Source organism: Artibeus jamaicensis, unplaced genomic scaffold, assembly GCF_021234435.1.
Source record: "Artibeus jamaicensis isolate MK-2021 breed Jamaican fruit bat unplaced genomic scaffold, CSHL_Jam_final contig_490, whole genome shotgun sequence".
NCBI classification, from domain to species: Eukaryota; Metazoa; Chordata; class Mammalia; order Chiroptera; family Phyllostomidae; genus Artibeus; species Artibeus jamaicensis.
Window position 1 is genome coordinate 16952746 of NW_026521861.1, and position 267471 is coordinate 17220216.

At 48.6% G+C, this 267471-nt stretch overlaps 7 protein-coding genes across 8 annotated transcripts; 4 read left to right on the forward strand and 3 right to left on the reverse strand.

The window, feature by feature from the left end:
* Nucleotides 1-8688: 8688 nt before the first annotated feature.
* DMBT1 (deleted in malignant brain tumors 1) lies at nt 8689-53786 on the forward strand. The gene is given in 35 exon segments (XM_053668576.1): nt 8689-8771; nt 12569-12634; nt 13018-13077; nt 14479-14508; nt 16644-16955; nt 18165-18209; nt 20300-20629; nt 21578-21607; nt 22445-22495; nt 23228-23557; nt 24505-24534; nt 25370-25420; nt 26153-26482; nt 27424-27453; nt 30089-30139; nt 30871-31200; nt 32148-32177; nt 33017-33067; nt 33799-34128; nt 35075-35104; nt 35941-35991; nt 36721-37095; nt 39629-39979; nt 40928-40957; nt 41801-41851; nt 42582-42911; nt 43331-43357; nt 43958-43990; nt 45190-45219; nt 45450-45600; nt 46943-47151; nt 48046-48230; nt 49806-50194; nt 51939-52210; nt 53323-53786. Coding segments are annotated over 35 exon segments (5073 nt in total). The 5' UTR covers nt 8689-8713; the 3' UTR covers nt 53337-53786.
* Nucleotides 53787-54566: 780 nt separating this feature from the next.
* On the reverse strand, nt 54567-56745 carry LOC119059499 (uncharacterized protein C10orf120 homolog). The gene is made up of 3 exons (XM_053668666.1): nt 56738-56745; nt 56047-56122; nt 54567-55316 (listed from the first exon to the last, which is right to left on the reverse strand). The coding sequence occupies exons 1-3, from the start codon at nt 56743-56745 to the stop codon at nt 54567-54569; spliced, it is 834 nt and encodes a 277-aa protein (XP_053524641.1).
* A 25540-nt stretch (nt 56746-82285) lies between these two features.
* On the forward strand, nt 82286-126812 carry LOC119059500 (deleted in malignant brain tumors 1 protein). Its single transcript, XM_053668667.1, has 41 exons — nt 82286-82375; nt 85106-85150; nt 88373-88702; nt 89244-89573; nt 90120-90449; nt 90985-91314; nt 91865-92194; nt 93125-93154; nt 93997-94047; nt 94761-95090; nt 95632-95961; nt 96506-96835; nt 97384-97713; nt 98260-98589; nt 99547-99576; nt 100415-100465; nt 101186-101515; nt 102067-102396; nt 102939-103268; nt 103808-104137; nt 104680-105009; nt 105954-105983; nt 106834-106884; nt 107618-107962; nt 108887-108916; nt 109732-109779; nt 110315-110365; nt 111099-111443; nt 112381-112410; nt 113225-113272; nt 113807-113857; nt 114592-114921; nt 115662-115766; nt 115855-115884; nt 118224-118253; nt 118484-118634; nt 119978-120186; nt 121081-121265; nt 122841-123229; nt 124974-125245; nt 126354-126812. The coding sequence occupies exons 1-41, from the start codon at nt 82318-82320 to the stop codon at nt 126365-126367; spliced, it is 7959 nt and encodes a 2652-aa protein (XP_053524642.1). The 5' UTR covers nt 82286-82317; the 3' UTR covers nt 126368-126812.
* Nucleotides 126813-127597: 785 nt separating this feature from the next.
* On the reverse strand, nt 127598-139977 carry LOC128627955 (uncharacterized protein C10orf120 homolog). The gene is made up of 3 exons (XM_053668668.1): nt 139967-139977; nt 129068-129143; nt 127598-128347 (listed from the first exon to the last, which is right to left on the reverse strand). The coding sequence occupies exons 1-3, from the start codon at nt 139975-139977 to the stop codon at nt 127598-127600; spliced, it is 837 nt and encodes a 278-aa protein (XP_053524643.1).
* Nucleotides 139978-142177: 2200 nt separating this feature from the next.
* LOC119059498 (deleted in malignant brain tumors 1 protein-like) lies at nt 142178-217793 on the forward strand. The gene is made up of 33 exons (XM_053668669.1): nt 142178-142259; nt 154898-155044; nt 155165-155194; nt 157184-157354; nt 168571-168888; nt 173624-173670; nt 174473-174821; nt 175870-175887; nt 177242-177559; nt 180872-181025; nt 181785-182002; nt 182874-183251; nt 188494-188803; nt 189609-189643; nt 190809-190962; nt 191752-191969; nt 192575-192886; nt 194459-194509; nt 195316-195354; nt 199746-199800; nt 200640-200968; nt 201241-201276; nt 203919-203951; nt 204112-204150; nt 204329-204367; nt 204823-204861; nt 206772-206810; nt 207352-207390; nt 209034-209345; nt 210770-210802; nt 211348-211523; nt 213865-214247; nt 217505-217793. The coding sequence occupies exons 1-33, from the start codon at nt 142178-142180 to the stop codon at nt 217791-217793; spliced, it is 5190 nt and encodes a 1729-aa protein (XP_053524644.1).
* Nucleotides 217794-222336: 4543 nt separating this feature from the next.
* On the reverse strand, nt 222337-234325 carry CUZD1 (CUB and zona pellucida like domains 1). The gene is made up of 9 exons (XM_037159111.2): nt 234244-234325; nt 232107-232257; nt 229740-229954; nt 227880-228030; nt 227310-227527; nt 226710-226882; nt 225262-225653; nt 224015-224283; nt 222337-222509 (listed from the first exon to the last, which is right to left on the reverse strand). The coding sequence occupies exons 1-9, from the start codon at nt 234323-234325 to the stop codon at nt 222337-222339; spliced, it is 1824 nt and encodes a 607-aa protein (XP_037015006.2).
* Nucleotides 234326-244866: 10541 nt separating this feature from the next.
* On the forward strand, nt 244867-260532 carry LOC119059527 (ATPase PAAT-like). 2 transcript variants are annotated; one of them, XM_037159198.2, is made up of 6 exons: nt 244867-245292; nt 246039-246242; nt 247072-247141; nt 249275-249481; nt 250663-251117; nt 257237-260532. In XM_037159198.2, the coding sequence occupies exons 1-6, from the start codon at nt 245129-245131 to the stop codon at nt 257490-257492; spliced, it is 1356 nt and encodes a 451-aa protein (XP_037015093.2). In that variant the 5' UTR covers nt 244867-245128; the 3' UTR covers nt 257493-260532. The 2 variants fall into 2 exon arrangements, with proteins under 2 accessions (XP_037015093.2, XP_053524545.1); XM_053668570.1 differs by having other exon boundaries at nt 245212-245292; nt 246043-246242.
* The last annotated feature ends 6939 nt before the right edge of the window (nt 260533-267471 follow it).

A 267471-nucleotide genomic window follows, 5' to 3' on the forward strand; every position in this document is an offset into this window, starting at 1 on the left:
ACCTTAGGGATGTGGGAATGAGCACTGAAAGCCACTGTCTGTCACCCCGATAATCCCTCCAGGAGGCTATTGGGGAGAAATATATTTTTTAGGCCTTGAGAGCAAAAAAAGTAAAGCCTCTAAGAATAGCAGGTGGGTTAACCCTTATACTGATCTTGTTTCACTTTTTACTTTGGCTGCTAGGAAGCTTGGAGCCATAGTTCCACTGGAACTCCTGTAACACATGTCCTCTCATGGGGAAACTCACAGTGTTCCTCAATTTTGTGTTGTCATTTACCCTGGTTTTGTGTTCCCAGCTTCAGCCTTCTGTTTCCATGGCCTCGCTTAGCATTTCTTTCTTGGCTGTGTTGCATTGGGTGTGGTTTTCAAGTTGCACCCACCCAATTGTTCTGGAGCAAGACAGGGTGAAAACAAAGGATGAGATAAACACTGGATCCCGTCACAGAATCTCAGGGAGGAGGAGCGGTGAGCATGAGCAGGGGCTTTTACAGCGTCTCGGTCGTGGGCTTGTCCATGAGCAGGGGGCTTTTACAGCGTCTCGGTCGTGGGCTTGTCCACAGCCCTCATCACTGTCCTCACTCACTCACCATGATCTTGGACGGAAGCACCTCCCCTCTGTGAGTCTCAGGTGTCTCTTTACCTGTGAAGTAGGGGTAGCAATGGCTGTTCGCTGCAGCCAAGCCTCATCTGGAGGGGTGTGTGTCACTCTGTTGTCAGGTAGACACAGGGACAGGGAGAGAGAGTGTGAAGCTGAGAGAGAGTTTTTGGGTTATGTCCTCACGTGGGGGTTGCAACCCGGCCAGGTGTGCAGTGCTGGAGGCTAGAAGCTGTGGTCTCTGATTTCACAAGGGGGACGCATGACAGTCATGCACAAAATACCTTGAACTCACCTTAGCCTGGCACTCAAGCTTGAAGGGGATGGGGGGTGAGTGGGGTGACACCCGTGTAACACCGGCCATCATCAGAGAAGAACAGCTTCATGGAGGGAGGCTAGTCAGAGAAGCGAAAGAACCCAGAATAAGTCTCTTCGGGTTAAAGGAGTTAGGGTTCAAGTCCTTCTTGTGCCCCGGCACTTTCAGTGGAAGGAAAGGAGTGGAGGCTGGCATGTTTCCCAGTCTGGGGCCCCTCTGCAGGGCCCAAGCCTCCAATGTCTCTGGAGTGACCTTGAGGGGGTGGGTGGATATGGCTGCTCCACCCTGACCTTGGGTAGGAGAGGTTCCTCCGGGGCTGGCTCACCCAGCCTGGGGCCCCCTATCCCTGCTGAGCTGGACCCCCCACCCCGTGCTTATCTCTCAGCCTGATGATAAGTACCCTGCAAAGCTGTGAAAATAAAGTTCATGCAATTCAGGCACCCAAATGGTCGCACGGTTGGGAATCTCCTGGGGGCCCATGTGCACGCACAGTACACACACACGCTGGCTCCCTGGGCCTCTGTTGTAACAAGGAAGAAGGAAATGTGAACAAAATGTTTCTCACTCGAGGAACCGGTGTGCGAGTCAGTGGCAGCTCTGTGAGGCCACCGCGGTTTCCTCCTTCTCGGGTCCTGCATAAGGAGCCCATTATGGCCACGCTGCTCCTGAGCCCCGGCGACCCTGGGAGCACCTTGTTTTCTTTGGTTGAGCTGAGGTTGCGTGCCTGTCACTGGCCTGTGTGCAACTGAGACCCTTCCTTTGTTCTGGTTTCCTTGGACTGAGAGTGTTTGTTGTGGTTTTCAACATCACCTGTCAAGGCCATGGCAAAGACTCACTAGGGGGTTGTTGATGAAGAAAGCAGAGGATTTGAATCATTTCAGGAAACCCAGGGTGAAGCAGCTTTCCAGACTGGGAGGGTCATGGTGACAGCTTCCAGCTCCCCAGGGCCACACCTGCCACCTGAGTTCACTTCAGGACTCCAGCAGGCTCCTCAGTAGCTGGGCAACAAATATGATCCTCCATTTTTTGTCTTTTTTCTTTTCTTATAGAAAAGCTTTCCTTAAAGGATGATGGGTGTCCTTTGGGTTCCTCCACTTGGCCCATGTTTTCTATAATTCAGAGCCACCACCCCTGTCCTCAGAGTCCAAATGAAGCCTGGGCAGAGTTGGCATCTCCAAGACAGAACAGGAGGTGGCTTGGATCTGGAGGCCCGGCGGGGACCCTCCTGGGCTTCTGCCGAAAGCTGAGTTCTCCTCATGCTTTTCCTCCAGTTTGGGGCACAGTGAGGTGTGAAGGTCCTTAGCACCAGGGATGGTCAGACTGGTTCAGAATTTGGGTCATTTATCACTGGTCTCCATCCCCCACTGGAGGCCTATGCTGAAAGGGGCTTGAAAGGCACATGGTCCATGTCGAAGGACGGAGAGCAAGGTTGGTGGTCAGAGTTCCAGACCCCGAGGAAAAAGGGGGTTATTTTCTTCTGACACAACTTGAGTCGACCCTGAATGACTCTGAAGTGAACCGGATTGGCTCTGGCCCAAGTCCGGCCACGCTCTAGTTGGGAGGTGGCCTACTGAACAGTCTCCTCTGTCTCTTACCTCCCAGGGGCCCCAGGTCTGGGATTTGGGAGGACAGTCATGATGACAAGCACTCAGAGGTGTCCAGGACAGTCCTTTATGAAGACACTTCCCAAGAAAGAACAAGGACACACTTCACAATCTTGATACGTTTCTTTTGGACACCACTCAGCTTCCCTGTTCTCATTCTTTGCTTCCCGAACAAACTATTGTATATAATTTGATCTCTCAAAGAGACCAATTCTAGGGCCAAAGTATACTCCTATTGTAAATGAGTAAACCTCCTGGCTTACCAATTAGTGTTCGGGGAGTGTAAATGGCGTAACTGGATTTCCCTGAACCTGACCCCCCGGGGGAATTGAACTTGAAAAGGCTAACACTCTGTCATGCTGCTGTCCCTCATGAGGCCTCATGGGAAACAGATGTGGCCACCCTGCCCCAGGCCCCTGACCTCAGGTTTCCTTCACTTTGTCCTGGGGCCGCCCCTCTCAGGGTTCCCTGCTCAGCCACACTAACCCCCTGGGAGTGGTGGTGCGCTGGGCTTCACCAACCTTATGTGCTTTATTGGGAAAGACTTGTAACTGCACTGGGAAGGATGGAGGTTTTTGCTGAAGGAGAAGCGGCTCCCAGGCATCTGAGTGTGAGGAGCAGAGGGGCCCGCAGAGCATCACCTTCAACATGTGGTCCGCACCCAAAAATGTAGGAGTTGGCTCTGTGTGGACAGGCCGGGTCCTCTTCTTCCAGATCTGCTCCCACTCATTCTGTCAAATAAATATTTCTCGAGCACCTACTGGGTGCTGAGCATTGTTCTAGGTTCTGGGGATACAGCAGAGAGCAAACAGATTGCCTCCCAGAGCCTGCATTTTAGGGGGGGCAGGCAGGCAGAAGGACGAGGAAGTTGGATGTATGGGGCCAGACGGGGTGACATGCAGTGGAGAATGTGAGCCGGCAAGGGCCCATGGGGTGTGGGGGAGGCATGGTCAGGAAAGGCTGCACAGAGGAGAGGATGTGTCAGAAAAATCTAAAGGCGGGGAAGGAGTGAGCCTGCAGATTTCTGGGGGGAAATTCTTCTGGGCAGAAAAAATCCCAGCGAGTAAAAAGGCCCAGAGGCTGGACTGTTGCCAGAGTGAGCTCAGGGGGAAAGAGGCCATGGGGGGCAGTGGTGTGGGGCCTGGTAAGCCTCGGTGAGGCCCTCGGCACTAGTCTGAGAACCACGAGAGGTGATTAGGCTTCTGGCTCTCCAGGGTCATGAGGGGGCCGAGGGTGTGCCACTGGCATCTGCTGTAGGCTTGTCCTGATAAGGGGCAGCTCTCTCAGGCCTCCTGCTCTCCCCCTTCTGATGGGAGGCAATGTCTGCCGGGAGGGCTGCCCGGAAACAGACCGGCTCTTCATGTCCCTTCCCCTCTCTGGACCTGAGGGTCCCCAGCCCAAGGCCACTTGTTAGTGACCCTGGGACACAGGGCTGGAGCTTGCTCCGCACACCCACCTTCAACTGCTGAGAGCACCTGCTCCCGCTGGCAACACCGTGATTGCCGAGAAGCAGGGGACAGGGATGAGACTCAGATTTGGTCTTAAATCATGGAGCAGGTGGGGGTCCTCGTGATGTTGTTTTAATTAAATTAATTCACTATATTTTTTTAAAGTATATTTATTGATTATGCGGTTACAGTTGTCCCATTTTTTCCTCCCTTCCACCTTGCACCCCCTCCACTAGCATTCCTCCCCTCTTAGTTCATGTCCATGGGCCATACCCATAAGTTCTTTGGCTTCTCCATTTCCCTGACCATTCTTAACCTCCCCTGTCTATTGTGTGCCTACCAATTATGCTTCTTAGTCCCTGTATGTTTTCCCCATTCCCCCCTCCCCCTCTGATATCCCTCCATGTGATCTCCATTTCTGTGATTCTGTTCCTGTTCTATTGTTTGCTCAGTTTGTTTTTGTGTTTTAGGTTCAGTTATTGATAGCTGTGAATTTGTTGTCACCTTACTGTTCATATTTTTTGTCTTCTTTTTCTTTTTTTATTTTAATTGTTGTTCAAGTACAGTTTTTCTGCCCTTTACTCCCATCCCAGCCCACCGCCCCCAGCCCTCCCCACCTCCCTCCTGTCTCCACCCCACTCTGGTTATTGTCCACGTGTCCTTAATATTAGTTTCTTCAAACCCCTCCCCGCTTCCCCTGAAATTCCCTCCCCTCTCCCCTCTGGTTACTGTCAGCCTGTTCTCAATTTCAGTGTCTTTGGTTATATTTTGCTTGTTTGTCTGATCTTTTTCTTAGGTCCATTTAACATTTCATATAGTAAGGGCTTGGTGAGGATGAACTCCTTTAACTTGACCTTATCTGGGAAGCATTTATCTGCCCTTCCATTCTAAATGATAGCTTTGCTGGATAGAGGAATCTTGGTTGTAGGTCCCTGCCTTTTATGACTTCAAATACTTCTTTCAAGCCCCTTCTTGCCTGAGAAGTTTCTTCTGAGAAATCAGTTGATACTCTTATGGGAACTCCTTTGTAGGTAACTGTCTCTTGTCTCTAGTGGCTTTTAAGATTCTCTCCTTATCTTTAATCTTGAGTAATGGAGTTATGATGTGCCGTGGTGTGTACTTCCTTAGGCCCAACTTCTTTGGTACTCTCTGGGCTTCTTGGACTTCCTGGAAGTCTATTTCCTTTGCCAGATTGGGAAAGTTCTCCTTCATTGTTTTTTCAAATAAGTTTTCAATTTCTTGCTCTTCTTCTTCTCTTTCTGGCACCCTTATTATTCAGATGTTGGAACATTTAAAATTGTACTGGATGTTCCTAAGCCTCTCTTTATTTTCTTAAATTCTTGTCTCTTCCTTCTGTTCCGGTTGAATATCTATTTCTTCCTTCTGCTCCAAATTGTTCATTTAAGTCCTGGTTTCCTTACCCTCATGGTTGATTTCCTGTATATTTTTCTATATGTCACTTTGCATAGCCTACACTTTTCCTCTACTTTCTGAGCATACTCAACCAGTTGCATGAGCATCTTGATTACCAGTGTTTTGAGCTCTGCATCTGATCAGTTGTCTGTTTCTTAGTCACTTTAGTTATTTTTTTGGAGCTTTGATCTGTTCTTTCATTTGGGCCATATATATTTTTTTGTCTCTGTGCACCTTGAGGGCTAGAACCTTAGGTATTCACTAGGGCAGGGAAACACGCGTTGCTGTGTTGTGGCACTCGATGTAGAGGATTGGTCCGGGAGGGAGCAATGCCACCTGCTCGGTTCTTGACAAGCTTTCAGACAGTTCCTCCACTACCCACAAGCAAATTAGGACATTCCGGTGCTGATACCCAAGTGGGTGGGTTTGTGTACCTTCTAGGACCCTGTGGGTCCCTCCGACAAACTCTCCTGTGAGGCTGGGAGTTTCCTCTGCCACTGCAGCCCCCACAGATTTTTACCACCAGAGGTTTTGGGGATTTATTTCCTTGTGCTAGAACCCTGGGTTGCTCGGTCTGCCTCACTCCCCAGTTGTTCCTCCCAGTTTATCTGCGCACAAATATGGGACCACCCGGCCTGCCAGCCACCAACTTGCTGCACTGCGCTCAACCTAGGCTGCCCGTCTCAACCCCTCCTCCCTGTCTAGATGAATATTTCTTCCTTAACTCCTTGGTTGCCAGACTTCCATACAATTTGATTTTCTGGCAGTTCTGGTTGGTTTTTTTTTTTAAATTGCTGTTGTCCCACTTTTGGTTGTGTGAAGAGACAAAGTGTGTCTACCTCTACCTGCATATTGGCTAGAAGTCAAATTTATTTCTTAATTGATAGACACAACTTCAAATAGGTTGTGTCTATGTGAGAACTCAACATAGGTTGAGATCCCATGTGAGAACTCCGCTTTTCAGCTTTTGGTGAGTCGGGAGGCTTCCAGCTTTTCTGCTGGTTGCTTCCTGTTGTTGTTAAAGTTTCTGTTGTAAGTGGAGCCCAGTAGCTCTGGTCTTCCACCCAGACATGCTGTTGACATTGACGCTTCTAGTCGGGGGCAGGGAAGAGGTGCGCCTTCTGGGAGGGAGCTGATGCTGCTGGAGGGGTGGGTCCCCCGAGAACCCCCATCTCCACACCAGAGGAAGACCTCTCAGAACAGGGTTTTATAAACCACCTTGGGACAGGTTGGGCTCCGGCGGCCCGTGACCCCATCATGTTCTTCCTGCACATCTAAGGCCTCCCTGCTCTGGTGACATCACCTGTTTCCCATCTGGAGCACATCCCCAGGCAGCTTTGAAATGACAGGGAGGTTCCCTCCACTTCCTTCTCTCTGGTGTCTTCAGAACAAAAGCTCAAAGACCGTTGTTGTCTGAGAGTCTGTACTGCTAACCACAGGGAGAAAGGTCGGGCTGACCAAAAAGACAAAAATGGGGAAGTTGTCCCAGTGGGGAAATCTCACCAAGCTCTCCAGCAGGATGTTCCTGCTCTGAGCTGAGCTATTGACGGGTCCCCTGGCAGGGTCTCTCTGGCCTCTGTTCTCACTGCCATGTAGAGCCATTCCCATTTCTCATCCAGTCTTCCCATGCTCAGGTGCAAACGACTCCTGTTTATGTTTCAGGACTCAGTGTCAGGAGTTGCCTTCTCTGAGCTACTGCCCCTGCCATCAGATTTGGATGCTTTTTCTGTGTGTTCCCACGGCAAGTTGTATTAATACCTACTATGCCCTGTTATAGTTGTCACCATGCAGGTCTGTCTCTCAGCCCAAGCAGTGCTTTCTGTGGGGTAGGACACATTTTACTTTTCTCTACCACACAGATATTTAGTATTCCTATGGCACTTTTCTATGTTGTGCTCAAGGCAGACATGACTAATCTATCATAGCTCTCTATTTTTGATGATCCCAGACCTAGCTCCATAATCACTCTCAGCCCAGCACTTTGGGAACCAATCATCACCCCCTGCAAGAGGAATCCATCATGCCATCTAGTCTGGGGCACTCCCTGGCACATGTGTATCTTGTCACCTGACACTTACCAACTGTTGGACTGAGAGAAGTAGGATGAAAAACAATGAGCCTGTCCTGGAAAAGTGCTCATTCTCATCAAGGGGGGAGGGGGAATTGGGAACAAGAGGAAGAGCTGTAGGATTAGAAAATGAATCCCAGGATGAATGCATTTCATCTGGATAAGCCAAAGGCAGATATTCTGCCCTAAGTCCTTACTGGGGGCTGATTGAAACCTGGGCTCATGGTATCCTTGAAGCCAGAATGAGGCACTAGGAGACTGAATTCACAGCTCATGGCAAGGGAGCCCAGGTGGCACCTGATAGCCTCAGGACCTCACAACATTGCTCATCCAGGCTAGCACAACAGAAGCAAGTCTGCAAAGCCAGATGCTCGTAACTGAGAGTCATCAACCACCAAGAGCATTTTAGTAAAAATAAATGACAGGCGACCTTCTTGGTAGATGGTGGGGGGCTTTACCAGAGTCCAGTGGTCAAGACTGGGGTCTCAAAGGGGAAAGTGGTAAGTACAAAACAAAACCAAGGAGAGGGATTGTGTGCAAGGCAGGAGGAGATCAGGGCTGGCATTGTGGGTCTGCCAAGCTCCAAGCCTCCTGCAGTGTGAATGCCAAGAGCAAGATAGGAAACCCTGTGAAGTGAGTAGTTGTGGCTCAGTCTGAGGCCCCATGTGTCTCAACTTCTGAGCTATGGAATTCGGGTGGCATCCAGAAGTTGTGGCTCAGGGTAGCATGGGCCCACAGACTCCATGGACTCACCCCAATGCCTTCTACTGAGCATCCATGTCTGCACGAAGGCCACCCTTCTTTTTCCAAGGCCCCCGGCCAAGGAGAAGGTGCCCTGCCAGGACAACTCAGCCCAAAGAGATGCTTTTCCCCTTGGCACCGGGTCCTGTATTTGCCCAGCAGCCCACATCCTGTTCTGACCCAATCTCAGGGCCAACCTCCCACCTGTGAATTCAGATTCTCCAGGAGTAAAATGAATCCTATATTCAGGGAGCATTTGATAATCTTGGAGGCTCACCTACGAGGAAGTTGGAAATCGTCTCATGAATGTCAGTGCTTTTGCAGTTGGAGGGTAGCCAGATTACTCATACAGCAATCAATCTAACACACCTAAACTATTCCCGCAGATTAGCTATTGACTGTTAGCAAAGTCCCTCACTTCCTCTCTATTGATTTATGGCAGCGATGGGATAGGAGACACGCCTCCTTTCAGCTGTGAGCCTATAAATATCAAGGCATTTTTATTCAAAGTGAGAAGAACCCAGCAAAATGGGGATCTCCAGAGTCATCCTTGAGATGTGTCTATTGGGTCAAGTTCTGTCTTCAGGTATTATATCTAACTGCTATATTTGTTCATTTCACTCCTGCCACTCCAAGTCATGGCAAATTATACATGCTTGTCCTGGGTGCCAGACTTTTGTTTTCGAGGGGATTTTTAGATCAAGGAGGAGGCAGTTCTTTGCTGATAGTTGTCGTTGCAAGTATTGGAAAGGAATGGCTCTTTTCACTTTGTTTCTGGCTGCGAAGTGCAATGGTTGCCGTGGGAAAAGACCATCCCTAAGTCAGTGTTTTCGGTGAGTCTCTCAGTTCAACGATCCACAGACTGGTCTGAGAAAATTCCTGGAGTGGGTGTGTACTATTAGGAGGTCCTAAAACTTTGCCGTAAGTTTGGGTGCTGCAGAAACGGTCAGGAAAGCTGGACTCTGTCGGGTTTCATTGTGTGACTTCTTTCTGCAGGAGATTCTGGCTTCATAATTTTCTAAGCAAAAGTGGATGCAGAGCACAGACAAGATCACTAATGTTCTGAGTGTGTGTCTGTTGCTCACATCTTTAGATAAGTGACTTGAACTTGGTAGCTCAGCGTATCTTTGTGTTCTTAGCGTGTCAAGGTGCAAAATGTACGTGAAAGAATTGTGGGCAAATCAGGGCGACCATTGAAGCTTAATGTCATTTTGTGGCAGAACTAAGTGACCAGAGCAATTAGCCAGCCCTTCTCTCATTCTCTCGCTGCCTCCCAGTCTCCCAGTTACTCTCCTCTCTCACCTACTTGGCATCATCTCCCTCCTTCCTCTCCTCTCCTGTTCTCTCTTTCCCTCAGGTTCGTCCTTCTCTTTTCCTTCTCTTTCCTCCCTCTTTCTCTTCTCCCTCCTGTCATTCATTTCTACCATCCTTCTTCACTTCCACTATCCCCCTTCTTGATGTCTCTTTTTGCTACATTCATGAATTTCAGAAAATAGGGCAAAAACTTCCTAATTTTCAGATAACTTCTAGAACTCTCTCCCCTACCTCCCAGGCTTCTAGAGGATGCTCTAAAGATGAAGTTTTATCTGGGGAATTACTTTCATGAAAGCAGGACCCAAGCCCAACCCTTGGGGCCCTGGTGATGGGGAGCAGGCCACAGGGTGTGATGTGTGTGCAGCACGTGGTGACACCAGCCGGCTGGCTAGAGGACTCTACCTTCCCTTCTTGTCGGGAGGACCTCAGTGGGTGCTGGGTCTGGGCAGTCTGGGGCTGGGGGTGGTGTTTCCATGGAAACATTTGAAAACGGGAGGCAGTGTTCTTAGCTCTAGATTTATTGGTGCAAAGTTAACCCTGGATTTGCACTGAGTCTGGAAAGGGACATGGAGTGCATGTCAGCCCCTAAAGGACAGGGAGAGGGTTGCCCCATCCTTATCCACGAAGGGGCTTAAGGCAGCAGTACTCTTGAATGGAGGCAGCCTGTGGTTTTACCATGAAGTTTTGTGTGCTGTGCACACAGACACGCACACACACGCACACCCGTGTTTGTGTTTGCGGTCCAGAGGTGGACTTAGCAGTCCAGAGGTGGACTTAACCCTCTGCAGTGGCTCACTTTGCACCAGGCACTCAGATACACAACACACCCATATTCTCTTGTTTAAAACCTGCTAAAAACTCCAAACTTAGGTCTCTTTATTTCCACGTCGCAGAAGAGGAAACTGAGGCTCAGAAAGGCTACGTGGCTTGTCCCAGGTCCCAGCTGGTGAGCAGCTGGGCCAGCATTTGAAGCTGGAGGAGTTCTGCTGGCATTTGGGTAGCAGTTTTGGCCCATTAACCTTTGCTGTTCCTTGCAGAGGGCCTCAGAGATGAACTGTAGCTGTTAGCTCAGCACTGGGCTCTGGGCAGGGTGGGGTGGGGGGGCTTGCACTAGATGACCCACAGCACAGGCACCCCACTCTGGTCTTTGCTCAGACTCTAGAGGAAAGTCAATACATCAGGTGCAGGCCAGGCGGAGGGGCCACGGAAGCCCTGCTACTCCTTGCCGTGCTTTTGCTCTGCCATTCAGCAGCTGCGGGGCCTCTGCAAGCCTCAGGTTGCTCGTCTGTAAATGGTGTTGTGTCCCAGCCTCATAGGGGCAGGAGGTCACCCCTGCAATGTTTGGTGCACAGACACCACCTGGGAACTGTCCAGGGTTAGCCTTCTGGGCATTTCCCAAAGTTTTATCCTCACGCAACTCCCCACGTGCAAGGTGGCGTCTTGGATTGGACCCTAGAACAGAAAGAGAAAATACCGGTAAAATCGAAATAAAACCCTGGAGTTTAGTTAACTGGAAGGTACCAACGTTGGTGTGGCAGTTGGGATGAAGGTACCACGGCCAGGCAAGACGCTGGTGCTGGGGAGGCTGGGGGCGGGGGTGTGGGGGTGCTGCGTCGGCTCCGCAGCCTTTCCCTCGCTTTGTGAAGCTGTTCCGAAACACTTAACTTTCACTGGTCCCATTTCTTCAAGGTGGATGTTTTGCAAAATGAGAAAATAGTAATTGCTCACCAACGAATTCCTACCAAATTGTTAATCCTGCGCTTCCCCTCACCACATTTTTTCCAGGGTTTGGGGTTTGGAGTTTGAGGATCATTAATGAGGGGACAGTCCAATGTAGGGGCTTTTTAGCCCTGTGAGAATGTCTTTAATGTGCTTGCCATTAGGTCGCAGGAAGCACTTCTTCATCTGCCAGGAGACAGCTGGGAAGCTTCCTTTCGTGTCTGTAGTCTTTTATGAGGCTGTTTTCAAGGGGCAGTTTATTCCCAGTGTCTCTCCTTCCCTGGGGCTCCTGTCAGCCCACGTCTTCCCTTCTGCCAGCTCGCCCTGTTTGGATGTCCTGGTACAGTGCCAGGAAATCACGTGTGACTCTGCTAGGCTCCTGGGTTCTTCTCCATCAGAGCCTCTAGTCCCCTGACCTCAGACCGCTTCCCTGGGCCCCTCGCCACAGGACCAAATTTCCAAAGGTGGCATTGTGTAGTTTCAACGTCGCCCCTGCCGGCTGGGGTCTAGCAGCCAGCAGGTGCTCAGTGAGCGGTTGCTGGATCAATTGCTCCTTATGGCTCTTCTGAAATCGCTGGTCCGTTTCCTTACGTGTGCTTCAGGGGAGCGGTTTCCTACCACTAGTGTGCATCCCTGTACCTGGGGTACGGTTCACATGCATGTGGTTGGGAGCTGCCCCCGGGTGCCGGGCTGCAGGTGGCAGCTGACAACTTGGGTTTTTGACAAGGCCAAGGCCTGGCTGGTGCTACTGCTTCATGGAACCCACTTCAGGAACCACTGCTCTAACAAGAACCCTTTTCTAACGCGACCGGGATAGCTAGTTGGTTGGTTACTCGAAAAATGTCTAAAATAGGATCCATACACATTTTCAATATTTCATTTTAGCTGAAAACCTACAAATACACATTGATCCGCCCACTCCTTGCTGGAGGGGCCTCCCCTTCAGGGTCCGCACTGGATCTCAGTTTGGCTGCCGGAGCCTCTGAGCTTCAGCACACGCAGCCTCACTCGCCATGGCCGGCCCCTCCTTTCCCCCCGACTTTCAGCCCGGTGCCTCGTGTGTGCGGTCAGAGATTAGCCCCAAGTCTCTGAGTGAATTAGCAATGCAACAGGCCCAGCCTGAGGTTGCGGGTTCGATCCCTGGTCAGGGCGTGTATGGGAGGACACTGATTGATATACCTCTCTCACATCGATGTCTCTCTCTCTAAAATCAATAAACATATCCTTGGGTGAGGATTAAAACAAATAATAAAAACTAATGTGACAGGACCACTAACCCTCCAAGGGTCCCCCACCCCCTGCACCGACCAGCAAGGGGGTCAGATTTAACGCGTGCTGTTTTCTTTGCAGTTTCTGTAACACCCACGAGAGAAGACAGCCTGGGAACCACTTTTGGGGAGACACACACCTCAACCGGTAACTCTAAACTCCCGGCCTGTGTGGCTGTGGGGCCCGAGGCCACTCACAGGGACTCGGGGTGGGGGTGGTTGCTGAAGAGGGTCCTGCTGGGTCTGAGATGCAGGACAGGAAGGATGTCCTCTGATGGGGTCCACCTGGGCCTTCAGCCTCTTCCTCCAGATGTTCCACACCGACCAGAGCACAGCCCAAGTCTCCATGCTGCCTCTGCCTAGCTACACCTTTTTCCCCTAAGATCTCTGCCCCCTCGCCCTTACACTGCCCCATTGGGTATCCAGCAGGGGTTCTAGCTGGTCAGCAGGGAAGCAGAGGCAGGTGGTAGGGACAGTAACACCCAACTGGGGCCCCCTGTATAACCACTTATTTTTTCTCTTCTTTTCTAGATTTCTTTACACGTCTTTGGGAGCTGTCGAATGCCTCCACTTCGGTCGATGCGTCAAGTGGTAACTTCTCAATAGTTCTTATCTGATTATAGTCCTGTCGTCCTGTGCAAAAGTACAGACCTAATTTGGACCAAATAGTCCAAAGGCTACGAACATAGGTACCAGGAGGCAGAACAGTGGGATGGTTAAGAGAAGCTGCCTGCCCCTGTCACTTACCAGCCGGCTGGTCTTGGGCCACCTCCTGAGCTGCAGTGGCCCCACAGGCCTGTCTTGGGGATGAGCTAAGGTGATATACATAAAACTCTTGGACATGACATGAGGTTGCCATGTTAGGAGAACCTCAAAATCACCTGCCATGATTAAGCTTTAAAAAGCGACACCCTTGGCTGTGTGTGAGGGACAAGAGAGGTTGCAGTGTGGACTTTTGAGGGGCAGGGACATAGGCATCTTAGAAGCTCCCACGATTGCCGAGTGGAGGGTAATCCCCCCGTGGTGCAGGCACTGGGCCCTCCCCCCAGATGGGGGGTGTGCCGCGGGCACAACTAGCTGTTCGTGATCAGAACTGGACTTGAAAGCTTAGGCCAGAAGCATAAATGGGTCTTGAAAGTCACTTTGCCACAAAGGTCCCCCCAAAACATGAGGTTGGAGGAACTCCAATGAAGATGCAGCAAAGTTTAGCTCGTTACGTCGAGACCCTAAAACATGCTGAGGAATCAGTTTCATTGCTCTGTCTTTTCTGAATCCTCGGTCACTATGCAGGGTTCTCTAGCTCTCACGAGCCTGACACCTTGTCCCTCAGAAGGGACAGACAGGGCCATCTCTGTGCCTCCCGCTGGACTGGGCCTTGAGACTGATGAAAGGAGGTGGCTGTTATCGGGCCGCAGGGGTGGCTGTGCCAGGTTGCACACTGCTTAACGCTGTCACACTCGGTGCCCCAGGGACCCGGGGACAGGGGGCTCTAGATTTCCGTGTTCTTCAAGGCAGCATTAAAATTTCTTGGGGTATGACAAGATAGACCAGGGCATCTGACATCAAAACGTTCCCCATTTGAGGGGGCCTCTGAGTGGCTGTTCCCACTGCTGACTCAACTGCATTTCAGACTGGAAGGTGCAGTCAGCTGTAGCCTGGGACCCTGAACCCCAGTGCGCTCCTCCTTCTCTTGTCCAGCCCTTACTCTGAGCACAGATAACCTCCTGAACCTGTCAACTGTAGCATTAGGGGGCCTGGAAGAGACCTGTCTTTTATTACATCTAACATAATTGCACATCCCATATCCAACACGTTGAAATTTAGTATTGCAAATCCCCAAACACTTTAGCAAGAACACTGGGGACATGCAAACCCAAGGTCAAAAAACACAGCGCCCCCTGGTGGAACTGGAGATGAAGCTCAAGCCAGTGTCTGTAGATCATTTATAAAAGGCAGAACCTTCTTTCTAAGAAGCAATTGGTTTCTTTCTAGGTCAGTGGACCACCCAGACTACAGACTATGGTAAGACCCTTTTTAAAAAAAAACTTATATTCCCAGGGTATTGCTCACTACCTGGGTCCGCCAGTTCTGCTGCTGTGGCTGGTGGCCAGTTGAGCCTCATGCTGTCTTGGACACAGCCAGTGCCTGCCAGCCCTTTAGAGTGTAGGGGTGGGGAGGGAGAGGTCACGGGGTGCCCGAGACCTTAGGCACGTCCCACCTGTCGTTCTTCTTCCTTCGCTCTGCTTCTCGGTCACTCATTGCAGGAGATTACCTTTAGTTTGACGTTGGGAGAGATGGGGGTGGGGGTCAGTGTCCGCTGTCACAGTTAGTGAAGCTACCTTGAAGATAGCTAAGGTGTCCCAGGTGCTTGCTGCGTACTCTGCACAAAATCATCTTCATACACCCAGTCGGTTACTATATAGAAAAAGCACTTGGAATACTGCCTGGTACATGGTACGTGCCCAAGTAATGCACGCAGTAAGTCCTGTTATCACGAAATCATTCCAACCACACTTTGAGGGAGAAGGTAGTACCAGTACCTCTGTTTTGCAGATGGGTAAAACAGGGCATTGTTAGGTAACTTGTCAATAGTTATAGGTTGAAGGTCATAGGGTGGGTAAGTGGCTAGGCAGAGATTTGAGTTCAGGATGGATGCCTTTGCTTCTGCCCATGATTCTTACTAAATGCATCCTCTCTCCTCATTCTCTTTGGTGAACATGTGTACACTTTGCACCAAGTTTGATGGGTCAGGGTCCATTCTGTGCTCTCTTGGGACAGCTGGCCCCGCCATTGAGATCCTGACTCTGTTGAGGCCGATCCTCACCCTTTTGGAGTGTGCCCTGATGGTCTGGAAGTGGCCAGGCTAGGGGTGGCTTGAGGGGCAGCTTCCTGGTGACTGACACCAAGCAAGGGGCAGGCTGAGGTTGGGAGACTGACAACTCCTTTGCAGGGACCCTTCACAGGAGTGACCGGAAAGGGGCAGCAAGAAGGGTGGGGAGGCCCACAGTGCACCCTGGGAATTCCCTAGACACAGCCCAGTTGGCCTTTCCTTACCCTTTCCCTGACCCCTCCCCTTAACAGCAACCACAGCAACCACCTGCCCCTACCTTCCACCCTGTTTCAACCTCTCTGGTCACTCCCTGGCCACAAAGTTCTCATAGCCTCGCACTAAACATTGAAAAGCCACAGCCAGCACCAGGCTCCCACCATTAAGATGCTGGGCTGGATCTCTCGGGATCCAATGCCACTTTGGACTTGATCCAAATGGGAGTAGCAATTGAGGAATTCTGAGCAGTGGCCTGAACCTGGACGTACACTGTCAGGATAAGACCTGGGGCAGCCTGGGCAAGTCAGATGAATCCCACGAGCACAGGGGTGAGCACAGAGTGGGCACCCCATAAATTCTGGTTGAATTAATGAATGTGCATGGCCCAGAGAAAGGAGGGGAGCTGCAGGGAGGTCCACTGGGAGGCTGCTGGAGGAGGCCAGGCTCCAGAGAAGGAAGATCCAACCTAGCACAAAAGGGTGGGGATAACAGAAAAAATGACCTTGGCCATAAGTTGAATATTAGAGGTGAAGAAAGGGAGGAGTCAGGTATGACAACCACATTCCCAGCACAGTTGTTGTGGGAGCATGGCAACCCCTTTGACTCAAGTGGAGGAGAGACACTGTATTGAGTCTGGGGTACCCAGGAGGCCACTGAAATGTCGGCAGGGGTGTCCAACCCATAGCGACGGGTCATATGTGGCCAAGGATGGCTATAAATGCAGCCTGATACAAAAATCGTAAATTTACTTAAAACCGTATGTTGCTCATCAGTTTTTGTTAGTGTTTGTGTATTTAATGTGCGGCCCAAGACAACTCTTCTTCTTCCAGTGTGGCCCAGAGACGCCGGAAGGTTGGACACCCCGGCAGAGTCTGGGGCTGGGGTCGTCAGGCTGATCAGCACTGGGGAGCTGGATTTGGGGCTCTGACTGCAAAGTTCCTCAGGGGGGTTGAGACAGAATGTGGGAGAGCAGCACTATCAGGTCCCCGAAGAGGAGAACAATCCATGAAGGAGATGGGGCGGTGCTCAGAGAGAGGAGGACACGGAGGGCTGGGTGGTGACAGCCAGTGGGGCTGAGAGCAAACATCATGGCTCCCCACTGTCCACGCAGGTTTGCCTGTGCGGCTGGTGAATGGAAGTGACCGGTGTCAGGGCCGCGTGGAGCTCCTGTATCAAGGCTACTGGGGGACTGTGTGTGACGACAGCTGGGACACCCAGGACGCGGACGTCGTCTGTCGGCAGCTTGGCTGTGGCCGTGCGGTGTCGGCCCCAGGCGAGGCCCTCTTTGGTCAGGGCTCCGGGAACATTCTCTTGGGCACAGTGGACTGCTCGGGATGGGAGTCCTCCCTGTCCAGCTGCCCCAACGGTGGCTGGAACCGCCACGAATGTAGACACAGGGAAGATGCAGGAGTCGTGTGCTCAGGTAGTGCAGACTTCGCCTTGCACCGTCACCTGTGCTAGTCTGGGGACAGCGGCCCCTGTGGTCCCCAACATTGTGGTGCATACTGGGATGCTTTGCTGTTTACCTGCTCCACTCTAAGTCATGTCTCCTTGACGTTAGAGGGCAGGTATCATGGTCCCTTTTCACAGCTAAAGAAATGGAGGCTCAGAGAGGGCAACCGACTTGGCTGAAGTCCCAAAGCTGGGAGCGGGTGGGGATGGGCTTCCATCTCAGGCCCCCCCAGAGTTGGCTGATGCAATCACCCCATGGGCTCATTCTGACAAGCAGTGTCATGACTGTCCTGGCACAGGTGCGCAAACACCTTCTCAAGTGGCTCTTTCTCCTTTTCAAGGTGGGGGAGGAGGAATCAAACTGAGGAGTCAGCAATGGGTTCTCTTTACTGGGGATTAAATGACAAGCAAAAGATATTTACACCTGCAGTGGAAAAGGAAAACTGTCCCTGGTCTGACCTAGCAAATGCCAGTGCTGCCAGTCACCTGCTCACAGGGTGCTGGTCCCTGATAACCCCAAAGAGCCCTCTGAGGAGACTGCCCACCGTGTGACCCCCCAGAGGCGAGTTTCTAGTCAATTGTCATCTTTAGAGCAACCTCTGGCATTTGCTATGTGGCCTGGTGTGTGCACACACCACCACACACGGGATGTGACCCTGCTGACCTGACCACCTCCATGAGAATGGCTTCCCCAGGAGAGTGTGGCCCTTGGAGTGGTCACTGTGGGGTGGGTTTTTTCAACATGTGGGGGTGCATTTTAAGAAATGGCCTTTCTTCCAGTTGAGGCCACCTTCTGAGGAATCTCTCATCGATGAAGGATATTTGTCACTGGAGGCTGTCTGGGAGCTGCCGAAACAGGCAGTTGGTGTTTGGTGTCCAACCTCGTGGCTAGAGGGATGCTAATCAACTGGGAGATTTTGTGGTTGGAGACTGTGGAAGCTCAGGAGGGGAGGGATGGTGACAGGGGTAAGGGATGCCCTTGGTGACATCCCAGCATGGAACGGAGGTTGGCAAAGGGCGAGAGAGTTGAGTTCTGCTCACAAGGAGGAATCAGCCGTTTAGCAGTGGGAAGGCTTCCAGGTGTCTGCCTCCAGGACCTTGTTTCAGGGCCGAGGTTGGGGAGGCCAGCCCCCCTTCGAAGGAGGGCATCTAATGACCTCTTCTTCTCTCTGCTCTGCAGCTTCTTCGAGTTCCACAGAGGAGCCCCCGACAATGGCCACAGAAGGTAACGTTTGTCACATGGGATCTCTGTGGGCTCTTTACCCCACTGCACCCTGACCCAGGAGAGGGACCGAAAGTGTGAGAGATGGGGGTGCTCAGCGTCCGAGGGGGATGCTCTGAACAGGGCCTCAGGCCTGAATGGGTATCCTTTGCATGGACCGTATGTATGTGTTGAAGGAGGAATCAACCTGCCAGCTGTCTCCAAGGAGGTCCAAGGTGGGGCTAGGTGTCCTGTCTTCAGGGGACCTGTTGTCCATGCTCAGTGCCCACTCCTGTGGTCCTCACCAAGCTTGCTGCCTCTTGGCCAGGCTGAGGTGCTGGGTTCTGGCTGCAAGTCCCGGAGAGGCAGCATGCTGAGCAGTGTCCTTGCCTGCGCCCTCTCCTGAGCCCACATCAGGACACTGGGTTCCATCTCAGTATAGAAGGACCATGGTCCTTCACCCTGTGGGTGGCAGAGGTCCCATGCATCCCTCTGCAGGGACTCCAGTGGGAGAGGTGGGAGGCGCACTCCATGGAACCTGGGGTCCTGGCAGCCTGGGCTTTGAGAAGAAAACTCACTGCCCATTTTCCATGGGAAATTTTGACCCTAGAAACTCTGACTAAGGCCCTGTCAGGACCCAGCACGGATGAGCTGGGAATCCTAATGGTATGTGCATCGGGCACTTCTGTCCCTAAGGCCTGTGAAGCAAGGCCCAATTTTTCCTTCTCTTTATGTTTCCACTGATTACAGACACAGAGCGGACAATGTCACTAGAGCTGAGGATGACACTGGCTGTGTTCTAAATTAGCCGCGTCTCTGCCCCAAATTCTAAGTTGCATAACTGTAACAGAAGAGCCCCTTCGCTCTGTAATGGTTTTCCCTGTGAATTCTGCCATGTATTAGGAACACTGGTCAGGCCTGGCAAGCTTGGTACAACTCCGAGGGCCAGGGGGCATATGAGGGGCTGGAGGGGATTGGCTATCTGCCTGTGTCACACAGCACAGCAGACAGGACTTATCTAGAGCTCTCAGAGTCTCCAGTGAGGGTGGAGCAGGGGTAGAGAGGTAGTCACACTTCTACCTGGAAACACACCCCCTGTAACAGCCAAATAGTTGACAACCCAGACAAAACTGATGTCTCTGCTTGCGGTGGGGTAACCGCAGCTCTCAAGTCATGTTCTCTCCAGGTACTGGCACAATGTAGGCTCCTGCTGGGGCCTTGCACAAGCACCAGGCTCCTTGAAAATCAAGTTTGAAAATCAAGAGCTTAAAACGAGAATCCGACTGAATGGGTCAACATAAGAAGCATTTATACTAAAGGAAAAACATAAGTAATATCTCCTCCAGAACCCCCCAAACTATTCAACATTGTATTAAACACACAAATGCACAAGATAAGGAGGAACCGGAGATGTTATGTCATCTGCTCTGGGTGAAAAATGAGCTTGTTCTACATAGGACCATGGCATTCCCCCAGAATTATCCCCAGGGTGTTGCAGGGGACTCTGGAACTGGGTTGTTGGCCAGGGTCCAGCTTCCTGATGGCAGAGCAGGAAGCCTTTTCTTCCTGCCTCTATAACACGAACTCACATCCCACCTGTGGTCCTCTGGGGCCAGCCTCCTAGGCAGGACACTTAGTGTGATGTGTGGGAGGGTAGGAAGTGTTGTTGTCTGATTAGCACAGGGCTAGTGGCTCTGCCAGAACGTGATGTTGAAGAGCAAACCCAGGAGAACCAAGTTCCTAGTGTAATACAGAATCGGGTGCTAGAGGTCACCAGAGAGTGTAGGGGAGTCCACGGGTACCGACTAGGGAGAATGGCCACCAAACTGTGGAGCTCTGTTTGGGAGGCCCTGGGAGAGGTCCAGGAGGCAGTCCTGCTCACCTCCTTGGGAGTCCTCATGAATGCTCCCAAACCTGAGCAGAATTGACCAGCCAGAGAGGGTGTCTCTGCTCCCTTCCTGTGATGAAGGTGGACCTGTGCACATGTCCAAAGCTGACTGTGCCCCTGGGTGGTTTGCCCATGAGAGTGAGCCAAGGGTCTGAGACCTGCCTCAGGCCTGACTCTCATGACACTCAAGAGGGTCCTGGAGGAGGTGTCCTTGTGCCCTTTCTAGGGATTGGGAAAGAAGGCGCTTTGGCCCTGAGGCTGGTGAACGGAGGTGAACGGTGTCAGGGCCGGGTGGAGGTCCTCTACCAAGGCTCCTGGGGGACCGTGTGTGACGATGACTGGGACATCAACGACGCCAACGTGGTGTGCAGGCAGCTGGGCTGTGGCTGGGCCACATCAGCTCCGGGAAGTGCCCGCTTTGGTCAGGGCTCGGGGCCCATTGTCCTGGACGACGTGCGCTGCTCAGGGTACGAGTCCTACCTGTGGAGCTGCCCGAGCCGAGGCTGGAACTCCCACAACTGTAACCACGGGGAGGACGCTGGCGTCATCTGCTCAGGTGGGCCTCACACAGGGTGGGTCTCCCTTTGGGGTAGTGGTATTGCTCAGAGCTGATGAGATTCGCACTGTAGTGCCCCTTCATCATGTCATCGACCCCAGTACTGGACCTCATTTCAGGACAGCAGGCACCCAAGTGGTTCCATCATCAGCTCTGGGTGAAAGAGGTGGTTGGTCCCTATGGGACCCTGGAGTTCTCTGGGGATTGCCAACAGGGTGTTGGTGGGGACTCTGGCCCTGTGTCCTTATTGGGGGTCCAGCTTCCTGGTGGCAGAGCGAGGAGCCTTTCTGTCCTGCCTCTATAACACGAGCTCACTTCCGACCTCCTGTCCTCCTGGGGCCGGCATCCTAGGAGAGCCCTTTGAGAGATGTGCAGATGGGTGGGAAGTGCTGTGGTCTGATCAGCACAGTGCTCATGGCTGTGCCAGAATGTGACGCTGACCAGTGGACCCAGGAGCACCAAGCTCCTTGTGAACTCCAGCAGCGGTGGCAGGGATGGGGTGTGGTGTGAGACAGCAGGAGATACAAGAATGCATGTTAGTGATCCAGGCTGGGCCTTGGGGACGGTGGCAGGATGCACAGAGAAAGACTGGAAACTGGTCTAGAGGGAGGGCAGCTGTCATCACATCTCCAGGGGAGATGGTTGGCATGGACAGTGTCCCAGTCCTTAGGGTTGTCTTCTCCTAATTCTCGTGGTGTCAGCCAAGGCTATGGTGGCCTGTGTCAGGCATGACCCCGGCTCTGAGAAACAGAGAGATCAGTCCTTGGGCACAATGAGGCAGGTGTTGGGAAAGACAGAGAGGTTCGAGCAGCAAGGGGTGCTGTCCACAGTCAGAATGAGTACGGGGTCTCCACTCGCTTGGTGGGTGTAGGAGGAGGATCATGGATCCTGGATGGGGTCCAACAGGTGTTTCCTTCGCATCTAACACTTTCCTCCTCTTCCTCACAGCTGCTGAGTCCTATACTACATCGTGGCCAGGTGAGTCACCAGGGACCCTCCTCCTTTATGTCTTCTGCCTCTGTACCTCCATACCTCTCCCCCTCACTCTGGGTGCCCCTGCCCTGAGCCCGTGCCCATGCACACAGGTTCCCTGTCCTGTTCACTGAGCTCCCCACAGTGCTGCGGCAGTGTTCCTGGCCTCTCCAGGACTGCATGTCTTTTTGATCAGTTGTTGTTCTTTCCGAACACTTGGTCGCTGTCTCTAAAGATTGTCACCAGTGTTCAGAGAGGAGGCCTCCAAGGACATGAATTGGACCCTGTCACATCCCGGTTTATGCCCTTTTAGTGGCCGATGAATATTTAAAAGCACTGTGTCCTGAGATGGCGCATCTGACTTGGTCTCCTCTCCTCTCTTCACCCCTACAATACACTGGGGTTCAGCACCCGCATACGTGCCTCACTGTGGGCCAGGAGGGAGTCCAGGGGATGCTGGACCAGTATGGGAGAACAGGTGGCCCCAAAGGTGGACATTGAATTTGCTCCTTCTTTCAACCCATGTTCCTGACTCTTGGAATCCAAACTCCAGAGGGAGGCCAGCCTCCGAGAATGACCCATGAGCCCGTGATTCAGGGCTGGGAGAGGGCAAAGCTTTGTCAGTTTGGCAGAGAGCACGGCAGGCTGAGGGATTTGGTGGGATCAGTGGGATTTCTAACAGGGCCTTGGGACCCACAGACCCTGTTGAAAAGTAGTGTGAGCACGTCAAGGTAGGAAGCGGCAGGATGCACGTGGACAATGGTCATGATGGCCCCACAGATTTTGAGAGGGTCAGTGTGGGTGGTCTCTAACTGTGGCCTTGCCCTGTGTTGTCACTTGTAGACCCGTGGCCAATCACTTCCACGCCTTCAGCAGCAGGAAGCACAGACTCAGGTGTGTACTCCTGTCCCCCGAGGCCCCTGGGGTTCTGCCCCTGCTCCTGATTCCAGGCTGGGATGGAACACGATGGAAAGTGTGTCCACTTGGGCCATTGAGAGCTGTGTGTCTAGGGAGGGGCTCCTAAGGAACTGTGTGTGTGGAGAGGTTTCACGTGTGGGGTAGTGGCCCGGGGTCCAAACCCTAGGAAGATGCTGGGTAGAGGCACAGCAGAGAGGCCCTTCCAGGAGCGAGTGTGTGTGCTCCGGGCCTGGCTGGTTGTGTCCTGCTGAGACGTGGCCACTAGCTCAGGCCTCGAGCTGATGGCCCCAGTAGAGGGGTTGAACATGCACGAGCCCCGCCTGTGAGGGACCCTTCCCATCAGTCCTGGGACTGTGACTATGGTCTCTCAGTAGCATGGGGGAGCCCTTGGGTGCCGACAGGGGACAACAGCCCCCACCACTGTGGAGCTCTGCTCCGGAGGCCCCTGCAGGGGTCCTGGAGGCAATCCTGCTCACCTCCCTGGGTGTCCTCATGGAGGCTCCAGCAATGGGGGCAGCCATGACCCAGCCAGAGAGGATGTCTCTCCTCCCTTCCTGTGATGAAGGTGGACCTGTGCACGTGTCCAAAGCTGACTGTGCCCCTGGGTGGTTTGGCCAAGAGAGTGTGCCAAGGGTCTGGGACCTGCCTCAGGCCTGACTCTCATGACGCTCAAGGGTCCTGGAGGAGGTGTCCTTGTGCCTTCCCCAGGGCTCGGGACAGAAGGCGCTTTCGCCCTGAGGCTGGTGAACGGAGGTGAACGGTGTCAGGGCCGGGTGGAGGTCCTCTACCAAGGCTCCTGGGGGACCGTGTGTGACGACGACTGGGACATCAACGACGCCAATGTGGTGTGCAGGCAGCTGGGCTGTGGCTGGGCCTCGTCAGCTCCGGGAAGTGCCCGCTTTGGTCAGGGCTCGGGGCCCATTGTCCTGGACGACGTGCACTGCTCAGGGTACGAGTCCTACCTGTGGAGCTGCCCGAGCCGAGGCTGGAACTCCCACAACTGTAACCACGGGGAGGACGCTGGCGTCATCTGCTCAGGTGGGCCTCACACAGGGTGGGTCTCCCTTTGGGGGAGTGGTTTTGCTCAGAGCTGATGAGACTCGCACTGTAGTGCCCCTTCATCATGGCATCGACCCTGGTACTGGACTTTATTCCAGGGCAGCAGGCACCCAAGTGGTTCCATCATCCGCCTGGGTAAAAGAGGCGGTTGGTCCCTATGGGACCTTGGAGTTCTCTGGGGATTACCTGCAGAGTTTGGGAGCAACTCAGGCCCTGTGTCCTTATTGGGGGCCTAGCTTCCTGGTGGCAGAACAGGGAGACTTTCCCTCCTGCCTCTATAATACATGCTCACAACTGATGTCATTCCCTCCTAGGGTCAGTCTCCTAAGCAGAGGCCTCTGTGTGTTTTGCAGGAGGGTGGGAAATGCTGTGGTCTAATCAGCACAGTGCCCGTAGCTGTGCCAGAATCTGTCACTGAGCAGTGGGCCTAGGAACACCAAGCTCCTTGTGAACTCCAGCAGCGGTGGCAGGGACGGGGTGTGGTGTGAGACAGCAGGAGGCCCAAGAATGCATGCTGGTGATCCAGACTGGGCCTTGTGGATGGTGGCAGGATGCACAGAGAAAGACTGGAAACTGGTCTAGAGGGAGGGAGGCTTTCATCACATCTCCAGGGAAGACAGTTGACCTGGACAGTGCCCCATTTCTCAGGGTCCTCCTCTGCTCACTCCCGGGGTGTCAGCCAAGGATATGGTGGCCTGTGTCAGGCATGACCCCGGCTCTGGGAAACAGAAAGGTCAGTCTTCGGGCACAATGAGGCAGGTGATGGGAAAGACAGAGAGGTTTGGGCAACAAGGGGTGATGTCCACAGTCAGATGAGTGCGGGGTCTCCACTCGCTTGGTGGGTGTAGGAGGAGGGTCATGGACCCTGGATCTGAGTCGGGCAACTGTGTGCTTTGCATCTAACACTTTCCTCCTCTTCCTCACAGCTGCTCAGTCCTATACTACATCGTGGCCAGGTGAGTCACCAGGGACCCTCCTCCTTTATGTCTTCTGCCTCTGCACCTCCGTGCCTCCCCCCTCACTCCTGGCGAACCCCTGCCCTTAGCACGTGCCCATGTGCACAGTGTCCCTGTCCTCCATCACTGAGCTCCCCACAGTGCTCTGGCAGTGTTCCTGGCATTTCCAGGACTGCACGTGTTGTCCATTCTTTGGTGTTCTCTGAGTAAACTTGGTCTCTGTCCCTAAACATGGCCGCCAGTGTTGAGAAAGTTGGCCCCAGGGGCGTGACTTGGACCCTTTCATATCCCTGCCCTTTGTGTGGCCGATGGACCTCAAAAAGCACTGGGGTCCTCTGAGGGCACATCTGACTTGGGTCCCCTCCTCTGTCTTTGCCCCTACAACACACTGGGGTTCATCACGCTCATGGGTGCCTCACTGTGAGCCAGGCTCAGTTACCAGGAGATGCTGGACCAGTATGGGAGTACAGGTGGCCCCAAAGGTGGACATTGAATTTGCTCCCGCTTTCAGACCCATGTTCCTGACTCGGGATCCAAACTCCAGAGGGAGGCCAGCCTCTGAGAATGACCCATGAGCCCGTGACTCAGGGCTGGGAGAGGGCAAGCTTTGTCAGTTTGGCAGAGAGCATGGCAGGCTGAGGGATTTGGTGGGATCGGTGGGATTTCTAACAGGGCCTTGGGACCCACAGACCCTGTTGAAAAGTAGTGTGAGCACGTCAAGGTAGGAAGCGGCAGGATGCACATGGACAATGGTCATGATGGCCCCACAGAGATTTTGAGAGGGTCAGTGTGGGTGGTCTCTAACTGTGGCCTTGCCCTGTGTTGTCACTTGTAGACCCGTGGCCAATCACTTCCACGCCTTCAGCAGCAGGAAGCACAGACTCAGGTGTGTATTCCTGTCACCTGCTACCCTTGGGGTTCTGCCTCTGCTCCTGATTCCAGGCTGGGATGGAACACGATGGAAAGTGGGTCCACGTGGGCCATTGAGAGCTGTGTGTCTAAAGCGGGGCTCCTAAGGAACTGTGTATGTGGACAGGTTTCACGTGTGGGGTAGTGGCCCGGGGTCCCAACTCTAGGAAGATGCTGGGCAGAGGCACAGCAGAGAGGCCCTTCCAGGAGCAAGTGTGTGTGCTCCGGGCCTGCCTGGTTGTGTCCTGCTGACACATGGCCGGTAGCTCAGGCCTCGAGCTGATGTCCCCAGTAGAGGGGTTGAACATGCACCAGCCCCGCCTGTGAGGGACCCTTCCCATCAGTCCCGGGACTGTGTCTATGGTCTCTCAGGAGCATGGGGGAGCCCTTGGGTGCCGACCGGGGACAACGGCGCCCACCACTGTGGAGCTCTGCTCCGGAGGCCCCTGCAGGGGTCCTGGAGGCAGTCCTGCTCACCTCCCTGGGTGTCCTCATGGAGGCTCCAGCAATGGGGGCAGCCATGACCCAGCCAGAGAGGATGTCTCTCCTCCCTTCCTGTGATGAAGGTGGACCTGTGCACGTGTCCAAAGCTGACTGTGCCCCTGGGTGGTTTGGCCAAGAGAGTGTGCCAAGGGTCTGGGACCTGCCTCAGGCCTGACTCTCATGACGCTCAAGGGTCCTAGAGGAGGTGTCCTTGTGCCTTCCCCAGGGTTTGGGACAGAAGGCGCCTTGGCCTTGAGGCTGGTGAATGGAGGAGAACGGTGTCAGGGCCGGGTGGAGGTCCTCTACCAAGGCTCCTGGGGGACCGTGTGTGACGACGACTGGGACATCAACGACGCCAATGTGGTGTGCAGGCAGCTGGGCTGTGGCTGGGCCTCGTCAGCTCCGGGAAGTGCCCGCTTTGGTCAGGGCTCGGGGCCCATTGTCCTGGACGACGTGCACTGCTCAGGGTACGAGTCCTACCTGTGGAGCTGCCCGAGCCGAGGCTGGAACTCCCACAACTGTAACCACATAGAGGACGCTGGCGTCATCTGCTCAGGTGGGCCTCACACAGGGTGGGTCTCCCTTTGGGGGAGTGGTTTTGCTCAGAGATGATGATTCCCACTGTAGTGCCCCCTCATCATGTCATCGACCCCACTTCTGGACCTCATTCCAGGGCAGCAGGCACCCAAGTGGTTCCGTCATTAGCCTGGGTAATAGAGGAGGTTGGTCCCTTTGGGACCCCGGCATTGTCTGGGGATTGCCAACAGGGTGTTGGAGGGGACTCTGGCCCTGTGTTCTTATTGGGGGTCCAGCTTCCTGAAGGCAGAGCAGGGAGCCTTTCTGTCCTGCCTCTATAACACGAGCTCACTTCCGACCTCCTGTCCTCCTGGGGCCAGCATCCTAGGAGAGCCCTTTGAGAGATGTGCGGATGGGTGGGAAGAGCTGTGGTCTGATCAGCACAGTGCTCGTGGCTGTGCCAGAATGTGACGCTGACCAGTGGACCCAGGAGCACCAAGCTCCTTGTGAACTCCAGAAGCGGTGGCAGGGACAGGGTGAGGTATGAGATAGCAGGAGGTCCAAGAATGCATGCTGGTGATCCAGGCTGGGCCTTGGGGACGGTGGCAGGATGCACAGAGAAAGACTGGAAACTGGTCTAGAGGGAGGGAGGCTTTCATCACATGTCCAGGGGAGATGGTTGGCATGGACAGTGTCCCAGTCCTTAGGGTTGTCCTCTCCTAATTCTCGTGGTGTCAGCCAAGGCTATGGTGGCCTGTGTCAGGCAGGACCCCTGCTCTGGGAAACAGAAAGGTCAGTCTCGGACACAATGAGGTAGGGGATGGGAAAGACAGAGAGGTTCGGGCAGCAAGGAGTGCTGTCCACAGAATGAGTGCGGGGTCTCCACTGTCTTGGTGGGTGTAGGAGAGGGGTCATGGACCCTGGATCTGTGTTGGGCAACTGTGTGCTTTGCATCTAACACTTTCCTCCTGTTCCTCACAGCTGCTGAGTCCTATACTACATCGTGGCCAGGTGAGTCACCAGGGACCCTCCTCCTTTATGTCTTCTGCCTCTGCACCTCCGTGCCTCTCCCCTCACTCTGGGCGAACACCTGACCTTTGCACGTGCCCATGAGCACAGTCTCCCTGTCCTCCATCACTGAGCTCTCCACAGTGCTGCGGCAGTGTTCCTGGCATTTCCAGGACTGCACGTGTTGTCCATTCTTTGGTGTTCTCTGAGTAAACTTGGTCTCTGTCCCTAAACATGGCCGCCAGTGTTGAGAAAGTTGGCCCCAGGGGCGTGACTTGGACCCTTTCATATCCCTGCCTTTTGTGTGGCCGATGGACCTCAAAAAGCACTGGGGTCCTCTGAGGACACATCTGACTTGGGTCCCCTCTCCTGTCTTCGCCCCTACAACACACTGGGGTTCATCACGCTCATGGGTGCCTCAGTGTGAGCCAGGCCCAGTGACCAGGAGATGCTGGACCAGTATGGGAGAACGGGTCGCCACGAAGGTGGACATTGGATTGGCTTTTGGTTTCACAACCATGTTTCTGACTCTTGGGATCCAAACTCCAGAGGGAGGCCAGCCTCTGAGAATGACCCATGAGCCCGTGACTCAGGGCTGGGAGAGGGCAAAGCTTTGTCAGTTTGTCAGAGAGCATGGCAGGCTGAGGGATTTGGTGGGATCGGTGGGATTTCTTTTTTTTTTTTTTTTATTGATTATGCCATTACATTTGCTCTATTGCCCCCTCCCTTCCCCTCCACACTGCATACCCCTCCCCCACCATTTCCCCCTTTAGTTCATGAATATGTGTCTCAAATTCTTTAGATTCTGTATTTCCCCTATTATTCTTACCCTCCCCCCTATGTATTTTCTATCTACTGTCTATGCTACTTATTTTCTGTACCTTCTCCCCTCTTCCCCTCCTCCCACTCCCCTGTTGCTAACCCTCCCTGAGATGTTCATTTCTATGGTTCTGCTCCTGATCTAGCTAGCCTCTTAGTTTGCTTTTGTTTTAGGTGTGGTTCTTAATAACTGTGAGTTTGCTGTCCTTTCACTGTTCATCTTTTTTATCTTCTTTTTCTTAGGTAAGTCCCTTTAACATTTCATATAATAAGGGCTTGGTGATGATGAACTCCTTGAATTTGGTCTTATCTGAGAAGCACTTTATCTGTCCTTCCATTCTAAATGAAAGTTTTTCTGGGTAGAGCAATCTTGGTTGTAGATCTTTGGTTTTCATGACTTGGAATACCTCTTTCCAGCCCCTTCTTGCCTGTAAGGTCTCTTTTGAGAAATCAGCTGACAGTCTGATGGGAACTCCTTTGTAGGTGACTGTCCCCTTAGCTCTTGCTGCTTCTAGGATTCTCTCCTTCATTTTAATCTTGGCTAATGTAATTATGATGTGCCTTGGTGTGTTCCTTCTTGAGTCCAACTTCTTTGGGACTCTCTGAGCTTCCTGGATTTCTCGGAAGTCTATTTCCTTTACCATCTTGGGGAAATTCTCCTTTATTATTTGTTCAAATAATTTTTCATCTGGTGGTTGTGCCTTTCCCCCTTCTGGTACCCCCTATAATTCGGATGTTGGAACGTTTAAAGATGTCCTGGAGGTTCCTAAGCTTCTCCTCATTTTTCTGAATTCTTATTTCTTCATTCCTTTCTGTTTGATCATTTTTTTCTTCCGTCTGGTTCTCTCCCTTGATTTGAGTCCCAATTTTCTTTCCATTACTATTGGTATCTTTTGTATCCCCATTCATTTCAATTAATTTAGCTTCCATATGTTTCTCTAATTTGTGACTAAAGTCAACCAGTTCTGTAAGGATCCTTATAACCAGTGTTTTGAACTGTGCATCTGAAAGACTGGCTATTTCTTCATCACTTAGGTCTATCGGTTCTGGGGCTCTGAGTTGTCCTAGAGCCATTTTTGGTCTATTCGTGCTGTTAAGTGAGTGGAGCGAAGCGTTAGTTGTTTACCAGGACAGGGCGACCCAGGTCGCTGGTTTGTGACGCTGTGTGTGGGGGCGGGGTCAGAGAGGGAGCAATGGCGTTCCTCTCCGCTAGCCCAGGGCACCCAGTCACTCACACGCCTCGGGCTTGTTTATCTGATCCTAATTGTGCGAGCCTGCTGCACCGCGCGGTTTTCCCTTCTCACTGGTTTCTCCCCACGTAAATGCGCGCGACCGACCAACCCACCACTTCTCTTCCCTGTGAGCTCCTGCAGCCAGCTCGCTGGTGATCAGCGCCCTCGGTGCCTGCGCCCACCGCGCACCGCCCCGGGAATTTTTTCTTGCTAACCTGCTCTGCTGCTGGCCTCGCTCCTCGTACTGGTCCAGCCGAGTATCTAGTTGTCCTTTGGACTCCGTATTGTCGATTTTCCGTATGGCTTGGTTGTGACTGCTGTTAAAAATAGTTGTTCTTAGATTTGGTTGTGCACAGAGGCGAGGTGGATCCTCTATCTATGCCTCCATCTGGGCGGAAGTCCCGGATCGGTGGGATTTCTAAAGGGCCTTGGGACCCACAGACCCTGATGAAAAGTAGTGTGAGCACATCAAGGTAGGAAGCGGCAGGATGAATGTGGACAATTGTCATGATGGCCCCACAGAGATTTTGAGAGGGTCAGTATGGGTGGCCCCTAACTGTGGCCTTGCCCTGTGTTGTCACTTGTAGACCCGTGGCCAATCACTTCCACGCCTTCAGCAGCAGGAAGCACAGACTCAGGTGTGTACTCCTGTCCCCCGAGGCCCCTGGGGTTCTGCCCCTGCTCCTGATTCCAGGCTGGGATGGAACACGATGGAAAGTGTGTCCACTTGGGCCATTGAGAGCTGTGTGTCTAGGGAGGGGCTCCTAAGGAACTGTGTGTGTGGACAGGTTTCACGTGTGGGGTAGTGGCCCGGGGTCCAAACCCTAGGAAGATGCTGGGTAGAGGCACAGCAGAGAGGCCCTTCCAGGAATGAGTGTGTGTGCTCCGGACCTGGCTGGTTGTGTCCTGCTGAGACGTGACCAATAGCTCAGGCCTCGAGCTGATGTCCCCAGTAGAGGGGATGAACATGCACAGCCCCGCCTGTGAGGGACCCTTCCCATCAGTTCCAGGACTGTGACTGTGGTCTCTCAGGGGGATGGGGAAGCCCTTGGGTGCTGAATGGGGACAATGGCCCCCACCACTGTGGAGCTCTGCTCCGGAGGCCCCTGCAGGGGTCCTGGAGGCAGTCCTGCTCACCTCCCTGGGTGTCCTCATGGAGGCTCCAGCAATGGGGGCAGCCATGACCCAGCCAGAGAGGATGTCTCTCCTTCCTTCCTGTGATGAAGGTGGACCTGTGCACGTGTCCAAAGCTGACTGTGCCCCTGGGTGGTTTGGCCAAGACAGTGTGCCAAGGGTCTGGGACCTGCCTCAGGCCTGACTCTCATGACGCTCAAGGGTCCTGAAGGAGGTGTCCTTGTGCCTTCCCCAGGGCTCGGGACAGAAGGCGCTTTCGCCCTGAGGCTGGTGAACGGAGGTGAACGGTGTCAGGGCCGGGTGGAGGTCCTCTACCAAGGCTCCTGGGGGACCGTGTGTGACGACGACTGGGACATCAACGACGCCAATGTGGTGTGCAGGCAGCTGGGCTGTGGCTGGGCCTCGTCAGCTCCGGGAAGTGCCCGCTTTGGTCAGGGCTCGGGGCCCATTGTCCTGGACGACGTGCACTGCTCAGGGTACGAGTCCTACCTGTGGAGCTGCCCGAGCCGAGGCTGGAACTCCCACAACTGTAACCACGGGGAGGACGCTGGCGTCATCTGCTCAGGTGGGCCTCACACAGGGTGGGTCTCCCTTTGGGGGAGTGGTATTGCTCAGAGCTGATGAGACTCGCACTGTAGTGCCCCTTCATCATGGCATCTACCCTGGTACTGGACTTTATTCCAGGGCAGCAGGCACCCAAGTGGTTCCATCATCAGCCTGGGTAAAAGAGGCGGTTGGTCCCTATGGGACCCTGGAGTTCTCTGGGGATTACCTGCAGAGTTTGGGAGCAACTCAGGTCCTGTGTCCTTATTGGGGGCCTAGCTTCCTGGTGGCAGAACAGGGAGACTTTCCCTCCTGCCTCTATAATACAGGCTCACAACTGATGTCCATCCCTCCTAGGGCCAGGCTCCTAAGCAGAGCCCTCTGTGTGTTTTGCGGGAGGGTAGGAAATGCTGTGGTCTAATCAGCACAGTGCCCGTAGCTGTGCCAGAATCTGTCACTGAGCAGTGGGCCTAGGAACACCAAGCTCCTTGTGAACTCCAGCAGCGGTGGCAGGGATGGGGTGTGGTGTGAGACAGCAGGAGGCCCAAGAATGCATGCTGGTGATCCAGACTGGGCCTTGTGGATGATGGCAGGATGCACAGAGAAAGACTGGAAACTGGTCTAGAGGGAGGGAGGCTTTCATCACATCTCCAGGGAAGACGGTTGACCTGGACAGTGCCCCAGTTCTCAGGGTCCTCCTCTGCTAACTCCCGGGGTGTCAGCCAAGGCTATGGTGGCCTGTGTCAGGCATGATCCCTGCTCTGGGAAACAGAAAGGTCAGTCTTCGGGCACAATGAGGCAGGTGATGGGAAAGACAGAGAGGTTCGGGCAACAAGGGGTGATGTCCACAGTCAGATGAGTGCGGGGTCTCCACTCGCTTGGTGGGTGTAGGAGGAGGGTCATGGACCCTGGATCTGAGTCGGGCAACTGTGTGCTTTGCATCTAACACTTTCCTCCTCTTCCTCACAGCTGCTCAGTCCTATACTACATCGTGGCCAGGTGAGTCACCAGGGACCCTCCTCCTTTATGTCTTCTGCCTCTGCACCTCCATGCCTCTCCCCTCACTCTGGGCGAACACCTGCCCTTAGCACGTGCCCATGAGCACAGTCTCCCTGTCCTCCATCACTGAGCTCCCCGCAGTGCTGCGGCAGTGTTCCTGGCATTTCCAGGACTGCACGTGTTGTCCATTCTTTGGTGTTCTCTGAGTAAACTTGGTCACTGTCCCTAAACATGGCCGCCAGTGTTGAGAAAGTTGGCCCCAGGGGGCGTGACTTGGACCCTTTCATATCCCTGCCCTTTATGTGGCCGATGGACCTCAAAAAGCACTGGGGTCCTCTGAGGGCACATCTGACTTGGGTCCCCTCTCCTGCCTTCGCCCCTACAACACACTGGGGTTCATCACGCTCATGGGTGCCTCAGTGTGAGCCAGGCCCAGTGACCAGGAGATGCTGGACCAGTATGGGAGAACGGGTCGCCACGAAGGTGGACATTGGATTGGCTTTTGGTTTCACAACCATGTTTCTGACTCTTGGGATCCAAATTCCAGAGGGAGGCCAGCCTCTGAGAATGACCCATGAGCCTGTGACTCAGGGCTGGGAGAGGTCAAAGCTTTGTCAGTTTGTCAGAGAGCATGGCAGGCTGAGGGATTTGGTGGGATCGGTGGGATTTCTAACAGGGCCTTGGGACCCACAGACCCTGATGAAAAGTAGTGTGAGCACGTCAAGGTAGGAAGCGGCAGGATGAATGTGGACAATTGTCATGATGGCCCCACAGAGATTTTGAAAGGGTCAGTATCTGTGGCCCCTAACTGTGGCCTTGCCCTGTGTTGTCACTTGTAGACCCGTGGCCAATCACTTCCACGCCTTCAGCAGCAGGAAGCACAGACTCAGGTGTGTACTCCTGTCCCCCGTGGCCCCTGGGGTTCTGCCCCTGCTCCTGATTCCAGGCTGGGATGGAACACGATGGAAAGTGTGTCCACTTGGGCCATTGAGAGCTGTGTGTCTAGGGAGGGGCTCCTAAGGAACTGTGTGTGTGGACAGGTTTCACGTGTCGGGTAGTGGCCCGGGGTCCAAACCCTAGGAAGATGCTGGGTAGAGGCACAGCAGAGAGGCCCTTCCAGGAGCGAGTGTGTGTGTGCTCCGGGCCTGGCTGGTTGTGTCCTGCTGAGACGTGGCCAGTAGCTCAGGCCTTGAGCTGATGTCCCCAGTAGAGGGGATGAACATGCACAGCCCCGCCTGTGAGGGACCCTTCCCATCAGTCCCGGGACTGTGACTGTGGTCTCTCAGGGGGATGGGGAAGCCCTTGGGTGCCGACCGGGGACATGGCACCCACCACTGTGGAGCTCTGCTCCGGAGGCCCCTGCAGGGGTCCTGGAGGCAGTCCTGCTCACCTCCCTGGGTGTCCTCATGGAGGCTCCAGCAATGGGGGCAGCCATGACCCAGCCAGAGAGGATGTCTCTCCTCCCTTCCTGTGATGAGGTGGACCTGTGCACGTGTCCAAAGCTGACTGTGCCCCTGGGTGGTTTGGCCAAGAGAGTGTGCCAAGGGTCTGGGACCTGCCTCAGGCCTGACTCTCATGACGCTCAAGGGTCCTGGAGGAGGTGTCCTTGTGCCTTCCCCAGGGCTCGGGACAGAAGGCGCTTTCGCCCTGAGGCTGGTGAACGGAGGTGAACGGTGTCAGGGCCGGGTGGAGGTCCTCTACCAAGGCTCCTGGGGGACCGTGTGTGACGACGACTGGGACATCAACGACGCCAATGTGGTGTGCAGGCAGCTGGGCTGTGGCTGGGCCTCGTCAGCTCCGGGAAGTGCCCGCTTTGGTCAGGGCTCGGGGCCCATTGTCCTGGACGACGTGCACTGCTCAGGGTACGAGTCCTACCTGTGGAGCTGCCCGAGCCGAGGCTGGAACTCCCACAACTGTAACCACGGGGAGGACGCTGGCGTCATCTGCTCAGGTGGGCCTCACACAGGGTGGGTCTCCCTTTGGGGTAGTGGTTTTGCTCAGAGCTGATGAGACTCGCACTGTAGTGCCCCTTCATCATGGCATCGACCCTGGTGTGGACTTTATTCCAGGGCAGCAGGCACCCAAGTTGTTCCATCATCAGCCTGGGTAAAAGAGGCGGTTGGTCCCTATGGGACCTGGGAGTTCTCTGGGGATTACCTGCAGAGTTTGGGAGCAACTCAGGCCCTGTGTCCTTACTGGGGGCCTAGCTTCCTGGTGGCAGAACAGGGAGACTTTCCCTCCTGCCTCTATAATACAGGCTCACAACTGATGTCCATCCCTCCTAGGGCCAGGCTCCTAAGCAGAGCCCTCTGTGTGTTTTGCGGGAGGGTAGGAAATGCTGTGGTCTAATCAGCACAGTGCCCGTAGCTGTGCCAGAATCTGTCACTGAGCAGTGGGCCTAGGAACACCAAGCTCCTTGTGAACTCCAGCAGCGGTGGCAGGGATGGGGTGTGGTGTGAGACAGCAGGAGGCCCAAGAATGCATGCTGGTGATCCAGACTGGGCCTTGTGGATGATGGCAGGATGCACAGAGAAAGACTGGAAACTGGTCTAGAGGGAGGGAGGCTTTCATCACATCTCCAGGGAAGACGGTTGACCTGGACAGTGCCCCAGTTCTCAGGGTCCTCCTCTGCTAACTCCCGGGGTGTCAGCCAAGGCTATGGTGGCCTGTGTCAGGCATGATCCCTGCTCTGGGAAACAGAAAGGTCAGTCTTCGGGCACAATGAGGCAGGTGATGGGAAAGACAGAGAGGTTCGGGCAACAAGGGGTGATGTCCACAGTCAGATGAGTGCGGGGTCTCCACTCGCTTGGTGGGTGTAGGAGGAGGGTCATGGACCCTGGATCTGAGTCGGGCAACTGTGTGCTTTGCATCTAACACTTTCCTCCTCTTCCTCACAGCTGCTCAGTCCTATACTACATCGTGGCCAGGTGAGTCACCAGGGACCCTCCTCCTTTATGTCTTCTGCCTCTGCACCTCCATGCCTCTCCCTCACTCTGGGCGAACACCTGCCCTTAGCACGTGCCCATGAGCACAGTCTCCCTGTCCTCCATCACTGAGCTCCCCGCAGTGCTGCGGCAGTGTTCCTGGCATTTCCAGGACTGCACGTGTTGTCCATTCTTTGGTGTTCTCTGAGTAAACTTGGTCACTGTCCCTAAACATGGCCGCCAGTGTTGAGAAAGTTGGCCCCAGGGGCGTGACTTGGACCCTTTCATATCCCTGCCCTTTATGTGGCCGATGGACCTCAAAAAGCACTGGGGTCCTCTGAGGGCACATCTGACTTGGGTCCCCTCTCCTGCCTTCGCCCTACAACACACTGGGGTTCATCACGCTCATGGGTGCCTCAGTGTGAGCCAGGCCCAGTGACCAGGAGATGCTGGACCAGTATGGGAGAACGGGTCGCCACGAAGGTGGACATTGGATTGGCTTTTGGTTTCACAACCATGTTTCTGACTCTTGGGATCCAAATTCCAGAGGGAGGCCAGCCTCTGAGAATGACCCATGAGCCTGTGACTCAGGGCTGGGAGAGGTCAAAGCTTTGTCAGTTTGTCAGAGAGCATGGCAGGCTGAGGGATTTGGTGGGATCGGTGGGATTTCTAACAGGGCCTTGGGACCCACAGACCCTGATGAAAAGTAGTGTGAGCACGTCAAGGTAGGAAGCGGCAGGATGAATGTGGACAATTGTCATGATGGCCCCACAGAGATTTTGAAAGGGTCAGTATCCGTGGCCCCTAACTGTGGCCTTGCCCTGTGTTGTCACTTGTAGACCCGTGGCCAATCACTTCCACGCCTTCAGCAGCAGGAAGCACAGACTCAGGTGTGTACTCCTGTCCCCCGTGGCCCCTGGGGTTCTGCCCCTGCTCCTGATTCCAGGCTGGGATGGAACACGATGGAAAGTGTGTCCACTTGGGCCATTGAGAGCTGTGTGTCTAGGGAGGGGCTCCTAAGGAACTGTGTGTGTGGACAGGTTTCACGTGTCGGGTAGTGGCCCGGGGTCCAAACCCTAGGAAGATGCTGGGTAGAGGCACAGCAGAGAGGCCCTTCCAGGAGCGAGTGTGTGTGCTCCGGGCCTGGCTGGTTGTGTCCTGCTGAGACGTGGCCAGTAGCTCAGGCCTTGAGCTGATGTCCCCAGTAGAGGGGATGAACATGCACAGCCCCGCCTGTGAGGGACCCTTCCCATCAGTCCCGGGACTGTGACTGTGGTCTCTCAGGGGGATGGGGAAGCCCTTGGGTGCCGACCGGGGACATGGCACCCACCACTGTGGAGCTCTGCTCCGGAGGCCCCTGCAGGGGTCCTGGAGGCAGTCCTGCTCACCTCCCTGGGTGTCCTCATGGAGGCTCCAGCAATGGGGGCAGCCATGACCCAGCCAGAGAGGATGTCTCTCCTCCCTTCCTGTGATGAGGTGGACCTGTGCACGTGTCCAAAGCTGACTGTGCCCCTGGGTGGTTTGGCCAAGAGAGTGTGCCAAGGGTCTGGGACCTGCCTCAGGCCTGACTCTCATGACGCTCAAGGGTCCTGGAGGAGGTGTCCTTGTGCCTTCCCCAGGGCTCGGGACAGAAGGCGCTTTCGCCCTGAGGCTGGTGAACGGAGGTGAACGGTGTCAGGGCCGGGTGGAGGTCCTCTACCAAGGCTCCTGGGGGACCGTGTGTGACGACGACTGGGACATCAACGACGCCAATGTGGTGTGCAGGCAGCTGGGCTGTGGCTGGGCCTCGTCAGCTCCGGGAAGTGCCCGCTTTGGTCAGGGCTCGGGGCCCATTGTCCTGGACGACGTGCACTGCTCAGGGTACGAGTCCTACCTGTGGAGCTGCCCGAGCCGAGGCTGGAACTCCCACAACTGTAACCACGGGGAGGACGCTGGCGTCATCTGCTCAGGGTGGGCCTCACACAGGGTGGGTCTCCCTTTGGGGTAGTGGTTTTGCTCAGAGCTGATGAGACTCGCACTGTAGTGCCCCTTCATCATGGCATCGACCCTGGTGTGGACTTTATTCCAGGGCAGCAGGCACCCAAGTTGTTCCATCATCAGCCTGGGTAAAAGAGGCGGTTGGTCCCTATGGGACCTGGGAGTTCTCTGGGGATTACCTGCAGAGTTTGGGAGCAACTCAGGCCCTGTGTCCTTACTGGGGGCCTAGCTTCCTGGTGGCAGAACAGGGAGACTTTCCCTCCTGCCTCTATAATACAGGCTCACAACTGATGTCCATCCCTCCTAGGGCCAGGCTCCTAAGCAGAGCCCTCTGTGTGTTTTGCGGGAGGGTAGGAAATGCTGTGGTCTAATCAGCACAGTGCCCGTAGCTGTGCCAGAATCTGTCACTGAGCAGTGGGCCTAGGAACACCAAGCTCCTTGTGAACTCCAGCAGCGGTGGCAGGGATGGGGTGTGGTGTGAGACAGCAGGAGGCCCAAGAATGCATGCTGGTGATCCAGACTGGGCCTTGTGGATGATGGCAGGATGCACAGAGAAAGACTGGAAACTGGTCTAGAGGGAGGGAGGCTTTCATCACATCTCCAGGGAAGACGGTTGACCTGGACAGTGCCCCAGTTCTCAGGGTCCTCCTCTGCTAACTCCCGGGGTGTCAGCCAAGGCTATGGTGGCCTGTGTCAGGCATGATCCCTGCTCTGGGAAACAGAAAGGTCAGTCTTCGGGCACAATGAGGCAGGTGATGGGAAAGACAGAGAGGTTCGGGCAACAAGGGGTGATGTCCACAGTCAGATGAGTGCGGGGTCTCCACTCGCTTGGTGGGTGTAGGAGGAGGGTCATGGACCCTGGATCTGAGTCGGGCAACTGTGTGCTTTGCATCTAACACTTTCCTCCTCTTCCTCACAGCTGCTCAGTCCTATACTACATCGTGGCCAGGTGAGTCACCAGGGACCCCTCCTCCTTTATGTCTTCTGCCTCTGCACCTCCATGCCTCTCCCCTCACTCTGGGCGAACACCTGCCCTTAGCACGTGCCCATGAGCACAGTCTCCCTGTCCTCCATCACTGAGCTCCCCGCAGTGCTGCGGCAGTGTTCCTGGCATTTCCAGGACTGCACGTGTTGTCCATTCTTTGGTGTTCTCTGAGTAAACTTGGTCACTGTCCCTAAACATGGCCGCCAGTGTTGAGAAAGTTGGCCCCAGGGGCGTGACTTGGACCCTTTCATATCCCTGCCCTTTATGTGGCCGATGGACCTCAAAAAGCACTGGGGTCCTCTGAGGGCACATCTGACTTGGGTCCCCTCTCCTGCCTTCGCCCCTACAACACACTGGGGTTCATCACGCTCATGGGTGCCTCAGTGTGAGCCAGGCCCAGTGACCAGGAGATGCTGGACCAGTATGGGAGAACGGGTCGCCACGAAGGTGGACATTGGATTGGCTTTTGGTTTCACAACCATGTTTCTGACTCTTGGGATCCAAACTCCAGAGGGAGGCCAGCCTCTGAGAATGACCCATGAGCCTGTGACTCAGGGCTGGGAGAGGTCAAAGCTTTGTCAGTTTGTCAGAGAGCATGGCAGGCTGAGGGATTTGGTGGGATCGGTGGGATTTCTAACAGGGCCTTGGGACCCACAGACCCTGATGAAAAGTAGTGTGAGCACGTCAAGGTAGGAAGCGGCAGGATGAATGTGGACAATTGTCATGATGGCCCCACAGAGATTTTGAAAGGGTCAGTATCCGTGGCCCCTAACTGTGGCCTTGCCCTGTGTTGTCACTTGTAGACCCGTGGCCAATCACTTCCACGCCTTCAGCAGCAGGAAGCACAGACTCAGGTGTGTACTCCTGTCCCCCGTGGCCCCTGGGGTTCTGCCCCTGCTCCTGATTCCAGGCTGGGATGGAACACGATGGAAAGTGTGTCCACTTGGGCCATTGAGAGCTGTGTGTCTAGGGAGGGGCTCCTAAGGAACTGTGTGTGTGGACAGGTTTCACGTGTCGGGTAGTGGCCCGGGGTCCAAACCCTAGGAAGATGCTGGGTAGAGGCACAGCAGAGAGGCCCTTCCAGGAGCGAGTGTGTGTGTGCTCCGGGCCTGGCTGGTTGTGTCCTGCTGAGACGTGGCCAGTAGCTCAGGCCTTGAGCTGATGTCCCCAGTAGAGGGGATGAACATGCACGAGCCCCGCCTGTGAGGGACCCTTCCCATCAGTCCTGGGACTGTGACTGTGGTCTCTCAGGGGGATGGGGAAGCCCTTGGGTGCCGACCGGGGACATGGCACCCACCACTGTGGAGCTCTGCTCCGGAGGCCCCTGCAGGGGTCCTGGAGACAGTCCTGCTCACCTCCCTGGGTGTCCTCATGGAGGCTCCAGCAATGGGGGCAGCCATGACCCAGCCAGAGAGGATGTCTCTCCTCCCTTCCTGTGATGAGGTGGACCTGTGCACGTGTCCAAAGCTGACTGTGCCCCTGGGTGGTTTGGCCAAGAGAGTGTGCCAAGGGTCTGGGACCTGCCTCAGGCCTGACTCTCATGACGCTCAAGGGTCCTGGAGGAGGTGTCCTTGTGCCTTCCCCAGGGCTCGGGACAGAAGGCGCCTTCGCCCTGAGGCTGGTGAACGGAGGTGAACGGTGTCAGGGCCGGGTGGAGGTCCTCTACCAAGGCTCCTGGGGAACCGTGTGTGACGACGACTGGGACATCAACGACGCCAATGTGGTGTGCAGGCAGCTGGGCTGTGGCTGGGCCTCGTCTGCTCCGGGAAGTGCCCGCTTTGGTCAGGGCTCGGGGCCCATTGTCCTGGACGACGTGCACTGCTCAGGGTACGAGTCCTACCTGTGGAGCTGCCCGAGCCGAGGCTGGAACTCCCACAACTGTAACCACGGGGAGGACGCTGGCGTCATCTGCTCAGGTGGGCCTCACACAGGGTGGGTCTCCCTTTGGGGGAGTTGTTTTGCTCAGATCTGATGAGACTCGCACTCTATTGCCCCTTCGTCATGTCATGGACCCCGGTACTGGACCTCATTCCAGGACAGCAAGCACCCAAGTGGTTCCGTCATCAGCCTGGGTAATAGAGGAGGTTGGTCCCTTTGGGACCCCGGCGTTGTCTGGGGATTGCCAACAGGGTGTTGGAGGGGACTCTGGCCCTGTGTTCTTATTGGGGGTCCAGCTTCCTGAAGGCAGAGCAGGGAGCCTTTCTGTCCTGCCTCTATAACACGAGCTCACTTCCGACCTCCTGTCCTCCTGGGGCCAGCATCCTAGGAGAGCCCTTTGAGAGATGTGCGGATGGGTGGGAAGAGCTGTGGTCTGATCAGCACAGTGCTCGTGGCTGTGCCAGAATGTGATGCTGAGCAGTGGACCCAGGAGCACCAAGGGCTTTGTGAACTTCAGAAGCAGTGACAGGGACGCGGTGAGGTGTGAGAAAGCAGGAGGCCCAAGAATGCATGCTGGTGATCCTGGCCTGGCCTTGGGGACGGTGGCAGGATGCACAGAGAAAGACTGGAAACTGGTCTAGAGGGAGGGCGGCTGTCATCACATCTCCAGGGGAGATGGTTGGCATGGACAGTGCCCCAGTCCTTAGGGTTGTCTTCTCCTAATTCTCGTGTTGTCAGCCAAGGCTATCGTGGCCTGTGTCAGGCATGACCCCGGCTCTGAAAAACAGAGAGATCAGTCTTCAGGCACAATGAGGCAGGTGTTGGGAAAGACAGAGAGGTTCGAGCAGCAAGGGGTGCTGTCCACAGTCAGAATGAGTGCGGGGTCTCCACTCGCTTGGTGGGTGTAGGAGGAGGGTCATGGACCCTGGATCTGAGTTGGGCAACTGTGTGCTTTGCATCTAACACTTTCCTCCTCTTCCTTACAGCTGCTGAGTCCTATACTACATCGTGGCCAGGTGAGTCGCCAGGGACCCTCCTCCTTTATGTCTTCTGCCTCTGCACCTCCATGCCTCTCCCCTCACTCTGGGCGAACCCCTGCCCTTAGCACGTGCCCATGTGCACAGTCTCCCTGTCCTGTTCACTGAGCTCCCCCCTGAGCTCGAGCACTTTTCCTGGCCTCTCCAGGACTGCATGTCTTGTTGATCAGTTGGTGTTCTCCCCGAACAGTTGGTCGCTGTTTCTAAAGATTGCCGCCAGTGTTCAGACAGGTGGCCTTCAAGGACATGGATTGGACCCTGTCACGTCCCCCCAATGCTCTTTCTGTGGGTGATAGCTCTTTAAAAGCACTGTGGTCCCTACATGGCGCATACGACTTGGGTCTCCTCTCCTTTTTTTGCCCCTACAACACACTGGGGTTCAGCACGCTCGCATGTGCCTCACTGTGGGCCAGGCTAGGTGCCCAGGGGATCCTGGACCTGTATGGGAGAACGGGTCGCCATAAAAGTGGACAGTTGATTGATTCCTGCTCTCAGACCCATGTTCCTGACTCTTGACATTTAAACCCCAGAGGGATGCCAGCCTCTGAGAATGACCCATGAGCCTGTGACTCAGGGCTGGGAGAGGTCAAAGCTTTGTCAGTTTGGCAGATAGCAGGGAAGGCTGGGGGATTTGGAGGGATCAGTGGGATTTCTAACAGGGCCTTGGGACCCACAGACCCTGTTGAAAAGTAGCGTGAGCACGTCAAGGTAGGAAGCGGCAGGATGCACTTGGACAATTGTCATGATGGCCCCACAGAGATTTTGAAAGGGTCAGTATCCGTGGCCCCTAACTGTGGCCTTGCCCTGTGTTGTCACTTGTAGACCCGTGGCCAATCACTTCCACGCCTTCAGCAGCAGGAAGCACAGACTCAGGTGTGTACTCCTGTCCCCCGTGGCCCCTGGGGTTCTGCCCCTGCTCCTGATTCCAGGCTGGGATGGAACATGACGGAAATTGGGTTCACGTGGGCTGTTGAGAGCTGTGTGTCTAGGGAGGGGCTCCTAAGGAACTGTGTGTGTGGACAGGTTTCACGTGTGGGGTAGTGGCCCAGGGTCCCAACTCTAGGAAGATGCAGGGAAGATGCAGCAGAGAGGCCCTTCCAGGAATGAGTGTGTGTGCTCCGGGCCTGGCTGGTTGTGTCCTGCTGAGACGTGGCCGGTAGCTCAGGCCTCGAGCTGATGTCCCCAGTAGAGGGGATGAACATGCACGAGCCCCGCCTGTGAGGGACCCTTCCCATCAGTCCTGGGACTGTGACTGTGGTCTCTGGGGAGCATGGGGAAGACTGCAGGTGCCAATCAGGGACAACGGCCCCCACCACTGTGGAGCTCTGCTCCGGGGGCCCCTGCAGGGGTCCTGGAGGCAGTTCTGCTCACCTCCCTGGGTGTAGTCATGAAGGCTCCAACAATGGGTGCGCCCATGACCCTGCCAGAGTGGGTGTCTCTCCTCCCTTCCTGTGATGAAGGTGGACCTGTGCACGTGTCTAAAGCTGACTGTGCCCCTGGGTGGTTTGTCCATGGGCATGAGCCAAGGGTCTGGGACCTGCCTCAGGCCTGACTCTCATGACGCTCAAGGGTCCTGGAGGAGGTGTCCTTGTGCCTTCCCCAGGGCTCGGGACAGAAGGTGCCTTGGCCTTGAGGCTGGTGAACGGAGGTGAACGGTGTCAGGGCCGGGTGGAGGTCCTCTACCAAGGCTCCTGGGGAACCGTGTGTGACGACAGCTGGGACATCAACGACGCCAACGTGGTGTGCAGGCAGCTGGGCTGTGGCTGGGCCTCGTCAGCTCCGGGAAGTGCCCGCTTTGGTCAGGGCTCGGGGCCCATTGTCCTGGATGACGTGGGCTGCTCAGGGCACGAGACCTACTTGTGGAATTGTCCCCATTACCCCTGGAATGTACACAACTGTCGACATTCTGAGGATGCGGGTGTCATCTGCTCAGGTGAGCCTCCCAGATATCGGGTTTGTGTTTTCATACAGTTCTCTCCAATCACATGCTCCTCTTTGTACTGGGCTGCCCCACCGTGGACTTCCCTGGTGGACGGGCAGTTTCCCGGAGAACCTCATCGATAGCTGTTGGTGACCCTGATTTTATGGGTGGCCACAGAATGATTCCTAGGTGGATCCCTGGAGCAGTCCAGGGTTTAATGTACAAAATCCCCCAACATCTGTTTTAGGGGAGACAGACCCCTGAGGTTTTCCTTTACCACTCAGCTCTCCTGGAGAGCCTGGGGAAGCATCCCCCAGTGCTGCAAAGGGCACAGACCTCAGGCATCAGTGCCTGTGTCTCTGGATCCTGAGGGCACGTTCTAGCACATCCTGGCCACTGAGACTGACTGTATTTCCTTCTCTTTCTTGCAGCTTCACAAAGCAATCTGACTACCCCAGGTGAGTCATTGCAGTCCAGCCTCCCTCTCTGGACCTCCGCCCTCTTGTGTTTCCAGAAGCAGGGGAACGGGCTCCTTCCAGGGAGTGATTTCTCTCTGAGGACTCTGGGCTTTGTCAGAATGACCAGCCAAGTCCCCAGGAGGATGGCTGTCAGTGAGTTCAGCCTGGAGAGCCCCAGACCCCTGCCATCACCGGCCGCCTGTGCTCATCAGGAGAGGGGCCGGTGGAAGAGGTTTTTGTCCTCTGGTCCTTCCAGGTGCCACTCACTGTCCCAGCCAGCCTGTAGAGAGAGTCGTGACCATTTTAGAAACACAGCCAAGTAAAACCCTGATGCATGCTTATGCGTGAAAGAATTCCGTACGTTGAAAGCGCAGCCATCAAAGTGCCCTTTGTGTCATAATGGCGATGTTCAGTGGCGGATGTGTTGGGACGTGCTGCTCTGTGGCTCTTCTTGGCCATTCAGTGGACAGTGGAGTGAGTGGTCCAGGTTCTGAGATGCCCTGCAATGAGGAAAAGGTTTACACCTCTCCTTTGAAATGACTGACCATTGGATTTAAACATTTCCAGTAAAATCCTAAAGTCACTTCATTGTCTTTCTAGGTTGGGGGCAGCCAACTTCAGCAACTACTGAGGGTAAGTCTCAGGTTTGTCCACCTCACGCACAGGCTTCGCTGCCCATGGTGCCAATGCTGGCGGGTGCACAGCCTCTCTCACCCTGCACACCCCCGCCCCCAGGCCAGCCCCACCGCACCCTGCACCCCCATCCCTGCGTGCACAGAGCCAGCATCTCGTTGGTACACACGAAACCTCACATCGCCCCTGCTAGCAGATCACATTTGTTCCATCTCCTTCGAAGTAAATGGAAAAATTGATTCTTCAAAGAATAGAAACAAACGCTTTGATTTCTTGGAGTGTCACCAATGCTTTGGGAGGAAGAAGGGAGATGACAAATGGATAATTTCACAAATAATCATGCTTTTACCCACAAGTGTTACCTGATGACATGGATACAGCTCTGGAGCTTTTTATTGTCTTTAAGACATTGCTCTCACCATCATTTTAAATGACGGAATTATATTCCATTGCACAGCTGTGCCCGCAAACTATTTAATTAGTCCCCACGTGCTGGGCATTTTGGTAATTTATATTTCTTCTTTATCATAAATGATTCTGTGATGAAGAATACCTTTAGAAATAAATGTGGGCAGGCCTCATTTTTTCCTTTAGAACAGGGGTAGATTTACTGGACCAAAGTTAACCTAGTGTCTGGTGTCTAGAATATACTTTAGAAACACAAAATCTCATGGTGTTAATTGTTTGAAAGTCTTAGCTGTGCGTGTGGCCACACGGCCACCAAGAAGGGTTGTAAAATTACAGAGTAAGGAAAAAGAGGAACCGACCTACTCCCTCAGGTAGGACGCAGTATTAAATATTTGTTTCAGAATTAATGATACAATTACAGTTGTGACAGGCATTTCAAGGGGAAAGATCAGTGCACAAAGGGCACATCGGCAGGAGCTTCACTAGATCCAGGAATTAGTGGAAGTTCCATATGAAGCCAAGGATTACGAGAAAAGCAAACTCATTTGCTCACGCTGGGTCTGGAGCCAAAGCTTTGGCTCCCATTGCCCACTGTGTTAGGATTCACTTCATTCCATTCACTCCCTGCCAGCCACTCCCTCAGATGGTGAGCTCCCTGAGAGAGTGGCCCATGGCCAGCATCTTCATGTGGCCCCAGGGTTGGCACGTTTCTGTCACATAGCAAGCGTGCACTCCATGACTGTGTCAAGGATGCCAGGAGACTCATCATTATCTTTTCTCTTTGTCAATAGCTTCTTCCCACATGGCCACCAGCCCAACCAGTAAGTGTTGAGCCCCTGACAAATCCCCTTTCCCTTCCCCTCAGTGACAGTGGCATTGGGGAGAGATGATGGGAATGATGAGGAGAGGGCTTCCACAGGTGTAACTGCACAGGAAGGGGATCCCGCTGACCCGGGGTGGACAGGCCAGGTTGGGGCCACCTCCTGTTGGCATTCTGTCTCTTCAATTTTGTGCTCCAGGGGCCCACAGCATTTCTGTTTTGTCCTGACAGCCAATTATTCCTGTGGAGGCTTCCTGTCCCAGCCATCAGGACGCTTCTCCAGCCCGTTCTATCCCAGGAACTACCCGAACAATGCCCAGTGTGTGTGGGACATCGAGGTCCAGAACAATGACTGTGTGACCGTTGTCTTCAGAGATGTGCAGTGAGTGTGTGGGTGCGGAGCAGGCCATGTGGGGGTCCTCACAGACATTTCAGAAGGAAGCAGACGGGACCTGCACTTCAGCAGAGGTGCTTCCCATTGATGTTTTTTCCGGTGGGTTCAATTTGTGACCCAGCACGAAGATAGCCCAGGAAAGTGGGGCCAGGACAAAGGCCTTGGCTTCAAGTCTCAGTTTTGCCACTACTTACTGTGTGACTGTGGGATCTCCCTTAACTTTCCTCAGCCTCTGTCAGGAAAGAGGACTGAAATGCCTGCCCGCCCCCTCTCCGATCCATGGTTATGGGGAACGTCCCAAGAGAAATAAATAGATGAAGATACTTGGAAAGTGTTATCCAGGGAAAAGACTCTGTTGGGAGCAATAAAAATAATGCAAAGAACCCTATTAACAAACACACCAACTGTTCTCTCCACTCCCTCTTTTATTGGGGGCGGGTCCCAGGGCTCAGGCAGAAATGGAAAAACCATTGTGTTAGGCAGAGGAGACATCATCAAAGCACATTAGCATGTGACTGGTGCAGGGTGGGGAGTGGCCATGCAGGGGGCACCAATGCTTTCAATGTCCTGGAGAGAAGGTGCCATAACTTCTTCCCTCCAAGCCACCACTGAGCCAGATTGTTTTCTCTCTCGGTTTCTCATTTGCAGTGGCTTTGGGGGGATGTTTCTGCCTTGGAAATTCATGTGGGGTCTTGCCAAAGATATGTGATTGTGATCACCTATCATTACAATTCACGTGGATTTTGGGGGCTTCATTTAAAGCTCGTGAAGTCCTATGGAGGGAGGCCGAGCAGGGCTGGATCTTTAGGCAGCATCTGGACAGCAACGGCCACAGCATTTACTCTGTGAAGCACTTTCCATGAGCTGTTCCATCTGAGCCTCACAGGGGCTCTGCACAGATAGGATGACCCCCTTGTAGGCAAGAACCAACCTTCGGGGAGGGTATGTGACTCGTCCAACGTGTGCTCATTCAGTAACTCATTTCTATCACCATGACTTTGTGGATATCCATCTCAGTCCAGGGGAAACCAGGCTCCTTTTGTTGCAGAAGGTCCGAGGCAGGATGGGAGTTTTTCCTGCCATGATGCAAAAGGCTATTGAGAGAGGGGCTGTGTCAAATGTGTGACCCCAAAAGGCAGGAAGGACCAAGACCCATGTATGCAGGCCATGGGGAGAGGAACCTCTGCTTTCTTTCAGAAAATCTGCTATTTTCAGTTATTAAATTTTGTCAGAGTTTCTGACCCAGGAGGGTAGCCCCACACCCAGACCCGACCTCTGCCCCCACTCCTGGTGGGAGGTGAAGCTAAAGCTGTGTGTCCTGTCTCTGCAGGCTTGAGGGGAACTGTGACTATGATTACATTGAAGTGTTCGATGGCCCCTACCAAAGTTCCCCTCTCCTGGCCCGGCTTTGTCATGGGGCAAGCGACTCCTTCACTTCCTCATCCAACTTCATGTCCATCCGCTTTGTCAGTGACGGCAGCATCACCAGGACAGGGTTCCAGGCTGACTACTCCTCTAGTCCCTCCAACCACAGCACCAGTAAGTCCCCAGGCTCATCAAGGCGGGGGCACCCTCGGATGTGCCCTCTCCTCCTCAACCTTTCTGGGATGGTGGGACAGGAACCTGGAGCAACCCTGGCAGGTCACTGAGGCTTGATCTGGTGCTGAAAGGGAATGGGAGCAGTGGGTCTTGGGATTCCAGCTGCCCAGAAGTGAGGTCAAGGGCAAGAACTGACCAATAAGCTGTGTGCTGACATTACTAATGTGGTCAGAAGAGACTGAGTAGAACGTGCAAGATGATGCCTTTACCATATAGTAAGACATTTGTGTCAAGGGCAGGAGTGAGCCCTGGCTTAAGGCCTTGTGAACATTCCAGAGCATGGGACACTGTGACTATGTCCTGAGACCTGGCACATTTGGCTGCTATCTGAAAGCCACTGGTCACTCAGACACTTCCATCAGAGGTTCATGGTCACTATTCAAGCTGTTAAATGGACTTATTTACAGGCTGGCCAAGGACTGGGCCAGGTGATGGCCAAGCACTCATTTTCAACCTGGATTTTAAGCTTTGAACCTGCTCCATAGCTGAAGGACCTTATTTCACGGCATTCCCACAGTACAGCTGGAGCGTTACTTTACTTTCTAGATAATGGTACCCTGGCCAAACATTTCACTCCTTTCACATCCTGCCCCCTGTTCTTCACCTGAGGAGTCCCCAGTGCCTGTGTTCACACAGGGCTCTCCTGAGAATGAGAGTCACTGGAGCCACAGGGCCCCTTTGGGGGGTGGGTGGAAGGAGCACATCCTCATGTGGACTGTCTTTGTCAGCCAACTTGTTCCCTGCACCTGGGTATGGGATATGGGAGAAACTCAACAGGGACTTGCTGGGACTTGGGGGTGCTGACTGACTTCATTATCTGCCCTTGGCCACCAGAGCTGCTTTGTCTATCAAATGAAATGCAAGTCAACGTGAGCAGGCGCTACCTGCAATCCCTGGGCTATTCCGCCAGTGACCTTGTCATTCCCAACTGGAACAGGGTCTACCAGTGTCAGCCCCATATAACGTCAAGCCAGGTGACCTTCACAATTCCCCACTCAGGCTGCGGCACCACCCAGCAGGTAAGCCTGGGCCTTCCCACTCTACCTCCCACTGAGAAAGCTTTCTTACAGTGATATGTGTACTGTGTTGCTGAAATCCTGGGGAGCCAGGTGACATGATTATGTCTGTATAACCAGACGTTATCAGGGTGGACAATCTGTTCCTTGCCACATCCAAAGAGAAGGAAGGAGGGGGGTTGAGATCAGCAGGCAGTATTTCCAGCACTGTCCAGCACTGAGGGGATCCGGCTCACTACCACTTACATGAGCAGCTTCCAGAGTTGGAAGCTTGTACAGTTTGGGGTTGGGGTGGGTGAGAGGGGCTGGCACCTCATTAAGTGAAAGAATGCAAACATAACTTACTCTTTCCTCTTTGATGAAGTATCAGGTTGTCTTACATTCCAGGGTTTGCATTTGGGGCACTATGGCGGTATTGGGCTCTTCCTTGCCAAAGCACCCACAGCTTGTGGGAACTCATACCTGGCTAGAGGTTGGCTTCTGACCATGGAGCATTTGGGAAGGGAAGAGTTTCCCCTGGTCTCCTCCTGGCCATGCTTCTCTTGGGCTCACCTCAATCAGGGCCAGATGATCATGACCATGGAATGTCCAGGGGGCCTTGTTCACCTGTGTCCTCTTGGACATTTGGGCCATTGGAGAAGCTACTCTTGGCCCCATCCTTCTCCACCTCAGTGCTTTTGCTTGTTTTTCATCCCCTGTCACTGTCATTCCTTCCAGGGATATTTATTGATGCTACTGATACTATGATTGACAGCATACCAAGCCCTGGAAAGAGAAAGCATCCTTTGCTTGAGATGCTCACAGACTGCCAGGTGCAAGGATCTCATCCCCAGAGAAGTCACTCTCACTAGATGGTAGACACATCAAATGGTGCAATGTTCTTAGGAATTTGCTGCTTGATGAAAGTCGGAAATAATTCTGTGGTGCAGGAAGTGAAAAAACAGAGTATGACAGGAAATGCTCTGCCTTGCCACGCCCAACCAACTGTTCATCTGAGCTTTGGGGAAGACCCCTTGCCCCAGCAGCCAGAGACCTGCTACAACAATAACTCCAGTCTATCATTTTCAGCCCTGGCTGCTTCAGATGCCACATTGCAAAGCTACTGACCCATTCAAACAGCACAGTGGAAACTAATGCCAACAGCCCCTCTCAAGAGTACACATCTGCCTCCCCTGCTTTCTCCCAGCAACAGGGAGAATGAAACAGAACAAGACAGGAAGGTCCTGAGCCCTGGAGTCCACACACAGCTTAGTCATACCACAGGGCAAAAGATCACCCAGACACACCCAGCTCCCAGGAGGAGCAGTCCCCTGAGGCCCCCAACACCTGGTCCCCATGGTGGTCCCCTGTCAAATGGTAGAGAAGAGGGGATTGTGAAAGGAGGCTCTTGCTACTTAAGCAGCATGCCCATCCCAGGTAATGGTGGCCCTGGCAGTAGGCATGTGGCATCTCTGGTTCTGGGAGGGTTCTTGAAGCTTTGTTGAGTCGCTTGCCTCTCATTGTAAACAAAACCAGCAGTGAGAGTCTCTCAGCAGGAGACACGGGGCCTGACTCTGCTCTCCTGTCTGCCTCTCCCAGGTCAGTAATGACACCATCACCTATTCCAACATGCTCAGAGCAGCTGCTTCAAGCAACATCATCAAGAGGACCAAGGACATCCACATTCACGTCAGCTGCAAGATCCTCCAGAATACTTGGGTGGACACGATGTACATTGTTAATAGCAGCATCGACATCCAGGAAGTGCAGTATGGCCATTATGACGTGGACATGTCCTTTTATACATCCTCTTCATTCTTGCATCGTGTGACCAGCAGGCAGTACTACGTGGACTTCAACCAGAACTTGTACCTTCAGGCTGAAATCCTTCATGCCAACTCCTTTTTGGCCTTGTTTGTGGACACCTGTGTGGCATCTCCATATTCCAATGACTTTACATCTCTGACTTACTATCTAATCAGGAGTGGGTAAGGAATGTCTTCACCGGGGGGACTTGAACAGTTCACTGATCACCCAAACACGAGTAGCCCAAAGTCTTCTGAATGCAGAATTTGGTCCTAAGAGCTCAAGCTCAACCAGTCAGGTTGTCAGGCCTGGATAACATACAGAGATATGGGTGTCTGATGAATTGAGGGACTCACCAGTGGGCACCAAGTAGGTGGGCTATAAACTGGCTTTTGGCCCCAGGTCACTGGAGCCCAGGCAAGCCTTAGTATTAACAGGATGTGGGTGTAGTGAGGAAGTTTTCATTTTGAAGCAGATGGAGACTGAGATGCCAGCTGTGCCACGTGACCATTTGTAGCACTCTGGGTGGGCAGGTGCACCTCTCTGAGCCAGTTTCTTTGCCCATCAAATGAGCATGGTGGTGTGCACATCATAGGCTTCTGGGGGCATTAGAGGAGAAAGAGCAGGTGGGCATTTGGGCAAAGAATACTCATAGCAGGTGGTCCACAGTGAATGTCGCACTGAAGGCCCAGAATGTGGACCTACATCAGTTGAGCATGGAGGTGCTCAGAGTCCAGGGTTCCCACTAAGCTCAAAGGTGCAGAGGCAAAGCCAGCACTGTCCAGGCCTGGGTCCATGGTGCCTGGGCCGGGCTGTCTCACAGAGTCTTGTCTTCCTGGGTACAGGACTCTTCAGAGCTCACAGAGGGGTCCAGGGACACTGGGGTGTGCAGCCGAAATGACTATTCCTTCATCTGTCCAGTGGTGTTTACGTCATTTCTTTGCTTATAATTTGATCTTGGCACCTCAGTAACCACTGCCCCATACATAAGTTGTACTGACAAGTGAAGGCGATCTGCTAGGACTCAGGGCTAGGAGGCTAAATTTCACTTCTCCTTGAGACTGAAAACAGCATCTCTTTCTGAGCACAGTTTTTATTAAGCGTGGATTTGGTACATGGGGGTTGAGGTTTGTCGAGCTACTATGCAGAGTTCAATTCACAACAGCCTCCTTGGCAGCCGAGATGGGGAAGAAGTTTCCCCAGATCCTCTTTTTACAAGTAGTCACAAGGTGACATTTGAAGTTATTTCCAATGAGTGGGATTAATGCCAGGCAGCAAGTGATCTGGCTCTTCTTCATTAAAGGCAACTTTTTGGTCAAATTATATATATAATTATATATGTATATATATAAAAGGTAGTGTTATGGGGAGGGAGGATGTGCATATGGGGATACATGTGTCCCTACTGTACCTGGAGCTCGGGGACTCATGGGCTACACCTAGACACCAACCAAATCACCCACCTGGATGTCCATTTGAATATCTTTGAGCTTCAGACACCTGCAGGGTCCCCAGACCATGCTGAGGTGGGTCACGAGACACAGCCCTGGAGAGGGGAAGACACCAAAGACACCCAAGGGTAGCCAGGTGTGACCTTCCTTCCTGTCTTCTCCCTGGGTCTTGTCACTTCCTGACTCACCTGGGTAACCTGGGGCCATTGAACACATGGTCACAATATGGGGCCAGCTTGTCAGTGTGGACACTCGGACTGGCTCGCTGCTTTAAGATGCTGCTGATGTGCATGAACTCCAGGATTTCCCTGCATGGCTGACGGTCAATGTGGGAAACACATGATCTGAAGGAGCCAATGAGGTGCCGCAGGAGGTGGCCCTGAGGTCAGGCTGCTGAGTTCTACACCCAGTGTGTCCAGGTCAGAAGGGACGAGAGCCCTGGTGAGCGTGTAAAGTTCCTCCCGTCTTCTTCCAGGTGTGTGAAGGACGAGACCTACGCGTCCTACCCTCAGCCCTCGCCCCACATAGTCCGCTTCAAATTCAGCTCCTTCCACTTCCTGAACCGCTTCCCCTCTGTGTACCTGCGGTGTAAGATGGTGGTGTGCAGGGCTCACGACTACTCCTCCCGCTGCCACAGAGGCTGCGTGGTCAGGTCAAAGAGAGACGTGAGCTCCTACCAGGAGCAGGTGGACGTCGTCCTGGGACCCATCCAGCTTCGACCTCTGCACACCGAGAAGAGGGGCCTGGGTAGGTGACCACCCTCCCAACCCAGTGCCCATAGGGGCCTAGGCCCGTGACCCACAGGGACTCGGGGTGTTATAGTCGTGTTCCACCGAGAACTGGGCATCTACTGTGAGCGGCACGTTGTGCTATGCCCAGTGAGACAGAGTTCCAGTGCACCTGCCTCCCCCCTTCTCCCAAGGGCTGCTGGTCTAAGAGGGACCAATACATGGGATTTGGTCAAGAGAGATCTGACCTGGGATGCAAACCCACCTGACCCCTCTAACCTCTGGGTTCTGAACTCCTTATCTGTAAGACTGAACTGTTCATACTTACCTCTTGGGACAGACGAGAGAGTTGCCGAAAATAATGTTAGTTAAACTGCCGTGGCCTCTGCCTGGTCCAGCCACTGAGCATTATGAATGGTGGCTTTGGTCACAATTGTTATTGTCACCAATATTAACAACCATAATATGAGAACATGATTACTCATGACAGTGACAGGCACAACCTGTGGTCCCAGGGACAGGAAGTCAGGGTGTGGGCAGGCCACAGGGTGCAGGCAGGATGGATTTGTTCTGACAGCTCCCAGGGCCTGACACTGGCCAAGCCATTTCATTTTCCTCACCTGAAGTGGATACCACATGTGCTGTTCTGCTGTGTGTGTGTGGATGCACAAGTGTCATCAGAGTGAGTCCCAGGGTGTCAGGTGCAGGCCAGGGCCAGGTCATCAGAGGTGGTGGCCCTGGGGACAGGGGCAGAGTTGGGGTTGCAGTAGTTTTCCCAACCCATCCCCTGGGTGACTTGGCTGCACCCCCTGGAGCATCTCTGACAGCTCTCTCTCCTCATGGCCTGTATTCAGGATATCCCACATTGGGTGGATTGTAGTCTCGTTCCTTACTTAGTCATTCATTCCATGCATATTGTTTGAAGGCCTACTATGTGCCAGGAGAAAAATAACTAAAAACAGAGACAAGTAAAAAGCCTCACCTCTAAATAGCTTAACATTCCAGAGGGAGAAGACAGTGCAGGGCACCTCCAGTGGGAGTCGGGGCTGTGGGGAGGGCGGCAGGGCAGGGAGATGGGTGTGGTGGGATGACAAGGACCTGCTCACTCCTCTCCTCTCCCTCCTCTTCCAGGGGCACCACAGTAGCTGGGGGCCTGGATAATCTTGCCCAGACAAATGGTGGCTCTGCAATGTGCTATCAGAGGAATGAAGGCTCAGGACAACGCTCAGAACTGGGCCCCAAGAACCCAAGCAGACAAGCCAGAAACCTGTGCCCTGAGCATGGCACCCAGCAGCACCCTGACTCTGTTCACTCCAGCCCAGGCTTATGGTGGATGGGGGTTGAGATGGGGGTGGGGAAAGTCAGGGGCAGCTTTTCCTAAAACCAGGCTCAGTGCTGGGTCAGAAGGTCAGGCCAGCAGCTGCTGTATCTAAAACCCTGCATGCGACTGTGTGCCAATGGCTCACAGGTGCAGAGCTTCCTCTAGAGAATTACTCTCAGACCTTTTTTTATAAACTCACTTCTTAGGCCTGTAGTATACATCTTAACCTCTTGATTTATAGGAGAAGCCGAATAAAGAATTTATTTCAAGCAAGGGTCAGTTTGCTCATTGTTTGTAGTGGCACACCTAAGCACTAGATACCTTCAAATGAAGCTAAGTAGGGTGGGCTGTCCAAAGAAATGATCATGGTCAGCAGCCGCTGCCCTTTGGTTTCTAGAAGCTTCTTGAGAATGGGTAAGTTGTCTTCCTCTGTCCATGGCATGTTTTGGTTCTACCCAAAGCAGAGAATGCTTTTGTTTTGGTCATCAGAATGGGACACCATGGTGGTGTGCCAGTTCCGAGTCTGGGCTTCAAAAGAACTTGTAAAGTTCCACTTATTCTCTTGGGTCCTGCAATGGCCCTGTGAACACCCTTGGGCTACCCTGCTGGAGGGAGGAAACCTGGCCCAGTCACTGCCATGGACCAAGCTAATGGTTGTCAACCCCCAGAGCCCACCTACCTGAAGTCAGTTGACTGCAGACACCTGACACATGAGAACCCCAGCTGAGACCAGGAGAACCTTCCAGCTGAGCCCAGCCTAAATTGCTGACCCACAGAATTACAAGCTAAATTAGTTACTGTTGTTTTAAACCACTAAATCTGGGGGCCTCATGGGAGAAGATAAAGAGGAGGAGCCTGCATCCCGGAAGGGAGGTGGGAGCCAAGAGCTAGGCGCTGCCTGAAATCAGGAAGACTTAGCAGGTAGGTCATACCTTAAGGACGCCCGGCATTCACGTCCCAAAAGAAGACAAGGAGGAAAGGCACCCAGGCAGGCAGAGTGGCAAGAAAAACGAGGACTGCGACATTCAGTTCGCTGTGGGCAATCAATAAACCTTTAATAATGGTGAGATGCTGGTTTTCCCGTGTACTCTCTCCAGACACTCTCTCCTTCCAGGCAGCTGGTCTTTGTCATCTCACTGGGGTGGATGCCTCGTGAGATACAGTCCTGGTTCATCAGCAGTAGGTCTCCTGGGAATTCAGCCAAGGGAAAAAGATTGCGGTTCGTTAAGCCGGTGATGGACCGTTCCACTTTCTTTGTGGGAAAGAATGGTTTCAGGTCTCTGGGCTGGTATGTGAAACATTTTTTGTTTTTTTCTGCCTTGAAAATTACACTCATTTTTATTTCTTGTCTCTTTGTGGTTTTTTTCTCTCTCTCCTCTTGTGTGTCATCATCGTAGTTATTGTCGTCATCATCCTCACCCTCGTCTTGCCAGGTGTTGTCTCTGGTTGTTGGGCCCAGGTCCCCTGTGGACAGAACTGAAGAGTTCCTGGCCCTTAAAATGGAGGGTAGCTGCGGGTTACTTCTCAGGGCTCGAGCGAACTGCATGCGCTCCTTGTGCTTGCTGACCTCATGCCGCTCTCGTTGCGGCATTTTCAACTCTTCTGGGGGCATGACCACCCCGGCCTTCCATATTGCTTCTTTAGGCCAGCAAGTGGAGCAAGTTGAGGATTGTCGTTTTTTATATTCTGCCACCTGTTTGTAGTCTGAAGACAGCAACTGGAGTTTCTTGAGCATTCTCCGTTCCTCCTCTTGCTTATAAGTCAGAAACTTTCTTGATGCTATAGTGTGAACGCCACCTAGACGCTGACAATGAGACAGGGGTTGTTATTGTGTCCCCAAGACAGGAGCAGGGGTGTCCACAGGAAGATTTAGCTAGTGGCACCTTCTCCTCTCATTGCTGAGTGGGTCTGAGCCCCTGTGTAGTGGGCAAGAGGGTGGGTCTTTAGGGTCAGGCAAGCCTGGGGTCTACTCCTGACTCTCCTTGCCTACTATGAATGTGAAAGAACTTCACTGACCCACAGAACCTCTGTTCGTCCCTGGAAGACATCATCTACCAGAGCAATTAATGCAAGGTAAGGGCTCAAACAATGATGCCTCTGCCATTTGTTATCACTTACAGTCGTATTTTTAATTGAGACTTTGAAAGGAGAGTATTTTACACTGTGCAAAGGTGAAACCACTAGCAGACTCATCCAACTTGACTCCTGTTTTGGAGTCATACATCTCTACTGCTGGTTGTTTGGGAACCTCTGGCTCCCCCTAGAGCATGGGTGTCCAACCCAAGGCCCACTGTAAGTTTATAAAATTGAAATTTACTTAAAACATTATGAGATTTGTGTGTGTGTGTGTGTGTGTGTGTGTGTGTGTGTGTGAGAGAGAGAGAGAGAGAGAGAGAGAGATTACGTGTCCTAATGTATTTAGTGTGTGGCCTGAGATTGGGGCCCAGAGACACCAAAAGGTTGGACACCCCTGTGCTAGGGTAACAGCCTGCCTTCAGTAGGGCCTTGCTGTGTATAAATGTCAGGACACTTACTAGGATCTCTTTCTCCAAAGGGGAGTATTTCCCTAGGGCCATGCGTGGGTCTGATTGGCAGAATTGAATCCATGTCCTGAAAGGCAAAGAGACAGGTGCATGAGAACTCTGGAGAGGGTCTTTCTAGGCCCCCCTTTGGGAATGGGACCCCTTACAAAGAGTAATTCTCCATTACTCAGGCCAGGGCCACAGTGACCCAGGTTTCTGCAGGCTCAGGATAGTCTCTTCCCCTTGGCCTTGGTCTGAGATAGATGGGGAGGAATGAACAGGAAACACAGCTACACTCACCCCAAAAGTGAAGTGGAACATCGATCCCCTTGGCCACACAGGGAGTCTTTACCCTGAAAAGAATCACCTGTGTTCAGTGTTCTGGCTGGTACACCATTCTTGCTTGGCTTCCCCTCTGCAGTCTTCCTTTCTTGGGCCTCTGGATCTTCAGGTCTCTGTTTTCCAGTCTTCTGACAGCCATTCTCCCACTCTCTGATCATACTCTGGCAATAGTATAGAATGGGAGGTGTCAATGCCTGAGTTAATCCTATTTCATGGGAAATCAAGGGGCAGTCACTACCCCTTCTTGCATCATAACTGGTCCACTTGGGGGCTATTGTGAGGTCTGTGTTCAGGTATCAAAGTATGCCCTGGGGTCAAGTTGGCGTGCAGAGGAAGAGAGTGGCCAGAGAGATGATCTGACCATGCCATTGTTACTTGTAAGCCTATAAAGACCACTTGGTACTTTTGGGATGAAGCTCAAATCTCTCTCTTTGGTATGAACTCGCCTCTCCAATCTTAGTTTCTCATGCTCCTTTCTGGGCCACTATCCATGGTTCTTGAAATGATCTGCTAGACTGCAGTGCCTACTACCCTCATGTCTCATATACCTCCCTCCTTGTTGGCAACTTGCTTGTCTTTCAGAACCCAGATACTCCCTGAGCAGTGATCCTGAACTTTAATAGTTCCAGTCTGGTCTTGACCATAAGGTTGCATTTGGGGCTGAAGGGAGGGAGGAGGAGGAGAAGGGAGAGTATGTAGTACCTCTGAGGCCAGGACCCCAGGGTTAATAGCAATTAGTGAGACATGCCCAAGGGGAGATGAGTCTCAGAAGAGAGGACTTGGGTGATGTCCAAGCATGAGATCTGGGCTTGAACTGATCACCCTACAGAGCAAGCAACCTCTCCACTATTTCCTGAAGGACAAGTCAGGTAGGCAGGAGGCATGGGCCTTCCACGCACAGGATATAGCAAAGGGGGAGAGTCTGGGAGAGCCTGCTGTGCTCAGAGAACTGGAAGCAGCTTGGGTTTGCTGGGGGAGTGGGGTGGGAGATGTGGTGGGGGAAGAGGCCCGGAAAAGGGGCAGGTAAAGATTGGAAGAGCCTTAGGCCTCCCTGAAGGGTTGGCTATCTTCTCCTGGGAGCATGAGGCTGGCATAACACCTCCCCTTGAAGGAGGTGGCATGCTCAGCAATTTAATTTTTAAAAACTTTATTGAGATTATTATAAGATTTAATTGTTTGAGACCTGCACTTCAATGATTTTTAGTAAATTTACCAAGTCATGCATCTGCCTCCACTGTTCAATTGTGGACCATTTCTATCACCCCTGAAAGATCCCTTATGCCTCTTTACAGTTAACCTCCTGACCACCACCAGTTTAACAGTCTACTTTTCTGTCTCTACCAATTTGCCTTCAAATGTCTTCATATTAAAACAAAATGGCAGAAAAGTGTACTTGAACAATAATAGAATTCAAAATTATTTAATTAAAAAGAAAAGAAAAAATGAAGACAATCCTTTCCTTTCTAGCTTTTAGTACCCTTTCCTCCTTGGCTTTCTGGTGTCAGTTGGGTATTTTGTTGTCCCTCTTTTACTGCTGGAGGTACCACACTAGGTCTATGCCTAAGACACCTGCCCTCCCCTTGAAACTGGAAGTACATGCTGAGCTTGTAGCTGGACTAATGCCTGAGCTCACTGGGCTTAATGGCTTCCCTAGAGAGTTGGGGCAGAGATCTGCCTAACTTCCTATAGGCTAACACACAGGTGACTGAGCAGTTCTGAGACCCCATCAGATTATGGGGGTGGGGGGATGACCCGGTGGTTTCCTTATGTTTATATAACAGCCTCCTGTATTGGTCTGGCATGAAGATGGTACCAGGCCAACCCAGCCTCGGTTCTGCTGGTTCCACTACAACCAGACAAGGCATGAGACAAGGGAGGGGCAGCCTTTCTGTGTTTGGAATGCTCCTTCCTGCCTGTCATTCCTTGTGAAGTTTGAATGCAAATAAAACAGGAGAAAAGACCCTTCCACCTGGAGCTACACGAAGTCAAGATTATAGGGTTGAAGGGCTACTCTCCCTTCCATGATGGGGAATGGTAGGAATAGGCAAGGTCCAGCCTCCATTCTTGTCTTGCTGTGTCCCTTGCTCAAGGACATGTTTGATTCAGCTTTGTCTCCTACTGGGTTGCTTCATGCCTCATCTGAGAAGTAAACCACTGAAAAGAGAATGTGAGGGGAGAAAAATTGCCCTCTGGGAGGTGCACTCCACCTAGCTAACCAGATAAAGGCTACCGGGGGTCCGTCCACCTGCAGAGAATAAAAGAGAAAGGGATGGAAAGGAGTTTGTCAAGGCCATGTGGGCTGGTGTCAAGTCTGATCCCCAGAGCAAGGTGGAGCCATCAATAAGAGAGGACAGCCATGGCTTATTCAATGCTGGGGTGTATTGACAGAATGAGACTGGCATTTGACTGGTGAGTGAATTAACTTATCACTTATTTACCTCTTACTTACAGAAGCACTTTGTGGTGATGGATTAACTATTAAACATTTGTTTGGCATGTTTTCCAAGTACTCACACTACTGGCAAAACCTGGTAACATAGATGCTTGTTATATGAGGATGAGACTGGGATATTTTAGTCTCCTTAAGGGAGAATACTTTTCTAGAGACAGGCTTTTTTTTAGTACTCATACACCTGTACATGCATTCACTCAAGCATGGTGTGAGCTCAACTCTTTGCTAGCTGGTGAAGATACTGAGATGGACAAGACCAGGTCCCTCTCTTCTGGAAGATCTCATGGAGGGGGGTGAGACAGGCATATAGAAGGTCAGTGAACAATATGAGTCATGTAAAAAACAAGTGCAAGAAAGGTGATACTGTACTATGACAACACTGGGTAGATTCTGAACATCCATGAGCAAGAGAAACTTCCCATGGGGAGAAACTATGGATCCTCAGAGATAAGATGTAGAAGAATTTTGGGAAAGAGTATACGCACAAATATTTATCCACCTCCCTGGTTTCTCTGAGAATTTATGGCTTGCAGCAGACTCTGCAAATGGCTGTGGGCCTGGAAGCAGTAGAGATGGGTGAAGAGAAGTGAGGTGAATCACCTTCTATGTGGGGAGACTTAGTGTTGGGGAGATGTCTCTGCTTGGCTGAGGAGATGTAAGCAAGGGAGGGTTGGTCACTCCCAAAGCCCCTGTCTTCTTCAATGGAATCAGGGCATACATGACATTTGCCAACAGGAGGATAGAGGTAAAATTTGCCATTGTCCCAAGAAGTTTTCCTTCATCCTGGAATCCCAGGTTCTCACATCCCTTCAGTGGCCTCATTAAGCATGTCCCCTGACATCTGACTGTGGCACCAGAGCACCCCTGCTGAAGACACCAGCTCTGACTGCACAGCTTCTCTCTGTCCTCTCCCTGCAGGAAAGTCCCTGGGGACAGTGTTCTGTTCCCAGGGGAAACTTCATGATTCAACTTCCTTATTCACAGACTGACTTACTGAGGGAGCAAATTCTACTCCTTTGTGTCCTGGATATAACTCTATGACAGAGAGATGGAATTTGGGTAGGTCCAGGAGTGCCTAAGGCAAGTTGAGACCAAATGAAGGAATACTTTCAAGGCAGCTCCCTGCTTCTCGGCGTCATCTGGATTTTAGAATTTGCTAATCCTTCATTGCTCTGAAATTTAATTCATCTGAGTGGTGATCTGTCAAAATCACCTTTAAAAAGTGTCACTTTTTACTTATTTAACTATATATTTTTTCACTTTTTTATTGATTATGCCATTACAGTTGTTCTATTCCCCCCCTCCATTCCCCTCCACCCTGCATACCCCTCCCCCACCATTTCCCCCTTTGGTTCATGAACACGTGTCTCAAATTCTTTAGATTCTGTATTTCCCCTACTATTCTTACCCTCCCCCTATCTATTTTCTATCTACTGTCTATGCTACTTATTCTCTGTACCTTCTCCCCACTTCTCCTCCTCCCACTCCCCTGTTGCTAACCCTCCATGTGATCTTCATTTCTATGGTTCTGCTCCTGATCTAGCTGTCCTCTTAGTTTGCTTTTGTTTTAGGTGTGGTTGTTACTAACTGTGAGTTTGCTGTCCTTTCACTGTTCATCTTTTTTATCTTCTTTTTCTTAGGTAAGTCCCTTTAACATTTCACATAATAAGGGCTTGGTGATGATGAACTCCTTGAATTTGGTCTTATCTGAGAAGCACTTTATCTGTCCTTCCATTCTAAATGAAAACTTTGCTGGATAGAGCAATCTTGGTGGTAGGTCTTTGGATTTCATGACTTGGAATACCTCTTTCCAGCCCCTTCTTGCCTGTAAGGTCTCCTTTGAGAAATAAGCTGACAGTCTGATGGGGACTCCTTTCTAGGTGATGGTCCCCTTAGCTCTTGCTGCTTCTAGGATTCTCTCCTTCATTTTAATCTTGGCTAATGTAATGATGATGTGCCTTGGTGTGTTTCTTCTTGGGTCCAACTTCTTTGGGACTCTCTGAGCTTCCTGTATTTCCTGGAAGTCTATTTCCTCTGCCAGAACGGGGAAGTTCTCTTTTATTATTTGTTCAAATAAGGTTTCCACTCGTGACTCTTCCCCTTCTGGTACCCCTATAATTCGAATGTTGGAACGTTTAAAGATGTCCTGGAGGTTCCTAAGCTTCTCCTCATTTTTTTGAATTCTTGTTTCTTCATTCTTTTCTGTTTGATCATTTTTTTCTTCCTTCTGGTCCACTCCATTGATTTGAGTCCCAATCTCCTTTCCATTACTATTGGTTTCCTTTGTATTACCATTCATTTCAATTAGTTTAGCTTCCATATGTTTCTCTAATTTGTGACTAAAATCAACCAGTTCTGTAAGGATCCTGATAACCAGTGTTTTGAACTGTGCATCTGAAAGATTGGCTATTTCTTCATCGCTTAGATTTATCGGTTCTGGGGCTCTGAGTTGTTCTAGAGCCATTTTTGGTCTATTCGCGCCGTTAAGTAAGCGGAGCGAAGCCTTAATTGTTTACCAGGATGGGGCAACCTAGGTTGCTGGTTTGTGACACTGTATGTGGGGGTGTGGTCAGAGAGGGAGCACTGGCGGTCCTCTCCGCTAGCCCAGTCCGTCCAGTCACACCACTCGCCCTGGGCCTGTTTATCTGATCAGAATTGTGCGAGCCTGCAGCCCCGAGCAGGTTTATCTGCACGCAGATGCGCTACTGACCGCAGATAGCTCTCTGCGCCTCTTCCCTGTGTGCTCCCGTAGCTAGCCCGTGCACCACCCGTTTGCGCACCACCCATTTGGGGATTTTTTCTTGCCAACCTGCTCCGCTGCTGGCTTCGCTCCTCTTACTGGTTTAGCTGAGCATTTAGTTGTCTTTGGACTCTGTATTGTTGATTTTCTGTGTGGCTTGGTTGTGTTTATTGTTGTTAAAAATAGTTGTTCTTAGATTTGGTTGTGCACAGAGGCAAGGTGGTTCCACCTACACCTCCATCTTGGCGGAAGTCCCTAACTATATTTTATTGATTATGCTATTATGCTATTTGTATTACCATTCCCCCCTTTATTTCCTTCTGCCCTGCATACCCCCTCCCACCTCCCAGGTAATGCATTACCTGCCCCCCCTCCTTATTTCATGTACATGAGTCATACATATAAATTCTTTGGCTTCTACATTTCCTATACTATTCTTAACCTCCCACTGTCTATTTTATACCTACCATTTATGCTACTTATTCCCTGTACATTTTTCCCCATTCTGCCCCTCCCCTTCCCTGCCAATAACACTCCATTTGATTTCCATTTCTGTGATTCTATTCCTGTTCTAGTTGTTTGCTTACTTTGTTTTTGTTTTAGGTTCAGTTTTTTGTAGTTGTGAGTTTTTGGTCATTTTACACTTTGTACTTTTGACTTCTATTTCTTAGATAAGTCCCTTTAACATTTTGTATAAGAGATTAGTGAGGATGAGCTCCTTTAACTTGATCTTATCTGTGAAGCTCATAATCTGCGCTTCCATTCCTTTTTTAAAAATTATTTTATTGTTGTTCAAGTACAGTTGTCTGCATTTAGCACCCTGACCGGCCATCCCCACCTCCCTCCCCTGCTTCTAGTCCCCTCAGTTTTGCTCATGTGTCCTTTATAGTTGTCCCTGAAACCTCTTCCCTCCTTCCCCCACATTATGCCCTCCTACCTCCCCTATGGTTACTGTCAGATTGTTCTTAATTTCAATGTATCTGGTTATATTTTGCTTGCTTGTTTGTTTTGTTGATTAGGTTCCACTTAAAGACGAGATCTCATGGTATTTGTCCCTTACCACCTGGCTTATTTCACTTAGCATAATGTTCTTTAGTTCCATCCATGCTGTTGCAAAGGGAAGGAGCTCCTTCTTTCCTTCTGCTGAGTAGTATCCCATTGTGTAAACATACCATTGATTTTTCGATCCATTTATTTAGTGATGGGCACTTAGGTTACTTCCAGCACTTGGCTATTATAAATTGTGCTGCCATGAACATTGGGGTACATAGGATCTTTTGGATTGGTGTTTCAGGGTTGTTAGGATATAATCCCAGCACCAATTTATAGCACACAAAATAAATTCAAGATGAATAAAAGACTTAAATATAAGCCTTGACATTGTGAAAGTACTAGAGGAAAATATCAGACATTCCGTGCAGCAATATTTTCACTGATATGTTCCCTAGAGCAAGGGACATAAAGGATGGAATAATCAATGAGACCTCATCAAATTTAAAAGTTTCTGCATGGCTAGAGACAGCAGCATTAAAATGAAAAGAGAACAAACTATATGGGAAAACATATTTGCCAATGATACCTTGGACAAGGGTTTGATCTCCAAAATATATAAAGAACGCACATGACTCCACTGTAGGAAGACAAACAACCCAATTAAAAAATGGGCAAAAAGACTTGAACAGACACTTTTCCAAGGAGGACATACACAGACTCCAGAGACATATGAAAAGTTGCTCATCTTCACTAGCCATCAGAGAGCTGCAAATTAAAACCACAATGAGATACCACTTCACACCGGTGAGAATGGCCATCGTAAACAGATCAACAAACAAGTGTGGGAGAGGATGTGGAGAAAGGGAACACTAATGCACTGTTGGTGGGAATGCAGACTGGTGCAGCCACTATGGAAAACAACATGGAATTTCCTCAGACAACTAAAAGTAGAACTGCCTTTTGACCCTGCAATTCCTGTGCTTCCATTCTAAATGATAGCCTTGCTGGATAGAGTAATCTTAAATGTAGCTCCTTGCTTTCATGACTTTGAATACTTCTTTCTATACATTTCTAGGCTGCAAAATATTTTTTGAAAAATCAGCTGATAGTCTTATGGGAACTCCTTTGTAGGTAACAGCCTTCTTTTCTCTTTCTCCTTTTAAGATTCTCTCCTTATTTTTAATCTTAAGTAATGTAGTTATGGTGTGCTTTGGTGTGTGCTTCCTTGTGCCCAACTGCCACGTCCACTGCCGCGTCCACTGTTGAATCCCTCTCTCCGTGACAAGGTCCTGAGAGGGGGTGTAAGACTTCAAGGAAGCAGTTTCCAACCTGGTGGACATGGCATGGAAGGCCCTGCAATACCTATTGTGATTGTGCTTGCTTTGGGGATCATGACCCTTTTTGCTTTAATCATTATGAATACCCTGGCAGTGATTCAGATAGTGTGCCTGGACCTTTCCCGGCTCAATGAACAGAATAATAATATCATACTAGAACGTCAGGGAATATAGGCACAAAGAAACAACCAGAACAATCTGAGAATTCAAGCTTAATCAATAACAGATCATTGGAAAAACACCCAAGCTAAGATAGAATACTCTAGGAAATCAGGAGATGATCTCACTACTTTCTTAGAGGGTATCAAAGTACAAAACATGTCTATAAAAGAACTCCTAGAGAAACTTAAAAGAAGTATCCTTGAAAGCCCCCTGCAACATAGGAATAGCCCCTCCTTTACCTTGAATAGGAATATATATCAACTAGACAGGCAAAGTAATAACAAAGGCTAGTTAGTTATTACAAACTAAACAGTTACTAAGGAGTCAGAATTTATAGTACACAGAAAAACATTTTAAGCAAAAAAAAAGTAGATAGCTAAGTTAGACATCACAAGGGCCTTATAATAAATTTCCTATTTTCTCTACTCAATTTAGCGTATCCTTATGCCCTATACCAAATTCTGAGAAACTTTAATATACAATAAGATATTTCTAATTGTCTGATTAATGGCTCTCCTAGTTAAAATAATCTTTAACTAAATCTATGGGAACTTTTGTACTTTTACTGATTACCTTTGTATTGATTTTTTCTGCTTAAATGATCATGTTATACTGCAAATATTAATCACTACCTGAAATGAAAATATAAAAACCTGCTTGTACTTGCAATAAACGGAACACAGCTTCACTGTCCTTTGAGGCGTGTTGTCGTCTGTTACCCAGCGCCAACGCCCTACCCTCACCTGTGGGACCCCTTGACCCGCTGCGGCTGGACCGCGGCACCCAACTTCTTTGGGACTCTCTGAGCTTCCTGGATTTCCTGGACTAACTGGGCTTCCAGATTAAGGAAATTCTCCTTCATTATTTTTTCAAATACGTTTTCAATTTCTTGCTCTGCCTCTTCTCTTTGTGGCACCCCTACGATTCAGATGTTAGAATGTTTAAAGTTGACCCAGAGGTTCCTAAGCCTCTCTTCATATTTTTGAATTTTTGTTTCTTCCTTCTGTTCCAATTAAATGTTTATTTCTTTCTTCTGTTTTGAATCATTGATTTGAGTCCCAGTTCCCTTCCCTTCATTGTTGGTTCTTTGTATATTTTCCTTTATTTCACTTTGTATAGCCTTCACTTCTTCCTTTATTTTGCATCTATGGTCAGTCATTTCTGTGAGCATCCTGATTATCAGTGTTTTGAACTCAGCATCTGATAGGTTGGCTATCTTCTCATCACAGTTGTTTTTATGGAGTTTTGATCTGTTCTTTCACTTGGACCGTATTTCTTTGTGTTGGCACACCTGTTGTGCTATAGGGGGTTAAGTATTCACCAGGGTGGGGGAGCCCACATCAGTGCATTATGATGCTGTATGTGGGGGAAGTGTCTGATAGAGGGTTCTATACCATTTGATCAGCTCTCACCCTGCTTTTAGTCATTTCTCCTGCAACTCACAAGCAAGTTGATTCTTTCTGGTACTGACTCCCAGGTGGGTAGGTTTTATACATTCTAGGATTCTGTGCGCCCCTAAAATAGACTCTTCTGTGAGACTGGGTATTGCTCTTTCCATTGGAATCCCCAGAAGTTTTTATGGCCAGAGGTTTTGAGGCTTCTTTTCTCCACACTGGAACCCTATGTTGAGTGGTCTGTTTTGCCCCCTAGTTGTTTCTCCCAGTTTATCTGCATGTGAATGTGGGGCTACCTGGTCCATCAGCCACCATATTGAGGTGCATCCTCTCCACTCTGTCTGCCCAACTCTACCCCTCCTACCAGTCTACACGAATGTTTCTTCTTTGATTCCTTCTTGTCAGACTTGCATACAGTTTGATTTTCTGGCAGTTCTGGTTATTTTTTGTTTTTAAATTTGTTATAGTCCTCCTTTTGGTTGTGCAAGGAAGCAAAGTGTATCAACCTATGCCTCCATATTGGCCAGAAGTCCATTCCTTTTTTGTTTAAGTCATATTTTGCCCTAGACATCTTTGGGGGCTTCTGGTGCTAGACTCTAGACTTGATTTTAACAGCAAGGGGGGCAATAATTCAAGGCTCTGTATAATCATAGTGCTCTTTGGTTCCCATAGGAGATGGCAAATGCTCCTGACCATGGGGAGAGCAGAGAGAAGGTAGTGGTCAAGCCTGCAGGCCTGAAACCCCTTAGAATTGGGATAGCATCCAAACACTCACACTTATTATTTGTGATAATAGGCTACTTACTAAACTTTCCCAAGCCCATTTCCTCATCTGTAAAGTGGATAGTATTAGTTCTAGTCTTGAAGACCATGGGAGGGCAAATGAGACCCTACAGCTAAGGTGCTTAGCACAATGCATGGAACCTAATAAAGCTTATTGTCACCTGGACTTCAGAGCAGGTGGGCACCCTCCTGTGGGTAACCATGACTATAGAGCAAGAACTCACGGCTCTGCTTTCTGCACTTGGACCTCTGCTCATAATGGCTGGTTGGGTGAGAACCAGCCTCTAAAGCTTGGTTCTTCTGCAAGCTGGATGAAAATCATGAACTCTATACCTAGAAAAATGCACGCTCACCCTGCATGTTAAGAGTTCATGGGGCCTGTAAGCCCCTAGGTCCACGGGACCAGGTTTGGGAATCCCTGTCTGAAAGGGGGTTAATATTGTACTAAAGGGATTCTGGAGCACTTACAGTGCACCATGACTGCCATTTGGCAGGATGCACAATGGCACTGGCAGTTACTACTTCTCACCTGCCCTTTACTCTTTTGAACTGGAGTTTCCAATGGGCCAACCCCAGTCTTGTTCCCTGAATCACAAATCTGGCCACAGTCAGAATGTGGGTCATCGGTGGAGGAGAGGGTCTCTTGGCTGTCTCCCTCCAGGAAAGGTCAGGATGCTCAGATGAGAAGACCCATCATAACGAGAATCGCCTTCATGTCCATTAACTCAGGTGAGAAGTATTTCTGTTGTCAAGTTGACACAAGACATCTCAGTGAACCCCTTAAAGGGGAGGTTGCAGCAAATCCTGAACAGTTTCCACTGTTATTTTCTGGTGGTGGTTAGTTACATCTAAATAAGTGAGTTGGGTGATGAAAGTGCATGAGGAGAGGATCAGGGGAGAAGTGCGGGTTCAGTTCCCCTCTACTTACATGTTTGCTTTTGAATCATCTCTTCTCTAGTCTGCAGGCCCCCAAAAGCCAGGGCTTTTGATTCTTGCTCAGCACACAGTACCTGGAACATAGTAGGTATAATAAGTATTTGTGGACTAAATGATGGCCACTGATTCTGCTGTTTCATGGCAGAAACTCTACCATCAACTGGTGGAAATGCTTCTTATGGGCCTGTTTGTGGGGCCTAAGGTCCATAAAATGATTTTTGTATGCCTCCATTTTGCTGTAGAAAAGCATATTGAGAGAAAATCCGAAAGTTGATATAGAGCATCAAGCCATCCAATATATCTTCCCCAAAGTCCTTCCCCAAAGTTAAACTAGCAGGGCTGATGCAGTTAATGCAGACAAAACATTTCCTTTATGGTCCACAGTCTACTTTGCTTCAGCAGCATTTGCTGAATCCATGATTAATTTATTGGTGATTTCTTGGCCAACAGCTCAACATCTAACTATAATATTGTTTTTATAAGCTTCTTGGTCATTGTTCATGAAAACTTTAATAGCTATTTTGATTATGAATGTATCTTTTATATGTGCAAGAGATTCAACATGATGCTGAGGTTCATCCAGTCCAAGGGAAAGTTCCATCGGAGATTTCTCTTGTCACTCTCCTGGGTTAAACCTCTTGTCTCTTGCTGTTAAGTGAGTCAGACCTTTATGGAGGTGAGGACTTGCTGATACGGCTGCTAGGTGGGGAGATGACCCACTTGGCAGTGCTGCAACCAGTGTGAAATTGTCTGAATCTCAGTGTGAGAAGGATGACTCTCTTCTGTCCTCTTGCACTTCGTTGGCTCAGTCAGGGCATCTCAGTTTGGTGCTAAGTTCCAATGTTCACCCTTTTAACAAGGATAGAGCACTGCTCAGGTTCTGATTCATGTTAATCCAATTGAGATGTTGAAAAGTGGAGAGTGTTGTTACGAGCGTGTACCCTGCCTCCAGGAGATCACAGTTAAGCTCGGGAGATGAGAGGTGAACATGTAACAAAGGGTTGATGCCAGGAGGTGTGTCTGAAGCAGCAGATTAGTGGACAGATCTTTTCTCATGCTCCCCCAAAGGTGAAAGTTGAAGGTGGGCTTGGAGGATGGAGCAGGCTGCAGATGGAGAGCTGGGCTGGTGTGTGGAAATGAGAAGAGCTGAAGAAGGGGAAGGCTGTGGTGAAGATGCGGGTTGGCCAGAAGAACATTTTTGCGCAGGTAGGTCAATTGGATGGGTATGGTGGAGGGCCTTCAATGTCAAACTTGGAAGTCTGTCCTGTAGACAATGGACATTGAAGGCTTCTAGAACATTTGTCTGATAGCAGCCAGGTCCAAAGGCTAAAGCACTGATTCAAAGCCCAAAGAAGATAAAGCAAAGAGGTGAGTGTCACAGGCCTCCAGATTCATGAGAAATTGCTGTAGAGATGAGCAGAACCCTGTCTACCTCCTCAACAGCACTGGCTCTCCTCCATCAGGTGCTCACATGAGGCCCACCCCCTGGCTCCTGCTTGCTTCTGACACCCCATCACTCATACTTGCCTCTCCCACTTTATGCTTTATTTTCAGTTCTCAAGTGTGCCTGCAGTTCCTTGCATCCTTGCACCTTTACAGCCCTGTGTGTGTTCATCCCCCTTCCCCAAGAGCCCTCCCCCACATGCTATCCCCACCCTGCTCCCTTCCTACCTACTCCTCTTTCGTGATTTAGCTCATGTGTCACCTCTGTGACTGATGCTGTTGCTCTGTGCCACTCCCTCCAGCGTGGGGCCTCTCCTGGTACCCACACTGCCTCCTTAAGCACATTGTCACGCAGTAGGATTATGACCTGCTCAGTCTCCTCACTGCATTTTAAGCTCTTTAAGGGCAGGACTTCATTTTACTCAGTTTGAATCCCAATGCCTAACCCAGGACCTGATATGGAGCATGTAGATTAACTTATCATTTTTTCCATGCAGAAAATGACATAAGCTAAAGTACAATATTATGAAGGAAAACTTCCAGGGTGAAAGGATAGTAAGACCCTAGACCTATGGTTCGCCAGCATTAGTCTGAGGAACCTTGATGTGTTGCGAGCTTTTCTCAGAGAGGGTCAGTTGAGTTGATAAACACTTACAACACATCTTTGTTAGAATAAGAGACATATATGTTGCTATGGTGGTGCTGATCCTAGGTGCAGTGAACTAAGCAGGGCCTTTGAAGTGAGGTACCTTTTTTCTTCCTCTTACTTCAAGGAAGCATTAAGAGGTTTTGTGTACAGTGGAGTCAGAACACAGATGTGGATGTGAGTATGGAAGGGAAATACAGTCAAGACAATAAAATTCCTGCTCAGACAGTGGTGTGGAGTTAAAGGCAGTTAAGTGACTATCATGGCAACTCTGGGTACTTTTACAGACAGCACAAAAATTCCTGTTGTCAAGTTCAGTGTTGTTTGGAGTCTTTTATTCTTCATGTTCCTGCCAAAATTCTAGATGGGGATGGCTATCCTGGTGGAGTTCCTACATGGTGACTAGGCCTCCAGGCTACAACCAGTGGGCATCAGGTCTTAGGGTACAGACTGTGGGAAATATTAGTGACCTTCATGTTCCCTAAGCTTGAACACAGGGCGTGTCCCCTATGCCCTGGCTGCTTAGCTCAGTTGGTTATAGTGTCATCCTGATTTTCCAAGGTGGTGGGTTCAATCTCGGGTCAGGCCACATATAAGACTCAATCAGAGTGTTTAAAACTAAGTGGAACAATGAATCTCTCTCTCTCTCTCTCTCTTCCCCTTTCTCTGTCTCTTTAAAATGAATAAATAAAAATTTTAAAAACCATGTACATGATGAAAAGTCAAGGATTGCTGTGCTCTTGTTTTGATGAGATTGTCACCTTTGGCAAGTGTCATAAATGTGCACTTTGTCCTTGGTTATTTCATCATTTCCCAGCATGCTCTTCATGGGTAAATGATTTCCAGGCTAAGAGAAAATACAGTGGGAATCAGGGTCTCTTCTGATTTCCCTGAAATTGCATTAGTGGTTGGATTGTTATTGGGGTTTGAACCAATAGTTCCCTTTCGTGCACAATGCTTCTGTGTTTCTAACAGTCAGTGCCTGCTTAATTGGGGTCTGAGTAAGACCTCCCAGAATCCCTTCTGGTTGCAGTTTTATTATTTTCTCCCTTCAATGGTAGCAGACTTTGCTTGACATGTTTCAAGATTATTTTGGTATTACAGATGTAATCCAATTTTGGTGGAATGTTTGTGCTGTTACTATGAAGCCTTCCTCTTCACCCCTGTTAATGATTTTTAGTTTAAGTTATATTTTACTATAAGTGAATATCACCATACAAATTCTGATTGGGTACTTACATGACTTTTATAAATAGGACATACCTTGATTTTTAAAAAATGCAAATGGATCATCTGGGGTTTTTTTTACAAGGTGAACATTGACATTCTTACACGTATTGTGATTTCGTATATATTTGACCTTATTTAAAATTTCGTTTATATTTTGTCCTCATCATCCTTTTTGTTTGCATTTTTTCTTCCACATCCTGCTTTCATTCCACCCCGATGACATTTTCCTTTTCTTGAAAGTGAAAGCTAGAATGTGTACATTTCTTACTTTAATTCTTACTCTAAGTATCTAATCTTTATACTTAACTTTAATTTTTTCTAGAAAATAATAGCTATTGGCATTTTAATAACTTTTGTTCAGTGTACTAATTATGTGTAAACATGTGTTCAGGCAGTAATATTATTATAGCCTACTTCACCCACACCAACTTACTAATCATTTGTTGTGAATGATTATTGTTTTGAGTATTTCATCTTCAATTCTTTTGATAATAGGTTTCTGTTTATTTCTGGAAATTGCTTCATTCATTTGAGTAGGATTGCCATATTCTTAGAGGCTCTAGCAACTGGTCTTAGCTGATTGGCTCAGGTGTGAGCACAGGAGCTAAGTTAGGCCAATCAGAGTCCTTCCCTGATATTTTTAAATAGGAAAACTAGGGCTTGTCCTGTCTTGTCACAGATGCTGTGATGGCTCATGTGTGGCACCATCAGTGTCAGAACTAATTCCGCAACCCACAGTGGATGACAAAGAAGAGACAACAAAACTCTCCAAAAGGAAAATGGTGGAATGGGACGTGGCTTTTCAGGAGTGGGGAACAAGAGAGAGTGCAAGAGTGTGAGCAAGCAGAAGGACCCGCCCACATGGTCAGGTGGAACATGCTGCATTCAGGGAGGAAAATTCATTTATGCATAAGGTAAAAGTGATTTCCACTTTTCTGTGAAGACTTAAAAAAAAAAGAGGAATTTTCTGAATTATAGTCATTATCTTCCAAGCACTAGTGGTGTTAGCAGTGAAAAGTCACTGGATATTGGACCTGGGTTCAATGACCTTGGTATCTCAACCTCAGTTCTTGAGTTGGGCTGAGGAAGAATTCAGAACCAAGGAACTTGGATACAAATGAAAGTTTCTTTAGAAGGCCACTGAGGTGGAAGAAGCGTACAGAGGCAAAAGAAGGGCCCTTGGAGCTTAGGAGAAAGAGGCAAAGAAAATGGGAAAGGTGATGGTGGGGGAAGGCACAGGTATGCTCTAGAGACAGAAAGCCACTGTGTCCTTCATCTTCAGGGCTTTTACCTGGAGGTCTCAGGGGAGAATTTCAGTGGAATATGCATCAGCTTTCCAGGCATGTCCTTTCATGGTCATGAGTGATCTCCAGTGATTGGTCAGCACCAGGCTAGGGGCTTGTTTGTCATCACAGCTGGTCCTTAAGTCAGCCATGGCTCACCCTGCCTGACCTTGCTACTTCTCTGGGTCTGGAATAGAAACACAACTGAGACCTAGATGTTATTTCTAGTTCTACCAAGACTCTGCCTCCAGTAGACCCCAAGGCTTTGTTCTTAAGATGATGTGATACAGGTCAGAACTTCATGGTCTGAGGGCTAAATGCTTAAGGGAGTGGTTCTATCAGGGCTTGTCTGGGAGTCTGTGAGGCTATTTACAGGCCCCTATTTCTCCTCTAAGGGTGTCTACCCCATGACTAGTGACATGCCAGGGGAGAAGAGATCACATGCCAGGGGGCAAGGTCGTACAGTCCTTGTTTTTTCAGTTCTGTCCATTGTTAGATATCAGGGCTTTCGGGCCTGGTGACCTGTATCTAGCCTGTCATTCCCACTCTGCTCATACCTTTGTAACTGCCCATTCTATCAGTGGGACTCAAGGTGGTCAAGAAAAGTGTGTACACACACAGATATGCCACCATGTTGAGAAAGACAGAGGAAGAAACTTCAGGACAGAAAGATAAAGCCAGAGTGAGATAGGAGAATAGTTTATGAAGTCAGGAAGGGGTGACATGAGCAGACAGAGTCATCCTTTGAAGCCCCTGGATGAGGTCAGTTTAAAACAAGGAAACAAACCATAAAATATGTTGGGTAGTAGGAGGTAAGTTCATATAACATGTCAACTCAAGCAGTGATGCTGTCTAAACTATCATATTGACAATAATTTTTGAAAGGTACTAAATGACGGGCCTAATTGTATATCTGGCTTCCACCTGAACCTCTTGTCATCCCCTGTGTGCGTTTGTGTGCATACACTTGCACATGAACACATGTTTATTTTGTGCAGGGGGTGCACCCCAGCCAGGTGAGAGGTGGTGAAGTAAGAACCTGGGCCAGCCCGGGCCCTTCCTGTTCTGCTGCCTCAAGGAAAAGGGAGTGAGCATTGGCCCAGCAGTGCAGGGACAAAGGGGGAGGGATGGGTTTTTTTCCTTATTCTGTGCAGGGTCCATCAACTTTGATTCTCACTTCCCAGGAGAAGGGGTGACTTAGACTAGTGGAACCTGTTTTTGACTGTCCTTCAAGACGTGTAGATTTCACCATCTGGGGGTGGTTCAAAGACATATTCTAACTTGAGCACTGAGGGGTGGGTCAGTTGGCTTCTTAGTGAGTCCCTCCTTGTCCAAAAATCCCTGGATATTACACCTACGTTGTTCTGTGATGGACACAATGCAGCCAGCCAGCCCCCCGCCAAACACACCAACAGAGGGCACCTACGTGCACACCCTAAACCCGTGCACACGCCGGGCCTATGAGTGTCAACTCACAAGCTCATGGTGGCAGGTGGCTGCAACACTCAGGACATATCCTAAGGAAAAGGAAAGCAGAGTGGAGTATAGGAGTCTATGAAAGGGACAACCATGGAAGGATGCCTGCCCCAGGGACATGCCAACAGGAGGGTCATCAGGACAGGGACAGGCAGGTACCAGTGGAGCAGGCACATCCCAGACCTGGCAGCCAGGCCAGGGAGTAGAAGCCCAAGGCTCCTCGGCAGGACCACGTCTGACTTCTGAGACGGGGCTGCCCAGACCAGGAGTGACCTGGTAAGAGGGCCTGAAGCAAGCCAGGGGAGCGTGAGGCTAGAAGCCCTGCTGCTTTGGCTCCAGAGACCAAGCAGAAAAGAAAGAGGAAGTCTAGCCGATCAGGGAGGGACTGGAGGACATGGAGGACCTGCAGCATGGAAAGACAGGCTGTGGGTGCCGACTTGGCAAAGTGACAGCTGAGGTGACGGGGGGACTTGGGCAATCTCTGTTGGCAGCAAGAAGAGGAAGCTTCACCCTGATTCCTCAGTGACCTCTGCCACAGTCACTGCCACACAAAAAATGCTAAGATAGTCTGCCCCTTGTACCTGGGCTTCTGGGGTGACAGCTGGGGGAGTGTGGTGGATACTCATTAATAGAGTGTTTGTTCAGTTCTTCTTCTGGAACACTCTCTCATGTTCCCCTGCCCTACAGTGGCCTGTGTGTCCTCACCTCCCTGTCACACATGTCCTCCAGGGAACCGGCAGGGGGACGAGCAGCTTTCAGCCCCCTTGCAAGTAGAGTGACCAGTGGGAGGCAGGAGGGGCCGGACCTACTCCTTTGAATTTGGGCCAGTGCTGTGACCTCCCTGAAGCCCTGATTCCTCATCTGTGAGATCGGGGAAGGGGAAGACTGGAGGGTATGGCTGCTTGCTGAGGTCCTTGCTAGCTCTGGGGTCCTGTGACTTAAGGGAACCTTAATGCAGGTGCAGCACCTTCCTTGCAGGGTGGTGCAGGGGCCATGCCCTTCACCGGGCCTGTGACAGGGTGCCCCCTCTCCCCTTGTAGCCCAACCAGTTTGCCTCTTTCATTTTCATTTTCCAGTCAAACTGGAAAGGAAAGTTTAAGGAAACTAGAAAGTTAAAGAAAAGGAAATTAAACCTTTGGGCATCTCAATGCTTAAGAAGCCAGCTTTACCCTCAAATCACTAGGAAATGCTTTTGCAACATACAAGAGTTGTTTTGAAGGATTCCTTTAAATGACCAGTCCCCCAGTTGCTGTACAAATAGGGTCCTGGTCACACAAGTTTACTCAAAGTTTCAAGAGCAGTTGCATCGTGCAAAGAAAAACAGTGTATGAAGATCCTCTCCGGGCCCACGTCATTGGGAAGAAGTATGAACATGTGCAGGATGGGAAGCCATTCATATCATTATTTTGTGAATTACTGGAAGCTGTATTTGTCCTTTAAAAGTTTGCTTATATAATTGATCCATTGAACAAACATAGTCCATGGTGTAATCAAAACACAATGGATTTTTTTTGTCTTTGCCCCTTAACAATGTAGTCTCTGGGGTAGCCAGGAAGAGTGCTTGGGCTGGACCTTGTTCAGAAATAGAGGGTAATGGTTACTTCACATCCAGAACCAGAGCTCAGGGGCTGCCTGCCTTGGGGCCAATGAGGGCCCGGGTACCCAGCCTGGGGGCTTGAACTCTCAGGCCACCCACGGCTGTGCGAGTCAGCTCACCTGGGCAGGGAGCAGGTCAAGCAAGATCCACATCTACAGAGCTACAGCCATGGGTTTGTGGGGAGGACCAGGGTTAACACAGTATCAGTCAACCATGGAAGGGGGGGGACTTGTGTGGACTGAGGAAGGACTTGAGACCACCTAGGGAGGGCCTTGGACCAGGTACTATGCTAGGAGGCAAGAGTCCCTCTCAGCAATGGTGATATTGACCTTCTCAGCAAGACAGGGTGAAAACAAAGGATGAGATAAACACTGGATCCCGTCAGAGAATCTCAGGGAGGAGGAGCGGTGAGCATGGGCAGGGGGCTTTTACAGGGTCTCGGTCGTGGGCTTGTCCACAGCCCTCATCACTGTCCTCACTCACTCACCATGATCTTGGACGGAAGCACCTCCCCTCTGTGAGTCTCAGGTGTCTCTTTACCTGTGAAGTAGGGGTAGCAATGGCTGTTCGCTGCAGCCAAGCCTCATCTGGAGGGGTGTGTGTCACTCTGTTGTCAGGTAGACACAGGGACAGGGAGAGAGAGTGTGAAGCTGAGAGAGAGTTTTGGGGTTATGTCCTCACGTGGGGGTTGCAACCCGGCCAGGTGTGCAGTGCTGGAGGCTAGAAGCTGTGGTCCCTGATTTCACAAGGAGGACGCATGACAGTCATGCACAAAATACCTTGAACTCACCTCAGCCTGGCATTCAAACTTGAAGGGGATGGGGGGTGAGTGGGGTGACACCCGTGTAGCACCGGCCATCATCAGAGAGGAACAGCTTCATGGAGGGAGGCTAGTCAGAGAAGCGAAAGAACCCAGAATAAGTCTGTTCGGGTTAAAGGAGTTAAGGTTCAAGTCCTTCCTGTGCCCCGGCACTTTTGGTGGAAGGAAAGGAGTGGAGGCTGGCATGTTTCCCAGCCTGGGGCCCCTCTTCAGGGCCCAAGCCTCCAATGTCTCTGGAGTGACCTTGACGGGGTGGGTGGATATGGCTGCTCCACCCTGACCTTGGGTAGGAGAGGTTCCTCCAGAGGCTGCCTCTCCCAGCCTGGCGCCCCCTCTCCCTATTTGAAAAATTAATGAGTTGTAGAATCAGATGTGTGGAAACAACAGGTCCTCCTCGTGCCCAAACAGCGGCACCCGGCGTACAGCCCAGGACGCCCACTGAAGAAACGCTGACCCATTGTCTTCCCTTTGGACCCTGAAACTTCTAAAGTAACTGAGACCCGTCTCTTGCTTTAGCAAGAAGACCACTGAAGGCCAGCCTTCTGACACAACTTGAGTCGACCCTGAATGACTCTGAAGTGAACCGGATTGGCTCTGGCCCAAGTCCGGCCACGCTCTGGTTGGGAGGTGGCCTACTGAACAGTCTCCTCTGTCTCTTACCTCCCAGGGGCCCCAGGTCTGGGATTTGGGAGGACAGTCATGATGACAAGCACTCAGAGGTGTCCAGGACAGTCCTTTATGAAGACACTTCCCAAGAAAGAACAAGGACACACTTCACAATCTTGATACGTTTCTTTTGGACACCACTCAGCTTCCCTGTTCTCATTCTTTGCTTCCCGAACAAACTATTGTATATAATTTGATCTCTCAAAGAGACCAATTCTAGGGCCAAAGTATACTCCTATTGTAAATGAGTAAACCTCCTGGCTTACCAATTAGTGTTCGGGGAGTGTAAATGGCGTAACTGGATTTCCCTGAACCTGACCCCCCGGGGGAATTGAACTTGAAAAGGCTAACACTCTGTCATGCTGCCGTCCCTCATGAGGCCCCGTGGGAAACAGATGTGGCCACCCTGCCCCAGGCCCCTGACCTCAGGTTTCCTTCACTTTGTCCTGGGGCCGCCCCTCTCAGGGTTCCCTGCTCAGCCACACTAACCCCCTGGGAGTGGTGGTGCGCTGGGCTTCACCAACCTTATGTGCTTTATTGGGAAAGACTTGTAACTGCACCGGGAAGGATGGAGGTTTTTGCTGAAGGAGAAGCGGCTCCCAGGCATCTGAGTGTGAGGAGCAGAGTGGCCCGCAGAGCATCACCTTCAACATGTGGTCCGCACCCAAAAATGTAGGAGTTGGCTCTGTGTGGACAGGCCGGGTCCTCTTCCAGATCTGCTCACACTCATTCTGTCAAATAAATATTTCTCGAGCACCTACTGGGTGCTGAGCATTGTTCTAGGTTCTGGGGATACAGCAGAGAGCAAACAGATTGCCTCGCAGAGCCTGCATTTTAGGGGGGGCAGGCAGGCAGAAGGATGAGGAAGTTGGATGTATGGGGCCAGATGGGGTGACATGCAGTGGAGAATGTGAGCCGGCAAGGGCCCATGGGGTGTGGGGGAGGCATGGTCAGGAAAGGCTGCACAGAGGAGAGGATGTGTCAGAAAAATCTAAAGGCAGGGAAGGAGTGAGCCTGCAGATTTCTGGGGGGAAATTCTTCTGGGCAGAAAAAATCCTAGTGAATCCCAGCGAAAAAGGCCCAGAGGCTGGACTGTTGCCAGAGTGAGCTCAGGGGGAGAGAGGCCATGGGGGGCGGTGGTGTGGGGCCTGGTAAGCCTCGGTGAGGCCCTCGGCACTAGTCTGAGAACCACGAGAGGTGATTAGGCTTCTGGCTCTCCAGGGTCATGAGAGGGCCGAGGGTGTGCCATTGGCATCTGCTATAGGCTTGTCCTGATAAGGGGCAGCTCTCTCAGGCCTCCTGCTCTCCCCCTTCTGATGGGAGGCAGTGTCTGCTGGGAGGGCTGCCCGGAAACAGACCGGCTCTTCATGTCCCTTCCCCTCTCTGGACCTGAGGGTCCCCAGCCCAAGGCCACTTGTTAGTGACCCTGGGACACAGGGCTGGAGCTTGCTCCGCACACCCACCTTCAACTGCTGAGAGCACCTGCTCCCGCTGGCAACACCGTGATTGCCGAGAAGCAGGGGACAGGGATGAGACTCAGATTTGGTCTTAAATCATGGAGCGGGTGGGGGTCCTCATGATGTTGTTTTTTCAAATTTTACTTTATTTTATTTTTTAAAGTACAGTTTATTACTTATGCGGTTGCAGTTGTCCCATTTTTTTAATCCCCTTGTTCCTATCTTCCCTGTACCACCCCTACCAGAATTCACCTGCTTTAGTTTATGTCCATGGGTCATACATACCAGTTCTTTTGCTTCTCTGTTTTCTATCCTATCCTGACTATTTTGTGCTTACTGGTTATGCTTCTTATTCTTGTACATGCATGCATTTTCCCCTTTCCTCCTGCCAGCTGATAACCCTCCAGTGATCTCCATTGCTGTGATTCTGTTCCTGTTCTAGTTGCTTGTTTAGTTTGTTTTTGTTTTTTAGGGTCAGTTGTTGATAGGTGTGAGTTTGTTGTAATTTTACTGTCCATAGTTGTGCTCATTTTCTTTTTCTTAGATAAGTCCCTTTAACATTTCATGTAATAAGGGCTTGTTGATGATAAACTCCTTTAATTTGACCTTACCTTGGGAGCACTTAATTGCCCTTCCATCCTAAATGATAGCTTTGTTGGATAGAGCAATCTTGGATATAGGTCCTTGCCTTTCATGACTTTGAATACTTTTTTCCAGCACCTTCTTGCCTGTAAGGCTTCTTTGGAGACATCAGCTGACAGCCTCATGGGAACTCCTTTGCAGGTAACTATCTCCTTTTCTCTTGCCGCTTTTAAGATTCGCTCCTTATATTTAATCTTGGATAATGTAATTATGATGTGCCTTGGTGTGTGCTTCCTTGAGTCCAACTTCTTTGGGGTTCTCTGAGCTCCCTGGACTTCCTTAAAGTCTATTTCCTTTGCCAGACTTGGGAAGTTCCCCTTCATTATATTTTCAAATAAGTTTCCAATTTCTTGCTCTTCCTCTTCTCCTTCTGGCACCACTATCATTCAGATATTGGAACATTTAAAAATGTCCTGGAGATTCCTGAGCCTCTGCTCATTTTCTGGAATTCTTGTTTTCTTCATTCTGTTCTGGTTGAATGTTTATTTCTTCCTTCTGCTCCAAATTGTTCATTTGAGTGCCAGTTTCTTCCTCTTGACTGTTGGTTCTCTGTACATTTGCCTTTATTTCACTTTGCGCAGCCTTCACTTTTTCCTCTATTTTGTGACCATACTCAACCATTTCTATAAGCATCCTGATTACCAGTGTTTTGAACTCTGCATCTGATAGGTTGGCTATCTCTTTGTCGCTTAGTTGTTTTTCTGGAGCTTTGATCTTTTCTTTCACTTGGGCCATATTTTTTTTCTGTCTTAATCTGCTTGTTACTGTTACTTAATCTGTTTAGGTATTCACCTGGGCGGAGCAACACACATCTCTGGATTGTGGCACTGTACATGGAGAATGGGTCCAAGAGGGAACAATGACACTTGCTTGGCTCTTGGCAGCTTTCAGTTACTTCCCCTGCTACCCACAAGCAATTGAGGCCCTTCTAGTGCTGATTCCCAGGTGGGTAGGTTTTTGTACGTTGTAGGATCATGTGGCTCTCTCCAATGAACTCTCTTGTGTGGCTGTGAGTTTCTTCCACCACCACCACCTCTGGTGTTTATAGTCAAAGGTTTTGAGGCTTTATTTCCCCATGCTGCTATCCTGGGTTGTGCAGTCTTCTCCCCCCATGCCCCCCATTATTCCTTCCAGTTTATTTGCATGCAAATGTGGGATTTCTCTGGTCCTCTAGCCTCAGCCTTGCCTGTGTTCCTCCAGCCACCAACTTGCAACATGTCCTCTCTACCCCGTCTGCCCATCCCCACCACAGCTAGTGGTCTGGATGAATGTTTCCTCTTTAACTCCTTGGTTGTCAGACTTCCATGCAATTTGATTTTCTGATAGTGCTGGTTGGTTTTTGTTTTTAAATTTGTTCTTGTCTTTCTTTCAGTTGTGCAAGGAGGCAAAGTGTGTCTATCTACAGCCATCTTGGCCAGAACTCAAATTTATTTCTTCATAATGGACACAACTTCAAAGTCCAGATCCCATGTGAGAACTCCACTTTTCAGCTTTTGGTGAGTCAGGAGGCTTCCAGCTTTTCTGCTGGTTGCTTCCTGTTGCTGCTAATGGCAGTTTCTTTTGTAAGTGGAGCCCAGTAGCTCTGGTCTTCCACCCAGACATGCTGTTGACACTGGTGCTTCTAGTCAGGGGCAGGGAAGAGGTGCGCCTTCTGGGAGGGAGCTGATGCTGCTGGAGGGGTGGGTCCCCCCAGAACCTCCAGCTCCACACCAGACGAAGACCTCTCTGAATAGGGTCTTATAAACCATTTTGGTACAGGTTGGGCTCAGGTGGCTAGTGGTCTGATCATATTTTTCCTGTAGGTCTAAGACCTCCCAGCTTCAGTGACATCACCTGTTTTCCCACTTGGGACACATCCCCAGGCAGCTTTGAAATGACAGGTAGGTTCCCTCCACTTCCTTCTCTTTGGTGTCTTCTGAACAAAAGCTCAGAAGCCCTTGTTGTCTGAGATTCTGTACTGCTAACTATAGGGAGAAAGGTCAGGCTGACCCATAAGACAAAAATGGGGAAGTTGTCCCAGTGGGCAAATGTCTCACAGCTCTCCAGCAGGATGTTCCTGCTCTGAGCTGAGCTATCGAAGAGGCTGCCTCCATGGTCCCCTGGCAGGGTCCCACTGTGCCTCTGTTCTCACTACCCTGTAGAGTCATTTTTATTTCTTATCTTGTCTTCCCACACTTGGGTGCAAATGACTCCTGTTTATGTTTCCGGACTTGGTGTCAGGAGTTGCCTTCTCTGAGCTACTGCCCCTGCCATCAGATTTGGATGCTTTTTCTGTATGTACCCATATTAAGTTGTGTTAATACTTTTTACCACCGTTATAGTTGTCACCATGCAGGTCTGTCTCTCAGCCCAGGCAGTGCTTTCTGTGGCGTAGGACGCATTTTACTCTTTTCTATCACGCAGATATTTAATATTTCTATAGCATTTTCTGTGATGTTCTCAAGGCAGACATGACTAATCTATCACAGTTCTCTGTTTTTGATGATGCCAGACCTACCTTCATAACTGGTTTCAGCCCAGCACTCCAGGAACCAATCATCACCCCCTGCAAGAGGAATCCATCATGCCATCTAGTCTGGGGCACTCCCTGGCACATGTGTATCTTGTCACCTGACACTTACCAACTGTTGGACTGAGAGAAGTAGGATGAAAAGCAATGAGCCTGTCCTGGAAAAGTGCTCATTCTCATCAAGGGGGGGGGGGGGGGGGAATTGGGAACAAGAGGAAGAGCTGTAGGATTAGAAAATGAATCCCAGGATGAATGCATTTCATCTGGATAAGCCAAAGGCAGATATTCTGCCCTAAGTCCTTACTGGGGGCTGATTGAAACCTGGGCTCATGGTATCCTTGAAGCCAGAATGAGGCACTAGGAGCCTGAATTCACAGCTCATGGCAAGGGAGCCCAGGTGGCACCTGATAGCCTCAGGACCTCACAACATTGCTCATCCAGGCTAGCACAACAGAAGCAAGTCTGCAAAGCCAGATGCTCGTAACTGAGAGTCATCAACCACCAAGAGCATTTTAGTAAAAATAAATGACAGGCGACCTTCTTGGTAGATGGTGGGGGCTTTACCAGAGTCCAATGGTCAAGACTGGGGTCTCAAAGGGGAAAGTGGTAAGTACAAAACAAAACCAAGGAGAGGGATTGTGTGCAAGGCAGGAGGAGATCAGGGCTGGCGTTGTGGGTCTGCCAAGCTCCAAGCCTCCTGCAGTGTGAATGCCAAGAGCAAGATAGGAAACCCTGTGAAGTGAGTAGTTGTGGCTCAGTCTGAGGCCCCATGTGTCTCAACTTCTGAGCTATGGAATTCGGGTGGCATCCAGAAGTTGTGGCTCAGGGTAGCATGGGCCCACAGACTCCATGGACTCACCCCAATGCCTTCTACTGAGCATCCATGTCTGCACGAAGGCCACCCTTCTTTTTCCAAGGCCCCCGGCCAAGGAGAAGGTGCCCTGCCAGGACAACTCAGCCCAAAGAGATGTTTTTCCCCTTGGCACCAGGTCCTGTATTTGCCCAGCAGCCCACATCCTGTTCTGACCCAATCTCAGGGCCAACCTCCCACCTGTGAATTCAGATTCTCCAGGAGTAAAATGAATCCTATATGCAGGGAGCATTTGATAATCTTGGAGGCTCACCTACGAGGAAGTTGGAAATCGTCTCATGAATGTCAGTGCTTTTGCAGTTGGAGGGTAGCCAGATTATTCATACAGCAATCAATCTAACACACCTAAACTGTTCCCACAGATTAGCTATTGACTGTTAGCAAAGTCTCTCACTTCCTCTCTATTGATTTATGGCAGCGATGGGATAGGAGACACGCCTCCTTTCAGCTGCGAGCCTATAAATATCAAGGCAATTTTATTCAAAGTGAGAAGAACCCAGCAAAATGGGGATCTCCAGAGTCATCCTTGAGATGTGTCTATTGGGTCAAGTTCTGTCTTCAGGTATTATATCTAATTGCTATATTTGTTCATTTCACTCCTGCCACTCCAAGTCATGGCAAATTATACATGCTTGTCCTGGGTGCCAGACTTTTGTTTTCGAGGGGATTTTTAGATCAAGGAGGAGGCAGTTCTTTGCTGATAATTGTAATTAAAAATATGGCTCTTTTCCAGTTGTTTCTGGCTGTGAAGTGCAATGGCTGTGGTGGGAAAAGGGCAATCACTAAGTTGGTGTTTTCAGTGAGTCACTCAGTTCAACAATCCACCGACTGTTCTTAGAAAAATTCCTGGAGTGAGTGTGTATTATTAGGAGGCCCTAAATCTTTACCATAAGTTTAGTTCCTGTGGAAATGGGCGGGAAAGATGGCCCCTGTCAATGCTCACTATGTGACTTCTTTCTGCAACTGTGTCTGGCTTGACAATTTTCTGAGCAAAAGTGCATCGAGGGCACAGACAAGATCACTAAGGTTCTGAGTGTGTGTCTGTTGCTCACTGCTTTGGATAAGTGACTTGAACTTGGTAGCTTAGCATGTCTTTGTGTTCTTAGAGTGTCAAGATGTAAAACACACGTGAAAGAGTCATGGGCAAATCAAAGGAACCGTTGAGGCATCTCAACCATTTTATAAAGATACTAAGTGAATAGGGCAATCAGCCAGCTGGCCTGTTATCTATCTCCCTGCCTCTTGGTCTCTCAGTTACTCTCTCTCTCTCTCTCTCTCATCTACTTGGCTCTCAATTACTCTATCTCAGCTACTTGGTATCTATTCTCTCTCCCCCACTTCCATTCTTCTCTGTCTCTGTCCCTCTGTTTCTTCTTTTTCTTCTTTCTTTTTTTTCTTTTCTTTCCTCCTTCTTTCTCTCTCTCCCTTCCTTCATTCATTTTTTTCTTCTTCTATTCCACTATCCCTACTTTTCGATGTACCTTTTTGCTACATTCATGAATTTCAGGAAACAGGACAAAAAAATCCTAATTTCCAGATAATTTCTGGACCTCTCCCTCCCGCCCTAGTCTTCTGAAGGTGATGCTCTGAAGACTAAGGTTTGTTTGGGGAATTGCTTTCATGAAAGCAGGACCCCAAACCCAGCCCTCAGTTCCCTGGTGATGGGGAGCAGGCTGCATGGTGTGACATGTGTGCAGCCCATGGTGACACCAGCCAGCCATCTGGAGGATGCCATCTTCCTTCTTGTCAGGAGGACCTCAGTGGGTGCTGGGTCTGGGCAGTCTGGGGCTGGGGGTGGTGTTTCCATGGAAACATTTGAAAACGGGAGGCAGTGTTCTTAGCTCTAGATTTATTGGTGCAAAGTTAACCCTGGATTTGCACTGAGTCTGGAAAGGGACATGGAGTGCATTTCAGCCCCTAAAGGACAGGGAGAGGGTTACCCCATCCTTCTCCATGAAGGGGCTTAAGGCAGCAGTGCTCTTAGATGGAGCCACCCATGAAGTTTTGTGCAGCATGTGCACAGACATGTATACACATGCACATTGGGGACATAGGGAAGACTTGGGAGTCATGTGCTCAGGTAGTGCAGACTTCTCCTCTCACCGCCACCTGTGCTAGTCTGGGGACAGCGGCCCCTGTGGTCCCCAACATTGTGGTGCATACTGGGATGTTTTGCTGTTTACCTGCTCCACTCTAAGTCATGTCTCCTTGACGTTCGAGGGCAGGTATCATGGTCCCTTTTCACAGCTAAAGAAATGGAGGCTCAGAGAGGGCAACCGACTTGGCTGAAGTCCCAAAGCTGGGAGCGGGTGGGGATGGGCTTCCATCTCAGGCACCCCCAGAGTTGGCTGGTGCAATCACCCCATGGGCTCATTCTGACAGGCAGTGTCATGACTGTCCTGGCGCAGGTGTGCAAACACCTTCTCAAGTGGCTTTTTCTCCTCCTTCTCAAGGTGGAGGAGGAGGAATCAAACTGAGGAGTCAGCAATGGGTTCTCTTCACTGGGGATTAAATGACAAGCAAAAGATATTTACACCTGCAGTGGAAAAGGAAAACTGTCCCTGGTCTGACCTAGCAAATGCCAGTGCTGCCAGTCACCTGCTCACAGGGTGCTGGTCCCTGTTAACCCCAAAGAGCCCTCTGCGGAGACTGACCACCGTGTGACCCCCCAGAGGCGAGTTTCTAGTCAATTGTCATCTTTAGAGCAACCTCTGGCATTTGCTATGTGGCCTGGTGTGTGCACACACCACCACACACGGGATGTGACCTTGATGACCTGACCACCTCCATGAGAATGGCTTCCCCAGGAGAGTGTGGCCCTTGGAGTGGTCACTGTGGGGTGGGTTTTTTCAACATGTGGGGGTGCATTTTAAGAAATGGCCTTTCTTCCAGTTGGGGCCACCTTCTGAGGAATCTCTCATCGATGAAGGATATTTGTCATTGGAGGCTGTCTGGGAGCTGCTGAAACAGGCAGTTGGTGTTTGGTGTCCAACCTTGTGGCTAGAGGGATGCTAATCAACTGGGAGATTTTGTGGTTGGAGACTGTGGAAGCTCAGGAGGGGAGGGATGGTGACAGGGGTAAGGGATGCCCTTGGTGACATCCCAGCATGGAACGGAGGTTGGCAAAGGGCGAGAGAGTTGAGTTCTGCTCACAAGGAGGAATCAGCCGTTTAGCAGTGGGCAGGCTTCCAGGTGTCTGCCTCCAGGACCTTGTTTCAGGGCCGAGGTTGGGGAGGCCAGCCCCCCTTCGAATGAGGGCATCTAATGACCTCTTCTTCTCTCTGCTCTGCAGCTTCTTCGAGTTCCACAGAGGAGCCCCCGACGATGGCCACAGAAGGTAACGTTTGTCACATGGGATCTCTGTGGGCTCTTTACCCCACTGCACCCTGACCCAGGAGAGGAACCTTAAGTGTGAGAGATGGGGGTTCTCAGCTCCTGAGGGGGATGCTCTGAACAGGGCCTCAGGCCTGAATGGGTATCCTTTGCATGGACTGTATGTATGTGTTGAAGGAGGAATCAACCTGCCAGCTGTCTCCAAGGAGGTCCAAGGTGGAGCTAGGTGTCCTGTCTTCAGGGGACCTGTTGTCCATGCTCAGTGCCCACTCCTGTGGTCCTCACCAAGCTTGCTGCCTCTTGGCCAGGCTGAGGTGCTGGGTTCTGGCTGCAAGTCCCAGAGAGGCAGCATGCTGAGCAGTGTCCTTGCCTGCGCCCTCTCCTGAGCCCACATCAGGACACTGGGTTCCATCTCAGTATAGAAGGACCATGGTCCTTCACCCTGTGGGTGGCAGAGGTCCCATGCACCCCTCTGCAGGGCCTCTAGTGGGAGAGCTGAGAGCTGCACTTTATGGAGTTGGGGTCCTGGCAGCCTGGCCTTTGCCCCTTTTCTAGCGGAAACTTTGACCAAGGCTCCTTTCAGGACCCAGCATGGATGAGCTGGGCATCCTAATGGCACATGTGTTAGGCATTTCTGTCCCTAAGGCCTGTAAAGCAAGGCCTGACTTTTCCTTCTCTTCCTGTTCCCTCTGATTAAGGATACAGATGTCACTAGAGCTGAGGATGACACTGGCTGTGTTCTAAGTTAGCCATGTCTCTGCCAAAAATTTTTAGTTGCAGTAGCTGTAACAGAAGAGACCCTTCATTCTATGATGATTTCTCCTGTGAATCCTGCAGTGTTTTAGGAATACCAGCCAAGACTGACAAGCCCTTTGGTACAACTCACAGGGCCAGGAGGGCGTATGAGGGGCTGGAGGGGTTTGGCTATCTGCCTGGGTCACAGAACAGCAGACAGGACTTACCTAGAGCTGTCAGAGCCTCCAGAGAGGGTGAAGCTTGGGGTGGGGGAGTCATACTTCTATATTTAAAAAGACCCCATGTGCCCTGGCTGGTGTAGCTCAGTGGATTGAGCGCGGGCCTGTAAACCAAAGAGTCGTGGTTGGATTCCCAATCGGGGCACATGCCTGGGTTGCAGGCCAGTTCCCCAGTAGGGGACACATGAGAGGCAACCACACATTGATGTTTCTCTCTCTCTTTCTCCCTCCCTTACCCTCTCTCTGAAAATAAATAAATAAAATTTAGAGAAAGGTTTTTAAATAAATAAATAAAAATAAAAAGACCCCATGTAACTGCCCAATAGATGACAATCCAGACAAAACTGATAGCTCTGGTAGCAGTGGGTTAAGAGCAGCTCTCAGGTCATCTTCTCTCTAAGTCCCAGCACAAAGTAGGTTCTTGCTGGGGCCTTGGACAAGCACAAGGGCTCATTGAAGCAATTTGAAAACCACAATCTTAAAGCTACAATCCTACTTAATGGGGAAACATTAGAAACATTTCTACTAAAGGAAAAAGCAAAGCAAGTATGCCCTTCAGCACCCCCTCAACTATTGAACATTATATTAAAGAAGCTAGCCAATACAATTAGATAAGAGAAATGATTAGAAGAATAAAGATGTGAACATTATATTATTTTTACATCAATTTCCTGGAGTCTTGCATAGGTCATATGTGGGAAGGTCAAAATCAGGGTCAGTAGGTTGATACAGAGATACCCCTCTGCCTTCAAATAAGCTTTTAAAAAAGATATTTATTTCTTTTTAGAGGGGAAGAGAGGGAGAAACATCAAAGTGTGAGAGAAACACTAATTGGTTGGCTCTTGCACATCCCCAAATGGGGACCTGGCCTGCAACCCAAGCATTTGTTCTAGACTGGGAAGCAAACCAGTGACCTTTCAGGTTGTAAGCTGGCACCCCATCTACTGAGCCACACCAGCCAGGGCCCAAATAGCCTTTTAAAGGGAAAGAACTTGAGGGTAGATGGGTTTGTTGAATTTCCCAAAGTCACACAGGAAGACAAAATCCAGTTCAGAAAGGACATTTCTGTACCAAATTCAAGTTTACATTCAATCCTTAATTCTTCTTAGAGGAGGCCTAACTATATTTTCAGTTTCTTCTCTCTTCTACAATCTGTCGCAGAAAATACTACAACAAATATCAAGACTACTTCTGCAATAGGTAATGAACAATTTTCTATGGGTCTTTCTTTGCAGGTCATGATACCAAGTATAGTCATGGGTTTGACCCTTACTCAGGAAAATGTTAGGGTAGGACAAGAGGAAATGTTGTAATCATGCAGTGCAAAGGGAGATCTCTCATGAGACAGAGGACCTGGCTTGGGTGGTAACCTCCTTTGTTGTACATGTCCCAGTGGGTGGGGAGGAGTCAAGCATTTCCAGGACCCTGTGTGCTTTGGATCAGAGACCACAAAGATCAATTTCAAGACCACAGGCCCAGCTCTGTCCTCTCCTCGACTCTGTGCTGGCCCCAGCCACCTTAGCGCCACAGACCTGAATGTGGATTAGAAGGAGCATGTGCAAAATGCTCTCCAACAACAGATCCCCAGATAAATGTCTGGGCTGCTCCCAGGACAGGCAGGTCTGATCAGACTTCTCTCCAGCATGGGGCAGTCATGAGACACATGGGAAATGCCAGGAAATTGAAGCCCTGCCCATAGTCTACCGAGAGATGAAACACATGGGTAGTCTCCAGACCCTCTCTGGATAGCAACCCAAGAAACATTTCCTTCCCCCTGAATTTCTAGTAGCTTGGGTTGGAGGGTGCTCACTGTAATTACACCATGAAGAACTGTAATAAAACATGTGTCCAGAGTCCAGCACAGTTAGAGATACACTTAGGGAAGTTTGTTTATGTGAAGCACTCTAAATGGCCTCAAGCATGAGGCTTCAAGAGGAACACATACGATGAATGCTATAACTGTACCTAAGGATGGAATAAAGTCTCTGCATGTGGGTTCGGGGTGGCAGTTCCACTCACCTCCCTAGGGGCCATCATGGGTGCTCCCCTATATTGGAAAAGCGTTGACCTGGCAGGACAAAATGTCTCTGCTCCTTTCCTACAATAAAGATGAACTTCTGTACATGTCCAGAGCTGACTGTTTCCCCATATCCCATATGGTTAGGCCATGAGGGTGACCCAAGAGTTTGGAACATGCCTTAGGCCTGGCAGCTCAACATAGTCATGGAGGAGGTGTTTTCTGCCATATCTAGGTTTCAGGACCCAAGGGAATTTGGATGTGAGGCTGGTGAATGGAGGTGACCGCTGTCAGGGCCGGTTGGAGGTTCTCTACAAAGGCTCCTGGGGCACCGTGTGTGACGACGATTGGGACATCAAGGATGCCAATGTGGTGTGCAGGCAGCTGGGCTGTGGCTCAGCCACATCGGCTCCAGGAAGTGCCCGGTTTGGACAGGGCTCAGACCCCATTGTCTTGGACGATGTGCGTTGCTCAGGGAATGAGTCCTACCTGTGGAGCTGCCCACACCGAGGCTGGAACTCACACAACTGTAACCACGGGGAGGATGCAGGTGTCATCTGCTCAGGTGGGCCTCAGACTTCACTGAACCCCTACTGGGTGACACTGCAGAGACCAAGCACACTTCCCAGTCTTGGGCTCATTCCCAAGAATCATAATGCTGTACCTGGCACTGGAGACTGCACTAGGGCAGCTGACATCCAAGATATTATGTCACTTGCTGTAGGTGACAAAGCATCTTGTTACAATAGGTATGTCCCCAGGATCCTGCTGGGATTGCTGGACATCAGGTTGGTGGGGGCTGTTCATACACAGGACCAAGCCTCCTGAGGACAGAGCAGGAAGTCTCTTGGTGCGGGCTGAGGGTGGCATCTCTCTCAACACCCTGAGGGTGGTCAAAGGAGCTCCCCTTCATTGGATCAGCCTTCACCTTGTGGGAAGGGCACCTCTGTTTCTTCTTTGTGGTAAAGATGAACCTGTGTACATGTTGAAAGCTGAATGTTTGCCCTGGGTGGTTAGACCAGGAGTGTGTCTCAGGAGTCTGGCATGTCCCTCAGGGCTGGCAGCTCAACATAGTCATGGAGGATGTGTTCTTGTGTCTTCCCTAGGGTTTGGGACTGAAGGGAACTGGGCCCTGAGGCTGGTGAATGGAAATGACCAGTGTCAGGGCCGGTTGGAGGTTCTCTACCAAGGCTCCTGGGGGACCGTGTGTGACGACGATTGGGACATCAACGATGCCAAGGTGGTGTGCAGGCAGCTGGGCTGTGGCTTGGCCTCGTCAGCTCCGGGAAGTGCCCGGTTCGGCCGGGGCTCGGGGCCCATTGTCCTGGACGACGTGGGCTGCTCAGGGAATGAGTCCTACCTGTGGAGCTGCCCACACCGAGGCTGGAACTCGCACAACTGTAACCACGGGGTGGAGGCTGGTGTCATCTGCCAAGGTGGGCCTCTCACATTGGTGGGTCTTCTTCTGGGTGACATTGCAGAGACCAAGCACATTTCCCAGTCCTGGGCTAATTCCCGAGCCTCATGGTGATGTGCCCGGCAATGTAGTTTGTGCTGAGGTAACTGGAACTCAAGATATTATGTCACCTACTGTAGCTGAAAAAGCATCTTGGTTAGAATAGTGAGTCCTCAGCATCTGGCTGGGATTGCAAGAAATCCTTTGGTGGAGGCTATGAACCAATAATTACACACAGTATCAAGCTTCTGGAGGACAAACCCCAGGGCCTTTCATGTGTGGTCAGGATGACAGTTCTGCTCACCTCCCTGGAGGCAGTCATGGGTGCTCCACTTCATTGGAATAGCATTGATGTATCACGATAAGATGTCTCTTCTACTTTCCCGTGATGAGGATATTCTGCACTTATCCAGGGATGACAGTTTTCCATGGATAGTTCAACTGGGAGGGTGTCCCAGGAATCTGGAACATGCCTCAAGCCCGGCAGCTGAACATAGTCATGAAGTTGTTCTTCTGCTGTCTCTAGGGTTCGAGACTGAATTGAGTTTGTCCCTGAGGCTGGTGAATGGAGGCGACCGCTGTCAGGGCCGGGTAGAGGTCCTCTACAAAGGCTCCTGGGGGACCGTGTGTGACGACGACTGGGACATCAATGACGCCAACGTAGTGTGCAGGCAGCTGGGCTGTGGCTTGGCCATGTCAGCTCCGGGAAGTGCCCGGTTCGGTCAGGGCTCAGACCCCATTCTCCTGGACAATGTTGGCTGCTCAGGGAATGAGTCCTACCTGTGGAGCTGCTCACATGGAGGCTGGCAGTCACACAACTGTAACCATGGGGAGGATGCCAGCATCATCTGCTCAGGTGGGCCTCAGACTTTGCCAAACCCCATTCTGGGTGACATTGTAGAGACCAAGCACTCTTTCCAGTCCTGGGCTAATTTCCAAGCATTTTGATACTGTGCCTAGCACTGGAGTTTGTACTAGGGCAGCTCAAACCCAAGATAGTATGTCACCTGATGTAGCTGAGAAAGCATCTTGGTTAGAATAGGTGAGTCCCTAGCATCCTGCTGGGTATCTGGAAATAAGATTGGTGGGGGCTGTGCCCCACATATATACACAGGATTAAGATTCCTGAGGGCAAACCAGGGAGCCTCATTGGCATCCTGCTAACCTCCCTGGGGGTGGTCATGGGTGCTCTCCTTAACTGCAGCTGCACTGAACTGGTGGAAAGGATGTCTCTGCTACTTTCTTTTAATTAAGATGATTCGCTACATATTTTCATAGCTGACTGTTTGACCCAAGTGGTTAGGCCAACATGGTGTCCCAGAGTCTGAAAACTGCCTCAGGCCTGGGGGCTCAACATAGTCACGAAGGATGTGTTTTTGTGTTATCTCTAGGGTTCAGGACAGAAGGGACTTTGGAACTGAGGCTGGTGAATGGGAGTGACCGGTGTCAGGGCCGGGTGGAGGTTCTGTACAATGGCACCTGGGGGACTGTGTGTGATGATGATTGGGACATCAAGGATGCCAACATGGTGTGCAAGCAGCTGGGCTGTGGCTTGGCCAAGTCAGCTCCACAAAGTGCCCGATTTGGTCAGGGCTCAGGGCCAATTCTCCTGGACAATGTGGGCTGTTCAGCACAAGAGTCCCACCTGTGGAGCTGCCCTCACGGAGGCTGGAACACACACAACTGTAACCATGGGGAGGACGCTGGTGTCATCTGCTCAGGTGGGCCTCACACATTGCTGAACCCTTTCTGGGTGATATTGCATAGACCAAGCACACTTCCCAGTCTTGTGTTAATTCCCAAATATAATGCTGTTCCCAGCACTGGAGTTTTCCCTAGGGCAGCTCGAACCCAAGATATTAAGTCTAGTGCTATAGCTGAGAAAGCATCTTGGTTAGAGTAGGTATGTCCCCTGCATCCTGGTGGTACTGCCCAGAATTGAATGGTGGTGACTGTGTGCCTATGGGTATACGCAGGATGGAGCTTCTTAAGGGCAGTGCAGGCAGCCTTTTCATGTTCGGTCAGGGGGGCTGTAGTCTCTCTCACCTCGCTGGGGTCTTTAATGGAGGCTCCTATACACTGGATCAGCCTTCACCTGATGAGAGATAGGACGTCTCTTCTTTCTTGTGATGGAGATGACCTGTGCACGTTTCCAAAGCTGACTGTTTGCCTTGGGTGCTTAGGTCAGGAGGGTGTCCCTGAAATCTGGTATGTGCCACAGGCCTGACAACTCAACATAATCACTAAGGAGCTATTCTATGTCTTCCCTAGGGGTTGGAACCAATTGGACTTTGGACCTGAGGCTGGTCAATGGAGGTGACCGGTGTCAGGGCCGGGTGGAGGTTCTTTACCAAGACTCCTGGGGGACTGTGTGTGATGATGACTGGGACATCAATGATGCCAATGTGGTGTGCAGGCAGCTGGGCTGTGGCTGGGCCACATTGGCTCTGGGAAGTGCCCGGTTCGGTCAGGGCTCAGGGCCCATTGTCCTGGACGATATGCGCTGCTCAGGGCACGAGTCCTACCTTTGGAGCTGCCCACACCAAGGCTGGAACTCACACAACTGTCACCACGTGGAGGATGCAAGTGTCATCTGCTCAGGTGGGCCTCACACATTGTGGGTCTCCCTTTGGTGGGGTGTTAGTACTTAGAACTAAAATGATTCCCACTCCAGTGCCCCTGTCTGAGCATCGTAGTATCGTTCCTGGTACTGGACTTTATTCCAAAGCAGCAGGCACCCAAGAGGTTACGTTACCTGCTCTGGGTGAAAAAGGAGGTTGGTCCCTATGGGACCCCGGTGTTCTCTGGGAATTGCCCACAGGGTGTTGGAGGGGCCTGTGGCACCGTGTTCTTGTTCAGGGTCCAGCTTCCTGAGGGTAGGGCAGGGAGCCTTTTTTTCTGACTTGGTAACATGAGCTTACCTACCACCTAGGGTCAAGCTCTTAGGCAGAGCACTTTGTCGAGTACGTAGGTGGATGAAAAGCTTCATTCCAGAATGAGTGCAGTGCTTAGGGGTTTCCTAGAATCTGATGCTCAGGAAGAGCCATAAGAGCACAGAGCTCCTCTGTGAACTACAGAATGGGTGGCAGGAGGCGGGGTAAGGTGTGAGGTGGTAGGTGACCAATGAATGGAATGGTGGTGAGGCAGGAAGAACATTTGGGATGGTGGTAAGATGCATGGGGAAACTCTACAACTCACTATAAAGGACCACTGACCTCACACGTGGAGGTGTAAAAATTGGCATCTATAGCAACCCAATCATCACAGTCATCCTCTGCTAATTACCAGGGTGTCAGCCAAGGCTATGGTGGCCTCAGGCAAGACACCCCTTTCACCAGCAAAAAATTACTCCTGGTCACAGTGAGGCAGGTAAAGGCAAGGAGAGAGGTTGGGACAGCCAGTGGTAGTGTCCACAATGAGGGATCATATCAGGCATCATCTCAGTGGGTATAAGACCAGGGTCATCAACCTTGGATCTGGGTCAGACAACTGTGTGCCCCTTGGCTAACATTTTCCTTCTCTTCCTCACAGCTGCTCAGTCCCACCCGACATTGTGGCCAGGTGAGCTGCCAGTGACCTTCCTTGGATATCTTCTCTTTCTGCACCTCATGTTCTCCTCACTCTGAGTGAATCCCTGCCCTGTGAACATGCCCATTTGCCTATGCTCTCCGTCGTCCGTCCCTGAGATTCTAACAGTGCTGTGCAAGTATTCCAACAGTGGCATTTCCAGGATTCCATGTATTATTCATCCATTTGTGGTCTCCCCTAATACTTGGCTGGTGCCCCTAAAGATGGCCACCAATGTTCAGAGAGATGGCCACCAAAGTGTGATGTCCATCCTATCATATCCAGGCTGGTGCACTTTTTGTGTGGTAGTGCACATTCATAACCACTGGGGTCCTGTTGATGGCACATCAGACTTTTGTCTTCTCACCTCCCCTCACCCCTTCAATGCACTGAAATTCTGATGGTCACACCTGCATCACTGTGGGGCAGGCACAGTGCCCAGGGGTGGGGGTGGAGTAATATGTGACAATGGTTTGCCAAACAGGTGACATTTGATTGGCCCCTGCTTATAAACCCATCCTGACTCTTTCCATCCAAGCTCTAGAGTCTTGTCAGCCTCTCGGCACTGCCAGTGAGCACATGCCTCAGGGATGGGAGAGGGCAAAGCTGTTTTAGTTTAGAAGAGAACCCAGCAGGCTGAGAGATTTAAAGGAAATGACGGGATCTCCTACAGGGCCTTGGACCCCACAGACCTAGCAGAAGAGTGGGCTTGTGCACATTAAGGTAGCAAGCTGCAGGATGCACACTGGCAATTGTCCTGATGCCCCCACCAAAGTCTTGAAGGGTCAGTATTGGTGACCTCTAAGTGTGGCCTTTCCCTTTGTTGTCACTTGTAGACACACGGCCAAGCACGTCCATGCCTTCAACACCATCAAGCACAGACTCAGGTGTGTATTCCTGTCCCCCTCCCCCAGGGCTGTGCCTCTGCCCCCCCAATATAAGGTTGGGATGGAACGTGAGGGGAAGTGGTTCCATGTGAGCCATTTATGTCCTTGACCCTGTGGTGGGGCCCTTAAAGAAAGACTCTGTGAGACCAGGTCCTATGTGTGACATAGTTGAGTGTCATCTCATCTTTAGTGAGGTGCTAGGCAGAACCTCAGCATAGACCTCCTTCCATGGCTGAGTGTGAGTGCTGGCAGCCTGGCTGGTTCATCCTGCTGAGACTGGGCTGAAGGCGCAGGCTTCTGGGGCAGTTGGAGAAGATACCCATTCCCCTCCTGTCAGGCCGATAGCCCATCATTTCCTGGGGCTATACCTGATGTTACTGGACCCACCGGAGAGCCAGCAGGTACAAATTATGGACAATTCACCTGGAGCTATTGAGCTCTTCTTTGGGAGTCCCCAAGTGGGACTGGGGAGTAAGTCTGGCTCACCTCCCTGGGGACTGTCAGGGAAGCTCCTGTACATTGGAGCAGCCTTAAGCTGGTGGGATAGGTCATCTCTGCTTCTTTCCTGTGAGTAAGGTGAACATCTGCACTCTTCCAAAACTGCCTATTTCCCCAAGTGGTTTGGCCATGAAAGCATCCCGAGGGTCTGGAACCTGCCTCAGGCCTGGCAGCTGTACATAGTTACACAGAAGGTATTCTTTTGCCATTTCTAGTGTTTGGGACTGGAGGCGCATTGGACCTGATGCTGGTGAATGGGAGTGACCGCTGTCAGGGCCGGTTGGAGGTTCTCTACAAAGGCTCCTGGGGCACCGTGTGTGACGACGATTGGGACATCAAGGATGCCAATGTGGTGTGCAGGCAGCTGGGCTGTGGCTCAGCCACATCGGCTCCAGGAAGTGCCCGGTTTGGACAGGGCTCAGACCCCATTGTCTTGGACGATGTGCGTTGCTCAGGGAATGAGTCCTACCTGTGGAGCTGCCCACACCGAGGCTGGAACTCACACAACTGTAACCACGGGGAGGATGCAGGTGTCATCTGCTCAGGTGGGCCTCAGACTTCACTGAACCCCTGCTGGGTGACACTGCAGAGACCAAGCACACTTCCCAGTCTTGGGCTCATTCCCAAGAATCATAATGCTGTACCTGGCACTGGAGACTGCACTAGGGCAGCTGACATCCAAGATATTATGTCACTTGCTGTAGGTGACAAAGCATCTTGTTACAATAGGTATGTCCCCAGGATCCTGCTGGGATTGCTGGACATCAGGTTGGTGGGGGCTGTTCATACACAGGACCAAGCCTCCTGAGGACAGAGCAGGAAGTCTCTTGGTGCGGGCTGAGGGTGGCATCTCTCTCAACACCCTGAGGGTGGTCAAAGGAGCTCCCCTTCATTGGATCAGCCTTCACCTTGTGGGAAGGGCACCTCTGTTTCTTCTTTGTGGTAAAGATGAACCTGTGTACATGTTGAAAGCTGAATGTTTGCCCTGGGTGGTTAGACCAGGAGTGTGTCTCAGAAGTCTGGCATGTCCCTCAGGGCTGGCAGCTCAACATAGTCATGGAGGATGTGTTCTTGTGTCTTCCCTAGGGTTTGGGACTGAAGGGAACTGGGCCCTGAGGCTGGTGAATGGAAATGACCAGTGTCAGGGCCGGTTGGAGGTTCTCTACCAAGGCTCCTGGGGGACCGTGTGTGACGACGATTGGGACATCAACGATGCCAAGGTGGTGTGCAGGCAGCTGGGCTGTGGCTTGGCCTCGTCAGCTCCAGGAAGTGCCCGGTTCGGTCGGGGCTCGGGGCCCATTGTCCTGGACGACGTGGGCTGCTCAGGGAATGAGTCCTACCTGTGGAGCTGCCCACACCGAGGCTGGAACTCGCACAACTGTAACCACGGGGCAGATGCCAGCGTCATCTGTGCAGGTAGGCCTCAGACTTTACTGAACCTCTATTGAGCAACATTGCAGAGACCAAGCACACTTCCCGTTTGTGGGCTAATTTCAAGCATCATAATGCTGTGACTGGCACTGGAGTTTTTGCTAAAGCAGCAGGCACCCAAGATATTATGACACCTGATGTAGGTGGCAGCATCTTGGTTAGAATAGGAATGTCCCAGGCATCTTGCTGGTACTGGCAGTAATTGATTATGTGGTGGCCGTGTACCCAGCATTATATGCAGGATCAAGCTTCCTGAGGGCCGAGCAGGGAGCCTTTTTATATGTGGTCCGATGGCAGTATTGCTCACCTCCCATGTGGGGTCATGGGTGCTCTCTTCCATTAGAGCAGCCTGTCCTGGCATGGCAAGATGTCTCTTCTTTCCTGTGATGAAGATGATCTCTGCATGTGACTAGAGATGAAAATTTCCCATGGGTAGTTCAACCAGGAGGGTGTCCTGGGAGTCTAGCACATGCTTCAGGCCTGGTGGCTCAGCATACTCACAAAGGAGTTGTTCTTCTGCCATGTCTAGGGTTTGAGACCGAATTGAGTTTGGCCCTGAGGCTGGTGAATGGAGGTGACCGCTGTCAGGGTCGGGTGGAGGTTCTCCACAAAGGCTCATGGGGGACTGTGTGTGACGACGACTGGGACATCAAGGATGCCAATGTGGTGTGCAGGCAGCTGGGCTGTGGCTCAGCCACAGCAGCTCCAGGAAGTGCCCGGTTCGCTCAGGGCTCAGACCCCATTCTCCTGGACAATGTTGGCTGCTCAGGAAATGAGTCCTACTTGTGGAGCTGCCCACACAGAGGCTGGAACTCACACAACTGTAACCACGGGGAGGACGCTGGTGTCATCTGCTCAGGTGGGCCTCAGACTTCACTGAACACCTACTGGGTAACATTACAGAGACCAAACACACTTCCCAGTCCTGGGGTAGTTCCCAAGCATTTTGATGCTGTGCCTAGCACTGGTGTTTGTACTAAAGGAGCATGAAACCCATACATTATGTCATCCACTATAGCTGAGAAAACATCTCGGTTAGAATAGGTAAGTCCTCAACATCCTCCTGGGATTTCTGGAAATCAGATTGGTGGCAGATTCTCTCTGTATTTATACACTGGATCAAGCTACCTGGGGACAGAACAGGGAGCCTTTTCATGTGGAGTCAGGGTGGCATACTGGTCAACACCTTGGGGGTGGTCATTGCTGCTCCCCTCCATGGGAGCAGTTGACCAGGCAAGAAGGACGTTTCTGCTTCTTTCCGGTGATGAAGATGAACCTCTGTGGATGGCCATAGTTGACTGTTTGCCCTGAGTGGTGTGGCCATGATGGTGTCCCAGGAGTCTGGCACATTCCTCAGGTCTGGCAGCTAACATGGTCATGGAGGAGTTGTTTTTGTGCTTTCTCTAGGGGTTGGAACCGAAGGGACTTTGGACCTCAGGTTGGTGAATGGAGGTGACCGCTGTCAGGGCCGAGTGGAGGTTCTCTACAAAGGCACCTGGGGGACTGTGTGTGATGATGATTGGGACATCAAGGATGCCAACATGGTGTGCAAGCAGCTGGGCTGTGGCTTGGCCAAGTCAGCTCCACAAAGTGCCCGATTTGGTCAGGGCTCAGGGCCAATTCTCCTGGACAATGTGGGCTGTTCAGCACAAGAGTCCCACCTGTGGAGCTGCCCACACCGAGGCTGGAACATTCAAAACTGTAACCACGGGGAAGATGCTAGTGTCATCTGCTCAGGTGGGTCCCAGACATTGCTGGACATTTTGGATGACATTGCAGAGACCCAGCACACTTCCCAGTTCCGGGCTAATTTCCAGCTATCATAACACTATACCCAGCACTGGAGTTTGTGCTAGGGCAGCTGACACCCAACGTTTTTGTCACCTAATGTAGCTGAGAAAGCATCTTGTTTAGAGTAAGAATGTCCCCTGCATTCTGGTGGTACTATCTGAAATTGATTTGGTGGTGACTGTGTGTCCATGGTTATATGCAAGATCAAGCTTCTTAAGGGCGGTGCAGGCAGCCTTTTCTTGTGCAGCTGGAGTGGCAGTTTCACTCACCTCCCTGGAGCCATTGGGGGGCTCTTTTGCATTGTAGCAGCCTTGACCAATGAGATAAGACATCTCTGCTCCTTTCTTGTGATAAAGATGAACCTCTGCACATGTCCAAAGCTGACTGTTTCTCCTGGGTGGTTAGGCCAGGAGGGTGTCCCAGGAGTCTGGCATATGCCTCAGGCCTGGCAGTTCAACAGTCATGAAGGAAGTGTTCTTGTGTCTTCTCTAGGGTTCAGGACTGATTGGACTTTGGACCTGAGGCTGGTCAATGGAGGTGACCGGTGTCAGGGCCGATTGGAAGTTCTCTACCAAGGCTCCTGGGGGACTGTGTGTGATGACTATTGGGACATCAATGATGCCAATGTGGTATGCAGGCAGCTGGGCTGCGGCTGGGCCATGTTAGCTCTGGGAAATGCCTCGTTTGGTCAGGGCTTGGGGCCAATTCTCCTGGACGACGTGCACTGCTCAGGGCATGCATCCCACCTATGGAGCTGCCCGCACCGAGGCTGGAACTCACACAACTGTCATCATGGGGAGGATGCTGGCATCATCTGCTCAGGTGGGCCTCACACATGGTGGGTCTCCCTTTCATCGGTAGATATTGCTGAGAACTAACAAGATTCCCACCCCAGTGCCCCTGCATCAGCCACGTAGTGTTGTCCCTGGTATAGGGGCTTATTTAGAGCAGCAGGCATCCAAGGGGTTATGTCACCTGCTTTGGTTGAAAAAGGAGCTTGGTCTGTATGGGACTCTAGCAATGTCTAGATATTGCCCACACATTGTTAGAGGGGACTGTGGAACTGTGCTCCTGCTCAGGGTCAAACTTCCTGAGGACATAACAGGGAGCCTTTTTGGTCTACCCCTTCAACTCCAGCTGACCTCCCACCTAGGGTCTTCCTGGAGTAATGCTCTTAGGAAGGGTACTTTGTGGGGTATGGGGGTGTTTGGGAAGCTTAGTGCTGTGAGGATTGCTGTGCTTTGGCCTCTGCCAGAATTTGATGTTAAGGAATGGACCTAAGAGCACAGAGCTCCTCTGTGAGCTACAGAATGCATGGCAGGTGGTGGGCTGAGGTGTGACATGGCAGGTCACTATGAATGAAATGCTGATGAACCAGTCAGGGCCTTTGGGGATGGTAGCATAATATATGGGGAAACTCTGAAAATTGCTATAGAGGACCACCATAATCACACCTGACAGTGGAAAGATTAGCACCTATGCTAACCCATTTGTTAGGGTCGTCCTCTGTTAATTCCCAGGGGTTTCAGTCATGGCTATGGTGGCCTGTCTCAGACATGACAGTGGGTTAGTGGGTTTGACCAATAGAAAAGTTAGTCCTCAGTCACAGTGAGACAGGTAAGGGCAAGGGCAGAGGTTCAGGCAGCTAGTGGTAGTGTCCACAGTGAGGGCACATGCGAGACTTACCCTCAGTGGATATAAGACCAGGGTCATCAACCTTGGATCTGGGTTGGGCAACTATGTGCTCCTTGGCTAACACTTTCCTTCTCTTCCTCACAGCTGCTCAGTCCCATATGACATTGTGGCCAGGTGAGTTGCTGGGGACCTTCCTCGGATATGTATTCTCTTTCTGCACCTCCATGTTCTCCTCCTCACTCTGGCCAAGCCCCTGCCCTGTGAAGATGCCCATTTGCCTATGCTCTCTGTCATCCGTCCCTGAGGTTCCAGCAGTTCTGTGCAAGTATGTGTGGCATTTCCAGGACTCCATGTGTTATTCAACCATTTGTGGTCTCCCCCAATACTTGGTTGCTATCCCAGATGGCCACCAATGTTCAGAGAGATGGCCTCCAAGGTGTGATGTCGATCCTATAATATCCGGGCTGGTGCACTTTTTGTGGGGTAGTGCACATTCATAACCACTGGGGTTCTGTTGATGGCACATCAGACTTTGGTCTTCTCACCTCCCCTCACTCCTTCAACACACTGAAATTCTGATGGTCACACCTGTATCACTGTGGGGCAGGCACAGTGCCCAGGGGCCAGTAGAAAAATACGTGATCATGACTTTCCAAATAAGAGGACATTCGATTGGCTCCTGCTTATAAACCCCCGTCACTGACACTTTCCATTCAAGCTCTAGAGTCTAGACAACCTCTCGGCACTGCCAGTGAGCACATGACTCAGGGATGGAAGGTCCAAGGGTTTTTAGTGGAGAAGGAGCAAGACAGGCTTAGATATTAGAGGAATCAAGGTGATCTCCACCAGAATGTTCAACCCCAAAACCTACCTGTTGGAGACCCAGGTGCATACACAAGTCAGAAGAGGCAGGATGCACAGGTGAAGTTTTCATTATCTCCACCATAAAATTGTTGAAGGTCCTGTCTCAGTGATGCCTAACTGTGCCCATTCTCTTTTTTGTCACTTGTAGACACTAGGCCAAGTACTTCCATGCCTTCAACACCAGCAAGAACCAGCCCAGGTATATACTCCTCTCACCATCTCTAGGGCTCTGCCTCTGCTCCTGATTCAAGACTGGGATGGAACATGATGGAAAGAGGTTCCACATGGGGCATTCATGTCCTGTCCCTATGGTGGGCCTCCACAAAATAGTTTAAAAGACTAGGTCCTATGTGTTACATAGTGGCATGGGGACCCATTTCTAGTGAGAACATTGGCAGAGGCTCAGCAGAGACCCCCTTCTATGGCTGAGTGTGCGTGCTCAAGGACTGGCTAGTCCATCCTTTTGAGACTGGGATGCAGGCTCAGGCCCCCGGCTACTGTCCCAGAAAGTCAGGGTGGAAGTGCCCATCCCTCTTCTATCAGGCAGATGTCCCATCACCTCCTGGGGCTTTGCCTAAGTTTACCTGAGACCACGGGGGAGCCAGCAGGTGCTGAGCATTTGCAGTGGCTCCTGGAGCTATAGAGCTATGCCCTGGGAGGCTCCATGTGGGGTCGGGATGGTAATCCTGCTCACATCCCTCGAGGCATTCGAGGAGGCTCCCATATACTGGAGTAGTCTTGATGTGGTAAGATAGTACGTCTCTTCTCTCTTCCTGTGATGGAGATGAATCTCCTCATGTGCCCAAAGCTGACTGTTTTCCCCAGGTGTTTAGGCCATGGGGGTGTCCCAAGAGTCTGGAACACGTGTCAGGCCTGGTGGCTCAACATAGTCACAGAGTAGGTCTTGTGTGGTCTCTAGGTTTTGGGACCAGAGGATCTTTGGACTTGAGGCTGGTGAACGGGAGTGACCGGTGTCAGGGCCGGTTGGAGGTTCTCTACCAAGGCTCCTGGGGGACTGTGTGTGATGACGATTGGGACACCAAGGATGCCAACGTGGTGTGCAGGCAGCTGGGCTGTGGCTGGGCCTCATCAGCTCCGGGAAGTGCCCGGTTTGGTCGGGGCTCGGGGTCCATTGTCCTGGACGATGTGCGTTGCTCGGGGAATGAGTCCTACCTGTGGAGCTGCCCACACAGAGGCTGGAACTCGAACAACTGTGACCATGGGGAGGATGCTGGCGTCATCTGCTCAGGTGGGCCTCAGTTATTGTTGGGTCCCCTTCTGGGTGACATTGTAGAGAACAAGCACACTTCCTAGTTCTGTACTAATTTTAAGCATTATGATACTGTGCCTGGCACTGGAGTTTGTGCTAGGGCAGATCGAACCAAAGATATTATGTCACCTGATGTACCTGAGAAAGTATTTTGGTTAGAATAGAAATGTCCCCAGCACCCTGCTGGTATTGCTGAAAGTAAGGTTGATGGTGGCTGTGCCCTGTGTTCATACACAAGATCAAGCTTTCTGTCAGCATCTCAGGGAGACTTTTCATGTGCAACCGGAGTGGGAATCCTGCACACCACCCAAGTGTCTGTCGTGGGGGCTCCCATTCATTGGAGTAGCCTTGACCTGGTGGGAAGGACATTTTCGCTCCTTTCTTGTGATAAAGATGAATCTCTGCACATGTCCAAATCTGACTGTTTTCTTGAGTAATTAGGCAAGGAGGGTGTCCCAGGGGTCTGGAACATGCCTTAGCCCTGGCAGCTCAACGTAGTCATTGAGGAGCTGTTCCTTTGCCATTTCTAGGGTTCGGGACTGCAGAAAATTGGGCCCTAAGGCTGGTGAACGGAGGTGAACGGTGTCAGGGCCGGGTGGAGGTCCTCTACCGAGGTTCCTGGGGGACCGTGTGTGATGACGACTGGGACATCAACGACGCCAATGTGGTGTGCAGACAGCTGGGCTGTGGCTTGGCCTTGTCAGCTTCGGGAAGTGCCCGGTTTGGTCAGGGCTCGGGGCCCATTGTCCTGGACAACATGCGCTGCTCAGGGAATGAGTCCTACCTGTGGAGCTGCCCACACCAAGGCTGGAACTTGAACAACTGTCACCATGGGGAGGATGCCGGCGTCATTTGCTCAGGTGCGCCTAAGACATTGGTAGGTCTTCTGGGTGACACTGCAGAGACCGAGTACACTTCCCAGTCCTGGGCTACTTACCAACTATCATAATGCTGTGCTTGGCACTAGAGATTGGGCTAGGGAAGCTCAAAGATCAGATATTATGTCACCTGCTGCAGCTGAGGCAGCATCTTGGTTAGAATAGTAATGTCCCCAGCATCCTACTAGTACTTCGGGTAATTGAATTGGTGGAGGCTGTGTGCATATGATTATACCTCAAATCAAGCTTCCCAAGGGCAGAGAAGGGAGCCTTGGGTCTAGGAGACAGTCCCACTCACCACCCTGGGGGCAGTCATGGGTGCTCACCTCCATTATAGTAGCATTGACCTAGTGAGATAGGACATCTCTACTATATCCCTCTGATGATGATGATCACTGCATGTATCCAGAGACGACCGGTTCCCTCAGTTGTTAGGCCAGGAGGGTGTCCCAGGAGTCTGGCATGTGCCTTAGGTCTGGAAGCTCAGCACAGTCATGAAGCAAGTGTCCTTCTACCATGTCTAGGGTTTGAGACTGAATCAAATTTGGCTCTGATGCTGGTGAATGGAGCTGACCGCTGTCAGGGCCGGTTGGAGGTTCTCTACAAAGGCTCCTGGGGGACCGTGTGTGATGACGATTGGGACATCAATGATGCCAACGTGGTGTGCAGACAGCTGGGCTGTGGCCTGGCCACATCAGCTCCTGGAAGTGCCCGGTTCGCTCAGGGCTCAGGGCCCATTGTCCTGGACAATGTGGGTTGTTTAGGGAATGAGTCCTACCTGTGGAGCTGCCCACACCAAGGCTGGATCTCACACAACTGTAACCACGGGGAGGACGCTGGCGTTATCTGCTCAGGTGGGCCTCAGATTTTGTTGAACCCCATTCTGGGTGACATTGCAGAGACCAAGCACACTTTCCAGTCCTGGGCTAATTCCCAAGCATCATGATACTGTGCCTATCACTGGAGTTTGTGCTAGGGCAGCTTGAACCCAAGATACTATGTCACCTGACAGAGCTGAGAAAGTATCTTAGTTAGAATACATATGTCCCCAGAATCTGCTAGGATTGCTGGAAATCAGATTGGTGGTGGTTCATACACTGGATCAGGCTTCCTGGCAGAGCAGGTAGCATTATTGTGTTGTATCAGAGTGTCATCCCACTCAACACAATTGGGGGGCAGTCATGAGTATTTCCCTTTATTGAAACAGCCTTGACTTTGTAGGAAAGACATATCTGCTTTCTTCTGGTGATGAAGATGGATCTCTACATGTGACCACAGCTCACTTTTTGCCCTGGGTGATTAGGTCATTAGGGTATCCCAAAAGGGACTGGACCATGTTTCAGCCTGGAGGCAGAACATAGTTATAAAGGTGGTGTTCTTATACCATCCATAGGATTCGGGACAGAAGGCACTTTGGACCTGAGGCTGGTGAATGGAGGTGACCGGTGTCAGGGCCGGGTAGAGATTCTCTACAAAGGCTTCTGGGGGACCGTGTGTGATGATGATTGGGACATCAAGGATGCCAACATGGTGTGTAAGCAACTGGGTTGTGGCTTAGCTAAGTCGGCTCCACAAAGTGCCCGATTTGGTCAGGGCTCAGGGCCAATTCTCCTGGACAATGTGGGCTGTTTGGGGCATGAGTCCCACCTATGGAGCTGCCCTCACCGAGGCTGGAACACACACAACTGTAACCATGGGGAGGACGCTAGTGTCATCTGCTCAGGTGAGTCCCATGCATCAGTGAAACTCTTCTGGGTGAAATGACAGAAACCAAACATACTTAACACTCCTCTGTTAATTCCCAAGCAAAACTCTGTGGCTGGCAATGGAGTTTGCACGAGGGTATTGGACATATTATGTTACTTGCTATAGCTGAAAAAGCACCTTGGTTAGAGTATGTATATCCCCAGTATCCTGGTGATACCACCTGAAATTGAGTTGGCAATGCCTGCATGTCCATGATTATAGACAGGATCAAACTTCTTGAGACCACACAAGGGACACTTTCCTTGTGCAGCCAGGGTGGTAGTCCAAATCATGTCCCCGACACCCTCAGGAGGCTGTACCTCATTGTAGCTTCCTTGTCTTCTGGAGATGAGACATCTGTGCTCCTTTGTTCTGATTAACATGACCCTGAGAATATATACAATGCTGACAGTTAGCCCAAGGTAGTTAATGTCAGGGGGGTTCCCAGAAGTCTGGCACTGACTTCAGGCCTGACAAATCATCATAAGCACACAGGAGGTGTTCTTCTGCCATAAATAGGTTTGGGGACTCACTGGAATTTGGACCTGAGGCTGGTGAATGGAGGTGACCGGTGTCAGGGCCGGGTGGAAGTTCTCTACCAAGGTGCCTGGGGGACTGTGTGTGATGATGACTGGGACATCAATGATGCCAACGTGGTCTGCAGGCAGCTGGGCTGTGGCTGGGCAACATCGGCCATAGGAAGTGCCTGGTTCGGTCAAGGCTCAGGGCCCATTCTTCTGGATGACTTGCGCTGCACACAGCATGCACCCTTTCTTTGGACCTGTGCACACCAAGGCTGGAACTCGCACAACTGTCATCACAAGGAAGATGCAGGGGTCATCTGCTCAGGTGGGCCTCACAAAAAATGAGTCTCCCTTTCATGAGGTGATATGGCCCAGAACTGACAAAATTCCCACTCCAGAGCCCCTGTGTCAGCCTCAGAGTGTTGACCCTAGGACTGGTGCTTATTTCAGGTCAGCAGGCACCCAAGGGGTTATGTCACCTGCTCTGTTGAAGTAAGGTGCTCCGTTTGTGCAGGACCCCAGCATTCTCTAGGTATTGCTCACAGGTTGTGGGAGGAGACTGTGGTACCATGTTCTTGCTCAGGGTCCAGCTTCCTAGTACAGAGCAGGGAACCTTTTCATTCTGCCTTGGTAATATGAGCTCACCTCACACTCCTTGTCCCCCTGGAGTGATGGTCTAGGCAGAGTCCTTTGTGGGTGTTGGGGTGGGTAGGATGCCCCATGCTGCGGTGATCAATGAGCTTCTTGTGGCCTCGGAATCTGACACTGAAGATCAGACCCAGGAGTAGAGTGCTCCTCTGTGCACTACGGGATGGGTGGGAGGGGGTGGGGTGAGGTGTGAGGTGGCGGGTGGCCAATGAATAGAATGTTGGTGAGCCAGGTAGAGCCTTGGGGACAGGGCATGCTCTATGGGGAAACTCTGGAACTTCTATAAAGGACCACCGTCAACACACCTCAAGGTGGAAAATTGGGCATCTTCATCAACCCATTGGTCACATTCATCCTCAGCTCATTCCTGGGGTGTCAGACAAGGCTCTGGTGGCCTAGGTCAGGGATGACACTGGCTTTGACCAACAGAAAAGTTAGTCCTCGAGCACAGTGTGGACAGTGATGGAAAGGGCACAGGTTGGCGCAGCACACAATAGTATCCACAATGAGAGCACGGGCGAGGTGTCAGCTCAGTGGGTATAAGATGAGGGTCATCAACCTTGAGTCAGGGTAAGGCAACTGTGTGCCCCTCAGCTAACATTTTCCTCCTGTCTCTCACAGCCGCTCAGTCCCATACGACATCACGGCCAGGTGAGCTGCCAGTGACCTTTTTTGGATATTTTCTCTTTCTGCACCTCCATGTTCTTCCCCTTACTCTGAGTGACCCCTGCACTGTGAACATGCCTATTTGCCTATACTCTCTGTCGTTCATCCCTGAGATTCTAACAGTGCTGTGCAAGTATTCCAACAGTGGTATTTCCAGGATTCCATGTATTATTCATCCATTTGTGGTCTCCCCTAATACTTGGCTGATGCCCCTAAAGATGGCCGCCAATGTTCAGAGAGATGGCATCCAATGTGTGATGTCGATCCTATCATATCCAGGCTGGTGCACTTTTTGTGGGGTAGTGCACATTCATAACCACCGGGATCCTGTAGATGGCACACCAGACTTTGGTCTTCTCACCTCCCCTCACACCTTCAACACACTGTGATTCAGGTGGTCATACCTGCTTCACTGAAGGGCAGGCACAGTGCCTGTGGGGGTGGGGGATGAGTAATATGTGACAATGGTTTGCCAAACAGGCGACATTTGATTGGCTCCTGCTTATAAAGGCATGTTGCTGACTCTTTCCATCCAAGCTCTAGAGTCTTGTCAGCCTCTCGGCACTGCCAATGAGCACATGCCTCGGGAATGGGAGAGGGCAAAGCTGTTTTAGTTTAGAAGAGAACCCAGCAGGCTGAGAGATTTAAAGGAAACGACGGGGTCTCCTACAGGGCCTTGGACCCCACAGACCTAGCAGAAGAGTGGGCTTGTGCACATTAAGGTAGCAAGCTGCAGGATGCACACTGGCAATTGTCCTGATGCCCCCACCAAAGTCTTGAAGGGTCAGTATTGGTGACCCCTAAGCGTGGCCTTTCCCTTTGTTGTCACTTGTAGACACACGGCCAAGCACTTCCATGCCTTCAACACCATCAAGCACAGACTCAGGTGTGTATTCCTCTCCCTCTCCCCCAGGGCTGTGCCTCTGACCCCCGAATTAAGGCTGGGATGGAACGTGAGGGGAAGCGGTTCCACGTGGGCCATTCATGCCCTTGTCCCTGTAGTGGGGCCCTTAAAGAAATACTGTGTGCACACAGGTCCTGCATATGACAGCATTGTGTGTCGTCTCATCTCCAGCGAGGTGCTAGGCAGAGGCTCAGCACAGACCCCCTTCCATGGCTGAGTGTGAGTGCTGGTGGCCTGGCTGCTTCATCCCACTGAGAGCCTGCTGGTGGCTCTGGCCTCTGGCTACTGTCCCAAGGGGAAGGGGTGAATGTGTCCATCCAGTCACTCAGGCTGTCTTCCCCTGACTTCCTGTGTTTGTAACTGAGACCACCCTGTATACCTGGGGCATTATGGAGTGTGTATCCGTGGTGAGGCCCTTGGATCTATGGAGATCTTCCTTCAGAGAGATAATATTCATGCTTGTGGGTCCACTTTTCGAGAGGCCCACCCTGTCACCTCCTTATTGGTCATAATGTGTCATTCTGTTACCCCTTAACCTGGTGGGGTAGGGTATCTCTGCTCCTTTCTTGTAATGAAAATGAACCTCTTCAGGTGTCCAAAACTGAGTGTTTTTTTCAGGTGTTTATATCATGTGGTTGTCCCGAGAGTCTAGAATATGCATCAGGCCTGATGGCTCAACTTATTCACAGAACACATGTTTCTCTGTCATCCCTAGGGCATAGGACAAATTGGACTTTGGATCTGAGGCTGGTTAATGGGAGCGACCGTTGTCAGGGCCGGGTGGAGGTTCTCTACGAAGGCTCCTGGGGGACTGTGTGTGATGACTACTGGGACATCAGTGATGCCAGCGTGGTGTGCCGGCAGCTGGGCTGTGGTTGGGCCATTTCAGCTCCAGGAAGTGCCCAGTTTGGTCAGGGCTCAGGGCCCATTCTCCTGGACGATGTGCTCTGTTCAGGGCAGGAGTCCTTCCTATGGAGCTGCTTGCACCGAAGTTGGAACTCACACAGTTGTAACCACGGGGAGGATGCTGGTGTCATCTGCTCAGATGGCCTGGCAAATGGTGGGTCTTTCTTTTTTGGCGTGATGTTGCTTAGAAACAATGAGATTTTCACTGCTCCTCCCTGACTGAGTTTCACAAAGTCCTCCTGGTACTGGTGCTTATTCCAGGGCAGCGGGCACCAAAGGGGCTATGCCACCTACTGTTTTTATCTTTGGAGCTCACTTTGTACAAGACCCTGGTGTTCTCTAGGTTTTGTCTGCAAATTTTTGGAGGGGACTGTGGCACTATGTTCTTGCTCAGGATCAAGCTTCCTGAGGGCAGAGTAGTTTCCATTGTTTTTCATGTCATTGATGCAAGCTCACCTCTTACCTTTAGTCTTCCTGGGGGATGCTCTTAGGCAGTGCCATTTGACACTTGAGGTGGTGGGTAGGAAGCTCCAGTCAATAATGAGTGCAGTGCTTGGGCTCACAGACAATATGATGCTGAGGAATGGACCCAGAGGTGTGCAAAGGGCAGGGAATTCCTCTGTGAAATTCTGAACGAGGGGCAGGGGCAGTGTGAGGTCCGACATGATGGTGGCAAGTGAATGGAATGCTGGTGAGCCAGGCAGCGCCTTGAGGACAGTTGAACAATGCATGGGGAATCTCTAGAAATTGCTGCAGAGCACCTTGTCATCACACCTCGAGAAGGAAAAATTGGCATATACTCCAACCCATTTATTTGGGTCATGCTCTGCTAATTCCCAGGGTGTCAGCCCAGGCTACGGTGGCCTATCTCAGGCAAGACACCGTCTTTGGCAAAGAGAAAAGTTAGTCCTCGGGCACAGTGAAGCAGATGATGGGAAGGACAGTTGTTTGGGCAGCCAGCAGTAGTTTCCACAGCCAGGCATCAGCGCGGAGGGTATAAGACAAGGCTCATCAACCTTGGGTCAGGGTCAGACAACTGTGTGCCCCTTGGCTAACATTTTCCTTCTCTTCCTCACAGCCACTCACTCCCATACGACATCACGTCCAGGTGAGTTGCCAGCAACCTTCCTCAGATATGTCTTTTCTTTCTGCACCTCCACACCTCTCCTCCTCACTCTGGCTAAGCCCCTGCCTGCCCTGTGAACGTGCCCATGTGCATGGGCTCTCTGCCACTCGTCCCTGAGATCCCTACAGTGGTGTGGCAGTATATGTGGCATTGCCAGGACTCCATGTATTATTCATCCCTTTGATTCTCTCCCAATACTTCATTGCTATCCCTAAAGATGGCCACCAAGGTCCCCCGGGAAGACCTCCAGTGACATGACACGGACACTGTCATATCCAGGCTGGTGCACTTTTTGTAGGACAATGCACATTCATAACCACTGGGGCCCTGTTGATGGCACATCAGACTTTGGTCCTCCCTCCTCCCCTCACACCTTCAACACACTGAGATTCTGATGGTCACACCTGTATCGCTATGTCACAGACACAGTGCCCAGGGGATGGTGGAGCAACACGTGCTAACAGTTTTCCAAATACACTGACATTTGATTGGCCCCTGCTTTCACACCCATGTCCCTGACTTTTTCTATGCAAGTTTTACTCTTGTCACTGCCAGTGAGCACATGACTTGGAGACGGTAGAGGGCAAAGCTGTTTCAGTTTAGAATAGTACTCAGCAGGCTGAGGCATTTAAAGGAAACAACAGGATCTCCTACAGGGCCTTGGACCCTACAGACCTTACTGAAAAGTAGACTTGTGCAGATTAAGGTAACAAGCAGCAGGAGGCACAGGGGCAATTGTCAACAGGTCAGTATGGACGATCTCTAACTGTGGCCTTTCCCCTTGTTGTCACTTATAGACACGTGGCTGAGCACTTCCCTGTCAACAGCAGCAAGCACAGACTCAGGTATACATTCCTTTCATCCCCTGCCCCCAGGGCTTTGCCTCTGCTCCTGACTCAAGGCTGGGATGGAAGGTGAAGGAAAAGGTTCCAAGTGAGCCATTGATATCCCTTTCCCTGTGGGGCAGGCACAGTGCCTGTGGGGGTGGGGGGTGGAGTAATATGTGACAATGGTTTGCCAAACAGGCGACATTTGATTGGCTCCTGCTTATAAAGGCATGTTGCTGACTCTTTCCATCCAAGCTCTAGAGTCTTGTCAGCCTCTCGGCACTGCCAATGAGCACATGCCTCAGGGATGGGAGAGGGCAAAGCTGTTTTAGTTTAGAAGAGATCCCAGCAGGCTGAGAGATTTAAAGGAAACGACGGGGTCTCCTACAGGGCCTTGGACCCCACAGACCTAGCAGAAGAGTGGGCTTGTGCACATTAAGGTAGCAAGCTGCAGGATGCACACAGGCAATTGTCCTGATGCCCCCACCAAAGTCTTGAAGGGTCAATATTGGTGACCCCTAAGTGTGGCCTTTCCCTTTGTTGTCACTTGTAGGCACACGGCCAAGCACTTCCATGCCTTCAACACCATCAAGCACAGACTCAGGTGTGTATTCCTCTCCCTCTCCCCCAGGGCTGTGCCTCTGACCCCCGAATTAAGGCTGGGATGGAACGTGAGGGGAAGCGGTTCCACGTGGGCCATTCATGCCCTTGTCCCTGTAGTGGGGCCCTTAAAGAAATACTGTGTGCACACAGGTCCTGCATATGACAGCATTGTGTGTCATCTCATCTCCAGCGAGGTGCTAGGCAGAGGCTCAGCACAGACCCCCTTCCATGGCTGAGTGTGAGTGCTGGTGGCCTGGCTGCTTCATCCCACTGAGAGCCTGCTGGTGGCTCTGGCCTCTGGCTACTGTCCCAAGGGGAAGGGGTGAATGTGTCCATCCAGTCACTCAGGCTGTCTTCCCCTGACTTCCTGTGTTTGTAACTGAGACCACCCTGTATACTTGGGGCATTATGGAGTGTGTATCCGTGGTGAGGCCCTTGGATCTATGGAGATCTTCCTTCAGAGAGATAATATTCACGCTTGTGGGTCCACTTTTCGAGAGGCCCACCCTGTCACCTCCTTGTTGGTCATAATGTGTCATTCTGTTACCCCTTAACCTGGTGGGGTAGGGTATCTCTGCTCCTTTCTTGTAATGAAAATGAACCTCTTCAGGTGTCCAAAACTGAGTGTTTTTTTCAGGTGTTTATATCATGTGGTTGTCCCGAGAGTCTAGAATATGCATCAGGCCTGATGGCTCAACTTATTCACAGAACACATGTTTCTCTGTCATCCCTAGGGCATAGGACAAATTGGACTTTGGATCTGAGGCTGGTTAATGGGAGCGACCGTTGTCAAGGCCGGGTGGAGGTTCTCTACGAAGGCTCCTGGGGGACTGTGTGTGATGACTACTGGGACATCAGTGATGCCAGCGTGGTGTGCCGGCAGCTGGGCTGTGGTTGGGCCATTTCAGCTCCAGGAAGTGCCCAGTTTGGTCAGGGCTCAGGGCCCATTCTCCTGGACGATGTGCTCTGTTCAGGGCAGGAGTCCTTCCTATGGAGCTGCTTGCACCGAAGTTGGAACTCACACAGTTGTAACCACGGGGAGGATGCTGGTGTCATCTGCTCAGATGGCCTGGCAAATGGTGGGTCTTTCTTTTTTGGCGTGATGTTGCTTAGAAACAATGAGATTTTCACTGCTCATCCCTGACTGAGTTTCACAAAGTCCCCCTGGTACTGGTGCTTATTCCAGGGCAGCGGGCACCAAAGGGGCTATGCCACCTACTGTTTTTATCTTTGGAGCTCACTTTGTACAAGACCCTGGTGTTCTCTAGGTTTTGTCTGCAAATTTTTGGAGGGGACTATGGCACTATGTTCTTGCTCAGGATCAAGCTTCCTGAGGGCAGAGTAGTTTCCATTGTTTTTCATGTCATTGATGCAAGCTCACCTCTTACCTTTAGTCTTCCTGGGGGGATGCTCTTAGGCAGTGCCATTTGACACTTGAGGTGGTGGGTAGGAAGCTCCAGTCAATAATGAGTGCAGTGCTTGGGCTCACAGACAATATGATGCTGAGGAATGGACCCAGAGGTGTGCAAAGGGCAGGGAATTCCTCTGTGAAATTCTGAACGAGGGGCAGGGGCAGTGTGAGGTCCGACATGATGGTGGCAAGTGAATGGAATGCTGGTGAGCCAGGCAGCGCCTTGAGGACAGTTGAACAATGCATGGGGAATCTCTAGAAATTGCTGCAGAGCACCTTGTCATCACACCTCGAGAAGGAAAAATTGGCATATACTCCAACCCATTTATTTGGGTCATGCTCTGCTAATTCCCAGGGTGTCAGCCCAGGCTACGGTGGCCTATCTCAGGCAAGACACCGTCTTTGGCAAAGAGAAAAGTTAGTCCTCGGGCACAGTGAAGCAGATGATGGGAAGGACAGTTGTTTGGGCAGCCAGCAGTAGTTTCCACAGCCAGGGCATGTGCCAGGCATCAGCGCAGAGGGTATAAGACAAGGCTCATCAACCTTGGGTCAGGGTCAGACAACTGTGTGCCCCTTGGCTAACATTTTCCTTCTCTTCCTCACAGCCACTCACTCCCATACGACATCACGTCCAGGTGAGTTGCCAGCAACCTTCCTCAGATATGTCTTTTCTTTCTGCACCTCCACACCTCTCCTCCTCACTCTGGCTAAGCCCCTGCCTGCCCTGTGAACGTGCCCATGTGCATGGGCTCTCTGCCACTCGTCCCTGAGATCCCTACAGTGGTGTGGCAGTATATGTGGCATTGCCAGGACTCCATGTATTATTCATCCCTTTGATTCTCTCCCAATACTTCATTGCTATCCCTAAAGATGGCCACCAAGGTTCCCCGGGAAGACCTCCAGTGACATGACACGGACACTGTCATATCCAGGCTGGTGCACTTTTTGTAGGACAACGCACATTCATAACCACTGGGGCCCTGTTGATGACACATCAGACTTTGGTCCTCCCTCCTCCCCTCACACCTTCAACACACTGAGATTCTGATGGTCACACCTGTATCGCTATGTCAAAGACACAGTGCCCAGGGGATGGTGGAGCAACACGTGCTAACAGTTTTCCAAATACACTGACATTTGATTGGCCCCTGCTTTCACACCCATGTCCCTGACTTTTTCTATGCAAGTTTTACTCTTGTCACTGCCAGTGAGCACATGACTTAGAGACGGTAGAGGGCTAAGCTGTTTCAGTTTAGAATAGTACTCAGCAGGCTGAGGCATTTAAAGGAAACAACAGGATCTCCCACAGGGCCTTGGACCCTACAGACCTTACTGAAAAGTAGACTTGTGCAGATTAAGGTAACAAGCAGAGGAGGCACAGGGGCAATTGTCAACAGGTCAGTATGGACGATCTCTAACTGTGGCCTTTCCCCTTGTTGTCACTTATAGACACATGGCTGAGCACTTCCATGTCAACAGCAGCAAGCACAGACTCAGGTATACATTCCTTTCATCCCCTGCCCCCAGGGCTTTGCCTCTGCTCCTGACTCAAGGCTGGGATGGAAGGTGAAGGAAAAGGTTCCAAGTGAGCCATTGATATCCCTTTCCCTGTGGGGCAGGCACAGTGCCTGTGGGGGTGGGGGATGAGTAATATGTGACAATGGTTTGCCAAACAGGCGACATTTGATTGGCTCCTGCTTATAAAGGCACGTTGCTGACTCTTTCCATTCAAGCTCTAGAGTCTTGTCAGCCTCTCGGCACTGCCAGTGAGCACATGCCTCAGGGATGGGAGAGGGCAAAGCTGTTTCAGTTTAGAAGAGAACCCAGCAGGCTGAGAGATTTAAAGGAAACGATGGGATCTCCTACAGGGCCTTGGACCCCACAGACCTAGCAGAAGAGTGGGCTTGTGCACATTAAGGTAGCAAGCTGCAGGATGCACACAGGCAATTGTCCTGATGCCCCTACCAAAGTCTTGAAGGGTCAGTATTGGTGACCCCTAAGTATGGCCTTTCCCTTTGTTGTCACTTGTAGGCACACGGCCAAGCACTTCCATGCCTTCAACACCATCAAGCACAGACTCAGGTGTGTATTCCTCTCCCTCTCCCCCAGGGCTGTGCCTCTGCCCCCCGATTCAAGGCTGGGGTTGAACATGAGGGGAATTTGTTCCACATGGGCCATTGATATATCTATCCCTATGGTGGGACTTGCAAAGAAATAGTCTGTGCATATAGGTCCTACATGTGACATAGTCGCATGGCATCTTATTTCTAGTGGGATTCTGGGCAGAAGCACAGTACATACCTTCTTTAACAGCTGAGTGTGAGTATGGAGGACTAGCTAGTCCCCTAGAGACTAGGTCCCATGCTTGGCCTCTGACTGCTGTCCTGAAAAGATGGGGTGATTTTGTCTGTGCCTCTCATGTTAGATAGACATACCATCCTCTCCTCTTGCTGTGCTTGAGGTCACCCTGGACATGAGAGGAGTCAGTGGTTGCCAACAAAGGGGAACAGCCCCTGGATCTATGGAGCTCTGTCTAGGGAGGCCCAGTATGAGGCCTGGCTCACCGGTATGAGGCAGTCTGGCTCACCTCCCTGGGGGCATCATTGGTGCTCACTACGTACATTGGAGCAACCTTGATGTGGTGAGGTAGGACATCTCTGCCTCTGTCCTGTAACAAAGATGAACCTGTTCACATGTCAAAAGCTGACTGTTATCCCGTGAAGTTAGGCTGTGAGTGTGTCTCAAATGTCCGAAACCTGCCTCAAGCCTGGTGGCTCAGTATAGTCACTGAGGACATGTTATTGTGCTATCTCTAGGGTTCAAGACAGAAGGAACTTTGGACCTGAGGCTGGTGAATGGAAGTGACTGGTGTCAGGGCCGTGTGGAGGTTCTTTACCAAGGCTCCTGGGGTTCCGTGTGTGATGACTATTGGGACATCAATGATGCCAGTGTGGTATGCAGGCAGATGGGTTGTGGTGGGGCCATGTCGGCTCTGGGAAGTGCCCAGTTTGGTCAGGGCTCAGGGCCCATTCTCTTGGACGATGTGCACTGCTCAGGACATGAGTCCTACCTATGGAACTGCCCACACCGGAGCTGGAACTCCCATGACTGTAACCCTGGGGAGGATGCTGGCGTCATCTGCTCAGGTGGGCTTCACACATGGTGGGTCTCCATTTGTGAGGGAATATTGCTCATAACTGACAAGATTTCCACTCCTGTGCCACTCAGGCAGGGGCCTGAGCCACATAGCATCGTCCCTGGTACTGGAGCTAATTCCTGTGTACCTTGCACCTAAGGGGTTATGTCACCTGCTTTGGTTCAAAAAGGAGCTTGGTCTATACAGTCCCCCAGTGTTCTCAAGGTAGTACCCACAGGTTGTCAGATGGGACTGTGGCACTGTGGTTTTGCTGAGAGTCCAACTTCCTGATGGCAGAGTAGGGAGTCTTTTTGTTTGGCCTCGGTACCAAAAGCTCATCTCCCAGCTCAGGCAATCCTCTTAGATAGAGCCATGGTCCTGTTTGGGGTGGGTAGGAAACTATTCCATGATGATTATAGTGCTTGTTGCTGTCCCAGAACCTGAAGCTGAGGAATAGACCCACGATCATAGAGCTCTTCTGTGAACTACTGATCATGTGGCAGGGGGCATGTAAGGTGTGAGATTCCAGGTGGCCAGTGAAAGGAATTTTGGTGAGCCATGCGAGGCCTTATGGATGGTGGAGCAATGCATGGGCAAAGTGTGGAAACTGCTGTGAAGGACCACCGTCATCACACCACCAGGCAGAAAAATTAGCAACCCATTCATTAGGGTCATCCTCTGCTAATTCCTGGGATGTTAGCCAAGGGTACGGTGGCCTGTCTCAAACATGACACTGGCTTTGACCAACAGAAAAGTCAGTCCTCAGGCACAGTGAGGACAGTGATGGCAAGGAGAGAGAGCTTCGGCAGCCTGCGGTAATGTCCACAGTGAGGGCACGTGTGAGGCGTCAGCTAGGTGAGTATAAGACCAGGGTTATCAACCTTGGATCTGGGTTGGGCAACTGTGTGCTCCTCATCTTATGTTTTTCTTCTCTTCCTCACAGCTGCTCAGTCCCATCTGACAATCTGGCCAGGTGAGTTTCTAGTGACCTTCCTCAGATATGATTCTTTTAATGCACACCCATTCTTCTCCTTCTCACTTTGGGTGAATCACTGCTCTGTGAATCCCCATTAAGGCTCATCCTTTATCCTTAATCACTGAGATGCCCATGAGTACTTCACAAGTGTAGGTGGGATTTCAAAGAGTCCATGTGTTATTAATCTATTTGTGTCCCCCTCCAATTCTTGGTTGCTGCCCCAAAGATAGCTGCCAGTGTTCAGGGCGATGACCTCCACTGTCACTGGACTGTGTCTAGGCTGATAAACATTTTGTGGGATAATGGACATTCATAAACCAGTGTCGTCCTCTTGACAGGATGTCAGACAGCTGTATTCTCACTAACCCTCACACTATCAGACCCTGAGACTCACCATGGTCACATCTGTATCACTAAGTGGCATAGACAGTGCCCAGGGGATGGTAGAGTAATATGTGTATGTCCTGCGGACATTTGATTGGCTGCACATTTCATCCCCATGACCCTGACTCTTGGTATCCAAGCTTTAGAGTCAGGTGAGTATCTCAGAACTACCAATGAGCACATGCCTCAGGAATGGGAGAGGGCAAAGCTGTTTTAGTTTAGAAGAGAACCCAGCAGGCTGAGAGATTTAAAGGAAACGACGGGATCTCCTACAGGGCCTTGGATCCCACAGACCTAGCAGAAGAGTGGGCTTGTGCACATTAAGGTAGCAAGCCATAGGAAGCACACGGGCAATTGTCCTGATGCCCCCACAAAAGTCTTAAAGGCTCAGTATTGGTGACCCCTAACTGTGGCCTTTTCCTTTATGGTCACTTGGGGGCACATGACCAAGCACTTTCACGCCTTCAACACCAGCAAGTACAGACTCAGGTATGTATTCCTCTCACCATATCCACCGCCCTGGGCTCTGCCTCTGCTCCTGATTCAAGGCTGCAATGGAACATGATGAAAAGAGGTTCCATGTAGGCCATCTTATCCTCTCTCTGCGGTGTGACCTGCAAGGAATATTCTGTGAGACCATATCCTACATGTGACATTTGGACAGCTATCCATCTCTAGTGAGAAGATGGGCAGAGGCTCATCAGAGACCCCCTTCCACAGCTGAGTGTGAGTGCTAAAGGCCCATCTAGCCCATTGAGACCAGGCCAAAGGCTCAGGACTCTGGCTGCTGTTCCAAGAAAAGGGGTGAAGGTGCTTGTTTCTCTCCTGTGAGGAAGATGCCCTGTCACCTCCTAGTGCAGTGTCTCAGGTCTCCTGGGACAACAGTGGAGCCAGTGGTTGCTGACCAAGGGGAACTGCCCCTGATCTATGGAGCTCTGCCTTGGAATGCCCCATGTGACGCCAGAAAAGCATGTTCTGGCCCACCCCTTGGGCCAGTCATGGGTTCTCCCCTCCACTGGAGCAGCTTTGATCTGGCAGGATACTTCGACTCTACTTCTTTCCTTTGGTGAACATGAGCCTCTGCTTGTGTTGAAAGCTGACTGCTTGCCCTGGGTGTTTAGACTATGAGAGTGTCCCAAGGCTCTGGAACCTGCCTCAGGCCTGGTGGCTCAACTGAGTCACAGAGGAGGAGTTCTTGTGCCATCCTTAGGGTTTCGACCAAAGGCACTTTGGACCTAAAGCTGGTGAATGGTAGTATCTTGTGCCACAGCTGGGTACAGGTTCTCTACCAAGGCTCCTGGAGGACCATGTGTGATGATGATTGACATCAGTGATGCCAATGTGGTGGGCAGACAGCTGGGCTGTGTTGGAGCTACATTGGCTATGGGAAGTGCCCTGTTCAGCTAAATCATATGATGTTAATATTTTAACATCTTAACTGTGCATGTGGCCACATGGCTATCAAGATGGTTGTAAAATACCGAGAAAGAGAATGAAAGAATAAAAGAATAATGAAAAACAGAAACTGATCTCCTCCCTAAGGTAGGACACAGTATTAAATATGTATTTCAGAATTAATGATACAATTACAGTTGTGACAGGCGTTTCAAGGGGAAAGATCACTGCACAAAGGGCACATTGGCAGGACCTTCACTAGATCCAGGAGTTCTGTATGAAGCCGAGGATTACGAGAAAAGCAAACTCGTTTGCTCACACTGGGTCTGGAGCCAAAGCTTTGGCTCCCATCACCCACTGTGTTAGGATTCACTTCATTCCATTCACTCCCTGCCAGCCACTCCCTCAGATGGTGAGCTCCCTGAGAGAGTGGCCCATGGCCAGCATCTTCATGTGGCCCCAGGGTTGGCACGTTTCTGTCACACAGCAAGCGTGCACTCCATGACTGTGTCAAGGATGCCAGGAGACTCATCATTATCTTTTCTCTTTGTCAATAGCTTCTTCCCACGTGGCCACCAGCCCAACCAGTAAGTGTTGAGCCCCTGACAAATCCCCTTTCCCTTCCCCTCAGTGACAGTGGCACTGGGGAGAGATGATGGGAATGATGAGGAGAGGGCTTCCACAGGTGTAGCTGCACAGGAAGGGGATCCCGCTGACCCGGGGTGGACAGGCCAGGTTGGGGCCACCTCCTGTTGGCATTCTGTCTCTTCAATTTTGTGCTCCCGGGGCCCGCAGCATTTCTGTTTTGTCCTGACAGCCAATTATTCCTGTGGAGGCTTCCTGTCCCAGCCATCAGGACGCTTCTCCAGCCCGTTCTATCCCAGGAACTACCCGAACAATGCCCAGTGTGTGTGGGACATCGAGGTCCAGAACAATGACTGCGTGACCGTTGTCTTCAGAGATGTGCAGTGAGTGTGTGGGTGCGGAGCAGGCCATGTGGGGGTCCTCACAGACATTTCAGAAGGAAGCAGACAGGACCTGCACTTCAGCAGAGGTGCTTCCCATTGATGTTTTTTCCGGTGGGTTCAATTTGTGACCCAGCACGAAGATAGCCCAGGAAAGTGGGGCCAGGACAAAGGCCTTGGCTTCAAGTCTCAGTTTGGCCACTACTTACTGTGTGACTGTGGGATCTCCCTTAACTTTCCTCAGCCTCTGTCAGGAAAGAGGACTGAAATGCCTGCCCGCCCCTCTCCGATCCATGGTTATGGGGAACGTCCCAAGAGAAATAAATAGATGAAGATACTTGGAAAGTGTTATCCAGGGAAAAGACTCTGTTGGGAGCAATAAAAATAATGCAAAGAACCCTATTAACAAACACACCAACTGTTCTCTCCACTCCCTCTTTTATTGGGGGCGGGTCCCAGGGCTCAGGCAGAAATGGAAAAACCATTGTGTTAGGCAGAGGAGACATCATCAAAGCACATTAGCATGTGACTGGTGCAGGGTGGGGAGTGGCCATGCAGGGGGCACCAATGCTTTCAATGTCCTGGAGAGAAGGTGCCATAACTTCTTCCCTCCAAGCCACCACTGAGCCAGATTGTTTTCTCTCTCGGTTTCTCATTTGCAGTGGCTTTGGGGGGATGTTTCTGCCTTGGAAATTCATGTGGGGTCTTGCCAAAGATATGTGATTGTGATCACCTATCATTACAATTCACATGGATTTCGGGGGCTTCATTTAAAGCCCGTGAAGTCCTATGGAGGGAGGCCGAGCAGGGCTGGATCTTTAGGCAGCATCTGGACAGCAACGGCCACAGCATTTACTCTGTGAAGCACTTTCCATGAGCTGTTCCATCTGAGCCTGCAGGGGCTCTGCACAGATAGGATGACCCCCTTGTAGGCAAGAACCAACCTTCGGGGAGGGTATGTGACTCGTCCAACGTGTGCTCATTCAGTAACTCATTTCTATCACCATGACTTTGTGGATATCCATCTCAGTCCAGGGGAAACCAGGCTCCTTTTGTTGCAGAAAGTCCGAGGCAGGATGGGAGTTTTTCCTGCCATGATGCAAAAGGCTATTGAGAGAGGGGCTGTATGTGTCAAATGTGTGACCCCAAAAGGCAGGAAGACGAAGATCCATGTATGCAGGCCATGGGGAGAGGAACCTCTGCTTTCTTTCAGAAAATCTGCTATTTTCAGTTATTAAATTTTGTCAGAGTTTCTGACCCAGGAGGGTAGCCCCACACCCAGACCCGACCTCTGCCCCCACTCCTGGTGGGAGGTGAAGCCAAAGCTGTGTGTCCTGTCTCTGCAGGCTTGAGGGGAACTGTGACTACGATTACATCGAAGTGTTCGATGGCCCCTACCAAAGTTCCCCTCTCCTGGCCCGGCTTTGTCATGGGGCAAGCGACTCCTTCACTTCCTCATCCAACTTCATGTCCATCCGCTTTGTCAGCGACGGCAGCATCACCAGGAGAGGGTTCCAGGCTGACTACTCCTCTAGTCCCTCCAACCACAGCACCAGTAAGTCCCCAGGCTCATCAAGGCGGGGGCACCCTCTGATGTGCCCGCTCCTCCTCAACCTTTCTGGGATGGTGGGACAGGAACCTGGAGCAACCCTGGCAGGTCACTGAGGCTTGATCTGGTGCTGAAAGGGAATGGGAGCAGTGGGTCTTGGGATTCCAGCTGCCCAGAAGTGAGGTCAAGGGCAAGAACTGACCAATACGCTGTGTGCTGACGTTACTAATGTGGTCAGAAGAGACTGAGTAGAACGTGCAAGATGATGCTTTTACCATATAGTAAGACATTTGTGTCAAGGGCAGAAGTGAGCCCTGGCTTAAGGCCTTGTGACCATTCCAGAGCATGGGACACTGTGACCATGTCCTGAGACCTGGCACATTTGGCTGCTATCTGAAAGCCACTGGTCACTCAGACACTTCCATCAGAGGCTCATGGTCACTATTCAAGCTGTTAAATGGACTTATTTACAGGCTGGCCAAGGACTGGGCCAGGTGATGGCCAAGCACTCATTTTCAACCTGGATTTTAAGCTTTGAACCTGCTCCATAGCTAAAGGACCTTATTTCACAGCATTCCCACAGTACAGCTGGAGCGTTACTTTACTTTCTAGATAATGGTACCCTGGCCAAACATTTCACTCCTTTCACATCCTGCTCCCTGTTCTTCACCTGAGGAGTCCCCCGTGCCTGTGTTCACACAGGGCTCTCCTGAGAATGAGAGTCACTGGAGCCACAGGGCCCCTTTGGGGGGTGGGTGGAAGGAGCACATCCTCATGTGGACTGTCTTTGTCAGCCAACTTGTTCCCTGCACCTGGGTATGGGATATGGGAGAAACTCAACAGGGACTTGCTGGGACTTGGGGGTGCTGACTGACTTCATTATCTGCCCTTGGCCACCAGAGCTGCTTTGTCTATCAAATGAAATGCAAGTCAACGTGAGCAGGCGCTACCTGCAATCCCTGGGCTATTCCGCCAGTGACCTTGTCATTCCCAACTGGAACAGGGTCTACCAGTGTCAGCCCCATATAACATCAAGCCAGGTGACCTTCACAATTCCCCACTCAGGCTGCGGCACCACCCAGCAGGTAAGCCTGGGCCTTCCCACTCTACCTCCCACTGAGAAAGCTTTCTTACAGTGATATGTGTACTGTGTTGCTGAAATCCTGGGGAGCCCGGTGACATGATTATGTCTGTATAACCAGACGTTATCAGGGTGGACAATCTGTTCCTTGCCACATCCAAAGAGAAGGAAGGAGGGGGGTTGAGGTCAGCAGGCAGTATTTCCAGCACTGTCCAGCACTGAGGGGATCCGGCTCACTACCACTTACACGAGCAGCTTCCAGAGTTGGAAGCTTGTACAGTTTGGGGTTGGGGTGGGTGAGAGGGGCTGGCACCTCATTAAGTGAAAGAATGCAAACATAACTTACTGTTTCCTCTTTGATGAAGTATCAGGTTGTCTTACATTCCAGGGTTTGCATTTGGGGCACTATGGCGGTATTGGGCTCTTCCTTGCCAAAGCACCCACAGCTTGTGGGAACTCATACCTGGCTAGAGGTTGGCTTCTGACCATGGAGCATTTGGGAAGGGAAGAGTTTCCCCTGGTCTCCTCCCGGCCGTGCTTCTCTTGGGCTCACCTCAATCAGGGCCAGATGATCATGACCATGGAATGTCCAGGGGGCCTTGTTCACCTGTGTCCTCTTGGACATTTGGGCCATTGGAGAAGCTACTCTTGGCCCCATCCTTCTCCACCTCAGTGCTTTTGCTTGTTTTTCATCCCCTGTCACTGTCATTCCTTCCAGGGATATTTATTGATGCTACTGATACTATGATTGACAGCCTACCAAGCCCTGGAAAGAGAAAGCATCCTTTGCTTGAGATGCTCACAGACTGCCAGGTGCAAGGATCTCATCCCCAGAGAAGTCACTCTCACTAGATGGTAGACACATCAAATGGTGCGATGTTCTTAGGAATTTGCTGCTTGATGAAAGTCGGAAATAATTCTGTGGTGCAGGAAGTGAAAAAACAGAGTATGACAGGAAATGCTCTGCCTTGCCACGCCCAACCAACTGTTCATCTGAGCTTTGGGGAAGACTCCTTGCCCCAGCAGCCAGAGACCTGCTACAACAATAACTCCAGTCTATCATTTTCAGCCCTGGCTGCTTCAGATGCCACACTGCAAAGCTACTGACCCATTCAAACAGCACAGTGGAAACTAATGCCAACAGCCCCTCTCAAGAGTACACATCTGCCTCCCCTGCTTTCTCCCAGCAACAGGGAGAATGAAACAAACAAGACAGGAAGGTCCTGAGCCCTGGAGTCCACACACAGCTTAGTCATACCACAGGGCAAAAGATCACCCAGACACACCCAGCTCCCAGGAGGAGCAGTCCCCAGGAGGCCCCCAACACCTGGTCCCCATGGTGGTCCCCTGTCAAATGGTAGAGAAGAGGGGATTGTGAAAGGAGGCTCTTGCTACTTAAGCAGCATGCCCATCCCAGGTAATGGTGGCCCTGGCAGTAGGCATGTGGCATCTCTGGTTCTGGGAGGGTTCTTGAAGCTTTGTTGAGTCGCTTGCCTCTCATTGTAAACAAAACCAGCAGTGAGAGTCTCTCAGCAGGAGACACGGGGCCTGACTCTGCTCTCCTGTCTGCCTCTCCCAGGTCAGTAATGACACCATCACCTATTCCAACATGCTCAGAGCAGCTGCTTCAAGCAACATCATCAAGAGGACCAAGGACATCCACATTCACGTCAGCTGCAAGATCCTCCAGAATACTTGGGTGGACACGATGTACATTGTTAATAGCAGCATCGACATCCAGGAAGTGCAGTATGGCCATTATGACGTGGACATGTCCTTTTATACATCCTCTTCATTCTTGCATCGTGTGACCAGCAGGCAGTACTATGTGGACTTCAACCAGAACTTGTACCTTCAGGCTGAAATTCTTCATGCCAACTCCTTTTTGGCCTTGTTTGTGGACACCTGTGTGGCATCTCCATATTCCAATGACTTTACATCTCTGACTTACTATCTAATCAGGAGTGGGTAAGGAATGTCTTCACCGGGGGGACTTGAACAGTTCACTGATCACCCAAACACGAGTAGCCCAAAGTCTTCTGAATGCAGAATTTGGTCCTAAGAGCTCAAGCTCAACCAGTCAGGTTGTCAGGCCTGGATAACATACAGAGATATGGGTGTCTGATGAATTGAGGGACTCACCAGTGGGCACCAAGTAGGTGGGCTATAAATTGGCTTTTGGCCCCAGGGCACTGGAGCCCAGGCAAGCCTTAGTATTAACAGGATGTGGGTGTAGTGAGGAAGTTTTCATTTTGAAGCAGATGGAGACTGAGATGCCAGCTGTGCCACGTGACCATTTGTAGAACTCTGGGTGGGCAGGTGCACCTCTCTGAGCCAGTTTCTTTGCCCATCAAATGAGCATGGTGGTGTGCACATCATAGGCTTCTGGGGGCACTAGAGGAGAAAGAGCAGGTGGGCATTTGGGCAAAGAATACTCATAGCAGGTGGTCCACAGTGAATGTCGCACTGAAGGCCCAGAATGTGGACCTCCATCAGTTGAGCATGGAGGTGCTCAGAGTCCAGGGTTCCCACTAAGCTCAAAGATGCAGAGGCAAAGCCAGCACTGTCCAGGCCTGGGTCCATGGTGCCTGGGCCGGGCTGTCTCACAGAGTCTTGTCTTCCTGGGTACAGGACTCTTCAGAGCTCACAGAGGGGTCCAGGGACACTGGGGTGTGCAGCCGAAATGACTATTCCTTCATCTGTCCAGTGGTGTTTACGTCATTTCTTTGCTTATAATTTGACCTTGGCACCTCAGTAACCACTGCCCCATACATAAGTTGTACTGACAAGTGAAGGCGATCTGCTAGGACTCAGGGCTAGGAGGCTAAATTTCACTTCTCCTTGAGACTGAAAACAGCATCTCTTTCTGAGCACAGTTTTTATTAAGCGTGGATTTAGTACATGGGGGTTGAGGTTTGTCGAGCTACTATGCAGAGTTCAATTCACAACAGCCTCCTTGGCAGCTGAGATGGGGAAGAAGTTTCCCCAGATCCTCTTTTTACAAGTAGTCACAAGGTGACATTTGAAGTTATTTCCAATGAGTGGGATTAATGCCAGGCAGCAAGTGATCTGGCTCTTCTTCATTAAAGGCAACTTTTTGGTCAAATTATATATATAATTATATATGTATATATATAAAAGGTAATGTTATGGGGAGGGAGGATGTGCATATGGGGATACATGTGTCCCTACTGTACCTGGAGCTCGGGGACTCATGGGCTACACCTAGACACCAACCAAATCACCCACCTGGATGTCCATTTGAATATCTTTGAGCTTCAGACACCTGCAGGGTCCCCAGACCATGCTGAGGTGGGTCACGAGACACAGCCCTGGAGAGGGGAAGACACCAAAGACACCCAAGGGTAGCCAGGTGTGACCTTCCTTCCTGTCTTCTCTCTGGGTCTTGTCACTTCCTGACTCACCTGGGTAACCTGGGGCCATTGAACACATGGTCACAATATGGGGCCAGCTTGTCAGTGTGGACACTCGGACTGGCTCGCTGCTTTAAGATGCTGCTGATGTGCATGAACTCCAGGATTTCCCTGCACGGCTGACAGTCAATGTGGGAAACACATGATCTGAAGGAGCCAATGAGGTGCCGCAGGAGGTGGCCCTGAGGTCAGGCTGCTGAGTTCTACACCCAGTGTGTCCAGGTCAGAAGGGACGAGAGCCCTGGTGAGCGTGTAAAGTTCCTCCCGTCTTCTTCCAGGTGTGTGAAGGACGAGACCTACGCGTCCTACCCTCAGCCCTCGCCCCACATAGTCCGCTTCAAATTCAGCTCCTTCCACTTCCTGAACCGCTTCCCCTCTGTGTACCTGCGGTGTAAGATGGTGGTGTGCAGGGCTCACGACTACTCCTCCCGCTGCCACAGAGGCTGCGTGGTCAGGTCAAAGAGGGACGTGAGCTCCTACCAGGAGCAGGTGGACGTCGTCCTGGGACCCATCCAGCTTCGACCTCTGCACACCGAGAAGAGGGGCCTGGGTAGGTGACCACCCTCCCAACCCAGTGCCCACGGGGGCCTAGGCCCGTGACCCACAGGGACTCAGGGTGTTACAGTCGTGTTCCACCTAGAACCGGGCATCTACTGTGAGCGGCACGCTGTGCTATGCCCAGTGAGACAGAGTTCCAGTGCACCTGCCTCCCCCCTTCTCCCAAGGGCTGCTGGTCTAAGAGGGACCAATACATGGGATTTGGTCAAGAGAGATCTGACCTGGGATGCAAACCCACCTGACCTCTCTAACCTCTGGGTTCTGAACTCCTTATCTGTAAGACTGAACTGTTCATACTTACCTCTTGGTACAGACGAGAGAGTTGCCAAAAATAATGTTAGTTAAACTGCCGTGGCCTCTGCCTGGTCCAGCCACTGAGCATTATGAATGGTGCCTTTGGTCACAATTGTTATTGTCACCAATATTAACAACCGTAACATGAGAACATGATTACTCATGACGGTGACAGGCACAACCTGTGGTCCCAGGGACAGGAAGTCAGGGTGTGGGCAGGCCACAGGGTGCAGGCAGGATGGATTTGTTCTGACAGCTCCCAGGGCCTGACACTGGCCAAGCCATTTCATTTTCCTCACCTGAAGTGGATACCACATATGCTGTTCTGCTGTGTGTGGATGCACAAGTGTCATCAGAGTGAGTCCCAGGGTGTCAGGTGCAGGCCAGGGCCAGGTCATCAGAGGTGGTGGCCCTGGGGACAGGGGCAGAGTTGGGGTTGCAGTAGTTTTCCCAACCCATCCCCTGGGTGACTTGGCTGCACCCCCTGGAGCATCTCTGACAGCTCTCTCTCCTCATGGCCCGTATTCAGGATGTCCCACATTGGTTGGATTGTAGTCCCGTTCCTTACTTAGTCATTCATTCCATGCATATTTTTTGAAGGCCTACTATGTGCCAGGAGAAAAATAACTAAAAACAGAGACAAGTAAAAAGCCTCACCTCTAAATAGCTTAACATTCCAGAGGGAGAAGACAGTGCAGGGCACCTCCAGTGGGAGTCGGGGCTGTGGGGAGGGCGGCAGGGCAGGGAGATGGGTGTGGTGGGATGACAAGGACCTGCTCACTCCTCTCCTCTCCCTCCTCTTCCAGAGGCACCACAGTAGCTGGAGGCCTGGATAATCTTGCCCAGACAAATGGTGGCTCTGCGACATGCTATCAGAGGAATGAAGGCTCAGGACAACGCTCAGAACTGGGCCCCAAGAACCCAAGCAGACAAGCTAGAAACCTGTGCCCTGAGCATGGCACCCAGCAGCACCCTGACTCTGTTCACTCCAGCCCAGGCTTATGGTGGATGGGGGTTGAGATGGGGGTAGGGAAAGTCAGGGGCAGCTTTTCCTAAAACCAGGCTCAGTGCTGGGTCAGAAGGTCAGGCCAGCAGCTGCTGTATCTAAAACCCTGCATGTGACTGTGTGCCAATGGCTCACAGGTGCAGAGCTTCCTCTACAGAATTATTCTCAGACCTTTTTTTATAAACTCACTTCTTAGGCCTGTAGTATACATCTTAACCTCTTGATTTATAGGAGAAGCCGAATAAAGAATTTATTTCAAGCAAGGATCAGTTTGCTCATTGTTTGTAGTGGCACACCTAAGCACTAGATACCTTCAAATGAAGCTAAGTTGGGTGGGCTGTCCAAAGAAATGATCATGGTCAGCAGCCGCTGCCCTTTGGTTTCTAGAGGCTTCTTGAGAATGGGTAAATTGTCTTCCTCTGTCCATGGCATGTTTTGGTTCTACCCAAAGCAGAGAATGCTTTTGTTTTGGTCATCAGAATGGGACACCATGGTGGTGTGCCAGTTCCGAGTCTGGGCTTCAAAAGAACTTGTAAAGTTCCACTTATTCTCTTGGGTCCTGCAATGGCCCTGTGAACACCCTTGGGCTACCCTGCTGGAGGGAGGAAACCTGGCCCAGTCACTGCCATGGACCAAGCTAATGGTTGTCAACCCCCAGAGCCCACCTACCTGAAGTCAGTTGACTGCAGACACCTGACACATGAGAACCCCAGCTGAGACCAGGAGAACCTTCCAGCTGAGCCCAGCCTAAATTGCTGACCCACAGAATTACAAGCTAAATTAGTGACTGTTTTTTTTAAACCACTAAATCTGGGGCCCCATGGGAGAAGATAAAGAGGAGGAGCCTGCATCCCGGAAGGGAGGTGGGAGCCAAGAGCTAGGAGCTGCCTGAAATCAGGAAGACTTAGCAGGTAGGTCATACCTTAAGGACGCCCGGCATTCACGTCCCAAAAGAAGACAAGGAGGAAAGGCACCCAGGCAGGCAGAGTGGCAAGAAAAACGAGGACTGCGACATTCAGTTCGCTGTGGGCAATCAATAAACCTTTAATAATGGTGAGATGCTGGTTTTCCCGTGTACTCTCTCCAGACACTCTCTCCTTCCAGGCAGCTGGCCTTTGTCATCTCACTGGGGTGGATGCCTCGTGAGATACAGTCCTGGTTCATCAGCAGTAGGTCTCCTGGGAATTCAGCCAAGGAAAAAAGATTGCGGTTCGTTAAGCCGGTGATGGACCGTTCCACTTTCTTTGTGGGAAAGAATGGTTTCAGGTCTCTGGGCTGGTATGTGAAACATTTTTTGTTTTTTTCTGCCTTGAAAATTACACTCATTTTTATTTCTTGTCTCTTTGTGGTTTTTTTCTCTCTCTCCTCTTGTGTGTCATCATCGTAGTCACTGTCATCATCATCCTCACCCTCGTCTTGCCAGGTGTTGTCTCTGGTTGTTGGGCCCAGGTCCCCTGTGGACAGAACTGAAGAGTTCCTGGCCCTTAAAATGGAGGGTAGCTGCGGGTTACTTCTCAGGGCTCGAGCGAACTGCATGCGCTCCTTGTGCTTGCTGACCTCATGCCGCTCTCGTCGCGGCATTTTCAACTCTTCTGGGGGCATGACCACCCCGGCCTTCCATATTGCTTCTTTAGGCCAGCAAGTGGAGCAAGTTGAGGATTGTCGTTTTTTATATTCTGCCACCTGTTTGTAGTCTGAAGACAGCAACTGGAGTTTCTTGAGCATTCTCCGTTCCTCCTCTTGCTTATAAGTCAGAAACTTTCTTGATGCTATAGTGTGAACGCCACCTAGACGCTGACAACGAGACAGGGGTTGTTATTGTGTCCTCAAGACAGGAGCAGGGGTGTCCACAGGAAGATTTAGCTAGTGGCACCTTCTCCTCTCATTGCTGAGTGGGTCTGAGCCCCTGTGTAGTTGGGCGAGAGGGTGGGTCTTTGGGGTCAGGCAAGTCTGGGGTCTACTCCCGACTCTCCTTGCCTACTATGAATTTGAAAGAACTTCACTGACCCACAGAACCTCTTTTCATCCCTGGAAGACATCATCTACCAGAGCAATTAATGCAAGGTAAGGGCTCAAACAATGATGCCTCTGCCATTTGTTATCACTTACAGTCGTATTTTTAATTGGGACTTTGAAAGGAGAGTATTTTACACTGTGCAAAGGTAAAAACCACTAGCAGACTCATCCAACTTGAGTCCTGTTTTGGAGTCATACATCTCTACTGCTGGTTGTTTGGGAACCTCTGGCTCCCCTTAGAGCACGGGTGTCCAACCCAAGGCCCACTGTAAGTTTATAAAATTGAAATTTACTTAAAACATTATGAGATGTGTGTGTGTGTGTGTGTGTGTGTGTGTGTGAGAGAGAGAGAGAGAGAGAGAGATTACGTGTCCTAATGTATTTAGTGTGTGGCCTGAGATTGGGGCCCAGAGACACCAAAAGGTTGGACACCCCTGTGCTAGGGTAACAGCCTGCCTTCAGTAGGGCCTTGCTGTGTATAAATGTCAGGACACTTACTAGGATCTCTTTCTCCAAAGGGGAGTATTTCCCTAGGGCCATGCGTGGGTCTGATTGGCAGAATTGAATCCATGTCCTGAAAGGCAAAGAGACAGGTGCATGAGAACTCTGGAGAGGGTCTTCCTAGGCCCCCCTTTGGGAATGGGACCCCTTACAAAGAGTAATTCTCCATTACTCAGGCCAGGGCCACAGTGACCCAGGTTTCTGCAGGCTCAGGCTAGGCTCTTCCCCTTGGCCTTGGTCTGAGATAGATGGGGAGGAATGAACAGGAAACACAGCTACACTCACCCCAAAAGTGAAGTGGAACATCGATCCCCTTGGCCACACAGGGAGTCTTTACCCTGAAAAGAATCACCTGTGTTCAGTGTTCTGGCTGGTACACCATTCTTGCTTGGCTTCCCCTCTGCAGTCTTCCTTTCTTGGGCCTCTGGATCTTCAGGTCTCTGTTTTCCAGTCTTCTGACAGCCATTCTCCCACTCTCTGATCATACTCTGGCAATAGTATAGAATGGGAGGTGTCAATGCCTGAGTTAATCCTATTTCATGGGAAATCAAGGGGCAGTTACTACCCCTTCTTGCATCATAACTGGTCCACTTGGGAGCTATTGTGAGGTCTGTGTTCAGGTATCAAAGTATGCCCTGGGGTCAAGTTGGCGTGCAGAGGAAGAGAGTGGCCAGAGAGATGATCTGACCATGCCATTGTTACTTGTAAGCCTATAAAGACCACTTGGTACTTTTGGGATGAAGCTCAAATCTCTCTCTTTGGTATGAACTCGCCTCTCCAATCTTAGTTTCTCATGCTCCATTCTGGGCCACTATCCATGGTTCTTGAAATGATCTGCTAGACTGCAGTGCCTACTACCCTCATGTCTCACATACCTCCCTCCTTGTTGGCGACTTGCTTGTCTTTCAGAACCCAGATACTCCCTGAGCAGTGATCCTGAACTTTAATAGTTCCAGTCTGGTCTTGACCATAAGGTTGCATTTGGGGCTGAAGGGAGGGAGGAGAAGGGAGAGTATGTAGTACCTCTGAGGCCAGGACCCCAGGGTTAACAGCAATTAGTGAGACATGCCCAAGGGGAGATGAGTCTCAGAAGAGAGGACTTGGGTGATGTCCAAGCATGAGATCTGGGCTTGAACTGATCACCCTACAGAGCAAGCAACCTCTCCACTATTTCCTGAAGGACAAGTCAGGTAGGCAGGAGGCATGGGCCTTCCACGCACAGGATATAGCAAAGGGGGAGAGTCTGGGAGAGCCTGCTGTGCTCAGGGAACTGGAAGCAGCTTGGGTTTGCTGGGGGAGTGGGGTGGGAGACGTGGTGGGGGAAGAGGCCCGGAAAAGAATTGAATCCATGTCCTGAAAGGCAAAGAGACAGGTGCATGAGAACAGGTGCAAGGTAAAGATTGGAAGAGCCTTAGGCCACACTGAAGAGTTGGCTATGTTCTCCTGGGAGCATGAGGCTGGCATAACACCTCCCCTTGAAGGAGGTGGCATCCTCAGCAGTTTAATTTTTAAAAACTTTATTGAGATTATTATAAGATTTACTTGTTTGAGACCTGCACTTCAATGATTTTTAGTAAATTTACCAAGTCATGCATCTGCCTCCACTGTTCAATTGTGGACCATTTCTATCACCCCCGAAAGATCCCTTATGCCTCTTTACAGTTAACCTGCTGACCACCACCAGTTTAACAATCTACTTTTCTGTCTCTACCAATTTGCCTTCAAATGTCTTCATATTAAAACAAAATGGCAGGCCCTGGCTGGTGTAGCTCAGTGGATTGAGCGCGGGCCTGCGAACCACACAATCGCAGTTCGATCCCAGTCAGGGCACATACGGGTTGAGAGAGGGGAGCATGAAAGGCAACCATACATTGATGTTTCTCTCCCTCTCTCCTTCCCTTCCCCTCTAAAGATAAATAAATAAAATCTTTTTAAAAAATGGCAGAAAAGTGTACTTGAACAATAATAGAATTCAAAATTATTTAATTAAAAAGAAAAGAAAAAATGAAGACAATCCTTTCCTTTCTAGATTTTAGTACCCTTTCCTCCTTGGCTTTCTGGTGTCAGTTGGGTATTTTGTTGTCCCTCTTTTACTGCTGGAGGTACCACACTAGGTCTATGCCTAAGACACCTGCCCTCTTCCCTTGAAACTGGAAGTACATGCTGAGCTTGTAGCTGGACTAATGCCTGAGCTCACTGGGCTTAATGGCTTCCCTAGAGAGTTGGGGCAGAGATCTGCCTAACTTCCTATAGGCTAACACACAGGTGATTGAGCAGTTCTGAGACCCCATCGGATTATGGGGGTGGGGGGGTGACCTTCTGGTTTCCTTATGTTTATATAACAGCCTCCTGTATTGGTCTGGCATGATAGTACCAGGCCAACCCAGCCTCGGTTCTGCTGGTTCCACTACAACCAGACAAGGCAGGAGATAAGGGGAGGGGCAGCTTTTCTGTGTTTGGAATGCTCCTTCTTGCCTGTCAGTCCTTGTGAAGTCTGGATGCAAATAAAACAGGAGAAAAGACCCTTCCACCTGAAGCCACACCAAGTCAAGATTGTAGTGTTGAGGGGCTACTCTCCCTCCCATGATGGGGAATAGTAGGAACAGGCAGGATCCAGCCTCCATTCTTGTCTTGCTGTGTCCCTTGCCCCAAGGACATGTTTGATTCAGCTTTGTCTCCTACTGGGTTGCTTCATGCCCCATCTGAGAAGTAAACCACTAAAAAGCAATGTGAGGGGGAGAGAAATTGCCCTCTGGGAGGTGCACTCTACCTAGCTGACCAGATAAAGGCTTACTGGGGGTCCGTCCACCTGCAGAGAATAAAGGAGAAAGAGCTGGAAAGGAGTTGCTCAAGGAGCTGCTGGTGGCAAATCTGGGTCCCTGGAGCCACATGGAGCCATCAGTGAGAGAGGCCACCCCTGGCTTATTCACTGGTGGGTACAGTGACAGGATGAGACCCACATGTGACTGTCGTGTGGACAAACTCTCGGCCCCAGCTGCCCATCTCCTCCTCTCCTACTGGTCTGGATGAATGTTTCTCCTTTAACTCCTTGGTTGTCAGGCTTCCATACACTTCTATTTTCTGTCAGTTCTGGTTGTTTTTTAAAATTTGTTGCTGCCCTCTTTTGGTTGTGTGAGGAGGCACAGTGTATCTACCTATGCCTCCACCTTGGCTGGAAGAAAAAAAAAAGTGTAATAAAAAAAAATGAGGTTGCATTGGTTGGCTATCACATTATATAGGTGTCAGGTGTATGACATTATAATTCAATATCCATAAATCTATCATGTGTTCATTTTCAATGTAAAAGTGGTACTCGTTCATAGTCCTGGCATTCAGATGTGAGAAATTCAAATTCTTTGCTACAACAGGCTTAATTAAGGTGCAGGCAGGGGTGGTCTAGCAGGTCTGGGGTATTAGACAGTGAAGGTAGGACAAGCCTTAGCTCCTCTTTATGCAAATACTGCTATCATCTCTTTCTGGCAGAATCCAGCGCAAACCATTCTCCATTGTCTTCTCAGTGATCGTGATTTAGGATGCAACGTATGTCAGTGTTAAATGCTATTTAGGTTGAAATTCAAGATGAAGTCTTTCTGATTCTGTGGTCGCACCGCCTGTCTTTCCTTCCTTTTTACTTTCTCAATCTAAGTCACAGGAAGTTGGGATCACAGCCCTTTCAGGCAGAATATGGGGGGTTCCCATGAAGACTTTCCCTCTGGCGACTTCCTCTGCATGTTTGTTAGATACCCCGTGGTTCTGACGTTCATTCGAGTCTTTCCGGTCTTTGTCCTGCAGTCATTTAAGCAAGTGGTCTCTTGCTGTGCTTTCCTGTGTACAAATGAGGTTTTCTTGGGAGGGGGCATAATTTAGAAGAGACTAGTTGAGACTAGTTGAGACTAACTACACTTGTCACTATAGACCATGGCTTTAAGATATCCTAAGTTTAGGCAACTAGTATGATGATTAAGTATGGAAAAATAATAAAAGAACCATACGTTTGATATAAAAGCCACCCAAACATGACCACAGCATTCTTCTCCTTTAGAAAGTTTGTATTGATGATTTATTTTTAAAACGAGTTTCTCCACGAATGATAGACTTATCTGAACTACGACATTATGTAGCAATTATTGGAGGGAAATATTCCACTATTCTAAAAGATGAGGAAGGGTGGTAGTCTCCAAACTTTCACAACTTATCCCAATGGTTTTTGCTTTGTGAACTGTAGCAAATTCCTTTCCAAATTTGAAAAGGTCGGTTATAGTTTCAAGGGCATTGGTTTTAGGCACATTAAAGCAATGTGAGGTGTTTTAAGTGCACGGGGAAAATAAAGAGTGACTTTACTTGACCGTGGCTGGGAGCCAGACTTGGAGTAGTTCACCTACCCGGTCTTGTCCAGGTTCTCAAGTGCAGAGGCAGCAGCTGCAGTTACCACCTTTCACAGCTCCTGGGGACATCGTGCCATCAACAAGGAGTAAGAGGACTGTTGTTCTGCAATTTCATTTGATCTGATCCTGCAAGGGCTTCACAGAGAATTTCTACAACTCTGAGCAGCCTTGTCAATTCTGGAGTTTTGAATAAAATGTAGCATGAATATTGTAAAGTGATACGGAGCATGACAGAGTAGATAGAGGTCAGTTCGAGCCAAAGTAAATCGCCACAGGGACACTTGGGCTACAGATTTTTGCTTTATTCTACCAAGACTTGATACATTATGCTTCAGAATCAATCACTCTTATAATTCACAAGACATACACATATTCCTCCCAAATGTTTAATTAAGGTATAGCATTCTAGGAAGTAAGAATAAAAGATTATCTGTGTTACAGACCAAATCCAAAGACAAAAGATTGTTTTTAAAAAAGGTGATTAACTTGAAGTGCAAATAAGAAAAACAAGCAATTTCTGTCCTCAAACTAAGTGCTTGGCATGCCAGCAGCAGACACTCACCTTTGCTGGTAATGACCTAAGACCCTTAATGAGCCAGAGCCCTGGACACAGCGACAGTGACCCACACAAATGAGAGAGAAGGAAGAGAAGCAGCTCAGGTGTCTTCATTTTGAGAAGAAATGTATACCTCCTCAGTGAAGGGGTTCGTCATGGGTTCAAGTGTCAGCTCTGCCCCTCCTGATACGTGGAAACTCCGATAATGAGGTCAAAGTGAGAAGGTAGCGAAGAAACAATGGGAAAAGTATTAGAATCAAATCACAAGGAGAGAGAAATGTTGCGAAGAGAGAACCTACTCCTCCCCACAACACACACACACACACACACACACACACACACGTTGCAAATACGAGCGATTTTGCATTTAGAGGGTCTGTGCTTCCAGGAAGGCCCCTGAGTCAATCCGTGGGGAGGACCCACAGCAGCTGCCAGAGGCTGGTTCCCCCCCTCCTCCTCCTCCTCCTCAGGAGGTCTGTTGAAGGGAGTTTGACAGACAAAGGAACCCCTATACTGAGGGCAAGTTTCACTGATTTGCACAAGGTCACAGTATGTAAAGTTAGAAAAAGCAAAACAAAACAAAAAACCACCAATCTCAATATAATCTGAGCTTAGATTCCCAGGAAATGCTGTGGCGACTGAATGATGCAAATCAGGTGGATAAGGAGATTAAAATTGAATACAAACGGTGGAAACTCGCCCAGGAAAACACTGAGAGGCACGGGTTTAGCTGTGCCCAGTGCCACTACCCTCCAATGGCAGGTCTGGTCTGAACCAAGGACCACCACCAAGGTCACTAATAAAAACAACTCATATTGTTAGCCTCGTCAACCTATTGTTAAGGTGTGTGTAGCTCATAGCTACATCTGCTATGTAGGAGATATAGCTATGGAGGCATCTGCTTCCAAAACACACCAGACTGAGAGTTTTAGCCTGGTCTGCCGGGTGATATTTGAAATACTGACATCCTGGTACAGGGCCACCACAGAAAGGACCAGTCTGGCCACTGTGTTTGCATTTCATGTTGGGGAGGTCTGGGCTCAGGAAAGGAGGTGGTGTTCCAAAGGATTGTATGGGATACCCAGGGGGCTCATTACCTACCAGTAAGAAAGATCCGCCATCTTTTTACAATGGCGCAATGACAGCGCTCTAGGCTGGTGAATACCAGCCCTGTTGGTAGGTTCAATCCTGGATCACCATGGACTCTTCAGGAAACTTCACCAGATATCCCCATTACCTTGGGGGAGGAGTCTTCCATACCTTTCATAAAATGCAGGTCGTACCCTTCCCTTTCACTACCCCCCACACTGATCTCGTCCTGTCTGGAAATGCAATGTGTTTTCTATCTGGAAGCATCTCTACTGCTTCCCCTGGGTTTTCAAATGTCTGTATGAAATATTGGTCTTTTCCACAAACTGAGTTTTTTTAAGGGCTCAAGCTCTTCAGGCCATGAGAGGATGGTATACACAGCTGGTCTCTGTCTGCAGGTCAGACTTGTGAGAATCATTAGAATTATCATCTGAGGTCACTATTTACTTAGGTGATTCAGAAGAACCCACAACAGTGGTTTGCAGAAAACATGCCTGGCCAATTTTCCATGGGAACATTTCTGTCCTTGGCCCGTTTGATTCTGAAGCCCTTGCAAGTTAGGAGTTTAAAATAGTCAGATATGTTCCTGACATGAGATGTTTGGTGGCTTATATGACCAAATGCAGTCATATAAAAGCACTGGAATGGTTTTCCAGAAGATGGCCCCGCCCTCCCAGGGAGCGGTCTTCCATCAGGTGGAATTTGGTCTTCCAGGAGCTGCCCCTGCGGGGTGGGGCCGCCTGTCAGCCTTGTCTCTCAACAATCACATCCCCTGTGTGCTAGGAAGCCAGAAATAACAGGTTTTCTTGATGACTCGGGTTTTAATTTTGTTTTTATTGTGCCTGACAAAATACGGTTATCCAATGGTTCCTTAATTATGTTATTTTAATAAAATAAATCAATAGAAAAAAGTCACGCTTTTGTCACTAGAGGATTAAATATTTAACTTCATATATTTTTTTTAATTAATAGATTCTATTCTATTCCTTTACACAGTTGGTCTGGGAAGCAGGGTCCTGTTTCACAGGCCATGTGTTCTGCAAGCGTCTGGTTAAGTGCTGGGTTGGTGGAGTCAGGTGGCAACGACCACCACAGGTACAACAGCATCTACCCGAGTTACAGATCTGAAGTTGAGGATAATCCCAGAAATTATACTAAAGGTGTAATACGACTTAGAGAAACAGAGGACCCACTTGTCTCATGTGTCTTTTTAAGGACACAAAGACAGAGAACAGCCAGCCTGAGTTCTCACCACGCGGCTTCAACCTCTCGCCAGCTGACCTTGGGCATGAGAGTCCGTCTCTCCATGGCTCAGATTCCCTGACTATGAAATGGACATATGACCTTACTGTTCTAACTCCCAGCAGTATTAAAAGAATTAAAATGAAATAACAAATGTGAAACACTCGGCGATAATCAAGTTCTAGGCAAGTATCAGGAGTTACCTATTATTTTACTTTATTCCTCTTATTTAGGCTTCTTCTTCTTTATTCTTCTCATTTAACTAAACTGCGTAGTCTGCCCAAAACAGAGTGGAGGTTCCAAAGAGAGACTGAGTCATAGAAAAGCAAATAGATGGCCTATAAATATTGCACCGGCTTTGGTTACTTTTATCTATGGAATGCCCTCTCTCCCTTATGACCACCTGTTTCCTGCCTTGGCTGAATTTGACTATTTTTCTGGTCAGTGGCATCGAGACCATGAGAAAAGCCCAAAAACTCTGTTAGGAGGACATCTATTGAGAAATAGATCTTGCTTGTGAAATTTACAGATCTCTTAGAAACACCTAATTTTACTGCATCCTCCCAAGAACCCCCTAGGGTGAGGGGGGCAGGTGTCATTATCTCACCTTTTCAGATGAGGAAACCAAGGCTCAGAGGAGCTTAGTGCATTACCCAAAATCACAGGGGAGGAATTGAGACCCAGGCACTCTGAACTGCAGTCACAGCTCTCAGCCCTCCTACCTATGATCCAACTCGTCCACCATGAGCATATGTGAACCTGGCTGACCTTGGGTTTCCTACACACAAGAGAAGCCCAGAAGCCATTCCTGCAGGACGTGGTGACCGACACGTTGGATTCACCCAGCTTGCAGAAAGGTCTTAATGAGAGAATAGATTGACTATTCCTTTGGAAAAATCCTTCCTTCCAAAACCTTTGCACAATCCAGGGCTCGCTGAGTCTATGAACACTTCCTGTCCTTTCCACTATTTCGTTCGAGCATGTAGAGTTAGACACATGCTCCAGAAGGGGTGTTGGCTGTCAGAAGACTGTTGCATCCTAAGGCTCAGAGCAGAGCCTCAGAGCAGAGGAGTAGTCATTGAAGTCATGGGATCATTTGTGGCTATAAGCCAATTTTCTGAGTAGAGATAAAATACCTGTTAAGGAAGCAATAATTTGAAGAACATGAGGTATAAATGATGCTTCCAAGTTCAATTCCACAAATATTTAAGTACAAGGCATCATACTAAGTAAGCAATATTTTAAGTAGGACCAGAAATGATATATAGAGAAGTCCTCCCCTCAACAAGTTTACAAGCTAATAGGAGAAACATGACAAAAGCACTATGAACTATAATTAAGGCAGAATGTATTAGGGGTTATAAGAGAGGCACCAAGCGGGAATTAGAGAACGTATTTGGGGAATAGAGGAAAACTTCTAGAAGGGAGGAGAAGCAGGCATGGACATTGAGAGATGAGTGGATTTCAGCAGCTTCTTCCTCTGGGCACTGCCACATGCCAAAGGAAATGATGCCTTTGGTGAAATCCAGGGCTCCTGGAACCACAGGGTCCCACTCGCCCAGCCAGGGGCCAGCACATGACTTGTCTCATCAGCCCTCTGATTGCACCTTCCAACTCTTCAATGGAATGGCTCTAGGAGGTAGAATCACCTCTCCCCCATAGCAAATGTACGCAAAATGCCGAAGCAAGTGAGCTGTCCCCTGCTTTGAGTGCCAGGCAATCCAAGCCTGAAAAGAGCATCAGGTTGCAGGGCCCGCCCCACATGGGAGCCTGGAGAGGATAAAAAGCTGAAAAGGAAGACTCTCCAGTAGCTGGAAGCCTTCCCAACATGAGCTGCCCAGCCCTCCTCCTCTGGCTCCTGCTCTTCCCTGTGGTCACTTCAGATGAAGCAGGTACTGCAGTGGATGCCCCTGGGCCGTTTTGCTCCTGCCTGGTTCCAAGCTCTAAAGGGCAAGTGTGGGTATTTCCACATAGTCCACCAGCCACTGGGGGAAAGCTTAACACACAATCCTGACAGATAGAGCTTTTCCGCCCACCAACTGAGATGCTGCTGGGATGGTCCCTGAATGTGTCATCGTGATCAATGTGGGGGAGTTGGGTCAAGTATTTTCTGTAAGATTCACTGTTTGTGAACAAGACACTAGCCCAGTCATTGCTCTTTAAGCAAGACTCTGTTTTTAGGGTTCTGGAGAGATGGATAAAGAAGGAATGATTGGCTGTGAGATAATTAGGGGTTTTGAAAATGTTCTTCGGCCTGTATATTGATATTTAGCACTAAAGGTGTTGAATGGCTGTCAAGATTTCTTTCTTTTGTTGCTGACTAGAATTGAACAATGTACCATTATAGAATATCTTAGCCTGAAATAGTTGACATGATGTAAAATTACCTGGACTTGATTCATGAAGACCTCTAATCTGAAAATCTATACCTTTCTTTTTTTAAAAAAATCAATTTGATATTCTTAGTCTTAATCTGTACTGTACCTCTAGTCCTCTTAATAAATTTTAATTTAATTTAGAACTGCACTAATTTAAACTATCCACATAAGTTCAATTATTTTTTCCATTATTTTGTGACTTTGGAGAGAAATATTGAAGTCCTTTGTTACTTAGCTTTCATACTTACACTAATAAATAGAAATTTGGAAATACTCTTAAATAATAAATAGATTGAATATAATGTTTATTGAATATAAAGAAAAAGATAACTCAACACCCACAGAATAATGTTTGATTGTAAATTTTATACTCAAATTCTTTTTCTGTTCTGCAAGTAATTGAATAGATATGTTTATGACAGTTACGTACTTAAACGTATTTGTTAACACATACTAAGGTGTTAAGAAGGATATGAATGATCTCTTGAATCCTTTGGAATCCGCAGCCTAGTTTTTTGTTTGTATGTCTGATGATGCATGAGTCTCAGAATATGCCTTTAGGGCTGGAAAAGTCTGCATAATTCAAGCCCTAACTCCATATTTCTGACCATGTGCATTTGGGGAAGTTTTAAATTTCTCCATACTGCCATTTCCTCTCCCATATAAAGGAGATAATTCACCAGATTGTTGGGAAGGTTTAATGAAATGATGTCAGATTACTTGGAAGAGTAATCTACAAACTAGATTACTAGAAAACGTTAAATCAGTGTTAACTGTTATTATAGATGCTATAAATTCTAAACTGTGTATTTGAAACCAAGGAGAGAGAAAAATATAGATGGTCAGATTCAGATTATAATATTTACCGTGATGCATCCATTCCCCAAGGAACCAAGGTATTTTCCTCTTTCAATATTTCAGTAATAGGTTCCAAGCAATAGATTTAATATTTTGAGCATATCTAGCAGGAAAAGAGTTCTTTTTCCCAGCATATCAATGCTATGCAAGTAGGTACTCTGGAGAGTTATGAACTATACCAAGTGAAAAATGGATGGGGCTTTCTGAAGCATTACATTTTTCAAATTTTTGAGAGAACTCAAGATGCAAGTTCATAATAGTGGTTCCAATGTGGCAGAGATGATGCTGGTTTCAGCACTGCTGAGAGTAACAAAGTATGGGCTTTGGTCAATAGTGACCCCTGAAACAAACCGGATGAACCTCAGTAAGCTCTGCCCCAGGACCTCACCTGAAGTACATTGCTACTCTTGGGAAGTAGAATTGAGCTGTGCTTTAATCTGTTTGGAATCAGATGTCCAAAGGGTTTAGGATAGATGTGGGGAGGGAGATGGAAAAACAATCTTCAGTATGGGAAAAGTGACTTTAATAATTTCTGGGAACTGCAAAAAAGCCACCCTAAAATCCAGTGATTCGAAGACTGCACCTTGCTGACCACCCCATAACGTGTTGGAAACAGCAGACAATAGACCTCTGGGTACAGAGATCAGCCTCGCTTCTGATCCCACCTCCCATCACACCGAGAACTCAGGTCCCAGTGGCAAATTCAGCCAGAATGTAGGCTGTTATTATGCTGAGTTGGGTATTTTGATAATCCAGTTACAATATCCAGTTCTTTTCTTCCTCTGCTATGTCCCGCTTTCCTTGACATTTGCAAACTTAATGCCAATACTTGCCACACTGAGGGCACAGGGTGCTAACCTCAGGGACCCACGTCCTAGCACAGATGGTGGCATAGCAGAGGGAGGGCACTGCCTGGATAGTTTGAACAAGTGAATGAAAGACAGTGACCAAGACTATCAAACCACTGCTGTCTGCTTACCAGATCCTCCCAAAACAAGCACAGCAGGGTTTGGGGGTGGTTTCTCCTGATTGGCTTAAACCTAAGGATATGTAAGAGGCCCAGTAAGTCTTACAGACATGACTGGCAAGTATCAGCCGTCACCAGGGCCACTTTCTTGAGGACTGTCTGGCTCCTTCTTTATCTGTGCCCCTTCTCCAGTGCTTTTGTTCACACTCGCACTCTCCCCTCCCCCCACCCCGGGATGTGTATTTCACTCTACCAGTCACAGAAGAGTGTTCTTGAGCTTCTAGGGGCATGTGGATTTGTGATATGATATGCCCTAGGGGTGTTTATAGGCTCCTCCTGCTGATTACACAAGAGTCGTAAAGACAATGGGGCCAGTGAGCCCTTCTGGGGACAGCCACCAGGAACACACTGGTGGGTCAGTGCCAGACTCCCTGCTATCAGAAGGGATTTGGGGCCCACAGACCACTGCTGCTTGGTCGGTACTAATGTGATTCACAGCCAACGTGTTGTGAGGACAAAGGGCAACTTGTTGGCCACCGGAAAAGGAAGGGCTACTTCTGGAAATGTGATTGTTCCCTGGTGTAGAAGTTATCTGATGGACAAAATCCAAGTTAAATAGTAAAAAGAGTCTCTAAGAACCACCTGCAATCGAGTTAGAATCTGTTCAGCTGTGGTCCTGCATCTGCTGTGCTTCCTGGTTTGACACTGACCACACCCCCTGTCCTTCCTGCCCGCCCACAGACCCCTCCGTGCGCTAGGCCCCCAGCTCCCAACCCTGGGGCTGCCATGGTCAGATTGGGAGCCCATGGTGTCAGATTGCAGCTGGGCCCACGTGGCATCCTGCAGTTTCCTTGACCCCCAGTCAGACTTCCAGCAGGCATCACACCGTCTTATGCAGCTTGCAAGGCTAACAGCTCTGAGGGCCAACCTCCCACCACACACGCACATGCATACACGCACTCACACATGTATACACTCTCATACATATGCACACACACACTCAGGACCAACTTGTATCACTGGTCCTTTCTTCCTTGTTCCCAGCCCAAAGGAAGCCCTGCCTGTCCTTGTCCCCTGTCCCCAATGCCAACCCCTCTCTCATTAGGCTACCCATTATAAACCTCACTCATAAACCTCTCCTTTTTTTCTCTAAGGAAGACTCTGCCCCCATCCCTCTCTGTCTACTTGACTTCTTCAAAGACTCAGGTCCATCATCACTTCTTAGAAAGGGTATCCTGAAACCCCCACCCCCATTAGGTACCCCTAAACTATTCTGAATACCACCCCCTTGCTCCTCAGCACTTAGCATAATTGTCAATGTAATCTTAGTTTTGGATAAATGTGACTGCCGCCTCCAGCTTCCTTAAACTAGACTCCAGACTAGGTGACAACAATGACCAGGCGTGTTCTGTGAGCACAGTGCTATCTAATATCCCCGGCGTGTGCACCGTAAGTGCTGGTTACACAGTTAAACAAATGGCTTGATGCAAAATATGTTCCTTCTCCTAACAGGCAATATTGTTGTGTCTTTGAAAAGCTGGCCACAATTGCAACCAGTGAATGGGTCGAGCAAATGTTCTGGACATTTTCTACCATGGCCAGTGGGGCAGGGTGTGTGATGACCAATGGGACATGAAGGATGCTGACGTGGTATGCCGGCAGCTGAACTGTGGGCATGCTCTCACCATCCCTGTGGGAGCCCAGTTTGGTGGAGGTGAAGGCAACTTTCTGCTGAAGGATGTAGACTGGACAGGAGAAGAGAGTTTTCTGGGACAGTGTCCTCACGCCGGCTGGTCCCTCCATAACTGCAGTACTAGAGAAGGTGCTAGTGTTGTCTGCTCTAGTAATGGTCCCCTCTCCCTCCAGGGCTGCACATCTTACCCTGATGGCATCTCCACAGATCTCATTAGTGATGCTCGCACCAATGATGTCATTGTAGAACACCTCTGACTACCTTTCTGAGCCAAAAGAAGCCTTGGTCATTTGAGAGCTTCAGCTGGAGCTCAGGAATTTTCTAGTTGCAGGATGTTGACATGGGTTTTTTTTTTTTAAAGACATTTATTTATTTATTTATTTATTTATTTATTTATCTTTACAGGGGAAGGGAAGGAGAGAGGGAGAGAAACATCAATGTATGGTTGCCTTTCGTGCATCCCCCGCTGGGAACTGGCCCGCAGGGAACCGGTTTGCAACCCAGGAATATGCCCTGACTGGGAATCAAACCTCAATCCTCTGGTTCGCAGGCCTGTGCTCAATCCACTGAGCTACACCAGCCAGGGCGACATGGGTTTCGTACAGAGAAAACAGTGGGAGATATTCACAATGACCGGTACAAACACGTCAGTCAACAGTGGCATTGACCACTCACCGAGGGTGCTTGACCTTTCTTAAGGACACTGTGGGGAACTAAGACATAAAGTTTTTCCCACTGAAACTGTGCAGTCTGATGAAGGTGAAGAAACGAGGCATTTATAAATTGAAATAGCACTGACTTCTTCTTTGTCCTCTGGATTGTGAGTCCAGGCCATGTATTGCTAATTACAAATCTTTGAGCAATTAGTAATTATCATGATCAGGGGCCAGGGTTTCTCAGCCTCAGCACTGCTGACGTTGAGGCCACGTGACCCTTTGCGGTGGAGGCGGTCCTGTTCACTGTGTGTGGTTCAGCCTTTCCTTGGCCTCCACCCACTGAAGAACAACCGAAAATGTCTTCATTGTCAAATGTCCCTTGTTGGGGGGCAGGGAGAGGTGGTATATTGGCTCCTACTGAGAACCTCTGGTCTAGATATAGAACTGAATTTTCACCAAACACACAACTAATGTTCAGCATACTAGCGGTGATAAAAAAAACATACATGGTGCCACTGGGAAATAATGGAAATGATTCCGTGGGTCTAGAGCAGTGAACTTGGTCCCTCACTAAAAATTCCAATTGCATCCAACCAGAAAGACTCTATCTGTGTGACACTAATGTAATTAATATGTTTTTAAAGTCAATTCAAACAGCTCAAATATTGGGAGGGGTTGGTATCGTTCGTGTGTCTGTTGGTTTGTTTACATTTATTTTTTGTTTTTCTCTTTTTTCCTTTGATTTGGCTTTATTTTGTTGGGTTTTGGGTTTAGAATGCTATCAGAGCAGTTTATTCTGTAAAGCCACGAGGGTCCACCTGTTCTGTGTGTGTGTGATGAGTGTTTGCCTCTTGGTTGGAGGTGCTACAGAGTCTGCAGGTGGGACACAGTGCAGCCACAGCTGAACGGAACACGTGCTGTAAGGCACATTTAGGTGCCGATGATTAATTAACATCTGAACTGGAGAAGGAGAGTCAACATTTCTATTTCTGGGGGTCATATTCTTTCATTTTACAATGTGTTTTAAATGGAAGCATTTCTAGAAAAAATGGCCCTTTTCTGAAGTGATTTTTCTTTCCCCACACGTTAGCGGAGACGGAGTATTTAAAGCCTGCTTTGGGTAAGTTCCTGCTTTTGTTTTTATCAGCCTGACATTTCTCCCTCTCTGATCTGCCTAGGCAGGTAATAGGTGAATCATAAAAGAAAACACAGCGTAAATACTGGGAGGGGTCAGTTCGCCACCTTTGGATGATCATCATTATTTGTCATTTCCACGTTCCCGGGCCTTTAAGATGACCCCACTGCTAACTGAGAACACTGCGGGCCACGTCCTTCCTCAGGAGTGGCTTTAGTTTCGTTTCAGTCGTGAGGGTCTTAAGTTATTCTGTTGCACGGACGCTTTTCTTTTTCCAGCGGAATTGCTGTTAAAAGCACTATTCCTATCACCACATTAAGGAAAAGTCTTGGTGAATTGTTCGTGTAGCTTCGGCAACTGTTGAACGTTTTCTTTTCCACTCGCGGGGCTGGAGTGTGTGTGTGGGGTGAATCCTTTGACGTCATAGCAGCCCCTGAAATCTCATCCCTCTGCCTACAGAGAATGCTGAGGAATCGCTGCCGATGCCCCAAGGTAGGAAGTTTTTCATGTTGAATTTGTCCTTCTTTGGGTGTGCATTTTCCTTTTAGTTCAAAACCAGAATGTTTTTGTTGGCCTTGGGGAAACATGTGCGCGGGGGGAACATTGCAGTATTTTGTCCCTGAACTATTAGTGTGCACTGGCAAACGGGCGAGTCCTGCAACTGGTAAACCCAGTGCGGTAAAGGAAAGATGTCGGGTTTGGCAGCGGCAGATCTGAATTGAACCTCCATCTGCCACTTGTTTAGTGTGACCTTGGGCAAGCCCCTTGCTCTTGTGTTTTAAAGAGTGGGTAAAAACACCCACCTCACAGAGCTCCATTCGGGTTAAATGAGATCATACACATGCAATGATAACAAGAGCCACTTTCTCCTGAGTGTGACTGGTATTCCAGGTGCTGTTCTAACACCTTTGCCTGCATCATTAGCAAGGCACACAGCTGCTAGTCTATTAGCCATTATGATACCTTGCTTGGCTTTTACGGAGAGCCGGTGCTAAAAATGGACATGTGGTTCGCATTCAGTTCACTGCTCAATCCAGAAGTCCTTGGAGCTTCCCTTGCCCTCTCTCCACACAACCAACACATCAGAAAATCCTCTGGCTCTGCTTCCAAAATATATGCTGAACCCATTCGCCTCTCCCAAGTGCACCACTACTGCAACCATCCAAAGCCCCACCATCTCTCATCCTGGTCATGGTTACAATTTTCTAAATCATCTTCTACCTCCCTTCTCCCCATCTCCAGCATACACATAATGTAGTCTTGTCCCAGAAACTGGAACAGGCTGGTAAACTGTAAATCATACCATTTCCCTGTACTTAAAACCTTCCAAAGACTTTCTTTTTTTTTATTTGTATCTTCTTCAATTTCTTTTTTTTAAATATTTTTTATTTTATTGATTATGCCATTACATTTGTTCTATTTCCTCCCTTCATTCCCCTCCACCCTGCATACCCCTCCCCCACCATTCCCCCCCTTTACTTCATGAACACGTGTCTCAAGTTCTTTAGATTCTATATTTCCCCTACTATTCTCACCCTCCCCCTATCTATTTTCTATCTACTGTCTATGCTACTTATTTTCTGTACCTTCTCCCCCATTCTCCTTCTCCCACTCCCCTGTTGCTAACCCTCCATGTGATCTTCATTTCTATGGTTCACTCCTGATCTAGCTGTATTCTTAATTTGCTTTTGTTTTAGGTGTGGTTCTTAATAACTGTGAGTTTGCTGTCCTTTCACTGTTCATCTTTTTTTATCTTCTTTTTCTTAGGTAAGTCCCTTTAACATTTCATATAATAAGGGCTTGGTGATGATGAACTCCTTGAATTTGGTCTTATCTGAGAAGCACTTTATCTGTCCTTCCATTCTAAATGAAAACTTTGCTGGATAGAGCAATCTTGGTGGTAGGTCTTTGGATTTCATGACTTGGAATACCTCTTTCCAGCCCCTTCTTGCCTGTAAGGTCTCTTTTGAGAAATCCGCTGACAGTCTGATGGGAACTCCTTTCTAGGTGACGGTCCCCTTAGCTCTTGCTGCTTCTAGGATTCTCTCCTTCATTTTAATCTTGGCTAATGTAATGATGATGTGCCTTGGTGTGTTCCTTCTTGGGTCCAACTTCTTTGGGACTCTCTGAGCTTCCTGGATTTCCTGGAAGTCTATTTCCTTTGCCAGAATGGGGAAGTTCTCCTTTATTATTTGTTCAAATAAGGTTTCCACTTGTGACTGTTCCTCTTCCCCTTCTGGTACTCCTATAATTCAGATGTTGGAACGTTTAAAGATGTCCTGGAGGTTCCTAAGACTCTCCTCATTTTTTTGAATTCTTGTTTCTTCATATTTTTCTGTTTGATCATTTTTTCCTTCCTTCTGGTCCAAAGACTTTCTATCCTGTTTGGAATAACACTCCAATCTTTTACTGTGACCAGTGAGACCCTGCAAGATCTTACCCTTGTCTGTGTTTCCGACCACTGAGGCAACGCCTCATCTTGCACAGTCCCCCCCACTGGCTTTTTCCCCGTGCCTTAAAACTGATGAGGTAGTTGCTGATTTAGAACCTTGGTGCTGCCTTTTTTTTCTGTCTGGTATCTCTTCTAGATTTTTCCTCTGCTGACTTCTTGTAACCAGGTCTTAGCTGAAATGTCCTTCCTTCAGAGAGCATTTACCTGAATACACAATCCAGATTCCACTTTCTCTGTCATGTCCTCTTTAATCAACCTGCTTTGTATCTCTTCATAGGACTTACACCACCTGAGATGGTCTTTATATTTTTTATTTTGTTCATGGGTCCATCATGGGTCCTTCCCACCCTTCTTCCAAGAATGTAAGTTTTGTGATAGCAGGAACTTTGGCAAGTTTATGTCAGAGCCAAGGACAGGGCCTAGTACATAATAGGTTCTAAATAAATGCCAGATAAAAAACATATAAATGCATCCTAGTCTTCTGCCTCTCCTACAAAACAGCTGGTGTGGTCATCAAAATGCCCAGTGGTCCTCTAACAAAGGTGAGGACTTCCTGATACTACTCATTGGGCAGTGAGAATTCCATTGCGTGTCATAATTTTCATCTTCCTCCAAATTTCAGGAACTTCAGAGCTTCATTAAATGACCAGTTCTAAAAAACTAGCTAAGAGTTTTGTTGATCAGTTGGGTGATTGGTTACTTGGTTGTTTTTCTCCTTATTTCTCTTTTGTTCATATGATGGTTAATCATGAATTTTGATTTTTTTCTAGTCTTCCTATGCAGATACGTATACGTTACTGTCAGTCATTTGACATCTATATATATACATTCTCCAAGGGCCCAGGAGGGATGTAGGATGCCACTGGGTCCTGAGACAGGCATGAGCTGCAGAGAAGCTCAGACGTTGACATGCCATGGTCATCCTGCTTCAGTCCCCATTGGGAACCTCTGCCCAGCACAGGCAGGTGGTGCTGAGCTCCAGTGGAGACTGCCTTACATGTGTGTGTGGCATCCTGAAGAGCTAGTATCACATGTCAAAGCTATAACCTCCAAGTCTCCTTGGAGCAATCACATCAGCCCATACTTCTGCCTGTCTATTATGTCCAAGGGACTGTATTTCTCCCAGAGCTCACTGTATTTTGCATGTCATATGTTTGGCTTGTTATGTTAAAGGTTTGTTGAAAGTCAATAAGTAGGTAAGGTAAATGTTATTCAATTTAATTAAATAAACATTTCTATTTTTATTGTACCAACAGGTGATAGAAACTCAGCAACCATGTTATCAGGTAAGAGAGCATTTTTGTGTGCTGTTTTCCCTGGGATATTTCTAATTGCCCATCCAAATACAGAAAAGAAGTAAATAAAAGAGTTGCTGTTGAGTTCTTTCTCTTCAGTGACTCTTGTAGTTGAGTTTGTATGGGACTAATTTTCAGTCCCATACTAACAAAGGTGAGGACTTCCTGATACTACTCATTGGGCAGTGAGAATTCCATTGCATGTCATAATTTTCATCTTCCTCCAAATTGCAGGAACTTCAGAGCTTCATTAAATGACCAGTTCTAAAAAACTAGCTAAGAGTTTTGTTGATCAGTGGGGTGATTGGTTATTTGGTTGTTTTATTTGGTTGTTAGTATTTCTCCCCAATAGATTCTCTAAATTCTAAAACAAATGAACAAACAAAAATCAATGCCATTGTTTTGACTAAATACTGGAAACCATTTTGACAATAGTGGCTTTGTGGTTTTTAAGTGTCATCGTGGCAAGTTGCTCTGAGAGTATTCAAACTCTTTCCACTTTTATAAACAATATATTACAACTTTCTTCAGAAGAAACAACATTTGGTCACATGTAATATTTGCTTATGTCTGAGTTTCCTATGCTTTTATAACAAATTGCCAGCAATGTAGTGGCTTAAACAACACAAATTTGTTATTTGCAATTCTCCAATCAGAAGTCCAAAACGAGTCTCCCTGAAATCAAGGCATCATCGGAGCTATGTTCACTCTGGAGGCAGTAGTGGAGGGTCCACTTCCCCGTCTTTTCCAGTTTCCAGAGGTCACCCGCGTTTCTTGGCTCATGGCCACCTTCCTCCATCTTCAAAGCCAGCAGAGTAGTGTTCTCAAACTCCTCTCTGACTCTTCCACCTTTCATTCCCACTTTTAAGAATGCTTATGATTACGCTGGGGCCACCCAGGTAATGAGGATAATGTCCCTATCTTAAGGCAGCTGATTAGTACCGTAATTCCACCTGCAGCCTTAATTCATTTCCCTTTGCCAGGTAACCTGACCAATCCACAAGCTCTAGGGATTAGGGTGTCAGCGTCTTTGGAGGTGGGGGAAGTATTCTGCCTCCCACACTGACTTACCAAGGACAATTCCATAGTTGCTTCTGCTCAGTGGCACTGAAATGGGCACATCACTCAGAACATACATTGAAATATGGTGACCCAGGTCAAAACAGAGATAAGCAGAAGTAGTCTACCTACTGTCATTGCTTCTGCCAGTGTTTTTTAGGGATATTACAAGTAACTCCCATGGTTGGATATGGAGTGGAGTCAGGTCTGGGGACAGGAGAGAACATGGGATACTATGGATCCATGGAGAGGGTTCATGCTGGAGCAATAGCTAGAAGAGAGACATGTCAGCAATGAAACAGGCTGAGCAATGAAGTAAGCAGAACAAGTGAATAAAAGTACTAGGGGCACTTGATGGCCCAGACCACCAAGCCAACACTTAAGGAGAATATTAAGACCCCAAACACATAATTCTTATCAGAAAATCCCAAATACCTGCCCTTGGACATGGAGTTTGGGAGAGACAGTGGGGACAACTGAGCTGAGCAGGACCGAGGGTCAGTGGTTAAAAGGTGACTTAGCATTTCTATCACTTGCTAAGTGGTCCTTTCAGAGTTGAGGCAAAACTACATCTTGTGGAATCACAGGGAGCCCTGGCTGCTCACACCTCTCTCACATCATCGTGAGCATTTACTGTAACGAGGTTTCTTTATTACAGTTCTGCCTGCTGCCATCTCAACCCACCTCCCTCCTATAACGGTGGCACCTTCAACTTCACCAGGTAAGACCCATCCCCACCCACCCTTCCCATGGTTATCTCAGCTCCTGAGTCACACTGTCCTGACAGTCAGTGGTTCTGCCCACTGCTAGATAAGTCTAATGTTCCACCTGAGATGGCATGATCGGAGAAGGAGACGAGGGTAGTGAGGTGTCTGGGTTTCTGGCTGTCCAGCTTCACTCTGTGTTTGATTATTGATAATCTTATTGTCAAAGAATATCGTAATATAAGACTCCTCATTTCACACATTTTCACAAATATAAAGAGTAAGTGCAAAAGAGGCACGTGTGTGTGTGTGTGTGTGTGTGTGTGTGAGAGAGAGAGAGAGATTACCTTAAGGGCCACCTCATTGTTTTTGTATCTAAGAAATAAACCGGAGCATCTGGCCTATCTGGGAAGTGTCCAACTGGAAAGACTTAATTATTTTCCTATACCAGTGAGTCCCACAAACAGGGGGTACCTCTCCCTGGTCATGTTGAGCAGCGGTCACCATTATGGGCCATTTCTTTTTGTCATCATGTTAGTCGATGCTGCCTCCACTCCTCTGTCATCTGTAACTGCTGGCATTTCAATCATACCATCATATAATTCATATTCTGACAATACTGATGCCAGTGTTTAGTGAGCCCTACACCTGCACTGTCCGTGTGGCTGCCAAGGACAGGAAGTGTGGCCCGGCAGGTCTGACGCCTGGAGAGTGTGTCACATACACACTGGATCTTTTAAAGACTTGTACGATGAAAAGAAAGTAAAATTACTCTCATTGACATCTATTATACTGATTATGTATTGAAATGATAATGTTTTGGCTATGTTGGATTAAATAAGATGTATAATTCGAATTAATGTCACCCATTTCTCTTTACTTTTTTTTTTAAGATTTTATTTATTTATCTTTAGAGGGGAAGGGAAGGAGAGAGGGAGAGAAATACAATGTATGGTTGCCTCTCATGCATCCCCTGCTGGGGACTGGCCTGCAACCTAAGCATGTGCCCTGACTGGGAATCGAACTGCAATGTTTTGGTTTGCAGGCCCGCGCTCAATCCACTGAGCTACACCAGCCAGGGCTCCCTTTACTTTTTAAAATGTGGTACCAGAAAATCTAAATTTACAAACATAGCTTGTGCTTTCTTTCTGCTGGACAGAATTGTCTTGTGCCATGTCAATCTCTGTGTTGACCGCTTTGTGAGGGTTTCTTACCTCCTCCTCCTCCTTCCAACAGCTAAATGAGGAACTTCTATAATCCCCATTTCCTGAAAGGGAAACTCATGCTCAAGTAGGTTAATGGTCAATTACCATTAACCTACTTCTCCCCAAGGTCAATGGATTCATAACATAAACACTCTGATGTCAGAGCCCTAGAACTTAATCTCTGGGCTATTTTTAACTCTAAACCACATTGAAAACCTATGAATTACTAAAAAGGATGACTAGGCATGTGGTCTATTGAGAAACTCTGAGGATCCAGCTGAGACAAGGGAAGCACAGGGTCAAAAGGTGGGCTACTCTCTGAGTAGCGTTTCTTTTCTTGCTCCTACACTGATTGCTCCCAAATCCACATGCATATTGCCAATAGGGCACCCACCCGCCGCAGCCCCAGGGGTCCAGTCCGATCCTCCCCATCCCAAGCTGGCAGCTCCTAGACCCCTGTGGCTCTTTATCTGTCCTCACCTGTAGCTCCTATTCCTCTCCAGTGCAGTGGGGGGGCAGGGTACACTTGTTCCTCTAATGACATTGTCAGTCTGTGGAGCAGAATCCGTATCTTACTCATCTTTGATATTGTCCCTGACCACTAGTGGTCACTACCACTGGTGGTGCACGTGCATACACACAATTTCAACAACCACGTCTGCTCTTTGGTGGGTATTCAGTGCCAGTTAAATTATAAATAAGTAAATGCTTGAATACATGAACACCACTCAGCTGATCCCAGATTGTATATTTGTGTACATTTCCAAATATTAGCAGAAGAGAGAGCAAGCACATCAAATTCTCAGGTCTCATATCCAAGTGACTAAGGATCCTTTTGAAACCTGCATGGCATTTACCACTTACTTGATAGGACAAAGCTCAGAGGCAGCTGCTGGACCACTGGGTTTGGAGTCACACTCTCCTACCTCCCTCATCAGGTTTATTGGCCCCTTTGTGTTTCAGTTTCCTTACCTGAAAAGTAGGGATAATAACAGCATAGTTTTAAAAATTTTATTTGCCGGTTTGAGACAGAGAGAGAAAACACCAATTGAAAAATATCAATGTGAGGGAGAAACATCAATCGTTGTCTCTGGTATGTACCCCAACAGAGACTGAAACCAAGCCAGGCATGCACCCTGACCAGAATTGAGCCAGTGACCTTTTGGTTTGTGGGATGATGCCCAGCCAACTGAGCCACACCAGCCAGGGCAAAAGCTGCATATTCCAAGGAGTTGTGAGGTGTCAGTCAGCGAGTTCATAAAGCTACCAATTGTCTCAGCAAGGAGCCTGGTGCATAGTCAGGCAGAATCAGCACTGATGTCTTCTCAGCCTTGTGGTGTGTTCTGTGGAATGGTGCTCTCCAAGGGCTCTGCTCCTGACTGCTGAGCTGTGGGGAGAGGGTCCAGCATTTTTGCTCTTTGCTAATAGTCATGGCTATTATATCACAGCTCCTTCCCCCAGAACCTGGCTATCACCAACTTGCTTTCTGTCTCTATGGACTGACCTGTTTGGGATACTTTATATAAATGGTGTCATGCAGTATGTGGCCCTTGGGTCTCACATAATGTTTTCAAGACAGCTGGTCCCTTTAAAATTCTCTGCTGAATGAGCTTGCATGAAGTTAATTGAATTCTTCTCCTGGGAATGTAAAGCAGTTGAAAAAAGTCCTTCTCTTTCCATTCAGGACTCAATATCAGACTCAATATCAGGACTCAACATCATTTTCCTTGTATTGTTGTTTTCCCAGCAGCACTCTCAACTTCCTCTGTCCAAGAAGACGTGAACCACCCAACCACATCTTCAGGTAGGTCAATGAGCTACGAGCTCAAAGAACAAAAAATGGGCATGATGTGTTGTATATGCCATTTCCAGCACGTTAAGACCATAGGAAGGATGAGCTGAAGCTCAGGGCCAGGGAAAATTCACTATGCATGGCTCTTGGGACACTGTGATGATCCATGTTACCTTCAGCACCAATTCTAAGCCCCATGAAGACAAGGGATTCATGTGCCTGCATTTCTAGCACCTATCACAGTATCATAGGCACCTGATATAAGTTGACTGAATCAATAAAATATGTAGGTGGTGCACGTGTGGACAGGCTGTTTGACCCCTCTTGGGGCAACGTTGGTCTTGGCCAGGAACAGTCCTGTGAGTCAATGCACAGTGGAGGCAAGTCCTCTGCTCAAGAGATAGGCTTCACTCTGGAAAACACCAGCAGCCCCTGTTTGTAAAAGAAGTATTAGCATTTCCCACATGAGCAAATTAGTGAAGCCAATCCTTCTAACAACATTTTTGTTTTTCAGCCTTGGCAGATAATGAAAAGCTACCAACCATCTTACCAGGTAGAGCCATGCTTTTGCCACTGGTTCTATAGATTCATACTTTATCACCCAGATGGGAGGTATAAGCAGATGGATCCTGTCTCTGGGTTTTACAGCATCCTCTAGGGGGTTATCCAAGATAATCGGCATCCTTATGGATACAATGATTTTTGAAACTTTTACCCAATTCTTCAATGGCTTATTTTTACTACTGCTGAGCACCCTAATGCAGAACCTGGAGTCAATGTAGGTTTAAAGGAGGCAAGGCATTTGTGGACAGCAGGATAACATTTAGGAGCTTTCTATCAGCCACCTGAACTTGACTCCAAACTCATCAGAAAGCAGGGTGTTCCTTATGAACATGTGGCCAGTCCAGGTACTTTGGTAAGGTGCGGAATAGCTGGTGGTCTTCACCTACTGACTGAGTGCTTCTCTGATGTGTTCTTGTCTGTCTCAGGAAGAGAAGTTTGAGTCCTAACCACCATTTCCATATTGTTGTAGTGCTACCTGTGGTTGATTCGGCACCATCGAGTCGTAGAGCCAAAGTTCCTTGGCCCAACACATCAGGTCAGCTGTGTTCCTCACAGGACATGCACCTGTGCTGGTGAACCCCAGGGGAGGATCCTGGGGAGCTGACAGTCAGAGGCCTCGGAGGTGCATGGGGACCGCAGTGAGAGGACATAGCCCCAGGACCTGGCCTAGTAGCTGAGCTTCCCACATGGCTCGTACCTGAACATCCCGCTTTCCTGCTGTTCCGTAGAAACATTTTGAATGTTTCTCAGACAATACAGAGAATAAGAAAGCCAATAACCATGTCTCCTTTACCTACTCTTGACTGTTGCTCACATTTTGTTAAACTGATTTTCCAGTCTTATTAAGAAATAAAACATTATAGATACATATGAAGTTCCCCCCAAATTACCCATTCCCATTCTCTGTTCTCTTCTTCCTCAGACACAAACACTCTATTGAATTTTGTGTATATCCTTATAGTTCATTTTTAACATTTTTATAAATATTAATTATGTGATCTCTGTTATTTTGTGTTTTTCTTTGACACAAATGATATCAGTCTCTGTATAACATTCAGTCCCTTTATTAAATATTTCTATATTTTTATTTTATTAAAAATGTTATTGTATTTTTCCATTACTAAGTAGCCCCCCATATAACCCCTCCCCCCTGTGATCTCTATACTGTTGTCCACGTCCATGAGTAGGTTTTCCATTTTGCTCAAACCCTCCTCAATGTTATGTTTGTGAGATTCATGCATGTTGACATATATATAAATATATGTAGAGAGAGAGTTTACTGCTTTTAACAGCTATAGTGTTAAATATTTTAAATAAACCACTTAATTTATGCATTTCCCCACTGATGGAAATACATTTCCTTAATTTTTCATGTCTGGCCTGCTGATGTCAAGCCCTATTCACCAACATATGAGAAATCCATATTCTACAATCTAATCAGCTTTGTTGAGTGACTAATAGAGGGCACATCACACAATGGTGGAGTTATTAAGTAGTGTTTTTTAGAATGTGCTCATAAATGTGGAGTAATCAAATTTTCCCCCTAATTTGTAAGATAGGCAAATAGGATGATGGTAACAGCCAAGTTTCAAAAATGTACCTTTATTTTTATTTTTGTTTTTGCAGAAGCCTGGCCTACAATGAGGCTCGTAAATGGTACTGGAAGGTGCTCTGGACGAGTGGAAATTTTCTATCAGGGCACCTGGGGGTCAGTGTGTGTTGAGGGCTGGGGTCTGAAAGAGGTGCAGGTGGTGTGCAGGCAACTTGGGTGCGGCCAGGCGGTTTCTGCCCCACCAGGATCCCACTTCGGCCCTGGCTTTGGGAAGATTCTCCTGGACAATGTGCACTGCAGTGGTGAGGAGAGCCACCTGGCTCTGTGTGTCCATGACACCTGGTTCACTCACACCTGTGACCACGAAGAAGATGCCGGAGCCATCTGCTCAGGTGAGGCACCTTTTATACTTTAAGTGACTCATGAACAGAATGGGCTATTCCAGAACATGGGAAATGAGCCAGGGGCCACCCCCTGCAAGGACTGACAGTTGCCTCTGTCCACTCTCACAGGTTCTGTTTTGGCAGCCCTCACTCCTAAGGGTAAGACTGATTTGGGCTATTTCTTTTCTTTTTAAAAAAATTTTTTATTGATGTTCGAATGCAATTGGGCTATTTCTATGTCCCATTCTACTTATTTCTAGTTCTGTGTGGCTGATAATTATTCTGTGTGGTAGAAATGGAATGAAAACAACCCTGTTAAATGAAGCTCTAAGCAGTTTACAAAGGCTGGTTTGATTGGTCCATTTCACCTGAGGCCTAAAAGGCTTTCCCAGTCTCTATGTCAACAATCGCACCATAACAGATGGAGCTCAGAATGCAGATCTGTAATGTTGACCTTGGTCTCCTGTGCTCAGGCTCTCCTGCTAATCTTGGCCTGAATGGTCCCTCTTCTGGGCAGCTGGCCCAGGGTAAATCCCAGGTACCGTTGAGGGCGTGGCTTGGAGGAGAGCTCAACCTTGAAGAGTAACAGCAAAGAGGAGTTTGGGAATTAGCTGGCAGTACACAATCAGCCAGGTGCAGAAAACTTCCCAAATCCGAACTAAATTACTGGGGAGGTACTGGCAAAACAGGACTCTTCTGGAGCCACTGAAGGACTGTAATTAATAGTCATTGATTTTAGAGTATATCAATAGTTTTCTCTTGATGGGCATGACAATGCCCATCAATCATCACAAATCACAAATTTGAAACAAATTGCCATTCATTTTCCAGAGAGACTAGATCAGAAAATTATCTGTCTGGAGACTGTGAGGCTTGAATTTTTTTAACAGGTAATAAAACAACATCGGTTGAAAAATTATAGTTATGTGATTCTAGTGTGACTTTGCCACTAGGAAACACTATGGGGCTATTTCAATCCTTTCTTTTATATCCTAAAGCAGTGGGTTTTTGCCTTTACTTTTCATCAGAATTACTCTTATAATTTATTAAAAACATATACTGTTGGGCCTCACTTGAAGTTTCTTATTCAGTTGGCCTAGAGTAGGGTGTGAGAATTTGCATTTCCAAGTCCAAGATGCTTATACTGTGGTCTGAGAACTACACTCTGAGAAATGCTGCCTTAAAGAAGAAATCTTCTTTATTCTCATAGCAGAAGCAGAATTATCATCATCTTCATCATCACCATCTTTACCATTGTCAGCAGCAGCATCGTCTTCATCATCATCAACCTTGTCACTATCATTGTCATCCTCACTGCCATCATTATCATCACCACTTTCATCATCATCATCATCTTCATCATCACCATTATCAACATTGTCATTAACATCATCACCACTGTCATCATCAATATCACCATTGTTAACCTCATCACCATTGTCATCATCATCTAAATCATCAGTGTCATCATTATCATCATCATCATCATTATCATCACCACCATTATCATCATCATCATCACCAGTATTAACTGCATCATCAGTGTCATCTCCACCATTGTCATTATCATCATCATCACCACTGTCATCATCATCATCATTATCCTTGTTAACTTCATCACCATTGTCATCATCTAAATCACCATTGTCATCATTATCATCATCATTGTCATTATCATCACCACTATCATCATCATCACCATTGTTAACTGCATCACCATTGTCACCATTGTCATTATCATCATCACCACTGTCATCATCAATGTCACCATTGTCATCATCATCATTGTCATCTAAATCACCACTGTCATCATCATCACCACTGTCTTCTCCAAAAACATTATCCTTATTAACTTCATCACCATTGTCATCATCAGCTAAATCATCATTGTTATCATCATCACCACTGTCATCAACATCACCATTGTCATCATCATCACCATTGTCATCATCTAAATCATCCTTGTCATCATCATCAACATTGTCATTATCATCACTACTATCATCATCACCATTGTTAACTTCACCACCACTGTCATCATCATCATCATTGTCATCATCATCATCATTGTCATCATCATCACCACTGTCATCTTCAATGTCATCATTGTCATCATTATCATCACTGTCATCATCATCATCACCCCAGTCTTCATCAAAAACATTATTCTTGTTAACTTTATCACCATTGTCATCATCATCATCACCACTACCTATGCCATCATCACCATTGTCAACTTCATCACCATTGTCACCATCAACATCACCATTGCCTTTATCAACACCAACACCACCACTGTCATCATCAACATTACCATTGGTAACTTCATCACCATTGTCATCAACTACATCATTGTCATCATCAACATCATCACCACCACTACTGTCATCATCATCATCACCATTGTTATCATCATTGCCACTGTCATCATCAGTATCACCAGTTTTAACTTTATCACCATTGTCATCATCATCTAAACCACCATTGTCATCTTTATCATCAACACTGTCACTATCATCACCATCCCCATCCCCATTGTTAACTTCATTACCACTGTCATCTTTGTCATCATCATCATTGTTGTTATCATCATTACCATTGTCATCATCAACACCACCACTACTGTCATCATCATCATCACCATTGTTAACTTCATCATCACTGTCATCATCAACATCATCACCATCACCACTGTCATCATCATCACCATTGTTAACTTCACCAGCATTGTCATCTTCACCAACATTGTCATCTTCACCACCACCCTTGTCATCATCATCACCACCACCATTATCATCATCATCATCACCATTGTCATCATCATCAATGCCATCATTATTAGCCTCACCAATACCAGCATCAACACCATTATCAGCAAAAACTGGTAAGTTAAACTTTATATTTGTGACTCACTTCCCTGGCTATTTTTAGTTTATGTATTTTCATGGTTAAGTACATACAGAGCTAAACATTCAAATAAGAATATTTAAGTAAATTATTAAGATTATCTGCAAACATCTGTATTATGCAAACAGGTCTCTGTGGATGAATTAATTTTCCATTTAGAGCTAAGAGACTAAGGGTGCATTCATGGCCTTCTCTTAATCTGACAACCATCATCCTGCTCCAAATCCTTGTCATCTCTTCTGCCTGATGACCACAGGCTTCTCCTCAACCACCAATGTGGCAACCACCAATATAATTTCTGTCTCTGTAATAGGGTTTGCCTTCTCCAGAATGTTATTTATTGCAATCAGACAATATGCAGCATTTTGTGTTGAGCTTCTTTACTTAGCATAATGCTTTTGAGACTCTCCCATGTAGGTCCATGTATCAAACAATCATTCTTTTTCATCTGAATAGTATTCCACTGTGTGGATGTACAAAAACTTGTTTATCCATTCACTACTTGGTGGACATTGAACTTATTTCCAATTTTGACTATTATGAATAAAGCTGCTAAAAGCATTCACATATAGGTTAAATTATTTTTCCAAGTGGCTGTACCATTTTGCATTCCAACCAGCAAAGTATGAGAGTTATGGTTGCTCTACATCCTTATCTACATTTCAAATTTTCTATTTTTTGATTGGCCATTACAGTCTGTCTATTATAGTGAGACAGTAATATCTCTATGTTGTTTTAATTTGCCTTTCCCTAATGACTAGTTAGGGAGAACTGTTTCATGTACTTACTTGCATCTCTTCTTAGGTGAAGTGTGTATTCAAATCTTTTATCCTTTTTTAAAAACTAGGTTGTCTTTTCTTGTGTTATTATATTAGATAGTTCTTCATCTGCATATGAATATTTTCTCAAATATGTGTTTTACGATTTTTCTCTCAGCCTATTATGACCTGTCTTTTCATTTTCTTAACTGTGTTTTTTAAAAAGCAGACATTTTTGAATTTTAATGAGGTCGAATTTACCAAGTTTTTTTTCTTTAATGAATTGTGCTTTTGTATTTTACCTAAAAAGACTTCACTTAACTAATGTCTCTCAGATCTTCTCCTAGAAGTTTTAAAGTTTTAGGTATTGTTTAGCTCCATAATTCATTTTAGTTGACTTTTTAATATGGTATAAAGGTATAGCTCAAAGGATATTTTTTCTATATAGGTGTCTGATCATCTCAATGCCATGTGTTAGAATAATCTCTATTGAAATACCTTGGCACTTTGTTACAAACTAAATAACCAAAAATACATGCATCTATTTCTAAACTCCCTCTTTTGTTCCACTGATTTATATGACTTTTCTCATGGCCATTGTCTTGATTACTGTAGCTTTAGAGTAAGTCTTGAAATCAGGTAGTGTGAGCATGCAAACTTCATTCTTTTTTATTCTTTTCACAAAAAATGTCTATTGGGAATTTTAGTTTAGATTTTGTTCAGTATACATATATAAATTTAAGAAAAATTGCCATCTTTTTTAGCATGTAACAAATATTTTTATTTTCGACACTTCAGTAGTTCATTTTTATTATATTTGTTTCATTATCATTTATTCCCCATACCCTCTTCTGCTTCCATCCCCCCAAAAAATGTGATTTTATGCCTCACTTTTTAAAAACCAAAGATGCAATAATTACACTATACAGTATATACTTTTCTAGCTCATATTTTCATCTGTTTAATTACAAATGAGCCATACTAAAAATCATAGAAGTCAGGTAAAAATACTTTTTCCTCTAAAAAGTGCAACAATTTCCTAACTAAATAGATATTGTTCAAAAATAGAAATACTCTTACCTCAATAATACTGGTTTTTTTGATCTATCAACACAATATATCTCTTTATTTATTTAGGTCTTTAATTTATCACATCAATATTCTGCATCTTTTGTGTGAAAATTTTGCTTGTATTTATTAGATTTATTCATAAAAATTTCATGGTTTTCGATGCTGTTGTAAATTATATTTTAAATTTTTTTCTATATCAGTATTTGTTTTTGTGGCTAGTGAGTTAATTTTTCCCCCCAAATAATAAAGAAGTTATTGAATTGGGGAATAATATTTGAATTTATTCACTTCTTAATTTATAAACCTCTTTCCTGTCCATCTGGCCTGATTCACAGTTTTGTAGATTGGGAAACTGACCTTCACATGTATATAGCAGAATACAAATTAGATCCCAAGACTGAACAATCATGTCTTTCAGCCGGAAGTGTACTAAGCCCTTCAGAAGTTTTTTAGATTATATTTCACATTCAATAAACATTTATTCAGTGCATACAGCATTACCAATTTGTAGCCATTGCTTTTATTTGCTGTACATTTCCTCAAACATGTTAACTTAGTTTACTATTTTTTAAGATTTATTTCTTTGTTTAAATATATTTTATTGATTATGCTATTATCGTTGTCCCATTTTTCCCTCCTTTATTCCCCTCCACCCCTTAGTTAATGTCTGTGGGTCATACATATAAGTTCTTTGATTTCTACATATTCTCTACTATTCTTAATCTCCCCCTGTCTATTTTGTACCTACTAATTATGCTTCTTATTTCCTATACCTTTTCTCCCCATTCTCCATCCCCTCTCCCCACTTATAACTCTCCATGTAATCTTCATTTCTCATTCTGTTTCTGTTCTAGTTGTTTGCTTAGTTTGTTTTTATTTTTTAGGTTCAGTTGTTGATAGTTGTGAGTTAGATGTCATTTTACTGTTCATAGTTTTTTATCTCCTTTTCCTTACATAAGTCCCTTTAACATTTTATGTAATAAGGGCTTGGTGATGATGAACTCCTTGAACTTTTATCTCATCTTGGAAGCACTTTATCTGCCCTTCCATTGTAAATAATAGCTTTGTTGGATAGAGTAAGCTTGGATGCAGGTCTTTGGCTTTCATGACTTGGAATTCTTCTTTCCAGCCCCTTTTTGCCTGTAAGGTTTCTTTGGAGAAATCAGCTAACAGTCTAATGGGAACTCCTTTGTAGGTACTGTCTCCTTTTCTCTCACTGCTTTTAAGATTCTCTCCTTACCTTTAATCTTGGAAAATATAATTATGATGTGCCTTGGCATGTGCTTCCTTGAGTCTAACTTCTTTGGGATTCTCTGGGCTTCCTGGACTTCCTGAAAGTCTATTTCTTTTGCCAGATTGGGGAAGTTCTCCTTAGTTGTTTTCTCAAATAAGTTTTCACCTTCTTGTTCTTCCTCTTCTCCTTCTGGCATCCCTATTATTTGGATGTTGGAACATTTAAAGTTGTCCCACAGGCTTCTAAGCCTCTCCTCATATTTTTGAATTCTTGTTTCTTCATTCTGTTCTGGTTGAATGTTTATTTCTTTCTTCTCGTCCAAACTGTTGACTTGAGTCCTGGTTTTCTTCCTGTCACTGTTGGTTCCCTGTGCATTTCCCTTTTTTCACTTTGTATAGCCTTCACTTCTTCCTCTATTTTATGACCATTTTCAACCATTTCCATGAGCATCCTGATTACCAGTGTTTTGAACTGTGCATCTGATAGGTTGGCTAACTCTTCATCACTTAGTTGTATTTTTTCTGGAGCTTTGATCTCTTCTTTCATTTGGGCCATTTTTTGGGTCTAGGTGGGCCTATTATGTAGTAAGGGGTGGAGCCTGATGTACTCGCCAGGGTGAGGCAACCTGTGTCTCCACATTGGGGCACTATATGTGGGAGTGGTGTCCAAGAGGGAGCAATGCCACTTGCTCAGCTCTCTGCCAGTTTTAAGTCACTACCCCACTACCCAGAAGCAAATTGGGCCCTTCTGAGTGGTTTGGTGTACATTCTAGGACCCTATGGATCTCTCCAACGATCTCTCCTGGGAGGCATGGAGTTTCTCCTGCCACCTCAACCACCACAGGTTTTTTCAGTCAGAGGTTTTGAGGTTTTATTTCCCTGCCTGGGAATTGGGTGGTCTGTCTCACTCCCTGCTTGTTCCTCCTGGTTTATCTGCATGCAAATGTGGAACTGCCTGGTCCACCAGCCACTGCTTTGCTATGATTCCCCTCTGCCCTGGCTGCCCATCTCCATCCCTCCTACTGATCTGGATGAATATTTCTTCTTTAACTTCTTGGTCGTTGGACTTCCATACAGTTCAATTTTCTGTCAGTTTTGGTTGTTTTTTGTTTTTAAATTTGTTGTTTTTCTTTTGGTTGTGCAAGGAGGCAAAGCGTATCTGTCTATGCCTCCATCTTGGCTGGAAGCTAAGATTTATTTCTATTGAGACAAAGATTCAGGGGTAAGTTTTCCATAAACATAATATAGATAGATAAAAAGTTAAGCAGTCTCATTTGATTGTGCTGATGATGAATGAAAAGGAGAGAAAAAGCTCCCAAGGGTCTTACAATGAATGAATTCTTTCAGCAATGTCTACTTTATTCTTTCCACACTAACTGACTGATGGTGGTCTTGCATTGTTGTTCCTCCCAGAGGACGGTTTGCCAGAGCCTTCACAGACCACAGCCCCAGAGGTCTGGACACCTGCAGGTATGGGAAGCCACTCCTGAGAAACAAGGGGCTGATGGACATTGTGGGGAGAGGCATCTTTCCCAGTGGGAGGGGAGCCACGGGCAGAGTTAAAGTGGGACACAGGTCACTTACAAGCTGGGGGAATAAGAGCAATTCTCCCCACCTTTCTGATTATTACAGTTAAGCCATACTAAAAAATCTGTCTCAGTTTATACATCTGTAGAATGAGAACCCATCTCTTATTACATGAGGTCATTATGAAGATTAAGAGAGAAACATTTAAGTTAGTGGCTCTCCGAGGTTCTGGTATTTAACTCACAAACAACAAATGCTGGCTTCTGTCCTCAGTCTCTTTTTCATAGTAAAGCCATAAAAAAAAACCTTATGGGGCCAAAAGAACCAAGTTACTCTAAGACTAATGTAGTTCTAGATGATGAGGGGGTCTGTTTATCTGGCTATGGATAGTCTAGTTTCCTATTCCATTAGTTATATTACCATCTCCTGTGTCTATCCCTGTCCAAGGCAGGGGAATAACATATGGAGAAAGTGGTCTCCTTAGGAGAACTTAGGGATGCTGGAAATTTCCTAAAGAGGGTTCCATATTTTGGAAGGGGGGGCATATTAAAGTCTTCCAGGAGGGACTTAAAATTGAAGCTTATTCTGGCTAGTTCTAACATATGTGCACATGAATACCATGTGAACTTGCATGTATGCAAATGAGGACATGATCACCTAGGGATGTAAAGGATGAAGGAAACCTTCCAGAGCCCGGAAGGCCAGTCCCCTCGGGCACCTCCTCCTTGTGCCTCTCCAGAAGTTCAGTTGGCTGGTTAGTGAGACTAGTGAATGGCACAAGGAAGTGCTCAGGCCACTTGCAGGTTCTCATCCAAGGGAACTGTGTGTGATGACCTCTGAGACCTGGCTGAGGCCACTGCCATGTGCCACCAATTATAATGTGTCCAGGCCATGGCAGCATCCATAGGGGCCCACTTCAGGGTGGACAAGGGGAAGACTGTGCTGCATGATGTGCAGTGTGCAGGTACCGAGGGCCACCTGGGGATATGCATGCACAAGGGCAAGGCCAGACACAGCTTCAGGCACCTGTAGGGGGCTGTGTGGTGTGTGCAGGTGAGGGGCTGGCTGCAGTCCTCATCTGGAGGACTCCTGCTTCCTTACTACTCACCACTCCACACACACACACACACACACACACACACACACACACACACACACACCTTACAGCCCAATCTAGGAATGTCTGCATATCCAGGCAGCCAGCCAATGCTGCCTGCATCCTTTCAGAGTTGTGCGTCAGCCTGACCATCCTCTTGACCATAAAGTATGGCTCACAGGCTGGATCCATGCTCTGAAGTGGCCTGTTTCATTTGAAAATCAAGGCTAACCTTGAATTCAGCCAAATAAGAATATTTGGCATAAAACTCCAAATTTTTATGTTTTGTGGGAAAAAAAATTAAAGCAAAGTTCAGGCTCAACACAACAAATTCTTTTATTTCATTACTGGCTAGATTTGCAAAAAGCTGCCCCTTTGGACACAGCTTTCCCATGCTCACAGCCTCCACTGCTCAAGTCACTTGTTTCTCTCACCCATGTGGCCCTCAGAAACTTTTGAGTTTGTGACCTCAGGGTGACAGGCCAAATTTGTCACCTGGTGTTCCAGGCCTTCTATGTCTGGGCCTGGTGACCTTCCCGAACCTGTGGTCCCCCCGGCTCACTCTGCCCCAGTCTTTCCTGATTCTGTCCTACTGGCAGCTAGAATAATACATCTACAAATGACAAGCCCTGCCAGGCTGACCCTGAGGGCCCTGCAGGCACACTGGCTTCTGAAGCTCTCCTGGGACACTGACCATTTGCTCTGTGGTCTCATGTCTCAAATACCCACGGAATGCTAAGATCCTCAAGGGCAGGGTCTGTATCTGTCTCTCTGCTTCCCATAGCTCCCTAAATGTAGGACTCCCCCAATAAATACCCACCAGCTAAGATATGATAACTACCTCTCTTCACATTCACAGGTGCTGATTCCACAGCTGTTCTGTCTCCAGGTAGGACCCATGTTACATAAACTCAACATGAAGTTTAAAAAATCATGAGGTTTCGAACCAGACCCTGGTTTAACTCCCAGCTTCGTTCATTCACCCATCTGTTCATGCAGTGGATATTGAATGAGTGTTCACCACATGCCAATAAGCAGTGGGACTACAGCCGTGATCAAAACCCCTCACATCTCCTCTTTCATGGGGTTTGCACCCTAACAGGAAAGACACACATAACATATGATCAACCTCAGTTATGGGACCTCAGGCAAGGAATAGCATCTCTCCATCCCATTTCATCTCGAGTCCCCTTTATTAAAGTAGGAATAACGTACAGGATTGAAGAAGAACCTGAACTTGATAATGTTTAACAATACCTGGCATTTGGCAGGCACTCACACAGCAATAGTTCCTTTTGTTTTGCTTTGTTTTGTTTTGTCATGTGCTCACATAAGGGAGGCAGTGTAGGAGATGGAAAGGGCTCTGAGCTGTAGGCAGGAATCTGGTCCTGGCTGGTCTGTCACCAACGGAATGACCTTGGCCCCAGTCTCCATGTCATTAGAACAGGTGCATTGGACTCCATGGCCCCTAAAAATCTATGCCTTTGACATTCTGTCACCAAGAAAGGAGAATAAGCAGTCATGTGTGGGTTAGCTGAATTCATAAACATTCATGTGCCACTGGAGAAAGCAAGACGTTTTTGTCATAAAACAAAGGTGTAGGATTTATAGTAGAAATAGAGAGACACATTTCCCTCCAACATTTTATTATGAAAATATTCAAACATACCACAAAGTTTGAAGAATTTAACAGTGAAATCCTGCCTAGAGTCTGTGATGAATTTATTCATCCACCTATCATCTCTCTATTCATCCATCAACCCATCTTATTTTTTATTAAGATTTGGCTTCTTTACCATAAAATTGACTCATTTAAAAATCAAGTTTGGTGAGTTTTGGTGATTGTGCAATCACAGTCAAGATATAGAACAGTTTCCTCATCCTCAAAAGCTTTCTCCTTTGTCTCAGAGTTCTCAGCCTCCCCATCACAACCCCCTGCGCTGCCCCCAGCCTGCCCCCCACCCATCATGAGAAACTGCAGGCAGCTTGCCTTGCTTTGTTCAGGTGAATCGCAGCACACCTGGGAGAGGGCAGCAAAGAGGGAGATGAGGGCCAACTAACGGCCTCTAGCACAGCAGGCCACTTGGGGCTCATTGCCCACAAGCTTGGCTTCGGCTAATGGCCACGTGATGCTCGTTTGTGTTAGTTTGTCAACAGGCAGTAATGTTATGTTCTGTCCCAAGTAGGGAGATGAGGTTACTGGCCCTAGAATGCAGGATCATTATTATATTCCTCCTGAATCCTGGGAAGAGACAGGAGCCCCGTTGACACAACTTTGTATCCTCTCCCAATGTCTGACTGCTCCCTGTTGACAGTTCTTCTTTTGTGCCCGTCAACAGCCTATGAGAACTCACTTACCACATCATCGGTGATAGCAGTGGCTCAACACCTATCTTCTTCTGCACCTGCACGTAAGACTGATTCTTTTTGTATCATATCTTCTGATCAATTTTTCCCATTTGACAATGAATGAGTGAATGAATATATGTCACTAAGGATATATAAGGATAGGCAAAAGTAGGTTTACAACTGTGAATACATAAAACACAGACTTTATTCTTGTATTATTTATTAATTATTATATTATTTTTCATATGAACAACTGTAGACCCACCTTTGCCACACCCTGGATAGTGTCACTGGGGATATATATATATAGTGATGAACAAAATAGACCCCCATGTAGGCTACATCCTCCTGAGGGGGTGTGTGACAACCATGTGGTGAATACTGTGATGGGGGAGCACAGAGTGACCAGAAGATGGTCTCCATCCAGACCTGAGGGGCCAGGGCAGGAGGAAATGATATCTAAGCCAAGAGCTGAAGGGTGAGGGGCATCAGGATTGTGCCAGCAGGGGAGAAACCAGGTAGTTAGACTCCCCGTGGGCTGCAGGGTGGGAGGCGTTAATGTGCTTTCTGAATCAGAACACAAGGCTAGCCAATAACTGGAAAGAATTAGTGAAAAACAAGGTGACTCTTGAGGACGTTTTTTTGCTGTGATGAGGAATGAGAGATATTTCAGGATATTGAGCCTTGAGTTGGGTTGTGGTTTTTGACAAATTAGGTTCAGTCTGAGGTCAAATAAGGCAGGAGTAAAACAATGGACCCCTCATTCTCTCGATCTAGCTGTACAGCCAAAAGATTTGGGAGGAGCCATTGTCACTGGCCTGGGGTCTGAGGGCAGCCCTGGTGAAATGGCTCTTGGCCACTGGCCATGGTTTTGGGAGCATGGCCATCAACAGCAGTCCCATTGTTGGCCCTGTGAGTTTTAAATGCCTGAATGCACCCTCCACATCTTTCTTTTTTATGTTAACATTTTTAATGTATCTGTCCAAGCTCTCTTTTTTTGTATTCACTGTTTTAAACTTTTTTAAAAATTGAAGTATAATTCAGATATGACATTATATTTGTTCCAGGTATAAACATAATCAATATTTTGTATATGTTGATGAATAAGCAGCACAATAAGTCCAGTTAACATTTGTGAGCACACAGAGTTCTAGATTCTTTTTCTTGTAATGAGAACTTTTAAGAGCTACTCTTCCCCACATCTTTCTTTTCTTCATTTTCTTAATAACTTTTTGTTTTGCATGCCTACCGTGTACTAAGCACTGAGCCAGGTGATATGGTACATGATAAGAGAACCAGCCATAGTCTCACTTCTTAGGGAGTCTGCATTTTGGGAGGGACACAAGTCTTGCACACAGAAAGCCATACAGAAGAGTGAGATGGTCTATGATATGAAAGAGACCCACATGTTCTTTCTGCACCAGCCCCCCCCTCCCATCTTGACCAAAAGGATAATTCAGTCAGGGGAGAACAATCAGGAAAGGAAGTGAGCTGTCGAGAGCCATTCCCTTGTACCCTGGCTTCTCCTTCCTCCCTCTTTTTTTCTTATTATGCACAATTATTGTGAGCAGCTTCTCTATCACCCTCTCACACAGACTCATCAATGCTGCCCCAAGGGGAAACAACAAGCCCTCAGTCCATGTGACCTTCCAGTCCTCTTCCCAATTCCAAATAGGCAGCAGAGAACTTGGGCCAATTCAGCCCATGCATCAGTTCCTCTGAAGTCAGATGTGCACTCAAGCTGACCAGGCAGATTCAACCATGGGGCACATGGCATTGACCCCATGGCCCCTCCTGGCTTTGGGCAGTACAGGTTATCTAAGAAGGGGATATGGATAGAGAAGACATGTATGAATTATCTATTGCCATGTAAAACCACTCCAAAACACAGTGGCTTGGAACAACCACCATTTATAATTACTCATGAGTCTGTGGGTCAGCTGGGCAGTCCTGGAGAGCTGGGGTAGGCTTGGATGGCCTTGGCTGACCTTAGTGGGCTCCCTCAAGCATTTGTGGTTAGCTGACAGGTCAGCTGGCCTCCAAATCCTGGCCTTGCTCACATATCCTACATTTTCATAGCTGTTATCTGATATGACAGAGGTGACAAGGTCAGGTGTTTTTTATCACTCAGCCCAGTAGCTCAAGCTTATTCAATGATTGTCCCAGAGTTTCCATGGAGACCTCTTGAGCTCTGTATGAGTGCACCACTATTATTGCTCTATTTTATTGGTCAAAACAAGTCACGAGCCACCAACCCAGAACCCAGGGGTAGGCAAATAAGCCTGACCTTTTGAGAGGGGGTGCTATAATGTCACATTGTGAAGAGCCAGGCTATAAGGATGAAAACAACAGGAGCCATTTGTGCGAACAGTTGGCCACAGGCAAACAATCTTCAGACAGGGTGTGGATGAGTCAGACGTTAGAGGCTTCCTAGCTGGGGGGTGGCAGGGGATTCCTCAAGGCAGCAGGAAGGGCGTAAGCAGCAAAGTCATGGGACACAAAGAGAGCTGGGTTGGAGAGAAGGTCGTCCAGCTACCAACAAGCAGAGGGTACTTTTCTCTCCCTGTGACCCCCTCTCCCCGCACTCTCCCCAGGAGGCTGGGCCTCGGTGAGACTGGTGGGCAGCCCTGGGAGCTGCGCAGGTCGTGTGGAACTTTTCTACCAGGGGACCTGGGGGACTGTGTGCGATGACCTCTGGGACCTGCTGGAAGCAAACGTCGTCTGCAGGCAGCTAGGGTGCGGCTGGGCGGTGGCAGCTCCTGTTGAGGCCTACTTCGGGGAAGGTTTTGGACAGATCCTGCTGGACAATGTGCACTGCAGGGGAGACGAGCAGCACCTTGAGGAGTGCACCCACGGCGACTGGCTCTCCCACAACTGTAGGCACGGGGAGGATGCTGGCGTGATCTGCTCAGGTGAAATCCCACTCCCCTCCCAGGCAGCGCCCAGCTTCGGCTCTTCCAAGACAGCACTCACAGCAGGTGCTTTCATGTCTCACACTTACAGATGCTGAACACTGGGCCAACATGCCACCAGGTAGGGAAGGTGACGTCTCCAGGTGCAGCTTATCAAAACCTTGGGGAGGAGCCTCTGCTGGAGATGAGATGTTTCTTACCCTCCAGCTGGGGGAGTGACTGAGATGTAGAAGCCCCCAACTTCTCAATGGAGAGATGGAGAGAACCTTAGAGACCTTCCAGTGCGGGCCCACCTCCCCCCTCTCCTTCTACTGCACACAGGATGCAGACTTCTTGGACTTTTGCGTAGCACTTTCTGTTCATCAGTTCTGAGGGCTGTGTGGGAATGGCAATGAGACATGGGTGGGGAGTGGGTAAGATACGAGAGTCAGTTAAGGATGTTTCCTGCCCAGGGGCAGATGGCTGGTGGGCCATACCTGGCCAAAATCAAGGTGACCCAATTCTGTCCCCACCCTCTCCTTGCGTCTGCCTTGTTCCTGGTTCAGCCCTGGCCCCACAGGGCTACCCTTTCTGCTGGTCTCCCACATGCTCTCAACGCCAACACCCGGAGCTTTTCATACCAAGCACCATCTTTCCGTCCTCAAACCCCTAGGTCCCTGATTGCCTGCCTTTAGCCAGCTATGAATGAAGCTGGGTGGACAAGGTCTAGTGAAGCTTCAGTCATATCCCCTCCTGGGTTATCACCTCTATTAGGTGGGAATAACCTCCAATGGGAGGTTCTGGGCCAAGTGTCATTGGTTGGACAGATGTTGGGGACATGGAGGAAAATCCATAGCATCCTTAGGCCCTGACTCACCATCTCTGAGCAGCAGATCAAAGGGATCATGAATCAGTACCTCTTGCTATTCTTACATCGAAGCCTTGTAACTCCAGGCACTTGGGTCATTGGAATTGGCTACAGGGGCCAGAATTTTGCATCTTTCATTTTTTTAACCACCCTCACAATTTAATGTCTTATTTGTGTATCTGACAAGAGACCAAGGCACCAACATCTGGGGCAGATCTAGGTCAATGCTTCTCCCCCACACATTACCCCCCTCCATGCTCTGGCCTCTCTCCCAGAGACTGACTCCATAGTTCTTGGAGGGGCTCACACAGTGTGTAAGCCCCCCCACATCTCATATGCAGATGGGGGTGGGGACCTCAGTGCCCACTGACCATATGTATGTCCTCTGTGTGTTTGACAGGTCACCCATTGGCTGTCATGGAAGGGACGATCCCTGAAGGTGAGGCTTTGGTCACAAAAGTGTCTGATTTTTGGAAAAAAAAAAAAGTGAAAGATATGTGAATTACAAAATTAGTGAACTGATTCATGAAAAAATGGAAATTCTAAACTATCTTTCTGCCCGTAGGAAAATCCCAGTGTGGCAGGGTTATTACCAACTCATCGGGAGCCATCAGAAATCCGCCGCAGAACAAAATGCATGACAACATAACATGTGTCTGGGAGATCAGGGCAAACGCATCTGACCACGTACTGCTGGCATTTCCGTACCTCAAGTGAGTCCTGAGTCTGTGACGTCAGTACGTGGTGCACTCCGAAAGTCCAAGCACTTATTTCCTCGGTTGGTTCTCACAACTAAAAGAGTCCTTCCTGCCTTTAAGTTTTGCTTTGAAATAATTATAAACATATAAGAAGTTTCCAAAAAATGAGCTCTGTGTACCCTTCACTCAGCTTCCCCCATTGGTGGTACCTTAATATAACTAACTGTAGAACAATATCAAAAGCACAAACTTGACATTAGTGCAATACTGTGATCTTGACTATAGACTTCTTACTCAGTTTTCAGCATTTTTACTTGGATGTGTGAGCATATATGGGTGGGCATGTGTGTGACAGACACTAGGATTGAGATTAAGACTCTGTGTGTGTGTGTGTGTGTGTGTGTGTGTGTGTGTGTGTGTGTGTGTGTATTTCAGCCTGCTGGCTAAAGATGCAGATTCCAGGGACCCACAGGCCCAATAAACCAGAAAAATCTCAAATTTTAATGTTGTAGTTAAGGTTGATGTTCTTCATAGGTGAATGTTTTATGAAACAACCTCCAGGAATAACTTGAATTACATACTACTCTGGAATTTTGCTTAATGGAACAATAACTTGGAGCAGAGGGCTCATGAGCTGAGCCACGGAAATGGGCTTCTGATTGTAGCACTTAGCAGCATGTCGATAAAACTTCACAACACACCACAGAAGAAAACAACTGCTAAAATCAGGCAGCTTCCACAAAGCAAGCCGGCAGATTGGTATCGAGCTGCCCTCTGGGCAGGCTGGCTGTCGAAAGTCGACACGTGGCTTGTTCGGAACCTGGAGCCACCTCCAATACTGGCAGATGGAGCAGCCTCTGCCACCTTCTGCCCAGGAGATCGATTGGCTTGGTTCATCTGGCTCTGCCCTTGGTCCTGGGCTTTGATGTGCCCTGCAGCCTTGGTCTCAGCAGGGATGTACCTAGAGCGTCAGCCTCCTCTTTCCTGTTTCAGTTAAAAACCTATTTCTTCTTGGAGAGGAAAAGTGATAGGAAAGGAACCCATCCTTCCTTTTTACTGCCTGACAAGCTTTTAATCTATCCCCAGCTCCTTCATAGTAGCCGCCTGAAGGGCGGCCTCACAGCACACCCCGCAGGTCTGCTGGGGAGGAGACCGAGACGCTCACCCCCGCCCCCATCACTGTTTCCTCCCCCAGCCTGGACTGTACCAATGAATATTTTGAAATCCTGGACGGTCCTCCATCCTCAGCAAAGTCCCTGGGGAAGACCTGCTTTGGCTTCTACCTCACCTACTCGTCCTCCTCCAGCTCAATGACGCTGAAGTACTTCCGAAGCTTCAACAACATAGGAAAAAACTTCATTGCTTATTACTATTCCACAACCAAAGGTAAGAATGGTGGGTGAGATCAAGTGCCGGGAGCTGGGCTGTCTGCCTGGGGACAGTTATAGTCCCATCTCTACTCTGGGACCTCGAGACTTGACCTCTCTATGCCTCAGTCCCTTCCCTGTGGAATGGGGACAGTGGTGTGACCTTCCCGCTAGGTTTGTTGTATGCCTACCTGACATGACACAAGTAAAACACTTACTGTGGGACATCAGAAATGTGCAGAGATTGGCAGCTGCACCAAGACCATTTAGTTTTATGTAAGCACCTTGCTAAGGTCACCTTGGTAGGAAGCCATGTCTGCAGTTACTGCGGACCTCAAGTGGGGGTGTTAGTTCCTCCACAAGAAGGTGTTGGTGTCAGCCTCAGAGGCTCGTGCACAATGCAGAGTGAGTTGCAGACAAACTCGGTGACACAATTAGAAGACAAATAAAATATAGTAGATTAAGGCAAACAAACAGAACATACTAAATTAATGTCGGCATGCATCTCAGCCAAAGACATAAGGAAAGAGAAACGCTTACAGTACAAAAAAAGTGTTAAGGAAAATATAGGAAACAACCTCAGATTTGTCTTTAAACCCAGCAAGGCTGTGAATACAGAGACAGGTGGCAGGCAAGGTAGGTGAGAGCTGCACCAGTGCACAGATGAGAGGGATAAGGTATGTGACAAGAAGACAGACGGGAGCTAAGTCAAGGGTTCTGATAAAAGGCAGGGTACTCAAGGTCAGGTCATGACCGCAGCAGTGATCAAAATAACAGCTGGCACTCAATGAAAGCCTATTTAGTGCCAGACAGCATTTTAAGCACTTCTCATGTGTTACCTTCTTTAATCCCCACACATACTCATGGTTCTTCCCCTTTTACAGATGAGGAACTGAGGCTTAGAGAGTCATTAACTGTTTTGAGGTCACCCAATAATGGGTCCTTCACTATTTACCATTAAGAGAAGAGGCTAAACTCATGGATGGTTCTCGTAGCATCCACCTTAGCTTGTTCAAATGGTCTTGTAGTAAGCGCCAGGGTGACTCACTGAGAAAGTGTGGGAAACATGCTATAAAACACAGTGGGGAAGCTCTATGTCACAAAGTAGACCCAGGGAACTCACCATCATTGACATTAATTAATTATTGATGATGGTTTCCTTGTATTTGCAGAGCCGGTTTCACAGACCCCAAGCCTGATCGGTGAGTCACATTTACCACTGCTACATAAAATCTTCATCCCTGGTTCATGGTTCTCCCTCTGTCCCCACTCCTGGTGCTTTTACTGTCACAGTTTGATCTTTCACACACATCTCTAATTTCCTGCACAAATCTACCGGAGCTGAGGGATTCTGTCCACACGCTTTTGCACAAATGTAATGCTCATTCACAGGGGAACAAAGTCACGCATATCAACAACTGGGTCATAGTCATCATTGTTGACTTGATTTCCTATCAAAAAAACAATGCAACACACCTAATCAGACACTCCACATTTCGGGAAAGTTGACAGCAATAAAATGAAGCCAAAGCATGCTGAGAAATGGCCATTTTCCCCAGAGGAACTTGATGGTGAGTGTGTTTTAGCACAGAAGGGCACAAATTGTATTTCTAGTGACTGGGCAGCAAAGGGGAATATTGTTTCCATTGGATCCCACACACTTGAAAAACATCAAGACCTGCATGTATAGAAGGTCTGATCTCAGAGGTTACTTCTTATAAAGATGACAGGGAGAGGAATCTGCCAGAATCTTCACATTGAGTGAAGAGTTATCTCAGAATGCTGCCATCTTGTCTCATCCCAGTTCTCCCTTTGTGTTTAAGAATATTTTCTTGTATCCACAGCAATGCCAACAACAACACCCACGATGGTAACAGCAAGACCAGGTAAGCCCTGCGGGGCATCCTTGCTCTTTACCAGCTGTCCTTTCCTCTTGGCACCTGCATCTATAGCTACTTCAGAGGCAGAAACTGGGCAAACTGCAGGTGGTCTGTCTATTTGCAAAAGGACCAGTTGACTGTAGCCAGACTTTTTAGAGCCATTCAAAACTACTAGGAACTTTTGTCTCTAGCATTCCAGGGTGAATACCAAGTTCATTTTCTCAGAGCCTTTCAAAATCATGAAACTGAGCAAGTTACAATGCCTTCTAGTACGATTGGATCTTTACATGGCTAGTCGTGATCATAATTAAGCTCATATCCACATCATTCGTAGACTTTTTAAAAGGAAGTAGGGTGTCAGAGCCGTCCCAGTGGCAGTGAGATAGAATAGCAGAGAAGAAAGGAAAATGGTGAACTTTGGAAGTAGGAGACCTGCAACTCAGATGTGGGATGTGAGGTGACTCACTTTGCTTCTCTAGCAGTTTCTCCAGAGATAAACTCAGTGTGCCAGTCCTCCCACGAAACACCTCACAAAGCCACACACCACAGTGCATATTATTTATAATGTTCTTCTGCATTTGGCCGAAACAGATTGGCACATGTCTTTGACCCCATAGCTACTCAGTTCATGACCATTTTAGGTTAAATGGTATTTGGACCACCCTGATGATCTATCAGACCTCCAACCAGGAGATTGACTAGTTGACTGACCTTTACCAAGTTCTCCAACCCTAATAGGATAGCAGGGGCAGGGAGCTCAGCCAGCTCACGGGAAGTGTGTGCTGTCTCCAGAGGACAGTGGTCACCGGGTCTCTGCCTGCAGGGGACTGGCCCGAGCTTCGACTTGTGGGCGGCTCAGGTCGGTGCTCAGGACGAGTAGAGGTCCTCTACCAGGGGACCTGGGGCACCGTGTGCGACGACCTGTGGGACCTGAATGAAGCCGAGGTCGTGTGCCGGCAGCTGGGCTGTGGTCAGGCTGTGTCCGCCCTCGGGCAGGCCCACTTTGGCCCAGGATCTGGAGACATCCTCCTAGACAACCTCCAGTGCGCCGGGGTGGAGCGCTACCTGGGCCAGTGCGCCCACTCAGGCTGGGCGGAGCACAACTGCGGCCACCACGAGGATGCTGGTGTCACCTGCTCAGGTATCCTCTCCTCTTTCATATAGTTACTGCCAGTTTCAAAGAACTTCAAGACCTCACTGCTGGAATTCAAAGTCATCCAGGGAGAAGACAGGACATTCAAACACATATCATTTGATTTTTGCTTCAGCTCTTCTCACTTGGTTAAACAGATAAGATTTTAAGTGTTAGCCTTTCAGAATATACCTCCTCATTTTCTAGTTTGGTAGTAAGAATTACCAAAGGTGTGTGTGCTTGACTGGATACAGACATGTGCAAAGCATATGTTTAATTATGGAAATTTTTAATATATTTTTTAAGATTGTATTTATTTATATTTTAGAGAGGGGAAAGGAGGGACAAAGAGAGGAAGAAAGACACCAGTGTGTGGCTGCCTCTTGCGTGCCTCCATCTGGGGACCTGACCTGCCACCCAGGCCTGTGCCCTGACCAGGAATCAAACCAGAGACCCTTTGGTTTGGAGGCCGGCTCTCAACCCACTGAGTCACACCAGCCAGGGCTAATAATGGGAATTTTTAGGAAGTATATCAGCAGGCTTTCCCTTCAGAGGGCAACTGGTATAGTCCCATTAGGGAAGAATTCACAGCTGGAAAGAACTGAGTCTGGATCTGAGAGCTGGTGCCAACACTCAGCTGCACTGGCAACATATAGACCCCCAGTTTCATCACCTGTAAAGTGAGGAGGCTAATTACTGTTTGGCAGAATTGCTGAAGGGTTCGCACTGTCTTCTGTAAAGCGCTGTCATAGCACCTGGCCAGGGGCCACGTGTTTGGCACTTTTCACCACCATTTTCCTCAGTCACACCACCGAGGAAATCGGTGACCTAAAACGGCTCATTTTAATCACCTTGTGACAATGTTTAAAAACTCTGTAGACTTACGTGCAAACAATTAACTAGGAATAATTGAGTCCCCTCTGGAATGTCTATTAATACCCCTCTTTGATAATGGGATGCTTTTCATAAACTAGCCCCCATAATGCCTAATGCGACTAGATAAATCAGTAGCCATAACTCAAAGTGGCCCTTGTCGTAGAGTTGCCCATGTGAGGAGGAGCTCAGTCGTACGTCGGTGCCTGCTACCTGTGACTTCTGATTGGGGGCACATAGTTATAATTATTGCCTTGTTTGCTGTGCATTCATTTGTCCATCTTTTTGCTTTGTGGCATCAGGTCATGTGTGGCCCAACAGCCTCATGTGGGGGGGGGCACATGTCATTCCCAAGTTTTGTTCTGGAGGGTGACCGTCTAACTCTGAGGGGCCCCCAAAGACTTCCCAGAGTGAAGCTCCTCTGCCACAAAGTCGGCACTTTGAGCCACGTCATTGCAAGCATGCCCGTGACATCTGGCCACGGTCTCCAGACCCCGAGCAGACTGGCAACCAGGCCAAGCTTCCCGCCAGGCCCATGGGGGAAACTGCTTCTCCCCAGATGAAGTCAGTTAAAGGCACTAACGCTCCCTGAGTCAGATCAATACACTCTTATAAGGATGTAATTAAAAATCTTTGTCTTCAGTTATGAAAAAGCAGGACTTCTAAAAAATACTGACCTAATGATTCTCTGTGTGAACAGATGGGGAGGAATCCCTTATTAACAACCCAGGTAGGTCACACTTTCTAAACATTTTTTGATGGGACTAAAATGGCAGCCGTCTTGGTTGGCCCTGGGCCAGTTTCTTCTCCCACCTCAAAGTTCACCCGCTCTCTAAAGTGCAGAGATTTTCTCACTGTTGAGAAGTCATTAAAAGTTTCATCTGGATTTATTACTTCTGATTTCTTTTTACATGTGCTGGTGACTGTGTGTATAAGGGAGAGATTTACATGCAGGAATAAAATGGCATTTCAGGGTTTTTTTGTGTGTGCTTTCCCCTCTGGCTCGCAGGCCTTTCCCAACTCCCTCCCTGACCAGCTCCTTCTCCCTGTTTTCCCATCCAAGTATTAACCAGGCGCAATCCCGCTTAGCTTCCAGGATCAGACAAGATCAGGTGCATTCAGGGTGGTATGGCCCTAGACTACTTCTCCCTGTGTTAAGGGTCTTCGCAGCCCAGACTGCCTCTCCGCATTGTTCTCTCTGCTCTTTCCCTTCACTGCCTGGATCACAGTGTGAAACAGTGCATTGGACTTGTGTCCATATCTGACTAATACGTAGGCTTTAGACTCCCCAAGGGTGGGAATCATAGCTCTTTGATTTAAGCAGTGTCAACAGTGCCTGACATGAAAGGCAATCTCTCAGAACCACTGAAATAAAATTAAACTGGCTAAAGACACCTGCAACTCAGAAATACAGGAGCAACATGGGGCACAGGCCCCAAGGCTGGAGAGCAGGCCATGTTCTTCCCTGACCCCATAGTCTTCCCGGTCACAGAGGCCTGGTGCTGGTGGACACCAGGTGGGTCTTTTGGGGACTCACACTTCATCCTTGCCTGCAGGGAGCTGGCCAGAGATACGGCTGGTGAATGGCTCAGGTCGGTGCTCAGGACGAGTAGAGGTCCTCTACCAGGGGGCCTGGGGCACCGTGTGCGATGACCTGTGGGACCTGAGTGAAGCCAAGGTCGTGTGCCGGCAGCTGGGCTGTGGTCAGGCTGTGTCTGCCCCTGGGCAGGCCCACTTTGGCCTGGGATCTGGAGACATCCTCCTGGACAACCTCCAGTGTGCTGGGGCGGAGCACTACCTGGGCCAATGCACCCACTTGGGCTGGGCAGAGCACAACTGTGGCCACCATGAGGATGCTGGTGTCACCTGCTCAGGTAACCTCCCCCTTCTCAGGCAATAATTTCCGTGTTGTATATGAATGCACTTTGAAACCATGTATCCCAGATGAAATTTTCATCCACTCACCCATCAATTCTTTCACCGAACAATCCTTAGCTCTACCCTGGCCCTGGGCTTCGACCCAGGTCCTGCCATGGGCAGCTCCAGGTCGCACGTGGGAGGTCTCAAACGTTTGTGTGCACCAGCACCACCTGGGGCATCACAATGCAGAATCCAGGGCCCGACCCCAGAGATGATGACTAACTCAGTTTGAAAAGGGGCTCTGGAATCTGCATTTTAACAAGTATTCCAGGTGATTCAGCATTAGAGGGGCCACAGACAAGCCATCCCTGACTCCCGAGAAGCAGTCCCCTCCAGCTGCTGTGCCCTGGCCCCTGAGACCAAGGACCCTGCCAGAGGAGAGCTGGAATTGCCCATGGGGAAGTTCTGGTGCTCTGGTTTCATACCCAGAAAGACCATGGTCCTTTCCCTTCACCCCCACACATGCCCCTCTTACCCCACATCCTCCCTGCTTTGAATTCACTAAGGAGAGTGACCTGTTGCCTTTCTTCATGCACCCAGATTCAGAAGACCTGCCTCCTCCCACACCGCCAGGTAGGTCCATATTTTTCTAGTCCAAGCAACTTAATGATACTAATGATGTCAAATACATATAAATTTTGAGAAACAGATGCTATTCTGAGCTCTTTGCATTAATAATTCATTTAATCCCCACAATAACTCTTGAGGCAAATACTTTGATTTTTACCATTTTGCAGATGGGTAATTGAGACAAGAAAGTTAGCAGTGTATCCAGGACTAGCTAGTGGATTTGCACCTGAGCTGTGGGTGCCCTTGGGCACCAGTCTCATTTACTACATTTGTCTCTTGGTCCCACTACACAAAGACCAGGCAAAACTAGAGCAGAAATGGGGAGACATTGCTTGGATAATCGGCGATCCCCAGGACAGTCCTGCAAGAAGGGCATTTGATATGATATTTCACAGAAGAAAAATGTGGGAGACGGGAAGTTTAAGTAGCTCTCCTAAGCTCACTCAGCAGGTGAATGGCAGAACCAAGTTTTGACACTGATCAGCCTGACCCTAAGAACATGCTCTTGGGGATTTTATGACCTTCATCTCAAAGCTCTTACAACTTAATGATTAAATGGTATTCATCTGTAGTAAAAAGCAAAGATTAGAAAAAGCAGACCAACACCTGTGGTGTAAATTCTGAAGTGATGCTGGGGACGAGTGAAAAGGCATCTCCTTGTACAGCAGCAGACATTTCTGAGCTTCTGTGTGGCAGCAGGCATCCTGCTGGGGGGGTTCTGCACAGCTGGTTTATTAGATCTTTGCTGCCGAGGACTAGGTAGATGGAGAATCCTACTGAAGATAACTCTATTACACAGTGTCAGAACTGGCATTTTCAAGCCCTGTCTCTTGCTCTTTGAATGCACCTGGCTGTCCACACAGAGCCTCAGAGAACACGCACAGGTCACAGGTCATTGGCAGAAGCATCTCTCTTGGGCACTTGCCTGGAGAAAACCTTGATGTGTTCTGGGCATTCCTGGGGATGACCAGCTTTGTGTGTTGGGTCATGAGTGAGAGGGGGAGGGCTGTCTAAAGTCCAAGGGCCATGGTTAGGGTCAAGGGCAGTGAATATTCAAACGAACATTCATCTGTAGTTTTCTTATTTCATGTAACTCAGCTAAGCTTAAAATTCCATGCAAGACAGGGAAATGAAGAAGGCCACACTGAGTGAAATGAGCGATCTGGTTATCACTGTCAACACCTCCACCCTCATTTTTTTTTCCTTTCTAGGTCTTTCTACAGCTTCTCGGGATCATATAACAGGTAATCACTTGCTTTACATTGAAATGGTAACTGCATGCTAAAAGAACCCTTGAACTAGACTCTGGGCTGTGTGCCCAGGCCATGGCACAAGGAGACTGGCACAGTGAAGGCCAGGACAGCCAGGGCCTCAGCTGGAGGAGCCCCTCCATCCACACCATGGCCTTGCTGAGAGACGTGGCATCAGGACATCTGATGCCTGTTAATATTGACTTTAACAAAAGGAGCAGGCTTAGAAGGGGACATGCAGACCTGCCCGGATCAGAGCAGGCAGGAGGGTGACCAGAGACTTGAAAAGCATGTGGCTCAGTCCATCTGGCCACACTCAGCCTGCCTTTTCTGAGTGCAGCCCTGGAGTGGCACTGTGACAGGCACCAGTTCATCATCCCCTACCATGTGCAGAGGTTTCAGGAAGTCCAAGTCCCAGGGTGAGTCTGACCTGTCTCTGGTTTTAGAACCTACAGCACAATCAACACTAGAGCTATTTGAGGACTGGGTGCCTCACCATCCCACATCCATTGCAGAAAAGGCCAGAAATCTGTGGGATTCTGGGATGATTCCAAGTTGGCCAGAGTGAAGGTGTGGGGGACAGAAAGAATAAAATTAAGTAACTTAATAATTTAGGGAGAAGGTCTGTAAAGTGCATTATGTGTTCAGATTTTCTCTAAAATAATTGAATGATTCTGTGCCCTGTTTTTTTATGTGGCATGTTGCTTTACACATGCATTTTATATTTACATATGTATTATATGTGTGTGTAAGTGGAATCTATTTATATTAATAAGATAATTTATATGGAAGGATTAGATCTCACTGTTATCTTGTTTAACCCTTATAAATCTAAAAACCTTTAAGTTTCAGTCTCAATAGATATTGAGTGGAGGAAACACAGCTTACCTAGAAAAAGTGATGAAAAGTACTTAAAAGGAGGTCCCGGTCATAACTTCCCCAAAGAGTCCATGACATTCCCCTCTGTGTCACTCATTTGTCAGACCACAAAATTGTTCTAGAGCCTCTTGTCCCCCAAACCTCCTCTTCCCCAGGCACATTACAGCGCCTGGTTCTTTGTCCCTCCTCTTGACCTCTCATGCACCTGTATCTCTTGTGGATTCTTCCTCTCTCCCATCAAGCAAGGCACCTTCCAATTCAGAAAGAGGGAGAGATTGTAAACGGGCTGGACAAATATAATATTTTCTTTATCAGATGATAAGGGAGAGGGAAAGGCAGGGAACTCTCACACATTAGTACTTTCTGAGTCATCAGAATCAGAACCAAAGGACTCTCCTGGCCAGGAGACATTTAGGCTAAATGTTCTATTCAGACAGCCTGGGTGTGTGTCCCCACCCAGGGGCCACTGCTAAGGCACCCAGCTGAGGGGTGGGAGCTGCCCATTGCTGAGGTCACACAGGGACACCTTGTGAACAGATCCTAATGTCTTTTGTCTTGCTGTTTCAGGAGGAAGTAACTCTTGTGGAGGGGTCATTTATGGTCTCTCTGGATCATTTTCTACTCCCCGGTATCCAGAAAACTACCCGACAGACATCCAGTGTGTTTGGGAGATCCACGTGGATAAAAAATTCCGCATAAAACTCCAGATTCTGAGTTTGAGGTAAGAAAACGACTTTTTAGGGAAAGAGTCTATCTAAATAAGAGTATTGGCTTGTGAAACCATAATAAAGATAGTTATTTAAATGGAAAACCTTTAGGGATAGAACTGGAAGAAACATGGATTTTTTTCTATGTTGAAGCTGGGGTTAATTTTGTAGTGCTAGCCAATGAGTCACTTCTACTTTGAAAAATTCAGTGTTATTTATTACTATATTTGTTAGCTTATTCTGATAGTTTTTCAATATTTTATTTTGCTAAAAATGCCACAAAAATCCTCCTCACCAGCTTTGTCCTTTTTGTACACTGGGTACCAATATTTGTCCTCTTGGACCCATCCTTGTATGCTGATGTTATTATTTTAGAAGCATGTTTTTTTCTACCCAAGAATTTGGATATGGAAAATGTTGTGAAATGCAGAGGTAGAAAAAACTGGCTGCAATGTCGATTACATACTGGTCATTTGGCTGCTGAGAACTTTTTTGCAGTGCACATTGGCATCTCTTGATGTTTCCTGCAGGTTGTGACTGGCTGAAATTGTGATTTTAAAATTTCTGTTACTATGTTAAGTCATAATTATTGGTCTCACTCTTTCCTCAGGCAAAGAAAATAAGAGTTCTGATAATAAGGCAACTGAAAAAGTTCACCGATATTTTATATACACATGTGCAATTTAAAATGTAATCCAAACATTTCATCCTACAATTGCTTTAAGGTCTAGAAAGTTCTAGCATGCTGCTAACCTCCACTTTGATTCCTGCAGCCTGGAAAGTATCCCTGGATGCCTCTACGACTCAGTCGAAATCTTCGATGGCCCCAGAATTGCTGCGCTCTCCATGGGGAAGTTCTGCACCCCAGCAACTCTGGCATTTCTGTCCTCCTCAGACATCATGACAGTAGTGTTCCGAAGTGACGCTATGGTCACCAGCACTGGCTTTCATGCTGTGTTCAATGCGACCCCACAGGGCGGAGGAGAGTCAGGTAGGAAGCGTCAAAGGGTCTTTAAAGGACAGCACAGTTTTCTAAGTTGAGGGACTTCCCAATTAGCAGGTGCCTGAGATTCAGTTTTAAAAGACCCTCCCACTTCTGCCCTGGCCAGTGTGTCAGGTGGTTGGAGTGTCAACCTGTAAACCAGAAGGTTGTGGGATCATTACGAAGTCAGGGCACAGACCTACATTGTGGGTTTGTTCCCCAGCCAGGGTGCGTAGGACAGGCAACCAATTGATGTTTCTCTTGCTTCACTGTTTCTCTCTCTCCCTCCCTTCTCCTCTCTCCAAAGTCAATAAGCATGTCTTAGAGCAAGGATTTAAAAACAAAGAAACAAACAAAAAACCCTCACACTTAGGCCCATCAACTCTGCCCCGTAGCTGCTGGGTTTCCCCACTGAGTGTCACGTGGGCAGCTGCAATGGGGCAGGTGCTGTATGCCAGCCTGCTTGCGGATGGGCAGGCTGCTAGCTTCCCCTGGGGAAAGGAAGCTGTGTGCTCTGGAGGTCTTATGCCTGTGTCCTCACTCCACTCCATGTTGGAACTGTCCAGAGTGCTGAAACCCACAAGGCCAAACTTTCCCAAAGACTCCACTTCTCTCCCCAAGCTGACCCACCTCATACCCTAGACTCACCCAAACGACAGGCCTGGGGAGTCTTTCAGCTATGGCCCTATAGCCTCTCATTCCAGAGCCAAGTTCAATTTTCCCCCAGCAAGCATACCACCTGCTGATTGTGGGGCCTCTGATGCTCAGGGGCCCTCATAAGAATCCCCATAATTTTTTCAGAAAGCCACAAACATGGGAACTGGAAATGCTTTCTAATTAAAACATTCCAAGCTCACAAATGAAATCCTGTTCTGTTTAGAAAATGTACCGAAGCTGCGGCTGGTGGACGGGTCTGGATGGTGCTCAGGACGAGTAGAGGTCCTCCACCAGGGGGTCTGGGGCACTGTGTGTGACAACCTATGGGACCTGAGTGAAGCCAAGGTCGTGTGCCGGCAGCTGGGCTGTGGTTGGGCTGTCGCTGCCCCTGGAAAGGCCCACTTTGGCCCGGGCTCTGGCGACATCCTCCTGGACAACATCCAGTGCTCAGGAAGCGAGGACCACCTCGGCCAGTGCTCTAGCTCTGGCTGGTCAAACCACAACTGTGGCCACCATGAGGATGCTGGTGTCATCTGCTCAGGTAGCCTCCCCCTATGGCAGGTTCTTTCTGATCTTTCAGACTATGGCATCTTGGTGATGGGTGGAGGTTGTGCCCAGAGCAGGGCCATGGAAGCTAAGAACTGTGGGCCGACAGATAAATGTCCCTCAGCCAGGTTGACAGAGAATGCTGGGAGTCTGACTCCATTCTGCAGTCACACACAGGAGGACCACAGAATGGGCAGGCAGGTCCTGTTCTCTGCAACTTCTCCCAGAGTCTAAACATGCCTTTCATTCTTGCTTGTGTGACATAAAACCTGTCTACTTGAGACCTGCCCATGCTAGAAAATCACTTCTTTGTCTTCATTAAATTGAACTTAGATTTTATAAATTTACCCTTTTTCATGCCAGCAGATGCTGGGGACTTGGATCCAGATGTCACTTCTACACCCCTAGGTAGCTTGGATGCAATATCTCTGCAAAGTGAATTAGAAGTCTGACCTTCATCCTGACCCACACCCTGGGAGTTAGCGACCTAGACACTAAACCAACCCCTCAAGGAGCTTTTAAAATTCCCAAGGTCCAGGCTGCACACTGGCCCAGTCACACCAGAATCTCTAGGGTCACACTCGGCCATCAGCTATATTCAAATCTTCCCATGGGATTCCAATGTGTTGCAAGGTTGAGAACTAGTGGCCTGGACCATAAGCTAAGAGCCACATCTCCCTAATGAAATGACATCAAAAGACTGTCCTCTCAGGACAGCAGAGCAAGGAAGGGCAGGTTCATTCATTTGGACTTTAGTGGAAAATGATTTTATGATGCTAAGCTCTTTCCTGATTGTCTTGGGGTTTGATTTTTGCAGCTGCTGTTCCTCAAGCTTCTATCCCACAAGGTAACTCTCCTTCAGTGCGCATAGAACCTGTAAAGGATGGAATCTTTATGGTAATTCATAAAAGTAGAGTAACATCAGTCGGTCCTGGCCTCCCTGAGAGGGAGGAATTGGTGGGTTGGTGCCCTCACAAAAGGGTTGTAAATTCACCTGGTTTGCACAGCAGGAAGCCAGGGAGAGTTTTAATGAAGTATGGGATGGGCACCCACTCCTACCACATCCCTGTCCAATCCCATCCCCAGTCTCACCTACACAATCAGTTGAGGGAGCACCTCCATCCTTCCCCCTCCCTCAGTCCCCCAAATGGTACAATCACACACCAGCCAAGCCACAGCTGTGTCTACACCAGCATGACCCATTCCCATTTAGTGATTCACTGTTGAGCTTGGTGGGATTGTGGCTTCTACACCTGAGAAAATGTAACATGCAGTCCTGAAAATGCTATCTGTGGGCCTCTTGTCTGCTTTTACAGAAGGAAGTCACTCTTGTGGGGGAGTAATTTCAAGTCTGTTTGGCTTCTTCTCCAGTCCTTGGTTCCCTACAAACTACCCCACCGACATGCAGTGTGTCTGGGTCATACACGTGGCTGAGACGTTCTACATTGAACTGACCATCCCAAGCCTGAAGTAAGCAGCATGGCCCTTCTCTGCTTCATATGCCGGGTTAGATCAGAATTCATGCTTTCCTCAAAGACTCCACTTCTGTGTCTTAGTCTGTCCAGGCTTCTATTAAAAAAAATGCCATAAACTGGGCAGCTTCATAAACAACAGACATTTCTTTCTTATAGTTTGGAGGCCAGACAGTCTGAGATTGATACAGTAGCAGATTTAGTGTCTCGTGAGGGACCATTTTGTCACAGATGGTGGTCCCTTCCCTATCATCTCCTATAGCAGAAGGGACGAGGGACCTTTACTGGGATGCTTTGTAAGGACACTAATCCCATTTGTCAGGGTGCCATGCTCATGACCTAACTGCTTCCCAAAGGCCCCACCTCCTAACACTGTTACACTGGAGGTTAGATTCCAACATATGAAGTCTAGGAGACACACACATTCAGTCTATGGCGCTATGTGGCAAATCCTTTTACATTTTAGGTGAAAATTGGTCTGGTCCTCTGAGTTTAGGGGAGTCTTTTTATCACTGAGCTCAATGGTCTATTCAGGTAGAGAATATCTCACAAGCATTTCTGCCACCAAACCAACAAGCCTCAGCCGAGGTGACCCACCATGAAGACCTTGCCCCTCCGCTCTCGGCCCCTGCTCCACCTGGGGACACAGTGTCTTCCTCTGGCTAAACCCACATCTGTTCTTCTCTCCCATTTTCTGACCTACATTCTTCCCTGCGATGATACACAAAACAAATCTACCCCCACCCCTTCTCTATCGAAGACTTTTCCCTCATAAATTCCATAGCCTCAGTTCACTCATTTCTTTTATCACATGCCTTGGACTTCCCACTTCTTTCTCCAACCATCACCCATTTTTAAAGGAATTCACCCTATTTTAGTGCCTGTTTATATGTATATATAGTCCTACACACATGTACACACAAGTAACTTTTTAATCAAAACTACTTTTCCTAATCACATTTAACCCTGGTTTCATCTTTCCACACTGGTCTCATGTGGGTCATTCTCTCTTCTTCACATTGTCACACAGTCTGTCCTGGACCTCTGCCACTGCCTTCCGTCTATGCTCATTGGCCACAGCAGCAAAGATATGAATGGCAAACTGATGCCTTCAAATGTAAAATGGGGAGTCAGTGAGGGATGGAGTCAATATGTTTATCATTCATTCATTTCACACACATTTGTTTGTTGAAAGCAATGTGGGAAGATTTGGTACCATATAGTTCAAATCTATTAAATGTTGCATTCCAGCGTTTTGGGACACAGAGTACCATTTTATCACTTCTGGAAAACAGCTGTTATTTGGGACATAAAGTTAGTAATTATTTGCTCCAGTGAGTCTCAGCTGGGAACAGTTACACTGCCTCACATTTGGCTATGTCTGCAGATATTTTTTATTGTCACCATGGGGGGTTGACACGGCTACCTGGTGGGTGGAGGCCAGCAATGCTGCTAAGGATCTTACAATTCAAGGGTCCCCAACTCCTGGACCACAGACCAGTCCATGGCCTGTTGGGAAGCAGACTGCACAGCAAGAGGTGAACTGCGGGTGAGTGAACAAAGCTTCACTCACATTGCATTGCTGCCTGAGCTCCGCCTCCTGCCTCCACCCCATCCATGGAGGAATTGTCAAAAAGCTGGGGACCGCCACCAAGACAGCCCCCACTGCAAAGAATTACCCAGCCTCCGCTGTCAATAGTGCTGAGACAGAAATCTTAATTTGCACTGAAGCTTGCTTCATTTTTTTCTATTTCAGCTTCTATAAGGTTTTGCTTCACACTTGATTTGCCATAATTGTATCCATATTTAAAGTGTGCTATTTCATTCTCCTAAGTGAATTATGCTCTATTTTCTAATAAAATGATTTCTGAGATTGCAAGGTCACTTTACATAAAAATAGTATCAGTTTTTCTTTCAAAACTAAAAATTGGTTCTTTTGAGGTTCTTGGCTCTTACTTCATTGGAACAGATGTGTTCTGCATGGAGCATGTTTTCAAATTCAGCAGTTCACGTACCCTTATCATTGTGTCCATTGTATATACATCAGGCAAGGAGCCCTTACATGCATCAAAGCCTACTTACTGCTATTTAAATGCAAATGTGCGTGTCTCATTTCTATCATGTTAGATAAATGTTGATGTTCTTTTTGTTTTTAAGTTTTTAAAAAAGGGAGAAGGCCCCATATGGGGGCCTGGAAAGTGGGAAAAAAAACAACTCAAGACAACCCGCCCCGGGCCAAAAACCGGGAGGGGGAAGACAGGCCCAAGACAAAAAAAAAAAAAAAAAGTGGGGAAAGAAAAAAGGCACCAGACAGAGAATGACGGGCACAGGCAGCACAAGGCAGGATGATCAGGGAGGGACAGCTTCTCTGATCACCCAGGTCAGATGAAACATGTCAGGAAAACACAGGAGCAAGGAAGTCACCACTTTGGGCAAAGAGTCCTACCCAACAGGCCCCTGGAGCTTTGATAGCGGTTGCCATTCCTCCTCACCCTGGCTCTTGTGAGAGTTATACTCAATGAGACCTAGTGGACATTTGCCACCACCCCGGGGAGTGGCAGAATTTGAATAAGGAGTCAGAGGACCTTCAGGGAACCCTCGAGGCAGAGATGGAGATGGTGGGAGAGACTGAAAGCCCGGGTAGCAGCTGCAGGCCAGTGGGAGGCTGATACAGAGCGAGTGAGATGTGATGAAAGGTGGACCAACCTGGGCCAGTCCCATGAGAGAAGGACAGGGGTGAAGTCCATTGGCAAAGTGTGTGGTTGGAGGGGGTGGCAGGGCCAATGGCAGTTTCTGTCTGGATGCAAGGCAAATACTGATTTTATTTAAGACATTTATTTCTGCAGATGTCCTTGGGGAGATTAACTCTGCATTACCACCTCAGGTTAGAAGACGTCTATGGGTGCCCCTACGACTTTCTTGAAGTGTTCGACGGACGGCAAGGTGCCTCCCTCTCCTTGGGCAGATTTTGCACCGGGGCAGAGCTCAGCTTCCTCTCCTCTGCGAACATCATGACCGTGGTGTTCAGGAGCGATGCCAGGATCACCAACACAGGATTTTATGCCCAGTACAAAGCCGCTCAGCCTCGCGAAAGGGAGAGCAGTAGGTATCCTGAAAGGTACCTTGCAGGGGCTACATCTAATTTGTGTCCTTTCCCTTGAAGAGAAGAGGCAATCTCCAGATCTCGCCTGCAGAGCCCACCTTCATTAGGGATGGCCTGAGGGACATCCACTCTGACACCAACAGCCCCCAGGGCCCCAACCCCCTCTCTGACACTCACCATCAATTTTGCTCACCAGAACATGGTCTGGGAAAGCAGGTGGCTAAGTATCCTGCTGTGTCTTGGCTGTGAGTGCACATGGGGGACTCAGATGACCACCTCACTCCTCTCTGAGGGAAGGGAGCATGCGGTTGGCAAAGCCCCTGGAGCAAAACCATGCCCGGCTACAGCTACCTGTCCACCTGCCTCTGGCTGAATTCAGCACAAAACCCACCACGGCACTCCCACATCAGGACATGGGGCATTTCAGAGCCCTCAGTGGGCTGTGCTTAGGGCGACCATGGAAGTTAGCCTCCAATCGAGATATTCTGAGAATTTTAAAGGGACTCTAAAACAATGACTAGGCATTCATGGGTCTGCACCAGCCGTAAACCAGACTATTCCAGGCATATCAGGACATAGGGCCACCCTCTCTAGTGTCCAACAGCAAATATGGGGACATGTACCCACGTGCTGCTGGGCATTCTCTATCTGAAGAAGGTCCTAGAGTCTGGGAACAGCACCACACCTTTCTGGGAACAGAAGCCTGCCTTTCTGTCCCCCAGGTGTGTCCCTGAGACTGGTGAATGGCAGCCACAGGTGTGAGGGCCGGGTGGAGGTCTTCTACAATGGCACCTGGGGCACCGTGTGTGATGACAGCTGGGACCTGAGAGATGCCAGCGTGGTGTGCCGGCAGCTGGGTTGTGGCAAGGCCTTGTCGGCCCCGGTTCAGAGCTTCTTTGACAGAGGAACCGGCCTCATCGCGCTGGATGATGTGCAGTGCACCGGGGACGAAGCCCAGGTGTGGCAGTGCGTGCACAGTGGGTGGCTCTCCCACAACTGCGGGCACCACGAGGACGCCAGCGCCATCTGCTCAGGTGAGCCCCGTGGAGCTCAGCGCACCTCACAGCACCGCCCAGCAGCAGCCTCTGGGAAGGGAGAAGTCGATGCCAGCAGGCAGTTGCTCAGAACGGAGCGCTGGGCTTCCAGCTATCTTTTTAAGTTGACTTGCTTAAGAATGTTTCCTTTCCCTTCAATTGTGGTACCTGTAAAAAGTGTCTTGGTTCCCACCTTGAAGGTTGTGGGGATTCATTAGAGGCTGTGAGTCATCAGCCATTCCAGTCCTGGGTAGACTTGCCATGGCACTGGTGCCGACCCACGCTCTCCCGAGTAGGACTGGCAGCTGGTGTCCGAAGATCGCCTAGCGCCCGCCGGGCTCTGCCCTGAAACCAGTGCCCATTGTTGGTTCATCTCCACGACCAGTGAACAGCCCCCTGGCATCCTTGCTTCGTGGATAAGGCAGCAGGGACACCGCCAAGACACCCTGGCGGGCCTTACTCTGTACATATGGCCTCCACAGAGCCCTGGGAAAGAAGGAGCTCAGCTCTGTCACCAAAGCACCTCCAGCCGCATCAGGGAGCACGACTGAAGAAAGACGAGTTTCCAGTGTTAGTGCTTCCAGCAGCCAGATGAGGGCCTGCGTGGGCCCGAAAGCCAGTGGGCACGGATCGGGGGCCAATCTTGAACTGACGTGGATGGTTTCCAATACTACACTCACATCTGCCCAAAGTAGAATGTGCTCCCAAAGTAGAATTTGATCCTAACAAAAAGTGCCTGATATTCTCCCGAGGAGGATGTGACGGTCTTAATGCATCTGTCCACCTCTCTTCCATCTTTGCGTGGGTGTCAATGGCAGTTCCAAGGCAGGACCCTCAGGTGCTGCTTTTCTGTGCATTTCAACCCATCACCAGTCCCCTGATACCTGTGAATTCTAGCTACTCTTCATCCCGAAGTTGGGGCCTGAGCAAATTAAATTCTCTGTTTCTAACTAACGACAGCAGCGCAGATCATTGGCACTGACACGGTGGTGGCACTGGAAGGTACAGAGGATAGGGAGGCAGGCAGCAGGGAGGGAGAGCTCAGGGTCACCAGCAATGCAGTTTCTGGGCCAGTGGGGTTCCGAGTCAGTGCCTGCAGAGAGGGGGCTAAAGGCCTGCAGTGCCAGTCATGTTCGGGACGCGGCTGAGAGTGGGAATATAATAGAAACCCAGGCTCGGCCCTCAGTGGGCTGTAGCAAACTTCACCTGTCTGTGCCCACAGCGTGCAAATATCCAAACTCAGGAAGAGCCAGAGTCCTCTCTGCCCACAGGGGCACAGAGAAATCACAGCTTCAAGTGTCCGTATTTCTGAGTATCTCAAAGGAGTGTTTATTCTGGATAAAAGAACTCACAGTGTCATTTTTCTCTCTGTGTATTTGCAGGGTCAACTGGTGACGGCCCCCCGACAGGTACGTCAGCTTTATTTGGACCCTGCATGTGGTTTCTATTTGCTTTGCTTTCAATTGGATGAATGCCCTTTCCTCCTTTTATAAGTGAGAAGCTGCAGGAAAGAGGGGCTTTTAGCAAATTCCACCCTGATTCCAATAGTTCAGATAAGAGTTGGTTGCCTTAAGTAATCTTGCTCTTGATCTCAGCTAGGATTTGCGTATAACATGAGGGATCTTCAGTAAGCTGTTTCGGAGCACATTGTACTGAGTGAGGAAGGATGCTGCGACTTCCATCACCTTTGCATCCTTTGCACTAACACACGTGCTGAGACCTGTCTGTGCATGTGGCTTCATAAAGTCCTTTCAACCATGTGTCACAATCACTTCTTCTCAGAGAAGCCCTGTCACCCAACAGGACACCCACAATGCTCTGAGCTGACAAAGAGCAGCATGAGAAACTCTGAGGGGTTGCCAAAGCTAAGTTTTTGGCTACCAGCCAAAGCAGCCCGAGAGCAATTTCTGACTCCTGCCCTCCCTCCGTCCCCTCTTGACCCCTCTAAAAACACCAGCAGAAGTCAGAGCCCCTCCACATGGGGTTTTGTCACTTTCTTGCAGATGAAAATTTCCACTGTGGTGGTTTGCTCACAAATGCTTCCGGCTCCTTCAGCAGCCCTTGGTACCCTAATAAATACCCCACAAATGTGACATGTGCCTGGGACATACAGGTGGACCACAGAGCTCATGTCAAACTAACATTTGACATGCTGGCGTGAGTAAAACTTTTCTATTTTTTACTTTACCCTTCCATAGCTTGTTCTGTTACACACCCACCTACCCATCCCCCGGCAAAAAATAAATAAATAAATAAATAAATAACTTCCGCATTTCATTCTCAAAGGTGAGGCAAGCCTTGGAGGCCCACTTAGTAACAGTGATCAAAATTTGACTACACAGACCTTTTAACCCAGCAGTTCCAGTTCCAGGAACTTGGTCTGCAGAGAGAGCCTCACGGTGTGGGCGACCGTCATGGGGCATCTCACAGGAGCCAGAGACTGGAAATGACCCGATTGCTCAACAGTAGCCAGTCCGTTAACTGGAGCCGGGCATGGGGGGTGCGTTGCTATGGAGCCATCTGCAGGAAACCACGGGGACCAGCCCTGCAGCTGCCTTCTGTGCATGGGCTGTGCATGGGAGGGAAGAGAACTGTTCGTTCCAGCTGCTTCTGGGAAGAGGGGTGAAGTGAGAGTAGGCAAGTCAGGGGGTAGGAGAAAAACTTACTTTTCACCAAAATGCCTGTCAGTGCAACTTAAATGATGTTCCTTGCACTTGTAATAAGTATTCGGAAAATACAGCTGAATGAAAACATTCGACGTGAAAACACTTTTGGAACATGAAGGTACATACTGCCTCCATCCACAGGGTGTTGATTTCCTTCACCTGTGTGAAAGATGCAGGTTTCAGACAGCTTTTCCAGGACCTTCCCTGAACCATTCTGAGTAGCCCTGACTGGGGGAAAAGCCCCAGTGGTTTGAAACTGTGTGATATCGTCACTTCACAGGCTGGAAAACATCTATGGCTGTCCACACAACTTCGTTGAAATCTTTGATGGCCCACAGAGTGAATCTCTCTCTCTGGGGAGGTTCTGTTCCGGTATAACCCCAGTATTTACTTCCTCCTCACATCGCCTGACAGTGGTCTTCCACAGCAATGACAACGTCACCAACAGTGGCTTTCATGCCACCTATGAGTCCGTCATGCAAGATGAGAATAATACTGGTAGGTCCTTTGGTCACCTTAGTCCCTGGTCCTGAGGGGTAATGATGGCAAGGTCAGACAGCCAACTCTGTGCCTGGAGAATAGGGATGGGAAAGGGGTCCCCTTGTGCCTTAGTTTACCCCCTAGATCTGCCTGGAGCAGGTGGCTGGACACCCAACACTGGTGGCTCGACCACATGTGCCTGCACTGCAATATCAGGGTGCATCCTCTGCACTGAGAAGGGGACCTGGTCTCATGCTGGCTTTGAGCTTCACTCCAAATGCGTGGGGAGTTCCATTCCTCCCACCCAGAGGGCGCTGCTCCTGGTAAAGGGCAGGAACACTGAGAGTTCATGTCCCTGGTGTGTCCCACTTCACACAGGGCCTCCAGGGGCCTCCTTTGGCTTCTGTCAAGTGGACAGTCTTGTCTGGGAAGGAAGCTTTAAAAACAAAAAATCACACTGACATAAGCAATTGCATCTGAACTGCCTTGGCAGCCACTCCAACCCACTACAGTTCCCTCCAGTGGGTAAGAGCAGAGCCCCCAACTCTCAGAGCTGGTCAGCTCAGGGGAAACTCCAGGTCTTCCTTGAAGGCAGTGACAAGGGGATGTGTCTGCATTTCCAGAGGTGGCCCTCAGGCTGGCCAATGGCAGTCACCGGTGCGAAGGCCGTGTGGAGTTGCACTACAATGGGACCTGGGGGACAGTGTGTGATGACAGCTGGGACTTGCGTGATGCCCAGGTTGTGTGCGAGCAGCTGGCCTGTGGCAGGGCTGTGTCAGCCCCCAGGGGAGCGCATTTTGACCGAGGCTGGGGCCCCATCGCTTTGGACAATGTGGAGTGCATGGGGACGGAAGACAGACTGTGGCAGTGCGCACACGGTGGCTGGTTCTCCCACGACTGCGGCCACCACGAAGACGCTGGCGCCATCTGCTCTGGTGAGTTGATGCTCAGAGAGCAGGTAGGAGACAGGACATTCCCCACTGTACTGCAGGGAAGTCCTGGGCTGTCCCTCGGCCACCCTTTCCCAAGTGCCAGCCGTACAAGTGTCCCTACATGACCCCTGCCATACCTGCTGACCACCCACACTATTAATTTTCTTAAGATTTCCCTTTACATGCACTCTTCTTGCCTCACTTAGATGAATTCATTTCACAAACACTTTATATCAGCACCAGAAATGGAGAGTCTGGACGGATTGCCTTAAATAGTACATAAAAATCAATGCAGCCGCAATAAAACAATGTTAACGTGTTTAAAAATTAAAATACTGCCCTGGCTGGTGTGGCTCCATTGGAGCATCATCCTGTAAACTGAAAAGTCACGGGTCCAGTTTCGATTCAGGGCACATGCCTAGGTTGCGGGTTCCATCCCTGGCTGGGCGTGTACGAGAGGCAACCGATCAATGCTCCTCTCACATCGATGTCTCTCCCTTCCCGTCTCTCTAAAGTTAATAAGCATGCCCTCGAGTGAGAAAATACAGTGCACTAGCTTATCTTACCAATTCATACCTTAATTAGAATAAACTGAATGTGAGTTTTTAAAATTTTAATGCAATAAATACGTAACTCTTAAGATAGAAGCTGTACCTCCTGGAATAATCTCACAGGCCACCGGACAGGAGTCAGGCCTCTGGGAACCGTCCCTGTGGTTCAGCCCTCGGACTCCCGCTGAGTTTCTGCAAATGAGTTCGGTAGCCGGGGGGTCGGGAGCCCCTATCTACCTCCATATCCTTCTAGGTTTGGCTAGGAGGGGGCCAACTGGACCTGGCCAGGTTGACAGGCTGCAATGACAGGAGGAAGGGCAAGCAAGAGGTGGGCTACTGGAAGGTTCTGGGAGGACAGGGGAGAAGTCCAGGGACGGAATCAGTGTTCTGAGCAAAGCAGGAGCTGAAGTCGTGCCGAGCATGACATCATGCCAATGTCTGCCAGGCCAAGTGTGACGTCAGAAGACGGGCCTGGGGGCCTAGAGAGCAGGGAGATTTGGAAGCAGGGCCCAGGGCAGGATGAAGGATGGTTGGTCAGGGGTGAGAGAAAGGTCGCAGGCCCCGGGGCTCCAGGCTCAGGTCCACACCCACTCCCCTCAGCTCCCTCCTGGTGCTGAAGGTGCTGGTGCTTGTCTCTGAGACACCATGGCTCTGCCCTTGGAAAACCAGCGTGTAACCCGGGAGGCAAGAGACACACACCCAGGAAGAATTACAAACCCAAAGTCACCAGTAAGACAGGTGCTCCTCACTAGATGAGCATGACTATGACCGTAGTTTGCCCCCCAAAAAAGGAAAAAATCCCCCAAATGACATTGCAGTGTCCAGTGGCAGAACAGAAACAAAAGCAGTCCCATCTGGTGGCTGTAACTATGGCAACTCCAGGCAACTCTTTGATACCCAGACTGGGTGCAGCTTCTCCCCACACAAGACAGGGCCCTCATGATCCAATAGGCAAGTCGACCTCCTGGGTTCAAGAAGAATGAAGGGGCCTGAGCTGCCTCCCCTTTCGGTTTGTTTCTCACAGCCGCCCTGCCTTCCTCAACACCTTCCACCACGGGGAGTCCCCCAGCTCCAGGTAACTTCACTTGTTCTCAACTCATTGTCTGTATCCTGCTGTGACAAAGTGCGTGTAAGGGGAGGGAGTAGCTTAGGGGCCGAATGCCCTGGGTGTGTTGTCCTGGCTTCATCATTTACTAGCTGGGGGACCCTGAGTGAGTGTTCGAGCCACTCAAGGCCTCGGTCTCCTCCTCTGGATGTAAATGAGGAGGTGCGTAGCATTTGCGTCCTGAGCCCAGGCAGAGGCGGGAGGGCAGTGTGGTCACGTGGGGCTGGCTGGGCGTCAGCTGGGCAGTGATCTCTGTCCACGGCCCTCCCCTGGATGGAACTATAAAGGATGAAGGAGTGAAGGCACCGCTGCTTAGTGTGTCCCTGACTCTGTGATTGGCCAGTAGTTGTCACATTTTGTCTGCTTTTCCATGGCAGGTCCTTAAGAGTCAAATACAATATGCAGGGGAGAGTTGGGGGAGAGGGGAATGAACCTGAACCTTCGAAGGAAGCACTGGAGGAGGTTGTGCTAAATAGCGGTGATCTCCAGAGGATGCTCTTTCAAGTCTTGACTTGAAAATACATGTTTTTTGAGACTATCTAGCAACCACCATGATTTGCTTTTCTTGAGCTTGTATCACTTGGCTGTAGACATACTAGTGGGGTGTTGGAGAGAATGCTCCCCACAGAGAAAGGACTTGGGGACCAGACCAGTTTAAACTCAGGAACTAACTGATTCACACGGGAGAGCCCACCAACAGGTGATTGAGAGGTCACTATGTCTGACACCTAAGATCCTGTGTAACTCGCTGCCTTCCCCTCTTCATCTGTCCTTAGCACATCTTCCAAAGCCGACAGAGGTGCCCACACCCGCAGGTAATCTTCCCTTCTCTTCACTGCCTTCCCACTGTAGAGTTTGGGCTCAGAAAGCCTTCAGCGTTTCTGTGGGAGGAAGTATCCCCGTGGGAACCGCGCTCTTGCACACACTCAGGCCGCATGCCAGGCTGCACTGGGGGAAGGGCCCATAATGTCTGGGTTCACCCAGAAAATGTGTGATTGGAAAGTGAGAGGAGAGAAGAAGCTGGGGTAGAAGGATGGCTAACCGGGGCTGGCTTGAAGCTGGCACCTGGGAAGGGGAGTGGGGTACCCACGGACACCAGATCTCTGCCCGTTCTGCCGTGAGCTCAGCTGGGCTGTGTTCTGAGCATGGCCAGTCTCTCCCCTTTCCAGTAACTGCCCACTAAACATGGGGGTCAGCCTGCAGTGACTGCCCAGCCTGTCTTCACATACATTGTTGTACCTGATTGTAAAATGACACAGATGGGAACTATTGCTATTGACATTGGATGTGCAAAGGTCCATAGAATTGTACTTCCTTACATGCCACGATTAGAATGTGCATGATAGGTTCTCATGGGGAATCCAACCACCCTGTGAGTGTCAGGCTCAAGACTTCAGGGTGCAGTGAAAGAGAAGGGGGCAGCGACACTGTGATGTAGGTCACTGGGCCAGCCAGTCACAGAGCAAAGCGCTTCCTAACCAATTGTAACCTTGATAGCACACTGAGTGAGTAATACCCTAGGCCAGACATGAAATGAAATGAAATGGGAGTAGGTTTGTTATTATCAATAGTGCAGTTTCCAGGACATCCTGAGTTTCTCTTCCGGCGACCTCTCTGGATGACCCCTGACAGAGGTCATTGTCTGGAATGTCCACCAAGGTCTGGGCCTGCGGCTGATGAATGGGACAAGCAGGTGTGAGGGCCGAGTGGAAGTCTACCACGCCGGCATCTGGGGCACGGTGTGTGATGGCAGCTGGTCCATAGAGGATGCCCACGTGGTCTGCAGACAGCTGGGCTGTGGCCTGGCCCTGCCTGCCCCCCCAGGGGCCAGCTTCCCCCCGGGGTCAGGCAGCATCCTCCTCGATGATGTCAACTGCACGGGAGTCGAGTCCTCCCTGGGGCAGTGCCCACACAGCGACTGGTTCAGCCACAACTGCAGTCACCATGAGGACGTCGGCGTCATCTGCTCAGGTAAGCACAGGTGCCCCTTGTGGAGCTGCCCAGGTCATGCCTGGAATTTGCAAATAGTCTGGAAAAGCTTCCATGCCCCAAACCGGCCCCCATGCCTGGGACAGCAGATTTCTGTTCTGACTCTGGAAACAGTGCCAGTGGTTTGATGTAGGGGAGGGCATTCTACCTGAGTGTCCACAAAGGTAGAGGTCACTTGTAAAGAAAGGAAAACAATGGTACTTTCCTCATAACGTTGTCTGGAGGATTAAACAGACCATTTAGTCAAGCACATGACCCCCGATAAATGCACAAGAATGTAACTATTTTGCTGATGTTCATGGTATTTTCACTGCCAAGCCAAATTCTTTCAGAATCAGTGCCTCAGAGTTTTAGCCAGGCGACACAATCCACGCCAGTCCGTAAAAGCCCTGAGGGGACAGCCCTAGGCACTTAAGAACATCGTCTACTCCAGCTGGTCAAGTGGCATTTAAACTAGACCCTGGTCCCTGAGTATCTCCACCGCCCTGGTTTCTGCTGCTCCACCACCACCCTGTTGCCTTTATCTCCGCAGAGTCTGCAGCCGCCGGACATCCGGGTACCTGTGAGTTCACACCGATTTCATTTGCCGATTGCTGACTAGCCATCTAGTGCAGAGTCTGTCTCCCTTGCCAGCCTCCACTCTCCTTGACCATGCCCTGACCCCCAGACCCTTCCACCCTTCCAGAAGGTGAAGATGCAGAGCTGTTTCAGAGTCTCACAGGGCCCTGCTCTTTCTGTCCTGGTTCACGAGACAGATCATAGGTTCACGGGTCGTCCCTTCCACATACAGGATCTGCAGGACCCTGAGATCCCTGCTCTTCACCCAAAGTGGTCGTTCACGCACCAGAGGCTGAGGCAGGGCAGAGAGGGCAGATGGGTCTGGGGCAGGTGGGCCTGGGGCAGCCTTACCTGGGACCCAGGATGCTGAATGCTGGGTCTGGCCATGTGATTGAGGCCTATGGGCCACATTTGCACAAACCCAGCATCAATTTTATTTCTTTTATCTTCTTAATCAGAACAGTGTGTGCTGCCCCCACGCTTTAGCGGTTAACTATTGGATTAGCGATCAGATGGAGTGTGTTATAGGCCGGCTCCTGTATGTGACTTTGATGGTGTTTGAGATGAGCGTGAAACGTCGCTGTTTGTTTGGAATGTGTTCATGATGACCATTTCTCTTTCCACCGGTACAGCTCCTTCACCTCCTGGGGAACGGCCTCATGGTTTCCAACCACTAGGTACTTTTCCCATTTTTATTCTCTGAAACCGTCTTCCTTGGGCTGGGTCGTGCCAATGGTATTTTCGTGGCCCTGGTGCTGTGTGAAATAGACGTGTGCTCACTAGGGGTGAGCTTGGCAGTGTTGGGGGTTCTCCTCGAGTGGGTTCTCTCTTTGAAGGAGAGTCAGCTCACCCTCTGCCCCTGCAGCCTCCTTGGAAGGCTTGTACTGAGGCCCTGGCCCTGGCCAGGCTGTTACGGGCCCTTCACAAAGGGGTCCCAGGAACCAGCCCCTGTCCCCGCAACTCTGAATCAGAGAATCACCTTCGGCTGCTTTTGGTTCAAGGGACCGTTTCGCTTGGCCAGTCCCTTACCTTCCGGCAGCAGCGGTGCCATCCCTCCCTCTGCTTGCTCTTCCATCACCCTCCAATAAATACTTTATAATTTTTAAATTCAAGTAAAGGGAAATTAATGTTGTCCTGACAATTGCATAACAGTCTGTGGAGACCTGGGTTGGAAATGCCAAGTCTGAAACCCAGACGTGCAGCTGAATTATTCTGAGTTTTTAGAGAAGCAACATGAAAAATGGTACCCTAGACAGAAAACTGTACTTGAACAACAATTAAATAATTTTTAAAAAATGGTACCCCCAAAGAGGATGAAAGCAGAGGTGATTTTTATGTGTTTCTGTCTCTATGAAGCTGACCTATGGCCTGGATTCCCATAGAAAAACTGCCCAGTGAGGAGAAGCATTGTAGTTTGTGCTACATTTCAGATACAAAAGCAGTCATCTGATCTCCTATGCATATCAGTTCCCCGGGGACCTATGCAGCCAGGTCAGCGACCTGCAGATGGGGTAGAATTCGGGAAACTTCTCAAGCCGGTGTGGCTCTTGGCACCCGCAGATCTGCCCATGGCGAGGCTGGCAGTGGGGCACAGCAGGTGTGAGGTCCACGTGGTGATCCCCCACACTGGCACCTGGGGGGCTGTGCGAGACGACCTCTGGGGCCTGCCTGCCACCCCGGGGGTTGGGCCAGCAGCTGGGCTGTGGGGGCCCTGGAGGCCCGAGGAGTGGTCTGTTTGGTGGTAGCTCTGGCCCCATCTTCCTGGACAACAGGAAGCGGTGTGTTAGGGTGGCCGGTGAAGTGAGCTGCGAAAGAATTCACAAAGAGAAGACCTGCAGAGAGCAAAGTTTTATTTTTACTTTCCCAAGAGAGGGCAAGGGCCGGTGCGGAGAAATGCGCCAGCAGCGAAAAGTTGGGGCTGCGAGTTTTTACTGGGTGATAAAAGGGGAGGGAGGTGCAGCTGGGCAGTCATGGCAATGAACTGTAAATCCGGAGGTTTGGGGCCAGCGGTGCGGGCTCCGGTTTGTTCTGCTGTTTTCGTCAGGTTCATGGTCCTGGCGCTCTGGTCTACCATGTTGCTTGTGGCAGTCTTAAAACTCCTGCATGGGGGGTGCTTCTAGCAACCTCTCCCGTCCTGGGGATAGCGGCTCAGAGAAACAGCAGTTCGTTGTGGCTGACACTCTGGAGAGAGCTAGCTGTGCTGGTAAAGAGGGCCCAAGACGGGCCTTTTGGTCCTTTCAGATATTTCCATCTCACTCTTTCGTTCTGTAGTTTTCCGAATCTAAAAAGTGGGTGCTGGACATTCCCGACGAGTCATGGTACCTCCTGATGAAAACCCTGCATTAAAATGGCATCGAATGCTCCTCTGTCTATTTTGCAGCCTCGAATCTCCCAACAGGCCCCTCCCCAGAAAAACTCAGATGGGGGCTTCCAGTTAGTGTCTGAAAGCCAGGGTCTCGCCCCAGTGAGGGGAGGCAGTTCAGAGACGCTACCCGGTTTGGACTCAGGCCTTAGAGACGCCGCCCCTGCTGTGACAGAGCTGCCTTAGCCAGAGTGTCCTCAACACCACCTGGCACAAGTATGGCTCCAGTGCCCACACGGCTGTGCCTACAAGTGTGCTGAATCCACTCACATCAATGCCTCGGGCTTTGTCTTTTAGTTACCAACGTGGCCCCAGAACCAGCAGAAATGGCTCCTGTGGACAGTAATTCTTCGTCTTTGTCACAGAGTCCTGGTTAGGGAGTGTGTCTAACAGGCTCCCTGAGGTTATAGCCAGCGATAGCAGGGCCCCCACCCCCAGATTCGCGCCTCCCCAGGGCTGGGAAAACACAGGGCCAGCTCGGAGGCAGAGTTACCAGGTCATATGGCTACTTGTCTGGTCCCCGGTGCTCCCCAGATTTCTAAGCTTTTTTTTTTTTTCTAACTTATTTTTTTATTGGTTATGCTGTTACAGTTGTTCTATTCCCCCCTTCATTCCCCTCCACCCTACCCCCCGTCCCCACCATTACCCCCCTTTAGTTTATGACCTTGTCCAAGTCTTTAGATGCTATATTTCCCATACTATTTTTGCCCCCCCATCTATTTTCTATCTACTGTCTATGCTACTTATTTTCTGTACCTTCTCTCCCCTTCTCCTTCTCCCATTCCCCTGTTGCTAACCCTCCTTGAGATCTTCATTTCTATGTTTCCACTCCTGATCTAGCTGTCCTTTTGATCCTTGGCCAACAGACCAGTTTGTCTTAAAGGAAATAACAAAAACTCTGAGTTGGACACATTCTGATGTTGTTGCTTAGCAATCTGATGATCTGGCTCTCCAAGGACATTTTGCTTCTCCCCGCATTTACCATGTGTAAGGATGGAGATGTGAACAAAATACGCAAAACAGGAAATAGTCTGGAGAAGCCAGTCACAGTGTTTATGAGCACTTACTTGACTTCTTCCTGTGGGGCCCAGAAGCAGGAAATGAGAGACTCCACACAATAAGAGTTAAGAAAAGTCCCGCTAGAAATGGCTCCACAGGATTGCTGACCACATTCCAGTAATAACCCCCGAGTCTCTCTCTCCCAGACTTGCCCGTCATCAGGCTGGTGGACGGGAGGAACCGCTGCGAAGGACGCGTCGAAGTCTACCACAATGGCACGTGGGGGACGGTGTGTGACGACTTCTGGGACATCAACGCTGCCCGCGTGGTGTGCCAGCAGCTGGACTGTGGGGAGGGCATCGGCGCCCTGGGGAGCAGCTACTTTGGGGCGGGCATGGGGCACATCTTCCTGGACAATGTGCAGTGTCGGGGCAACGAGACCACACTGGGCCAGTGCCTGCATCTGGGCTTGTCTGTCCACAACTGTGGCCACCACGAGGACGCGGGCGCCATCTGCTCAGGTACCCACCCTTGGTTTCCCCCCAGACGGCCAGGGAGGGCGAATTGTTCTCTGAACCAGTCAGCGTCTCTCACTTCCTGCATCCTCTTCTCCGTTTCATCCAAGAAACCTGTCTTATGTTCAATGTCACATTCAGAAGTCATGTCGATCTAATTTTACTATCCCCGAAGTATATATATTTTAAATTTAAAAATATATTTTTTAAATGTCCTATTTGCGGGTGGGGTTCTTGTTTGGATTTTATCTCATTTTAGTTTCTCTTTTGTTTGACAGTTTCGGCCTCAGCCACAGGAATGGCCACCTCACCTGGTAATTTTACTTTCTTTCTTGTATAAATCACGTATGTACAGCTTGCCTTGCATATGGTCAGGGTTGGAGCTTATACCTCACGTGAAACTAAATATCAAGCTCCTATCAAACTAATATAAGGGTCTTGTACAGTCACTGAACAAGACAGTAACTTGAACAGACAGCGATTGCGCACCTTTTGTGCACAGGACACGGTGTGTCCAGTTTGCCGTGTCCCTCCTTGTGCGCCAGCAGGTCTCTGAAATCAGCAAGGAGGGAAATGAGCTTCCTTCACGTCCCCTGCAGTGTTCACACCCTGGGGATTCAGTGAGTTCATTTCTTTAAACAGTCACAGCGCTTCGGGCATCTCAGGCAGTGTTATCCCTTTAATGCACATTTTCCAAAAACACTAGAGTACCACATCTCCCATGCGTGTTTCACAGTCCAGTCCACCAACCCAGTGACACGCAAACTTGAAAGAAGAACTTTCATGGCCAAACAGTTGGGGAAATACCACATCCCTCTCTTAAAGATTCAGTTAGTCGGCACACTGAGGTCTCTGATAAGTCCTGTGGCTGGGGATCTTTCTTTAACGCGGCTCGGCCCAGTGCCTCTCAAACTTCTCTGACCACTGAAACCTCTTCCATGGAAAAGGAGTATCATAGGGTTTGCAGCCAGAGGCCCTGGGATTCTGTTCTGGCTCCATCCTTGACCAACAGGGTGGCAGCAGGGGAGTCCCCTCACAGCTCAGAGCCTCGCCATTTTCGTCTGAGAACAGGAGGATGAACCTGGTCCTGGGGATGGGGTGGCACACACGTGAGTGGCTCACCATTGTGGACTCCTGGTCATGTTCCTGAGGGACGTGTGTGCTGCTCCTGAGCCCTGCCTGGCTCTGCAATGTGTCCTTCTGTGAACTTCCCTCTTTTGGACACTCTGGGGTTCATCCCAAGCCTTGAGTTGATCAACACATGGCTGAGAAAGTTGGAGAAATGTCATCTCAATTCAACTCAAGTTTTCTCTGAACTGTAAATGGCTATGAAAGTATCCCAGGGTCCCCATTTCCAAAAATCTCAGATTCTTCTGCCAGGCTTGGTAGAAACTGACCTCTATGGAAAACCAGACAATGAACACACTTCCTTTGTGGTTGGGTCTGTGAAAAATCGGCCCCCAAATCTCTTAGGCAAGGGCAAGTTCAACAGGGTACCACCATGTTGTAACACTTTTCTGAGACTTCAGAGAAACATTAGAGACCGTTCAGCCCAGAAGTTACAAACAGGCAGCCAAGGCCCAGTTTTGACCCATGTGTGAGTTTAGATTCAGGTAACAGAGTTTTCCTTTGCAGTTTTTAAGATCACATTTTTAAAAAGATTTTATATAAAAGTACAGATTTCAAGCCTTGATGGAAAAACCAGAGGATAGGAAATACTAGCTTGAATTTTGACAGATCACCAATTGCCTGGGCTCAGCAGGGACAGGGCCCCCTTCACACGGGCCTGCTCTGTCCAGCTCCCTCCTGGCCACCACCAGTTACCTCTGGGCCTGGGGCGTCTCCATTCAGATGCTTGGTGCTTCTCAAACTTTGTTGTGCATGCAAGTCACTTGGAGGTCTTGTTCAAATGCACTTTCTGATTCAGTAACTCTGGGATGGGCCCAAGAGTCTGCATTTCTAACCAGGTGATGTAGATGCTGCTGGTCCATGAACTAGCTCCCTCAGATACAGCAGCTGGGAGATGCAAAGGAAAAAAAAAACAACAGGACTTGCCCAAGGTCACCTGCTTGGTTACACAAAGAGCATAGACAAGAACCCAGGTCTTTTGGGTGCTGGACCCACCCCCTCCACCATTTATTTCCCTTCGCTCAATGATACAGAGGATACAGACTCTCACTTTCTTACGTGCCCCACAGTTGGGTTTGTGGCCTCCCTCCTGGCTGGCTGTTGTGTGAGACAGCAAACTGGGGATCGGGTGACCACATGGCAGAGACACACTGGCAACGGCAGTAAATGCTAACAGATGCTGGCTGCAATTATCCAAGGAGTTCCTGATGTGACTCTGGATTTAAGAAATTTCACAAATATGGCGTTGGGGATTTATCTGGGGAAAGGCTGTAAAAAGAGCCCCCCCCCCCCCCCCGCAGGTGCTAGGGCAATGAATAAGTCAAACATGAGAGTCAACACAAAATACAGCCTTTATTACTGATAAGGGTGGATTGTGAGCAAATGGGTCCCCCATCTGGTCCTCCCCCTCGGTCTAGATCTCAGGACAGCCCACCTGGAAAAAGTTCCAGTGTGCAGAGCTGACCCCTCCTGGGTGAAGGAAGGACCAGGGACAGCAAGTCCCCCATTTACAGAATCTCTCTTAGACTGTCTCCATCCAGCAGGGAAACCTGGATCAATGTTTATTGTCCCCTGAACATCATCTTGATCTCTAAGGGGAGAAGTAAAGGGCAGGCACGAGGCATGGAGACCCAGGAGTGGAGGGGCGGCCCAGAGACAGTGGGGAATCCGGAGACTTGCTGTAGACCCCCATCCGGAAAGCAGAAAAATAAGTCATGCCAGTCACATGGATCCGTGATAGGCATCTTCACATCTCGTGTGTCTCACAGAAATGTATGTGCCCAATATGGCTGTCTTATTGCTGTCTTGTTACTTTTGTTCCTCGCAGATTCAATCTCAACATCTCCGACCTCCACAGCAGGTAAAGTACTGTCTGCTGTCCCATGACGGCCTCTTCTTGGAGCTCCACGGATCAGACTAGGCTGTTCCTGGACATTTTGTCCCCAGCACAGACTCAGGAAAAAACAGAAACCCAGACGTCCTTCCCATTGGTATTTGTGTTCTTCCCTCTTTTCCTACAGAATCCTCTGCGATTTCAGCAGAAGTCACCTCTTCATCTGGTAAAGACTCTCCTTGTGATGTTTCAATTAATGAGGCCAGCTTCTCACTTGCCATGTTTTACTTACAAAACAAACCCGCTGAATGACCATTTTGACCACAAAGTAAACCTCAATGAAAAGACTCATGGAAGGGTCCTTTCTCTCATTTTTGATTGTCCCCTTCTCTGTTCCTACACAGATGTACCTTCCACCTCTGCTGAAGTGGACTACCCCTCAGGTAATGTGTTCTGCTGTTCCATTTCTCCAGTTAAATACCATCAGCTCTTCCTCTTTCTGTTTAACAAATAAACACATGCACCAGATATTTTGTCTGCAGTATAAACCCCAATGTGAGCTGAAGTCCAGCATCCTTATCCAGAAGTTAAGCTGCACGCTCTCTGTATTCATCCGGAGACACAGACAGGCCCCTCCACTAGGGAAGGCCTTCCGCTTGTCGCACTGGTCTGAATCGACGTGCCCACGAGAGGCGGGAGAGGGCCGGGGGCCACACCTCACCTGTGCGGCAGGCGGTGCTTTGACCTTCCAGCGCACCTAACATGCACCCTGGAGAGCCGGGTTATCATAGCATTGCCTCTGCCCATTTGATCTTCTGTTTTCTACCACACCATTGTTCAAAAAATTTCTTTTTTCTTTTTTCACTGATCTTTGAGTTCGGTTCTTCTTGGATTGCAGATACAGCTCGCCCTTCAGGTGAAGTGTCGTCCTCACCAGGTATGCACTCTGCTCTTCGCAGCTGCCCTGCCCGGTGACTCCCTGAGCAACCCCAGCCCGACAAGTTTACACACCAGAGCCGACAAGCACTTCCTGTTCCCCAGGGGACGGGAGGAGAGGAGAGGCTGGGCCGGTGCCAGGCCGCCCCCCCTCCACTGGTCACAGTTCTGAATAAAGGCAGATGTGGGGCCGGGATGAACAGGATAAAATGTCAGCCCGGGAGGAGACCGTAGAGGTGGCCTACACCAGCTGTTCTCAAATGTTAACGCGCAAGTAAACGGCCTGGAGACCTGGTTAAAACACAGACGCTGAGTTGGTGGCTCTGGGCGGGGCCTGACTCTATGTTCCTCACGGGCTGCCAGGTGCTGCCCATTCAGGGAGTGAAGACACTGAACACTCACCCTGTTTTGGAGGAAAATGAGGCCCAGAGAAGGAAGAGTCTTAGTCAGCGAGGACTGCTGTAACTCAGAACTGCAGACCGCGGGGCTCACACACAGAAATGTATTCTCTCACGGTGCTGTAGACTAGAAGTCCAAGATCAAGGTGGCAGCAGGGCCGACGTCTGGTGTGGGCTCCGCTCTTTGGCTGGACACAGCCACCTTCTCTCTGTGTGTCCACAGGGCCAAGAGAGAGGGGAAGAGAAACATGCTCTGGTGTCTGTTACAAGAACACCAAGACTATCAGCTCAGGGCCCCATGCTTATGGCCTCGGTGAACCTTAATTTCTTCCTTAGAGGCCCCATCTCCAAATGCAGCCACACTGGGTGTTAGGGCTTCGACATATGAATTTTGAGGGGACACAGTTGGGTCCATAGTCACCACAGAGCTAGAGCAAGGCAAGGCTTGGTCTCCTGGTTCCTATGCAAGGTCCCATCTGCTCTCTGGCATTGCTGGTGCATCCGTTTACGGGATTCCCCCAGGTCCCTGCGACCCTGGTCCCATCATAACAAGGCCTGCTGCTTTCCCCTGTTTTGTTTCTTTCTTTATAAGTCCTGATTACCTTGAAGACATGTGGGGTAAAACTCAATGAAATCAAAGGTTTGGACTTCTTTTCAATTACATTTAAGTATTGTCTTTCTTCCTTCCTACCTTCCTCCCTCCCCTCTCTTTCCCTCTCCCTTTCCATGTTCTCTCACTCCCTTCATCCTCCACTTCCTCCCTCCTTCCTATCTTCCTTCTCACCTCACTCCCTTCATCCTTCTCTTCCTCCCTTCCTTCTTTCCCTGCCACCAACGTGACTCTACTTGGGGCAGAAGGTTCCTTCACTTGTAATTCTCACTGGTTCTTGAGTTTTCTTTGTAGACCTGGTAGACAGTGACTGCTTCCCGCACAGACAGGCAGCACTCACGCGTTTTGCTCCCTGTATGAAAGCACAACAGCCAAAGTCAGTCCTGTTTCTGCAGGACGCACCTCTTGGAGGGTAAGGACAGGGGTGGTGGCCGTCCCTTCTGCACCTCGCTGAGCCCAGAGCGAATGCAGCTCCCACATCTTATGCTTCTGAAAGGCACAGAAAGGGTGTGAGCCCTGGGACCTCCCGAGTGTGACCCGTAGGTGACCTGGACGTGCTGTGCAAGCCCGCTAGTCTCCGGTTCCTCATCTCTGAAACAGCGATGAAACCCGGCACCGTCATTGGAAGGATTAGAGATGTAAATTAGAGGACACGTTGTAGATGCTCCAAATGAGAACAATTGTTAATGTTCCTTGCAAAATATCAACTGCTCAAACACCATTCCACCCCCGGTGTGTAAATCCACAAGATAAATAAGCAGGGCGGACCCTATTGTCTATAGCTTCTGGAACAGACATGGTTTTATAAACTTGCAGTCTATGGTGTAAAATTACAATGAAGCCAGATTTTCAAGCTCTCTTTCACTGAAAAAAAAACACACTTTATTTATTTTTTTTTGGCAGCCACAGATCTGATTTCAACAGAACCAACACCATCACCTGGTAATGACCTTATGCCACTGGATCAACCCTTAGTTTTCAGTAATTTATACCACCACACTGTATCCTAAAATCCACTGTTACTTTTTATCTTTATCTTTTACTTTTCTACCTTGCTCCCCTCCGTGTGTTTTCACCTGGAATTATTCCTCTCCGATATCAGCTTTCTCTCTAAAATGTTTTTCTAAGGAATCTGTGTTGATTTTCTTCACTTAATTTTCATTGCCTGTAAAATTTTTTTCTACAAAATCTAATGCTTTTGTATTCTTCCTTTCAACAATTCAGTATATTTATAAATGCTTGTTCTCTGGCCATTTAATACATTATTTTATTTTTGGATAATAAACAGGATACATTACCACTTGTTCCACGTTGATGCCAAGAAAACAAAATGTCACAGACAGTATTTCCGCCCCCAAACCAAAGGAGAGACTTAAACAAAGTGTCAGTGTTCACACTTAGAGACAGTGCCTTTCTCGGCTTTGAATATAAACAGGTGACTTTGAGGTTATGCATTTTTAAGGTTAGTTTTTCTTTTTTACAGTTACAATCTCAGCTGGTGAAGAAATGGTCTCTTTACCTGGTAAGTTTTGTTTGTTTCTAAACAGTAAAATGATATCATTATTAGCACTGTTAAGATCATATTTATTATTCATTCAAATTCCCTACTCTTTACAGGAAGTTTTTATGAGCGTACACCCTCACCTCTGAAGGTTAGAAAGGCCCAAATTCACCCCCTGGGACCTCCCCCAGGAGAGATTTGCTTTCATCCATAGTTAGATGAGCATGATTATTTTGCCTCCAAAACACAGCAATGAATTAGATGAGAAGAAAGCAACCATCCGAGACCAGGCAACTGCAGCCTCAGAGAAACCAAAGCCGGTGGGGTTATTAGCACCACTGAGCATCTCCTACACACCGAGCATAGCAGGAAATTGAAAAATAGTCACTTGCAACCCATTTATGTGAAGACAATCATTTGACACATGTCTGGGGGTGTGGCACCACCAACATAATATAGTTTTTTAAAAATTATTTTCACTTTTTAAGAACACTTTCGTGAAGCATACTTATTTGCTGTAAAGTGCACACTTCCATGAGTTTTGCCTAATGTATATAACAGTTTACCCAGCACCATTATCGAGATCCAAGTATTTCCAGAAAGTCCCTCCGAACCCCTTTGCAGCGAACCTCGCCCACCTCCCCTGGCAGTCACTGGTCTGCTCTCTGTCTCTGAAGTTCACACTCATCTTTCTAGACTCCCATGTAGATGGAATCAGATAATCTGTGCTCTTCTGTGTCTGAATTCTTTTGCTCAACAAGTTGTTTCTGAGATTTGTCCATGTGGTTCCACAATTGGCAACTTGTTCCTCTTACTGCTGAACACTGTTCCATTGTGTGGGTACACCACAGTGTATCCATTCTCCTGCTGGTGGACGTTTGCATTGTTTCCGGTTTTGTCTCTTGTCGAGACTTCTGCTGTGTACAAATCTTTCTGTAGACATGTGCTATGATTTACCTGAATGGCTATGTTACATAATATAGATTTTTAAAAAATTACTGAGATATAACATTAGCTTCAGGTGTACAGTATAATGATTCAGTATTTGCATATACTGGAAATAATCACCACAATAATCTAGTTAATGTTAATCACCATACAGAGTTACAAAACTTTTTGTTTATGATGAGAACGTTTAAGATCTATTCTCTTAGCAACTTTCAAATACACGACATGTAATGGTTTACACAATAAACTATACTCACCATGCTATACATTCCATCACCAGGGCTTATAACTGGAAACACGTACCCATAATAGAGTTTTCACAGTGAAAATGTTGGCTCCTATTCATCAAGAGTAAAAGAAATTTCTTTGGATAGATCTTATTCAAGGAGTTAGAGCCATGTCTCATTTTAGAATAACAGTCTTCCAAAGATTTAGTTTTTTTGTCTCTTTTGTTTTCTTTTGGTATTTAATGCTTTTGTTTAAAGATTGAATTCTTGGGTATCTGGAAAATTATACTGTCCAGAATGGCTCTTCCTTGAGGATTTCAGTTCATTAAGATTTTACATTTCGAGAGAGAGGGAGAGAAACAGAAGCAGACATAGAATTCATTCCAGTGTTTTTTCTACTGCAAACGACAAGGGACCCTGAGATGCGTCCTGCAGTGAGAACCTACCCTCCCCGCCTTCCCACCTAACTCCCGCTCTTGCCTCCCGCAGACCCGCTCCTGCGCCTGGCAGGTGGGCGCAGCCGCTGCGAGGGCCGCGTGGAGGTGTGGTACCAGGGCGAGTGGGGCACGGTATGTGACGACCACTGGAACATCAGGAACGCCCGTGTCGTGTGCCGCCTGCTGGGCTGCGGCCAAGCACTCAGTGCCCCGGGGCGCTGCCGCTTCGGCCCAGGCTTGGGGCCCATCCTGCTGGACGACGTGCGCTGCACAGGCACCGAGGATGCGCTGGACCACTGCGTCCACTCGGGCTGGGGTCGACACAACTGCTGGCACAGGGAGGACGCGGGCGTGGTCTGTGCAGGTACCCACCCCAGGCCCGCGGTCTTCCCCAGGCTCTGCCGCTTCTTTTCTCACCCAAGCATTCCCAAGGTCAGACCTCACCGCCCTGAGAAATACAAGGCTGGCCAAGGCGCCAGATTCTGGGGTAACAAGAGCGTATTTGCCACACCACCATTTTGGTAAATGTTTTTGTCACACAGCCCTGGGATTTTACCAGTCAGTTTTGTCCAATTGCAATTCAGAGCAATATTTGTTCCAAAACAGGGTGAAAAGATCATGGGGCCAAAGGAAGTGACAGTGTCATAGAGTGACATAGAACTTGGTGCCGTCATGAGAAGACAATTTATCCAAGGCCATTAAGGGCACCTTAAAGGACTCCTGGATGGAGTCCCTTCGTCACCTGGCCCTGGCCCTCAGAAGTCAGCAGCCTACCATGGCCTGACATCCCTGCATCCTTTTCATCCCTACCCCTTGCCTGAAATGCTGTTATTCTTTCCCAATATCTGCCTTGCCATTCTGACCCCCACGGGTTGACCCCCTTCTGTGTGGGGTAGTACTTCCTTCAATCTGTCTTAGATTCACCCACGTAAATCTCAGAGTTATGGAATTCTAAGATTTGGTGAACAAGTCTCAGCTCACCTTGCCTGTTCCCTTCTGAGGGGTTGCTTTTCTATAGGTACACAAGGTAAAGAAGATATTGCCATTGCTTTTTTTGATGTAGGAGTTACTCCTCTTCTGCACAGAAGTGGAGCCCAAATACAAATGAGATCAGAGCCCCTGGAGAGAAAACATGTGCCCAGCAAGAGCCACGGAGGATCGGTCTGGAATGGCGGGGCCTTTATCTTCCAGCTTTTGTTGGGCCTGTTCACTGTTCCACCCCTCCTCCTGCTGTCAGGGGCCCCACTGTAAACGACCATTGATTTTCCATTCTTGGATTATACACCATGGGGTTTCCTTTTCATTGGGTACGGCATCCGAAGGACCCGTGGTCTGGGGCCAAGAGTGTGTAAAGGGGTTGCGTGAGTCTGGCCAGCCATGCCTCCTGGCCTGGGCCCTGGCCCTAGGTTACTGTCCTGCCCTGCTTCTGGCCTGGGGAGGCCCTTGATAGCCACACACTTGCTATGTACCATTCAGAGTTCATGTACGCGGCAGCTGCAAAGCCCTGTAGTTACTATTCTCCTGCTGCAATAAATCTTCGTGTGTATAACACCCCTGTTAACATGGCTGCACACGTGCCAGAATCCCCCGTCTGGCTCCATCAGGAGGCCCCCGACTCTCCTTCCTTTGGCATTGCCCCGGAGTACTTCCATGCTGTCCTACCTTGGCTTTAATGCCTAAATCAAGTACGCCTGTCTCCCTGCGTTCCGTGCCCGCTGCCAGCTGTGTTGCCATCTCCCAGCATCGCTGCACAGCTGACATTTGCTCTCACCGTTCTCCCCTCACCAGGTGGAGCCGACTCTGTTGTGCCCAAGGACCACGGTAAAGTCTTCTGCTCTCGTAGGGGTTGAGGCTGCAGAAAGGGGGAGCTCGGAGAGCAGTTGCCCCAGGAAGAGAGAATAGGTGGGGGGGGGGACTACGTTCTGTGTCCCCACTGAGTCCTCTTGTATCTCCATCCACTCGTTGGGCTTTCGGAGGCTGGGGAAGAAGCCCCTTTGCACCTACCCCGACCCTTTGCATCCCCTCTTTTTTCCAACCAAATAGATGTATCTCAGGCCAGGGGTTTTCAACATGTGAAGTGAGCTGTCTTTAACTCCTTAGAAGAGGCTCTCGCTCACAGCCTATGGCATGCACACCGTAGGTGGGATTCCCCATGGATGTGGTGTGACTTTTGGAAAAGGGGGCTATAAATAAAGTCAATGAAAGTCAAGTCCTGTGTTGTGGGTGGGATGAGAGCTGAGCCCACCCAAGGCACTGCTAGTACTTTTATAAGGTAAACATACACCCACACCCGCCCCCACCCCCCTGATCTACACATCCAGTGAACCAGGTTCTCTCTGAGTCTTCTCACCCTTCTTCTCCTGCAGCCAAGCTCTCCTGCGCACCTCACCACTTCCAAGTCACCATTGACCGAGGCTACCTCCGGAGGCTGGGCTACTCCTCCTGGGATGTTCACTTAAATGATGAGCTCTGTCGCCCCCAAGTCACGGGGCGCTATCTGATCTTCAGCATTCCCTATGGCCACTGCGGAACCATCCAACAGGTGAGAAGCTGACAAGGTGGTGGTACCCTGCTGTGGATGGAGGTCAAGGAGAGAGGTTTGGACAATTCAACCACCTATTAAACACCTGAGTAGGGACAGAGGAAAGGCACAAGCCATGACTTTATTTGTGAGTTCAGTGAGACCTGGAACAACTCACTAATTTGTCTGAAACTTTCCTTCCATTTGGAAATTTGGGATACATACTGAATTTGGAACACACAGGAAAAAGTGCTGAGTACTGATGGACTGATGGAAGGATGGATGGATGGATGGACAGGTGGGCGGAGGGGGTGGATGGATGGGAGCTACTCCCTTAGCCCCAAAGCCCATGCGTTTTTCCCAACATGCTTCTTTATTCAGTACCAGTGCACACCTGCCATGTGCAAGCTGTGGTGCTGGGCACGGGGGAAGACAGAGGATCTGTCTGTCTGACTGCTATGTTTCTAACCAGGTCGCTCCCTATATTTCTCAGTCTAGAACATGTATGTATTGTGAAATGCATATGTTTAGTTCAATTTCCTTAACCACCATTTCACAAAATAATGTCCTGAAGCTAAGGAAACAAGAATACCAAAGATGTAGGAAAAGTATGTGATCACTAAATCATTTTCCTTAGTGCATTTAACAGCATAGCATGTCCCAAAGCAGATTCCCATGCTATTCGTCCATTCCTTGGCATCCGTGTTTAGGCACACAGAAAACATGACATTGTTGGAGGTTGACTTCATTCACATGGTTGAATTCCATACTTGACATTTTGTCTATTCAACGAGGCCAACCATGGTCATTCTTATCCTTCTTGCCCTGGAAGTTTAGTTTTCACTTCAGGAGTGTCTGCCGGGGAGCCATGCTTGCAGCCCCTTGTGTCTTGGAGGAGGGCAGCCCTAGAAGTGCAGGGCCATCAGACAGGACCATCATCAGGCCTGTCTGGCCCTGGCCGGCCCAGCTTCCCCGGCAAGCCTCATGTGCTCGCCACAGGGTGTGCCACCATGGCCCAGGGCCACCCGCAGGGACACCACCACCACAGGAAGCTCCTGCGTCTGATTCCAGAGTCAATGAATGAACAACCTTCCAGGTGCTGAGGACACAGCCACCAGCAAAAATTAAGGGGGCCTGGGCCATTTGAGAAAAGGGAGATTGGAACTGGACAAATGCAGATGAAGGTCCTTTACAGTGAAAGGGGTCAAGAAGACAATAAAACAAGGAAGGGAATGGAAGATGGTTTGGGGTGGAAAGAAGGTCCCAGCCAAGGAGCCGAGGCCTAACCGAGGAGTGGAGCTGGGGGAAGGTGAACAGGACCACTCCCAGCAGAGGGTTGGCAGGTGCAGGGGCCCCAGGGCAGCCGCAAACTTGGGGGGCTCCAGGAAGGCCTGTGAACATTGGGAAGCCCAAGATCAGATTGGAAAGGGCCAGGGTCCTGTGGTGTCAGAGTTGAAGTTTTCTTCTAAACAGTGCATTCTCAACAAGGATGATGTAAACCTCAGGGGGTAGGAGAAATATTCGTTCTTAAGAGCAAAAAAAAAAAACATCTTTCTTTATGGGTAAAGCACAGATACGTGTACAGAACATCTACAGTGGATTGTTGTACTAAATTTTCACAATGGGGGCTGGGGAGGGGCGGGGTGAGGAGGAAAACAAATATCTATGAAAGCAGACCAGTGAGAAACAGTGACATAAGCAGTCCTTGGAGGGCTCCAAGGCAGAACATCACAGGATCTGAGTCACATGGACCGAGGATTCCTTGGACTTATGTCCCTGACAGGCTGAGGCTCTGGGCGACGCACAGGGTGGTGGGAAGGGGGCCACCAGAGCCTCACCAGCCTGCACCCCCTCTCCACCCCTTCAAGTCAGGCTGGACTGGAAGGAGCGAGGCTGACAGTGAGGGTCAGCAGGGCCAGGCCATAGCTCACAGAGCCAGCACTGCTCTGGGGTCAAGAGCAGGGAGGAGCCAGAAGAAAGGATAAGAGCCCTGGTCAGGGATAGTCACTTGTCTGACAGTCTGGTTGGCTGAGGGAATGGAATATATGGAAGAACGACCTCAGCAGCCAGCACGGACCTTGCACCCCACCTCAGACCCCCACAGCCTGGTGCTTACAGGAGGGAGGGAGAGAGTCCAGGGCAGACTTGCCCATCAGGGGCCTCCCTGAATGCACCCTGAACTCCAAGAGCAAGGTCTCCCCATCATGGCATTAGGTAGCACAGAGGCCTCCCGGCTGGCAGCTCATCAACAAGCTCGCACCAAGCTGGTACTGAGCAGTAGAGGTCTCTGCTCCTGAAGGGAGGTGCTGGTCAGGGAGCCAGGAGCACTGGCCACCAACCCGCCTCTCTCCCTCCCTCCCAGGAAAACTTCGGCTCCCTCAGCTACTCCAACTCCATCAGAGGCCGGGTATGGGGCCACCCTGGCCGAGTCATCGTGCGGCACAAGGTGCCTCAGCTGAAGTTCACCTGCACCGTAGATGGCCCGTCAGCAATTGAAATTGTTTCTGGGGCAGACATCCCAAGGCGGGGTGCCAGCTACGATGTATCCATATCATTCCTCGAGTTGCCCATGTCCCCACAAGAGGGGAGCAAGGGGCCGTACTACGCCAGCCAGAGGAAAGAGATCTTCCTCGAGGCCACACTCCGCACCCCTGATCGCCACCTGAGGCTCTTTGTGGACACCTGTGTGGCTTCTCCAGATCCTCAGGATTTTACAACTGTCAAGTACGATTTGATCCGACAAGGGTAAGGATGATGGAAGGACCTCTGGGGTTGACTGTTGTATTCACGTGGCATTTTGGGAGGACCCTTAAATTCTCAGCTGGTAGTCTGAAATCATAACATTGTGCAAGAGTCCTTGTTGTGCCCCAGAGGTAGAGTCGGGGCCCTCGCCATACCTCTGATCCCATTTGGGGACAAATAGTTGTAGGAAGTGTGGACAACTTCTCTGGAATTTCCAGAGTCCTGACAGAGCCCTTGTCCTCCCATCTCACCTTTTCATCCCCTTCCTTCCTCTGTAAGTTGTATGACTTCATTACACTGGCCCTTCCCCAGATCACTGGGCCTACACTGGCGAGCTGGTTGGTTAGCCCAGGCTAAGTTCTTACAGTGGTGAGATTTATTCTGGCTCCTTCGTCAAACAATGGACTTGTCAACTTAGAACTCTGGCGAGTTATTTGCCTTGACAGCTCCCTTGTGCCCTATTAGGGCAAAATGCATTTGGATGGGCAATTGGCAACCAGACAAAAAGAACAAAACCTCATTGCTTTCTAGAACCCTGAGAAGCATCGCAGTGCCTGTTGCCCAAAGCCCGGGGCGAGCAAGGGGCGGTGTGTCCCGCAGGTGGCATGAGCCAGGGCGTGGGCAGTGCACAGGTGCAGCCCTGAACTGCCTCGAGTCAGAGTGAGAACGCTCCTCCCTTCTGTTCTCCTCACAAACGTACGAAGGAGAGAGGCCCAGTTCGGTGCCAGAACTGAACAACCGCCACTTTTTTCTTCTGCTTGTTTTAGGTTTAATTTTCTCTTCACCACCTAATTTCCTAAGGTGGAAGCTTGCATTATTGCATTTAGATTGTCCTTCTTTTCCAATGTATGCATCTAATGCTATAGATTTCTCTCTAAGCAACCCTAGCTGCTTCCTACAAATTTTGGTAAATTGTATATTCATTTTCACATAGTTCAAAATTTTTTATAAAAATTTCTTTTGAGACCTTTTTCTTTGATCTGGCTCTCTGGATGTAATTGAGTTTGGACTGTTGTTGGGTCATTCTTCAGCGGGTCCTTCCCTCCAGCTGGCTGACCGAGGGTCCCTCGCCCACCACTCTTGCATGTTTTTGTGCAGGTGCACCGATTTTTCTTCCCAAATCTGTCTCTGGTGAGGTCAGATGTTGAGCCTGTCTGACCTTAGGCAGCCTGCTCGAGACTTCCAGGGATCTACTGTCTGTGGCTGTCTCCTTCAGTTGTTAATCTAGTGACTCTGCACTCAGCAGTCAGGCTTAAGCCCTGGAGGGCTGGGAATCCCTCCTGGGGGCGGGGCTGTTGTTTCCCCTCAGGCTGCTGCTGCTCACAGGAGTGGTCAGCTGAGCAGGATGGCTGCTGTTGTCTGGGGGATGACTCAGCAGCGGGACCCTAGAGGCTACTCTCTCAGCTTTCTTCCCAAAGCCTTCGTCCCCAGTCTCTCCTCGGGCATCTCTGGCCCACGCTGGCCCTGCCTTTGCCAGAGCCCAGGGTAAGTGGCTGCGAATGAAAATTTGTGCATTGGCCCTTTAAATGACTCTTTGTGTCTCTAGCCATCCGTCTCTGGCAGAGCCAACCCTGCCGCTTTTTTGCCTCCGGTTGTTATCTGTGTACTTTTTGGGCTCTGGTGTTCCAGGCTGGGGATCCCAGCTTAGGGTTTAGACCCCACATTTCTCAGGGGAATCCTATCAGCAGCTTAATTGTCCTCCAGCTCTGCTGCCTGTGGGCGCCCGGCCAGCCCTCTCAAGTCTCCACCACACTCCTTACCAGACAGCTTGTGCTGAAGCTGGTTCTGTATGTCCAAGGTTATATGGCTTCTCTCATGCTCTTATTCAGTTGTTTGTTCCAGGTGTTTCTCCACAACTGAGTTGTAATTGCAGATTGGTCCTGGGTGGAGGTTAGTATGGCTCCTCTCACTGCCCCGCCAACCTGCGCCGTCGTGGGGGGGGCAGGTTTTTTCTCTGATGTGTGGGTTACTCAGAAGTGTGTTAACTTCCAAATATTTAGGGACTTTCTGTTACTGACTTCTAGTTTAATTCCAGGGTAATCTCAGGGTATATTTTGTGGGGTTTCTCTCCTTTTAAATTTGTTAAGACTTGTTTTATGGTCCAGACAGTGGTCTATGTTGGTGGATGTTCCCTGTGGGCCTGAGAAGAATGTGTATTCAGCCGTTGTTGGACGGAGTGTTCTGTGAGTGCCAGTCAGGTGTCACTGACTGACTGCGCATCTCTGGTCTCTGTGTGTCTCCTGATTTTCTGCCCGATCTCTCAATTCCTGATGGAGAAGCATGGACATCACCAGCCATTAGAGTGGGCTCTTTGATTTTTCTGTGTGGGTCTATCAGTTTTTGCCTTATATATTTTAACACCCTATTGTTAGGTGCATATACATTAAGGATTGTTATGTCTTATGGAAGGATTGATCTCTTTATTATTATGCCATGCCCCCCTCCATCCCTGTTATCCTGGCTCTGAAGTCTGTTTCCTTTGGAATTAATATCGCTTCTCCAGCTTTCTTTTGATTAGTTCTTGTATTAGCATAGTAAATCTCTATCCTTTTACTTTAAATGTATGTCTTGATACTTAAAATGGGTTTCTTACAATATATAGTTAGGTCTTGATTTTTAAAAAATCTACTGGGACAGTCTCTGTCTTTAAATTAGCAGAGGGTGCTCTAGAATCTGCTTTAATATTTAGACCACTCACATAGCGTAATTGTTGATCTAGTTGGATTCAAAGCTGCCATCTTGCTAACTGTTTTCTATTAGTAGCATTTGTTCCTCCCCCCACTCCCCTTTTGCTGCCTTCTCTGGCTTTAATTGAGCATTTTATATTACTCCATTCTTCCTCCTCTCTTGATGTACATTTAGATAGACTTCTTTTTTCAGTGGGTGCACCAGGGTTCACAAAATTCATTTTTAAATAATCTAAGTTGACCTTCACATAATGCAGCCCCCATGTTTAATGTCCCCTTGTGACAAAGCAGAGTCGGCCTTCGGAAGGCAACAGTTCTAGCTAGAATTTGATCACCTTGTTTTATGCATATTTGCTTGTTTCATAGTCCCCTTCTATTTCTGGCCAAGAATAGTGGTTTTTCCACTCATAGCGCTGCTATGACAATGTTTTCCAGAACAGGGACAGAGTGGTAGTGGGAAGAGCTCCGTGTGGAACTCAGAATTCTGAGTCCACACCTGTGTGTGTGCGTCAGAGTGAAGTCACACTGCCCTTGAAGTTAATGCTTTTGGTCTGGGGCTCTTCTTCCTATCAGCTGCATCAAAGACAATACCTACGTCACCCTTCACTCTCACCAGAACATGGCCCAGTTCAAGTTCGACGCCTTCAGCATCCTCAGCAGCTATGATGTGGTCTATCTGCAATGTAAGATTGCTGTGTGCCAAGTCGGGGACCCCTCCTCCCGCTGCTCCCAGGGCTGTGTGGAGCGCAGTCAGAGGAGTGTGGACCCCGAGGGGCCCACAAAAAAGCGGGCTGATCACTTCCAGGTGGTGGGGCCCCTGGAAATCCAGAGAGGAGCCGGTCAGAGCAAGCACTTTGTGTGACTCCTGCAGTTTTCAACAAATCTGTTAGAAATTAGAGGCAAAGTGTATTTCTCCCCAATGAACTAATACATTTGATAAATCAGAGGTTGTCCACATGGACATCGGGTAAAAAAGAAACAGCTGAAGAGATTCTGGCTGTGCTTTGTTGCTAATAAATCTTTTCTGATGACTAAGCTTCTTTTTGTAATTTGTGGAATTTATTGGGATGAAATTTATTGGGATAAAATTATGTAGGTTTCAGGTGTACAGTTCTATAATTTATCATCTGTATATTGTACTGTGTGTTCACCACCTCACGATTGCTAAAGTTCTAAGGCAGTTGGTCTCTTTGAGGCTAGAAATGTTGCATTTTCCCCTCTTCACTACCCAGAATGTGATCGCTGTCTTAAACCACACAACGTATGACAAAGAACAGTTATTGCTCTATAATGAATCGCCAACTTGAAGATACTTTAGAATTGTCTCCTTTGTGTTCAGGTGTGAGTAGGTGGATCTTTTTATTTCTGCCCCTGTGATACTGTCAGGATTTATTTTCAGGTCTTGGCGAGAGTGTTATGAAAAATAAATTAAGCGTCAGTCAGGAAGCCCCTACTCTTTTTTAAAAAACTAAAAACTGGCCAGTTGAATGAAATGCATTATTTACTCGTCGTTACTGACTCAACACAAGCTTTGTTTGTTTCAAAGCAAACAAATTGGGCTCAGACTTTGCTGGGTGCTGGCTATAGCTCTCAGGTAGATTCCCAAACAAAAGCACAAGACCACTCCTGGCTGCTTTCTGAGGCCGCACACACTGAGTCTGTGTCCCAGACCCTCATGGCACGACAGCGACCTGGCAAGCACGTGGGAAGCCTGAAAAGCACACGAGAAAACATTCACATCTTCCCACATCCTCCTGGAAAGCGAGGGCAGTGCCCACTTCACCTAATCTCTCCTTTTATCTTGACAGAAAAAGTCCGTACTAGGCTCAATACCTTCAAAGTTGTCTTTAAAGAAACAGACCTGAACATAGAATTTTTCTTTGCTTGTCAGGAAATACTCAGTAGTAATATTTAAGATACGAGTCTTCAACAACAAGAAACGGTTCCCTTCTTTGTCAAGAACTAGCATGTACCAGATGAGAATCCAGGATGGCCAATTCCCCCGGGGAGTGTTTGGCGGGGCCTGGGAGAGAATCCCGAAGCCCCGACAGATGGAATCGGACAAGTGACCTGAAGACAGACGGATCCTCGAGAGGGGAACATCTCAGTCTCATGCAACCTGCCCTTCATGGACCACTGTCTTGGTAAAAACACAACACTAACGTTTACTTTGATGAGGTTCCCTCTACACGTAGTAAAAGCTGATGAGATGGAACTGCTGGTCGGTTCGAAGAAGACGGCATCTCTAATGCAAACGTTCACTAGTTTCATCTTCAGTCACGTGAAATCATAATTTTAGCATTTGCCATCTGTTTCATGTGAATGCTTCAAATGAATACGTTTCTTCAAAGGAACTTGAGTGGCCAGAGTTTCTACTTTCAAAAGTTCGCCTGCCCATTAGCTGGACCTCTCCATGCCGTGTTAAGGAACGGGGAGGCCACCAACTCCCGGAATTGAGCGTTTTATGGATTTTAGCAACCCCTGATGTGAAAGTGAGGGCAGTGAAAGGATGGAATGTTAAGACAATGAAAAGGGCCCAGGGTACTTCCAGGTGAGGTTCTCTGCGTGCTGGTCAGCAGATGGGATCCAGGGAGCTGCCCTTCCCAACAGCACCTCATGTGAGTCTCAGGAATGCTGGAGTTTGAAAGCCATGGCCACCGTCTGGCACCCCGTACCCCAGGAATCAAAACGCACTTGACAGGGAGAAGCCTACCTCCCAGAAACACCAGTGGGTTCAGTCAAAAAGCCCCAAGAGAAGCCTGCTGTCTCGAGTCAAAGGACCAGCGAAGGCACAGGAAAGCAAGACAGAAAACTTGAGACAATACCTGCCCTGCTCCAAACACCACAGGGGAAGCTGTAGCTTCACCCCTACCCGGCCAGCAGAGGTGACGTGGGGAGCCTAGACTTCAGCCTGCCCCCAGCACCCCTTACGTCTGATACCAGGGTGGTATCAGAGGAGGCAGAGTGGGGAGCTGGGACTTTTATCACCTCCGGGCCCTGCACCCCCGGGTCAGGTGGAGACCGGGTAGGGATCCAGCACTTCCAGCCCCCCAGACTGGGACAAGACACCCCTTTGAGCCTGCTCTGGGGCAGTCTCAGAGGCCCAGTAGAGAGCCAGCACTTCTGGCCCCACCCAGAGGCACCCCACCGTCCTGGCAGGAGGGAGCAGCCCAGGCCACCCGGCTCAGCGGTAAGGAGGCGATGTCCCCATCTTGTTTGCAAGTGCTGGTGTGGCATTGGCTGGCTTTCTTTTCCCCTGAAACACTTTGTTAAGCATGTCTCTTGAATACAGCATAGAGTCAGACTTGACTTTGTGAGACATTCCGAAAAGTCTCCTTCTTCAAGAAGTGAGTGCAGTGACCACCCTGGTGTGACACCCAGGTCGCCCTCCCTTCGAGGGAGTCACTCCTTCTTCAAGCTACTGGGAGCTTTGGTGGCTCAGCACTACTGCTTTTCAGGAATTTCCCTCAGCTCAAGGCAGCTTTGTCCAGGTTCACAGCCTTCAACCAATGACTAGTCAATGGAGGCATGTAAGGTCCTGGGCACCACGCCTGCTGGGGGCATCTCAGAAGGGCCAGCCCAGCCCAGGAGCCCCACGGGTAGGCTAGGCCTTCCACTGCAGCTGCCTCACAGTCCGCCTGCTGCCCTGCCGGTCCTGCTCCCCGCCCCTTGCCCTCACCCCTCAAAGGGGTAGATCCTGAGCGCGTTCCCCAGGTGTCCTCCGCACACAAAGCCTGGTGTCAGAGGCATTGCCTGGGAACCGGCCCGTGACAGTCAGTAGCAGGTGTGGTCGGAGGAAGCCGGTTCTAAAACGAGACTTGGGGGCTGGCCATGGGGACACATTGGGGGTGGTCAGTGGGGCACAGACATTCTCTCATGGAACCCTTGCTGCCCTCCCAGGAAGGGGCCCGACAGTGGTTACCATCCTTATTTGCAATGGAGAAGATCAAGGCCAAAGTTGTTCTGGCCAAGGTAACTCACCAGGTTAAGTAGAAGAACTACAACCCCAGGCCACCAACTCCAGATCCAGGGCCTTTACTCACTCCCATGCAGTTTTTCCTAAAGAAAAAAGCCCTGATACTATTATACAGTGGTACTACGTACTGATGACACGCCAGGATCACTCAACAGGGCCACTACAGAGGGTGTGTGAGTCGTGGTGATATGATTATGTGCTCTCTAGGGAGCCACTGTGCTTGACAGTTTCCTTAGGATGACCCTGGGGCACCTGGGGAGCCTCTGGCTACCGCACACCTGGTGGCCAGAAACATCAGCCACTTCCCGACATGGGCACAGCTTGTTCTCGCCAAGTTCTTATGTGATTTCACATTAGGTTAGAAAAGAACCTGGCAGTAGAGCCATTCAGGTAACAACATATGGATGAACTTGGAGGAGACTCAGGTGCGTGGCTACTTGGAGAACTCTTTGGAAGATCCGTGAGGAAATATTAGAAAGAAATTGGGGGGATCTTCTCTGATTTGGAGCTGGGAATCAGCTGAGCCCCTAAGGACCTGTTCTGTGGGGGTGGAGACACTGTCGTATCCACCATGTGTCCTTCCCACATGCTGTACACCCAATGCACGTAATACACGTGTCCAGGAAACAGAGAACGCCTTTGGGCCCCCGGGAGTGAGGCTGACTGTCTGGACACGTATCAGAACCTGAACCCAGGAGTGGTGTTCGGTGAGGAGGCAGAGCCGTGCTGCTCATCCAAGAGAAAAAATGAGGCGTGACGTGGGGCATGTATACAATTGGCTCACATCGAGGGCTTTAATAATATTTGTTCTGCCAGAGTAGACAGGAAAGTGGAAGTCAGACTGTTCCTCATTAGGGCGACTACTTTCAGCTTTGGTTATTGGTTATTGGTTATTGGTTATTTAGTGATAACAGGGCAGAGAATTGTTTTATCACATTCGCCCAGAAATGTACAGAAGCCTCTCCTTTTACAGTCGGGTTCTTCCTACCAGATCCCCTTCTGAGATGTTCGGGCGTGACGTGCTGAGACTGTGCATTCGACAAAGGTGGCCGTTCTCTGTGTCACAGTGTCATTTCAGAAGTTTGTACGAGCTTCAGAAGGGAGCATGTTTGCGTCCAGGAAACAATTCTAATACTGAAGACTACTTTTCTGAAATGACAACCACCATTTTCTTATCACCTAATGTATGGTTGATGTCCTTTTTCATAATCACAAAATATTTTTAGAACTTGTTAACTAGTTGGGTGGCTTTCGTTTTTAACATGAGAGATACTGCTTCTCGAGTTGGTCATCCTGCAAGGAAACCCACTCTGACCGCCAGAACAGGACCAGATTTTCCCCATGTATTCGTGGTGCATGGAGCCCTCGGGGAGCCTCTCCTCCTGCATTTGGGCGCAATGTGTCTCGGACGGCTGGCTGAACCCTTTAGTTAATAGTTCGGCAGCTGCTGGTATTTGAAGTCTGTTCTCCGGTTCACAAAGTGCCTCAGGACAAGTACGGCCACGAGCACAACATTCAGGGAAAGGACCAGGAATGAAAACAGATGCAAACTGCTGAAAGGCTGGTTCGGAGTGACTTCTCCGGGCATTGGGTTCTGAAATCCTGTAATGGGAAACAAGATAAAAACTGTTCAAAGAAAAGCATTATGTGGCCTTACAAAATGTTTGTAGACCTTTATCTCCACGTAGCCTGTGAACCTTATGCATCAATTAATGTATAATATATACGGCTGACCCAACATACAGCCAATGTTATCAACACATATATAAACTGTGATCAAATTTCTGAATTAGTTATGCTTGTATTTACTTTCCAAGACAAGTTGTCCTTACATTTAGTTTAAATGCTTAACTCAGTTTGGTTCCCTGAATTCAGTGAAAACATGTGAAATTCAAGCAAGTGTTACCCAGAAATGCAGGTTCAGTTACTAGTGGTCACTACACCCCATCATTGTCAAAACACACTTGATTGCTGTAGAAAAATTAGTTTCTGCTCTTGAAATAGGAAAGGATACTTTTCTAACGTATGTGATATTTTTAATAATTAATAATTTTTATTCACAGCTTTTTAACTAATCTCAAAGTAATAATCATAGGTGCATTGTCTTTTTAGTGAGTATGTTTATAAGATTACTGATTTTTTTTTTTTTTTTGCCTTGGCTGGTTTGGCTCAGTGGACTGAGCTTTGGCCTGCAAACCAAAAGGTTATCGGTTCGATTCTTAGTCAAGGCACATGCCTGGGTTGTGGGCCAACTCCTCAGTTAGGGGTGTGCGAGAGGCAACCAATTGATGTCTCTCTCACACATCCTTGTTTCTCTTCCTCTCTTTCTCCCTCCCTTCCCCTCTCTAAAAATAAATAAATAAATAACTGCTGATTTTAATTTTGTTTGTGTTCTTTTGTTTTTGTCATAGAACTATTTTCACAAACCACAATCATGCTCCTTCATAATCCACTCTAATAATAATAAAGAAGAGGTCATCAGATCCTTTATGCTAAGATCATCTTCACATAAGATAAAGTCTTATTAACAGTTTTTATATAATTATGACTTATCCTAGGCCATTTAATTATGGCTTATCCTTGAGGATTTCCTGATGCCTCTTTCCCATGCAGTGTGCTGGACCCCAGGCTTCAGTCCTTTAAAAAGAAGCAGGGCAGTCTTGAAAATATAATATTTTCGATGTTTTTTTTAAAATAGCTTTTTTTCTAAATAGGCGATAGTGTGGGATGCTGGTTCTCTTCTGCTCATTTAGGAGTGAAAATACATTGCTTTTGATTTGCTTATCTGCCAGTAGGATTTATAATAAGGAATCAGGAAGCTAAGGAAGAGTGTTGTGCTTAGAAACGAGGACATTACATTTTTACTCAAAAGCCACATGAATAATGCTCAATTATCAGTGTGTGGCACACTTAAACTCTACATGGTTTACATGTTCTCACTCAGGGAAATAAAAATGAATCGTGTGTGCTTAAAACTCATAACTCATTTAGGGTTTTGCTAAGATGATCTTAAATCTCTAAACTGCACACATTTTAAAAGGACTACATTCGAGTAGTCATTTATGAGCCACGAAATGTTCTTAGGGGATGAAATAGCTTTTTTGCACCCGAATTCCCACCTGCACGTTGGTCCCTTCTCAGACGAATGGGCCCGATGACGGCATCTGCCTTCCATTTGTACGAAGAAATGTCTCGTTTCCTTCTGGAGACGCAGCCTTGGCTGCAGCGAGACTGGTGGTCACCACTGTCGCATATGAACACCCTACACTGTAGATAGACGGAGCCCAGGCTTCTCAAGAATTTAAACACGTTGAACTGGAATCTTCCATGGTGCGCAGATAAGGGATATATCTCGCACGTTTCATCTCGATTACATCTGGAACAGAGTTTATGATACACTTAGAAAGTGAACAGAAGTTCAGTCTTTTCCATATTGAAAAATGGTACTGAGTTTTGTTCAAACTGTCTGATTTATGGATCCAGAAATTTTTCTAGATAGGCAGTGTCTTAACCTTAGTACTGTGACTAAGACTGTGGATCTGACTCCTGGGTAAGATGAAGTTCCCACCAGCTGGGAAATTCCTATTCCATGTGAATTAATTAGAAAATCAATTCCAACTTATTAGAACTCAAACCCCTTACTTTACCTACTTGCTATGAATGTGTAGTATGTTGATATAGTTAAAGTCCATCAGCTTAAACAAAATAAAAGGAAACTCTCCTGTAAAAAAAAAAACTTTAAAAAATAATAATGTGCCCTGGTTGGTGTGACTCAGTGGATTGAGCACTAGCCTGTGAACCAAAAAGTCACCAGTTCAATACCCAGTCACAGCACATGCCTGGCTTGCAGGCCAGGTCTCCAGTTTGGGGCAGAGGCAACCAATCGATGTTTCTCTCCTCTTTCTCCCTCCCTTCCCCTTTCTCTACAAGCAAACAAATAAAATCTTTTAAAAAATAAATAATGCCACATAAACTTTACTGAATATATAATATTTATGTTTAAACCGGGGACGTGTAAAATAATGTTCTGGGTTATTGTTGAAAATAACCAAAAGGTAAAAAAAAAAAAAAAAGCAAAAATACACATAAAGCTTTCTTGACAAAAAATAAGTTTGTATCTATCAGCAAATATTTTGTGAATACACTTAAAATTTAGTAGATATGGGCCACGGCTGTAAAAATGTTTCAATTTAAATCAGTTGTAACTAAACACAGTAACTATTTTATAAAGTGATTGAATTTCTTAAATTCCATGGTGGTAGTACTAGAAAATTATGAATTATATCTAGACACACACGCAATCTTTCTTCAGGAAAGTAGCCCCCAGAAAAGACTGTCCCATGTCAGGACATACCCGCTCTTGATCAGGTCGTAGGTTGTGGACGTGAAGTCGGGCGTGGGCGAGGCCCTGCAGGTGTCCAGAAACACCACCAAGCTTGGGTCTGAGGTGTGTAGACTGACTTGAACGAAAAGATTTTGGTTCAGATCCACGTAATATGGTGACTCCAGTATCGGCTTTTCAAATGAATTGGACTCAAAGAGAGCCATGCTTGTGTTATATGTACCCAGTGCGCTCTGATTTTGTATGATGTCATCTTCTGTTATATACACCGTCTCCACGGTGGAGGTGTGCTCCATCTCACACTTCACAATGATCTGCAGGCGCTTCTGACGGGTGATCACTTCAGAAGCTGGAGGTGCAGAGAGGGTGATTGTGTTGGTGTAAGTAATCGAACGATCTTCCACCTGCAGAACAGAATGGAACTCAAATGTCATACTCTAAGTCCAGTGACATTTTAGAGTGTAGATGTGAACACCACTTGCAGGGAGGGACATCGCTTTCTTAAATCACAAGATAATGGCTCTCGTGTCAAAATACCATAAACCTTAAATGTGTTTTATTTAAGAAACATTCCGAGTAGGAAGAAAAAGTGCGCAATGAGAGATACAGCTTGGATGAGAAAGACTTGAAGAATCGGACAGATTTTTTTTTTCAGCTACATTCAAAATCGTTTTGAATGCAAATTTCCAGCCCCAGAAGGACTTTGGACCCAATGACAAGTTGGCTGTCATGAGTAGCACCACATTATTGTGGCTGACAGAATGGTTTCCCAAGTGACCATGAACAGAGGGCCTGGAGTAGGTTCTATCCAGCCAGCGCCCCCTAGAGACTCACACTGTGGTAACTCAGCTGTTCCTTTGGGGCCAAAATTAAACAACTAAATCAAGATTTCCTTCCATCCTTATCAATTCCTGTTGTTTAATGACTTAAGTGAAAAGTTTAGGGTTTCTATCCTAAAGGGTTGAAACTGTAGAACAAATCACAGACATCCTTCATGTTTAAAATAAGGATGAGGTTTTCACCTTCTGTCTTTATAGCGGAAAGAAGGTCATAAAAATACAGCCAGACTTTTGCTAAATGTGAGATAGAAACATTTTCTAGGCAAGTATTAGTAGTAAGCTACTAACCCTGCAGTGTGTAGGTGTTGGAACTCTCTCCAGGGAATTTTCAGAGCTCTTTCCCTTTTGGGAAGATACGCACCCTCTAGTTACCCTGAAATTGAAGGCAGTAATTTGGCATTCGTGTGTAAATTAGTGTGTGCACTTCTATGTCCACACATGTGTACCATGTGCCAAACCACTAAGATTTGGAAGTTGTTCATTCAAGCAGCCAGCAAGCATTACATATCTATACCACCAAACCTACCTTTCACATTTGACACCACCCAGCTACCAATACTTCACTTAAAGAAAAGAAACACAATAGAATAAAAATAACATTTAAAAAATATTCCACTTTACCTTTTTAACTGTACCACATCCATCAAGAGGGATAGAAAATTCCACCACATTTGATACTTTGGGTCTGCAAGTTGGGTCATTGAGCCGTAAGTTATTCTCATTGTATTTGAAAGATTCCAGGTAGAATTTACTTATCATAGCTCTCATCTTGTCAGAGGAGCAAATTAAAGAAGCTGTCCAAAAAAGGGGGGGGAGGGTATGATCATGTTTATGTCAACTAGGAACTGAGATAACAGAGCAATTGCTCCACCGTTTTTCAATGTTCACCATGACCTTGGTTGTAGCTAGAATCTATAAATCTAATATTTCTAATTGTACTTTGCAGAAGGCATTGAGGAAACCAGTCCACACTTTCTCAGGTTAATGCCACCATTAACTTCCTCTTTTACTAAGCAATGCACAGAACTGATTCTCAAGCTTCAGACTGTGAATATTTTCCAAACTATATGTGTCTGTCATATCCTTTGGAACAGGCTTTGAGACAAATCCATGTCTCAGGCTTGCCAACAGGGATAGCCATTCCCAGGACAAGAATAAAAGAGCAGTTTCTACATACACAATCTTCGTGAGAGCTCCAAATAGCTAAGGAACATGACTTACTTGTGTTGACGTTTTCTGCATAAATCGAAGCGTAGGAAGCAGAAAAGCCCCGGTAGGAGTTGGCGTAATCTGTAGACAGCACGACGGTCAACGAGTTGGACGAGGACTCGAAGCTGGGCTTCACACGGCCACACACTTGTCCAATCAGGCCAGAGGTGGTGGAGGGGCCGTCATAGACAGCAACGAAGTCAAATCGGCAGTTCTTGTCCACTTCTAGGCTGGAGAAGTAGTAGAGCTGCTGGTAAAAGAGCTTGCAAGCCAGTTCAATTCTATTTTCTATAATCCCACCCATCCCAGTCTTTTGTGATGAAGGATTTCTCCTTGCATTGCTGTCTCACGTTTATAATGACAAACCTGGAGCTTCCCCAGTCCCCGACATGACCTCAGAATCTTCAGGAATACAGCTTAGCTCAATGCAATAGCATTGGTGTTTCTTTATACAACCTGTTCTTTGAAAAGCACCCATCTATGGGGGGTGCACGTGATCATTTCTCTTCCCCAGGACTCCCTCCCCTGCCAGGTGGGCTTACTACATTTGCTCCAGCAGGAGAAATGGACCAGAGTACTTACAAAATTTCCTTGAAGTTTAATTCTATCTTGTAACCTTCCTCCACTTGTATGTGCCACACACAATAAGCCATCTCAGGATGTGAATTTGGGTAGTTGGGGCTGGTAAAGGAACCTTCGGGGTTGTCCAGGTACCCACCACAGTTTGGAATAGCTGAAAGGGATGTGAGGATGACCAGAAATATAAATCAAGATAGAGCCTTCTTTTACTCTCTGTGTCGTGCATTAGTGAGAGCTTAATCCACCTTCCAGAGTTTTATTCCAGCTCCCTCTTGCAGACTGGTCGAGTATTGAGATGTTCATCCTCCCCATCACCGAGTGTCTGCCCAGGGGTGCTGTGCTGCTGCCCGACAGATACTATTAAAATCTCATGGAGGGTTAGCAACAGGGGAGTGGGAGAAGGAGAAGGGGGAGAAGGTACAGAGAATAAGTAGCATAGACAGTAGGTAGAACATAGATAGGGGAGAGGGCAAGAATAGTATGGGAAATATAGAATCTAAAGAACTTGAGATACATGGACATGAACTAAAGGGGGGAAATGGTGGGGGTGGGGGTGCAGGGTGGAGGGGAATGAAGGGGGGAATAGAACAACTGTAATGGCATAATCAATAAAATAAAAATAAAAATAAATAAATAAAATCTCACTTCAAAATCTGCCCCAGCTGTAGAGACCCTCCATTCTGGACTGAACCATAAAAACTAAAGTCACACTCTGAGGACCGTCACTGAAGGCTCTTCCACACGTGGCCCCAGACTAGCTTTCTGGTCTCATCAGCCTCCACCATGTGACCCGCTGGTCCAGCCTGTCCTTCCTTCCCAGGTCTCCTCAGGCCGTTGGTTGCAGCAGACAGGAGTCCTCCCCCCACCCCGCCCCCGACTCCTGCCTCTCCCGACCCTGGTCCTACCACTGCTCCAGCTCAGCTCAGATCAGATGCAGCCCTCATGAAGCTACCTTGGTTCTTCCCCTCCCCGGAAGGTAAGCAAGCAGCTGGATGGATGAAACACCAAGAAACCACACCGAGGGCTCTTTTTAGGGGCTTGTAAAATGCTTTTGATTGGCTAGAGCACAGGATACGTGTCAGGCAGGGGCTGGAGGTAAGGTGGGAAAAGGTGCCGGGTGCAGCTTGGGAAACCATGTCTGCTCCTCTCCAGAGATTCACTGGCACCACGGACCCAGTGGTTTAACAGGAGAGTGACCCAGTCCACTCCGGGCCTCAGAAAGGAGACCAGAGCAGAGCTTCTCTCATGGACCATCCACAGAACTACCTGTCACCCTGCTGTGGCATTTAGGTGCCAAGAGTGCAAAGCCAGACCATTGGAGCCTCCAACTTCCTGGCAGGCTTAGGTTCAGAGGTCAGGTCAGAGGTGAGGTCAGAGATTCTCAGCTTGCACTCCCCAGATGACCTGTCTTTTTCAAGAATCACCTGGGAGCCTCGTTAAACTTGAGAACCCTAAAGCCCCAACCCTGATCTAATGGATCAGACTAAGGGAGGGGCACTCCCTGAACAGACATTTCAAAGGATCTCAGGCCTGTTTATTACTAAACAGGCTGAACTTGGAGAGTCTGCTTCAGTCTCTAACTCACAGGAGAGCTCAACAGGCAGCCACCCAATCAGCCCCGCCCATCTGTCTCACCTGATCGCTGGTTGGAAATGAAGTTCAAGGGCTCCACTCTAGGACAAGTCAGGATCTCCCTGCAGGGAGCCCAGGACCCTGACTTCACAAGCCCTCCAGGTGATTCTCACAAACGGTGTCTGGGAGGGACAAGCCTCAGACTCTGGGCTACAGTGCCCCAGGCAGGGGTGTGGAAGCTTCTGTGCTCACACTGAAGGGTGAGCCACAGGTGTGTAAATGAGAACTTACAGGCGCTGGGAGAGAAGAAGTAGTAGAACATGAAGACGGTTCTCTGAATCCTTGCAGAGTCGGTGACTATTTGAAACGTCAGCGTATTGGATGATGATTCAAACACAGGAACGTAGTCATTTTTGCTGCAGACTTTCCCCAGCAGAGACCCCAGGGTGGAGTTCCCAACAAAAACTTGAATGTTTTCACTTTCACAGCTTCCATCTGGATCAAGCCTGCGAAGGAAACGCACCTGCGATTAAACAGCCACCAGCAAGAGGGCACCCAACCAGCAAGGGGTGGTCACGGTTTGCCAAGGAGTGGCACTTCTGTCTCCATGACCACCCTGCCTCAACTTCAAACCCCACCCATCTGTCGGTGGCTCAGGGGGCTGAACTGTCCTGCCAACGTAAGTGGGGAAGAGGGTCCCGGAACCCAGACCCCTGTTCTCCCAGTTTCCATCTCTCCTCTTCCCCATGCCCGTGGGGCTGTTTGGTGTAGGACTTCTTATTTAAAACTGAGTCCCCTTTGTCATCTGAAATCCAAGACTGTCAAGGTGGAGCAATTTCTCGGAAATGGCCACCCGTCTCAAGGTAAAGCAACTTGAGCATCTTCCTAGCTGCCCCCCCCACCCCGTGGCCTTGCGTCACCCCTTTGTCATGCAGCCCCGTGTCCTGCATTGGAAGGGCAGCCCGGGATGACTGTTTCTGCCCATTCCGACAGGGTCTCTCCAAATGCCCTTCGGAGACGCATTTCCAACATGACCTAGAGGAAAAACCACAAGGGTAGACGACCTGAATTTTTCTTCCACCTTAGCTACCTGCTGTGTAACTTTGGATGAGGGATTTAATCTTCCTTGACTTCAGTTTTCTAGTCTGTAACTCGGGATTGTCTCAGCCAACTTCATTCTATGGACAAGAATCACCTGGGAATGTTCCGAACATTATGTTCAGAACATTATAATGCTCTGAACCCGCAGCACCTGGCGCACTCCGGGCACACAGGACGTGTCCCATAAAAGTGCAATGTTCACTTCCCCTGCCCACACTTCTGGTCTTGCTTCTCCTCTCTTTTTACCAAGCAAAAACAGTGTATGTGTTTCTTAACAGCGCTACCATTCCAGGAAATTTGAAAGTCCCCCTTCTCTTTCGTTTCTCTGGGGGCCATGTGGAAGTCAGTTCCTATTTCAGTGGTCCAGGACCATCCTATTCAGAGTGTGGCACCTTGGCCGGCGGCAGCATCACCTGGGAACTCGTTGCATACAGGAATTCTCAGGCCCCACTCCCCCACCCCCGCCTGAATCAGAGAATCTGGGGCCAGCGCCCGGCCATCGTAGTGTATGAAACCCTGATAGTCTCTAGTCTTAGAACCACGGGGATAGGGTGAGCGTACATGGGGTCCTAGGACAATGTGTCAGTCAGCGTGGTTCTGTTATAACATGGATGGAATGGTAAAGCTTGTTTATGTCGATTCGCCATGGCGGAACTGGTTTCATTAGACATCACTTTGCTTAAAGTCACAGAAGCTGTTGATGACGTTCGGTGCAGACTTACTGTACTTGTGGCTAGAGGAGCCTACATACGCTTGGGCTTGAAATGATTAGAAAGAAAAACCCAGGCTGACAGCCCAGGAGGAAGTCTGGTAATGAGACGTAGAAAATAGGTGTTTCGCTCAAGAGCCAGGTGGCTCAGGTTCGAATCCTCCCCCACTTTTATTAGTGTGTGACTTTGGACACAGTTGAGAGACTTCTGTTGAGTGGGATTGAACTGCATCTGCCCCAGAGGGCTGTTGGGAGGACCAGCTGGGACCGACCTCAGGAAGCTGGAGTCTGGGAGTGCAGCCCCCTGTCTCAGCTGGACCCCCCCACTGCCACCACCTGGACACTGTCAACCGCTTGTGAGCATATATTCATTTCAAAATAAAAGTTTAAAATCCAAGGAAAAAAAAGACCGATGCCTCCTGGGTCCCGCCCCCAGAATTGTCAGCTGATTGTGTGGGGTGCAGCCCCGGACCCTGAGTTGGCCAGAGCTGCCCTGCTGATTCTAATGCCCAGCAAGGTGTGGGACCACCAGCTTAGTGCTTTAGGGCTGAGAATCTGGAACTGGATCAGTGGGCCCGAGCCCTGGTCATTCCCCTCCTGAGCGGCGTGACCTGAGACAAGTTCCGGACCTGCCTGTGCCCGCTGTGCTTGTGCTGACCTCAGAGAACCTCTGTGACCACAGCCTGGGGCGGGGCACAGGCCTCCAGCAGCGACTACCAGCCATCATCATCAACTCCGTGGTCGGGAGAGTCACCACCACCTCGAGAAGCCCCAGACTTCTGTCCATAGGACGCCCTGGTGTGGCCAGAGCTCCACCACCCTCTTTAGAAACTGCAGCCCCTACTTACTGGAAGTGGGAAAAGATGACTCGGATGCTTTTGTTTTCCGGCCTTCCTAGTGTCCAGGTGCAGTTCTCGTTGGGACTGAGCTGCAGGATGAGGGCTTTGTGGGCCTCAGACTGGCTGGCACCTCCCAGGCTGGCCCTGCAGCTGGATAGGCCTGGTGGAGACCACACAGGTGGCACTGAGGAGAGCAGGCAGCCCCTGCCTCCTCCGGGGCCTGGGACTCTACCCCCGCGCCCCCCCCCACCCCCGTGGGATGTGTGCACCAGCGTGCTGGTAATTGTGAACAGAATTCAGCTCACTCCAAAGTAAGCCACCAGTTACACTAAGTTTCCTTTCTTGGACCCCTTGGGCATAAAGAAGTTGTGATTTCTATAACTATAGTGCGTAAAAGAACAAAGAACATATTAGGGCCTACAGAAAGGTGATTTTAAAAAGAAGCTTTACATCTAGAATACATAAAGACCTCTTATAACTCGATAATTAAAAGACAGCCCAATTAAAAATGGACAAAGGACCAAGACAGATATTTCTCCAAAGAGGATGTCAATGTCCAGGAAACACATGAAGAGGTACCCAACATCATTCGTCCACAGGGAAAGGCAAACGAAAACCGCAGCTGGTTCCCCTTCACACTGATTACGATGTGAAATGAAAACTGGACTCAGAAGGGGAAACACCAGGTATGGGTGAGGATGTGGAGGAATCGGGACCCGACACACTGCTCATGGGGGTGCAATACGGGACCGCTGCTGGGGAACGGTCGGAAGACCCCTTAAAAATTAAAAACAGAATTATCATAACCCAGCCATCTGTTCTAGGCAGATCCCCAAAGGAAATGAAACGTATCGCCACACAGAGACGTGTATACTGAGGTTTGTAGCAGCGCCACTCAAAGTAACCAATAAGTGAAAACAACCTAAGTATCCATCGACTAGGAAATATTTGATAAATAAAATATGGCCTACCCATACAATGGAATATTATTATTTGGTTGGAATGAAGTGCTGATATAGGGCACAGCATAGATAAACCTTGTAAACATATTGTATGATTTATTTATATGAAATGTCGAGAATAGGTAGATCTATAGATAGAAAGATTCGTGGTCGTCTTGGGTTGGGGACATTGGGGGAAATGAGAGAAACTGTTAATGGGCACAAGAGTTTCTTTGGGGGGTGATAAAATGGTTTTGACCGAGTGGTGATGGTTGTGCAAGACTGTATATACTAACAACCACTAAATTTACATTTTAGAGAAGTGGGTTTTAAGGTATATGAATCATATCTCAATGAAGCTGTTATTAAAGAAGAGGAGGAGGAGGAGGAGCAGCAACAGCTATAACTGAATGGGAACCCAAAAATCGAATACTTCACAAAGGAACCTGATTAATGGTTAAAAACTCCAGTTAGAAATAAAGGTTATTTTCCATTTTATCCATGACACATAAGTGATATTCTTATAACAATAGTGTTTATTTAGCTTTCCCTAACAGTAACTATTACTATTATGTTTATTAGTAAAGAAATTAGAAAGCAAAGACAACAAAAGAGTATAATTCCATCCACCCAGAAACAAATATAATTAAAAACTTCTTGTACATACTTCCACACACTTTCATTTTCTCTACTTGCTAATTTTTGGATACTCAAATGTATACCTTTTAAATATAAGCACCATCCTATTTTACACATTTCAGGTAGATTTTTTTTTCTTAGAGTAGATGCTAGGCATCTTTCTCATAGCTCAGTCTTATCTTTAAGAAGTTGCCAAAGACTATTTCTTTGTACACACTTACCACACCTCACAGAACAAAGGATGGAAATTTACATAGCTTTTAAAATTATGTCAATGCATAGTACATACATCTTTGTACACTTCCATGATTATTGCCTAAATATTAATTCTTAGTAGTGGAATTACCTGGCAAACTTTTTTAATGCTTTTTCATTTTTATGTTTGATGTCATATGGGCCTAAAAAAATGTGAGTGCTGATTCAAAACCCCATTGAGAGCATATGTATAAATATTCTCTGTTTTAGGGCTAACGACAGATGTTAGATATTCAAAAACTTTGGGCAGAGGCCTCTTGAAAGGAGGTCTCCCCTACTTTGATTGAAGAAAACGAGTCCAATTTCCTTACCTTCAGACTGGGTCCCATTAAACTCAGCCAAACACGACACAGTTAAAAGGGTCAAAGGGATGAGCCTCCTGGCGGCCTCCATCTTCAGAAGGGGCGGGACAGCCCAGGGGGCCAGCAGGCTTTTATACTTCTCTCCCCTGCCTACCTGATATCATAAGCTTCTGCGTGACCTTCGGGCGAATGAGTCAGTTGGACCATGTAAGGGGTAGATTTATGTGAGAACACAGCAGCTGTGACCAGGTTAATATCAGTGACCCTTAACAGTGTTTGCTCTTCTCAACCCATTCCCGGGAGCTCTGGGGATAGCACCCAGCTACAGCTCCTGCCAGGGACCTCCCATTACGGGCACACAGTGGGCGCTGAGCAACTCCTCCTGGCACTGATTGGGATTTGGGCCTTTACCCTGGGATTTGTTTAGATCACCAAAGGGGTAACATCCTTGGCACCTTGAGCCTTTCTTGCTCTTCCCTAAACATTAAAAGCCTTTGGGCGTCCAAAGAATCAAGTTGGGGCATGGGTTGCACCTGGGCCACCTCTGAGTCCAGCTAGGTCACCCTGGTGCCTGCCTGGTGGCTGACACTGAGGGAGAGGAGGAGGTGGCACAGGATGGGAAGGAAAAAGAAAGTACAGGTCCAGGTTCAGCTTCTATGAGTTTCTAGTTGGTTATGCCCAGAGAGCCTGAGTGGGTGAATTAACGTCCTGTAGGCACTGTGTTTTACAGATGAGAGAAAGGAACCCTGGTATCCAAGGTGAGACCAGAGCTGCGGTGGCAGGGCCAGCACCTGTAACTTTCATTCATTCATTCGTTCATTCATTCAACAACTATTCATCAGCTACACGAGAAACACAGTCCTGACCTTGTGGAACTTATCTAAGTGGGGGAGACAGACAACAAACAAAAATAAATTACAAACAGTAAAAGGTGATATAAATATAATAAAACTGCTTTGAGGGGTGGGGAGGTGCAGTATTAGGGCTTTGAGAAGATGAAATGTGAGCATATGCAGAAAAAGATACACGTGCGTGATCTGGGCTTAAGGGATGCATTTTAGGCAAAAGAATGGCAGGTGCAAAGGCCCTGAGGCAGGAACCAGCTGGGCACATCTGCATGATAAAGGAAGTCTGGTGAGTGTGGCAGATATGAGTGAAGGGGAGGAAGGTGGGAGATGACAATAAAAAGGAGAGAAAGGTCATGGTCAAATGGTGAAGAATTTGTAGGTCAGATGAGAAGTGTGAATTTTACTCTAAATTCAATTAGAACTTTTGAGCAGGCAAATGACCAGTTTTTAAAGAGTCTTCCCGACAGATCTGTGAAGGTAAAGGTAAGTCTAGACTGGGTCCTCTGGGTTGAAACCCTTCCTGGTTGTCCTCCACCCTTCTGTGATGTGCCGACTGTCCTCATGCCCAGACCCCTCACTGGGCTCCAGGATACTGGGGCTGGAAGGGTACAGGCCTATACTATGACCCAGGGGAATCCATTCCAGGTTGGGTTCCTGGACCAGGTGTTGGGGTCCATGCCCAGTGATGCAGTGGCAAGACCAGTACCTGCGACATTGACAAGTTGTGGCCTCAAGGAGCTGGGACATGGACCAAGGCACCCACATAGCTTCACTCAGGAGCCTGCTGGTGACAAGAGAAAATTGTGGCTCAAATAACACCTGAGACAAGGCTGAAAGCAGTAGACTCCAGGAAAAGAAAAAAATTCCCAGGGACTCACAGACAGGTCACTTCCAGCAAGGGAGATACGGCCTTGAATTTGACTCTTAAAACTTGTACTGGGGCTATTCTGTGAAAGCAGCTCCACTCCCACTTTCCTTCAGGCAAATTTCTCCGCACTGAAGCGCTGAATAGTCCCTTATCAGCCAAGCCCTTTACTGGGGGCTGAATCACAGCCAGGAGCTGGCCCCTTGCAAATGCATCATTCAATTGTTTGCTCCCTGTCAGCCTAGAGGTAGCAGGGGTTTCCTTCATCTATTCCTGCTCTTCTTCATCCCTTTTACTAGTTCATTCTTTATGTTCAGTAAAACAGGATGCTCACAAAAGTTTTGGTTAATGAGAAAATGCACTTACTAGGGTGTCTGTGATTAGAAAGGGGTTCCAGAAGGCCCAGTGGAAAGAGCAGAAACAGAAGGGGGCTGACGAGCTGAAGTCGAGAGGGGTGGGCCCATTGCTTATTGCTGGGATCAAAAGAAACTGGGCTTTGAGAGTCAGCAAATGTTCCTATCAGCAATTAAAGACACTGACGGATGAGTCAGCAAAAATCCGTGTTACAAAAGAAATACGAGGAGGAAGAACTCGGGAGATTTGCAGTGCCCAGAGGAGGAACTGCAGGTTTTCTAAAAGCCCTTTACACCACTGAGCCCAGCCCATCATTACACAGATCAGGCCACCTAGACCCAGACATGTTCTGCCTGGATGTTCCCTCTCTCCCCCAGGTTTATGAAGTTCACTTTCGGGACAATGGAGTGTAACCGTCTGTCGCAGACTAGCGGAGCGAGAGCAGATGAAGCCCCGGAGGAGAGAGCCTGAGTGAACCGCTCACTCCAGCCTGGGAAGGTCAGCTGGGTCTGAAACTGGAATCGCTCAAACGTCAATACTCATTTTCCTTCTGGGGCTGGGGATGCGCTCCATGTTTCTGTCTTCTACTCTCTCTCCTTATATCACAAGATGATATTACAACCGGTTGCCAAATCCCACAGTGGCGAATACACAAAGTTAAATACATTTATAACTAACCACAAAAATACCAGAGGCAGAGGAGATTATCTTCAATGTTGCATTTATTCAGAAGTCCATAAATATGTTGTATAGTACATAATATACACATGATAAAACTTGAATAAAAAATTCTACTAAGAAGAAATATGTATTGCTCATGAAGATATTTGTGCCCACCAAGTCAGAGACCCTCGTTTACATCACAGAAGCATGGTGGCGAGGAATCACAGTTATCATACAAATTACATTCGTCACAGCACTGGGAGTTGAGATAGGACCCAGCAGTTACAGATGAGGCCGCGGCGATCTTGTCCCTGGTGACCATGAATGGATTATTGTTTAAGGCCAAACAAACAGGTGGCTTTGAGGCTCTTAAGAAAAGATAGACACACACATGGGATTAGAAATTTCTGCTTAGTCCATTTCTTACAAAGTCAAGGGTGTCTGAGAACTTCAGGACTGGAGCAGCCAAACATGTGACACCGGCCTGAGATGAACGCTCTCTGCCCCTGTCCCAAGTTCTTACCTGATTTAGTCCCCTCCTTAGATGGCTAGAAATGTAAAATCCGATTATAGCAACTAAGGGAGAGTGGATTGCAACTGTGGGCCACCCAGCTGGTAACTGCGGGCCCGCTAAGTGCAGAGCATGATGGGGAAAGTGCCAGAGCAGCTGTTCCCCAGGTTCTGGAATGTACCTTCTAGCTCACAGGTGACAGGCTTACCTTCCCTAGAATGGGAACATCACTTCTTCTGACAACGAATCCTTCCATATTTGAAGGGTCCTCTCCTCAGAATTCAATTACCTGTCTGATCTACACTCCTTTTCAAGGTCCCCCACTCAGCTCAGCTTCCCCACAGTCTTACAGGCCCACTTCACTGTCCCCAAGGCCATGGGCAATGAGTGAGTGAACACGGTGAGAGCCCCAACTCAGTCAAGGGGAGACCAGCTCAGCCTGCCCTCTGAGTGTACGGGAGGCAGAGACTCAGGGACTCGGCCTGCCCGCAGTCTTCAGTCTGCAGTGCCCGAGGCGCAGGGAGGGCCCGCCCCTGGGGTGAGTCCAACAGCTGAGGGTGCACTCCAGGAGATCAGGGGACAGCAGGGAGCAGTGACACACAGAGCCACCTGCCCGCCGGGCTAAGAACTCTCCCCTGTGAGCCCACAAACCCAGGCCGGGAGGGGAAGAAGCCAAGGTCCTGTACTCACCTGCCTTTGCCTGTTCAGACCTGCCCTCTGCTCCTGATCCCAGTCAGGGAGTGGCCCCAGGGCAAGGAGTGGCCCTGCCCCGGCAGAAAGCCCCAGGTGTCCCATGGGAGGGGTCTCATTCACTCCCACCCATCACTCACCTCAATGCCTTGGCCACTTTGAAGTAAAGTGAGAAGACAACACCTATCAACAGGAGCATAGCCACCAGGATACCGCCACCAATGCAGAACATAAGTATCGAGTTGGTTTTAGAAGATGTAGCTTTATCTAGGCAGAGAAGTGCAGGCAAGCAGTGAATCTAGCTTCCCGCCCCCGCCCCCCAGCACACAGCAACCTCAATATGCTTCCTCCAGTGGAAGAAGAATGAACCCCAAACCATAGAGGCTTATGTGTGTAAAACACAAATGAACCTTCCCAGGGAGGCCCAGGAGGCTTATGGAGATGAGGGCTTATTTATGAATGAGATGTAACAAATGCAAAATCCAGAGGGAAGGAAGGAAAGTCGGAAGAACCTTCTCTCCTAGTCACAGGCAGTAACGTACAGCTGTAAGGAACCAACAGGCCTGAGCCTGTACCTGAGCCTGTTGATTTGGGAGGAAATGGTCTGCACATCAGACTTAAAAATCTTCTATGAGAATGTGTAATAAAATAACTTTTTCAAAATGTTCAATAGTGAAAATACACAAATCCATTTTGTGATATATGTTTTAGGAAATAAGTTTCCAATTCTCCCACTGACAACTGAGTCCTAAGTCCTGAATCCTCCCAGGAAATCCAGTTTGACTGGACTAAGCAACTTGCCTAACCTAACTCCCAGAAACTAGGTCCAAGTGAGCCAGGAAAGAAGAGATGACCCCCTGCCGAAGCACACTTACGGTCTGAGGCTTCGTAGCTGGACAAATGCCAACAGTTAAAAACAATGACAATTAAAATAAACTTGAGGGAACTGTAGTACATCTTATCGGGAACTTCTCAAACTTTTACTTGAGAGAGAAAACACTAATTATCCTTGTGAGGAGTAACTGAGCGGAAGTTTGCAGAGCTCAGGTCAGAAGCACAGTCCCCACTGGAGCTGGCAGAATGGGCAGCCACCGCAGGGCTTCAGCTGGTATGCTAATTAGGCCACAGGCTGTGTGACATCAACAGCCTGGACAACAGCTCCGCCCCTCCCACGCCCCTGGAGTTCTGAATTCCATTCGCTGCAGGTATGTTCTGGCTCCAGTGGACAGCCCTAAGGCAGTTTTAAATCACTGGGACTCAGTCTCACCTTTTCAGGGTTTGTGCCCTTCAGAGAACCTTTTCGGGTCTGTTAAAAGGAAATCTGGGTTCATAACAAAAAGACAATAATGTAGAAAGATGAATACCTAAAAAGGATCGTATATCTGAAAGTTCAATCATAAAAGACAGATTAGACTTTGTTTTAGCCACACAATGAAATAATATCTAGCTATAGCCATTTAACAGAATTCACTATAGATATACTGGCTTCAGAATATTATCGTACTTTATGGTTCAGACAAAAAGATTTCAAAAAGTAATTTGAGTAAGATACCTGTTCTAAATCAGATTTCTATGGTTTCCAGGTACTCACACCTAACAAAGCTGGTTCAAATAAATAAGGGAATTATTTTAACTACGGAGGTTATTCCTTGCTGCTCTGGCCAAACCCTGGGTGAGACCATGAAAAGCAGTGGAGATATCAATAAAAATAGTGGCATAAGAACTCTGAAAATTCTCTCCTCTGTAAGAGCAATAAAAAAAACTTGGCAAAATTGTCAGAATCACTTTTTTTTTTTTTTTAGACTCTGGAAATTAACTCAAAGCTCATAGCACCTCAGGAAATATGAATTTAAAAAGAACTGAATCTCATTATAAACAGCGTGTTTTGTGACTCTGTTCCATCATTCACTCTCCAGCTCCCTGGCAGGCTTGAAAATACCAGCCCAGATTCTAATACAGCCACAAGAGGGAGAGAGTAAAGGTAGAGCTCTTTCAAAGCCTCATTTCTGAAGAATTTTCATTACTCGACCTGTCTGCTGGTTACCTGGGAGACCTCACTTGCAAAGCTATCTGTATTTAACCTCGTTTAAAGTCTACCCAGTAAAAAAAGCCTTCTCCTCAGGGGACTTTGACAAAAACAATTATAGGCTATTGCTTCAACTTCGAGGCTGCTTGGAAGAGTGGATAACATTTGAGGCAAATGCTAGGCTAGCCGAAATCTTAAAGGAGAAGTGGGTAAGTTAGCTGTCCATGGAGATTTTGAAAAGCCCGGATGTCTGCCTGGAAGGCCAGAAGGCCATCGCATGTGCAGGGCTAGGTGCATGCCCAGGGCTGTGAGTGTGCTCAAGAAAGCCATGAGATGGTCTCGAGCGTTCACCTCTGGCTGACCCCAAGGCTATGCCCAAGCAGGAAGTACAGGCAAAGGCACAGTTTTCGACCTCTTGGTTGACTGCTGAACATATAACCCAACATGCACACACAGCCCCTCATGAAAGACTGGGAGAATTACTGGTTCCAGGCACTTAAAATAATTTGTATCCAACCACTAAGCTAATCAACAGACACTTCAGTGTCCACATACAACAAAGAATACAGACTTTACAGAATTGAGAAAAGTCATTAAAAAAACAATAACAACTATAAAAAGCAGCAACAACAAATCTTGGAGAGTGGGTAAAATGATTTCCAGTGTTGCCACATTATATATTTTAAATGTCCAATTTTCAACAACAGACTATAGAACTTGCAAAAAACCAAGACTGTATGGCCCATCAAAATAGAGAAAGGGAAACAGTAAAAACTTTCCCCAAAGAACCCCAGACATTGGCCCTACTAGACAAAGACTTTAAATCAGTTATTTTAAATATGTCTAAAGGAAACCATCTCTAAAAGAGTAAAATATGAGAATGATGTCTCCAATAGAAAATAGCAACAAAGAGATAGCAAGTAGTAGGGAAAACAAAGAACCACATGAAAATTAACTGGGGGAAAAAATCACCAGAAGGGCTTAACATCAAACTTTAATAGGCAGAAGAAAGAATCAGTGAGCCTGAATATAGGTCAGTTGAGATTGTCTATTCTGGGAGCAGAAATAACAGAACTTCCAATTTCCACTCCAACATGTAAAGAGCTTATTAATTGTCATTCTCAAAACAAGAAGAAACCTGAAAAAACTGCAAGTCAATCAGACTCCTTAGGCCAACCAAAGAACTGAAGTCACAGGGCAAACAGCCACACCAGTGAGATGAATAAATGCAGAGAAATCGGCCAACCAGAAACAGAAGCCACTGCCAGAGCAGCGACTAGTAGCAACCCTTAAATGATGATTCCTGCATTGCCAAAAGTTCAAGGAGAACTAGCCTGAGAGTTTTTTTAAATTTCTGGTGATGCAGGGTTTTGTTTTTGGGGTTTTTTTTTTTTTTTTTTTTTTGGCACAGAGGGCAAACTTTCATGAGTTTTACTTCTAGGAGCTCAGCTGGGTCCTTACGGTTGAGACTGCAGGGAAAAAAAAAATCTCTCATTCATGCTGTGTTCTCCACTGACCACAGTGGAAACATCCTTGTTACCCCTGGGTAATGGTGGCAGTCCCAAATCTCAATTAGGCCTCCCCTGAGACCACCAAGTTAGGTGGGACAGTGCCTCGCTGCCACCAGGTCAGCATGGAAGCCCACACTCCCCAAGGTCTCCACTGACACCACAGTGTAGGGGCAGGGCTGTTACAGCCCAGATATAAGTCTCGGTTCTCTGTTCAGCCTGTTCTGACACAACCCTGGGACCCCTCTTTACAGTCTGGTGATGCTTATCAGCATCAAAATACCCAACTTGCACTGAGGTCATCCAGCCCCTTTAGTTTTGGTATCATCCAATTTAGGGTGTGGAACCAGTTTTTGCCTAATTTCCTTTCACTGTATATGTAATAAACTGTTTGAATCTAGAAGTAGATTGTTGGTATTTTTACCAGCAAAATTAGTCAGATTTCACCTTGTCTTACGTGTTCTTGACAGCATCCCACTATCCACCTTCATCCAGGCCAGTCTTTTAAGGTTTGGCATTCTTGGGGAAGAGCAGATTTAGAGACTCGACGATGCCCTGACTGGTGTGGCTCAGTTGGTTGGAGCATCGTCCCATAACCAAAAGGTTGAAGGTCTGATTCCTGGTCAGGGCACATACTTAGATTGCAGGTTCTATCCCCAGTCCCAACACATAAGATCCCAGAGTAGGTGTTATGGGAAGCAACCAATTGATGCTTCTCTCTCACCTGGATTTTTGTCTTTCTTCCTTTCTCTCTAAAAAGCAGTGAAAAAAATGTCCTTGGGTGAGGACTAAATTTAAAAAGTTCAATGATGCCAATACGTAATCTTAACCAACAGTAGAGAAAGCAAGAATGCCAATTTGATTCCACTTGTGCCTACCACGTCCTAGGTGTTCAGATCACCAGCGAAGACTTTTAGTTATGGGACTGCCTATAAACCATCTGCGAAAGAGGTAAAGGGAACACTTCATCTTTTGAAATTGCTAATGAGGTCATACAGCTGCTATATTCTCACAGAAATCTATGAATGGCTGGCATTGATGTTTCCCTGGAGGCACAGTTGTAGAACAGGTGTAAGTGACAGGTAGATTAAGCATTTAGGTTGGTCAGCCCTTGTGGTTTTTTTCCTCTACACAACTTTGGAAATGTCTCCTCTGAAAGCATCCAGAGTGGTCTTGTCAAAATGAGCAGAAAACCCAAATTCTGGGCTGCCATGTCCAATTCAGAGCACAGTGCTAATTTAACAATGTGGAAGTGGCAACGCGGGAAAGGAAGGAGGATCTGCGGAGATGCTCAAGTTTCCATCACCTACAGTTGGATGCAAATGGTCCATTTAAATTACTTACCTTCCGAGACCAATACCTGGGCAAGGGAATAGTAAGAGTCTCAGGGGAGACATGGAAGAAGAGTTACTTTACCTGACGACTACTTTGTATTCCAAATGACAAAGGAGGTCAATTGCCAATAAGAAGGTTTGTTATGAGCTGAATGGTGTATTGCCCCCCACCCCCACAAATGTGTGTGTTGAAGCCCAATTCCTATCCAATCCCTTCCTCTCCCAATTGTTTCATAAATAGGCAATGAGACTAAAATAAATCAAGGAGAACAAACTGCAAACTTGGCACCATTCCGCCGCTTTCGGACCTGTCACTGACTAGCCAGCCTGTCCCTGCAGGCCAAAAGGTGCCTGTGTGATGTCCTACCAGTGGGAAAATGGGCAGTGACTGAAGCCAATAATGTTCTTTTGTGTCATGGACAAGACACAGTCTGATGAAGCCTATGCACCCTTTTCCAAGTAACACATTGGAGTATGCAACATAAAATATACAGGATTACAAAGGAAATCGAACATATTTTCGAATCACAACATATTTTCAAAACCAAACGTATAATATAGTGGTATCCATGCTTCTTTACAAACAGACATGGTGTCTGGGACACCGGCAGGACTCAGGCTTCCACACACAAATCACAGCCTGTCCACATCGGGGTTCACTGTGTAACTACGTGCATTTGTCAAAGGGCAGGGGATTCTTTCCTAAAACTTGTGACTCTTACTGTATGTTAATTACACCTTAAGAAAACTGTCTCATAAAAGTCGTGGAGGGAGTCTAATGGCTACAATTTTGAAGTTCTGATCCAGTTTTACGATAGCGGTAAGCACACTAATGCGATGTGAAAATGGCAAGGATTAATTTGAGCGACAAGTTCCCAGGTGCTGGTGACCCTGCTGGGGTTTGCTGTTTTATCCCAATCACTGAAGTGTAAAATTTCAGTGCAAGGTGAGCAGAAATAAAGACGGAGACATTTTCCCCAGTTTGGGCTGATGGCCCTCATAAAACCCATCCACAGAATGGAGGACAGAGAAGGTAGTGAGGCCGGTTGCAGCGGGGGCAGATCAAGAGCTGCGTGGGTGTCTGTGAACAGGCGGAGTGTCAGCGGCCATCAGCCATCAGATGCAGGGACCGGGCGGAGGGGCGGTCCAGATTGAGGGTGTTAGATGCAAAGAGGCATCATCATTTACCTCCCTATCCCGCGGGGCATCCAGAAAGTCGCATCTCCTCCAGCTTTTCCAGACCCTTCCGGCCCCAGCTGGGATTCTCCTCCACCAGAGACCCCAGCCCCCCGCCCCGGTTCTGCTCGCTCAGCCCAGGCCAGGGCTGCAGATCATCCGGTGCGGTCCCCACTTGGGCTCCGGGCCTCCGCTTCCTGCAGCCTGAGCGCTGGGGTCTCCACGCCCCAGGCGCCACTGCTGCGGGTCCACAGCCACAGTGCGGATGTACCCAGGCCCGGCGCGCCCCAAAGCTGCCTGTGACAGCGCCGCCCCGGGACTCCCGGCCAAGCCTCCGCCTGCTAACGCCGCACCGCCAGCGTCCACCTGACCACCGTCTAGGGGGACAGCGTGTGTGGTCAGAGAAGGAAGAGTAAAAAGGAAACGCCAGCTCCACGCCCGAGCCTCGCGCCGCCGAGCGCTCCACTGCAGCTGGGATGCCTGACGCCCACTCCGGGGGTGTCTGCAAACAGTCCTTCTGGTGGCGTGGAGCGACGACACCACGACTCCTCACTAGATCAGCCCTCCGGGGCCGGCCAGCAACCGTGGTCCTTCCACTGCCTTTTTCCCCGGGGCAACGTAGAAAGAACGACATGGTCGCGCGCCCACCACTCTGTGTCTGAGCACAGCTCCCCCGGTGAGAGAAGGTGCTGTTAGTGCGCATGCTCCCCTCACGGGGGTCTCCCGGCAAGTTTTGAATCCAGTTTCTCAACGGGACCGCCTCGCGCATGCGTTTATACCGCACTGGGTTCTCTCCCAGCAGGAGCAAGAGGCTTCACGAGCCGGAAGTTGCTCGGCTTTATCAGTTCCCCTCCGCCCAGGCAGAAGCTCAAGCTCCGGGACAAAGGTTCCGGGGCTGTCCTGGCCTGCAGGTGGCCCAATGGAGACCGAGGCTGAGGATGGGCTGTGGATCCGCCGCCCCTCGCTGGCCTCTTCCTGGGATGCCACAGGCGGGGGCCTGGACCAGAGCCTCCTTGTCACCGGAGCTGGTGTCGGAGCGCAGGAATTGGAGTGGGATGAGCTGCTGGCGCCGCCTGCCCCAGGGTGCGCCTGGCCTGCGGGGACGGGCTGGCTGCCTAGTGAACAGCCACGCTCCTGGGGGCGTGGTGAGGGGAGGAGGAGGGGAGGGGGGCGCGTGAGGGGAGAGGGTCTGGGCCCGGGATCCGGAGCGGATGTGGTGAAGGGTCAGTGCAGGGAGCCAGGGCCGGCGTGGGTGACGGACAGGGCCTGGGTGGCTGGGCCACTGCAGGGCGTGAGTGTTGGGCGCAGGGGCTTCTGGGAGGGTCACTTGCAAAAGGCATTTCACACAAACGCGGGTAAATCCGTCAGGTCAGCCCTTGAGTGCACTTGTCACAACTGGAATCATCCTCTATTCCCCAAATAAACAGAAAGCTCCTGTCCACCTCCTGGCAACCAAAAGAGACGTTAAAAAGTGTCAGCAGTTGAGAATCTCTATTCTCTTAATTTTTGCAACAGATACACTCTGTCTTTTATCGTATTGTGCTTCCCACTGTTCTGCACAGAACTGTCTGGTGAGCTTTAAATTAAATGAGAAGCAATAACGGGAGATTGAGTACGATGTTGGTGATCAAGGGAAAACGTAGGAGAAAGCCCTGATGTCTGAAGTATCCATTTCTTGATGAATTTGTACTGAGCATTTGTTGGGGGCTTGGGACGGTGCATGAATCCCAAAGGCAAATGTCAGTGAATACAAGAAATACGGCTTAGTAAGTGGGTTAGTAACCGTGTTCGGAGAACTATACTGTATAATGTTCTTATGTTCTTTTCAGCCAGGATCCGGTGATTTTGGAAAGGAGCCGGAACAGCCCAGAGGAAACTCCCTGCTTCCTATACCTGGGCTGTGACCCTGAGGGAGGTGAAGAAATGGTTTCTGTTGGCATTTTAAGTTCGGCGAGAAATATGGAGGTGTATGTAGGAGAGGAGTACAGTGGAACCAGTCGGGGCAAGACTGTTCGTGATGTTCTGGAGAAGAGGTTTGTGGCTTCTGCGTGTGTGTGTGTTCTTCTGAAGTAGTGTGCTTCTTTTCCTCCACTTTGCAGGATGCGTTGATTCTCTGACATTGGTGCCAGGGGTTAAGGGGAAGAAGATAGAACACACCAGCAGGAATAGAACGTTAGACTTTTAAGGTATCTTAAGACGGTCTAGATCAGCTTTCTTATTTTCATAATTAGGGAAATTTAGAGCTAAGAGAGGGGCAGTGACTAGAGGGCTGTACTAGTCAGTCACACTATATAGGCTGCCTAGAATGTGGCTCTGGTTTGGCCTTCAACTTGAACTCACAGTGGTCTGTTTTCTGGAAGTTACCTTGGCAGGCAGTCTGGGACTCTGAACAGTTTTGTTTTTCTTTTGAGAGGAAGACATTGCATGTGTCACCCAGGCCCGAGGCTGTGCCACTTCGGCCAATTTAATCCATAATCCATCCTGTTATAATTTGATATTTTTTCTTTAGGCTCTTACACAAAGATTCTACCCTAATCTCTTCTTAATATAACTCAAAATATGGACTATTTTATATATTGTGCATATGGAAACTAAAAGGTACATTTATTGAGCTTTACTCTATGCTCTGTGCTACATGGTTTTATATACATCATCTCATTTAATTCTCTTACTAAGGTAGAAAGAGGAGGCATAGTACTTATTACCAAGTCGCTCACATAGGGAGCCCCAACTCTTTGTCCCTTGTCAGACAAATTGAATCTCGGGGTTTAAGTAAGGGCCGAGAAACTGTTTGTTTTTAAGTATAACTATTAAAAATGGTAATACAAGTAAAAATAAATTTAAATCCTATTTTATTTTTAGTGAACCTGAAATTATTTTCTATAAAAAGTACTTAAAATTGGAGTCTCCCAGTCTTGCTTGTAAAATCAAGGTAAGTCATCACTAAATTTTAACTAATTTGATAACTGCAAATGCTTTTGTATAATTTGTACTTAATTTCTGTTGGTTTGGTAATACAGTTAATCCAACTTTGTTGTAGATTATCTTTATGTAAAACTATACTGTTGAGACAACCACAGGCAGTTTTGGCTCCATTATATGTGTATATTAAAAAAGGAATTAGAGAAGTTATAGAGAATAGCATCTAGAAGTTAAAGGAATTTGGACTGCTGTCTTGAGTATAAAAAATAGGTCGAAGTGAGCTTTTGTGATGTGTGAAATGTGGAGGAAGGGTTCTGAGCTGGACATCATAAACCCAGAATATTAATTCTGCTTTGTTACATACTAGCTGAGTAACACTGGGCAGATCTCATTATCTCTTTGGGACCAATTCATGGATAAATTAGAGCGCTAAAAAATTAATCCTTCCTGTGTACGCGAATGTTCATAGCATCATCATTTCTGATAGCCACAAGGTAGGAACAGCCCAAATATTCATCACCTAATGAATGGGTAAACAAAATATGGTACACCCATGAAATGGAAAAGTACTCAGTAATGAAAACCAATGAATTGCTGCTTCATACTACAAGCATGGATGAACCTTGAAAATAAAAGAAGTCAGTCACAAAGGATGACATGTTGTATGATTCCATAGATGTATGAAACACCAGAATAGGCAAATCCATAGAGACTGAAACTCAATTAGTTGTTGTCAAGGGCTCGAGGGTAGGAGTTGGGCCGCCGGGGAATGGGGAGGGAAAGCCCATGACGTAGGGTTGCCTTTGGGGCGATGCTCCAAAATCGTGTCACGGTTACACAACTCTGCATATCCTCGTGTGCTAAAGTGTATACTAAAGTGTACCAGATTGTACACTTTAAATGGTTGATGGCATGTATAGTATATCAACCTTTAAATGGTTGATGAACTATAGTATATCTCAGTAAAAGCAGGCAGGTAGTATATCTACAGAAGTGATTATTCCAAGATGCTGTTTTAGATAGTATATAGGAATAGCTCCCAGATTTATTTAAATAAAGTGATTCATTCAATATGAAATATTCAACAAATATTTGAGTGCCTACGGATGGCAGGTATGATAGTAAGCATATAGTCGTTAGCAGTAATATAATAAACTGGAGTGACTGCCCTCACGTTGCTGAGTGGGTGAGACAGACAGTAGGCCAACTCAGAGAGGAAAATCTGCAATATTTAGTGGTAAGGAAAGATACGGGGATTAAAAAGCAGAAAGGGGGTCGCAGGGAGATTGGGAGGTAGGAATATAAATTTAATGGGGAGGTTCCTTAGTTACTGCGGACAGTCACCTCTTTGGTACCCCACATTCAGAGTGTTTGCATCGTGGATATGGTTTGACCTGTACCTTCAGATTACATATGGGTGGTTCCATGTGTCTCTGAAGGTAAGTGTTTTTGTAACTGTTCTATGAAAGTAACTGGCAGAGCAAAGGGTCGTTTCATTTAAGAAATTCTAAATCTACTAAAGCTTGTTCGGGGGCAATAGTAGGTGAAAGTTACAAATAATAGTTTCTGAGGCACATTTCTGAACAATGCTATAGAAGCCAGAAGAGCTGAGTCCTGGCTTAACTTATGCTGATTGGTTAGCCCTGCGACAAACTAGAAAATCACCCTTAACCTCATCTTTTCTGTGCACGAGCCAGCAGGTAATGTTAGACCATCTTGACTTTTGCTTAAAATTCTAAATCGTCAAACACTGGCTTTTGTTTAGGATTTCAAGACATAGGTTGCAAGATCTTCTGAATATCCTTATTTTGTGTTAAATTATAGCTAGCTGTGGTGTGTTATCTTTTTTAAATAGTTTATTTTTATTTTTTTAATTAAGAAAAGGAAACTTTATTTACCCTTTTTGTATAATATATATTTTTTCAGTTTGAAAATAACATTCTTTTACATAAATAGTTCTTCTAGCCTCATAATAAATTGGAAGTGCTGACTTTTACAATTTTAGGGAACACTTTAACATGAAAATGTATTTGCTTTCCAAAATACTTCACTACTGCTAGTTTGGACAAAAAAAATAAATTAACCTTAAATAGTGATTATTACTTAATATTATTTTCCCTGGAACCTTTTTGTTTTACGATAGTTGCTCTCCTTTGGTGAAAAGCAGCGTGTGTTCATCAGCAAAGTCGTAGTGCACGTGAGACCGGCCTCAGCACGTCCTTCCGCACGCTCTCCCGTGGTGGCCGCAGGGGTGGACCTGCAGCGGGTCCAGACCATCGTGCGCTCCATGGGGTCCACGCTGTCGCCTGGGGCTCAGCAGCTGATGAGCATGGTCAGCTTCCAGCAGCAGGTGAGCGGGAGGGGAGTTTTCTTCTGGACACCAAAACTTTTCAAAATTAATAGCTTTTTATAATATGTACAGACTTAAATTTTTCTTTGAGCTTTTATTGTTGATTTGCCTATTATCTGTTTACTTTAGTAAAAATCGCATTTTGTAGACCTGTCTCACAAAATGTTTTTGTTACAGATCTTCACAATTTTTCATAAATTTAGTCACTCGCCCTTTCAGCCAGTATCTGCTACCCCCCTTCTCAGTGACTGAGGCACGTTCTGAGCACTTGACAAGGTTTAAAGATCAGTTTTCTATATCGTGTCTTTAAGGGTCTTTATAGTTTTATTTTTGTAGGCCTTTAAAGGAGAAGGCTTGGATCAGGCAAGTAAACTTGGAGGGATACAGTTTCACAGACAGAGAATGGTATGCGTTAAATCTTCAATATTAAAGGGAACAGGACATAGCTGGGAAGTGGTTATACGTTCGTGTGTGTGGGGCCAAGAAGTGACAGGAAGTTTGCAGTAGATCAGAGCTCAGTCATAGAGGGCTTTGGGCGTTGATTTTTAAGTCTGGAGGGGTTTTCGCCCTGCATTTCAAAGACGTGCTACTCCACGCTGTGTGCAGGGTGAACCAGAGGAAAGGTGATGCTGTCCAGGGTGAGACGACAAGAAGGAGGGCAGCTGCCCATTACTCCCTCGTCCCCACGAGGGTTCGTGAGGGTCAGATGACGGACACAGCAGCCTGGTGCCGGGCTGTGAGCTGCCAGCATGATGGCACTGGGAGGGCTTGACAGCTAACTAACTGGGTGTTGGGATTGTGGGTGAGAAGGAGAGGGAGCCGTGAAATTGATGTTGTTAGAGGATGACACCAATAAGACACATGGAGCCCACGAGAGGAGACTGCCTGGGAAAGAAGGCTTTGAATGTTGGAATTCTGAACATTAGAGTGAATAAAACATGGGTGGGGGATGTTGTGAGCATCAGGAACACAGGTTGGGGGTGGCGGAGTGGAAGGGAGGGTTTGGGAGGTGTCCCCTAGCAGAGGACAGGGACACCTAATGTTGCAGAGTAATGATAGCGTACCTCCTGTGGTTGTGTTGAGGGTCCAATGAAAGAATGCGCATTGCCTGATTCTAAATTACTCCCAAAGGTGGCTGTCATCGTTATTAACAGTGACATTTACTTATTTCCTTGGCTTAGAATTGCGTTTCCATCGGAGAGCAGCTCCAGTCGGTTTTGGGAAAGACTGTGCTCACTCGAGTGATGGGCCTGCAGGCGTCGTCCCCGTCGGCAGTCTGGGACAGGTCACCCTCCACACCTTGTCCTTTCAGAGCTGGGCTGAGTCCTGGCCACGTGACTGGCGACTCAGAAGCTCACACTGACAGAAGGACCCGGGCACCCGCTGGAGGGAACAGGACAAACCTCGGAGAGTGTCCAGTCATGCCAGCAAACTGTTCTCTTCCTGGCGGTGACCTTACAAACGCGGTGTCTTCTTTCCTACCGAAGAAAGCAAGTGACCACTCAGGTACACCGGACTCTGAGCTGCTGCCTCTTCTGCAGAATCTGTGCGGTCAAGTTAATGGGCTCCGTGTGGGCCATAAGGCAGGGCGGCCGGGCACCATCGCCAAGCCCAGTGACGGCATCACTGGTGTGGGGTGAGTATCTATTTTAAGACAAACATCGTCTGGGTTCGGTAGATGGGGGAATGAACGGAAGGGAAAAGATCCGTCTCAGGGAGTGCTGCCTGAGTACTGGATGAGTTTCCAAACATAAATTCAGGAGCTTTTACATTTTACTGTTAACAGACTTACAAGGAATCACCATTACACACAGTGGAAAGAGGTGTGCAAAAGTAGAGGTGTTGCGGACTTCTCGGGGATTTTTGTGAAAGGGTTACAACCGCCCAGTGGCGGTTGCAGGGGAGAGTTATTTGCATCAAGAGAGAATAGCTGTGGAGTCATGATCTGTACCTGGTCTTTATTTGGATCGTTTGGCTGGGTGTGTGAGCCATGCCATCGTAGCAGAGTTTTCTATTTAGATCGTCTTTGACCTAGGCTAATTTTGGAATAATCACAACTATATTAGGATGACCTTTATTTATAGTAAACAGTCTCTTATCCCCGGGTTTTATAATCCCATGTTTTAGCAGCATACATCTAAGAGATAGGTAAGTATTTAGTATATTCCTATCCTTTACATAAACATAGCTTATCAAAATAGTGTTCTAGACTGGAATTAGGACTCTGGCCATAGTTTTGGCTTAACCACTTTGCCACAGTCTTTAGTCTCCCTTATTTTAGAGTTTTCATCTGAAAATGAGGTAGCAGCATTAGTTGGGAACTAAACAGCACCACCTGTCAGCGGGATCTAACTGACATTTGGAGAAAACCCCACCAACAGTAGCAGAAAATGCATTTTTTCCAAGTGTCCATGGAAGATTTACAAAGATAGATTATATCTTACAAAGTAAACCAAAATTAAAAGGATTGAAATCCTACAAAGTATGGTTTCTGACCATAAATTAATCCTGTCCAACTAGAGATTGATGAAAAGGCAAGAAAATTATCAAACATTTGGGGATTAAATAATCTATGGTTCAAGAAGGAAATCTCAATATATTCTAAATAATGTATGGTTCAAGAAGGAAATTTCAACGGACACTTTAAAAACTGCATGGGAATGATGAACACACAACAGACCAGACTTCTGGGGGTGCAGCTGAAAGTGCTGAGGCCGAATTCACAGCGCTGGGTGCCTGTGTTATGAACTGGGAGAGGTCTCAGTAACACAAAACCGGAACACTCAGCCACGATGAAGTCACAGTCAGAATGACCCTACAACCATCCATCAAACTGAATTTTTCATATAAAAGCCCAGCAACATAAACCCAAAGTTTGTTTATACAGAAATGACAAAGTGGAGGTCAACAAGATATGAAGTGGAAACTACAAAGAAAATCAAGCAAAATGCTGGTTCTTTAAAAATTTCAGTGACATTGATACACTTCTAGTAGGGCGGGCTACCAAGTCTGGCCAAGAGGACAGAAATCACCAGTATCACAAATGTAACAGGAGATATCACTACAAGTTCTCGGGCCATTAAAATGGTGAGGGAATATTGCCAATTACTTTGTGCTCATACATGACAATTTAGAAGAAATGGATGAAGCCCTCAAACACCACAAACTCCCAGACTCAACCAAGACGAAACATACAAACAACATGAGGCCGCCCTACAACCACCGGAAGTGCTAGATTCACAGTTTGAAAGCGCATGGAGAGAAACCTCCAGGTCCAGCTGGTTTCAGTGCAGAATTCCACCAAACATTTAAAGAACACCAAATGTATACACTTCCAAAGAATAGAAGAGGAGGGGAGACTTCTCAATGCATTTCACAAGGCCAGTACATCCTGATACCAAAATCTCATTGTTCTAAAGACAATGAGATTCATGACAATACATATAAATCCATAGAAAATATTAACTATAGAAGTCATTAAAAATATATGAAAACTCCTGGCTGGTGTAGCTCAGTGGATTGAGCACGGGCCTGCGAACCAGACAATCGAGGTTCGATTCCCAGTCAGGGCACATGTCTGGGTTGCAGGCCAGTTCCCAGCAAGGGACACATGAGAGGCAACCATACATTTATGTTTCTCTCCCTTTCTCCTTCCTTTCCCCTCTAAAAATAAATAAATAAAATCTTAAAAAATATATGTATGTATATATGTGTATATATATATATATATATATATATATATGAAAACAGAATATATGCAGGATCTATAAATTGTACATTATAAGATGCTAATGAAATGAATCAGAGAAGACCTAAATAAGTGGAGAGATGTACCATATTCATGGATTTAAAGACTCAACATAGTAAAAACATCAGTGTTCCCCAAACTGATGTATTTCTATAAAAAGCTGAGGAGGGTTTTGTAAACATAGGTAAGATTATTCTAAGATTTGGAAATGGAAAGATAAAGGAACTAGAATGGCTGGAATAATTTTGAAAAAATAAAGTGAGAGAGATCATTTGATCTCCAGACAGAGCCGCAGTACTCAGACTGTACTGGCCGAGGGACAGACGTACAGATCAGTGCAACAGAAGACACAGGAATGGCCTCACACAAGTGCGGCCGATTTGTGATGAAGGCACAACAGCAGTGCCACGGGACAGGGACAGTCTCTGTGACCCACGGTGCAGGGGCCGCTGGGTTTCTTGTGGGCCAAATGTGGACCACGACCTCAGCCTCATACCTTGTGCAAAAACTACATCGCAGTGGATCATGGACTTCAGTGTAAAGCACAAAGCTATAAAACTTTTCTAGTGGTACTTGGGAGAAAATCATGGGAACCTAAGACTTGGAAACGCCTCCTTAGAAATGACACCAAAAGCAGGGTAACTGAAAATTGCTGCAGTGGACCCATCAAAATGCAAAACTTTAGCCCAGTGAACTAAAATCTAAACTAAAAACTGGGGGGGGGGGGGATATTTGCAAATAACAAGTCCAACAAATAAAATATTTAAAATATGAGGGGGCAAAAGTAAGCTTACAGTTGGAAAGCAGAGCAATAATTAATAAATAATACTACAAGAATCACCCGCGGCCCTGGGCGGGTGGCTCATTCGGACCATCATCCTGTGCAGCAAAACTGTGGGTGCAGCCCCCAGTCGAGGCACCTAGGGGAGGCCACCCATTGATGTTTCTCCCTCACATCAGTGTTTCCCTCCCTCCCTCTATAAAATCAATAAAAACTCTATCCTCAGCTGAGGGTTAAAACAAGAATAAACTGTTTCATGTGCTTATAACTGTAAGCCTTTTCCCCCCACCCTGTATGTAAAGAATTCTCAAAACTTAAAATTTAAAAAAAAATCCAGTTGGAACATGGGCAAAAGACATAAGGAGACATTCACCAGAGAGGACGTACAGATAGCAAATAAGCACATGAACAGATGGTTGAGGCTGACCCCCTGGCTATTAGGGAAATGCAGATAAAAACCACAGCAAGGTAACACTACAAAGTTACTCAAATGACTAAAAGAGAAAGCTTAAAAATGGTAACAGTACCAAACGCTGATGGGGACGTGGAGAATCCGACCTCTCATATGTTGCTGGTGGGGATGTAAATGGCACAGCCAGTCTAAAAAATATTTTGGCAGTGTCTTGAAAGTGAAACACAGTTACCATGAGACCCAACAGTCATATGAGGTATGTCTGGAAAGTATCCAGCCATGGACTATGAAAAATAGAGACATCTGTTGAAGAAGATACAAGAGTCATTGTACCAAGGATAATGACACCTCAGTCCCCTTCGAAGTAGGCACTTTGAGACCACACGGTTCTCCCAGTCACCATCAGCTGCCCCTTCGCACTTTTCTGAATCTCATCAGCAGTCAGAAATCACTTCCCTTTCAAAATTAATTCTAGTTTTAGGAAAAGCCGGAAGTTGCAGGGCACCACATCTGGGCCGTAGGGGGGTTGAGTCACTTGGACGATTTGATGTTTCACAAAAAAACTGCACAAGATGTGATGTGTGAGCAGACACATTGTCATGATGAAGCTGCCAATCACCAGTTGCCCATAACTGCAGCCTTCCTCATCATCTGAATAGTTTCTGTGGAGGAATGTTCAAGCTTACCACAAAATCTAATGTAGATTCTTTGCTCTACTCACTCAGTCATTTTGAATGCGATGGCCACACAGTACGCATGCTCGCTCAATGGCATCTACCTCCCCCACTGACTACTGTGGTAGAGTCGTCATTGCTCACAGATGTGCCATTCGGTCCACTCTCCTTGGCTGCCAGGTTACATCTATGTCATGCAAACCGTTCTCAGTATATTAACAGTGGCTGTACTTTCTCTGGACAGACCTTGTACTCCTGGGCATTTATCTCAGAGAAATGAAAAGCTCATGATCACACAACAAAAACCTGTGCATGGTTATTCATAGAAGCTTTATTTGTATGTAATAGCCCCAAACTGGAAACACTCAAAATGTCTTAAAACGCTTGAGTGGTTCAACAAACAGTGTTGTATCCAAATCACGGACACTAATCAGCAATTAAAAGGAATGAACTGTTGATACCCACGAAAGTCAGGATGGTTCTCAAGGGCATTGTGCCGAGTGACAAGAGGCCACACGCTGCATGATTCCATCTGTGCAGGCGTGCCTCGGAGGTGTCGCAGTAGAGAGTGTGGTAACACAGCGAGTCGTAATCTTTGCTGGTGGTGGCTCTGCCGTTGATTTGTAAAAGATACAACATGTGTGAGGCACAGGAAAGCAAAGCACCATGAAATGAGGTCTGCCTGTATAAAATGATGGGGACGAAGAACGGGGTTGAGGTCACCAGGTATTACAGACGGAAGGGACTCAGGAGTGGATGGGACACTAAGGGGGTGGCAGGGGGAGGGTCTTTGCCGTTAAGGAATAGTGTTGCATCTTCACTGTGATGTCCACACGCGTGTGTGCACGTGTGAGAAGATGGCGCATACACACTGTCCTCACGTCAGTCTCCTGGATTTGATAGGAAAGGTGAGTAGAGGGGTGAGGCAGGGCCATGGGGGCCACTGGGCGAGAGGGGTGGTGGGGACTCTGGTACCTTCACAGTTTCCCGTGGATCTGTACTTATTTGAAAATAAAGTAGAAAACCTTCATACATTCTAGAGTAGGTGTTCTCATATGTTATGATCTTCACACTCTTAAAAATAATTGAGGATTCTAAAGAAACCTTATTTATGTCGATTATATAAAATATTTATTTGTTTAAAAATAACAATAAATCATTAGATAGTAACATAACTTTTATGAAACAATGTTTTAAGAAGTTCAGTGAGAATTTATATAAATTTATGCAAATCTATATTAGCTTTTGTTTGCATTCTCAAATACGTTGCATTGTAGCGTGTATAATCAGTGTCTAGTATGACCACAGTAGAAGTAGTCAGAAGAAAAGAGTTAATCTCTGAAAAAATATTGATACCCAAACCTACTACCTTAGCAGACTCTAGGAAACCAAAGACTAGGCAACCACACATCCCACGTCAGTCAGCCAAGCAGTGACATTTTATGTGGTGTAGACTCTGGAAAATGTCCTGTACCTTTGGGAGAATATAAGGAGGATACGTTCAAATGATAAATTAAGGTTGTTATCAAAGTAACTTGATCATGGGACCCCTGAAAAGCCCGTGGAGATGCCAGCATTTTCTGGCGTAGTAATCTGATGCCAGCTTCTAAAGCTCATCCGTTGTGAACTTTAGAAACCGGCGTGTTTTTTATTATGTTTTATTGGCCCAGTCCAGTTACATTTATTTTTAAATGTTTTCAAATTAGAGCAGAGCCTTCCAGTAGTTCAGTAAGGTTGTGGGGATGAAAAAAGACACAACTTGAAATTGCTTGAGAAAGCACTGCATACGTGGAGACCTTAAAAAATAATTTAGCAAGACCAGTTTTGATCTGGAGTTCAAAATCAAAAAGACTATTTCCAAAGACTTGTTCTTTGAGGGTAGAAATTCTGTCCTCATTTCATATTCTCATTTTAATGGTTTGCTTAAATGTTTACCAAGTTAAAGAAACAACGCTTTGGTCATTCCGGCTCGTGGTTGCCTATTGTGTCTGTTTTAGATTCTAGAAATGTCATAAGGAGACAGAGCACAGTTGTGACAACAAATTTCAGCATTTGTATATTGGCTGCTTGTTGTACATTTTGGTTGTTTTTGTTACAGTATTAGAGATAGTTCTTATATTGTTTTTTATTTTATTTTTAGAATGGGCGAGCAGCCTGTTTGCGCCTACTTGGAAAAGATTCTTTCTAAAAATGTGGACCTGATGGAAAAGAAACTCATGGACCACATTGACCAGCGGATCCGTGCCCTCCAGGAGCACGTGGATGAGAAGATCGCTTCGCTGGTGGACTTGCTGCAGAATCCCCGCTCCCCACCCACCTCCCCACCCACCACCGGGACGCCTCTGCAGCACTGCGACTCCGATTCTGGGGAAGGGCTTTCAAACGGAGAAAGATGAGTGCTCCCCATGCACAGCGGACTGCAGACTTTTACCACATATTTATTACAGAGCGCAACCCAAACAGCTCAGAGCAAGTATCTGATGTCATCTCAGGTTTATCATCTTACTTATGTAAGTGACCTGGAGGCTCATTTGAACTGAACTTCTTGTAAATCCGGAACTGTGCACTATGAGTGAACCTGATTGGGCCGTAAGTTATATTTTAAATATATTTTATTGATTATTCTATTACAGTTGTCCCATTCACCCCACTCCTCTTCCCTGTCGATAACCCTCCATGTGATCTCCATTTTTGTGATGCTGTTCCTGTTCTAGTTGTTTGCTTAGTTTGTTTTTGTTTTTGTTTTAAGTTCAGTTGTTGATAATTGTGAGTTTCTTGTCATTTTACTGTTCATATTTCTTATCTTCTTTTTTTAGATAAGTCCCTTTAACACTTCATATAATAAGGGCTTGGTGAGGATGAACTCCTTCAACTTGACCTTATCTAAGAAGCACATTATCTGCCCTTCCATTCTAAATGAAAGCTTTGCTGTTTGGAGTAATCTTTGTTGTAGGTCCTTGCATTTCATGACTTGGAATACTTTTTTCCAATTACTTCTTGCCTGTAAGGTTTCTTTGGAGAAATCAGCTGATAGTCTGATGGGAACTCCTTTATAGGTAACTGTCTCCTTTTCTGCTGCTTTTAAGATTTTCTCCTTATCTTTAATCTTGGGTAATATGATTATGATGTGCCTTGGCATGTGCTTTCTTGGGTCCAACTTCTTTGGGACTCTCTGGGCTTCCTGGACTTCCTGGACTTCCTGAAAATCTTACTTCCTTTGCCAGACTGGGGAAGTTCTCCTTCATTATGTTTTCAAATAAGTTTTCAATTTCTTACTCTTCCTCTTCTCCTTCCTCTAAGGTTGGAATGTTGGAATGTTTAGAGTTGTCCCAGAGGTTCCTAAGCCTCTCCTTATGTTTTCGAATACCTGTTTCTTCCTCCTGCTCTGGTTGAATGTTCATTTCTTCCTTCTCTAAACCGTTGATTTGAATCCCAGTTTCTTTTCCATCACTATTGGTTCCCTGTACGTTTTCCTTTATTTCACTTTTCACAGCCTTCACTTTTTCCACTGTTTTGCAACCATACTCAACCATTTCTGTGAGCATCCTGATTACCAGTATTTTGAACTGTGCATCTGATAGGCTGGCTTTCTCTTCATCACTTAGTTGTATTTTTTCTGGAGCTTCGATCTGTTCTTTCATTTGGGCCATACTTTTTTTGCTGCACCTGTTACTTAGTAAGGGGCAGGGCCTTAGGAATTCACGAGGGTGGGGCAACCCACGTAGCTGCGTTGTGGTGCTGTATGTGGGGGAGGAGTAAGAGAGGGAACAGTGGCACTTGCTCAGATCTCAGCCAACTCTCAGTTACTTTCCCCACTACCCACAAGCTAATTAGACCCTTCTGGTGCTGATTCCTGTGTGGGTGAGCTTCTACGACTCTGTGGGTCTCTCCAGCAAACTCTCCTGTAAGTCTGGGAGTTTCTCGTGCATCCTGAACCCCCACAGGTTTTTTCAGTTAGAGGTTTTGAGGATTTATTTCCCAGCGCTGGAAGCCTGGGTTACGTGGTCTGTCTCACTCCCCAGTTGTTCCTCCCAGTTTATCTGCACGGAAGTGTGGGACTGCCTGCTCCGCCAGCTGCCGCCTCGCCAGCCCCAGTCCTCTAGCCACCACCTTGCCGTGAGTCCTCTCTGTCCCGGCTGCCTGCTCCACCCCTCCTACCAGTCTGGATGAATGTCTCCTCTTTAACTCCTTGGGTGTCAGACATCCATGCACCTCAATTTTCTGTCACTTCTGGTTGTTGTTTGTTTTTAGATTTGTTACTGTCTTTCTTTGGTTGTGTGCAAGGAGGCAGAGTGTATCTACCTGTGCCTCCATCTTGGCTGGAAGTCCCAGGTCATAAGTTATTTTGTTTGCAAATGGTTTACTCTTACAGAAATGTATGCATACTTCTGTGTTGTTTAAGTGTTTAATTTTTTTAAGGATTTCTAAAGCAATGTGTTTGATAGAAGTATGTTTTATTTATAAAAAACCTTACTTCATAGGACTGGAAGTATGAAAAATAATGCTCGGAGTATTTGATAATTTTTTTTCCTAATTGTGCTCGAAAAATTGGATACTGAAGACTTGGAACCTTTAACATTAAGGTTTGTGCCGTTCATCTGGGATAGTAAGACGCGGTGTTTGGCACCTCCGCACACACACCGGGACGCTGCAGTGTTTGCCTCAGCAACGTGCAGCAGGAGACAGGAAAGAAGTGTCAGACCCAGCCTGCTGCTTGCGAGGATCCTAACTTTAGATTTACTGTTGAATGTAAAGCAAGGGAAGTTGCCTCGTTTTGTGTCAGTCAACCCAGAAAGCGTAAGGAGCTCTCCTTTCCCGAGCCGATCGATGCAGTTGCTCGCTCCCGAGCCCTGTCCGGGGACGCAGCCGCACGGAGGGGTGAGGCACGTGACCCGGGGAGGCGGCCATCGCTGTGGGCTTAATTTTCAGAAACTGTAACTATTGCCTGGGTGCCAAAGGGTGATGTGTTTGTACCTAAAAAGTAAATATGTCCATTTTGGATACTACTTAGCTTAAGTTAATAGAATTGCCTTATTTCCAGTGACCCTTTCTTATTTGTGTACACCTTACTCAGTTTTGTGATACTGCACAGGAACACGGAACACAGGACGCATTGCTACCACAGCCAGTGAGGGTTTGCACGTTCCTTTTTCTAGTCTTTTCTAGTTTGTGGGACATTCACAGCATTTATAGCTACAAGATTGTATTTCCGTCCTGGCTGGTGTGGCTCAGTGGGTTGAGTGCCGACCTGTGAACCAAAGGGTCGCTAGTTTGATTCCCAGTCAGGGCACATGTGTGGGTTGCAGGCTGGGTCCCCGGTTGGGGGCGCGTGAGTGTCAACCACACATTGATGTTTCTCTCCCTTTCTCCCCCTTTCCCCTCGCTCTATAAATAAATAAATAAAATCTTTAAAGTAAATAAACACTTTAACAACTATTTTTTAAAAAAGATAGCATTTCCTTTGTCATTCAGGATCAATGTGTCTCACTTCGGACTGAGCCCTTCGTTAAGTCGTACATCTTCTGGTGTTTGTAGCCTCTTCACTGATTACAAAATGCCTCGCTGCCAGTGTAGCCCCGATCCCCCCCTTCAGAGCCAGGACCACAAATGGAAACGGGTTGGTGGTTGAAGATAATGGCAGATTTTCCGGATGAGGAGATACAACTGGGGAGCAGGGTCACAGTCTTTTAAAAGCTGTCTGGCAACGTGAAACTTAATGTACCCATTTAATGGTTTCCCCACACACGCTATGAACTCCACGCGGTTCAAACTTTGTTAAGTGGAGCATGGGGCGCCGGACAGTGGTCCCCATTTAACAGAAGACGACAACAGAAGTTGAAACAGAGGATCCTCACTGTCAGGTCCTGGAGGAAGTACAGGGCCCGGTTTGAGGGGACACGCTGGGAAGTCCGAGTGAGGGCCTGGGGGCACATGCTGGGCCGGGGGGTGGAGTGCTTCTGGTCCCAGGGCTAAGGCTGGGTCCGTGGGTTCACACCAGAAAGGGTGGGGTTTCGGCAGCTCCGTGGGGAAGCCTGGGGGAGACGGCTGGTCACGAGGGCTGTTGGGGGGTCACGTCAGGAACACAGCCTGTAACTCTAGGCTGGAACTGCGCACTTGCATGAGGGGTCGAGCGTCGGTTCAAGGCCCCCACAGGCTGCTTGGCCAGACAGAATGGACACCAAGGCAGCAGGTAACTCAGGGAAGAGGCTGGCTTTCTGTTTGTCCTTCATTTTATGCCCTAACTGATAGCTCACTGGCAGCCGCACTTGCCGACGCCCCAGGGTGCTGAGACGAGGGCGTCTGCAGGGCGACGTGCAGGAGCGGACGGCGGCGGCCCGAGACTCGGTGAGCGGAGCTCTGTGCTTCCGTCTGGGTTCCAGGGGCTTGTGTTCTTCTCAGTGGGATGTGCTTTGTGAATCCACACCCACAAGGCCGTTCGCCCAGGTCAGGTTTCCAGTTTGTTTGTGTCTCTGTGTGTGTTTGTTTTGGGCGAAGTACCCATCCTGTGACCGACACCCAGGTCAGGTGGTTGCAGACACCGCGACACCTACAAAATCTACAAAATCGCACCTCTGGGGGCGGAGAGCAGCCCGGATCTCAGACCACCGGGAGGAAGCCCGTGGGCCCCCCACGCGGCCCGGGTCTCACCTCGGTGCCTCTTCCACGGCTCCTCCCACTCTGCTGCCAGGGCTCGCATCTTCCCCTTTGACCCCTGCAGGCCCAGGAGCTCGCTGTGGCCCCGGCACTGCCCTGTGGAGTCCGGTGTTGCCCATGGGAGAGGACCCGGGGGAAGCCCTACTCCCTCAGCGCCACTTGGTGCTCAAGGCCCTGGGGACACAAGCGTCGGACGGACAGGGCGCCCTCAGATGTCAGCACAGCCCGGCCGGCCCCAGGGGAGGGGAGGCAGCCGCTCTCTCAGAGTCTCCGAGCGCAGGGCCACGCAGTGAGACCCAGGCGGAACTGACCACCAGGAGAACGTTTGGCTCCCTGGCAGACATCGCGGTTCCATTTTCGCTCAGGCTGCTTCCTAAACAAGATTTTTGACTGTTTTTTCATCCCAAGCATCTAGCAACAATGATTCCCCTTCCTGTTCTGTTGTCTACATGCCTCCTTTTGATTTTCTACTCTCACTCTCCTTATATTGTAAAGTAGTTATTACAAGCTAGTTGCTCCAAGTCCCACAGTGGGAAATACACAGAGTTAAGTACATTGATATCTAACAACAACAAAAATGCCAGAGGCAGAGAGGATTATTGTCAATACCGCATTTATTCCAAAGTACATGAATGTTATACAGTACATTGTAGAGTGGATAAAACTTGACTTGAATAATAAAAGTCTACTAAGGAGGAAATATTGCTCTTTGGATATTTGTGCCCACCAAGTCAGAGACCCTCATTTGCATCGCAGAAGCATGGTGGCAGGGGATCAAAGTCGGCCGGCAACTTACATTCATCACAGCACTGGGAGTTGAGATAGGACCCAGCGGTTACAGATGAGGACACAGCGATCTTGTCCCTAGTGACCATGAATGGATTACTTTTTAAGGCCAAACAAACAGGTAGCTTTGGAGCCCTTAAGAAAAGACAGACACACACATGGGATTAGAAATTTCTGCTTAGTCCATTTCTTACAAAGTCAAGGGTGTCTGAGAACTTCAGGACTGGAGCAGCCAAACATGTGACACCGGCCTGAGATGAACGCTCTCTGCCCCTGTCCCAAGTTCTTACCTGATTTAGTCCCCTCCTTAGATGGCTAGAAATGTAAAATCCGATTATAGCAACTAAGGGAGAGTGGATTGCAACTGTGGGCCACCCAGCTGGTAACTGCGGGCCCGCTAAGTGCAGAGCATGATGGGGAAGGTGCCAGAGTCAGCTGTTCCCCAGGTTCTGGAATGTACCTTCTAGCTCACAGGTGACAGGCTTACCTTCCCTAGAATGGGAACATCACTTCTTCTGACAACGAATCCTTCCATATTTGAAGGGCCCTCTCCCCAGAATTCAATTACCTGTCTGATCTACACTCCTTTTCAAGGTCCCCCAGGATCTTCACACAGCTCAGCTTCCCCACAGTCTTACAGGCCCACTTCACCGTCCCCAAGGCCATGGGCAATGAGTGAGTGAACACGGTGAGAGCCCCAACTCAGTCAAGGGGAGACCAGCTCAGCCTGCCCTCTGAGTGTACGGGAGGCAGAGACTCAGGGACTCGGCCTGCCCGCAGTCTTCAGTCTGCAGTGCCCGGGGCGCAGGGAGGGCCCGCCCCTGGGGTGAGTCCAACAGCTGAGGGTGCACTCCAGGAGGTCAGGGGACAGCAGGGAGCAGTGACACACAGAGCCACCTGCCCGCCAGGCTGAGAACTCTCCCCTGTGAGCCCACAAACCCAGGCCAGGAAGGGAAGAAGCCAAGGTCCTGTACTCACCTGCCTTTGCCTGTTCAGACCTGCCCTCTGCCTCTGACCCCAGTCAGGGTGTGGCCCCAGGGCAAGGAGTGGCCCTGCCCCAGCAGAGAGCCCCAGGTGTCCCATGGGAGGGGTCTCATTCACTCCCTCCCACCCACTCACTCACTTCAATACATCGATCAGTTTGCACAGAAGACTGGTGACATAGGACATGAGGACAAATATGGCGACCAGTAAGGCGACACCAACGGCAGTCATAATCCTGATGTCGAACATCTTCCCGTGTAGCACCTGGGAAGGAAGTGCAGGTGGGCAGTGAATAGGGCTCCCCTCCCCACAGGGCCATGCAGCAACTCAACGCGCTTCCTCCACGGGAGAGAGAATGAACCCCAGACCACAGCACCTCCTGCGTGCGAACCACGGAGGGGCCCGCCAGGAAGGGCTCCGGGCCCAAGCTGACCCAGCGAGGGTCAAGGGTTGATCTGTGGATGACAAGCGACTGAAATGCACAGTCACACAGAAGTAACTCCGCAGAGAAATTGGGAAGAATCTTTTGTCTTTCACAGGCAGTAACGTGCATCTGTGAGTAAAAAACAGGCCTGCACTTGAGCACATGGCTTTTTTACCAAATTCCTGGGTCTCATGAAATGCATTCACTGATAGAGTCGGGATCAACCCCTTGCTGTTCATCTGAGTTAACAATATTTTAAGAGCACAACCGAGGAAATAACTCTTTCCCAAAATGCCACACTGTACAACACTGAGAATAAGCAAACCCATTTTGTAAGTGATGTGTTTTAAGGAAAAAAGGTTTCTAATTCTCTCATGACAATTGTCATCCATCTCATGGTTTAGGGAGAGCATCGGAGCCCCCATCTCTCATTCTGTCCCCAGGAAACCACAGGCCTTCCTGCCATTTTTCTTGCTGTATCTTCCCAGGAAGTCCGATTAGTTTGGAATAAGCCATTTACCCAATTAACTCTCTGTAACGAGAACCATGAGCCACAGAAGAAGAATGAACAATATGACTGTCAAGCATACTTACTACAGTCAAACCATCCAGCTCTGGATGAAGGCCAACTATAAATTTTTTTAATCTTTAGGGAACAGGGTATTTGATCGAACCTGTCATTTGAGAGAGAGGGATCTCATCACCCCAGTTAGGAGGAGTCCGGTCCGAGGTTGAAGAGCTCCCTTCGGAAGCACAGCCACCGTCCAGCCCCACCCTCGACACCACGGGCTGTGTGACATCAATGCCCTGCGCACCGGCTCTGTTCCACAGAGTTCCGAATTCTGTTCCATTTGCACTCGGACATTAGCCGCCCTGACATGGGTCCTGTTTTGAGTCACTTCACTCAGAAGTCTTTATCTTTTCAGTCTTATTTCCCTCTCCTTTTCAAAATTGGACTACTAATCAAAAGCAGGTTTAAGATTACAATTTTAAAATTAAAAACAGAAATGTGGGGAGGCTAAATAGGCTCTTATACTTACAAAGCTTCTCACACACCCCTACTGGGGACCGGCCTGCAACCCAGGCACGTGCCCCAACTAGGAATCGAACCAGCGACCTTTCGGTTTACAGGCTGGCATTCAATCCACTGAGCCACACCATGCAGGGCCTAAGATGGTTTCTGATAAAAAAAAGAATGAAATTCTGCCATTTGCAACACTGTGGTTGGACCCAGGGGGTTTTATGCTAAGGGAAATAAGTCAGAGAAAAAGAAATACCATACAATTTTACTTCTATGTGAAATCCAAAAAAACAAAACAAACTCGTGTATACAGAGAACAAACCGATGGTTTCCAGATGGGACCAGGATGGATGAAAAAGACGAAAGGGGTTAAGAAGTACAAATTACCAGTTGTAAAAATAGTCATAGGGATATAAAGTACAGCATAGGGAATATAGTCAGTACATAGCTATGTATGATCCAGATGGGTACTAGCCTTGCTGGGGTGATCACTTGGTAAGCTTTACAAATACCTAATCACTATGCTGTACACCTGAAGCTAACATGATATCGTATGTCAATTATAATTGAAAACTAAATTTAGAAGAAAAAAAGATGGAAGGCTTTTATAGAAAGAAGGGTGGGACAAGGAAGTCATCATCAAGAAAAAACTGCAAGTTCATTAGATGAAAGGAAGAGTTGGGTGAGCACATCTCCTCATTGGCTGAGATGCAGTGTTTCCACTGGTTGGGCTTGTTGCTGGGCAAGAGGAAGATCTTCCTTTTTCCTCCTGGAGTAGTAACGTAGCTGCACTTCCTGTCCGGAAGTTAAAGGAATGTCTCTTCCTGTTGGGGTGTGTGATTGATGTCTTCCTGTAATAGAAGAAGAGTGGTGGAGCATGACAGCCCCTTCCCCAGGTCTTCCTGACTTGAGTTTCAGTTGGTTTCCTTTATTAATTTTCACAATAATGAAGATGAAAGGGTTACAGATATGAACGTTGTACAGCAGTGGTCCTCAACCTCCAGACCATGGACCAGGGCTGGTCTGGGCCTGTTAGGAACCAGGCTGCCCAGCAGGAGGTGAGCTGGAATGTAATGCACTTGAGTCGTCCCAACACTAACCCCGACCCCACCCGTCCATGGAAAAATTGCCTTCCACGAAACCAGTCCCTGGTGCCAAAAAGGTTGGGGACTGCTGTGGTATAGGATACTCGTTCTGGTCAAGTGTGACTGATTTAAGATACTCATACCCAACCAACCTAGTAATTACATGAGGAGACTCCAGGTGCACAAAAGGTGGCTTAGATGCATTTCTCTCTGCTCCTCCCAGTGAAATATGTCTGTGATCCCTGGAAAAAAAAAAAAACAGCAAAGGTCAACCAAAAGGGAACTCTGAAAGCTGGTGAGAGGGAAGCCAGCTGGTTAGGGCCCCCGGGCCTAGATGAGCAACGCAGCACCAGGATGGAAGGAGCTGGCCCGGGCATGGTGGGTCCCAACTCTGTCCCTAGCAACAGAAGGTGGCGGCTCGGGTGGGTATGTCCCCCTTGGGTTTAACGTGAGTCCTGCTGATGAGACTGGGCAGGTGCCAGGTGGACAGTGTGGGAGCCCTGCTGACAATGAGTGGCCAGGGGGAGGTGCTGGGCTTGCTTTCTGGTTTCCAGAGTCCTCTCCTCCATGGAGAGACAGTGCGGTGGGCAGTTGGCAGCTCAGAGGGGATCCCACTATAACAACCATCTTTGTCCCCATAGGCCAGGCATCCTCTTCTCCTGCCCACATGGTACCAGGTGGCTCCAGACTGGAGAATGCCCCTCTGTCCTTCAGGCAGCTCTGTCAGGGACCTGGGACCCCGTGGCACCAGAGAAACTAAGCAGATTTACACAACACCGTGAAGCCGCGGAACATTAGATGGCTCTTAGAACCTCATTCCACAAAAGTGGGCCAAGTCCTGCATATTAAACCTAAGTAGGTGACTTTGTGATGAAATCAAAGATTTAAATAGGACCCAGAGTCTCCTAATATAACAGCCAAATTATCCAGGATCCAATGGAAGTCACCAGTCAGACCAAAAACCAGAGAAGAGCTGCATGAGAAAAGAGGCCAGCAGCAAGATAAGTTAAATGTTGGAAACACCCAAAAGGATTTAAAGCAGCCATCAAACGTCTTCAACAATCAGTAACAAATGTTCTAAAAAAAAAAAAAAATAGAAATACCCGCAGAAATGGAAGTTATAACAAAAGAATCAAATGGGAATTATAGAAGTAAAAAGTACATCAAGAGAAACTAAACAAAAACAAAAACCTTCACGGGATGGGCCCAAGAGCAGGGGGAGATGACAGGATTGAGTCAACAAACTTGAGGACAGAATGAAAGAATTTACCCAACCGAAACAAAAGTGAAAGTTTTAGGGGGCTGTGGAACTACAATAAAAGATCAGCCTTGGAAGAAGAGGAGAAAGAAAGTGGAGCTGAACGAGTTTTTGAAGAAATGGGAGATAAAAACAAAAAAAAAATCTAAAACTTACCAGATAT

Excerpts from the sequence above, each read along its gene's own strand:
- LOC128627955 (XM_053668668.1), bottom strand. Across the intron at positions 128,348-129,067 it reads CTTTGGAGAAAGAGATCCTA|CGTCTAGGTGGCGTTCACAC; the intron begins GTAAGTGTCCTG and ends TCTCGTTGTCAG.
- LOC119059498 (XM_053668669.1), top strand. The coding sequence starts at position 142,178 with ATGAAGGATGCTGACGTGGTATGCCGGCAGCTGAACTGTGGGCATGCT. Across the intron at positions 173,671-174,472 it reads CAACAACAACACCCACGATG|AGGACAGTGGTCACCGGGTC; the intron begins GTAACAGCAAGA and ends TGCTGTCTCCAG. Across the intron at positions 200,969-201,240 it reads CGCGGGCGCCATCTGCTCAG|TTTCGGCCTCAGCCACAGGA; the intron begins GTACCCACCCTT and ends TTTGTTTGACAG.
- CUZD1 (XM_037159111.2), bottom strand. The coding sequence starts at position 234,325 with ATGGAGGCCGCCAGGAGGCTCATCCCTTTGACCCTTTTAACTGTGTCG. Across the intron at positions 232,258-234,243 it reads TAATGGGACCCAGTCTGAAG|GCCTATCCAGCTGCAGGGCC; the intron begins GTAAGGAAATTG and ends GGTCTCCACCAG. Across the intron at positions 226,883-227,309 it reads TGCAGAAAACGTCAACACAA|CTTCTTTAATTTGCTCCTCT; the intron begins GTAAGTCATGTT and ends TTTTTTGGACAG.
- LOC119059527 (XM_037159198.2), top strand. The coding sequence starts at position 245,129 with ATGGAGACCGAGGCTGAGGATGGGCTGTGGATCCGCCGCCCCTCGCTG. Across the intron at positions 246,243-247,071 it reads CGTGATGTTCTGGAGAAGAG|TGAACCTGAAATTATTTTCT; the intron begins GTTTGTGGCTTC and ends TTTTATTTTTAG. Across the intron at positions 249,482-250,662 it reads TGGTCAGCTTCCAGCAGCAG|AATTGCGTTTCCATCGGAGA; the intron begins GTGAGCGGGAGG and ends TCCTTGGCTTAG.
- LOC119059500 (XM_053668667.1), top strand. The coding sequence starts at position 82,318 with ATGGGGATCTCCAGAGTCATCCTTGAGATGTGTCTATTGGGTCAAGTT. Across the intron at positions 110,366-111,098 it reads ACCATCAAGCACAGACTCAG|GGCATAGGACAAATTGGACT; the intron begins GTGTGTATTCCT and ends TGTCATCCCTAG. Across the intron at positions 111,444-112,380 it reads CTCAGATGGCCTGGCAAATG|CCACTCACTCCCATACGACA; the intron begins GTGGGTCTTTCT and ends TCTTCCTCACAG.
- LOC119059499 (XM_053668666.1), bottom strand. Across the intron at positions 55,317-56,046 it reads CTTTGGAGAAAGAGATCCTA|CGTCTAGGTGGCGTTCACAC; the intron begins GTAAGTGTCCTG and ends TCTCATTGTCAG.